Source organism: Equus caballus, chromosome 27 (genome assembly GCF_041296265.1).
Source record: "Equus caballus isolate H_3958 breed thoroughbred chromosome 27, TB-T2T, whole genome shotgun sequence".
Taxonomy (NCBI): domain Eukaryota; kingdom Metazoa; phylum Chordata; class Mammalia; order Perissodactyla; family Equidae; genus Equus; species Equus caballus.
In genome coordinates, this window is record NC_091710.1 from 49,439,772 (window position 1) to 49,728,129 (window position 288,358).

General features: G+C 36.8%; 1 protein-coding gene and 1 long non-coding RNA gene across 8 annotated transcripts; one reads left to right on the plus strand and one right to left on the minus strand.

Moving 5' to 3' along the window:
* Positions 1-4,628: 4,628 nt before the first annotated feature.
* Positions 4,629-114,193, minus strand: LOC111770930 (uncharacterized). Of its 5 annotated transcripts, XR_011433181.1 has the most exons (5): positions 112,540-112,798; positions 111,668-111,869; positions 109,990-110,122; positions 54,602-54,802; positions 51,952-53,019 (listed from the first exon to the last, which is right to left on the minus strand). It is a non-coding gene; the product is annotated as an uncharacterized lncRNA (long non-coding RNA). The 5 variants fall into 5 exon arrangements; XR_011433182.1 differs by lacking the exons at positions 51,952-53,019; positions 54,602-54,802 and adding an exon at positions 4,629-4,734; XR_002804415.2 differs by lacking the exons at positions 51,952-53,019; positions 112,540-112,798 and adding an exon at positions 113,825-114,193 and having other exon boundaries at positions 53,239-54,802.
* On the plus strand, positions 113,092-228,435 carry VEGFC (vascular endothelial growth factor C). 3 transcript variants are annotated; one of them, XM_023630689.2, is made up of 7 exons: positions 113,092-113,548; positions 191,202-191,415; positions 192,877-193,067; positions 206,718-206,869; positions 224,158-224,264; positions 224,576-224,909; positions 227,934-228,435. In XM_023630689.2, exons 1-7 carry the CDS (start codon positions 113,399-113,401, stop codon positions 228,046-228,048), a joined length of 1,263 nt encoding a protein of 420 aa, XP_023486457.2. In that variant the 5' UTR covers positions 113,092-113,398; the 3' UTR covers positions 228,049-228,435. The 3 variants fall into 3 exon arrangements, with proteins under 3 accessions (XP_023486457.2, XP_023486459.2, XP_023486458.2); XM_023630691.2 differs by lacking the exon at positions 113,092-113,548 and adding an exon at positions 131,105-131,259; XM_023630690.2 differs by lacking the exon at positions 113,092-113,548 and adding an exon at positions 137,461-137,532.
* The last annotated feature ends 59,923 nt before the right edge of the window (positions 228,436-288,358 follow it).

Sequence of the window (288,358 nt, forward strand, 5' to 3'; positions counted from 1 at the left end):
CATGTGTGTGCTGACTTCAAACTGCCACCTGCCCAGACTCTCTCCCAATCACCATACTTATGGCCAACAGTATATATGACATACCCAATTATATATCCCCAAACCACTTCACAATCATCATGACCAAAACTAGGTCAATTCCTTTCTCCTTAAAGTCACTTTCTCCTTCTTTATTTACTACCTCATTGAATAACACCTATTGTGGACACTCCAAAAACATTGGGCGGAGTTACAGCCAAAATTAGTTCAGATGTCAAGACTGATGATGCCGCACTCGCCTCAGAAGAGTATATGAAAAGGGTTATTGCTCCCCTAATAAGGTTTTATGGGTAGAGCAGGGGAACTCCCAATCAGGAGCAAAAATGGTTTGGGAGAACAGGGAAAAGAGACTGGTTTGTCTTTTAATGTGCTTAAGTGCTGGGGATAGGGTGAGGGTTCCCTTGGTGGTCCAGGTCTTGAGTGGTTTGAACTTCCCAGTAGGTGCTAAAGGAGGGAGCACCTGTGGTTTCTTATCAATTGTCTAGATGTATGGCAAAAGGGGAGGGGTGATGAGGCTTGAAAGCTGTGCGTCACTCTTGATTAAGGGTGAATTGTAATAACGATTCTGACTCCACTTTTGAGGACTCCACTTTTGATGCGAATTTAGAACAGGAATTTAGAACTTCCTGACCACCCAAAAAAACCCATGAAATGTATGATAATCTTGTCAGGATGACAAGACGTTGACTAGATATCACCTCTATTCTACACATTATAAATTAACTGGTGTTATTCCTAAGAATAAATGCAATGTAGTAGGTCTGCTAAGTAAGCGGACATTGGTGATCATTCACAAACAGATAATAAACTGCAAGATACAACACTGAATTTGAACTAACCCAGAAAAATTAAGAATATATATATAAAATATATATGATATATATGATAGATTAAAAGAGTAATATACCTATATGTATTCATATACACATCACACAAAATAAAATTGAATATTATACTTAAATATTCTATTAAATAAAAATGCATGATGAATTTTAGCCCAATTTATAGTCATCTTTTTAAAAATAGGTGTGTATTACACTTGAGAAAAAGATGCTTCTATTAACTGCTGCTTCTTTAAATATTGTCCCTTAGTGATGTTGAGTCACTCATAAACTCTTTGGGATATGAGCTGAAATACTGAAACTGATGTAAATAGTGTCAAGTTGCACCACATGAAAAATTAAACTTTTGTTTTCAAGGAGGATTTGTCTTTAATCATGCTGTGTTCTCTAGTTAGCATCCTCATGGCTTTTTCCTACAGTTCAAATCTCAGAAGAAAAGCTTCCATTGCTAAGAAGTACTTGAGTACTTAAACTGTACAGTTTATATTACCTGAGTTGGCCAGATTTGATGAGAACAATTAATCACAACAGTTCTTAGAATGACAGAAATGGATGGACTTAATTTTTTCCTTTCTGAAAGGAAGAAAAGGGGGGAATAAAATCTCTTGGAATTTATTAAAATAGCCTATTGGCAAATTTTTAAGATAATTAGGATAAATATTTATTTTAAATCCTCTGTTAAATTACTTTATTATTGCAAGTGTTTTGACTTTATTTTATATTAATATCTCTAACAATGAATTTGATGAAAAAAAATCCTAGTCTGCTTTTGAGTGTATAAATAAAATATAGACTGAGTGATGAAATAGATTTTGAAAAAATAGACCCTATAAAAATCTTTTGACTATTTTATTTTGATTCTATGCTTGTTTCTATAAACAATATGTATTCAAAGCAGATATTACTTTCATGAAAATACTTGATTTCTTTAAATTGACAGAACTACTTGCATACTCCTGGAAAATACAAAAGAGGATGCCTCAATTATGTTAGCTAATTATTGTCTTTTGCTGTAGGGACCTATATAGTTCTAGCCCAGTAGAGATATTTTAGTAGAAGCTGGTAGATAATTATAAGACATATTCAACTGCATGGATTCTGTACCTAGCAACATGCCAGTTCTGGCTACCCTGAAACCTTCTAACCACAAACACCTAAGGATTCTAGAGAAAATAGCACATGTTTATTAAGCCTGGCTTTGCTATAGGAAGAAGGGAAATCTCCAGATTCCTCGAACCAGCAGGCAGGAGAAGCCACTCTCCCAGGTTGAAAACGGAGTGATGATTGCAGACTCTTCAGGAGGGCTCACGGGCCACAGGTTCTTCCAGGTCCTCTGCTCCTACTGTAAAAGTTATTTCGATCTTTACAATAACCCTCTGAGGTAGGCGCTATTGTCATCCTAGTTTACAAATGTGAAACTGGGCTCCAGAGATGTTACATAACTCGCCCAAGGTCACACAGGTGGTAGGTGGCAGACGTGGAATGAAGACCTACACCACCTGGCACTCGTCAGTAAACTTGAACCAGTTCATGGATTAGAACGCCTTGGATCTGAGATAACAAAACAATCTCAAGGCTCCGAAACAGTGTTCAAAGAGATTAAGAAAGAAATACAAATCGTAATGAAAGAACAAGATAGTAAAATAAGAATAAACATATTTGAAAAAAGACCTAAACAGAACTTGTGGAAGTCCAAAAGAAGGTCATTGAAAGTAAAGCTCATTTTACCTTAGTAGATATTACTTTAGTAAACTATTATTGTCAAACATAATGGAATGTTGAAATTATAGATTAGGTGAAATTTGCTATATGTATTTTTCTGTCATAAATTCCAATATCTATGGGAGTAGGATGCTTTTTTCCCCCTACTTTGACAAAAAAGCACACACATATATTGAGATAATTTTATAAATGAAAATCAGAATGGTCACTGAGAATGTTGAAGGTCTTTATATTAAACATTACTCTCAATATAGAGAATGAAACTAGTAATTCAAATAGCATCCATGCTACTTGTGGTATTTAAGGAAAATGACAGAAGTACTGAAGAAAGTATTTTCTGCTCTTTTACCAGGAATTAGAATAAAGCTTTGACAAATTTTGGCAAAGAGATGCCAGGGGAGACTAGTCTGGACATGATGTGAGTTAGACTGAAAATCTTAGATGTAGATTTCATGTACCAGGGACATTGATTTCATTCAACTCATAAAATCCATGCGAAAGCCTCGATAGGACTTCAGAAAGCAGATCTTCTGACCCCTTTTTAGCATTTTTAAAGTATTTATAAAAGAAAATTTATTGATTTTTCTCACCATGAATTACACAGTAATTTTTCGGGGGTCACTAAATGTGTCTTATATGTTTTGAATAATCCTTATTATTTCCCTCAATTTATTCTTTACATTTTAACAGAGTCAATTGAGTTATTTTTATCTTAGGGAATGCTCTTTGATTTTCAGAACCTTTTTTTCCTAACATCATACAACACCATTAAATCAATCTTACATTCCTATGTTAAAATGGCCCTCTTAATGACAAATCAATGTGTGTGGATGACTGATTATGCCTCAGCCATTTTACACATTTTGCAATAAGAAGTCAGGTGTTGGGGATATCAAGTAGCCTGCTGAAGAATTCTCTAAGGAGTAGACCTTACTAAGCAGATCTGTGTGAATGAAAAACTCCAACTCTTTCCCAGTCCTCAAGTTACCTCCTGAGGTGACAAGAGAGGAAGGAGAGTGAAGACAGTAGGACTAGAGAAGGAGGGAGGCATCCAGGTGACATTTGGAAGAAATCATTTCTTCCTCTTTGGAATGCCCAGAGTGCTTTATCTATAATTATTTAAACCCTCTTATCCCTCCTAACATGCATTAATTTTAATTAGAATAACTATATCTACCATTATCGAGTTCTTACTTTGCTCCCACATACTTTTTAAAGAGCAGCGCATGCATTCATACATTTAGTTTGAACTTTTCTGAGGTTGCTGCAATTCTAATTCTCAGTTTACCAAAGAAGAAAGATTAAGTGACCAGCCGTGATCACACCTGGCACAGAGCAACAATGCTACCACTATTTCTTCAAAAAAAATCATTGAATAAACAAATACTTTTGAATCTTTCAATATTACTGTATTAGAAGGTAGTAAAGTCTTCTCTAAATAGGAGTATGTTTCTGATATGTTTTATAGCCTCAGATTTTCCTAATCTTTTCAATGTTGAAAGCATTAAGATTGTTGAGAAAAAGTAAAATATGAGTAGTGAACAGCTCAGAAGAATCATGTCAATTCTTAATTAGTAATAAATACAATACTTTTCATTTAACCATTTATTTCTTACCTCCTTTCACCTCACTTATAATCGGACTCTGTTCGGTTTCATTTTCAGATCTTGAGAATGTTTTGAGTATTTCTTGGTTTCCCGTGATGCTGAGCATTGCCCTGGGAATTCTCAGATGGGTGACTCAAGCATAGGGTGATGGTCACACTTGAGCTACTGAAAAGTAGGATTCGAGCCTGAGGATCTCTTGACCCTGCATTTCCCCTCCCCGCCACAACTATTAAGGTTAGTTAGCCTCAACAAAGTAAAACAATCACAAAACGTAGTAATTGCTTCATTCTGCTCATGACTGAGGAACTGAGTCATTGAACAATCAGACTTCAAAGGAAAGAAAGGAGACTAACAGCACTCTGCCTTGAAGAGGTAAAATTGAAATAAAGTCTTGTAATGGGAAAACCAGAAGTTGCTGAGGGAACACTGGGGGCTTGCCTTAGCACATCTTAGATCCCATCCTGTTCTTCACGTTCCAGAGAGAGACTGGGCCTCTTCTTGTATCTTTCCTCAAGTGTGGTATCCTTTAAATAAAAAATAAGAAAGTATGCTGTGATGTGCTTATTTTACTTTAAATTATTCTAATTTAAGTTAATTTGATGCAGTTCAAATGTACATGTTATTAAGCATGTAGGAAGTTTTTCTTTGAATAAGCAATAATTGAGTTCTAAACTTTTAAGAACACCTACAAACTGCCTCATACTACTCCTCCGGCAAAAAGTAAATAAAATGACTAAATCAACTATGTAGACAATGGAATACTTGATTGCAAAGATACGCATGTACAAGAAAATAAAAGAGAAAGGATAATCTCAAATTCCCTGGGTGATTACTAGAATTCATATTTCACATTGTCACAGAGGGATTTCAGTCATTTACACATCATTAATTAATAGGTGGTCTAGACTGGTAAATATCTTATATTTGTTTAATTATGATCCATTGACATAATTCCAGGCATCTTGATATTTCTCAAGTGAGCCTGGAATGGGCATTTTACAATGATGTTTATATCTAATCTATGAGAACATTAAAATTTATTGCATATATATAGACAGAGTCTGCAATTCACTAACAATTAAAGAGTACAAACAAAATTTTTGAAATCCTGATTTTTATAGAGTAAAATGACTGGAATTAACATTTCCATCTCTTGCAAGCAGGACACTGTTTATGAGAAATGCGAGATGTTCTCTATGGGCGTGATTCATGACTACATCAACGCAAACTCGGACAGTGACAAAGGATGGGAATCAGGTCTATTAGTGTTGTTGTCACTGCCTCTTCTTTAGATGAGGTTCAGGGAAAGGGAGGGTAAGATAAGAATTTTTATCAAATGTCTTAGTTTGAAGGAAAATACAGAAAGAACCTAAATATTTTATGCATTCAAAAATCTTCCTGCTTAGCATTATAATTTGTCGTAATTTTCCCTCTATCTCTCTTTCATTTTCTCTCATTTCTTCCCCTCATTTATGTACTTTATTTTGTACAAATTGAAACCAGAATTGTGTTGGTATAATTGCAAATTCAAAAAAAATCAGTGATTGACTTTGGTTAAGAATATACAACAGATTACTGATTTGGTTATATTTCAGGTAACCTGTTTAAGCTAATTGTTTAAAGAAATTGAAAGGCATAATCCTCAGTTTATCTTTACATCTTGAGTATTGTAGAAATCTTCATCTCAGTTATCTTAAACGCTTCTTAATTTTTTCTTCCATATCAAAATATCCCCTTTGTCTCCCTTCCCACAAACAGAAATACAGGAAATAAAAATCAAAAGTTCTTAATATTGTGTTAACCTTTTTTTCATAACAAAGCTTTTAACTATGGTGATGAAGTACTGGAATAATAAAACTATTAACTCTAATTTTAAAATAAACACTATATCTGTAGAACAAATTTATATTGCTTAAAGACATAAGCAGGAGATGAATGTAATGTTTCCAATTTAATATGATATTATGCTTGCAGTAAAATCTTTTGGTTTCATTTTAAAAGACAGATAAACTCTGAAATTTATATTTCTACAGTAAAAATAATTAATATTTTAATTTTTAATATATAGTCATATATAAGGTTCATACTGATTTAAACTTTAAAAATGGTACATTTTTTGTACAACTGAAATCTCACAAGGTTGTAATCTATCATAACATTAATTAAAAAAAAGGTACATTTTTTAAAAGTATATTAAAATCTTTTTATATACAACCATAAAAATAACTTTCTTTGCAGTGTCAAAAAGACTTTGGTATTTAGCATTTGTTTTTATTTCATGTTGAAACTTTGATTATTTTTCTATAGACTTCCCCAATTTACTTATTCTTTTTCTTAAATGATGTCCTCTAAATAAAACTGCAACTCTGACTAATGATCATTTGCTAGACTAAAAAAGATAAAGTGTATTTTGACCACTACATATATTTAAAAATACACTACCATTTACCTATTAAAAACCTACACTTTCAATCATGTCTAACATACTCACTTCTTTTTGTGATTGCCCTTAAAAATCCCCATGCCTTTCCATTATATTTTAGCCTCTTGAGCATAGGAATTTTGCCTGCTTCCTCTCAGCTTCTGCTGGAATATCTGACTCAGAGCGTGCGTTCAATAATTATTTTGTGATTATTCAATAAATGTAGCACAAATGGTTTAGTATGTGCATAAACTATATTGTTATTGTCATTCCTAACCATTTCTTTCAAACATATTTAATCATGTCTTCAATGTTGCTCATTTATTAATGTATTCAACACATATTTTAAAAAAATTTGGATAAGAAATTGGCTTTTCTTAATGAAGTAACAACAAGCTGTCAATCTTCTGTGTCTGTGTTAATCTTCCTGAGTACGCTACGCCCTCACATTCCTAAATCTTAAGCATATGTCAGATCCGTGGCTGGGATCTGAGCTGTGGCCTCTTTTTAGCTCGTACAATCATCTTGTCATTATGCTCTGGTATAACAAAGTTTAGAACTAAGTGGAAGAAAGTTTTCGTTAATTAAACAATATATAGATTTTGACTTTCAGAGTGGCTTGCTGTATAAGACAACAGGCATCAGAAGCATCTGTTACAGTCTGGGGACTTGAGTCTCATTTATTTTGCTTCGTATGTGCAAGTCAAGTCTGAACTCTTGTTTCCTCGTCTGCAAAAAGTGATTATCTATACCCAGGTAACACGAGATTGTTGTATTAATTTGTGAATATGTGAAAACTCTATGTAACTATAGAGTAACCTTAATATAGGGATTGGCAAACTCTAACCTACGGTCCAGTTGGTCGCTTTTATAAATAAAATTTTATTGGATCACATGCACACCCATTGATTATGTATTTGCTGTGGTAGCCTTTGGCTACAATGGCAGAATTGAGTAGTTGCCACAAAGACCTCTGGATTGCAAAGCGTAAAATATTTATTATTTGGTCCTTTAAGGAAAAAATGTGCTGACCCTCCTAATAATATTAATGCTTACTATTACTAATAATAGCAACAAAAGTCAATTTCTACAACTTTAATGAAAAATATTTGAAATGCTCAACAAGTGATGATACACTGTTTATTTCTTTAGGAGATAGAGAAATGAAATTCACTAGGAAATGAATACAGCTGATTTTGCTCCGTGAAGTCACATAGCAAGTTTTGATTTCCATACACCCAGGCTTCAATTTAACCTTCACATCAATGTGTTTGCTTGTTAATCTGTATAATGAGAAGGAGAGCTTAAGTTCTCAATTTCATACTCGTGGACTTAATGTTTATATTATAGTGTCTAACACTGATTACCAAAATCAGAAAGCACACTGATTAGTGCATAGTCATAAGATAAATTTTCACATATTTATGATATTTCAATTGTGGTGCAGTGAACAGATGTCATCGACATTTGCTTGGCTTAAGTAAAAGATTATCTACTAATGTTTCCAAGTTCTAAAATATGGCAAATGAAAGTCAATTGGATCACTTGATCTTCGATAATTAGAGAAAGATGTTCACTTTATTCGATCTTTGGATTAGACGCAATTTGAAACCACCAGAGGCCAAGCAAGAAACCATGTAAAAAATAATCTATTGGACATCAACAGTCCTGTAAAGTCATCGTCTGTAAAATGAAGAGCCAGAGAAAGTTTTATTATGTGTAAAAGTTACTCACATAACTGACAAGCACTGGAAATGCAGTAGACTTACGTGAGGTCCCAGGGAGAGCGAGGCGACGCAGCACAGCTTAAAAGTGATTGATGCAGTTCTCAACACCGTGTTTATTATTTGAGACTTACTCTTTGGAGGTATTTCATTTGCTGATATATCAATTGTGATATACCACATTTTTGAATGGGATATTTATTTGAAGAAATCCAAATAACATGTTCTTTCATTTTGGGACAGATGACAAAAAAAAGATTGACTTTTTAAAGATTCTAACAGTAACCATAGCTTATAGTTATTAGTCTAAATACCTAGACTATTATTACATAATATTTAAAAATAAACATAATCTATAAAACAGATACCCAAAAGATGCATGACTTATACAAACAGGTTTCCTAGTTTTAGAAGGTATATATAAATCATCTTCATCTTTTGATACAACTCAAAAATTCTCACTTAGAAACTGCATTCAGCATAGAATAGATCTATTGTAATTCTACTCCAGCCTCAGGAACTTGACATATTGATCAATCATCAGACAAAGTCTCCTCAGAAGGAGAAACCATCAATATATTTTGACTAGAAATTCAATTATTTCTTAAGATGCCATATGACATACTTTGGGGAATCTAACTGCTAAATTGGTGTCCTATAGACATAGCCTTAGTATAGATCCATTTTCTATGAGTCTTCTATTCATAAATATGTTGCACATTCTTACTTTTTTTCTGACTATACATTACTTTATAAGTACATCAACTAATGAGAGAAATTTAAAGGAAAGAACTTCCAGGACATCTCAGAACATTCTTAAAATGTGTCAAAGTATTCTTTAATAGATTACAGAGCTTTTTTTCTATTGTAAGCAAAACTGATTAATGCATAAGCTGACTAGTGTTGTTTGGGGATTATAAATGCACTGCTGTCTAATATAAAACACTTAATTATGGACTTGAGCCAAAGAAAGAAATATCAAAGTTCATGGTTCAAAAGCTAAAGGTCAACAAACCAGTAGTTTTTCCTTTTTTAAATATATAACAAAGAGGTCTACGAATGGAGCACTGGAATAAAAGATACGTTCAAAATAATAACATTCTACCCATATTTTTGGTGAAGTAACATTAAAGCAAGAAAAGAAAGGCAAAATGATGAAGAGAAAATTTTAAAAAACTGACAGGAAAATTTGGTAACATATATCAAAAATCTTAATAATGTTAATGCATATTAACATTAATGATCAATGATTTCTAGAACTTTCATAATCAGCAAACATTATGGTTCTAAGAACAAACAAAGCAATATATTCCTTTCAAAGCTTCTCCATCACCTTCAATTCACATATGATAAAGGATCAACGTTCAAATCACTTAAAATTACAAATATAAATGTGTGTATATGTATGTATAGTATATATCTAAGTGTGTGCACATACATATATATATATTACATACATGTAATTTTTAAGAGCTGTTTAAAAAAGACTAGACAAATAATAGTCATTCAGAAAACTCCCAACAAATCCAAATTAACACTTTTGTTTGGCTACTTAACCAGTGCCCTTTATAACTACACAAGCAGAGTTTATTACAACTTAATTTTGTGATATTATGACAAATTATTGAGCTAATCAGAATAGCTATCTTTTAAAATTTCCTTACTTCTCAATATGTCTCTGTCCTTTTAAAAATGAAAATTTATAATCTGTTTAAGGAGAAACTTCCTAGTTTACGAAAAACAAACTGTCATAGAAAAGCATGTCTTTAGGAAATCTGTGTCTTTAACAACATTCATTCATCAAATATTGCTTGGGCACCTACTGTGTGCTCTCTTAGGCACTGGGTGCAGCAACAAAGAGGCCAGATAGGGCTCCTGATCCTATGGAGCTTTTCTCTATGTGACAGTTATCACATTTTCCTACGTCCTGGTTGCTCCAAACACAGATACAGACTCAGTTTCTCAGAGGCCACTGGTTGTCATTGGCTTTGTCAGTTAGCAGTGTTTTCTTTCATTGTTAAACCTAATTGTTATTCTTCAGCTGATTACAGGTGAGACCAAGAACACGGAATAAAGGTTAGATTCTCCAAAGGAAAGCAAACAAATCACAAAACTAAAAGTGTTGAACACTCTATTTATTCAAGCTTTTCCACTGACTTAGCATTATCCACGTGATACAAATGTAAAACTTTGGACTAGTTGCTTTGCTTCCCAAGGATGGCCCTAAGACACTGTGTCTGTTACCAGTCTATTGATCCCACTGGTCTCCACGGCTATCGCACCCTCATACATCAGTTGAGCAAACATGGATCATAAGAGGAAAGATGGAAGGCCATCCAAGATTTGACAGTCTGTTCACATAAAATGGCTAATATGAACTGGTATGGCCATTTCTATAGGACAAAATTAGCAAATATTTGGCTAATTTGACTAAAGAACATAAGAAATATGGATTATTTCAAGTACCATTTATCATAATCTGGATGTTCTAGAATGATTGTTTATATTTGATAAAATCAATAAGCAATTCAACATATCCTTTCTTCTCTGTGTCAATGTAAATTTTATCTTGAAATTATTAGCAATATTTATTTAAATGCTGATTAAAAACCTCTTTGTATGGCATGAGGAATAAGCCTAAAATCTTATAGAATTCTTAATTTTCCTGTTAGTTTTTTATTTTATATGAAAATAGTTGTCAACCCCCTCAATTGAAATTTTATACATATATATGAATAGTGTACTTTACATAGTATTGGAAATGAGAATAGTATTGGAAATGAGAATATTCAAAACACAACATCTGAACAGGTACTGCGGGAGAGAAAAACCTACCTCTGCAGTAAGCACAGCAATGTCCCCAAATAAACTTCTGTGTGACCAGTAAGTTTAATATCTCAAGCTCTCCCAAGTGCTAGCTTTTTAGGAAAAAGAGCACATGTAGAACACACAGATATTGTCACATATTTTAGCTGTTAACCAACAGTGGGTATGACCCAATGATTGCAGCCGCACATCGTTCTTCACTTTGCCATGGATTTCATTTAATTGTTGCTTAAAATGAAATGATTTAAAAGCCTTTCTCTATTTTGCAAAGAAAGGGCCTAGAGTTAGATCAGAGAACTGTAATTCAGAGGGTTCGTTTCAAGCCAGGGGAAATAGGTTTTCCTTAGCAAATGAGTCCCATCATTGCACACAAAATTTGCATATAACTGATTATCTTTGAAACATGCAGCATACATAAGACTACAAAATCAGTATTGCAAATCTGCTAACCTGTGATCTTCCACTTTCTCAGCTATTCCATTGCTTCAGGAAAATTAAATCCACAATCTTCTCTTGCATTTTCCTTTTGGACACTGAGTAAGTGAGATAAACAGGTTTCTCTTTCATTTTATTTCATATTCACAAAGTGATGTTCAAAACCGCAGATCCACCCTAAGGGAAAATTATCTTGATACCACTCATTCCATGCACTGCACAACCTGACCAATGGGGACAATTCCTTGTGCAAAATTGTGATGCGAATTTTTTCAGAATCTTAAATTCTAAGTACTGAACCCCCTCTGAACCTCTTTGATGCCAAGGGTTTAAATTAAAATATCATAATAAGAAATAATAATAAGTTAAAATCCCAAAGCAATCCATTTCAATGCGCACTAAATTTTTATTTCTAGTTTTTTAAAAAGCGTGACTAGTGTTAAAAATGGCATTTATCTGAAGATGGTAAACCTTCTTATAATAAATACATGCAGTATGTGAAAATAATACATGCCTGCTTTTCTTATGTCTATCATCCTTAATCTACCCCTCTTCAACTTTTATATTTCTTAGAATGTTTGAGATGATAAACGGGAGCAGTGCTGAAAGATAATTGTTTAAATCTGACAAAACCAAAGAACAGTCATGATCTTGATTCTACTCTCCTTAGCATACAGTTCCTTTTATTATATAGCATGATAATTAAATGCATTAAAACTTTAATCTTTGATCTGTGTTTTTAAATTTATCAACTTTAGTTTTCTTACTTGAACATAAATGAGTTTTATTTTGCTTTTTAATTTTGTTTCTGACACATTATCTAGAATTCAAGCATGCTGCTGCCACCATAGGAAAGTCATTTCAATGATGTGCAGGTGTGAAACTTAAAGAAAAATTCAAACTCTTAAATATTATTGGGAAATGTAAATTTACTATAAAAACCCAAACCACCCACAATTATGTATAATAAGATGCTCCTGCCAAAACAAAGACAGACATAAACACTCACACACATTCACAGCAATACCCATTCTTCAAAGACAATCGCGGTTAATAATTTGTATATATTTTTATATTCTCGCTACAGATATTAAAGTTTTTTCTTTCACTCAATGATACGTCCTAGCCATCTCTCCATATTAAAATATGTAGATTTAGTTTATACTTAATAGCTACCTAGCCATTTAATTGCATAATAAACCTAAATTTATGAAAGCGCCTCTGGTAGAATGTGGGTTATTGTTTTCTTTACTTTTTGGCTATTACAAAATTTAAATGACTATATTTGCAAATACTTCTTTTCACACTTGTATGAGGTAAAATGAAGATGAATTTTTAGAAGCAGAATAGCTGGGTCACACTGTTGGTAAATAAAAAGAATACTTTAAAGGACACACAAAACCTTTTATGTTCAACTAAGAAAACTAATTCGATCAATTAAAAAACACACATCAAAGATGAAAGTTTTAATGCATTTAGTTATCATGCTATATAAAAACAGATGATATTTTATTACTCCTGTATGTTAAAGAGAGTAGAATCAAGCTCATGACAGTCCTTTGAAACACATGCCATTTCCGTGAGTATTTGCAAGACCATTTTGAACGTACATAGAGCCTCAACTGGCGTCGAAGACCCGGAAGAGTTTCTTTGTCTCCTCTGACTTGACCGAATGAATGCTTTAGTTTCCCTTTTTCAGTTACTCTCTCTCAATCCACCACAGAAACTTTAGCCCTTTATGTGTGTGGTTTCTGCTGAAAAGGTGGAATTTACTTTTTTTTTTATTGGTGAGATCATTAATTCTCTCCTTGTTCTTTTTTAAAAAGAAAGACTTTATCTACTATATAATTTTTCCATACACTAAATCTAAATGAACTAGAATTATATAGTGAATAATTTTCTATAGATATCCTTTTTAAGGACTTTACAGTAAAATCCTTCCTTAGATATGGATTCTTAGTAACGGAATCCTCTAGAATTATTTTAGAAGGCTTTTGATACACACAAAAATATGATATTAAAATTTTTTAAGACAAAGAAAATAAAAAATCATTACAAACAAAACTGAATGTTGTTAAATATGGCATTTACCCTTAGTATCAAGAGATTGAAACATTCCTAATTCTTGACTTCTGTGACACACCGTAGAGAATTTTTAAAGCCACACCAAGATTGCTAAGAAACTTAAAAACATACTGTGGAAAAATCAAAGAATGGCATTTGTTGTCACTAAATAAGGGAGCCTATGACATAGAATAGATTACTCACTATGGCACATAAAATAATTTCCACTTCATTAAGCAAAATATTTCATAAAAACCTCTAAGTTCACCAGCTTCTTGAAATAAAACATTTTCTTTCAGAAATAATTATATTTTTTCCAAACAAAGTAATTGCATAAAAATAAGGGTTCAACATATTCAACCATGGACAGACCTCTATCTTACTTTATTTCTAAATGAATGTTATCTTACTCTCCCCTCTGAAAAACTCCTGAGGGAAGTCTCACCCAACCTTGAGGATACGTCCAAATTAAATTTCACGTAAGCCCCAGGCCAAACCCTTCCACATCAAACTCTCAATCATCAAAGATGCTGAGTTATGGGCACCCCAGTCTTGCTCACTTCAGATTGGTGTTCATATTTTGTTTCTGCATTTGATGCTTGGCAAACACTCAGGATTTTAGCTTGGCTCATTTTCAGTGATATGATCGTGCAAAATTCAGCAGGGTGGTTAGAAGCCCAGGCTTAATTCAAATAGTTCTAAATGTACATTCCAGGCATGTTATTTACTAACATAGTCTTTGGCAATATCTATAGTTGGGCTGAGTTGAGCATCTTCATTTATAGTATGCTACATTACAGGATGGTTTTAAACATTAAATGAGAAACACATGTGAATGACTGGCACAGCAGTGGGAGCGTGCTAAGAGCTCAATAAGTGATAGCTATTAGTACTTTTATTGTTTTCATGAACTCTCTTGGGTAGAATGCAACACCTTCATTGTGGCCCCACTGGACCCATATCTCAGGATCAGGCCCCTTGCTTGAATAGGACAGTTTCATCCTCTCCCCACTCCCTGAATGGGAGAGTGAGGAGAGTCAGACAAAGAAAGGATGGAGTCTTAAAAACCTTTTGCATTCCCAGGAGGCCCAGCACAGTTTTGCACACATAATACGTTCACATCTAACATGTATAAAGGGAGGACCATAACTTTCCTGCATTAATTGGCTCTGAATGTGCTGTTGGAAGGAAACCCAAGACAATTCCAAATGATGATTCCCTTGGCACTTTATTCAGTGCCTTCGAAATGCAGAGCCATGTATAAAATGTACACAGGGTGATTTTGTAACAAACAAAGAAATGGCATGAGTTCATGTAGGAGGTGGAATTTTCCTTTAAGTATGTCTGTGGTTGGCTGTAAACTATAGGAAAATATGTATGAATGCTAACTCCTGGCTATAAGGACAAAAGAAAATCAAGAATGTTACTTAAGGCTGATGGTTAATCTTAAAAGTCATTAGTTGATCTACATATATCAGAGTAAGAAGGTTATTTTGTGAATGACCAGTTAATTTAGTGAAAAAATTAAGCCGATCCAAGAAATTGACACTAGATAATTCATCTTCCAAAGTATTTGAAAAAAATTGTAGCCTCTGACCTAGCATGGTCAGAGCAAGAGTGACTGTTTTGTATTTTGAGAGAACTGCAGATTGTCTTTGACTGACTTTTAAAAACAAATCTTGAGCCTTTTGGAAAAAGAAAAAGTTGGATCAATTCCTGATATCATGCACCAAAATAAATTCAAGTGTATAAAATAATTGAATGTAAAAAAATACAATGTAAAATATACCAGAAGTAACAATACGTGTGAAACTCTCTATAATTTGTGAATGTCCTAACTATGATTCAAACTCAACAAACAACAGGAAAGGTATGTAATTTGATTTCTAAAAAATGACAGTATTTAAAAATCTTGGCATGGCAAATGCAATCATACATAAAACTTTAAAAAACCCCATAAAACTGAGGGAAAAAATTTGCAATTTATATCACAGACACAATGTTAATATGCAAGTCAAAACTACAATAAGATATTACTTCATGCCCATCAGAATGGCTATTATTAAAAAGACAAGAAATAACAAGCATGGGAAAGGATGTGGAGAAAAGGACAGCCTCACGCACTGCTGGTGGGAATGTAAACGGGTGCAGACACTACAGAAAACAGTATGGAGATTTCTCAAAAAATTAAGATAGAACTACCATATGAAACAGCTATTCCACTTCTGGGTATTTACCCAAAGAACACGACAACACTAATTTGAAGAGATGTTTGCACCCCTATGTTCATTGCAGCATTATTCACAATAGCCAAGACTTGGAAACAACCTAAGTGCCCATCAGTGGATGAATGGATAAAGAAGATGTGGTATATATACACAATGGAATACTACTCAGGCATAAAAAAGATGAAACATTGCCATTTGTGACAACATGGATGGACCTTGGGGTATTATGCTAAGTGAAGTAAGTCAGACGGAAAAAGACAAATACCATATGATTTCACTCATATATGGAAGAAAAATAAACAAACACATAGATACAAATAGGTTGTTACCAGAGGGGAGTGGGAGGGGGGGATGAAGGGGTAAAGGGGCACATATGTACAGCGACAGATGGCAACTCAACTTTTGTAGTCTATATAGAAAGCAAAATATGATGTACACCTGAAATTTATACAATGTTATAAATCAATGTTACCTCAATAGAAATAATGAAAAATACATTAATTAATTTTAAAAAAGAAATGGTCAACAAAAACCTAGAACATCTTTCAGGCCAGTTATCAAGAAAATTATAAAAGATTAAAAGAGTCATGCCGAAAAGGCTAAGTAACCATCTTGAAGAGGCTCCCTTGGCCCATTATGGAAAATTTGAATACAAACAGATCAATAAATTAAATATTTACATTCAAATGTCTATTGTGCTACTAAAGCAACAGAAAACTAAACTAAACTAACTAGTCATCTCCGAATGATAGGGAACTGAGTCATTCTTTTGAGTAGTGGTACATAAAGGGAAAGAGTTAAACATCTAACCAGCCTTTCCTATATATACTGTGCCACTGGATTACGAAATTGTAGAAAAGGTGAAGTTTCCTTTTTTTTAGAAGTATTCCAATTAATAAATGAGGAAGGAATAACATAATGAAAATAGCCTCATTAAACAACATTAATATATGTATATCGAAAGATCTTAGCGTTGAGCATAAATGCTGGTAACAACACTAAATAGGAAACATCCAAATATCATGGATCTCTTGATGAAAAATCACATTACCACTTATGATCCTAGTTCTACCAGAGGATGGAACAAACAAATCTAAATGGGATCATGTCTCTAGATCAGGGGACAGGGCGACATCTTAAACTATGCCACAGCTATGCATCAGTAATGTCCAGACTGTGGGAAGATGGGTAGGATAACCTCCTCGCTTCTTCACCAATAAATTGAACGTGAAAAAGAAAAAAAAAACAAGGAGAGAGAGAGATGGAGGAGAATTTATAGATTAAGAGAGACTTAGGAGGCATTGAATCATTACAAAATGTTGACAGTATTTGAGTCATTCTTCAAACAACTATGGAAAAATTATTATATTTATGAGCTCCTTGGAAATTTGAACATTGACCTGATATTTAATAATATGTGATTATTATACATTTTAGCTAAATTAATTGCATTGTGATTGCATGAGAAAAGAACTATTACCTTTTAGGGTTGCATATGGAAATATTTATGCATGGGATTTGCCTCAAATAGTTGTGGGGAAGTGGTTGGTGGGATAGATAAAAGAAGATTGGCCATGAATTGATAATTGTTAAAGCTGGATGAAGAATGCATGTGTCTATTTCTAGTCTGTATATTTTTGTATATGTTTGTCATTTTCCACAATGGAAGTTAAAAATAAATAAAATAATTTCAGGTCTTTACTTCACAGTTAGCACTAATAAAGTAAGCAAGCTCAATTTTTGCAAAATAAGAATAAGTAAATTATATATAATTCTCTGCATAAGAAAATTTAGATTTTAGAGATTTTTAACATGTATTAATATGAATAGAAATATTAACCATTTAATTACATTGTTACTTTTCTTTCTAATTAGTGATTATTGCTATCATTCTTAGTATAACTCTAATTCACATGAAATGACCACAATGTTTTTTCTGCATTAAAATTTTTATAATAAATTTTGAAAGTTCCCTGTGTTCTTTTGGACTTTTCCCAGGATGATGGTTGTAAATCATTCAATTAGTCCCTGATAACAATTCATAGTCTTCAACTATTGTTAGGACATGGGTAGCATCATGCATAGAGATTTTCTGGTTACTCCACAGATGCTTCGATACTATTTCTGTTTTCTTCACCTCTCCATGTCTTCTCCTTCATCAACATTTTATCTTAAAACACATTTTTGTACAAGCAGAATAAATTGTAAAGTGATATCTCAAAAGTCTTACAATAATTCACAATTTCATCAACCATTATGGTACACTGTGATGGTTACTACCTCCTATGTGGATAAGAGGCAACACACAATTCCCAGGACACTTACACTAACTCTACCTTCTCTCTCTCATTGAAACATTCTCTGGAATGCATCTGACAGTTTGTTGTCTTTATGGTAAAGACCTGAAACCAATTCACAAAATGCTATACATTATTAGCAGTAAGAAATAACTTGCATTGCCCCTCACAACTGATGGCAGTACATTATTGTGTGAACAATATGTTTGAAAACCCCTGCCTCGAAAGATCATTTGGTTTAGTGATGTTTTGAAAAACAAACAAAGCTCCTTTGTGAAATTCTTAAATTTTAAGCTTGGTTTGCCCTGTCAAAGGTTACAATTCCCAAGAGAAAAATAAAGAATATTTTTATTCTTTAAAAAAAATATTTTTTGGAGAAAACAGAAAGTCACTACCATTTGAGAGGGGCACCACACCAAGAGGTAGGAAATACGAATGACACTAATATTCACTCAAAGAGAGAAGAAAGGAAACTAAAAAACAGGCAAAGAAACATGATGATGAAATTGGACTGCCGATTCTAAAAACACAAGTTCAAAATGGGCTTTCATCCTAATACAGCAAAATAAGAAAATAACTACATCAAAAAAACTAGAGGATCTTCAATATAACTTACTGCTAAAAATAGTTACAGATTGTTTTAGTGCCATTGCACTGCTTTGTGCTACTAAATCTACACATCACTGAGTTGTTCAAATCAGTCTGCCTTTAAGATTTTTCCACCAACGCTGATTTTCATAGATGTGGGTAACTAATAAGGCCCGGTAAAGTGGGGCTTTGTCACTGTGAACTGCTGACTAACCTGAGAGTTCAACAGTTTGATTTTACTAATGCTTTATCAATTATGCAGGAGTAGTGGTAAGAGTGTGAAGGAGGCAGGATTATCCCGCAACTGTTTCTGGGAAAACGCCAGATGGTTCTGCCTCCTTCTGTCTAACTTTAGAGAATTTAGTCTCGTATTGCAAAGCTGCTTTAAGGGGTAAAAATATACATTGTGTTTTACAAAATATATACAAATTAAGCCATCACATCTTTGGCACATTTAAGTGTTTGCCATACAGTAGCATGCTAAATCGAAAATGTAAATTATATAACTCAAGTTTTCTTTGATAGCACACAAAATGATTATGAGCACCAATTATCAAACTTCACCACATTACAAATAATAACATAACTTGATGGGTTAATTGAAAATTGTCTAAATGCAACTTATAGTTGACAAATTAAAAGCAAATCCCATCGCACGGAGAAAACAACTTAATAGAAATAATTTGTATTAAAATTACGCACCGACAATATATTCGATGAAGTGTCCTAAACCTTTACATACTGATTTCAACCTTAATTTTCCAGTTTAAAATTGATTTGGAATGTGATTTTTTTGACTAGTAAGTGCGGAAGGACTCTGGAAGCTTGAAACTCACTCCTGACCATAGCAAGCTGTCAATCTAATTTAAACTCGCTGGGGCCGTATTGAGATCTTCATGTTTGGGCCTTTTCGAGGAAAATGATGCATGAAACAGCAAGCACCTTTGTGCAGTTGCTTTGTAGCATAGATAGATAGAAGTTAAAATGTTGTTTTCTTAACAAACTTCTAAAATTGACTGCAGCTTTTCCCTCAATTCCAATAAACCACATTGATTTTGTGAGTGATTATGTCTCTAAAACTTCACAAGCAAGGAAGTAAAACTTATCGAATTGCTCATCTCATGCTATATGAAATTTTTAAAAATGTACTTTGCAAGTTAACTTCTAAAATTAATTGTCATTATAAAAACGTTCAATGGCACTGAAATTATTCTGCAATTTTAAGATAATACATCTTCTCAACTTAAAATACTGAAAGATTTTTCTGCAACTTTTGTCTTTGCAGAATAGCTACCTGGAGAACATATTGATCATTGAATTTGAGTATTGTGAATGTATCGATTTAGTTAGAAATTAAAATTTTAAACTGTTAGCCTTATAAACTCGAATTTGATATTTCATTGTTATGTTTTCTTATATATTTCTGTTGATAACTCTGCAATTTTCTAAGTCGTCAAGAATCTCTGAGTCATTTCTACACGATGCCTATATTCCCTTCCCTATGAATGTCATTCACAGAAAGCTATCAGGTGACAAAGCACGCTACTGTTGCTCTCTATGGGTTAGCAGTGCAGCCTCCTGAGACAACACACAGATAACATCTGAAGGTTTGTTTGGAGAAGAGCTGAACTGAGGTCACTCTCCAAACAACAAATGCTGCCCTCAATGACCCCAAAAGATTAGAGTTCAGGAATTTCCTGGAGAGATTGTGTTTTGTCTAGCATTTATTTTAAAAGGATCAAGGGACTCAACTGGAAATAGTAGGATTATCGTAATCAAAGATATAAAAAGGATGTGAGCCTAACAAAATGTATCGAGAATTAGAGGTAAAGGAAAGGGAAAACAACAATTAGGAATCATGAACAGAAGAAAAATGCTTAATTTCACATTAAACAAAAGTCAAGTAGATTATATGGTTCTGTTTTTGTATTGCTTCTTATTCGTTTGCAATAATCTTTTTTTTTCTGAGGAAGATTAGCTCTGAGCTAACATCTGTGCCAATCTTTCTCCATTTTATATGTGGGTTGCTGCCACAGCTTGGCTGATGAGTGGTGTAGGTCCACGCCCGGGATCTGAACCTGTGAAACCGAGCTGCCAAAGCAAAGTGTGCTGAACTTAACCACTATGCCACAGGGCTGGTCCAATGCAATCATTTATTTTCTAATTGCAATAGAATGGCTTTGGGTAAATATTATAAGCATAAATGATACACCTGCCAGTAGCTAACATTTTCTCCTGACATTTATTGTAACTCAATTGATAATAGTTGTGCTTGGTTATATTTGCATATATCATGTGACCTATTAATAGAGGGAAGCTCAAGTTCCAAAAATCCACTATAATGTCATAGCAATACCACAGCAAAGCTTCCACTGCAGGCACAATTTTTGAGTAGTTTCTATGTGTCGAAACAGACCTGCCTGGAGATGATGGTCTGAACCAGACAAACTCTTTGGTTCCCTTCTAATCTTAGGCGTTGGTCAATAACAAACACCACACATGTGGCGTATTAAAAATAAATGGCTGCTATTAGTAATCTCTATCTCAAATAAAAGTACCTTGAAGAAACCATGGGTTCTAAATACATATTTAAATTGAGTTTATTTATTTATTTATTTTTTAACAAGATTCTAAAGATTTTTTATTTTTCCTTTTTCTCCCCAAAGCCCCCCAGGACATAGTTGTATATTTCATTGTGGGTCCTTCTAGTTGTGGTATGTGGGACGCTGCCTCAGCATGGTTTGATGAGCAGTGCCATGTCCATGCCCGGGATTAGAACCAATGAAACACTGGGCGGTCTGCAGCGGAGCGTGTGAACTTAACCACTCGGCCATGGGGCCAGCCCCTAAGTTAAGTTTATTTTTTTGCAAATGTTCTGAGTTTTTCTATTCTGTCTGTGTTGCAAAACTCACAGGTTATGGGTCAAACTCATCACTCAACAGAATTATTTGCATAAGTAGGGCTTTGTCCCAACTCAGCCTCATATTGATGTTACTCTTGGATTCTATACTACGAAATGTAAGATGATGCATACTCCCAATTTGTCTTGGGGTCATGTATGATTTTGGCAAGCAACACCATTATGCACACTGGACCACTGAGTTGCAGTCTGAAGTTAAATGTCTGTTAATGCAGATACTTTAAACAGGTGGTACTCTTCACGATAATAAAGGTCAAGGAATGTCAAGTGGACTAAACAGAAACAACATCATTATGGCTTTTGGAAGGAGTTAGCTAAATTTTCTTTTTCTATGTGCTACATATACAAAAATGTATTTTTCTACATTAATGAATGATTTGTTATCATTTCTAACAACACTAAGGCAAATACTTAAGCAAATATGAATTATGCCTACATATTCTGAAAAAAAATAAAAACTTCAATCCTAAAAAGAAGGTGTTTTTGACTATTTATCTGAAGTTCAGCACGAAGGTTAAGCTACAAATAGTAGATCATGCTGACAGATAATTTGTGCCTAATAAGGCTTAGTTTTACAGTACTTTCTCTATGAATTACCATGCAAGGAAAATATACTTTCCAGAAAAGTTCCTTTTTCGAGACTTTATGACAGAGAAATGGGCCAACAAAAAAGATGTTCCCATGGCCTACCTGGGACAAATTATGTTAGAATCTCTTATTTGGACTAAAAACTTTTTGTAAATTTATGCTGAAAAAAAATTACAGGTGTTAACCACATAAATACTTATTAATGAATATGACTTTTGTCAGGTACTATATATATACAGGGGCAAACATCAATATTTGGTATCATTGGGATCTGATCAGAAAATGAGAGAAACCAGATTAAGCAGAAATAGAAGTACAATAAAAAAGCAGAAAGAACTTCTGACTAAATGACATTTTTGTCCCTATTTGTATTCCCAATAGCTGGGAGATCTTTTAAAATCAGAGACAGCATGACACTCAGCAACTTACCAGAAACTTAAAAAAAATCTTTATATTAAACTTAAAAATGTTTATTAAAAAATTACATTAAACTTAAAAAATTAATTAATTATATTAAACTTAATTAATATAATTAAATATAACTTTATATAATATAAAATAATTAAATATAACTTAATATAATTAATTATATTAAACTTAAAAAATTCATTATATTTTGAAGTTATCATGAAAACATGCTATTATATTCCTTAGTACATAAACTCCTGATAGATAATACTTATTATCCTTGATAGATGTAATCTAAAGCTTTAATGTAAGAGGAGGCAATTAAAATAGATACAATTTATAACTATTTATTAATATAGCAAAAATATTAATCACTCCCTAGAAGTCATAAGAAAAGCTTTAAACTAGAATTTTTAAACAATAATGTTTAGAAGTTTCTAACTTCTAGTTTAAGGCTTTTTGTCTTCTGTCTATCATTATTCCTTAATCTGAGGATATAAGTTTATTCCATATACTTTCACATTTACAGCCCCTCAGAACTTCACTGAGGCTGACAGAAAGTGGTACCAAGTACTCCCACTGCTATGTGCTCTTGTCACTTGGTTGTTACTATGTCAGTGGCTTCCACTTTCATCGGGCCTACCGCTTCCTAGTCGCATGAATTCACTGAGCCTTAGGCTCTTCATGTATAAAACGCAGATAAGAGTGTCTACTTTAGAGGATTATGAACATACTAAGTGAAAACATGTATGTAAAGCTTAGTACCTGGACAGAGGAAACAGTGGATAATTGATAATTATTAGAATTATTGCAATGATTTCATTACCATTAAGACCATAGTAATAACCTTGAATTCAAGAAAATCAAAGCCTGACCTGATAACTAAATAATTGTACTGAATTATGTCTAACCACATAGTCATTGATATTCATATATAACATGAAACTTAAGAGGAAGAAAATAATAGCTACCAATTCTCCTTGGTCCATAACTCTTTCAGTTTTATTTCTAAGATGTCTTACATACTTACCAAAGCCAATACTTCTGGGACATATAGTTGCATCTCGTTTCTGAGACATGCAATTTACACCCAGTTTCATCTGTCCCTGCTTTATTTTTCTTCTCCCATCAGCTATTCCTCTTGCACATATAGAAGCACAGCTCAATTTGGCACATAATGGAGAATTTTCATACAAGCGTGCTAAAAGGCAAATTAACTCTCTAATGAAAACATTATTTAAAAAGCCAATCTACAAACCTATGATAGCAAAAACAACAACACACACATGCACACACACAAATCTTTGTCCACCACCATCCCTCCCTTCTCTCATCACCATGATCCTGCCATCTCCAGATAATTCAGGGTCTTATCTATTTCTGGTAATGTAATTTAGATGGATGGGGCACAGGGGATGGGCCATATATAGTTGCAATAATAGGCTGGCTTTTCCAACAGAATCTATTCTAACTTTCGTTTTTAATATACAGGCTTCATTTATTATACATTTAGAAACATTTTTTCCTATAACTTACAAAAAACTTACTAAAACGGATTCCAATTAGACACATAATTGAACAAGTAAAAGAAGAATTAATGAATATGTTGTGGAATCAATAAACTCAAAGAGGGAAAAATAAAATGATAACAATTGGCATTGCAGTGCTGGCGAAATCCTGAAGGTTTTCCGTCAACAAAATCTCTATGACAGAGAAGCCATGGAAAATAAATTTTAAAAATCTATAGCTTGGACATTTAAAACTAAAATTACATGGCATTTTCGTGCAATCCTGGGTCTCTAGTTTATCAAGCATTACTCAAAAATCACTTTTTTCTTTCCAAGCTATAAATATTTTCTTAGGAATAAAACATTAACTTCATATGTTAACCATGTAATGAGATTTTTAAACTTTTTAATCACCCATTTAGGGAATAGGAAAATGACCATGCTATTTTTTAAAAATTCTTAGCCCATGATTTCAACTCTGCATAGACTACGAAGTGTGTGGATAAAGACTGAATGACAACACAAAAAATGTTAGGTGGACTGATTTCTTGATCACCTAGGATAGCACGTGAAGTTTTTTTCTTCTATTTCAATGTCTTTTAACATTTTTACTATAACACCATAGTATAGTATTCATAATACTATAAAATATTACTAGTATTTTAATACTTTATAAGTTCTCACTTTTAAATAATTTTTATTTTTTTAATGATTTCATAATAAATCATAGACATAATTTGAGTCTGTGTCTAGGAACAGAAAGAAATCGAGTAAATTTTGAAATAACGCAAGGAAAATTTTACTTAGTGCTGTAAGAACCATCTAGATATTTCAGGTGAGCACAACTTTTACAGCAAAATATGTGAGTAATATTTATATATCTTTCCTTCATTTGGTTATGGAGAAACGCAGGAGCAAAGCCTGAGGGAGGGAGAAAAGACACTTGATTATTTACTTCTCTAGTCTTTTTTTATTGCTTCCTTCCTTTTTTTCAGTTAAGTCCTCAGAGATCCTACCATCCCTATTTTTCAGGAGGGAGAAGAGCAACGTATTGATGCAGAAGCAACTTGGAGGGTAAGTTGTTTTTTTTACCTTGGGAAAGCTCTGTTCTTAGCAGAGCCTTTGTCCTATCTGACATTTCCTTGCTCACCCATGCAGTATTTAAAAATGTCACATAGTTCAAAGACAAAACATGAGGTCTTAAAGTGCTAAGTTAGTTGAATGCTAAAAAACTCCTCTGGACATATCCTAGATTTCAGGCAAGGCATAGGTGGCATCATCATCTCTGGCAGACGGAACCAATAGATTGATACAATTCCACCTTGCGATTTTAGAAAAATGCCTCCCCACATCCAACTACTGTACTGGCACTGGGCAAAGGGACCTTCCCTGATCCCAGTTACTGGTAGTCTGTATGGGCTGATGGTATTGATTTTTGTTTTGACACAGCAAAGAGAAGAGACAAGGTAGTGAAATCAGAGATTTATGTTAGGAAACAAGAAATTGGGATGAGAGGAGCCAGTATAAGGACACTAAGGTCAAGAATAGAAGGGGCCCAGGAGATAAATATTAATAGATTCTCTGAAAGAGATAAAGAACTGGAGTGGACCGAAGTTTCACTGCAATATTTATAGAAAGGAGCATGGGTCAGGGGAGAGTATGGAGGGAGTGCGAGCACAGAGCAGAGGAACGCCCTCCACCCCATCCTTCTTGGTGCCAGGTGCCACCAAGGACCGGGAACCTGACAATGTGTGCTGAGAACAATGGGGAAAGAGGAGCACCAAGGAAGCCTTCCATTCCTCTTTCTAGAGCCTTCTCTTTGTTTCCTAATTTCTCTCTTCAGCTTTACCCGGTATATTATAGAGACTGCTAATCTTGTAATATGGGGTTTTCTCTTTATATGACTGTTAGGAAACCTAAAGCAAAATTATAGCTCACTTCTAGCACATAAGCAGCACTTTTTTGAACTTAAAATACCATCACTCTTATCTTATTTCTCTACTTAAATTTTCCTTTTAAGTAAATTTCCTAATCTCTCTAACTTGTAATAGAAATTTCTGTTGTATAATTTTTGATAAGTTGCTTCAAGTCCCCTTTTTAAAGAGGTGGCAGCTAAATAGATGAATGAGAAACAGATGACAGAGGGAAGGTAGATGGATATTCATACTCTCAGACTGGGTAGGCTACAAACTGTATTTAAAGACTGAAGAGTATTCAAGATGGGAAGGGCATAGGGAGCAACAGCGATCCTATAGCAATAGAAAGACGTTTTCCCTCCCATCCCCTCTCCTTTCCTCCTCCGTCTGTGCTGTCACCAAACCCAATATTGCACAGCACAAAATAGAGGTCCACAGGTGAAGGAAGATGAACAAACTAATACCAAGAGAGGCGAGGAGAGAAATATTTAACAGGAGCAATGAAAGTAGAGTGGGGCCTGCCCACATAGAAGTCAAGAATTGTGTGTGTGTTACACAAACAAATTTTCCTTGATTATTTATATAGACATATAGTGTATATAATAATATATAATATATACTGATTATATATTGTGTATAGTACACAGACACATAAACATAGATAAAAATCAGTTGAGAAAGCAAAAGAAGTCCGTGATGCTGGGAAAGGCGAAATGCAGCCAGTACGGTGCTTTCTGGCCATCTTTCAAACCTAATCTCGATTAGTTGGCATATATGCTATAAATAATTTATATCTCTCCCCAAAGCATTTGAGTCTTAAATTAATTCTGTGCCTTGTGGTTATGAATTAGACATATCCAATAATACTCTTTCCCAGCCTCAAGCTCAGATTCTTGTTTCGGGGGTTAATAGAATTTAATATAGGAAAATTAAAACTTTATGATATGATATGTCTGAAAAATGGCTATTGGTAGTAAATATATCTCTTAGCATTACTTTGGTATTTGGTACATTATAGACAAATAAATCCACCAGATTTCCGTAGGAAAAGATTTAGGAATGCAATTCTTAGTAATATAACCTTAATTTAAAACTATAAAAGTCCCAGTACAAATTGTCATCAAATATCACAATTAAAATGATTAAAATTCAATAATTATTTGCCTTAAGAGCAAATAGACTATTTTATAAATCAAGATTGAGATCACTGATCTTAGAGCTGATATCATTTGAATGTTTTTGATAAAAGTCGGTCTACTCAATGCAAATTTTCAAAATTATTTTAAAATTAGTGACTATAAATTACAGTTTTTCCTTAGATTATTCATTTATTATAACATCTTTCCAGACTTGTCTCTTGTATTTTCAGATATAATTTCATGTTATTATTTAATGAAATTATTACATTGATAATTCACTAAGAATCTTCTGAAAGTTTCCAGCGTTGTGTTGAAAACTACAGGAACACAAAAGAAGTAGAAAACACAACTTCTGTCCTCTTTATTACTAGTGACAATTATGATGCTTTGAATGCATAAACTAATTCAATATAAGTTGTAATCAAAACCACATAGGTTAACACTTATTAATCAGCTTCTCTCTGCCATTCTGTACTTAAATATTAAACATACACAGATACATATTATTATTAGAAATAATAAGGGAAATAAGGCTCAGGACGGCAATTTCCATAGGATCACACAGACAGTAAAAGAGAGATCTTCAAGTCTAACGTTCCTTTATTAAATTTATATTGCCTTCAAGAGCAGAAAAGAAAAATTACAATTGGGCTCAAAGTTAAAAAAAGCAAGTCTGTCCTATTTTGAGTACTATGGGTCAGAACTCTTCCTTTAAACAATTTCTTTAAATCCAAAAAATGGAAAGAAAACATATTTCATGAATTGACAAGAAATACGTAAAATATTTTACTTCTTCTTTTCTTTTCCTTTTTTCTTTTGAGGAAGATTAGCCCTGAGCCAACATCTGCTGCCAATCCTCCTGTTTTTGCTGAGGAAGACTGGCCCTCAGCTAACATCTGTGCCCATCTTCCACTACTTTATACGTAGGACATCTGCCACAGCATGGCTTGACAAGCACTGCGTAGGTCTGCACCAGTGAACGCTGGGCCACCAAAGCAGAACATGCGAACTTAACCACTGCACCACTGAGCTGGCCCCCAGTTTGCCTCTTCTTTTGCCCAGGATAGATGGCAATGTTGACCAACTAAGACAACTACTGGATCCTTTTCTGCAAACTTGTCCTGCTAAGAGTAGGTAGAGATTCCCAAGAAGAAGTGAGTACAAGGAGAGCCTAGAGTCACAATGATGAAACTTTCTGACATGACAATTAGTTGCACCTTTCAATTTTCCTATCTTAAAAATTCTCTTTGCATAGAATGACTTGTAACGGAATTTAACTTAATATAAGGAGTTAGTAGTGTAAACTCAAATAATTTAAGAATGGCTTTTATAAATTCACTGATTTATTTTATAAAACAAACAATATAATACAAATAAATTTTAAAAATTAAAATATAATATGAACAAAACCATACTCAACCAATAAGGAGTTCAGTGTATTCTTTGGAATAGAAAGAATTATTCAGGCAGGACAATTAATGCTTTCTTAATGAAGCTGAAGTATCACTTAGCAAAAGCAGGATTTTCAAGGACAGTCAGAGACTTGAGACCTTTCCCAACCTGCCAGCTCTTTTCTCTTGAACCCCAGTTGCTTGTGCAATTTAGTTCTACTCTCTGAGTCTGTCAATCGAAGCCAATATTAAAGATGTCTGGTTTGCTTTACATGTAAAAAGAGAAAAGCCAAGGGACAAGCTGGATCCTGTTTCATTCATCATTGATCAGAAGAGGGGTCTTTCCACATATAACAAGAATTTGGAGTAATCATAGTAAAATTAATCTTTTTCACATCCTGAATAAAGTTGTCCTTTCTCTTAGAACCAGGACCTAAAATGCTCTTACTCCAGGGAATTGAACTAAATAAAATAATTTGTTTTCATCAGGCATCTTTCATCATGGACACTACTCATATATGAAAGCATAAAGCATAAGACTCTACTACATACTTATGCCCTAAGGTACAAGGGGGTTAAAATTTTCTAAAAGTTATTAGATATGCTTCAAAAAAGAGAATTACAAACAGTGGGATCGTAAAGCAGAAAATACAATTGTTTCACTTTCTTCCACTGTGGCTCTTATAAGATTGAAGAATCTTGAGTCTCAGGTAAGCAGAGTTGAGACAAGAAGCTCATGTCTTCAACAGAGTCTTTTCTTAAATATCTCCGAATGTTCATGTGCGAGAGTCCATTATCTTGGTGGATTTCTATATTAGTAATGGGAATATGGTTAGGTAAATACATTTTTCTACAAATAACTTGGAGTAGATCTTCATGTCTTCTGGTGTAAATTGAATTAAAGGGCTACAAATTTCAATAATTTAAGTTGATATGAAAGAAAATAAATCTGTATTTCCTTCCTTTATGGCATTTGTGATTTTTATCTAAGTATTTGTTTCATATCAATCTCCTACATTCTCCTTTGACTATCTGATGTTTTTTTCTTTTCTTTATATCCAAGTTTTTAGCAGAGTCTGGAACCTAGGTAGTCCAAAAATACGTTTTTGATAAATGGTAAATGAGTATAACCTCATTTGTACTCAATTTTTTCTGAATTTTATCCTATTTTAAGACAGTTGCCTAAGCATCACATAAGAACGGTAAAAGCATTAATTGAGGAACTATGAGTCAGGTAAGCCGGGAGGACTTTCCACTTACTACCTTCCTCTGTCTGCCCAACAATCCTACGAGAACATTACTATCACTGCCTCATTAGGAAATGAAGAAGCCAAAGGACTGAGACGCTAAAGGACCCCTCTAGCTCATATAATAGTGGGCATCAGGGCCGATATTCAAACCTAGGCAGAAATTTCCCGAATCTCACTCCTGCTTCGATAGGGGGCAGCCTTTCTGCTGCCAAAATAAAATTTATATTTGAGGTGTCAGGACCAATTTTGCTACCAACCACCCGGCAGCATCCAAAATAGGCAAATTGAATAATTTTTCTCAGAAATTCGTTAACTTTGCACACAAATAAATTAAGTTATTTAATTATAAAATAACACAAATTAGTTTAAAATGTCTAGTTTTAAAAAGCATCAACTAGTTTAAGAGGTTATGGCCTCTGGAAGCCATAGCCCAGAAATTATCAGCTGCTGAGGGTTGGGATATCAGCTGTCTCATTCTGACCTGCGCCTGAAATACGTATTATTATTATTATCATCACATTTTATATACAAGACCATATATTATAAACAAGAGCAAAAGCATACCATTATAAACTTCATTTCAGCTAAAGGAAATAACTATTTTCATGAAATGATATTTTCCATTTCTAGTTCAGATGTGTTCAAAGGATGGATATGAAATAGGAATGGAGAGAGATTTATTTAATCAGATACTAAGTATGGAATCTAGCTTGTGGGGAAGGTCAGAATGATTTCCATTTCATGTAACTGAACAAATCTAAATAACGAATACATAGCTAAACAAATCTAAGCACCTTACCTCAATTCCCCATTATATCCTAAACACAGTGGTCCAGTGCAAATGGCAGGCACCTCAGCTTAAAAAGGGTGCTATGACTAAGGTTTACAAGGAGCTCTAACTGTCCCCACACATGGTCTGGGGCAGCACAGAGCACTGGAGAGTGTGGCCAGCCCAGCCAATCTTCCTCAACAAAAAAATAAATAAATAATAAATTCTAGTTTTTGCTAAACATTATAAATCCATTTATAGCAACTGCTATAACTTCTCTTGCAGTTTTGAGGAAAGGGATACTCAACCTGGAAGAACAGTTATTTCAAGTGCAATGACTGACTTTGTAAGAGACGATGTTCATGTGCTATAAATCTACATGATTTCATGGAAGGAAAAGCCTTTCCTAAATGCTTTTTCACAGCGTAGCATAGAAAACACTAAACTAAGAGTGAGATCTTGTCACGTACTTTCTTGGTTATAGGTGTTTAGGGCATCTTTTTGAATGGGGTGAAAACTAATTTATCTGACATTACTGAGCAAATTAACTCATTTCCTGTGATTTTGTAAAATATCTTCCAGTTTCTCAGCAATTATCTATTGTGCACCTTGCATGTGCTTGCCTCTGGGCCAGCCTTGAACTTAACTCATAATGAATTAATCTTTTTTCTTTTTAACAGTACACTGTCCTGGCAACACTGAGCTTCCTCAAGCAGGCATTTTTATTTCCATTTTTTTGAGGAAGATTGGCCCTGAGCTAACATCTGTTGCCAATCTTCCTCCTTTTTTTTTCTCCCCAAAACCCTAGTACATAGTTGCATATATCTTAGTTGTAAGTCATTCCAGTTCTTCTGTGTGGGATGCTGCCACAGCATGGCTTGATAAGTGGTGTTTAGGTCCGTACCCAGGGTCCCCACCAGTGAACCCTGGTATGCCAAAGTGGAGAGCGTGAACTTAACCACTCGGCCACAGGGCTGGCCCCTGAATTAATCTTAATTAAAAAAAAGACAATGATTGGTGAAAATTTCTTCTCCATTGGAATAAATGCTGAATAAGAATCCACAGCTGCTTCTTGGAATACTCATTTTAATACCAAAGGACATACAACGAAATATCCAGAGGGACATGAAGCTTATTTGGGGGAGCACAGTTTGGCTGGACGTGCAAGAGATAAAGTGCCTAAATGCAAAGCTATGTACAGACAGAAGAAAAATAACAGTATATTACTGCTCTATCAACCCAAAGGGAATACGCTATGCCTTATTTTTACATTGATTTTGGCACGAACCACGGTACACTTGAATCATTTTGAAAGAAGGTAATAGGAGAATTTGCGTTGGCAAACAGCCAAATAAAAGTTAAGGCTAAAAAGCAGTAGCAGAACTGTTTGCTTTCGTCTATAGAGGCTTTGCTCATCAGAGAGCCATGGGTGATTCTCATTGAAAAAAGAATACTCTCAGTAAGTGGCAAAAGCCGGAAAAACGTAGGGAAAGCAAGAGGACACGTGAAGTGGTAACAGGACTTCACAGAGGGAAGGTTAAAAGCGAGGGTGGAGATGAATCCTGCTGGGCAGGCCCTTCCTCAGCTTCGGGACCCCTGCAGGATAGAAGCTGCACAGCCTTTGATAACTGCCTTGGGAAGTAAAATCCTTCTCCGAATGCTTTCCAGGGGAGTGGAGCATGGCTTCCAGATTGGGCTTCTCTCCAAACAGAGACTCTGCTTTCTTGGTTTCACTGGTTGCTATTCAGAGATCTAAATTCAAGGTCCAGCGACATTTAGACTTTTCAGAGGCCATAATGATAATACTTAGAATAAAGACATGAACTCATCCACAGCCATGACTGACAACACCCACTCCAAGTATATCATCGTATCGTATTTCTAACAGCCAGGGGGGACCACCAATCCCCTCCAAAGCTCCACCGTGACTGACTTTCTCTCAGGTGGCCCGCCTTTATGAGAATGTGGCCTGCTGGACGGTGGCATAATGGCTCTAAGACAATCATCACCAATCTGAGAAACACTGCTAGTCCCCAGTGAAATTTTCCATGGTCTGTCAAAGTATGAGAAAACCAAGAACAATTATAGTAAGTTTTCTTAAAGTTATATTTATTCAGTATAATGAACAATCTTTTCTTTTTTTAAAGATTGGCACCTGAGCTAACAACTGTTGCCAATCTTTTTTTTTTTTTTTTCTGCTTTTTCTTCCAGATCCCCCCAGTACAGAGTTGTATATTTCAGTTGTAGGTCCTTCTAGTTGTGGTGTGTGGGACACCGTCTCAACGTGGCCTGATGAGCGGTGCCATGTCTGTGCCCAGGATCCAAACTGACGAAACCCTGGGCTGCTGAAGTGGAGCACGCAAACTTAACCACTTGACCATGGGGCCAGCCCCATGAACAATCTTTTAATTTGAAATTAAGTCATTCCATTTTTTTGTGTATAAAATGAAAAGCTCTTTATTTGAAAATAATGGTAAAAAACTGGGGTTTTAAATTGGTTTGCATTTTATGTCTTTATTTGGAAAAATTATGATGCCTTAATTGACAATCTTTTATCAGTTCTGATTTTATTTTTATAGTTGGTTGATACATGAGATTAAAAATCCTAGGAGCTTTTTCAAATGGTAGACCTAGTGACAAAAATTTGGCCTGCTGAACTTTCCAAATTAAGCTCAGGAGACAATGTACAAAGAAGAATGAATCTTTGTAACTGGAGGAATTCCATATATATGTGCAGGAAAGTTTTGGAAAATGAGCATTGTGTGACTTAAAACAGAGAGATGACATTTTCCTTATAAAGCCTCGTAAAATGAAAAAGAATAATAACACTGAGTGTTGGAGTGGGTGGATATGAGGTAGGCATCGCCACACCCCACTGACAGCAATGGATACTGATGCAACTATGTCTACTAGACTACTACTTGTTGATGGCTATCAAAGATACATAATTGTGCATTACTTCCACACAAAACCTCTACATGTAGGAATTTACTTCAAAAAATAGTTATGGATATATCCAATGATTGAGGTACTAGGAGGCTCTCCTCAGAAGTGTTCATATTCTTACAAAAAATTAGAAAATACCTCAGTGTACAAAAATAGGGAACTGGTTAAAAAAAATCATATAGTCCCTAAAATGGAATATTACATAGCATTAATATGATGCAAAAATGTGTGATAATTTTGAAAGATCTTTACAATATATTGCTTAGTGGAAAAAAAAAAAACAGATCCAAAACAGTATGTATAGTATGATTTATGAATAGATGTGAGGAGAGAGAAACCTGAATGTGTACATAACAAAATTAACAGCTAGGTGGTGAGATTAAAACTTTTTCTTCCCCTTATTTTTTTGGTGAGTACTATTGGTTGAATTGTGTCCCTAGAAAAGATATATTGATGTCCTAACCCCAAGCACCTCAGCAGGTGACCTTATTTGGAAACAGGGTCGCTACAGGTGTAATTGGTTAAGATGATGTCATATGGGAGTAGAGTGAGCTCTTAGTCCAATATGGCTGGTGCCCTTATAAGAAGAAGATGTGAAGATAGAGACACAAAGAAAAAACACCATGTGACACCAGAGGCAGAGACTGGAGTGTCACAGTTGCAAGCCAGGGAACATCAAGGATCAAGAGCCACCACCAGAAGCTAGAAAGAGGCAAGGATGGATTCAACCCAGAGTTTCAGAGGGAGGAGGGCTCTCTCAACATCTTAATTTTGGATTTCCACTCTCCAGAACTGTGAGAGAGTAAGTTTCTGTCATTTTAAGACATCCAGCTTGTGGTACTTTGTTATGGCTGCCCTAGGAAACTAATACAATGGGTAACACATTCAGAAAAGCACATACAACATCAATGTGCAGCTCAGTGAATTAGTGAAAAGCAGGTATCTATATGACTACACCTGAAGCTGCCATTATGAGTGCCCTTATGATTATGCCCTAACCCCAATCTCTTCCCTCTTTCCCAATGGTAAGGACTATCATGACTTTGAATAGTCTAGTTCAGTTTCTGCTATTGAAAATATCTTTATAAATGGAACCAGATAGTATGCATTCTCATATGTATGGCTTCTTTCACTCAATATTATGTTTTTAAAATCCAACCATGCATACACCACAATTTGTGCATCCACTTATCCTTGATGGATATTTAGTGCTGTTTGTGGTTTAGTGCTATTATGAATAATGCTGCTATGAACCTGCTTGTGCATGCCTTTTGGTGGACACGTGCACCCATTTGTGTTGGTTATTTAACTGGGAGTGGAAGTGCTGAGTCACAGGGTGTGAATGTTTACAACCTTTGTAGATAATTACAAACAACTTTCCAAAACATCTGTATCAGTTTACACACCTACCAGCAGTGAGTGAGAATTCTTATACTTGGTACTGATAGTCTTTGTGAATTTTTATCATTCTTGAGGGAGTGTAGTAGTATCTTGCTGTATTTTAATTTGAACTTCTCTGATCACTAATCATACTTTTTCAAATGTCGTATTAGCCATTTGGGTACCTACTTTGTGAGTGCCCAGTGGTAAAACTACACTGGGAAAAGAGTTTGACCAAATAAGTAATTTGATAATAATAAGAAAAGTGTTAAATATAATAGTTATTAGAAAATAGTATCATTGGTAAGACATATTAGTAAATGGTTTTAGTAATATTTATTGAAATTAAAAACATTTGTTTTTATGTATAAGAAAAACAAACAATCAGAAATGGGGTGAGACTCCTACTACCTCATTCCTCTGTAAGAGTTGGTTTTATGAAGCACATTGCTTCAATAAAACCCCATTGGAAATGGTTTAAAAAATCAAGATGTTTATTGCATAATATAATAACAATTTCAGAGTAGCATGGTTCCACTGCTCATCAGTTCAGTGTTCAGCGAACATTACTGAGACCGTCTCTCCAGTGTTCAGCTCTACAGTGAAATACCTAGGCAGGGCAACGGGAGTGGATCTCCATGGACTCAGACAGAAAGGAGGTCTCCTTCGAATTTATGGAAAACGTTGGTATGATAACGTTGATTATTTTCTCATAACTGATAAGCTGATTGATTTGGTATCTGATGATATGCTTTATATAGTTGGTAAACAAAGCCAATGTCCTGAATCAAATTTCATAGACATGGTATATTAGAGGGAAAAAAATAAGCATCTTGATTTAGTGCCCAATTAAATGAAAATTCCAAGTTTAAATTCCAGATGTAATGCTGAGTAAGTTTTCCTCAAACCCAAGTGGGTTGTTACACAAATCTGTAATTCAAAGATCATGCTTAAAATGTTATTTAACACCTTAATGTATGACACTGATTAATGCTGTGGTCACACAGGGATAATCTTGTTTAAAACCAGAAGTATTCCTTGAAATGAGAGTTCAATTCAATCTGAGAAAAATTCCAAGATGACAGAAAGAAAAGGCTTATTAAAATATTTTTGGTGAAAGCTATATGGAAACATCTAGAGATAGATTAATTTTTTTCACTAGCATTTAACATTTCTTCATAAAATGAAAAATAAATAAAGACTTTCCTTGTAAAGATTTTTGTGCCAGAATTGCATTTTGTAAAATTTCCCCTGGGCTCAGCAACGTTAAATACCTATCATCCACATCAGGATTCTAAACTCAGACTTGGCAGCCTCTGCAGGCAGACACACCCAAACCAGCGAGCACAAAACAAATAAAGGCATGGACAACACACACACACACACAGACACACACGACACACTCCCTCAGAGAGGCACTGCCACTCTTCCCCAGAGATTGACTTGGCATCTGTACCTCCCCCCTTTCTTCAGGTTAGCCCGACAGATGCTTCATTCCCCTGACTTCATCTCTTGCTTTTCTTCAATCTACTCATTCCTTTTCTTTTGAATATTTCACTCAACTCCCATCTCACCAGGAACATCTTTCCTCTCCCTTGTGATTCCTGAATCTTACTTGGGCTTCAGAATATTCCACATTCCCTACTTACAGGAGAAGGAAGAATGGAATCTCTGACGGAGTAATAACATTTCGGAACCACTACTTAAGAAAGAACTTCCCCTGCCTTCACTCCTGCCTTAGATGCTTTTCTTTCTCCCAGAAGTAGGAAGGGAACTTGAAGATGTTGCTACATCATCCATCCTGGTCCTGTTACTCAGTCATGGGTGAAAGTTCAGTTAACTGGAGGTTAAGATTGATCGTCAGTTAACATTTCACTTGCAGCCCAGAAACAATCCACTCTAAACTAAATGGAGTCTGCTCCGCCTTCTGTCTACAACTCTGATTAAATGCCGTGTGGTTAAAAAAAGCCTTCTTTCTATCTATAACTTTGATCACATGATCAAAAAATCATCATTAAACCCATGAGAAGGAAAATTGACAAAGCTCATGTTTGGAAAGGAAGACACTTAAATGTTCTAAGCACGAGGCTAAACACCGCACGTCCATTGTAATATTTGGCGTACCAAACCTAAGGTCAATACTATCGCTCCTCCTGTGTTATAGATAAAGAAGCAGAAAATTGTAGAAGGTGTTTGCTTGGACTTACAAAGTTACTTAAATAGTTGAACTAGGATTCAAATTCTCTTCTGCTTGCAGGGTGTGCCTCTAACATTTTTTAAGACTCAAAAGGACAAATGGAGGCTCATGTACCATACATTTAAATATTTAACAAATCAAGCTAATCAATTTTTAAATAAAATATCTCATGTTCTCTTACCATCACAAACATTGCTTCATAAAAACCTAGAAGATCAGGTTCAAATTTAGAGCTCTCTGACTCCTTGGTATTCTCAGGGACAAAGCCCACCTCTTCTCTTCTCAGTCCTGCCTCTGCCCTGCGTCACAAGCAGCCACATGCATTGTCCAAGCTGCCACATCTACACACACCGCAACCAATCCCCTGTAGCCAGCTGAGGGCTTGAAGGAGCTGCTATCAGTGGTGTGACCGTGCAGGAAGAACAGACTTAGAGAAGCTCATACAGGTCCTGGAAGCAGCCTAAGAGCTGTTAGAGAATTTGGGGTCCAGGTATCCAGAGTGTTGTCTGAAAAAGAGAAGGTTTGGCTCCTGTCTTGAAGCTGCAGCCACCTTGCCTGCAGGGGGCATCTCAGCCCACAGGGGGCATCTACAAGGACCAGAGTGGGGTCTTCTAAAGCAGTGCTGCTCAAACTTTAATTGCATTTGGATCACAAAAGCCTGAGGCCCGAGTAGGGCCTCCTGCCACTGAGGTCTGAGGGCACTGATCGCTGCCAGATTCTCAACGCTACACTTAAAGCTGCACTGCTATCCTGCTGCCGAGAAAGTTCAGAAGAAAGATAATACAGAAAAGATAAACTCATTAGGACCATATAACCATCGTCAGGAAAAATAACACATATAGAAAAGTTTCCTGGAAAGAAGCTCAAATAATGAGATCTGTTTACGAGATTTTGTTTCTTTCCGCAAAACTACCCAAGCCCAGTCTTCTCTCTGTAGAATACATTAGTTTATCGTCTCATGCAAATCATTATTTCTTGGCTCCATAGGATGTGGAGTGAGTGGAGATGCTAAAAATACTTTACAACTTGGCTCTAAGGAATTGTGGAGAAAATCCTGGCTTGTAAGCTGGAGTTCTGGCTCTGGCTCTGTGGGAGCTAACAAGCCACCCTGGGTAAGTCACTTAACCTCTCACGCCTGATTTCCCTTATTAGGAAAAGCACAGAAACAGTAGAGGCCCTGTGGACGGAGAAAAATGAGATACGGAGAAAATGTAAAAATACACGTGAAATACGTACTTTGGAAATCATACAGTGGATTAATCTAGAAATCTAGGGACACGTAAGATGATAAATTTACTGTTAATGTGAAGAAAAACTTTTTTTTTTAACTTTTAAATAGTACAAATATTGTGTAAGGTTTTAGGGCATTATTTCCCAAAACAGTTCTGGTATTTAGGAACTAGGGAACAAAGAGAGGTACTTTTAGAAAACCATTTTTTTTGGAGAAACATCCATGTTAGCTTCTGCCTGACCTAATTTTACACTAAAACTAAGACAAGAAATAGGTAAAATTAGAAAAGGCAAGTTCACAATCGAATTATATGCAACTTCTACTAAATACAATTCAAAATAGCTTTTACAAAAATCTCTGCCATTCAATAGTTAAGCACCATACGTGTGCAAGACAACTGAAAATAACTTATTTGTCACGTACAGGCCTAGAAACATATTTTTCAAAGTTACCACACAGGATATCCTATATTAAGATTTTGATCAGATATTTTCATAATTTAAAGGCAGAATGGAGTATTCCCTTTTGACATAATCATTAATCAGATAGTTTCTTATTTCTGCTTAACAACATTACATTTAAAAGATCCCCTTTTACTGTTCCCTTGAAACTAAAGTTTCTAACAACACAAAAAAGAAGCACCTATAGACCTTCTGAATAATTACTCCAAATATTCACCTTCTCTATAAGTTTCTCATTTACATGAAACATACCTTTCTTCACTATTACCTGACATTTATTACATATATTAACATCTTAATCATTGGGGAATACGGGTAATATGTCTCACGTAAATGAAATTCATATAAAAGTAAAACTCACTTTTTTAAAATAAAAAATGTAAATGATTTTGTATGGAAATATTTATCCATACATTGAATTGTGAGTATACGACAGGCCCTTTATAAATATATCTAATTCTTCCAAACCGTGAATCCTTGGTTTTGCTATTCCATTTTTACTAGGCCTGTAGAATCCTGCCCAAAGACATCCAGATCGGACAGCAGTGTCCAAGAGTGTGACCACCAGCCACATGTGGCCACTCAGCACTTGAAATGTGGCTAGGCCAACTGAAAAACTGAATGTTTAATTTTATTCAATTTTTATTAAACAATTTAAAAATTTATATTCAGCTCATTTATTAGAAAACTTTTAAATATGTTTGAAACAATTTTGGCAAGTGAATCTTCTTTTTCAATTGAAAGTTTTATGTAGTCTAAATAGAGATCAAGCATTTCAGGTGAAAACTTAGCACCCGAATTGAGATATTTTTTCTGTAAGTGTAAAATATACACAGAATTTGAAGACTCAATATCAAAATATTTGTAAAATATTTCATTGATGATTTTTAATATTGGTTATATATTGAAATGGTAATATTTTGGCTATATAGATTAAATAAAATATATTATTAAAAGTAATTTCATGTTACTTAATTTAATGTGACTACTAGAAAATTTAAACTTCCATATATGGCTCATGTTGTATTTGTACTGGACAGCACTGGTGTGAAATACAGCTGACTTTAGAGTAAAATCTAGTCTGTCTCCCAGGTTGGGTATTTCCATCACGACCTGGCTGATTCTCAGTGTATGAATCATTTGCATTAATCATTTCTCTTTGAGTTAAATAGAAACACTGAATATGGCTAAATTTTAGGATGGACTGAGAACATCATTTTGATACACATTTTTATTTTGTGCTGCTTTCAATATGACTAGGGTGATTTTAAGCTATAATAAGTTATCCGTTTTGTGGCTCGTAGAATTATTTCTTTTTATTTTTTCTCCCCAAATCCCCAGCACATAGTTGTGTATCCTAGTTGTAAGTGATTCTAGTTCTTCTATGTGGGATGCCACCACAGCATGGCCTGATGAGCGGTATGTATGTCTGCACCCAGGATCTGAACCAGCAAAACCCAGGCCACTAAAGCAGAGAGCACGAACTTAACCACTGGGCCATGGGGCTAGCTCTTAGAACTATTTCTTTTAAATTAATTTTTTTTTCTGTTTTCCCCCTTTGTTCTCAGACTATGAATTTTCTCCCTTCACCAGCCCCATTATAGACATGCGTTTCCCTAGCATGTCTTACTTCCCCATCTCCTAATACACCTTTGGTATTTATTTTCTGTGGACCAGGAAATCAACTAACGGGGTCCTGTAGCATCAGGTATAAAGTATCATCCATTTAGCACCCGCTAAGCATGTACTATTATCCGGACCATTTGTCCAAAAGATTCTCAGAAAAAGCAGAAAGACACAATATAATAGTCTTTCCGTAAATATTTCACCTGCTTAGACAACTTTTATTCTTTTTTTCTTTTTCTGCTTAACTTCCATTTTTGTCATTGTTCTAGATGTTGCATTTGGCTAAATAAGTGAATAAAGGTGTTATCATTTACATTTTTAATGTTAGTTTGGTTCAAAAGTTAGTGCACATTAATTAATTCTACAGCTGCTACTATCTACTAAAAATGGCTAAAGGAATCACAGCAACAAAAATCCTGAAATACGGTATATTAAATCAAGAGTGAAAATATTCCATCTGCCAAATCATTTATTTCTGAATGATAGTCTATTAGAGAACTTTCAGAAAAAGACATTCAAGGCCTCATTATTATAAGGGACTTCAAAACACTAGCCAGGAGGGTGGATTTTGTTTTTCATATATTCACATTTTGTAATTAGACTGCCGTTCATATTACAAAATGAATTGCTGGATGATAGAATGTACTTCAAGATCCACTTAAAAGGTCCAAATAGTTGCTTTCACCTTGGCATTAGTAGTCAAGGTTAAGACACCATTTTAATTCATTCACCACTTTTGTGTTTCAAATATTTTGTTTAGGGCTCTTTGAATTGTTTGTTTATTTTCATGCCAGAATATCCATGAATCATGACACTCAAGAAAAAGTTACTTGAGTTTTCAAAACCTTAGATTATAAAGAAACCAAGATAAAATACAATAGTAAATTTTAATAAAAGTTATCTAAATCACTTTAAAAATTTTAGAGAACTTTCAAAAATGTAGTCAAATTTATTGCTTGAAAAAAAATTGGATTGTTCAAGTGCTTAATTTAACTAAAGAAGAACGGAAACACAGCAGGTCGCCAAAGACAGCATTTAAGACTATCTGCTAAGCAGTTGAGATATTATTATGACATTTAATAAGCGACAAGCTCAGGGGCTGGTCTACTTCATGTTGCTTTGACAAATATTAGTTTCAGTGCACTAGTCACTGTGTTAGAATAGAGATTTGTGAAACTGGGAATGTTTTTTAAAGCGATGTAAAGTCAGACATAGTTGTCTTCCAAAAAAAGATAAAATGCTGTAAAGTAGGAACTTGGTTTCCAAAAGAACAAATATTGGAAGGTGTGCTTAACACCTGGAATTTTTAAGGTGATTCTGAAAACATTGGCTATAAATATCTACACAGCAGAACACTCCCTTGAATGCAAAGCACGGAACAAATGCTTGTCTTCATATAGGATGGACCAATTGCACAGACTCCCAGGCATCACATTTCTGTCCTATTCACTTTCTGATCTTTTTGTCAAGTCACAAACATAAGCTCTCCATTCTACCCCAAGCTGCCACCCTAATATGTACTTTGTTAAGAGGAGACAAGCAAGATTTGTCAGACCTTGAACCATTTTGTATAGTTTATTATATTTTAAAATAACTTCTTATGTTGTGCTCTGTTTACCAGGGCTGTTCTCTCAAAATCAACTAAAGAAACACTTAGGCTCTTTAAAAAAAAAAAAAAACTGAAATGGTAACACACAGAATAAGAGTTGACATCGTGCCCAGTTCCTTGTAAAATCTAATCCTTTACTCCTCTTAGAACAACTCTAACAATGCTTCTTTCAGAATGTATCTGTTGTTGAAATTAAGAACTGAATACTTATTCCTTTTATCCCCCTTCCCCAATGTCTTCTGAATATAAATTTGACTTGTTAAAGATACCAGTAGCCTATACTTGGAAGAAATGTGGAATTTATTTTAAAGCTGTACGTTTCAAAGTGGCTTATAATGTTTTAGGGTTTATGGTTTTCTTTAAGAATGTGAAGAAAGCTATGCAGCCCTTCTCTGCTGAAAAATGCCCTTAAACACAAACTATTGCATAGAATTTCAATGGATTTATGGATTTAGGGAAAGGGACTTTCCAATGCTTGCAGATCTCAGGTTGAAAAACTCGAGTTGTATTACTCTCTTGAGTACACATTGCTAGTACGCTACAACTTCCACTCGCTGTAGAGTGTATAAATTGCGAATTGACCATCGGTGGCTGCATGGAAACCTATTTCATTTACACTATTTTCCCCGGTACTGAATATTTAGGATTTGTCCCTCCGATTTACTTATTTTAAGTGATTCAACACGTGTTTATTTTAAATTATATTATTAATAGTTATTTGAAAAGAATTTTTAAAAATCACGTCAATCATAAACAGATAAAAGGAAATAAATCCTTATATAAATTTAAGGATGACTCATTTTGATTATTAATTAGGAAGCTGACAAAACAGAGGCCAAGAGGGCTAATACCCAGACATTCACCATACCCTTGACAAAATAGAAAATAAGGCACATCAATAAATAAGTCAAGAGAGATAAGGAAATAATGTCTATGTAGGTTACTCCTCATCTTTCCAACTTCTAGATAATGGAGTGCCGAGGATTCATTCCTCATACCTCCTTGCTTATCCAACCATATTTAGGCACAAAATAGTTGTATCCAGTTTAAATTTTAAATGCCACTTGTACATTTGGCACCTCATAAATTATTATCTGCGGTTCCTACCTCTCTTCTGAATTCTGGACTCACATAAGTATCTACTAGACTTCTCCTTTAACTGTCTAATAGACTATCTCCTGTCTGAAACCCAAAGCCTATTTTCTCTCTTAAAACCTGTTCCTCCCAAAGTTTTTCCCATCTCAGTTAAAAAGCACTTTCAGTTGCTAAGGCCAAGAGCCTTGGTGTCTCATTACATTTCACGAGGGAAAACTCATAGGCTGTACCTGCAAAATATTTACAAACTCTAACCAGTTGTCTCCCCTACAGCACCAGCAACCTGGTCCAAACTACCGTAACCTCTCATCTGGATGGTGGTGATGAAGACCTCTCAACTGCCGGCTGCTTTACCCTTGTCCCTTCTTCTTCACAGAGCAGCCACAGCATACTTTTAAATCTTAGAAAGTTAGTTTTGTAAAGCTCAAAACCTTCCATTGGCTTAATGCAAAACCAAAAGGCATTACAGCGCCTTACCAGAGCCTACATGATGTGTCCTACTGATACTTCTCTGCCTCCATCTTCTACCACTTCAACTACTGTGCCCTCCTGCCCACTCAGTTCCAGCCTCAACGGCCTCCGCCATGTTCCTTGAGCACGCCAAGCTGCTTCTTTCACCAGGCCTCTACCCTTAATGTTGGTTCTGCCTAGGCAGCTCTTTCCCCAGATGTTTGCATGACTTACTTTGCCTTTCCTTTAGGTCTTGGATAAAAAAATAACCCCCGGAGCAAATCTTTTCCTCATAGCTCTATATAAAATGATAGTTTTCCACCTCACTCTTGGCATTCTCTATTTTATCTATCTTGCTTTATTTTCTAAACACCATCTGAAATACTTATATCTATTTATATGTTTGTTTACTGTAGGAGTTCCCCAAAATAGACACAAATGGAAAGAGAGAAGAGATTTGAGGTTGATTTTGTTTTGTTTTCTGCTTTCCCTCCAACGCTTAGGACAGTGCTTAACGCCTGGTGGATTCTCGATAAACAGTTAATGATGGTGTGACTTCAGGTTTGGTGTGGAGGACATAATTTAGGGGAGTGAAATCACAAGAAATGGGTTAGAAAGCGACCATAGAGATCCAGTGATAGATAACAGCAGCTCGGACTAGTGTGGCAGCAGGGAAGATGGGATAATTGTTCATATTTAAGATGTATATTTAACGTAGAGCCAACTGCATTTTCTGGTAGATTAGATTTAGAAGTAGTCGGAAGAAAAGAAATCTTAGCTGATCTCAAGATTTATGACTAGATTTACCTGTGTGGATGGTGACGCCATAAATTGAGATGGGTAATAATAGGGGAAGAGGAAATGTCAGAAGTTGGGGGAATCAGAAGTCCTGTTTTGCATATTTTAGATGTCCACTAGACATCAAAGAGGAAACGTCAAGTATACAGTTTGATATCTAAGCCTGGATTCAAGCGAGTGTTAGGGCTGGAGATATCATTGGGTATAAATCCACATACAAGGATTTTAAAGCCATGGGAACAGATAAGATTTTCTAAGCAATGAATGTATCTAGAGAAAGAGGACCAAGAATGGGCCTTGGGACAACCGAGTATTTATAAATGAGGAAGTGGAGGAGAAGGCAGTAAAAAAGACAAAGAAAGAGTGGCCAGTGAAGTAGGTGGTGATTTCACAAAAGCTAAGACAAAAAATGATCCAAAGAAGATGTAACTGTGTCAACAAGAGAGAATTAATCTCTCTCTATCTTTACAAAGTAGAAGGTAGATGCAGGTTGATCAGTGGATTTGGTAATGGAAAGATTAGATAATAATTGTCTGATAGCTTCTATTTTCCCAAGAAAATATGATGTGTGATCATCAGCTAAGAGTTGGGGGTGAATAGATGCTATTGGGGGAGATAAAGAAGATATTTTTCTCTTTGCAGAAAATGAGAAAGAAAATTTGCTAACAAAATATGAAATGTCATATCCCTTCCAGTTTTAGAATTCAATACATTTATCTCATTTCCCAAGGAATTCTGTAAAAGCACTAAATCATATAAAAGATGAACAAAGAGGATTTTTAGGACAGTGGAAATAGTCTGTATGATATTATAATGATAGTTATATGTCATTATACGTTTGTCCAAACTCATAGAATGTACAACACCAAGTGAACCCTGAAGTAAGCTGTGTGATTATGATGTGTTAATGATAAAAATGTACCAACCTGCTGACTGATGCTGATAATGCGGGAGGCCATGAGTGTGTGGGAGCAGGGGGATATATGGGAAATCTCTGTACCTTCCTCTCAATTTCATCGTAAACCTAAAACTGCTCTAAAAAGGTCTTTGAAACACAGAATGGCAAAGGGAGGTAACACTTTGAGGTTGCTAGAGAAAGCTTTATGATAGACTGACAATTTGAGGAGAGTCTTTGTGGTTTAGTTAGGATTTGAAACAGAGAAAATAAGAGAGGCAGCTACACGGGATGGAAGCACAGGGGTTTGCCAAGAGGCAGAGGTGGAAACATGCGAGGTGAAAAGGATTGAGTCACCTATCGAAATATCTCATCAACCACAAAACCACTCTGTACAGAAACACAAATTCTCAAACTTTCTCACTCGCTTCATTGCAACCACTTGCTGGATATTTCTAACATCATGTCCCACCAACTCAAAAGAATGATATCTCAAAGCAAATTCACCTTCCATCCACAAATCAGCTTCTGTTCCTTATAGTTCTCTCATTTCTAGAAATGAGACCATGATTCCTTCTGTCTCACAGGTTCAAAACGTGTGTGATCTTTGCTCTTTCCTTCACCTTCCAGAGGCTGCTCTCTTGCACATCTGTCACTTCTTTACCTCTCTCACTGTCAGGAATCCAATTCAGCCATCCATCATCTAACGCCTTCGCTGCTGCAATAATCTTCTACCTAATCTTGATTTCTCAATTGTCCACAGTTTCAATCGATCTTATTAGTGTTCGTGAATCACAGCTCTAATCATATTTTCCCCTCAAATCCAAAACCTTTAATTACTCTTTATTATCTTCTAATTATAGTCTAAACTCTTTGGCCTTGTATTTAGGGCACTTTGGAATCTAAAACCAATTTTTCTTTAAAGCCCAATTCCCCAGTAAAATATAAGGCAAACTATAGATTATGTCTCGGTAAATATGCCACATATATTCCTATCTCTATGCTTTGGCTTATGCTGTTCCTTTTAGTTTGGTTGTCCTCCTATTAAAACACACACACACACTATTCCTGTCTCTTGAAATCCTGCCCATCAGTGTAAACAGTGCTATTTGCTTCATGAAACTCCCCTCAAAGATACATTACAGAATGTTCTCTTGCCTCTTTGAAATCAAGTGACACTGTGGTTTTATTACTGCCATGTTACTTTAAACTTACAATATGAGAAAACCCAAGTTTATGCACATTCTCTGCCAGTTAATAATTATATGACCTTGGACAATTCATTTTATCTCTCTGAGCCTCAGTTTGCATATCTGTAAAATGTAAGGATTGTAAAGATTGATCAAATATCGTAAAGGCAAGGTTTCCACTCATGTAACCAACATTAGTAGAAGACTTATGGATGAATCATTAATACATAAGATGAAATATTTCTGTGTAGGAGACAGAAGACTCAGAATTTGCTTATTCTTTGGAAATCTGGAAAGAAATTTTAACAGTTACAGTCCAGCAGTTTAAAGTCTATAACAGGTAAGGACAGCAAAAAAGCTATGTCATTATCACCCTAATAAACATTTAGTAGGCATCTATGATGTGCTAAGCTCTTTGTAAACAAATAATTATAAGAAATGGAAACACTACAAGCAAACAATTGTACAACATCTAAAGAAATTGTGTGATAGCTAGAACATTGTTTAAAAAGTCTTTTGTTACAGCAATGGTAAACATTCCATATATCTTTGATATAAATACAACTTATTATATAAATATGACTAAGTATAAATATCTTGACTTCAAAATGAAAGGGCCTATCAACAAATTATTTTGTCTTCATGACATGAACGAATCCATCAGAGTGATTCTTTAATGGATTGACCAGTTGTCTGGCAACGTGAAAACACAGCCGTGCCTAGACCATAAAATAATTTGCCAAATCAATCAGCTCTGTAAAAACAAAATGAAAAAACACCAGCAAAAAATTTCCAAATGGATGGGTGGAACTCCCACTTTTCAATCTGTTGTTTTGGAACTCCAGGCACACGCTGTACGTCTTTTAATATTTTGAATGATGTCTTTCTTCCATTTAATTAGGAAACGCTTCATAGAAGAAGACAGATTTTATTTTTCTGATGGAAATTTCTCTGATGTATTAAACTTAGAGAAAAAAGACGTTGCAGTAGATATAAGGATGATTGAGAAGTTGTAAAGACAGAAAAAGGAGGTGAAGGAAACAATCTTTTACTGTAAAGTTTACCTAGTTGGGGTTCAGTGGGAACAGAGGAAAGAAGCCAAGCGTAAGCTGAACTGGAAAGAAGGCTGGAGATGAGATTCTTGGGCTTACTGTGTAAGCTGGACAGGGATCACAGCGGAGTTCGGAGGGGAGAGAGCTGGTCAGATTTTTCAATAATGATTCAGTCTACTGAACAGCAGTGGATAAAATAAGCCTAATTTATACTCAGAAGTTATCTTATTATCTCTTTTCCTAGCTTATTAACTGAAAAGTGCTACTTCTAAAGTTACAAGACTTGCCAGTTCTTTTTTTATACTGTTGTTGTTGAAAACTTTGCAAAAAAAAAAAAGATGTTTGGTTAAAATGGGCTTATTGTAGTTTAAGATCCAATTATTTAGATGGAAAAATCAAAGTAGGGACCAGAGGAAAGAGGGTAAGACAAATAGAACCTGAACTGACAATCAGTAATTCTAGAAAAACTCATGAGGAGGGACCAAACAAGAGAGATTAAAAGAAATTAGATCTCCCTGTGAAAAGGTCTTTCTCTCTTAGCTAATGAAAATAGTCTTTCAAACAACCTTATTCAAAACTTGACCTTCCAGGGCTGAGCGGCCTGCCTTTACATCAGCTTACATTCATTAACTTTATAAAGTCTGGAGAAGGCATGCCAGAGAAACGATTAGTTTATACTCCACTAAACAGAAGGTGGGTGAGCTGATGCAGTCTCTGTTCCTCAAAATGGATTCTGAGCTAAAGATGTTTGTTGTTGTTGTTTCGTTTTGTTTTTCCCTGATAAACTATTTTTTCCTGGAAAAAAAAATCATTAAAGGTGGGACTTTTCTATTTATCTTAAATCTAAAGACTTGGCATGTTAATTCGGGGCATTGAATTTGTTTCCTTGTTAGAACCAACAGTCAATACTGATTTCAAAATCTCAGGAAATTAGGATCTTTCTCTAATCTACTGAATGCATCTGCCCGGGAGGTTTGCAAATGCAAGCCAATTTCAGTTTATTTTTTTGCATCAGACAGGTCTCTGTTAATTCTTCTATAATTATAAGCACTATTGACTTTAAACTAGACACAAGTTTTTTGACAATGTTTGAAGACTTATAGAGAGTGATCTGGCATCAATATATGGAATCTTCTTTCAAAACCACGCTTGTGAAAACAAGCTGCGATTCCTTAATCTGGAGGTCCACTTAATTGAGTTACTCATGCCAGAAATTTGGCATCATTTCCTGTTCCTTTATCAAACTTCACTATCCTTGTATCCTTTATCAAACTTCACATGGACTTCACCATCTAGTCTTGTTGGTTCTACCACCCAAATATCTCAGGGTTCTAGACACTCTTCTCTGAACTCACTGATGCTTTTCTGCAAGAGGTCCTCATCACCTCTCTCCTGGATTACAACAGTCTTTTAACTGGGCATCCTGCCCCAGCACACCTCCAACACATTCTCCACCACCCACACAAACTGTTCCTCCTAAAATATGGTTTGATATTATCTTTCTCCCCTGCTCAAAGTTTATAGGACTCCTAACGGTTATTTCTTAGCCAAGCTGGTAAATTAAAAGTGTGATCTCTTCCTGCTAATGTCCCCAGGCTCAACCCTTGCTTTTCTATCCTACTGATTCCTGCTGCTCAATTCAGTACTCATCTGTGTCATGCTCTCTTCTCTCCAGGACTTCATTCACATAATTCATTTCTCTATGGAAACCTTCTTCTCTTCCCACACTCTCACATGAACTTACTAACATTCATTAGGACTCCCACCTTACCTTTTCAAGGAGTCCTGTGCTAAACCCCAAATCTGCTTCAGTTGTCCCTTTTTTTGGCTATCATATTAACTCTCTTGTTTTTTGTGGGGGGGAGAATGAATTCAACAATTCTAGGTCAGACTTTAACTTCAGAGTTTTGCGACTTTATAAATAACTTGAAATACAAAATATTTTCAACATCCAGGGGGATATTCATTTTAAGATAATATTCCTGGTTATTTGATATCAAAAAACCTATTCTTAGGAAAATATAATAGCTTTACACCAAATCTAGAATTTTGCAATAATTTGTAAACAATAACAAATTTCTAATATATTTTATTTTATCTGTATAAACTTAAAGGTAATTAATCCAGAGTCTACCACTCCCCCCAGGTTACCCCCCGCTCCCAAGCTCCACTCCCAGGTTTAAATCATTGAAAGAGGTTCTATATATCTACATCTATATCTGTATCTATATCTCTATCTATCCATATCTATATATCAGTGAGCCTGATCCTTTATTTCTTACATGTTCATGTTTTGAGCTTAGGAAGAAAGGAGGTTAGGAAACAAGAGATAACATACAATTTATCAAAAATACCAACTACAGTCACTTTCAAAGTGAGAAATTTCTAACCCAGCTGGAGTCAGAATAAAATGATATAACATCCTTTAAGCCAGAAGGTCTGAAGCCTTGGGGACTATGCTTGAATGTATTCAGCTGCATTCTATCATCTCCTGCTTGAGGCTCAGCCCTACAGATTCCTCCATTATAGTTTTCATTAAAATCTATCACTAAGACCTTGAAAAGGAGCACCCTTGCTATGCTTTTAAATGAATACATTAAATATGTTCAATGACCCAAGGAAAGTGTTCAAGAATGTCTAGAATAAAATGAAATTAATCTTTCACTTATATAGCACTAAAAACTGGTCGAAGTATTTGTACTTTTCAGTAGATGTTGATTCACTGGGCATGAGTTTATAATACTAAACAAGCCAAAAAGCACGTATTGACTGGTATATGCTCAGCGCTGTTGGGCCTGGTCAACTATACAAGAGAAACTCACAATATAGTGCCTCCCTTTGGAGAAAGATATGAGAGACTCACATGACACCACTAGAGAATGACCCCAGGACACATATTTCTAAGTGCTAAATGACCCAAGGCTCTATATATTTAAAGTGCTTCTCTGAAAGTTCAGAGAAGGGAGAGGTCATTCTGAGCGTAAGGATAGAATCTGACAATTTTCGGGCTTAGAGATAATCTAATTTGACTTCCTGATTTTACAGATAAGTAAACGAGGCCTGGAGAACTAAATGGAAATAGAGAAAAGAAAGGAAATAATTCTTTTTACAAGCATATTCTTTGTATGTGTTATTTCACTGAATCCTGGCACCAAATCTGTGAATTTTGTGTTATGCTACCCATTTTCACAGGTCATCCATTAGGTTGAGAGATTAATTTTTTGGTGTGTAAGCTTTCGAAATTCAGGAATTCACACTCAGGTTCTCTGATTCTAAATCCTATTTTCCAAAGCATGAAAACATGTTATGACACATATTACGTGCAAGGTACATTCATACATTTATCTCAACTAATTTTAAAATAAGAGAATGCCTGAGCCCCATAATTTAAATTCTCCCACTACCTGCTTCTGTGTTGCCTTCTGGGTGGAATTACACAAACTGGAAAGAGTTAAAATACATTAATTAGGTACGAATAATTGTAATAGTGCACACTTTTCACTATTGGCCATCTTCTAGTTGGTTTGCACATATTCATTTAATTAGTAATCATAGCAATTCGGGGGAAGTCTATCACATGAACCCACATAGGGAATCACTGTATACTGCTACCACTCACTGAGTAAGGAGGGATTAAGAGCTTTAGCGAAAGAGACAGTCCAGGGATTTGATCGCTCCAGTAAACAATGACTAAGAAGCGTTCCCCTATTGGCAAAGGAACTAAGATGCTGGAAAGAAGGGACAGCAAATGTAAAGTAGGGATAAGTAGGTGCCCACCTTTCATTAGAACACCCCCTAGAATAATCAACACTATGCCCCTAATTTGCTTCTCACTTTTAGCCCTGATGAGGAAACTAGTGTCTGGAGGGAGGAGCCATTTATAGTTCTATGGTTCAAACAAGTTCAACTATAGCTGATATAGTTCAGATAAATTGGTTTTCAAGAATTTTCTGAATCAAACTATTTCCTAGAATAAGTGGTAAAGTTATGCTGACACAGATGTATCAGTCTTCAGTCCTGACAGTTAAGCTCTATGAATACTGGTAATCTCAGTTCTCATAAGCAAGTCAGCCTGATATAAGAAGCAAATTAGGGACATAGTTTTCTGGCCTGGGGTAAAGCAGCACATGTGTGCTCACATACATACTAACAATGGAAAGAAACATCATCTGGTGGGTGCCCTGACTATTTTTGGGCCCTCCATTCAATGTGCCTAATCTGAATGTGTCTTGCCTATGCAGGAGTCGGCCATGTGTCAAGCGTGGGTGGTCAGGTGGTTACAGTTCTTCTGATTATGAATGTCGACTGCTCACTCTCTGAAAAGACCACCAGAACAACCCATGTTAAGCAAAGCTATGTTTATTAACCTACTGCGGTAAGGAAGAGCATGACCTAGACGGTCTAGTTTGTGTCTCAAAAGAGGAGGACAGAGATGGGTAATTACAGGACTTGGAGATTGAAGATGAGGTAGCTTAAGGAGGGACTTCCAATGCAAAGATCTGATTGAGATATGGCAAATTCATCATATAATAGTCTAGAACTGGCAGACATAATGTGGTGAGGGTCTTGAAGTGAGTTTTGATAAGTAAATAGAACAATGATAAGGAATGAAAATCTTTTTTGTCCCTACATTGAAGTCTCCATTAAAAAAAAAAAGGTACATTGTTGGTCAATGGTTTTGAAATGAATAGATTCTGGACATTGAAGACAAGGGCTAACCTAGCCTTGTTCTGATGGATCAAGTGCTAAGAGAGTGTCAGCCCTCAGAGACAATTCCATGTTTCATTTTATTTTCCATTGTTCTTTCATATTATACTTGTAGAAAGTGAGCTACTAACTTTCTGAGGATCACACATCTTCAAGTCCAGAGTAGATTTCTTGGTAATATTTCCATAAAGATGTTCTATTTCCCTTCCTTTTTACAAGAATAGGGACGAATGTAGACTTATTTCTGATCTAATTCTGAAAGTCGAAGATTGGGTTGATGGTAGTGACACAATTTCTTGATGGCAATACCACACACTGAAGGAATGTGAAGAAAATGCTTTTTAAGTATTTTCAGCAACAAACAATGTTATTGCCCTCACTTACATTATTTTGCTATTTATTTGACTACTTGAAAGTTCTCAATAATTAATCTCTACATAAAATCAACAGCTTTCATAATCATTAGTGATTATGGATTTTACTCTTACAACAATACTTATGTATACTTCACTTGACTGATGAAATTGCAATATATAAAGCACATTCTAAGCTACATTTAGAATGCATACCTAAATCTGAAAGTATGTAGTCAGATATCAATGATAAATCTGCATGACATGCCTTGTTCTTGTTCCTGAGATTCCATTTGATGGCGACCTGAAGGATCTCACAATCATTGATCATGCAGAATAAGTTCAGCTAAGGAAGAAACAAGACACGGAAATAGGCATTCAGCTTATCAGTTACAAATGCCAAGCCAAAGCCAAATAGGTTTTCACTGATTAGCAAGGTTAAGCCAAATTTGGGTATAGACCATGTTATTGTACTCATATTTTGTTTTTACTTTGAAAATTTCAAGAATCTATTCAGAAGACAGAAAAATAGAAGACTCAGGGATTGAAACTAAAAAGTATACTATTTTTTTATAAACGGTTTTATAAAGTTAAAATTGAAATACAATAAATGGCACCTACTTAAGTGTATAATACATTTTGACATAAGTATATGCCATGAAACCATCATCAAAATCAAGAAAAAGAACCTATCTGTCACTCCGAAAAGCTTCCCACACCTCTTATTAATTTCTACCTCCTGTCCCTCTCCACCCTATCATCACTCCTCTCTGGTCCCCAGACACCCACTAATCCACTTTTTGTCACTATGCTTTACTTTGCATTTCCTAGGATTTTATATTAATTGAATCATAAAATACGTATTTTTTGTGGCCTAGGTTCTTTCACTCAGTATAATTATTTTGAGATTAATTTGTTATAGTGCCTATCAGTAGTTCATTTTTTTTCATTGCTAAGAAGTAATCTGTTGTGTGGAGATATAGCTGTGGGTTTAATCATTCGCATGCTGATGGACATTTGGGCTGTATCCAGTTTTTGGTTATTACAACGAAGCTGCTATGAACATTTATGTACAAGTCTTTATAGGAACACGTGCTTTCCTTTCTCTTGAGTAAATACTTAGGAATGGAATTGTTGTATCATATGATAGCTGTATGTACCACTGTCAAACTGTTTTACAAATGTCTTGTACCAATTCACATTCCCACCAGCAGTATTTAAAAGTACCAATTCTTGTTTGAAAAATGCCATTTCTTGCAGCTATATGACTGAGGACATGTTTTCTTTCTGGCTTTCAGCCAGGAACTTCTCAGCTCCCAGAGAATGCCACTAGGTCTTTGTCACATGGCCCCCTCCACAGATCCTCTCACAACACAGCAGGCTACCTCCTCCAGTCCAGCAGGAGAATTCTTCATGTCTTCTAACTCTTCCATATGCCCTCAGATCAGAGTCTTATATCAAACTGGACACTTAGATAGGAATCTACTACTTAGCAAATCCAAACTTGAATTCTATTTCCCATCCCTGTCAAAACTTGCTTCTCTCATAGTGTTCCTCATTTCAAAAAATGAACCGCCATTCACCCCAATCCTTCTGCCAAAACATTAGAACCATCCTTTATTCCTTTTCTCACATTCAAAATCCAAGTTCAAACAAATTCTGTTGGCTTAGCTTTCAAAACATATCTTAAATCCAACCACTTCTCACCGCATCTACTACTATTGCTCTCAGATCCTTCATCTTCCACAACTTCTGGGGACACCAGTCACTTGGAATAAAATGAGAATTTTGCCCTAGAGTTGTCCGATGCAATGGCCTTGACAATTCACGCCGCCTCGTCTCCAGAGCATTGATAGTGCAATAGCCTCCTTGTAGTGTTTGCTTCTTGAGGAAGGCAAATGGTAGAGTAAGAAGAATTGGCGACTCACACATTGTGCATCCTTTCCATCACTGAGGTTACTTGTCCATTGTGATCAGTTTCCCACACTGCATCCCTTGATTAACTCCTCCTGAGAGCTGCTATTCAATGAAGGGTTTCATGGCCAAATACATCTGAACACGATCCCCCAGCGTATCCCTCCTCATGAAGATTCACAAAGCAGTTCAGCATTTATAGTCTTTGAAAAGTCCTGCAGGAAGGAAACATGTTTAAGTAATTTTTTCCTGATTTTATTCATGATAGAATACTTTTCCTCATCTTATTGGGTAAGAAGGAATGTTTACACCTTCCTCTTTACCTGTTAGCATAAGAACCACCATAGTTTCCCTATCTACGAGGGGAACTCATTGAAGTGAACACATTTACCCTGCTTTTCATTATCTCATTTGCTCCTCCTCCTGGATGTTAGTCTCGGATACATCAAATCAGACTTATATTAGTAGTATGATTATTTTACTTGAAAATTTAGGAAATAGGCTCCATGCTGGCTTTTTTTACTTCCTGGCTGATGAATCAGTAAGAAAAACAGTGGACTCTTTTGTGCTTCCTGTTTCCATCTGTTAATCCTACTTGAGCCACATTTTCCAAAGTGGTGGTTGTGGAGAGAGGGAGACAGTCTCCTCTCTGTCTCTCAGTCTTGGCTTCTTCATTGGCCCCATGACAGGTAAATCAGTTAGGCTCCACATGTGGGCTCACATGCCTTGAAGAATGAGAAGGGAGGAGGAATCCCTAAGTAGACTTCAAGTTGAAATCGTATCTTCCAAAATATTTTGCCTAAAACCCTGAACTTTGAGATTGTTTCGTCCTGCTAGTTGTTAATCTCTAAATTTCATTATTTGTATATTTTTATCACTCCTATGAAATGTGTTCCCTAAGAGTTAAACCCTGATGAGAGGTGAGTCTTAGGGCTCCTGACTTCCAAAATAGCCCATGGGCTAAGCTTTGGAAACCCTTGTTATTAGTGAACTCTAACATCAGATATTACACCACAGCTTAAATTTAATTCATTGTTTGTTACTTTTCTCTGAGATGTTAACATTTAAACTCTATCTCTATTCAAAGAACAAAATGATCTGTTCCTGATTAAAAGAGTCTCAATCAGTTTGGTATAATGGAAAATAGGATGGAGGCCAGAAAAGGAACATGGCATTTAGGCAACATTGCCAAAAACACAGGTATGCAGCATTTATGCTAACTCTGATTCCAAATATTTCTCAGGTCTTAGGAACTAGTGATATTTTTGTAATATCTTAGGGGAGGAGAGAGAACATGATAAAATTTGCATGCCCCAAAAGATTATCATTTGCAAAAAAGAACTTCCTTTATCTAAATAATATGTAAACAAGATAAATTCCTATACAAATATATTTAGAAAGTTGCAGAATTTATTAGATCACTAAAATGAGACTTTTACCTATAAGTGTGGAAAATTATAGTCAGTTAAATTTTTGTTTGAAAATTTTCAACTATGCCTTAAAACATGAGATATATCCAGAGATATATCTCCAGCATATGCCTCACATTTTTTTCTTTCTCAAGATCTCCAGACCTCTCACCACTTAAAATTTTCTTTTCTTTTCTGTTCCAGGGAAAGAAAGCTAGTTATTTACAATACACCACAAGTGACCCAAGCTGTGTAAATTGTTTGCTGTTTAGAAAGTACAACACCTGTACTTTCTATAATGATTAATTTAAATCATCCTCTTTCCTTCTGTTATGTTAGTTGTGGTATCTTTGTAGTGATTTTTGGTTGACTCGAGCAATCTAGTTCTCAGTTAATTTTCTCAACTTTTTAACAAAATCATCTTACCCCTTACTTTCAGATATCCTGGGACTCTGTAAGAGAGAAGTAGTTTCCAGCCAGCCCTATCTTTCCTATTCATTCACTGTGCAACTTCTAGTAAACCACTTTAAATCTAGGTATCTCAATTGACTCATCAATAAAATCGTGATACTGTTCTCCCATAACAGCTTATGGGATATTTAGCTGACACAAGTTGAGGGAAGGGATGCGTGAAATGTCGAAAATAGTTGTTTCTTTTTCTTTCTTCCCTTCCCTCCTCCCTCAAATGCTACATTAAAGCAAAGTATACTTTGCTCCTGTCTCTCTGCCACTCATACTGTCTTTATCTGAGTTAAAGCCTTCTCTTTTGATGCAATGCTACCAAAAAACAACAATAAAGGAAAAAACTTTTTTGTCTAATAGTTTTATTTTCTTTCACATCAACAATCCAGTTACTAAGAGGTCAAAGAACACTAGTTCCCGTGCTATTAAGAGAAAAGTAGAGCAGCTTGATACTGAATTTCAGATGTAAGAGTTCTGGTGATTTTATCACTGAGAATTGTGTATTGTCTATATTTTAATGACAGAGCTCTTAAGTCAGCAAAGGAACGTTAAAACAGGAGTTGCACTAAAATATTTTAGATATTCTTTTGTACTGTAGTGTACATCAGATGTAAGATGTAAGATGACTTCTCACATCACATCAGATGTAAGATGACTTCTCAAGCATTATTTGAACTGGTGAATCAGGCTTCCCTGAGAAGCTCGTTCCCATTCAAATCAAACCCAGAACAATGGCGCCCCATCTTATATGTAATGCCTGGTGGAACCTTTAAAGCTTCTGTTGTTTATGGAGTCTCCACTCTAAGTCATTTGTCTGAGGAAGTTATCTATTGCCAGGAGGCCAAAGGTCCTGATGGCACTTGACTCAGAAAAAGAAATGTTTTCGCTTCTTTTTTTTAGGACATAAAAGTGTGGTCTCTTCAATGAATTTTAATGCTTTAATCAAATTACATTATTTAATCAAAAAATGATTTTAGCTTTACTACTATGATTTATTTTACAATGCTTTCAATGTTTTTTATTTCCCTTAAAAAAGAACATTTTGGTTATTTTTTCTGTTAAACTAAAAGAGTTAATAAGGATTTAATACTAAAGATTTGGCATCAAATATAATATTTTTGGTTTAAGATTTGGAATCCCTTCAACAAAGGAAAATTTTACTTATCCGATTAATTTTGGCTAGTGTACATATTCCTATGATGAATAGGTGACTGGGAAAGTTTTAATTTAATTAGGACTAAATTTGCAAAAAATTAATGCCAGAATTTATAAGGAGAAAGAGTAAGCCGGAAATGATAGAGCAATTTCATGAACCTCTTGGTTGTCACCTATCTTAAGATAAATAAATTGCTTATTAGCATTGTCAATGCAAAATAACCAATAACCATTCTATGAGATAAAAGAGAGAAGATGAGTTTTACTTGAGCCAGGGTCAGGATTACAACCCTGGAAGGCAGTTTCCACAAAGGAAGAAAGTATTCCCCCTGAGAAGCATGGTTTTCAGAACAGTCATACCTTCTTAGAACAAAGAACATACATTAAACACACCCAGGATACATATTCATCAAAGTTTCAAAGAGGTATTCAGTTGCAAATTAGCAGGTCAACATGACTCTGACATTCAGGAAAGGGAACTTATCTTCAGGAGTACTAATATGGGTGTTACCGACATGGTGTTAAGGATAAGGCATCACCAATACTGGTGTTGTAGGAGGGGAAGTGTGCATTCTTATCTGAAAAGAGTGCATTCTTTACTCTAATGGTTAAAGTAGATGTACAATGTATGTTCAATAGGCCATAAGTGAAACATCATTAGTTCAAGCTGAATCCATTTGAACCCGGATAGCTACCCCATACACCCCAATATGTGAAAACCTCTTGTCAGTATTATCTTAGCCGTACTAAGAATAATGCTCACCATTAAGAGGATATTTCTACTTCCTAGAGTGGCACAGTGAAGAGAAAGAGAGAGATCTTTTTAACATTTAAATATAGTCTTCAATGAAAATCTCATGTGCCAAATGTAATATTCCATCTTCTCTATGGGGAGAGATTAACAAGCCTAGATGCCCCATTTCTTGACAGTATAAATTTTTCTGTATTGACTTTCTGGTGCACTTCTTGAAGTGTTATTGGTCAGCAGTATTGGCTACTACTGACACGATTGCTGTACACCATAGTGTATCTGGAAATAAAGAATTCTCAAAAATATTTTTCATTTCCTCCCCAAGTTTTTCTTTATACATTTTAAGCTTATTACTCATACGTATGGAAAGAGCACTAACTCCACTGATGAAGCAAACACTGCAGTCTGCTATTACTGCTCCATTATGTGGCTTCAGACAATTGATTCAGATTTAGCGAACAGCATTTAGAGTGTCATAAAAATAAGCCTCATAAGAATAGCCGAGATACATGTGGAAAATTGTAACTCTTGAGAGCAGAATGATAAATTGGTCTTCATCACTTTGAGGTGAAGAATGAGAATAACGTGTCTTTAAGGTTATTCACTCTAGTACTTTGTTAAGTAGTTCTCTCATCAGCTTTGGTTTAGATGTTGTCCAAATATGTGCCCTGTAGCCTATTTGTCAAATAGACAGTTAAAATATTTAGGTTTTCCTTTTAAATAATTCCTCCACTGCCTAACTTTTTACTGGGCTTTTTTTTTTTTTTTTTTTTGAAGGTATTCAAGCATTTCACGGTCCCAGTGGTCTTCCAGGACTTGTCCGTCACAATATCCTACACAACCTCTGACTGTCCAGGGAGGTCAGGTAATTAGAAATCGTCTCTGGCATAGCCTTTAAAAATATTGTGTACTATTGTGGTGGAACCATTCCAAATTAATGATTGCAATTTACTTATTACATCTTATAGATCTGAACTGAAATTGCTTTTAATGTTGTCATCATACTCTTATTGGGGCAATGAGGGAAATGAATCGTCTAACGTGAAAACAATTTTGCAGGGGACATTTCTCTGTGAAGGAACAGGGGAAAAAGTATTTGTAGCATACCTACTCTGTGCCAGGCACTATGAATTAATATTCACTGCTTTCCGACTCTGCAAACCAATACTCATAGTTGTTATTACAGGTCCATAATCCCTTACACGAAATCCCTCAGGTTAAACATGTCTCAGAATTCAGAAATCTTCAAGTTTTAGGGTCTGAGGTATCTCCCTGAAATTAACAACATTAATACTTCCTGAGTGAAATATATGAATACCTACACAGAGTGGAATAAGTAAAAGTGATAAATAACCTCATGTCGGTTCCCTTCAGGGTTGCTGACAATGGGTCAGGTGAGGGCAGGTTTTGCTGCCAAATGAAAAAAAAAATTGTTTACAGTGGTTTTTGGTTTTCAGAATTGTAAATAAAGGATAGTATATTAACCCAATTTTAGGAGGCGGAATTTGGCATCTAGAGTGGTTAATATAAGTCAGGGATAGAGAATTTGTACCCAGACATGTCTTGATCCAGGGACCTTTTTCAGTATTACTCCTGTTGAACCTACATTAAGGATTTATGCATATGTATTTCTTTAAGAATAACTGGAGAATTGGGTTCTCAAAGGGACACTGAGAACAGAAGCTTTCAAAGATTATCCATCGCTGAATCAGCGCTTTCAATACTTTCGAACAGTTCTCCATTGGGATCACTGATCACAAAATCATGGGGAAGGTTATTTTTCCACGTTTTAGAAGTTAATTTATATTCAATAAAAGGAAAGCTTATATGTTTTCTTTAACTTATCTAATTTCAAATTAACTCAAGTGGCCACTAAGAGGTTGCTTGGACAGTGAAAGTTTGATGCTAGATTAGATTTGAGGACCCATGAAGCTCTTATTTTCATGGCCACCATGTGGGCTGTTAATGTGGTTTATGTTCATGTATATCTCCATCCTATGAAGGCCTCACCCTTTCATACTTCAGTACAAGACGATGTAGGTATTAACAGGTATTAACTGGATACCGTTGGCTTGATGACAGTGCAGTTTTGCCTGGGCAAGAAAAGCTGGCAAATGTACTGCAAATACTCTGGGATGCTTCTTAGCCAGAACTCTGATGAGGGCTTTTAGAAAAACATGATGTTATCCTGAATACCAGATGCTGCGTGCTAAAACTTTTGGACCAAGTAATCCTCTATTGGAAGGACAAATATAGTCCCCATGTGTTGCAATCAGCCAGAATTTCTACACTTACCATTCTACCCTTAGGTGAACTTCCTATGATTATATCACAAACAAAGAAACAGAGTAATTCGAGTGGAATGCTTTACAATGGAAATAAGTGACATTATGATTACTGTATTCAATGCAAGCTTAGGTGCAATTCACGACATAAGTTCTAAGAAATGGGTGCTATAAAACAATCACTAAAATTTTTACTACTTTGCTGCCATCCTCAGTTAATGAGAAGCCATATTATAAGATAATCCTTCACAACGAAATTTTACAATTAAAGATTTGGCAAGCAAATTTTTATTGCGTCCACAAATTTGATTTAACCATTATCATTCTAATAATTGTAAGAACAATTTTTAGTCAACCATACCTAGCTCTTCACTAACAAATTCTGGCCACTCAAAGAATAAAGCTTTTAGGAATGTGATCAAATATTCAGAAAGGTAGAGTCATTATGCATTTTCCTTTTTTTTGATACAAAGTTACAATTGGAAACTATGCAAAGGTAGCCTAAAACTGAATTTATCTGAGAGAATTATTAAATAAAAAAAAAAGGTAAAGCAGTCAATAATTTAGATTCTCCTTTTGATCTCCTTTAGAGACTTCTGTGATATACTTATCATGTTGGCCAAAAATTACAACACCCTGGTACATTTAGCATGAAAAATCTCAGAATGCTTTTGAAATGAAAATAAACAATCCTCTACTTAATGATTCAAGCTTCTAAAATGATATTATTCCTGGGATTCAGTAGATATTTTTAAATGTGCTGCAAATGTACTTTAGTTACATATCATTGGAAGCATTCTCTCACAGACAATGTGACGGTATCCATACTACTCTCAGCAAAATTTCCCTTTAACTCCTCTTCTAACAACCAGAACAACTCTTCTCTCTAGTGTTTTTAAACAATGCCTCATATTCTCCAAAAAGTTGTTCAGTATATCTACCATAATATATTCATGGCCATTTATGGATACTTATATAAATATCTATAGTCTATTTAAGAATTTTTCTAAGTAATAATAATTCTATTTATACAAGCAAAAAATTGGTATTTACAGATAAGTTATTTCATTGGTTTTAAATATGTGTGTCCTTCACACTGCTATTTATAGCTGACAATAGAAAACACAATTATACTGTCCATTAGAAAATGAAATATACCCAGAAAAGACATCAAAATACACAAAAAGGAATTAGAAAATCACAACTTGTCTTTTTTTTTTTCTCCTGGCTAAAGATAAAGAGAACTGAATCAAGTATAAACAGATCAACCATAGCAGCAGCTCATTTCCTTTCAATTTAATCACGACATATAACAATTGGCTAGCTGAGGAAAGGGAGACAAGATACACATACAGTAAAATATTTTCAGAGTAGATTGAGATACAGATTTGTCATTGTCCTTTATTTAATTGTATCCTTAAGTACAAGAACAAATTAGAAGGATAAGAGAATAGATGGGAGACCACATGACATGTAGAAAGAAGGAGGGGTTAGCTCCTTATTAACACCATTCCAGTGGCTTGTGACATGTTTACACATGTTCTTCCAAAGTGCATATTCATAAAATGGCTTTGCCCTCTATTTTTGTTATGATACATTATTTATTGAAATAGTAGTCTCAATACCTCAAATATCAAAGATCTAAGGACTAGATTGTAGAGTAGATAAGCAACGTGCATTAGCAATAGTTTTGGAATAACAAGCAGAATAGTTGTGTATTAGTCAAGGTTCTCCAGAGAAAGAGAATCAATAAGGGTATATATATATATATATATGGAGATGTATTATAGGAATTGGCTCACACAGTTACGGAGGCTGAGCAGTCCCATGATCTGCCATCTGCAACTGGAAACCCACGGAAGCCGGTGGTATAATGCAGTCTGAGTCTGAAAGCCCGAGACCCAGGAGCTCCCATGTGCAGGGCAGTCGAAGATGGTCTTCCCAGCTCAAGAAGAGAGTGTTTGTCTTTCCTCTGCCTTTTTGTTCTATTGGAGTCCTCAATGGATTGGATTATGTCTACCCACACTGGTGAAGGAAGATCTTCTTTACTCAGTCCACTGACTCAAACGCTAATCACTTCTAGAAATACCCTCAAAGACACACCCAGAAATAATGTTTTACCAGCTGTCTGGGCATCCCTTAGCCCAGTCAAGTTGACATACAAAATTAATCATTACATCTTGGGAGAAAAACGTTGGTTGGAAACTTTTCTACTTGAAAGACTTGTTGATCATTGTAAAGAAGATGGTTAGAGGAATTGCAGGATACTATTTTGGTGTTTATGTCTTGGTAAATTAACATGAAGCCGGGATCTAGTCTTTGCATTTGCAGGGTAAGAACTTCATTATTTGAGTTACTTTGGTCAAACAGGAGGTGAATAAACACTAGAAAACTTATTTACACTATTCAAACAATCTCACTCAAAACAAATAGAAGATATAGGGGCCAGAAAATCAATTTATGAATTTTCCAAGGGAAATTTGCAAAGAGGGAATAGCTCTACTTGATCAATTACATAGAATATCTTCTCTTTCATCAATGATTCTCTATAGCCCTAAATTTAATTTATTCAATTTCTCTATCGTTTTCTTTCTTTATCAATGGTTGAAACCCCTTGAATTGAATGAAACATTTTTGTTCATAGGACTCACCAAATCCAAATTACCCTTTCAAGCTTGATTGACTCCATTGCCTGGGGCACATGCTTGTTGAGTAAGATGTCTGATATAATAGTCTATGTTTAATTTTAACAATTTCTACCTTGGGCCTTCTCCTGCAGTTTAATTCAAATAAATTAAATATATGTTTGCAGCAACTCCACTGTGCACCGCAAATGAATATAATCTGGTGTGTCATTCTTAAGTGTGATAGAGTGGAAAGAGCAATGAGCTTTGAATCAGAAGCGTTGCATTTTGAGGCTGTTTCTGTCACTCAGTGTCTGTCAGACTTGAGCAATTTACTCACCTTCTAAGTTTGTTTCTTCAGCGATGCATTGGAGGGTGATATATAATATATCTTACAGATTTATTTTAAAAATCAAGTCATATGAGACAATTGAATACAAATGCTTTTTAAAATATAATTTCTAAGTCACTAAAAGATACTATAATAAAAGACACAGGAAGAGCTTGATCTGAACATCCATCTAAGGGACTTTTGGCCATCTCTCAGTCAGCTTCTTCTGAATGCCCTGAGCCGTTCCTGGATACAGTAATAGGAGATGGAGATCTGGTAATCAGACAATAGGCAGCCAGCTGTGCTCCTCAATGGGAAGTCGCCTCATCAAAACATGAGACTAGGGAATTAGAGGTTCCCTCTTTTTTTTTTTTTTCTGCAGGGAAATATTTGCCCTGAGCTAACATCTGTTGCCAATCTTCCTCTTTTTCTTTTTCCTCCTCAAAGCCCCAGTACATGGTTGTATATCCTAGTTGTAAGTCATTCTAGTTGTTCTATGTGAGCCAGCACCACAGCATGGCAACCGACAGACAGGTGGTGTGGTTCCACGACCAGGAGACAAACCCAGACCACTGAAGCAGTGAGTGCCGAACTTTAACCACTAGGCCATCAGGGCTGGCTCCAGAGGTTCCCTCTTAACAATAAAATAGGGAGAATGAAAAAGTTAAGAAACAATTTCAATTTCCATGATAAATTATGAGCACCGTATTAGTTTGCTAGGGCTGCCATAACAGAATACCACATACTGGGTGTCTTAACCAACAGAAATATTTTCTCATAATTCTGGAGGCAAAAGTCCAAGATCAAGGGGACAGTAGGTTCAGTTTCTTGTGAGGCCTCTCTCTTTGGCTTGCAGATGGCCATCTTCTCACTGTGTCCTCACACGACCTTTTCTTTGTGCATATGCATCCCCGGTGTCTCTTCCTCTTCTTATAAGGACACTCCTCATATTGGATTAGAAAAATATGGTCTTATGACTTCATTTAAACATAATTACTTTTTTTAAAGGCCCTACCTCCAACTATAGTCACATTGGGAATTAGAGCTTCAACATACGAACATGGTGGGGACACAATTCAGTTCATAACAAGGACCTATACAAATGCAGTGGAAATCGGACTAAAGAGAAGTAAAATTTGAGGGACATTTTTGAGATAGAATTAACAAAATTATTTCATCAACTGAATGTAGGAAGTGAGTAGAATGAGGAAGGAGTTAAAAAGCCTTAGCTGTGCATTTGGTATATGCCAGACATTTTGCTAAGTGCTGGAGGTACAAGGATAAATCTAAAAGACACAGCTCCTGCATTCAAAGAACAGATGCTGTCACCAACTAGTTGCCCCAAGGAACTCAAGGGTGGGTTTGGAAGCATTTAACTGTTTTTCCAAATTGTTTTGTTTTCCTCTTGTTATGTTAAGCAGATGCAATCACCAACCATCCTGAACCAGACCAAGCCTCACCACAAGAGCTATGCCCAGGACCTTTGTCTTATTTCTAATGCTAAGATCTCTCCAGGAGGAGCGTAGGCCTTAACCTGCAGTGTATGTGGAAGCATGTTTTCCAACAGAGCCTGTGCAAGTGAATACCCGCCTCTCCCTTTTGAAAATTCATTCCCCATCCAAAATAAATGCCCCTGCTTCCCTTTGTTCAGGGACGCCATGGCTTTGGAAATGATTCCTCATGGTCTCGTATTTGCTGCAAATAGACCTTATTCTGTGAGACAACTACTTCTGGTGGAGAGTCTGATTTAACTTGCCAGGAAGGAACCCACTTCAGGTTGGTAACAATGCTACTTTTGAAGCAGCAAAATACAATCTTATATTCTATAACTACTTGTTACTTACCTTCATACCTAAGCCTCAAACATACAAACTCAAAGATGTATGTTTGAGAGAATGTACGCATTAGGATTTGTCCGACTTGGTTTTGAATCATGAATTTGTAATTCACTAGCTTTGTAATCCTGGAGCAGCTAATATTTCTGAACCTCAGTTCCTTCATCTGCAATATAGGACCTATAATATCCATTGCCAGGTCTGTAAAAGACATTCAATAAATATTGTCAGTAAAAAATCTAGGTAGCTTCCAATAAGTAAAAATCATCTTTGTTTGTTTTTTTCCTGGTGGGAGAGGGAAGATAGAGAGACAAAGAATGAGGGTGTGATTGACTAGACTTTGTCAATCAAAAAGGTGAATGCGCAATCAAAAGAAGCTTTGCTTTCTTCATAGTTATGATTACGATAAGTTCTTTCCTTCTCCTCAGATTTATCTGTGGCCCAGAGATCCCAATCATGATTTAGTGCAGTGGTTCCCAACATTTTTGGTATGAAGATTCCTTTTTAACATCAAAAAAGAATCTAGACGCTATGGCAGTAATTTTATCTTTAGTAATCATTGCTTAGGAAATACATAATGGTACAAATTTACTTTAGTGTCACAAAATTTGAAAATAAATTTGTATTTTACCCACCACATTGAAAAATACTCATAAAGATATGAATGTGATATGTATTCAGTTTACAGACATATATGTATGGATATAAACCTGTTTGAAATAAGTCTATAGAACTCCGAAGGTCCAAGGCCCATAAATTTGGATCCACTGGCCATTTATGGATCAGAAATGTAGAAATCAGCAGATTTCTGTTACTAACCTAGAACTCTTGATGAAGTAATTTATTTAACCTCTTAGAGCCGCCACTGAAATATCGTTGATATTACCTGCTGTACCTTTATCAAGCAACTGTGAAGTGCAAATGAGATCAAGCATACAAAAGCTCACAAGGAAAGGTCTGGTTCTCTTTTGATAACATATTGGGGGCAATAGAAGCCATGGAAAGAGAAAGTGCTATGAAAATGTGAAATTATAATAGTAGTAGTGGTGGCACCAGTGGTAGCATCCTTCCAGGGTGATGACAAAGTTATTTTTCTATACTCCAGTTCTTTGCAGGACCTACAACCTGCATACCATATGCGATGTCTTCAAAACTCATGTTCTTCAGCAATCAAATGGAAAACATTTTTAAATTCCTGACAATTTTCCATCATACTTCATTACATTTTTTCCTAGAGGAAATCACATAATAATATTGGTTAAATTAAATTCAATATAGACTTTCTTATCCTCCTATAGAAAAATAAAACCCATAAATGTTTCCCAGAAGTAGATTATCTGATTAAGGAGGGGACACTACCAATATTGCTCTTTTGGTAACATCAGAAAAACAATCAAACATTCAGGGATGGCAAATGATGGATGACAGAAACAAATTTAGAGTACTACTTAGAACGAATTAGTGAATACATTTGAAATGGGAGTTCTACTTGCACATAACTTAATGGTCAATAAGTAGTTCATGTCCTTTCAAGGAGTTGAAGAATATAGAGAAGAGAGATTCAAAGATTTAGAGTTTGATGAGAAGTCATCAAAACATCATTTGTTTACTATTATATAGTCAACCCTAAGAGAATGATTTATATTTTGGATAGAACTATTCTTCAATGATAAAATCAATTCTCTGTAAGGCACAGCCTTGCAAAACTTTCCAATAATGAAGACTATTATTCAAAAGTTGGTGGCTTTTCAAATTAAAGGATCCAAAGCAACTACAGAAGCTATTGGAAACTGTCTAGAGGAAGCCGTAAGATTAAAAGGCTATAAACTATTAGATACCTTATAACAGAAGAGAAAGAGGAAGAGACAGCCTGGCTGATCCCAAGGAGAGATAAGACCAGAGAAGGCTTCCCAGCAGGAGAGCAAAATTGGGTTGGGGAGTGGGGGGAGGCAATAACAAGGCTGCAGGGTAAGGGGAAAGGGAAGAAGACTGGATACACACCAAAATCGCAATATCTTTACTTGCTCCGTCCAAAGTTCAAGTTGACACATCCAAGTGAATTTTATATCTGATTTGCCTTCTTTTCACCTTGATATTATGTTTTGCTTACAACGTGTTACCAAATGTTATCTTTTCAATCAATCTAGAGAGCTTTATTTTCTAAAGATTTGCTCCGTATTTTCCTCCGAGACACATTTCCAGACAGCCTGTTTCTCATTAGCTGGAATAAACAGGAGTGTGTTTACAGCACAGCACCCGACTTAAAAGAATTCCCCTCTCCTAGGAAGCTGCTCAGGGAATTAGCAGTGTTAGAACTTCAAGGCGTGAATTGCAGTGCTCAGCTCCGACATCAGAGAGAAAAGTGGTTCATTAATTTAGTCTTTAAAAAGCAAATTGCATAACTCTTTGTTAGGCAAAGATAGAGTTTTGTTTTGAACACACTTTTAAGCAGTTCTAACATATGCAAATCCATTTATGTCAAACAGATGTAATATGTAGTGATTAGAAAATATTTAACTTCTGTTCAGCAAATATTGACTGCCCACTGAGGACAATAGAGAGCATATGAAGAAGTGTAAGACATTCTTAAGTAAATTACACTCTAGTGACTAATACAATGTATTGTAATAAATAAAACTCTTAGAAATCACTCTTTAATACTATAGGAGTGCTTAGAAAAAAAGTGTCAGTTAAGTCGATTACAAATAATAGGGACTTATCAGTGGAAGTCGATAACATGATCAAAGGCAGTAACTGAGAATATTTATAAATATGTTGATGAAAGAGAATATTTGTACATATCTTTAACACTGTAAAATACATCTCAAATGCCTTAGCTAGCAAAATCGCTAATCAAAGCAAGGGAAAATTCACTCACATGTGTGCAATCACACTGTATCATCTGACTCACCTTCCCATCAGGGAGGTAATTTCACTGTCAGGGTGGCCCGAGTCTACCAAACCATAAGAGCAGTGAGAGTGAGAAATTCAGATAAAAGACTATGTAGATAATTTACACGCAAGGAATTGGGAGTATGCTAACTGATAAAGAGCCAATAGAATATTATTTAGAATAGCATATATAGATCTTGCTCTCTCAGGGTTTACACAGAACTGTTTACTGTAATATTCCTATAACGGCAGTAGTTAAGTCTATGTTAGAAATAGCGTGCAATGTAGTTCCTTTAAATAAAAAATATATAGAATAAAGAAGAGGAAGATGGGCAAGGCCAGCCTTCCTCAGCAAAAAGAGGAGGGTTGGCAGCAGTTAGCTCAGGGCTAATCTTCCTCAAAAAAATAAAATAAATAAATAAATAAATGAATAATATATAGAGAGAATTTTTAAAAGAATCTATTTTTATTACAGACTATGTTTAATATTAAGCAAAAGTCTAGCCCCTAGATGTTTCAGCAATATTCCAGGACCCCTCTGCTTCAGTATTAAAAAGATGATATTGAACTAGTTCCAAAAGAGTATAATCTAAAAATATTTATTTCTCAAACAGCTCATCAATTACTTAAGACTACATGCTATCCCTACGTATTCATATGACATGTAACTTTTTGTCATTCTTATTACTACAGTATAAAGTAAATTTTAAATCAAATGGCTATTTCTGTCTTCATAAAATGATTTTTTAAAAGGAATTTACCTTTACATTATTTTTTTCTTGGTAACAAAAAGTAAATCCAAGTTCAACATTTTATAAAATATAACCTGTTTCTTAATGTCTCATTAAATTTCTTTGTGGGATCCAAAACACACATGCTTTCTGAGAGGCCTGCAGTTGAGGTAAAGAGACTGCTGTAGCTGTTTGGTGTAAAGAGAAAAGCTTACACATATGGTGACTGGAATATTTTACACTCATTTATATAATCATTACTTTTTCTAACTATTGAGAAAAATATATTAGGTGTCTACATTATTAATAGAATCCTAATTCAAATAGTGACAAGTGTGTCCCAAGACAGAAAAAAAATTCTGCATAATATTTTAGCATAGGAGAGGGTGTAAAGAGAATAGAGAAATAAAAGTGAGAAAGGAAAGGCGCACAGTAATCCGTTCCATTAGAACAGAGCTAAAACAGAGCCAGCTCAGTGAACGTGAGATAGGATCATCTGGAAGTGATCCAGGATAAATTGCTCAGCGGACTGCGCTGAATACTGCTGGACACTATCTATTGGCCAAAGCTCAAGTGAGCATCGATTTGAAATGCAGCTTTTGAGTACAGCCGCTAGAGGATGACAAGGTCCCATCGACCCTGCAAAGTGGAAGGTGTTTTGGAGAAGGCACAGACACCCTCATTTGGTGAACGTTTGTCAGGTGGAGTGCTTTGATCAGAAGATGGGGAAAAAACTCTTTCACTAAAAGAGAGAAACCTCGAGGAAGTTATGGTACGTACACAGCTAGTCTGGCAACTCTCACAAAGGGCAGCTTAAATGGATCCAAATTTAGTAGTTCATTATATTCCTAGCACTCAACCAACAATAAGGTCATTATTTTACAGTAATTTATTCAGAGTTATTCAAATTTACTTCATGAGATACTTCAAACTGATTCAAAGCAAAACACGGAACTTTCACTTCCTTGAATTTTAGCAAATGATGTTTGGAAAAACAGTTTGTTTCTCAGAAGCTGTTAGTAGGAAAATATAAAATATTGAGAGGAAGAGGCTGTGGGGACCTTGGAACCAGGAAGATGGAATGCCTGAAGCAAAGGTCTTTCTTCTAAACAGAATAGTTTTTAAAAATTGAGATAAAACTCACATCACTTAAATTCACCATTTTAGTCATTTTAAAGTGTACCATGTCAGTGGTTTAGAGTATATTCAAAATGTTGTGCAACCATCACTACCATCTAATTCCAGATAATTTTCCATCAACCCAAAAAGAAACCACACACCCATTAAGCAGTCATTCCCCATTCTCTCCTCCCCTTGGTCCCTGGCAACTACTTTCTGTCTCTTTGGACTTACCTATCTCTGGGTTTGCCTATTCTGGATGTCTCATACAAACAAAATCTAACAATTTGTGGCCTTTTGTGTTTGGCTTCTTTCACTTACCACAAGCAAAAGTTTTCGAGGTTCATCCATGTTGTAGGATGTATCAGTAATTCATTCCTTTTTATGGCTAAAGATACCCCATTGTATAGATATACTACACAGTTTTTTATCCATTTATCAGTTGATGAACATTTGGGTTATTTTCACCTTTTGGCTGATGTGAATAGTGCTGCTATAAATATTCATATACAAGTATTTGTTTGAATACCTGTTTTTAATTCTCTTGATTACATATGTAGGAATGAAATTTCTGGGTTACATGGAAACTCTACGTTTAACTTTTTGAGGAATTGCCAAACTGTTCCCCACCAGTAGTGGCACCATTTTACATTCCCACCAGTAACGGATGAGGGTTTCAATTGCTCCACATCTTCAACACTTACTATTTTCTGTTTTTTGATTACACCGATTCTGTTGGGTGTGAAATGATAGCTCATCGTGGTTTTGATTCACATTTCCCCAATGACTGATGATGCTGAGCACCCTTTCACGTGCTATTGGCCATCTGAAAAACTTCTTAGGAGAAATGTCTGTTGCTTCTTTTGTAATTGGCTTGTCTGTCTTGTTTTTGAGTTGTAAGAGTTCTTTACATATTCTGGATACTAAATCCTTAGAAGATAAATGATTTGCAAATATTTTCTCCCATTGTAATGGCAGTCATTTCATTTTCTTGATAATGTCCTTTGATACGCAAAAGTTTTTAATCTTAATGGAGTCCAATATATTTATTTTTTCTTTTGTTGTATGTGCTTTTGGTGTTATATTTATGAAACCAATGCTTAATCTAAGGTCATAAAAATTTACAGCTATGTTTCCTTCTATGAATTTTATGGTTTTAGCTCATACATTTAGGTCTTTGATCCATTTTCTGTTAATATTTGTATATAGTGTGAGGTAGGGGCCCAATTTCATTCTTTTACATGTGGATATCCAATTGTCCCTGCGCCATATGTTGAAAATACTATTCTTTCCCCACTGAATGATATTGGTACTATTGTCAGAAACCAATTGACCACAGATGTATGGGTGTATTTCCAGATTCTCAATTCTATTCCATTGACCTAAACGTCCATCATTTTGCCAGTACCACAATGGTTTTATTAGTGTAGCTTTATAATAACAACTTTGAAATCAGGAAGTGTGAGTTCTCCCACTTTGTACTTCTTTTGCAAAATTGTTTAGCTTTTCAGGGTTCCTTGAAATTCCATATGAATTTCAGGGTTAGTTTGCCTATTTCTACAAAAAAGGCAGTTGAAATTTTGATAGGGATTGCACTGAGTCCATAGATAAATTTGAAGGCTGTTGCCATCTTAACAGTATTAAGTCTTTCATTCATGAAAATGAGATGTTTCTATTTTTTAGATCTTTTTAATTTCTTTCTTTATACATTGCAGTTTTCAGTGTATAAGTCTGAAATTTCTCATGTAAGTTCACTCCTTTTACTTTTTTTAATGCCATTATAAATGTAATTGTTTTCTTAATTTCATTTTTGGATTGTTTACTGCTAGTATATAGAAATAGAATTGAATTTTGTATATTGAGTTTGTATCCTACAAGCTTGCTGAACTCATTTCTTACCTTAAATAATTGTGTGTGTGTGTGTGTGTGTGTATTCTTTAGAGCTTTCTATGTATAAGATCATATCATCTAGGAATAGAGGTAGTTTTACTACTTTCTTTCTAATCTGAATGCCCTTTTTTTTTCCTTACTTAATTACCCTGGCTAAAACCTCCAGTACAATGTCAAATAGAAGTGGCAAATACAGACATCTTTGTCTTATTCTTGACCCTAAGGGAAAGTTTCCAGGCTCACCATAATTTGTTTTTAGCTGTAGGCCTTTCGTGGATGCCCTTTATTAGGCTGAGGAAGGTTCCTTCTATTCCTTGTTTGTGGAGGGCTTTTACCACAAAAGAGCATTCGATTTGATCAAATCTTTTCTGTTCATGTATCTATTCAGATGATGATGTGTTTTTCCCTTCATGGCATATATGTTGATTGATTTTCTTATGTAGAACATTCCTTAAATTCAGGAGATAAATAACACTTGGTCATGATGTATAATTATTTTAACATGCTGCTGGATTCAATTTGCTGGTATTGTGTTGAAGATTTTTGCAGGTATATTCATAAGGACTATTGGTAGCCATTTTCTTTTCTTTTGATGTCTTGTCTGGCTTCAGTATCCTTCCTGAATTTAATAATTTGCATTCTCTCTCTTTTTTTCTTGGTGGTCTGGCTAAAGTCTGTCAGTGTGGTTGATCTTTTCAAAGAACCAACTTCTGAATTTATTGATTTCCTCTATTGTTTTTCTACTCCTTATTTCATTTACATCTAATCTTTTTTATTTCCTTCCTTCTGTTTCTTTTAGGTTTAGTTTGCCCCTCTTTTTCAAGTTTCTCAAGGTGGAAGATTAGGTTATTGACTTAAGATCTTTCTTCTTTTATAATGTAGGTATTCACAGCTGTAGATTTTCTGCTGAGTACAGCTTTCATTGCATCTCATAAGTTTTGATAATTGTGATTTCCCTTTCATTCATCTCAAGGTGTTTTTAAATTTCTCTTTTGATTTCCTCTTTGACCCATTGGTTACTTAAGAGTGTGCGGTTTAATTTCCACATATTTGTGAGTTTCCCAAATTTCCTTCTGTAATTGATTTCTAATTTCATTTCACTATGGTCAGAGGACATAGTTTGCATGATTACAATTATTTTGAATTTATTGAGACGTATTTGGTGACCTAATATATGGTTTATGCTAGAGAATATTTTATGTGCACTTGAGAAGAATGTGTACTCTGCTCTTAGTGATGGAGTGCTCTATCAATGTCTGCTGGGTTTTGTTTATTTATAGCATTGTTAAAGTTTCTATTTCCTTGCTGATCTTCTCTATAGTTGTTCTATTCATTATTCTTTTAGTTTTTGCTTTTGTATTTGGGGGTCTGATAGGTGTATACATGTTTATAATTGTTAGATCTCCTTGATGGATTGTCCCTTTTATCACTATATAATGTCTTTCTTGTGTCTCAAAAATCTTTTTATCTTGAAGACTATTTTGTCTAATACTAGCATAGCCACTCCAACTCTCTTTTGCCAGTTGTCTGCATAGAATATGTTTTCCCATATTTTTGCTTACCATGTATTTGTGTCTTTGAAATGAAAATGAGTCTCTTGTTGACAGCGAATTATTGGATCATTTTTATTTATCCATTTTGCCAATCTTAGCTTTTTAATTAGAGAGTTTAATCCATTTATATTTAACATAATTACTGATAAGAGAGGATTTACTTCTGCCATTTTGCTGTTTATTTTCTATGTCTTACATGTTTTTCATTTTTCAATTCCTCTATTACTGCCTTCTCAGCATTAGATATTTTCTAGTCTTTTAATTCTTTTGTCCTTTTTTTAAAACATATTTGTGAGTTATTTTCTTAGTATTTTCTCTGGAGATTACAATTAACATCTTAATTTATAACAATATATTTCAGATTAATACTAAATTAGTTTCAATAGCATAAAAACTCTTCACATATAGTTAGATCTCCCCCTTTATGTTGTATGTTGTATGTATGTATGTATGTATTATGTCAAAAATTATATCTTTATACATAGTGTCCATTAACATAAATTTATAATCATCGTTTCATGCAGTTGTTTTTTTAAATTAAACAGGAGAAAACAGGAGCTACAAACCAAAAATACATTAACATTGACTTTTATATTTACCTATATAGTTACCTTTAATGGTCATTATTTCTTTGTGAAGACTTGAGTTCCTGTGTAGCATCCTTCTATTTCAGCCTGAAGGACTCATTTTAGCACTTACTGTAGGGCAGTCCTACTAGCAATGAACTCTGTCATTTTGTTGTTGTTGTTTATCTGGAAATGTCTTAATTTCTCCTTTGATTTTGAAGGATAATTTTACCACGTATAGAATTCTTGGTTGACAGTTATTTCTTTCAGTACTTTGAATACATTATCCCATTGCCTCTGGCCTCCATGGTTTCTGAGGAAAAATCAGATGTTATTCTTTTATTGAAGATTCTTCTCTGATATGTGACAAATTGCTTCTCTCCTGCCAATTTCAAGATTCTCTCTTTGTCTTTGGTTTTCAACAGTTTGAGTATGACGTGTCCTTGTTTTCTACTACTACTTCAAATATTCATTCTGCCCCCTTTCTCTCTCTTTTCTTCTTGGACATCTATTGTATCTATGTGGATATGCTTATGGTATCTCACTCCTCTTTTAGGCTCTGTTCATTTTCCTTCATTCTCTTTTTATTTCTGTTACTTTGAATGGACAGTCTCAACTGACCTATCTTCAAGCTCATTCATTTTTCCTCTTCCTGCTCAGTTCTGTTGTTGAGCCCTTCTAGTGAATTTTTCACTTCAATTATTATACTTTTCTGTCCCAGAATTTCTCTTTAGATCCTTTTTATGATTTCTTTCTCTTCATTGATACTTTCTATTTGGTGAGACATAATTCTCATGCTCTCCTTTCGTTCTTTGGCCATGGTTTCCTTTATCTATTTGAATAAATTAAAAATAGGTGACTTTATGTATTACATTCAACATCTGAGCTTCCTATTCTATTAATTGCTCTTTTCCTGTGTATTGCCATTTGTTTTTGTTTCTTTGCATGCCTCATAATTTTTTTTAAAACTGAACATTTAAAATATTATTATGTGGCAACTCTTGAAATCTGATTCTCTCCCCTGCCCAGGGTTTGTTTTCTGCTACTTATTTTAGCTGTTGTTTGTTCAGTTATTTTTCTGACCTAACTTTGTAAAGTCTTTATTCTTTGTCATGTTTGGTCATTGAAGTCCCTCTTCTGTCAGTTTAGTGGTCAGCTAGTGATTGGACAGTGTTTGCAGATCCACTCTGTGTGTGTGTTGAGGAAAGTCTTTAACACTCAGCCGGGCAGTTTGAACTCTGCTTTAGCTTTCACTTCCTTCCTCTGCAGAGCTTGAAGGTCAGTCAGTGGTGGGAGCTGAGGGCCTTCTCAGGTCTTTCCTGAGCATGTGCATGGCTTTGTAGATTCCCAGGAATACATCAGAGCTTTTCAAAGTCCTTATTCCTCAAAGGATCTTATTCTCTAGACTTTCTTCCTGAGCTTTTTGGTTAGTCTACTTTTTTCCCTCCACTTTCATCCATTGCTTGAGGCAGCAGCAACTAACACATTTACCTGTTAATGTTTTTGAAAACAATGTCTTTTTAATGAGTCCTCCAGGGAGCCACAATTCAAGTCAAAACCAACAACCACAACTCTTTGCAAATGAGGTCCATTCTGCTCCCTCCAGTGCTGACATCTGTTCTGAGAATGTGGGCTGTTATCTTCAAGGCCACCACCAAGGTGGTGAGTACAGAAGGGGACCAGAGTAAGTTAAAACATCACAATGTTCTGTGTTCTTACTGAAATTCAGCCATTTTTTTTTCTTGATTAAGCATTCCATTGGCTGCTTCAAGCTATTCAGAGTCCAGATTGATGAAAATTTTGATTCTGATCATTTTTGCCAGGATTTTTGTTGCTTTTATGAAAGGATCGGCTTTTAAATTCCTTACTGCACCATTTTCTCTGACATCTTCTAAGGAAAATCACTACACATGTCTGATCCAATCAAAGGTTTCTGTGAGCTAGTTAAGGATTTGTTTTTTGGCTAACATTCTATTATTTTGTTTTCTTATTTTTTAAGTCAAGAGAGGATGTTGAATTAATTTTACAAAACACTTTATAGAAAATAGCAATGTGTAGGACAGTTTGCCTCTTTATTCTAAAACCAGTCACTGACATTATGAAAAGTGTTAAAAATATATAACATAAAATAAATAATTCTAGCATGAATGTATTTAAAGTAGGCAACAGATGCTTGTGTCAAAAAACATAGTGAAGACAACATTTTGGCCCAGATTGCTGACTATAGTAGTTCATCATTGACAAACTTATGGATAGAAAAGAAATATAATGTGTTGGTATAAACACTAAAACTGATCTTCAAGCCAATTTGAGAATTCCAGTAATTTTCTGTTCTTGTTTCTCCATTATCTCATTATATAAGCTATAAAAGTATTAGCAATGATGGAGTTATAACTATATGATCAGACCCCGTATTATACAGTATTATAGGCTTTTAAAAAATTTTTTTCTAAGCTATGCATTGTGATACTTCCATAAGTGGTTCTCTGCCTTTGTGTCTTTGGTTCAAGTCTTTGAATATGAGCATATTTGGCAAAGGTTTAAAAACATTTTGGTAAAGAATTTGACAAAATTAAAAACACTAAATTCAAAACAACATACACTAAGTTTTATGTGGCTAAAAAACCCTTTCATTGTGTTTGCACTATGCACTTGGTGCACTGGTGTAGTTTGTAGTATGAGTAGAAGTGTCTATTGACCCAATAATAATGATCTCTTACATACTTATAGAGGAAAGTCTTTATACTTTCTAGTAAGAATTTTCTTTTCTTTTTGGGAGCTTGGAAAGGAACAGTCTTAAATTAACTATGTCTCATACTCATACCTAAATATGACCTGGTCTAGAGTTTGTTATAGAACCTGAACTTTCTCTTGATATTCCCCTGGATAAACATCACACTAAAATTAAATATATATATATATATTTATGTATTCTTATTTATGTATGTATTCTTATTTAAAGAAAGCATATTCTACATATTGATCAAGATGTATGTGTTGGTGCCTTCGGAAGAGTGCATTCCTGAAAAGCATCACCCTCCTGGCTCATCTCGTACCTGTAGAACTGACAGAGGTTTGCAATCTTCTTCAAGTGCTGGGCCTTTTTTCTCAAGGTCTTGCCAATTTCCACTGGCCTTTAACACCTTCTTTCAAGTCTGGAAATTTCTTAATTAAACAGAAATTGGCCTCCTTCTCCTATGATTTCTTTTCAAACTAAGCCACCATATGATACTTTTACCAGAATTTTGGGTGCAAACACTTCATCTGGGAATATCTTCTTATGACTGGAAAGTTTAATGTGTAACCAGATTATCCCTAAAAGGAGAGAACATCTTGGAATCTTAAGAGACACCAGAAGCAATTAGGAGTGGAAGCACTTACTGAATGTGTTCCCTAGACTCTATGAACTCTACATTTTTGTTTTATTTTTTATTAATGGGAAGGAAACAGGAATATTACTCTCTCCCAACAAATACTTACATTTAATAAGGGGCACACACACTCACACCACACAGCCTCTATAAAGAGGAAGGATGTAAGCTTTTAGTAGCGTTACAGAAGGAAGAAAGGATGATTAGCATTCTGCGAATTCATTTTCTTCCTCAGGAACCCATATTGCTAAATGTTACACTCCCACCCCAGACCTGAATCTACCTAGGCACATCCAACCTCTCTATACACTTCTCTGCACAATAAATATAAGCCCTTAAATTATTTTTCCTCCCTTGTATACTTGTATATTTTATCTTCTATAATTCTGATTAATTTGTATTGAATAAAGTATATCTTATTCTGAAAGATCTGATTTCTCTAAATGAGATTAAGTTGTTTCTAAAAGTTCAAGGTAGTTACTCTCCACTAGACTTTCCTTGTAGTTTTAGTCTTTTCAAGATAGTAATTACCATTAGCAGAATCAACATACAATACTATACACAGGTATTACCCTCATACAACATTGACAAATCTAGTGCCTACAAAAAAAGCAATATTCCACAGGTGAATTACTTAGTAAATAGAAGACTTTAGATAGGTTACTTATATGTGTCTCAGGGTAATCATCTGCAAAATGGGGTACAGTGGCAGAGAACGTTAGTTATCTAGCCCAGCAATTGGATCCCGTTGCTCCTCAGTAGCAAACACACAATTTTATTTGGATTACTTATGCATCCAAATAAAGACTATACTTCCAAGTCTCTGGACAACAGTTGGCTCCCCAAATATCAGCAAGACAAAGATAGATAGATAGTTAGATAGATAGATAGATAGATAGATAGATAGAGCAATGGTGAGTTCATTGCTTACCCGGTAAAGGAGAAGACCATCTTGAAAGGCTTTGTCAGTGAGAATTTGGAAGTTTGATTTAAGGCAGGTCTTTCAATGCAGGGGTTTACAAAAGTCCAGCATTGGTGGAAGCAGTAAGACTAGGATTTTGAGGAGAAGGATTCAAAGAATCTTACGGTGCGAACTGTCTCCTGATGCTTTCCATTGAACAACTGAAGTGTCTTTAGGGAAGTTCCTATTTAAACAAGCAAACCATTTGTTTGGGAAGTGCTGGAAGAGTTTAAAAAAATGCTAGTGAAGACAATGGAATAGAAAAATCATGTTAATGTAGTCAGCAAGGTATGATTCCTATTCCCATTATCTAGGCTCAGTGTGTGAATACATAGCTTTGGTTCTCACTCCCTCATGACCAGCTGTGGTGTTGTAACTATTTTTTATAAATCAGATATATGCATATGTGCTGTATGGCCCTTTGGAAAATTGTCTTTAAATGGATACATTACTGCATCTTCAGATCTGATGCCTAGAATGCACTTGTGATGTCTGGAACTGGAGCAGCCGTTTTGGTGTGTATGGCGCAGCACAATGGATGGTAGAACAGCAACATGGGAAGAATAAGTTCTCTACACCATAGAGTTACTCAATATCTGTCTTGGCTCACATACCTCTGTACCTTTTCCATTTGAAAAAATAAACTTTTATGTGTTTAGGTCATTCTTCTTGTTGTTATTGTTATTAGTTTTCTTTAATTTTGTGAACGTACAGCAAAGTTGATGCTAACTGACACAGGGATAGTAACAGTACTTATCTCATAGGATTGTTGTGATGGTTAACAGATAGACACATGTGGAGCATTAGAATGACACCTACTGTGCAGTACTTTTCAATAAGTGTCAGCCACTGCATCATGCAGTTGACTCCTTAGTTTCAGAGTCTGGAACACAGGAATCAAGGTAAATTTCACTACTAAGAAACCTACAGAAAGTAGAAGCCAGAAAAAGAGGGTACTGGCAATTATTAACAGAAATAAGACAAGAAAATACCATTAAAATATTGAACCCATTTCTTCAGAAACTCAGAGACTTTTAATTGTAAAGGACTGCCTAATAGAGAATTTGACTGATCTCTGCCCCCATTTTCTAGAAGGAAGTCTTTACACTCTTGGAGTTTCCCAAGTGAGAGGACTATCATTGTTATACGTGCTGAGTCCCTTGTATCATATTTGATAGTTGATGCTAACAAGGTGACTCAGGGTGGGCTCCTAGATAGTTTATGCTAATGAGATGAGTCAAGAAGGGATGGCCAAAAAGATCAACCACTCAATTAGAGGGTTGGGGCATTGCAAGTGTGATAACAGCCTGACCTTTGGAGAGTGGAGAGGGGCTGGAGATGGAGTAACCTAGCCAATGAATGGTTCCGTCATTCATGCCCATGTGATGAAGCCCAAATGAAAAACTATGGACACTGAAGCTCAAGTGAGCTTCCCTGGTTGGCATTCTCTTGAGTACTGTTAGAAACTGAAGTACCCACAGGAGGTAATGCCATCCAGGACTCCACTGAGAGAGGATGACGGAAGCTTCATATTTGCCCTCCTTCCCACCCCAGATCTCATCCTCTGAGTAGAGACTGAAAGAACCTTTGGCTGGTTCCGATTTGTCCTTTGCTATAAGAAAACTGTAATGGTAAGCACAGCACATTCCTGAGTTCTGTGAGTCATTCTGGTGAATCATCAAATGTAAAGGGATGGAGCAATCAAATTTATAGCCATTTTGTCCGAAGTGAAGATAGCCTGGGGGACCCAGAACTTGTGGCTGCTGTCTCAGTGAGAGCGGTCTTGCAGAGACTGAATCCTTAAACTGTGAAACATGGCCCAACTCCAGATAGTTGGTGTCGGAAGCCATTGCAAGGACACAGAAGCTAAATTCTTTATTTTGGTCAGCCTTGGAAAGCAGACGTTTTGCTCTGGCCTTGAATTCTTCCTGTGCCCACTACCCCCATGCCATGTTAATCTTTTCATGTACTGGGTATTGTGGAGTGACCGTGAACAAGAAAATTGTAAAAAATACTAACAACTGTAAAATTTAAAATTAAGAGAAAATACAGCAGTAACTTAATTTCATTTGTGGTTATATTACTTTAGAGCAGATAAAGAGAAGAAACTCCTTATTTTAAAGACCAAACTTCTAAAATAGCAATGTGAACTATTTGATGAAGTCTTAACTTTAGAATAAAAATTGTGCCAATTTGGAAAAGTTTTATTTCCAACATACTTCATAGCACTCAATTAAAGAGTACTTTTTAACCAAACAAAAAAAAAAAAAGAAAAGAAACATAATCCGTGTTATTTTTAACCCAATTTCCATTAAGGGCTTTATGTCTGACTTGCTAAGTCAGCTAAGTTATTTTCATGGATGATTATTTTAATTAATTATATTTTCTATTTCTATGCATCTATCTTTCTCCGACAGTACCTTCCCATGGGAACTATCCACGACCCTCAGAAAATCAAATTATTTATATAGGAACTTAGCAAATATTTATTAATTAAACTGATTGCAAAAGTTACTTGCCAATGTGTTCCCAGCACGTAAGCATTTATTTACTCGATTCCAGATATCCCTCTCACCACACTCCTATTTTATTTCCAAGTATTGTCAAACATACTTAACACAAAAATTCATTGCTCTGACAACGTTCTGGCAAAAGTAAAATAATTACTTGCTGACAAGTTCCCTAGAGTTGAGGTGTCATCAGTGATGGGGAGCAGGCAAAGGCCAACTGCCTAATCCAAGAAACCTGAGGATTCTTCTCCAATTCTACCTCATACCATGGGTCCCTGCCAGGAAAACCTGACAATGTGGATGGCGTCTAATTCACAGGCTAGGGAGCCCCTGTAAAATGAACAGGCAATATATGAAGTGAGAAGCAAGGTTGTGAAGGCTGAGCTTCTGGACGACGTCCGAGCAAAGCAGTTCCAGGGATCCCATCATGACAGCAACTACAGAACTACGATGGGGTTCTACCTGCTCCAATATCCCAGGCTCAGAGGAATGGTCAGCAGTTGCCATCCAGTTACAGCCCCCGAAACTACCTTGTGAACTTCCTACACTCTCTCCCTTCTTTGTTTTCAAAACGTGTCACTCTGCAGCTTATCCTGGTCTTAAATTTCTCACCGATCAGCTCATGTATCTCAAACACTGACCCATCACTCTCTTCACTATGCTCAATATTTCGGGTCAATCCACTCTAAACGCTGTTCTGATCACAGTCACAGCACCTCAGCCAGAGTTAGGGCTAAAACAGAATCAGTAAGATTCAAGGGTACCACTTGGGCGACTTGGCAACATCTTGAGGTTGAATATTTTTATTTGATTTTTATCTAATACTTAGAAAGCTCTTCCCACTTCCCAGGCACCATATTAAGTGCTTTACAAGTATTAACTCACAACCTGTAAGATTTAGATTGACAAAATCACTCCTAATTTGCAGATGAGATAAGTGAGGCAGAAAAACGGTTAAGTACTTGTTCAATGTCACCCAGCGGGCAATGGTGGAGCTGGAATTCAAACACAAGCTTCCAAGCCCCGGATTTCTGAACTGCTTTGCTCTGCTGTGTAATCACCCCAGACTTTAACAGACCGGGCTTTGTCAAGGCAAGGCCTCCTGCTCTGTTAGTTGTTTTGCTAACAATAACTTACCGTACATATTATTTGACAATTTTCAGAACAGTTTACAAACTATTTTTAGACAATAGTTAGTTTCACAAACTATATAATTATTATGCCAATGTTAAAAACGTTTTATTTGATAAAGCATGATTAAATATTTCTATGTTGAAAAAATTTATAAAAGCACATTAGCATTGACCATGATGACTGATGAGCAGTGTTCAGTGTCTGAGTCTCTATATCTTATACCAACACTACATTTTGTTCCTAGTAGATATTTATTCAATGATGGGAGGAGAAAGAATTTACCTTTACTGAGGACCAACCTTGCATTAGGAACTGCTAGGCACTGGGCATATGCCAATTGATTTTTAAAAGTCCGTGCAGCTTCCATTTTAGCAGAGAGAGAATGCAAATAATCTTTGTGTTCATCATATAATTGAAACTGAATTTCATACCAGGCAGTGGCAGGCAGTGTGGCCATGGAGCTGTCCAGGCTTGGTTTAGCTGTGGTGGCCCAGGAAGGCTACCAAGAAGACTAACAAAGTGAACACAAGAAGCTGCCAGGCATGCAGGGACGGTATAAAAAGCACTCCACAACCAGCCCCAGGCAGGCGCTTGCCCTGTGCAGGTGACAAACGGTGGGCAAGAGGAAAGAAGTCAGAGACGTAGTCACCGACAGAAAGAGTGGTGGGCAAGGAGTCTGGAAGGTACCAGATCAGATTAGAGAGCTCTGGGGATGAGGAGAAGGGGTTTAGACCATTTTGTAAGTATGATGGGAACTGACTAATGTGTTTTAAACAGCCAATACCAATCTCACTTGAATTTTTAAAAAGCACCTTGGCCATAGTGTGAAGAAATTGTATAGCTGGTTGTCTTAGACCTTTTGGGCTGCTATAACAAAAAGCCATAGCCTGAGTGCCTTATTAACAACAAACAAGTATTTCTCACAGTTCTAGAGGCTGAGAGGTCCAAGATCAAGGAGCAGGTACACTGAGAAACCAGACTTTCTGGTTCATAGATGGCTTCTCTCTGTGTCCTCAAATGGCGGGGAAGAGATCTCAGTGGGGTCTCTTTTTTCATAAGGGCACTAATCCCCCTGATGAAGGCTCCACCTTCATGACCTGATCACCTTCCAAAAGCCCCACCTCCTAACACCATCACGTCGGGGGTTAGAACTTCAACATATGAATTTTGAGGGGACACAAATCTTCAGTCCATAGCAGTAGTCATTTAAATCAGCTTCAAAGGTTAGTGTTTTCCCTCCACTTTCTAAAGACAGGAAACAAATAACACCCTTAAATGCACAGAACCAGTGACAGGCAGAGCTCTGATTCAAGTTCAGGTATGTTTAATACAAAGCTTCTGATCTTTGAGAAAAGAGGTCTAAATACTGTCCTAAATTGATTGCTTATTCTGCTTTATCAGTCAACTTCAAGGTAAAGATGGAGTTTATCTTATAATAGCACTGGAAATGTTCTTTATCCACATTGTTAGACACATACTTTCGAGGGGAAAATGCTGCTCAGTGAAGTGTGAGTTCCAGGTTGGCTTGCTGCCCTTTATGAAGTCTGGTGGCATGCTCCTGACAGCTAGGAAAGCAGGAGCCATTCAGCTATGATCTAAAAGTCCACCAGTTGGTAATGAAATGCTCATCTCATTGATCCAATACTTAACTACAAGCAAAAGTGAGTCAAATCTAAATTTTTCATGGAACATCTCTAATACCATCAATATTTAAGAAAAGACTATGTTTCCTATTTTTATTCCTGATCCATCTTTTCATATTGCCATATAACACGGCTGTCTTGTGATGGTTCCTGTAGACAAAATAGCAGTGAATTTATTACTAAAATTGTGTGCCTTGTGAGTATTAATGACACTTGAGGGCAAGGCATTCAGTGCATGCTTTGTAGTGTTCAGCTTCTCTGAACTCCTGAACACAATTACTGTGACACTGATGTATTCGAACTATTGTGTTTGCATCACTGAAGAGTTACTTTAAAATACAATTTTCTCTTTAAGAGACTCTCTGGCAGAATGGGAAGTAAAGATGCCTAGGAAAAAGAGAATTAAGTGTCTAGAAAACAAGATTAGCTATCCTTACTTGATCTTTGCTAAAGAGAACTGAGCTGAAATGTTACAGCGCTGATGGTTTTAAGGAATTCCACTTTTTCTTTGCCTCTACAAACTCTAGGAGCAAAGGCCACAGGGATTTCTGCTGTTTCCTTGTCTTATGGTTCCATTGTATTGCTACACAGAGGGGAAGTGGCCCAATGTGACTCTAACTGGTAGGTCAAGCACCACTAATGCAACTTGATCGTGGTTCTGGAGGAAGTGCCCTAGATTCTTTCCTAGAGCTATTAGATACAATGCATCCTATGATTAACTCAGGCGACATATTATCCATTTCCTCAGTGCACATCAATGTGAAAAGTAAAACACAACAGTTATGTAGAAGGCAGGCACATCACGTTCACATATTGATGGCAGGTACAACACTTCCAAACAGTTACAGGAACATTTAGGGGCCAAGAGTAAAGCTATTACTGCTTCAGCAGTCCAGTAGTTGCTTTTAAAGGCAAGGTATAGTCAATGCTTTTGTTTAAATTCATTTTATTTAAGACCCCATATTAGAACATTTATTTAAAATCGATAAGAAAAATCAAATGTCAAACTTAATATTCAATCTTTTTGAACAGAAAAGTCATGCCCCCTTATGGACTACACAGTGTACAGTGCAGCACAGATTGTAAAATTTTTAATCTATTGCGTGTAGAAGAGCGTTGGTAGGTAAATAAATTCTCTGAATTTCTATGTCATTCTCTAATCATAAATAAATTTGTCCTTAAACTTGATTAGACTTTATTATTAATTATATTTGCCTACTCAATTTTTGATGTAATTTGTCCAAGTTAGTGAGAAAGCACATCTGGTGTATTTCTTTAGCATGTTCTATTGAATCAAGAATGTTCTGTCTTCTTGGAGAGATTCATAATAAACATCATGGTCCCACTCGATGATGAAACCCACATTATGAGAACATGTGCACAACTCTTACGTCCTGTTCATCAGGTAGGAGACCAAAAAGATCACATTTCTTTTGCCAATGAAAATAATGTGATTGTGCTTCCTAGGATAATCCCACTTACTTGGGAGTATTAGTCATATAATTCAGGCACTGTTGCTCCTGAATTAGAAGCAGTATCAGAACTCAGGAGAACCATCTTGATGCTAGAGGACATTCTGGACTCATCAGATGCTGGCTGGTTACTTTGGAACAGGTGCTGCCAAGCTAGAGACTCCAAGGATGATCACTGGGAGGTCCAGCTTCATGTACCACTACCTACAGCATGGAAGCATCAGGGAGCTGTCCTGATACCACCATAGAAACTTGACGCATAGAGGGGTACTGGTTCCACATACCTCAAGGAGAGTGATCTGGAGCAAGAGTCACCATCGCATGCGTAGAGTATTGCATGTGGCTCCTGCTCACTGCTGTCCGAGTCTGGTCATCTTACTGCTAATCTAACAAGACTTTTTTTTTGTTTCTTGGGGTTTTTTTTGCTGAGAAAGAGTCACTCTGAGCTAACATCTGTGCCAATCTTCCTCTATTTTGTATGTGGGTCGCCACCTCAGCATGGCCACTGACAAGAGATGTAAGTCCAGGCTGGGAAACTGAACCTGGGCTGCTGAAGCAGAGTGCGCTTAACCACTAGGCCATGGGGCAGCCCCCCAGCAAGACCTTTTGAAGGTAACCCTGGGGGAGGGGAAAGGTAAGCCGATTTCCTTGCCCTTCCCCCTTCCAAAGTTATACTCAGCTATGATCACTCCATACTTTTAGACATGTGGATTCTTACCTTTATATGTTTCTTAAAAATTATTTGTGCATGACTGTTAGCACAAGGCAGGCTCTTAACATCAGACCAGTGGATTAAGACTGGTCCCAGAGAGATTTCTGGCTTTAGGAATATTGATGCCTTACTGGGCCCTTCCCCACTATAATCTAGGTCCTGACCTTGTGCCTAGTTGTCAGTTTCAACTCCCCCTCTATCAGGGTGGGATCACCCTGAGAAAGTCTTGGTGATCTTTCCTGCCTACTAATCTCTGTGAGATTTCCTCAAAAGGAAGAGGAAATAGAATCTTGATGGCTTCCTTCATAAGTGTTCCTTGCTTTATTGCAAAGTTTCCTAGCTCTTTCCCAGTGAATCTTGAGTTGTTCTGTATACCCAGGAGTGGGGCAGTCAGCACCAAAAGTTCGTTCCTTTGGGCTGACTGATTACAGCTATAACAACAGCAACAATAAACAACTTTTAAATAAAATGATTTTATTTTAAATTTTCTCAATGAAATACCAGGTAACAAACAAATATTTCTTTCAGAATATCTACTTCTGCTCTTTTCCACCTGTGTTTTGCCAAGAACATTTCAGAAGAAAAGAAATCCTTCTTTGAATAATTCTATATTCACACTCTTTCATTTTCCTTAAACACATTAACCATAACTGAAACTGTCAGGAGAAAATAAGGGGCTCTATTTAAAAATTAAAATGAATTTTCAATATAAATGCAAACCTTTAAAATACAAAAATGTCTATACCTTTTGCCCAAACTTTATAATCTTATATAGAAAAGAGTTTCTTTAAATTTTACCTATTAGACAGTACATATTTAGACTCTAAATTTTTACCTGAAAAGATTTCTCAGTTGGACATTTCCTTTTTAATGGAAATAATTCTGCGAATGTAAAGCATTCAAAACCTAATACTGTCCACTTTCACCATTGTTGAGGCCATTTTGATAGTTTAGTCAATGAAAACAAAATCAATCCATTCAGTTAAAAAAAATTTGAAAGACTGTGCTGACAGATATAATCATATTAAATTTTTAAGAATCTGTGACTTTTCTTCTCTACGTAAGCTTAGAATAGCTGTTTCTCAAAATATTTTCAAAGAATAAGCAAACCTGAAATAATCTTAGATTGTGAGGAGATAAAATGATTTCAATGTTTACTAAAAAATAAGTGAGAAATGAAAATCAAAAAAGTTTATCATTACAGATATGTGATTCACCAACCCTTTCCCAGAGCAGCTGGCCTCCTGAGGTGGGTCAGAATTGCTTCAGCACTGCTCCTCAGGGGCAAGTATACAATGGCCCCCTTTAGTTCCCAGCAGTTCATTTAGGAGAGAGTCGTATTTTGCTTTTAAATCAAAGAAGTACAGAAGGCTTAAAACTACACATTATTTCCAGGAAAAATAGGTCCATTCACCCTGCCTTCATCCTTCTGTGTGTAGATCCCTTCACTGATCCGAGGGTCCCCGTCTTTCCCCTCTTTCTAAAACATCAACGGGATGCTTTCAATTATATCACAGACATTTTCTGATGTGGCCCTTCTGACAAAAAAGGGCAAGGGGATGTTCTCACAAATTCGATCTCTGCTGAGGCTCCCTGCTACATCTGTTTTCTTTTGTATATTGAAAATCACTGTTCATTTCATTTCTAAAAATTGTTCTTCTTTAAAATAATGCATGTGGAAACCTCTGGTATAGGCAACGGAGAGCTAACAAAATGTTTTCAGCATGAGGGTAACATGATCAGCTTTATAATTTACAAAGAGTATGTTCACAACAGCATGGCGAGTGGTTTGCAATCTGGACCATGACGACCAGTACTGATGCTATTTGTAACAGTCTAAAGGTCAGGATCTGGACTAAGATACTGACTAGGAACAGAGAGAACAGAGGAGAAATTCAAGAGAGATTTCTAAAGTAGAAGTACCAGAATTTGGTGGTTGATTAGATGATTTCATTTAAAAGCTGTTTATTGTTGCTGTTGTTAGTAATCAATCAGCCCAAAGGAATGAACTTTTGGCGTTGACTAAGGTTGCTGACTGCCCCACTCCTCGGTATACAGAACAACTCAAGATTTACTGGGAAAGAGCTGGGAAACTTTGCAAAAGAGCAAGGAATGCCTGCAAAAGAAGCCATCAAGATTCTATTTCCTCTTCCTTTTTGAGGAAATACCAACAGAGATTAGCAAGCCAGAAAGATCACTAAGATTTTCTCATGGGGTATCCCATTCTGATAGAGAGGGAGTTGAAACTGACAACAAGGCACAAGGTCGGGGGCGAGCTGGGGGGAGGACAAAGTTGTCAAAGGATAGCTCCCAATTTTCTGTTTGGTGAGCTTGACAGCAAAGACATTAAACAAAGGAGAAAATGCAAGAAGAAGAGCAGGGAAAAGAAACAACTGGAGAAATTAAGTAAGAGGTAAGAAATATGTGAGCTAAAGACATAAAATAGAACTGGAAATGGTGACATTGGAGTTAGCAGGTACAGGATATTTAAAATCAGGGAGCTGATGAAATCATCGAGGAAGGGTATATAGAGACATGCGGCAGCTTGAAACTAACTTGAGCTAATCCTAGCATGTAGCTTTGTCTGAGCACCTTTGAAGTAAAGTAATGTGGGACAGGTCTACTTGGGTTCTATTAGTAGAGAGGAAACAACACAGGCAAAGCACCCATACCACATACCGGAGGCAATTTTTAGTTCTACAAGACATGCTCCTGAGACCATCCTCAGACCTGGCTCTTGGAATCGCATCATCCATGCTCAGTAAATAAGTGTGACTAAGTAGAAGAGAGAGACTGAAGGGAGAAGACGGAGAGCTCGAGGGCTGTGCCCTCAATACGGAGAAAGAGCAAAGGTGAGGGAATGACCAAGTGCCAAGGATGGGAGGCTGTGGTCCGACAGAAGCTTATCAAAAGTGTAAGACTTCAGAGGTATAAGGGTTTCATTTGAATGCAAAGTCCTTATTGTGGTCCTAAGAGAGAATGATGGAAGCTGAAGATAGATAAAATGAATTTGATCCAATGAGACCAAGGAACTGGAAATTAGAAAATGAATTGCTTACTTACATAAACACTGAAATCACATAGCTAATTCAGAGTTAGAGTGAAGGATGAAACTGTGAATTGGGCATGTAAAATCATTAATTAATGTGACTCCCTAAGAAATAGTATATGGCGGTGAGAAAAAGAAATATTGCTTGATGGTGTGGGATTTACCACTGGGCAGAATAATGATCTAGAATGGTGCTGTCCATTATGGTAGCCACTAGCTTCACGTGGCTACTAAATACTTGCAATGTAACTAGTCTGAATTGGGATATGTTTTGACTGTAAAATACATACCAGATATTGAAGACTTAGAACAACAAAAAGGTTATAAAATAAGCATCTAGTTAATAATCTTATATTGATTTCAGGTTGAAATGAAAATATTTTTGGATATATCGGGTAAAATAAAATGTATCAATAAAATTAATTTCACCTGTTTCTTTTACTTTTTTATAAGACGGCTGAGAGAATATCTAAAATTCTCCTTATGGTTCACATTTGTGGCTTGCATTATATTTCTATGGACAGGGCTGGTCTAGAAGTTTAAGTTATTTCAGATAATTACTCTATCCTTTCTTCCTACTGATACATGAAAAAGTCAGGGCTAGTTTATTTACATGGTTTTGATAGGTAGCCTTAATGATATTTCAAGAAACATGAAGTTATTAAAAACCGATGTGTTCTGGCTAGGACAGAACATGGGGGATAAACTTCAGTTCCTCTCCTTCCCAGATTCAAGGTTTGGGATTATAAAATCGGATAATGAAACTACAATTAACACTTTTCTATGGACTCCCCCAATCCTATTTCTCTGTCCCCAAATAAGTTCCTATTTAGATTCTTTTGTACCTGGGAAGAGGATGTCAAGCTGGCTCACAGATCATGCTACAGATAATTTTATACATTAATTTGAAATTTTGCTTAAAAAAATCTAAATTTTTAAATAATATATAATACTAAGTATACAGCCCACCATGAATCTGATGTAATAGAATTCATGTGCCCGATTTGGGATGTCCGCTGCTTTTAAGCTGCAACCTCCAATACAACCAGTCTTTTAAAACAACTCCCACGATTATTAATCATGGCTCACACTCACAAAAAATAGATCAGTGCTCCCTTTTTAATCATACAAACTTGTTTTTCCTTTACATGTCCTTTTCCACATTAAAAACAAAAGTATGGTTTCTAAAAATAATAATTTCATAGAATATTTTTTTGCAGAAATCATCTTTTCTTTGTAGTGACATAATTCATTTTTAGAGATAAATATTGATAAAATAAGGCATGTTAAAAATCTTAAGTGATACACAGCATCAGTCTGAGAGCAGGCCAAGGAGGACAAGGGGCCAAAGAGAAAACAAGGCTGGGGAAACAATATGAAGCTAAGGAAAAGCCTGGCCAGCAACACATAACTTATTTCATTGTTGCTAGTGGTCAGCCAAATATTTGGCAATGAGCTTTATAACAGACAGAGAAAAGAGAGAAACAGAATCTGATGAAATATTCATAGGGGCTGTAAGATAAGAATAAATCAGTTACTTTGGCAAACGTTGTGTTTTCCTAATAGCGAGCCTGAAGGAAAATTCTTGTTGTGGTTCTTTAAAAAGAACATACTAAGTGATATTGTTTACTGAGTCCAAAAAGGAATTTAGTTTTAAAAAGTCTGTAATGGAATAGCTATATCTATGTACACACACACACACACACACACACACACACACACACACAGTCCCCTTAATCAAGCTTTTCATTACCCTTACCTGGCCCCACAAATAACTGTCCATGTTTCCCTATTACATATTAAAGTTGGGTCAGTCTTATCATGCCTTTTCCTATTAAAAATTAACTTACTAAACTACCTTTTCAGCACCCTGATCTCTCTAAGTAACTAACCTGATAAAGTATTTCCCGGAAGCAATAAGTGATAATGGGTTAATACGTTACCTCTCCTGAGAACTGTACGTAACCTAATGAAATGGCCTCTGGTTATATGCCAAGCAAGAGATTTTTAACTTTTTCTTTCATTTAGCAGAACGACCCCCCCACCCAAAAAAAAAAGCATAAGTGGATCTCAAATATTTCAAATGGACACAAAAGGATCTGACCTCGGTGAAGGGCTGGAGAGCTGGAGTCCAGCCCACCTCTGCTATGTCTTTGACCCTCCACGGGGCTGCTGAGGACCCTCAGTGGCACTAGCATTCTACAGAGCACGGTTTCAACACCATGGCCTGACACAAAAGGATTGCCAAACTCCTGCAGTAGTAGCGGGGATGTATGAGGGCTTATTAACCCTTCAATTCTCTTGTCCTAGAGAGCTGCCACTCTGCCTCTGCCTAAAAGCACCCTTAACTCCCACGATGTAGAAAGCTTCTCAGAAATATAAAGTAAATGTGACCACTAGGAGATCCCATGCTGGTTAGGGGACACAAGGATTATGAGGGAAACAGGTTTGCTGCTGTTTAATAGAGGCAGGGAACTTGACATCAAAGACTCAAATGGTTCTCTAGGGACAGTGTTTAAGAAATAATTAACATTGTACGAATCCCCCGCAATCTGGTTAAAATGCAGATTCACACTGAGTGGGTCTGGGGGGGCCATCGGATCCCAAATTTTTAACAAGTTCCTAGATGAGGCTCAGGCTGTTGTTTGGAGGACCACCCCTCTGAAAAACAGAGGCTCTAGGCCACCTCCTAGTAACATATCTGGTGGTGAGAAGTTCATTGAAACATGCTCTTCCCATACGATCTAGCAGTCACACTCCTGGGTATTTACCCAAAGGAGCTGAAAACTCATGTCTGCACAAACACCTGCACACTGATGTTTACAGCAGCTTTATTCATAATGGCCAAAACTTGGAAGCAACTAAGATGTCCTTCAGTAGGTGAATAGATAAATAAACTGTGGTACATCTAGACAATGGGATATTATTCCATGCTAAAAAGAAATGAGCTATCAAGCCATGCTGACATGGAGGAACCTAACTAAATGAAAGAAGCCAGTGTAAGAAGGCTACATATTGTATGACTGCAACTATACGACATTCTGGAAAAAGCAAAACTACAGAGACAGTAAGATCAGTGGTTGCCAGGGGTAGGGAAAAGGGGATGATGAAGAGGTGGACTAGAGGATTTTTAGGGCAGTGAAAATACTCTGTATGATACTATAATGATGGACATACGTCACTATACATTCGTCCAAACCCATAAAGTGTACAACACCAAGTGTGAACCTTATGTAACCTATGGATTTTTGGGTGATTATGATGTGTCAATGCAGGTTCATCCTTGGTAAAAAATGTACCATTCTGATGAGTGATGCTGATAATGCGGGAAGCGATGCATGTGTAGGGGCAGAGGGTATATAGGAAATTGCTCTGCCTTCCTCTCAGTTTCATTGTAAGCCTCAGACTGCTCTAAAAAATAGTCTTTTTTTAAAAAGGAAAAAGTTCATTGAAGACTGCAACCGTGTATAGACAGGACCAAAAAGTGCTCCGAATTTTCAGGAAGGAAGGTTTAGGGTATATCATCTGGTAACAAATCCTGACCAGCTGGGGTGCTACCTGAGGGCAAAACAAACATGAAATGGGGCGAGAAGGAGGAAGTTATAAGTAATAATCATGACTCAATGTGTTGCAGAAATGATGACCTACTAATTTTTTCTGGTTCTGCTATATGTCAATTCCTTTTTTGACCCTATTTTATGTCTCTTCTATTTTTAAGGAGGGTCAGTGGTAGGTAAGTTTACAACTTAGTCCTTACTTGTGAGTTATCAAGTGGCGATTGTGGCTGAAGTATAAGATGAACAATTAGAAATCAAAACCCAGAGACAAACTCTTAAATTTTGCCAATCAGAATTATAGATTTAATTTTACATCATCTTAACAGAATTCTACACTGGGCAGCAATCATCATGAATTGTGAGAAACAAGAAAGTCAGTGTTATCTATTCTCTCTTAGAATGAAGTACCCAGAGGGTTTGAGCGATAATAATAAATTTAATAATTCTTGACATAACCATTCACAATGGTTGTATTTCTATGCCACATACTAGTCTCTGTAAAATAGAAAAAAAAATGTATAAAAACCGTTTACTCCAGAACTTTCCCAAGGGTCAGATTAACTTTACGAAATATTGGGAGAAGCATAGGTAGATTTTTATACAACGCGTATGTAGTCTATTCTGGAAGATCTCAACATAATAATTTTGGATAGTTAATCCTTAGATTATTATTTTGTTTTTTGTTGTTGCTATTGTCAAGATTTTTACTTCAACTTACTAGCAACAAAACAGGTTCCTGAAACAAAACTGAAAAATACCCAGACCCACAGAAGGTATTTAGGGGAAAAGGGCCGTTAAGTTTCCCTTGTATTGATTTTGAGAATACTTTTCTCATGATCCTATTACTGAACAGTGTTAAAAAGAAAAGTCTGAGATGGTCACTATCTATATGTTCTCTTACTTGTTAATATAGAAATTATATATATAAAGAGTGAAGAGAACAATATAATAATTCTCCACCTACCATTACTATACTCAGTTTCAACAATTATAAACATCCTGCCATTCTCATATCTATAACTTGATTGATTTCCCACTTCCCACTCAACAATATTAACAATAATAATGATAATGAAAATTACTTTATGGGTAAGTATAATGACTATTACTATTATTTTATAGGTCTAATTTGGGTATAAGTTACATCCATGAAAAAGCATTGAAATTGTATCAGTAAAATTTTGACAAATGGATACAGCTATGTAACCCAAACCCATTAGGATATAGAGCAGCTCCATTTCCCCAGAAAATGTCCTTGTTTCCTTTCTCAGTTACAACTCTCCCACGCCCAAGGCCACTGTTTTGGTTTTTGTCCTTAATTAGTTTTGCCTGGTCTAGAATTTCATATAAATGGAATCATAGAATTTATCTTTTCAATATTATTTTACACCAGCTTCTTTCACTCAAAGGATGCCTGAGACAATATTCATGCTGTTCCATGTATCATAAGTTCATTTTTTAATGCTAGGTAGAATTCCACTGTATGAATATACTACAATTTACTTATTCTCCTAATGACAAATCATTTCCTAATTACTCCTTTGATTTCCTCTTTGACACATGAACTATTCTGACACGTACTTTTTCAAATTTCCAAATATTTTGGACTTTTCTACTTTTTTTACATATCGAGTGTTAATCATTTCTAATCTAATTGCATCATGGTCAAGGAGCACACGCTATAGGATTTCAATCTTTTGAAATTTATGTATTGAGACACTTTTTAGGCCTCAGCTTATGGTCCGTCTATCTTGGTGAATGCTCCATGTTCAATTGAAAATAATTTCCATTCTGTAATTGTTGGAAATATTGGTGTATATATAGATATAAGTATAGGCAACATGGTTAGTAGTGTCAATTAGACCTACATGATTAGTGGTGTCATTTACATCTTGTATATCATTAGTGATTATTTCTGTCTACGTCTTGTACTGAAAAGGTGGTATTGCAGTTGCCAACAATAACTGTGTATTTGTCTATTTTTATTTCATCCTGTCAGTTTTCCTTCATGTATTTTGAAGCTCTGTTATTAGGATCATAGATAACTGTTATGTTTTCCTGTTTCACTGATACTTTTATTACTTTCAATGCCCCTCTTTATCTTTGGTAAAACTTGTTGTCTAGAAGTCTATTTCCCCCAACATATAATACAGCCCCTCCAGTTTTCTTATTATTAGAGTCTGCATGGCATATCTTTTTCCAGTTCTAACTTTCAACCTGTTTGCGTCTTTGTAATTAAAGTATGTCTCTAACAGACAACATATAGTTGGGCTTGGTTCTTTAATCAGTCTGAAAATCTTTGCCTTTTAATTACAGTGTTTAGTCATTTATATTTGATGTAATTATTGATATGATTTGATTTAGTTCTATCATTTTACTATTCATTTCCTTTTGATTTTGCTTTATGTGGCTTTTTAACTCCTTTGCTCTTCACTTTCTGGTTTCTTTTGGAATAATTTAATTCATTTTTAGTACTTCATTTTGCTTTTTTTATTAGTATTTCAATGTTCCTCAGTGTTATTTTTAAAGTGGTTGCTCTAGAGTATAAAATATGCATTTTTAAATAAACACAATCTACTGAGTGTTAATATTGTACTACTTCACATAAAACAAAGGAATCTTGCTACAGTATAGTTATATTTACATTTGTTCTTTATGTTATTCTTGTTATATATGCTACAACTATTCACATTATAAATCCCTCACTATGTTACAATTATTGCTTTGTCTGCTAAAGAAATTAAGAAAATAATTATACATATGTGTGTGTTTACATATTTTTTTATTTTTTAATATTTGACTACAGATTTACATTTCTGGTGATTTTCCTTCCTTTCTACAGATCCAAGTTACTATCTGTTGTGTAATTTCCTTCCAGTCTGACAAGCTTCTATTAGCATTTCTGTTCGAGTTTGGCTTTCAAGAGTAGATACTCCTTCAGTTTCTGTCTGGTTTTGGCAACTCTCTCAGTGACTTCAAATAGTCGGGGGTTTTGAGGGAGTTAGGGAATGGGATAGATTTTATAATCATCATCTGCAGCTGGCTTAGTCTGACCAAGCCACTCTACCATTACCAGGAGCTGAAATCCCCACTGTTTATATTTTAACACACTAAGTGGTAGTCCTATTTATTCATTAAAGAAATATTTATTAGGACGTAAAAATGGGCTAGACTTTAACAAAGGCAAAGCTTATTCAAGGAATTCCAAGTGATTTAATATCATGAGAAGATAGAGCAGGCTAGGGAGAGTGAAGGGCAGTCAATGAAGAAAAGAGCGATGCAAACATGCATGTAGTCTATCTTGTGGGTGACAAGGAGCTGTTGACAGCATTTACGCCAAAGAGAAACACAAGTAGACATGGGTTTTTGAAAGACCAAAGGTATGGATGAAGAAATTCACAGAGTAAAGCCTATGAGTAGAAAGATGAGCTGAAATACTGGCAGAATTCACGTGGGTTTGGAGAGGAAGAGGGGAAATCAGAGAGGCAGGAGGTAGAATTTGGGGACTGATTTGGTTAGAGTAAGTAAAAGTGATTTGATGGAAGGTATTGATCCTAAGTTTGATCATTAAAAACGATTAACTTAAGTTCTGAATATCTGTTTCTTCTAAGCTTTACCGGTACCACTGTCGGAACATGCTAGAGCATTTCCTTGACATATATAACAAGAGGTCCTGTCATCTGCTGTGTGCCGAGGATACTAAGCAAGTAGAGACTCACACATCTCATAAGATCAGAAGCCCGGTATCTCCGACGTTAGGAATTATTTCCTGGAGTAGCGGTTCTTAATCACGGGTGCACATAAAAACCAAGGGAGTTTTAAAAATTACTGATATACAAGTCCCACCCCCAGAGATTCTGAGGTAATTTGTCTGGGGTTCAGCTTGGGCACTGAGATGTTTAAAGCAGTGGTTCTCAAATGTTACCCTGCCTCCAAATCACCTGAAGGCTTGTTAAAGCAAAGATTGCTGGGTCCCGTTCCCAGCAGCTTAGATCAGGCCCCATCATTTTTATTGCTAACAAGCTCTCAGGTGATGCTCGTGCTGTTAATCTGGGAACCACACTTGGAGAACCACTGTCCTAGTAAGGCTTGAAAGCCCCAATAGCCAGTTAATATTAAATAATGCCATAGGGGCCATAATATTTGAAATGAAAATTGCTTTGATTGATATGAAATAGTCAGAAACAATCAGTTTTGAATTCAACTGGTAAACGTTTAAGTAATATAAGCCATAAAGAAAAAAAATAAATAAAGGCCCCTCATACACTTCTGGTGGGAATGCAAACTGGTGCAGCCACTATGGAAGAGTATGGAGATTTCTCAAAAAATTAAGAATAGAACTACCATATGATCCAGCTATTCCACTACTGGGTATTTATCCAAAGAAAATGAAATCAATAATTAAAAAAGATTTATGCACCCCTATGTTCATTGCAGCATTATTCACAATAGCCAAGATGTGGAAGCAACCCAAGTGCCCATCAATGGATGAATGGATAAAGGAAATGTGGTGTGTGTATATATATATATATATATATATATGCAGTGGAATACTACTCACCTATAAAAAAGACAAAATCATGCCATTTGTGGCAACATGGATGGATTTTGAGGGTATTACGCTAAGCAAAATAAGTCAGACAGAGAAAGACAAATACTGTATGATTTCACTCATATGTGGAAGATAAATGAACAAACACATAAATAAGGAGAACAGATTGGTGGTTACCAGAAGGAAAGAGGGTAGGGGGAGGGCCAAAGGGGTAAAGGGGTACATATGTATTGTGACAGATAAAAACTAGACTATTGGTTGTGAGCACGATGCAGTCTATACAGAAACTGAAATATAATAATGTACACCTGAAATTTATACCATGTTATAAGCCAATATGACCTCAATAACATAATTAAAAAAAATAAAGGCCCAATAAAGACATAGAAGATCAGCTAAACAATAATAAATCCAAGATACTATAATTAAGACAAAGTTGAGTGTAATCTCTCCAGGTGATTAAGAGAGAGATGAGTAAACTATCTTTTAAAGCCTGATACTCTGAAGGTGCTCTGACCTTCTACAGAGGCCAATTCAAGATGAAATTTATTTTGAGATGCTGATTTAGACAAATGTAAGAAATAATTCTTCTCAAGGATGGTGATTAAACAAAGCTTACCAAGGTTGCTTCTGAGGCAGGGTATTTCTATATCTTTTTTTTTTTTCTGAAGAAGATTTGCCCTGAGCTAACATCCACTGCCAATCTTATTCTTTTTTTTTTTTTTTTGTATCTGAGCCACCACCATAGTGTGGACACTGACAGACAAGTTGTATAGGTCCTTGCCCAGGAAGTGAACCCAGGCCGTCGAAGCAGAGAACACCGAACTTAACCACTAGGCCGCCAGGGCTGGCCTTATAGATCTGAATTCTAGAATGATTTGCATGTAGATTTCTCCAGAACTTTTGCCTGTGACCCCTGCATTTTCTACCTGGACTTGCACCCACCACTTGCTCTTTTGTTCTATCTAAATGAATGCAGGAGCTCAGACTACACAGGGAAAAGGAGCGAGAACGTACAAGCTAAAACAATTAACTCAAAATTATAAAATTCATGCCACATTTTTCTGCCAATCAATAAGTTTAAAGGGACTTTTTATTTGCCAGCTTGGCTTTTGTTTAAACTCCTTTATAGACATTCAGAATCATTAGTGCCGTCTTAGATACAATCAACATTGTTAAATGCTACAATATTCTGTGAATTTCTTTCAAAATAAATGTTATTTTAATAAACAATAGATTACTGTAGAAAAAATATAAGATAAACTGTTATTATTCATGTGTGTTGCCAACTGTAAAGGACCTATTCAACACAAATAGCAAGTGATGTCATCCATAGTGTTTTATGGTGTTCTTTCAGAAAAGAGGCATTTCCTGTAATTTCTTTTGCAGCTTATCTGTATCCTAAAATACAACAATTATGGATTAAATCATTCTAATTTTAAAATTATATATTTGTATGTATGCCATTTTGTTATAATGAAATTCCTATAAATGCCTCATTGGTTTCTTTAAAACTAAGACCCCATCTCTTAAAGAATGGATGATTAAATATATTCTGTCATGAACTTAAGGTTGCATTTAAACACAAATAACTGTTTGACTAACTACAAATAATGATCATTGATAAACTAATTCACTCAGCTATCGGTGACATTTATTTCACATACTTTAAAATTCTTCTCAGTCATGCCTCATCTTATTTTCCTAAGCTTTTCTTATTAATCGATTTTAATTTGTATATTGTTAGTATATTGTAAACTGATATAAATTCTCTTGGAAGAAAGTGAGAAAAAGAGATGGAGAGAAGGAAAGAAGGGTGGAAAGGATGGGAGACAGGGAAAGAAGGAAGGAGGGAGGGAAAAAAAAGAGGGAGGACAGAAGGAAAGATGCAATTTCCATCAGTATTTTTGGGTAATAAAATCTTCAGATTGGATTCAAGAAATGCCACTTAAAAATTACTTTGTTGTGTTTGTAATACCTTAGTTTATTGTTGCAAAAAATAAACAACCAACCTTGAGAAGAACCAAAATTGCTGTTGCATTCTTTTATGTATCCAGCTTGCAGCTTGAATAATCATAAAAATTCATTCTCCCGAAACACTCTTCTTATATCACTTCTCCATTTAAAACCTATCAGTGGGTGATCATTGCAATCAGAGTAATAACCAAATTTACATTCAATCTCAAGTATCTTTCTCATTTCAGCTAACTCTAATCCTCCTCCATTTCTGCAATTTCATCTTACATTCCTTGTACATGCATCTCCAGATTTCCACACAAATCCACCATATTTAATTTTGTCCCTGTCCTTTCTCATACTGCCTCCATTCTCCAGCTCCTTTCCCCAGAACATGTAGAACGAATGCTCTTCTCTCATCCTCTTGCTCTTTTCATTCTCTGCTGGTCCTTTAAGGCATAGCTTTTACTCTCTCCATGATCATTTCCTTTCTGGTTTCCTCTGATGTTAACTGCTATCTGTAAAATTACTAGTTTTTACTACGTTACTGCTCATTCAGGAATTTTCATAAAGCCTTTTGTTTAATGAGTGTTACTATATGTTAGTGACATCACATATAAATATTGAAAAAAAAGAGCAATTTTTATAAATATAAAAACAGTACGTATGATTAGAAAAATGTGAAATACACAAAGAACAACACAACAAATAAATCGCTCTCCACCCTACTACCAAGAGATAAACAGTGTTAACATCTTGTATTTTCTTGGTCATTTTTTCTTTGCTTGCATAGCTAACAATTAGAATAATATTGATACATGTATATATGAGTGTGTTCCTATTTTATTTCTCATTTTATCCTGAATATTTGTCCATGAAATTCCATATTCTTTGAAAACATAATTTTAATGCATAAGTAATATTTAATTAGAGATGAATGTATCAGAATTTGACCTCAGTTCCCACTCTAGCTACCCCTCAACTCTCTCTTCTCCTTCCTATCCACATTTTCCAAAAGCATTTTCTATACTCACTGTCTCTATTTCCTTGTTTGCCCTTCTCTTCTCAACCTACTGAAATATAACTTACGCTTCCAACACTACACCAAAATACTTTAATCAAGTTAGCAGAGTGTTCAAGTGAGTGTTCCTCAGAGCTCATCTTACTTTCGTGGCAGGATTTGACCCTGACAGCAGATACCTCTATTTTAATATACTCTCTTCCCTTGACCTCTGTGACAACCCAGTCCCAAGCTTTCCTTCTAATTTATAGGCCACTCCTCTTGCTCCTTTCTAAGGGCATCCTCCTCTTCTTAACTTTTCTGACAGTGTTCACCAAGACTTGGTCCCAGACTTTTCCTGTCTCACTTAATACTTCTCTAGAGATGATCACTTTCACTCTGAGTGCTCTAATTAGAATGAATTGATGAGTTTCAAATTTATATCATCACCCAGGCTTCTCTTCTGGGCTCTGGTCTTGTACATCAACTGCGTATTAAACATTTCCATGTGGATGAATCACTGGTGACTGAAACTCCACATGTCTAATGTGGAAATTACAATCTTCCTGCGTACACCTAGTCCAATACAGCTTTCATACCTTGCTGAATGGCACCATCATCAACCCAATGGTGAAAGCCAAAACCTGAGAGTTAGCCCTAAAACTTTCCTCCTGTTCATTCCTAAGCCCCTAAAACATAGAGTTCTGTAAACTTGAATTCCCTTGATTCAATCCACCTATTTCCATTTTTACTGCCACTATCCTAGTTAAACTTATGGTCCATTCTTGTCCAAACTATCACAACTGTATCCTGACTCTTATTTGCTCATAAACTCTTTCATTCCATTTTCAGCACTGTATTAAGGATATTATTTAACAGTAGAAGTCTGATGATATTACTACGTCATCATGAAGTCCTACAGGGCATTATGTGATTGGCTGAGAAATGTCATAAGCCATCACCTGGAAGGTAATGAATCCATGGAGTTGAAGCAAATTGCTGTGTAATACCCCCACTGATATGAGGGGCTTCAAAGGAACCACAACAGCCAAAGAGAGTTAGTTTCTAACACCCACCAAGCTCAAAGAACACCAACGTAGATCACCAGGCCAGTAAAAGTCAAGAAATAATTTTCCTCCTTCTATCTCCTTACTCCTCTATTTTCTTCTTTTCCCTTCCCCTATACCGACTTCAAAGCATCAAAAACTGTAGCTAGCAAGGAGGTTGAGGAGCAGCAATGTGAAGCAACTATAATCACCTCTTCCTGCTATTGGTAGTTGGAACGCAACAAGACCAGCAGGGAGAGGAGGAGAGCTGCAATTTTTAACAAAGACAGGAATTCTTTTTCAGATATAATTATGAAATTGAATTAGAGTAATAAATTGCAAAATTCAGGTTGTTTCTATGTATAGAAAGAATTGAAAAAGTTTTTATTATCTAAAAATGAATAGAAAACTCATAGGCCTGCCTTAATTTTCATGCAACTGGCAGGAGTGAGTTTAAGCACATAGTAGTAAAAAAATAGAGTTGTCTTTTAATTATACACTACAAATCTTTCTTGTTCAATGTGCCAGTCTGAGTAAGTAAAATATGCAGAACTTTGAAGAGCAAGTGAGAAATCAAGGACTGTGAAGGTGAAGTCTGAAGTTCTAGCAACTATCTTGTGAGCAATGGGGCAATCTTGAGATACAAGCCTTGAGACAGATAGCAAAGCAGAAAGATAGATGGATCCTGTGCTTGATGAAAGGAGAGCCACCACATCAGTCCTTACTTCTCACCCACAGACTCATATTACATCAAAAAAAATAAATAAATAAATATCTGCCACTTTTTAAGTAGATTGAATATATGTACTGGTGTTCCCAGGACAATCTAGGTTTATGTCTGCTGTTAAAGTGTAATTAGTTTTAGAACCCCTTTTATTTTCAAAAGTGTCTTTTTTTGGATATTATATAGCACATATAATAGAAATTAAAGATACATGAAACAAAAGCTGATAAAATGGTAAGGAGAAATTGACAAATCCAGTTGGAGGTATCTCTCAATACTTTATAAAATATGTAAACAAAATCAGAAGGGATATATTAGAAGTGAATAACAGTATCAATCAACTTGACTTAATTGACATTTACAGAAAATGTCATTTTCTGCATGATCCTACCATAGCAGAATATATATTCTTGTCAAGTGCATATGGAACATTTACCAAGGTAGACCATATTCTGAGCCAGAAAACCAGATTTAATAAATTTAAAAAGATTAAAGCCATACAAACTATGTTCTGTGATCATGATGTAAATTAGAAGTAACAGAAAGATCTCTGGAATATCTGCAAATATTTGGAACTTACGTAACACAATTATTAATAACCTATAAGCAGAAAAAGAAATCAAATTGCAAATTAGAAATTAATTTTCATTGAATGAAAACGAAAGCATAACATATCAAAATTTGTGGTATGGGGCCAACCCAGTGGCACAGCTGTTAAGTTTGCACATTCCGCTTAGGTGGCCCAAGGTTTGCCTGTTCGGATCCCAGGTGTGGACATGGCACTTCTTGGCAAGCCATGCTGTGCTAGGCATCCCACATATAAAATAAGGAAGATAAAATAGTTCAGGGCCAGTCCTCCTCAGCAAAAAGAGGAAGATTGGCAGATGTTAGCTCACGGCTAATCTTCCTCAAAAAAAAAAAAAAAAATTGTGGTATGCTGCTAAAGTGGTACTTAGAAATTTATAGCAGCAAAATTTTATATTATAAATGACAAAAAGTCTTAAATCAATGACATCTTTTATCTTAGCAAATTCTTTAAAAATACATTAAACCCAACCTAAACAGAAGAAAATAATGAATAGAATCGATGGAATAAAAAACAAAAATTGAGAAAAATCAATGAAATAAAATGTTGGTTCTTTGAGGAGATCAATGAAATTGATGAGCCCCTAGCCAGACCAATCAGGAAAGAGAGAGAGAGGGAAGAGACAAGCTACTAACATCAGGAAGGAGAGAGGTGACATTATGGCACATTCTACATATATTAAAAGGAATAAGGTAATATGAAAAATTTTATGCCAATAAATGTGACAACTTAAACGAAATGGAAGAAATTCTTGAAAGGTACAAACTACTAAACTTATTCCACAAGAAATCAATAATTGGAATAGGTCTATATCTATTAAAGGAATTGAATTTACAGTTAAAAATCTTACCACAAAGAAAACTCTAGGTCTAGATGATTTCAACTGTGAATTCTACGAAACATTTAAGAAAGAAATAATACCAATATTATGCAAACTCTTGGAGTTATTTCAGCAGTAAATGTTGGTTTAACATTTAAAAATCAATCAATGTAATTCACCACACTATGCAGCAAAAAAAGAAAAACCATATGATCCTCTCATAAAAACTTTTGTGCTTCTATCATATAAAGATCTTTATATAAATGTTCGTATAAACTTTGTAACAGCCCCAAACTAGAACACACACGTTCACCAACAGGTGAATAGATAAACAAATCATGGCCTATCTGTTGATACCATGGAATGCCAATCAGCAACAAAAAGGACTGGACTTTATACATACTCAACGACATGGATGAATCTCAAAATAATCACGCTACTGAATAAAAGAGGTCAGACCCAAAAGAGTACATACGGTATAGTTTCATTAAAATAAAATCCTAGAAAATGCAAACTTATTTGTATGACAGAACACAGATCAATTGTTGCCTGGAGATGGGGGAACAGAGGGGAGTGACATGAGAAAAGATATGTTCACACTCTTGATCATGGTGATTATTTCATGGATGTTACATATGTCAAAATTTACCAAATTGCATATTTCAGTTCTGTGCAGTTAAATGTACGTCAGCAATATCTGAAAAAAGCTGTTAAAATAATAAATGAAGAGATAGATGAATGAATAAATAAGTTTTTGTTTCAAATTCCTTGCTGGCTTTTAATTAAATTCAACAAACTACCGTGATGTTACAAGGAAGACAGTGATGAGTGAGATTCAGTGCCCACATACAAGCTAGTTACAGTTACACACGGGGGCTAAGGCAGGGGAAAATATAATTTTTATGGGATTGTGATTTGGAGAGAGGGATGGAGAAGCAGGATGGGAAGGAAAGAAGGAGAATGAAAATGAGAACAAGAAACAACAGTGCTTTGGTTAACCAGAGAAAAAAGAGCTTCACTCATTGTTCAAGCATTTACTAAGTATTTATCATATTCCAGGCATTATGCTCATTGTTAAGAAAACACTCTTAAGAAGTAAGCATACAATGAGGTAACATGCATTTAGATCACATACACAAAAATAATGAAGATTTACATTATAGTGTTCTGGTGGCCGGAAAGAGGAAAGAATTCATTCTGATGGATTAAGAGAGACCATTTGACTATGACCTTAACAAAGAGTATTTCAACAAACATCGAGACTGGAAAGAATTGTTTCTCCTATGGAGACAGCATGAAAAATGCCAGAGGTGAGACAGTTTATCTGACGTGATTGGGGAATGAAAATTCCTCTAGCAGGGTTGGCAAATAGGACACACGAAAGGAAAGTTATGGGGAATTAAGCTAGAAAGGTGGGGTTGGGATAATATTGTGAAAGAAACTGCAAACCACAATAAGCAGTTTGGAATCAATTCTAGAAGCACATGGATATTTAAAAACAGTAGCATGACCACCAATTGTTCTAATCTATTAGGAGATGAGTCGCAAGCATATCTTTTTTTTTTTTTGGAGGGAAAGATTGACCCTGAGCTAACATCTGTTGCCAATCTTCCTCTTTTTTAAATTTTTTCTCCCCAAAGCCCCACTGCATAGTTGTATATTCTAGGTGTAAGTCCTTGTAGTTCTTCTATGTGAGCCACTGCGACAGCACGGCAACTGACAGACAGGTCATGGGTGTGGTTCCATGACCTGGAAACGAACCCAGGCTGCCAAAGCAGCGAGAGCGCCAAACTTTAACCACTAGGCCATTGGGCTGGCTCACAAGTAATTTTTTAATTATAGTAATTATACCATTCATGTTTGTAGATAATATACTTTTAAAAAGTCAATCAAAATTTTTCATATAATAATATCACACTTATTAAATGGTTTCCCAATATTCTTTCTTAAGTGTGAGAGTTGGATGTGTAATCACAATTGGTGAGTGGGAGAATTTTAATAATCCTTAGAATACTCACAGGAAAATGTCAAAAAAGTGAATTATATTACATGTGTATTATAGCAGGAAAATTATATATGTATATACATAGAGAGAGACGAATCATTCATGTAAACACTGGGAGCTAAGTTCAAAATCAGGTGAAAAATTCTAGAATCTGTTCGGAAAGGATGAATACAAGATGAAATAAATACAAGAAAAGCTAACACACGAAAATAAAGGTAGAATGTCAATATCTGTATACAAGAAGTTCTAGAAAAACAGGGGAAAAACAGTTTGCACAAATTATTTGAAGACATATGACCCATAATTTCACAGAAATCACACACACCACACACACATGCACACACAAACATGCATGAGCTCAGATTGAAAGGACCCAAAGTGTGCGAAAGAGGTTAGAAACAAATAGCTATGGACATACTGTAGTAAAATTTAATAACATCAAAGACAAAAGGAGCATTCTAAAATTTTCCAACAAGAGATGGCAGGTCATCTAACAAGGAAAAGCATCATATCAACATTCTTAAGGAGACGGTAGGGGGCAGCGCTTAATCTCCTGGAAGCTGGAGCCAGATTGCTTTGAATCCAGGGTCCATCAAACACTAGCTCTAGCTCCAGCTCTAATGTTAAACAAGATATTTAACTTCTCCACAGCTCAGGGTCCTCATTTAGATAATATAGATCATAATAATTTCAATGTCTTAAGATTGTTGGGAGTCCTAAATACATGAGAATATGCAAAACCCATAAAAATACAGCCAGACACACAATAGGCACTATATGGCTATAAACTATTATTGTTCTCAGATTTCTTGGTAGCAATATTTAATGGAGGAATATAAGGGAATAACATTTTTAAAGTGCTTAAGAAAAGATAATCAATGTTAGTATTTCATATACATTTGAATCATCATTTCAATACAGGAGTAGAAAGACAGAAAAATATAATAAACATAAGGAATAAAGGTTAATATATCAAACATGATATTAATAACATACAATTGTATATTTATTCAGAATTATTATGCATGTTCTATTCAAAATTTGAGAGACTATTAAAGACCAAGTATTAAGTTCTTTACATATATTAACTAATTTAGTATTCACACAAGCCCCACGTGGTGAGGAGAGGTTTACCAAAGGTCACTCAGGGTCGAACTGACAGGCAATCAAGAGGGACTCCCATCGTCAGCCGCCTTTGTAAGGTCTGTGAATGTGAGACAGGTCTTAAACACAAACCATCTGTTCCTTGTTCCCTCTCTGAGTCTCTCCTCCATGAAAGCTTGTTTACAGACTTTATCTCTGAGAAATGGTCCTCGAGTGTGGTTTCAGTGGAGTCAGAAACCTTTCTTTCTAAAGGAGTTTTAATTTTGGTTACCTGTCCTCTTATGTTCTCTTCCATATAAAAAGCCAATTCATGATTGGGTCCAACTATGGGTGAAACCAAATATTTCACAACAAAAGACTGGCACCAGCTGGTTGGCACTTGCAGGGAAATGTGTGCAAAACACAGAGCTTTATTGTTTTTTTTGGACAAATCATGCACACATTGCTCCCATATTTTAGTCATAGCAAGGAATGAATAAAGATAGAGAAAGCAATATTATAGTCAGAGACCTTGACTTTTCACTGGTTAAGAAATAACAATCATTGGTTAACTATCCAGAGCCTTAAGCCTACAATTATGAAAGAATATAGCTAAGGAGGAAAAAAAAAGCCTACAGATTCAAGTCTGGACACAGTCACCTAAATATAGTTCTGTAGGTCTTGGGTGAAGCCGACCTTGTCCCACAGTTGCCACCTCGACATAAAACTCTCTGGTGGAAGCTCTCTCCATCCAAACACCATCTGCTTCTAAAAAATTAAGAATCTCTAATTTTAAATATCCTAAAGGAAGGTCCATCCTGTTGTCAGTGGGTTAAACTTGCATCTTTTTAGCTGGGACACATAAATCTAGGTACTTTCTCAAGTTTAACTACTGTACTAGTGGTAAAAAGTACCTGAGAGCTCCTTTCCAATGTGAATCCTAAGCATTTTCGTTTTTTATATGTCTTTTCCAGATGAGAAAGTCTACTTTTTAGATCATGCAGACGCCACTTGGGAGAACATGAAGTTAATGCAACTCGTACCTGTTGGTGATAAGACTGATCATATTGCATGAGTCCCTTGCAGAGTTTTGCCACACCTGCCCAAAGCAAAGGTACAGCCCAAAATTGGGTGAGAAATACGTGACCATGAAGGGAGACCTGTGACGTGTTCTTAGGGTAAGAGTCAACGAGTGCTCATTTGAGTTTAAAAATACCACTGACCTTCTCTGCTTTCCTGAGGATCGAGAGTGGCAGGGACAGTAAAATTTCTGAGTAAACAGTAAGGCTTTGCAAAGTTTTTTTAGTAACTATCCCAGCACCATGAGTGCCTCTATTACTGGAGAGAGATGTTGAAATTCCCCAGGTTGAAAACACAAAGTTAAGTAACTTTTTTGGTACTGTCGGAACAATACCTTTTCAGCAAACAAAAGTTTTGTTCCACCCTGAAAATGAGCAAATATTGACTAGAATATTCAAACTCCATAGCAAGGTGTAATTGTGTAAGCCCATTTCTAAGTGTTGAAAGGCACCCTTAGACTTGAGTTCTTCTCCGTGCCCCATCTTTACAGTTTTACCAGGATTAATCTGGTGTAGATGAGACGTGCAAACAGAGACATCCTCAGCAACCCTAAAAAATTTTCTCATCAGGGGCCAGCCCGGTGGGGCAGTGGTTAAGTTTGCATGTTCCCTTCTCAGCAGCCGGGGGTTTGCCGGTTCGGATCCCAGGTGCGAACACGGCACCGCTTGGCAAAAGCCATGATGTGGTAGGAGTCCCATGTATAAAGTAGAGGAAGATGGGCATGGATGTTGGCTCAGGGCCAGTCTTCCTCTGCAAAAAGAGGAGGATGGCAGTAGTTAGCTCAGGGCTAATCTTCCTCAAAAAAAAGAAATTTTTTTTTCATCAACACTGATAAAGAAAGTGATCAATTTGTCCTCCTTGGGGTGGGTAACTTTGTGTAAAATGTTTGCAAAGTTCCAGCTGAAGGCTTCTGATGACACGAAACAGCCATTCTGAAGGTATCAGCGATTATCCTCATGCAACCGTTTTCAAGAACTCTTTTCATACTCCAGACCAGGTGTCGTGTCACAGAGAATGTTCCTCAGTAAGAGTCTCCGGGAGTTTAAGGGCAAATGGGAAACTGAGTGCTTGGTACGCGATTGGAGCAGCTTCATTGATTTCCCACTTCCTTTTTTCCCCTTCAGTTTTGCTCTTTGAGGGTTTGGAAGTCTGGTAACAGGACTATTTTCCATTCCAGTTTTTGTTTGTATATTAAATCCCCTATTTCTGACTTAAGGCCATTCAGAGAAAATGAGGAAAGAGCTGTGGTTGTATTTGCTGCAAGATCTACACCTAAATGTTTTCTAAACCTCTTAGAGTCTGTTCCTAAGGTCTCCAATGACTTCTTTTGGTTGTTTTGGGGCATGGTTCCCAAAAATACTGTCTTATAATTATAGTTTATCTAAATTCCTGTGGTTTTATTATGAGATTGGAGGTCTCAAGTCATACTCAAGGTATTCGCAAGGTATTACAAGGTATTCATGCCTCTTTCATTCAATTTTATTCCACATGAGGTTCCTAATAACATATAAATCAATAAATGTAGAACTGAGAACCCTGAACTTCACGTTTCTGGAACAATTGCAAATGGCTCTCTAAATTTCTGCCCGCCTCGCATAGGTTTTGGAAAGTCTTTCAAAGTCACTCTCAGCTCAGACTGCGACCAGGGCTTCAATTCTACCATAAGGGGCTTGTTGTGATCCGGTTAACTTTCAAAGCCAGCTCAGCTTTCAGAGTTTCTGGCTGGCCAGAACGAAAGGGAAGCTGGTCAGAAAGAGCGCTGGGAAGGAGATAACAGAGGGCCCCGCACGGAAGAAGAGGAATAGTAAGACAAAAGCTTTTAGGTTCGAGTTGTGATTTGGGCAGACCTAAAACAGAGATAGTCTTTCACAGTTTTCATTTGTCTCCTCCACAGAAGACTCAGAGAGGCAATTGTGGAACCTGAATTTCTCTTGCGAGCTTTCTCGTATCAGTATCAATCAAAAAACACAGATCATCGAATGCTTGGAATTTTATTCTGTTGTCGCTCTAAGACACTTCTCAATTTTGTTCTTATGAAAAGTTTCCCAAACTGGCCACTGAAATTCTAAACTATTGTGGGTAAAATTCTGCCATTTAGAAAGAGACTCACGTATATTACTTACAGTGTAAACACATGCAAGAGGCAGGAATCTGGCCTGCAGGAGACATGAACTTGGGTTTCACCGGAGACAAGCACATGACAGCCTGGCGAGGGCCAGCCAAATAGGTGGCAAGTTCCCCTTATGTCTTGGCTCCCCAGCCTAATGGCTAGGCAGTCTCCAACAGTAAACCTGACAAATGTGAAGTTCTTGGAAAATGTTGGGTTTGGACATGAAGTTCCTGCTATCAACTACCAACAGAAAATAATGAAAAGAGGAGTGACAAAAAGCAACCTTGCTTTCCACCAGGGATCTGTATTTTCAAATCTGATCAAATAATCAAAGGATTCCTGAAAGAGAATCTTAGGGGACAAAATACACTTAGCGTTTGGTAGTTTGACGGAAAGAAATTAGAACTGAGATCTAAGGTGAGACTTACCCCATCACTGTAGGCCCCAGTGGCTCCCTTATTCCTGAATTGAGGGTCTTGGGCTTCACGCAGCAAGAGAGGTATCAATGGGCTCTTGGTGGGACTACCAGGCTGTTGAACTCCCCAAACTATCACCAAAAACCTTTTAATAAACAAAAGTTACATTTAGTAGAACCTACTGCAGGAAGGGAGAACATCATTTTGACAGAGTCTTAGCAGTGTCTCAGAAGAGGTAAGTAGAAATGGAATAACTGTAGGACTTTGGGGTCTGGATTCACGTAGGTTAAGGTGGGTCTTTCAAAGTGAGGAACTGAGTAGGACTGGGCAAAGTTCATGATGTACTAGTTTAGGATTGGTTGACACAAGTAAGTAAGGGTCTTATTAGGTAAACTGTTATTGATAAGCAAGCTGTTTGCCAGAGTGAGATCACTGTCTTTCATATATTGATCTGAGGGCACTCCCGGAAGCAAACAGTGGATTCAATTACTAGTTTGCAATCTTATCTTTCCCAGGTTAACAACTAAACAACATGGACATAAGTAGTCTATCATTTTATCTAAGTCATATTCACAGATGGCCTTAATTCTCCAAGACTACGATTTTAATACGAGAAAAAAAAATTTCAACTAAAAATAGAAGTTACAAAAATGGGCATTATATACTAATCAAAGGAAAATTAGATTAAAAAATAATCATCATAAACATTTCAGACTAGCAATATAGCATCAAATCATATAAAGTCCCCATGCACTTACTGCTGTATTCCAAATAAAACAAATAAGACAGTCACCATGATACATTTTTCATACATTTTGATTTTGTTGATTTTGTACTCTTGACACTCTCCTAAGCCTCATGAGTGTTGGAAATGCCTGAGATTCTCAGTGTGGTTGCCTGTTACGATCCTGAAGTCCACGTCTTACCCCAGACCAATTAAACCAGAATCTTTGAGGGTGCACTCAAGCATGCGTGTTTTTGAAATCTCCTTTTAGTATTCCAAGTGCAATCAAAGTTGAGAATCACAGTAATAGCAAATGGTTAAAAGGAAGGCCCAGTTTCTACTTAATTCCTACTCCAGTCTTATCCTTAGCTCGTCCCTTTTCACAGCTTTATTAGTATCTGAAGACAAATATGGATGGCAGATTGATCAAATATGCATATAGCAGGAAGACAGCAAGAAGAATACTACACTGACGGCGTCAGCGTTTTAAATCATCTCAACAAAGCTGTGATGACGGACTGACTCTGAAAGGATAGAATTTAAGGAAGATAAACAGCCAAGCTCCAATCTTGGGCACAGGAAGCCAATTTCACAAATGCAGGGTAACGTGGACGTGACCAAACAGCAGTACACATGAAACATTCTTGAGGAACTTCGTTGATTTTAAGTGTAGTGTGAGTCAACACTGTGATTTGGCTGCCAGAAAATAAACCCGATCCGAGGCTGTATCAACAAAAGCCTGATGTCTGGACAAGGAAGACCCTTTCTGCATGCTTGCTGGAACACTCTAACTCCTGAGTTATGTTCTGAGCAGTATCGTATAGGAAGAACAGGGAAAAATTAGATTATGGTTGACGAGGGAACTTGGAGTGGTCATTTTTAAAAAGTTAGGGGGATATTTAGCTGGGAGGAAAGCTGGCATAGGGAGAACATGACAGATATTTTCAAAATATTTGAAGAACTCACATGTGGAAGTTAGATCGGATTTATTGTGTAAAGTCCAGAAGTTAAAACCAATGAACAGTTGGAAGGAAATACTTTTCAGTAATGTTGACCATCAAACAGCGAATGGAGAGCACACAGAGCAGAGGGTTCCTTGTCCCCGGAGGTATTTAAGCCTTCAAAGAAATGATGGTGAGGGGAGCTTCAGAACTTGTAGAGAGTTGAACTAGATAAGAAAGACAAGATTTTATGATCAGTGTATTTAAATGTAGCTGGGGAATAAAAGTGAGACTTTTCACATTTTGCACACTGTTGAAATCGCTCAGCTTGGTCGTCTGCAACCTGTCCTCTCTACTCCAAGGAAGGAGACAGCCAGTGCAATCAGCACCGCAATGCAGCCCCTGGGTGATTTTCCAATGGGGAAATGCAGTCACTTTTCTGCAGATGTCAATTCCTACAAATATGTTAAACACATGTCTCTCTTTATCACCCCCTTTCTCATTTAAACCCAGCTTCTTGCAGAAACTGACACTGTGTGTCTTTACGCTCCATGAAGATCCTGCCCCTCTCCCCCATCTGCCAGAAGTTTGGGATTCCACAGGGATCATTAGCATCCATCCCAACAGCCTGCACCGCGTTGTGAGGACTCCTGCGTTCTTGCTTCACCAGGCACCCTTAAGTCACCCAGATTTAGGGACCCAGGGGGCCACTGCTGGTTCCAAGGTCCCAGCGGGGTCTCCGCCATTGTGATGACTTTCTCAGACCTTTTAGAACTCCGGGGTTATTATTCCCCAACCTGGAGCAGGGCGCTAAGGGCCAGGCGTGCCGGGTGTAGGACAGAAGCCCAGGAGCTGCCGAGGACCAGGGCTCGCCCCCCTCCTCCCCAGTTCACCTACTTTCGCTCGCTCCCACTGCCCAGCGTGGTACCGTCAAGGCTGGACCCGCGGACTGCCAGCCCCTGGATGAACTTGCATCTCGGGCCGCCGGCTCCGGGGAGGGAGGGAGGGGGGCAGAGAGGGCGAGGGGGAGGGGGGAGGTGGGGCGCCGGGGAGGAGGCGAGGGCCGTGGGGAGCTCGCGGAAGAGCGCTTCCGAGGGAAAGCGCGAGGGGAGGGCAGCCGGGCTCGGCACGCTCCCTCCCTCGGCCGCTTTCTCTCACATAAGCGCAGGCAGAGGGCGCATCGGCCATGCCCTGCCCCTGCGCCCGCCGCCGCCGCCGCCGCCGCCGCCGCCGCCCGCCCCGCGCGCTCTGCAGCCTCGCGCGCCGCGGAGCCCCGGCCTCGCCGCCGCCCGGCCCGCCGCCCTCCTCCCGCCCGTGGCCCCGCCGCCGCCACCGCCGCCCGGGCCGCCCGGCTCGCTTCCCTCCGGGGAAGGGGAGGGAGGAGGGCCCCGCGGGCTCGGGGGGGGGGGGTCGCCCGGCGCGGGGTGTTGCGGCTTGGCCCCCCTCTTTGCAAAAAGCATCAGCAGAACCGCGCACGGCGGCGCCGGCCGCCCTCGTCTCCCCTCGCGGGCTCCGCATGTGGGGAGCTCGGATGTCCGGTTTCCTGTGAGCCTTTTACCTGACCCCGTCGCCTCTCCCTGGCACTGGCCGGGACAGCGCCGCGCCGAGTCGGGAGCGCCGAGCCCCGGCCCCGCTCCCGCCGCCGCCGGCTCGGCCCCGGGGGCTCGGCGAGGCTCGGTGGGGAGAGGGCCGCGCAGGGAGCGCAGGGAGCGCAGCGGCGCCGGGGCGCCCACCCCCCGCCCCCGGCCCGTCCACCATGCACTTGCTGGGCTTCTGCTCCCTGGCGTGTTCCCTGCTCGCCGCTGCGCTGCTGCCTGGTGCGCGCGAGGCGCCCGCCGCCGCCGCCGCCGCCTTCGAGTCGGGACTCGGCTTCTCGGACGCGGAGCCGGACGCGGGCGAGGCCAAGGTAGGTGCGCGATCGCGCGCCCCGGGCCGGCCGGGGTCCGTGGGGGGCACTGCGGGGGCTCGGGTGGCTGAGGACCCAGAGCCCGCGCGGAGCCCATGTGCGTGCGTGTTTCCCCTCGTGCGCGCTGGATCCAAAGTTACCGAGCGGAATGTATGCTTCCTGGGAGAAAAGTTTTCTTCCCCTTTTTCAATTAGAAAGTTATTGCTAGGTAAGAAAGCAAGTTACAGGAGTGAGGGGCTCAGGGAGGTGGCCGGCGATAGCGATCACAGCACGTACTGGAGAGCAGTCCCCACGGGTGCGCCGAGGGGGTCTTGAACCCGTGCGGATAGCGCGGCTCCGGAGACTCAGGGTTTATCCCTCCCGGGGTGCTCTTTTCTTCCCCTGGCAGCTTAGCGGGATTCCGAACAGCTTCTGGGGCTTGGACGACCGGTCCACCGAGGCTTACTTTCCTGGAGTGTCCCTACTATGCGGAGCACCAGGCGCTGTGCGCGATTTTAGAAAAAGCGTAAAGGAATTTAGTTCCCGGACTTGAGGGCTTAAGACTTCAGATTGTCTTGGAGAAGCTAGTCAAACTTGAGATGCAGCAGGCTCTCATGGAGACCACTATCAGGCGTGACTTTTCAACTCCATAAACTGTGCGTTTCTGAAATCTGGTCGTAAAGTACTGAAAAGAAAGGTGGATTGTTTTGTTTTGTTTTTTACATAAGAGATGTTTCCCTCTGCCTAAAGATGTTGCCAAGATACTTTTGAGACATTCTGCTTTTCAAAAAGGAGTTATGTTTGTGCCTGCTTCTCACTTGCTCTTCTAAAAGAGTGTCTATTTACCCAAAAAGTTCAGATCTGACAAAAGGATGGATAGTATGCTTAATATTAGAGTTCTTGAACTCCTGTAGAAGCTTTATATTCGACATGCTGTGGGAAGTCTCAGTTCCGACGCTTGCAGTGCTCCTGGCTGGAACTAGCGTGCAGTACTTGATTCCAACTGAAGGCGAGAGAAGTGTCACTGGTGTGTAACTGTCAACTCTGAGTTGACTTTATTGATTAACATATACTGAATATGTAGAAATTAAATTGCCCTCCCAGTTATATTTCGAAATACGTTTTAAGATTGAGAAGACTAATTTTTAAAAACAAAACTACCTTTGTATATAAATTTTGGGAAAAAATTTTAAAACATCAGACTTTTGTAATTCATTGTAGGGATTAAGGGAAAAAAACCTATGAGTAAAAGCAATATACGGTATATATACGTTAAATTGCAGAACAGTGCATTATGTGAATTGTAAAGTAATTTTCAGCACAGATGCTTACATGGGTATAACTACTGTCGTGAGAATGTCTTCCTGTCCTTAGATGCCATAAAAATGTAGTAACAGACCAACTAAGACTTCCTGTCATTTAATGCCTTCAATGTCACGATTATCTGTTCACTTCTATTTCTGTAAAGTCAAACTATTAAAAGTATCACTTAGTAAGGCAACACCTCTCCGTTGCCTATGATAAGTTACTTTGGTTTACAGCAAGAAATTGTGAAGCAGGAAGTAAAAGGAGAAGCTTTTCCTGATAAGTCAACAGCCCACTCGTATGCGAGTCACTCGCGGCTGGGTGAATCCTGAATGAATGCGCCTGTGTGTGCGCATGCGCATGTGTGTGCGCGCGCGTTGTCTGCAGTTGGAGGAGAAAAGTTAATTTATTTTTAATTTTCAAAATTGCCTTCATTGGAGATGTAATCACATTTTCCCTTTGCTGTGAGAATCTTTATGCGTTTCTGTTTGCTTTTCATATTTGAACATCTTTTCTGTGTGGTGAATGTGGGTTGATATTCTGTTTGCAGTATGGACTCTTTTTCACGTGATGAAATATCTTTTTTAGATATTTAAGTCTCTGAATTCCAGAGACCACAAGGCAGTGTATTATTTCTGCAATAAATCTTCCCCAGGGCTTGAGTAAAGGCTTGACGGGACATGTGTCATCAGTGCTTTCAGTGAAACTGTGATGTCCTTGCCATGAAACTGCCAAGAGACATGGTCCAGAGACTCCATGTCTCTCCCTAGTGGCCCAAACAGGCACCTCATTTAGATGTAAGCCCCAGAGAGGAAATGATTGTTAACTTTTTGTGAACTCCATAAACCCCAAGAGAGATTTCATAAGGTAAATAGAAGACTCGAAATGTATGTAATCCCCATTAAATGCAAATTTTTGGAAATTTACACTCAAGAAGTATTTTTTTTTAAAGATTTTTTTTATTTTTTCCTTTTTCTCCCCAAAGCCCCCCGGTACATAGTTGTATATTCTTCGTTGTTGGTCCTTCTAGTTGTGGCATGTGGGATGCTGCCTCAGCGTGGTCTGATGAGTAGTGCCATGTCCGCGCCCAGGATTCGAACCAACGAAACACTGGGTCGCCTGCAGCGGAGCGCGCGAACTTAACCACTCAGCCAGGGGCCAGCCCCAAGAAGTATTTTTTTAATATTCAAAAAATACAAAACAGATCACAAGCTATGAACCAAAATTAGCCATCCAGTCCTTCACCTCACCCTTAAAGCCATACAAACAATTGAATGTAAAATCACAAAGAGAAGCAAGATCTCCTTGTTCCTCAACTTATATTTACATTTTTTTAGTTCCTTTTTCTATTGATTTGTGGTTGTTGACTTGCTAAAACAATGTTAAGTGTTTCTCTCAATGATGTTAGTGTAAGCAAGTCAACAGCGGAAAAGTAAAGCTAAGTATTACCTATTATCTACTTAAAATTAACCAGGCGTGATGGGGAAAGAGAGGAAGTATTTAAAATTATCATCAAACTAATGAAAACTGCAAAACCCAGAAAAAGCACTAGATTGCTAACTACAATCATTTACCACCATGAGATTAGGTAGAGTTCACTCTGGTTGGTTGGAGTTGAGAAGTTTGATTTTAAGAGAAAAGTTAGTCTATGATGAAAAGAAAGGGAGAATTACTTCATATCATGATATATACTTATGAAGCTTTTATTACAAAAAGTGGCTTGGACTGGGCATATAAATACCTGGAATCATATATTTTTAGAGTTATAAATGCAAGGAGAGCATATCTTACATTGCAAATGCCTTTGGTAAAGATTGAACTGAACAAAAGAAAGCTTAGAGATTTATAGTCTTGTGTCAATTAAGTGAATAATCTAGAAGATCAAATACTATTGAATAAACAAATATAACATCTTATTTGCTGTTTTGCATAAATAACTTTATCCCTACATTTATCATTTGAAAGCAAAAGAAATAGATTAGCTTAATATTAACACTAATTGCTTTAATGAGAATAGCTATTTTTAATTAACATAGTAAAAGCACATATGGTTTTTGGTGACCATCACAAAAAACTTCTAATAATGAAAACTAGTTTGCAATATGTCAAATTTTCTTTCTCCATCGTTTATAATTCTGCATATTTTTGTACTTATTTTACATTTACTTACTGTTTAAAATTAATCAGTGGTGGTGTTTTTCAAATACTATCTGTGTGCTAACTGCATCAGAATTCCCTAGAGGTCTTTAATTTTTTTTTCTTACCTGAGACCAACAAAATCTCTGGGCTTGGGTCTAAGAATATATATTTTTAATTAGCATTCTGTCATTCTCATGCATGGTGACAATTTTAGACCCACTGACCTATGGTGTATAACAGTGACTAATTTCATTGGTTTTATCATCTTCATTGTTTAATTGATGAGTTTGCAAGGTAATCTGTTAGGGATGGGCCATCTTAAAAGATATAAGCCATTTTTTGGTCTCTTTGAGGAACTTCCAACTCAAGTAGAAAAAATAAAGGCTTATGCACAAAAATACTGTGAGATCTCTGGGGAGAAGTACCAGAGCATCATGTGTGTCCTGAAGTTTGGGCAAGAGAGTCATCCATGTGGCCTGGTTGGGTAGGTGCCTTGACATAAGGCAGAACTTGAGTTGTACCTTGGATGAGAATTTCCAGCAGATGACTACATCAAGCATAGGAATCCCCTTCATGTCTTAGATGGAGTAAGAAGGTGAGAAGGCAAGTAGAACTGTTTGGCTGAAGCTGGTGGGTTATACAGGGTAACAGTGAAGACTCAAGTAAGCATAAGTTTGAGAGATGGATGCGGTCACATTGTATATGACCCGAGCCTGTTTAAGGAATTTGAACATCATGCTGTGGGTCCTGAAGGGTGGTTCATGATCTGAGCTCCTGAAAGACAGGTAGTAAGAAGAATGTTGAAATCATTTATGGGATTGACTAGAGGTCTGAAGGACTTTTGCTAGGGGCATCGTCTAGTTCAGAAGCAACCGTAATCACCTAGCAGGGAAGTAATGAATAGTCAGAGCAGAAGTGGGGGCAGTGGGAACAGAAGAAAGAGTGTTACAGAGGAAGAACCCATAGATCTGGTGACTGTTGAACATGAAAGATAAGCGAGTGGGAGAAATTAACCTTGCATCAATGTTGTAATCATAGGAAAATGTTGGTCCTACTTGTAGGATTAGAGCATTTCAGAGAAGAGAAGAGACTGGCTTTCATGGTTGGATGACGGATGATGAAGGCATTGTTCCATAAACCACTTAAGATTTTACTAGACTTAGGAATCTTTGGAGAAACGAAATAAGCTTTACAATCTTATGTCCCATTAAAGGGGAGTAATTGTCTAGGATCAACAGGACTTAAACTGTGTAAGATACTTACAGTATTTGAGCATTTGACAAGTGTTATTACAATCCCTAAAGGAAAGTTAACAGTATGCGTATCCTATTACCGTGCATTAAAAAATGAAGAAGTAAATTTTATTCAAATGAAATAGGCCATAAATGTGGCTGTAACATTTAGTCATTTACTTGCAGTCTGCTCTTGCAGTACCCATTGCCGTTTCTCTGATCTACTTCTAATTCCCATACTGTTTGGCAGTGCCAACCATCAGTCGTTAGAAAGGAGGTTCAATGTTAGGGAAGTGTGAAATGTTTGTGAACGTGGAAACTTTGGACTCTCTTCCTCTCTTTGTCTCACTCTGCATTAATATGTGTTAAAGGCTCAGAGCTTGACTCCCTAAAACACCCTTTCTGAGGATGGCAAAAGATTGCTTAACTGAAGGATTGGATTCTTGTCCCCCTTTTTGGGTATCTGATTCTTTAACAGCAAATCTACGGTTGTCATGTTTCCGGTTTGCCTTAGAGCATATGATTCAGTGTTTTGTCAACCGCCTGTCTTCTAATAGATTTCTGACACAACTCTGAATGATGCTGGGGATATATGGCTTTGGACGTGAAAAGCTCAATTCATCTTTCATTTTGGTTTCTACTTCTTTGTCTTCTTTCTTCTGAATTGTGAACAGTTGATTGGCAACCATTTATTCACAAGATGGTTATCATCAAAATTGTAGGAAGCAGTTAGTCACGCTATCAATGGCATAGCTTGAAGACCAGTGGGTCTCTATTCTTGCCCTTCTGAGTTGATCTGAGAAAGGTGGAAGGTGTCGGATTTGGGAGGTTTCTTTCTGGATTTCCAGCTCGGGGGCTCTTGAGAGGAAGGTCTTGCCCTCCTTCTTATCAGAATAGGTGCACCTGGAGGGCTGTTTCCAAGCTTTCCTTGGGATGTTTTAGGACACAGGAGCTGGTGTGAGAGGAGTGAGGGTTTCTTGTGCCCTAGCACTGCTGTTGTCTTCGGCAGCCAGAGGGGTCTTCACATGTTCAGATCACTCTGTAGGTATCATACACACCTACATTGAGAGTAGGCATTTGCCTTATAATTTGGTTATATCTGCAATGTCCTGAGCACCTACGAGTTAATTTTGTTTTTCACTCCACCTCCATGAGATGGATGTTAATACCTTTCATTAAAGATAATGAACCTAAGACTCAAATGACTTAACCAGAGCAAGAATACAGCTTTTTCCTTTTTAAAAAACTTTTGCAGCATGTATTTAATAAAGTATTAATGGATTTGAGCCTTCAGCGTTTGCAAAAGACCCGTAATCCCTACTCCTTTCCTCCTGCAAGTTGTAGCAAGAAGTGTGCAAGAAGCCAGAGAGAAGTAGTACTCCGTAGGGAGGGCCCCCTTCTTATATTTATTGAGGTCCCCATTCCCCATAATGGGAGAATCTGAAACAAAGTCGGACTTTCTTCCGGGCTTTACCCCCTGGTGCCCCTCTGACTAAAGAGATCTTAAATGGCCTACTCCACAGTAGTCTTGTGAGAATGATGGAATGACTAGAGGCCTAACAAGAATTCCTGACAATCATTAGCAGTTTTTCTAAGTTGCGCTAATAGAACTTCCAAAAAGATTGTGGTCTTACCTATGCCACATGCCCTTTCATGAATAATTGGATTTAGAAAGAACAAATTTTACTGGCCGAGGCATTATGCCTTCTCTGACTTCCGAGCTTACATTGTTTCACCTTAATTCCTGATGGATGTGAATTTTATAAATACCACATAGGCCTGCCTGCATTTTGTTGCAAAACACGTATTGTAAGTTCATATTTGTATAAATTGTGAATTAAGGTATCATTGATATTTCACATTAGAAAAAAACAGATGAAGCAGAGAGCTGTAAACAACAAGGGAGGAAAGTTCATTTGATTTATGACGTAATTCTAAAATTTACTGTGTAATTGTTTCTTCTGAAATGTACTCATGTAAATTATTCAGGTGGTTCCTATCCTCGGTTGATTTACTTTTTTTCAGAGTTTATAGTTTAACTCTTAGGGAAGAAATTGTGTTTATTTAATTTGTTTTATAGGGCATCCATCCTAGAATCAATTAAATAGGTGCCTTGAAATACCTTTAGCTGGTGGATTCTTACTGTTTCGTTGTACTGATGGTGACTTCCTGGGTTCCAAGTGTTAGAAGGGATGTGATTCCTTTTTTGCAATTCTGAAATCCAAAAGCTCATTTTCATAAATTATTTGATGCTATAACCGTGATCTGATCTGACATAAAGTTATTGTCTTTATTCTAAGTTTGAATATTTCTAAACTTATTGAAGAAATAGTAATGTATTTATTTATGAGATGCTCCCATAGACCCTGCTTGGTAAGGGGGCGTGGTACATATTAAAATATGTATGCACTGGGTTTCCTGAAAACTCTGGGATCTCAAGTTCATACAGTCCCAAGGGCTTATGGTAAGGGATTGGATTATAGGGCTGTTCTTTCCCAAAGGCCTTTCTCAGTCACCTGATTGCCCCAGTGACTCAAGAAGAAGGTCCTGTGGACACTGCTAACTCCATTTTACCCGTTAGTACCAGGTTTATGTACTTTTTACTCCAGATTCTCACATTGAAGTCTACTTCAATTCAGGGCATTTTAATTAATTCTCACTAGCGGCAGCTTCAGTTCTAAGCAGGAAATTACAATGCAGTGAGCGATGCAAAAAATGCAGAGTGAGTGATTCCCAGCTATAACCAGTAGATAATCCTTTCTGAGAAACAAAAATACCAGAAATGAGTTACACTATAAAGGCAGACTGTGTAAGAGATTTTGTAAGAGAGTCTCCTGATTTACCAGAAGTTGTTGCCTAGGCGTCTGGGGGTCACGTGGACAGGCCTGGGAAAGGTGCAAGGATGTTAGGTCAGCGGTGGAAAACCAGTAGATGCTGGCTACAGAAACAAGGGAGAGAGGAGTATTTCAGATATTGAAGCGTGAGAGCGAAGTACAAAGGTGGTAATGTCAGTGCAGTCGGCTGTTTGGGGAGCTGGAGTGGACCCCTTTCACTGAAGAGGCCAGAGCTTGAAGGGAAACAGAGGGAAATATTGTGGAAAGTATAAGAAACCAAAGAGCAGGACCTGAGTTTGAGTTTGGGTTGAAAGCAACACGAGCCACTGAAGAGTATTCAATGATATGCTAAGAGTGGGGTTTTAAGGAGCTTTATCTGGCATCATTGTGCAGAAGTGTCTAAAAAGGTGGATTAGAAGCTGGTCAAAAGCTTCCCAGAGGCAGTTCTCAGCTTCAGGCGTCCTTGCAGTGTCTGCTCTCTCATTCCCTTGATCACTGCATATGGTGTTTGAACTCTTCTAGATGCTCCCGATTTCTGAGGATGAGAGTGATGACCACTTTGACTTGCGTAAGCACCCATCACCGTCCCATCTGGAAACATTTATAAAATATGTTAATAACAGATATCTTTGCTCTTATGGCTCGCATTCCAAACATAGCAATCAGTGTAAACAGTGGTCATGCTTAGATACACACATACAGGCACACACACACACCCACCTCTCAATGGTTCTTCAAACTGCCAACCATGGCTTATGTATTCTTTCCTGCCTAGCTGAATGTTTTTAGACAATCCACTGAAAGAGAATGTAAAAAAATCAGAATGTATGAGAGGAGAGTCTCCAGAGGGTAAACACTCATTTGTGGATCAGCTGGCAATTAAAAAGAGAGAGAGAGCAATAAAGTGTCCTAGTAAATTCCTTCTCTTTAAAATCTTCTTACAAGTCTTCTTCCCAACAATCAGACTAGAAAGGGGGGCAGCAATGAGCTATCAAATAAATAGTATAGGGCCGGCCCCACGGCCAAGTGGTTAAGTTTGCGTGCTGCGCTGCGGTGGCCCAGGGTTTCGCCAGGATTCGGATCCTGGGCACGAACATGGCACCGCTGGTCAGGCCACATTGAGGCAGCGTCCTATATGCCACAACTAGAAGGACCTGCAACTAAGATATACAACTGGGGGGATTTGGGGAGATAAAGCAGAAAAAAAAAAAAAAAAAGATTGGCAACAGTTGTTAGCTCAGGTGCCAATTTAAAAATAAATAAATACATAAATATATAGTAGAATTACTTTGTAGTTGCTTTTATCAATCTTTTTTGAAATGTGGCAGAAAATTTTACTCAAACTCAACCTCAAAAGACACCTGTTAGAAAGTGGACGTCCTGACAGGGGAAATATTCAGATGTGCAGCCCTGTGTAAATAACGGCATCTCAGAGTTTCAAAGGAGACTTCTCAACAGTTTCAGCTTCAACGTTGTCCTTGTTTGGACAGGTTGGGAGGAGACAAATATTTTGGAGTAGATCAGAAAGATGTGGTTTGCGATTTTTATACTTATAAAGGGTTTAATTAGTCATTTATTTTGCAGTTTGTTTTGCCTTAAAACTTGGTCCCCACATTACCATCTCCTCTCCTTTTATGGAGGAGTAATGTAAGCAATTCTAAGTGGTGACTGGAAGCAAAGCCAGCTCTTTTCCTGACCGCGGAACCCATGCACTTTGCTTTACGCTTCCTATGATAGTACCTGCAAGAACTCACTGTCTGTATTTCTGCTTGTTTCAGTCACATAACTGTCACTTGCTTCAGTGACATAACTGTTCAGAGAGACGGGCAGTGCACAGGCCCTGGAAAATGATTTTCAGTGTTTGCATCCTGGCTGTGTGAATTCACATCCTGCGTATGGCATTTACTACCTGTGTGACCATGGGCAAGTTAATTAACTTCTCTGTACTTCCTTATAGAGTAACTGAAGACAGTAATTAATGTGTTTAAAATCATGTAATCATGTAATAATTAAAATAATGTAATAATTATAAATTATAAAATAAAATAATGTAATAATTAAATAAAATTTAATAATTTAGTTATATTTAGTGTAATTAAATAGATCTTTTTCTATTTATTAAATTATCAATTATTAATAATTATTTATTAATTATGCAGTTAAGTAAATTATAATTAAATTTTAATTTATTAAATTTATTTAATATTTATTACTAACTAAATAAAATTTGATAATTAAATTTAAAAATAACCTCATAAGTTTATTTTGAGGAATGAAGAATTTATCTAGCTAGCTATCTATATTCCTTAGAACCATGATTGGCACTTAGTTAGCACTCCATACAATTTGGTTAGATAGGTGGGCTTCATCATTAGAAAACTGCCATAGACGTAAGTACTATGCCCTAGGCATATGAAGTAACTGTGATATCCTTGAGAGTGATTCTCCAGCGTCTTCCACCTGATTTATTCCATGTGTTTTAATTGTAACCTTGCTGACAGTTTCTCTGGTTTCTAAAGTATGGGGACAAGATGTAATATTGATGTTTGGTTTTGAGACAGTTGGGGGGAAATCCAGGGTGTTTATCGTTCAGTGTCTGTATTGTGGTCCTGCTTATAATATGTCACCATCTCTCCTGTGTGCCTGGGTTTGTGTGTGTCCTTGAGAGTGACAACCTTGGCCATGGACCACCTAGTCAAGGAGTAGGCCATGATGGTCCTCCCCCAAATGCTCCATACGTAAGGCAGTAGGTGAAAAGGACTTTGGTACACACGGAATTGTTATAATGCCATATAATTTCACATGAACTCGTGTGAATACTTTAAAAGCTTAAATACTTTCAAGTTTAAGTCTCTGTTAAAGAAACAGGCTAATCTTGCTACTTTAGTGTGTGAACATCTCAAGTCTTTATGTTATTAATTGGCACAGGAGAAATATAAATATGCATTCTAAATTTGCAGTGAAATCATCAAGAATACCTAAAAGATTAAAAATATGTTTTTGCCAAATAAAATATAAAGAAAATGTAGTGGTAGAATGTGACAGGCAAGAGTTAAACTTGTATAAATTTGTGTAGACAAATATGAGTGTATTCCTCCTTGGGGGCGCTCTTCCAGAATTGCAACCAGCCAAGTCTGTCCTCTCTGTGCTGTCCTTGAGAGGAATCATGGAGTAAGTACTTTCCTTCTCCCAGGGTAAGTCTGGTGTACTTGAGGGCCCTAATTTGCTCACAGTAGTTGATTTTGTTTGATGGTTCTGTTTGCCAGACAGACAGGAAACACTGTGAATTTCTTGGTGCTGAACACTTGATGGTGACGGTGGGGCGCTGGAGGTGTGTGAGCAGACAGGAAGAGGAAACGCGAAACAAGTGGTGGACACGGCTCCCAGCTCTTCAAGAGCTAGCAGCCTATATTTTACTGAATCACATCTTGAAAGGATTCCCTTCCTTCAGATTCCAATATAGATGTTAGTTGGAGTATTTTAGGACTTTCAATCAGATGCTATATTTCTAAACAGAGAATCTTTTCCTAACTGAATCTGGAACAAGGATTGAACACTAAATAGGTACTTGGCCAATATGTAAATGAATAAAAAATTAGATCATACATTATCTCTACAAATCTATACATAGCCATGTACATTATCCATACAAATCTTTATGCAGATACTGCTATGATCTTCTTCTAAAGTGGTTTTCATATTTTTTTCAGGATTAGAACTATATGTAATTATATAAAATAAAGCTTTATATCGAAGTGCTGTTATATTTCAACACTTACAGGTTTTCAAATTTAAATTTTAACGTAAGGTAATTTTCTTCACAGTATTTTTTCATTCTCATACAAATTTCTTTTTCTAATAAAAGTGCTGTGCTTATTTTGTCGGGGTTGGAAACAGGATTAAAATGTTGCTTATTTAATATTCTTTTATATGTAGAGGAAATGTTCATGAAATTAATAATACTTTTGCTTTTGTCTAAAATACTTGAGAAGGATGAAAAAATTTTTAAAAAAAAGCAGATTTTGACATCATAGCTGTTGGAGAAGATTCTTGCATATGTGAGAGGTCCCACTCGGAGACAGGCCACACTTGCCCCCTCTTGGGAACTGGCTGGGAGTTTGGGAAGCTGACTTCTTATTGCCTTCTCAGCCAACTAGTGTTCAAAGGTTTAATGCCTTCTCTGAAATGGCAAAAATATTGCCTTACTTAAAAACATGTGATGGTAATGGCCCTGTAACCTTTCCTCAAGAAAATAGTATATTTTCTCTTTTCTTTATTTATGCTTAAATGGAGTCTTTTCCTCCCCCACCCCCACCCCCGACCCCCGGCCAGAGTCCATCCCCTGAAACAAAGAGTGGGTAAATTTGGCAAATTAAGTCAGACTGAAATCTTACAGAAAATGGTTTTCATTTTCTTTTAACTGAAGTGACCGCACAAGCAGTGAATCCTATGATTGAATTCTGATAATGCGTAAAAGGGACTATTTCCTTTCACTCCAAGTTCCTTGGAAATAGCCAGTTGATATCAAATGCCAGATGTGTGACTGTTTCAAGCTGCTGTGGTTTCCTTTACTATAATATCACTGCCTACACGGAATATTTTTAATTCTTTCTTTTTGTTTGTGTCCGTTGTGTGTATTTAGTTACTTTGTCCTTTTTAAAGTCCTCTTCCAAGTTTATGTTTTGAAAAATGGAGCACTTAAGTAGAGTCCATGGTTGCTTATGGGTCGTGACATTGATGACATCCCTAAAAAATAAACGAGTCCTTTTGTCTCTAAGCCAAATTATAGTTTTGGCATGAAACTGGTTTGTTGTTTGTTCTTTTTGAATCCTGGGTCTTTCTTTTAATTTTTGTGTCCATCCATGACAAATTAGAAGTTTATCAATTCGTGAGTCATGACCATTACACTTAAAATTGGGTAATTTGAAGCTGTTTTAGATACACAGAGTAAGCAAATAATGATGTCATAAATTTTAGTGCAAATGATATTTTTTCCTCCTAAACACTGGCAGCAGTGACGCCTGCTCTGTTGGAGACCAATGCTGTTTTGCTTTAGAAAAATGTACCACATGTGTCATGGCCACGTGAGCATAGCATAGTTATATTACTGTAAGATGGCATACTATACCAGGTAAGTTAGTGAACTAAAGATGGAAATATTTAAAATCGGTGGCCCTTTTTGTGTGGTCCTTCCTTGACAGTGCAGGTTCTTCTTCAGTCTTAAACTGAGGACAGTCTTAGTGTGACTCCTCAAGTCACGCCAAGGACCCTCCAGCTTCCTCTAGCAGAGAACACCCGAGATTCAGATTTTGCCTTCGTAGGCCAATGTTGTAAGTTAAAGGTGCCCTTGAGTTTGGTGTTAACTTTATGACACCTCTGTGAAGCATCTTCAGGGTGGCAGGAGGGAGGCGAGCACATCGCCTGATTTGCCTTGGGTATTAGCTTTATCCCTCTCAGGGCTGGGCATTCTTGTCCTCCTCTCAGCACTGACTTAGGCTCATTTAAATTTGACTTTCTGTTCAAAAATCCAAATGTTAACTTATAAACTAAGACATTTATGTGCTAAAATTAAATCTGCATTATTCACATGAGCTGTATGCTATAACATATGCACATGAGCTTTATGCTATAACATATGCACTGGCTGTTGCACATAGGTATTAAACCCTTGCTTAGTGAATGGGTTATAGATGAGTTAGTAGATATCTTTGTCAAATGCCAAGAAGTCAATTGCCGTTAGTCTGAATTGAAAACATTCTGGTTAAATGTGTCTATGCTTAAAACCTTCCAATTTGTAATAAAATGTCACCAAGATATCATAAGCATGGATTTTAATATGTGTTGCTATGGGTTTCGTTCGGAACTAATGGTGCTTGAGTCTCTGAAGCTGTATAATTTCACGGGCAGTACGTTGGAACATTGTTTTCTACCCATATTTAAGTTCAGTCTTTTCCAGAGCAGTTTCGGGTTTTCTAAGTCTACTGTAATTTTAGTTAATTAAATCCAAAGGGAGCCGTTTTCTTTCTCTGTGGGTACTCTGCTTCCCCGCTGACATGAGCTGGTCCCATCCTATGAGCAGTAGGAAAAGTGTGCAGTAATTCCAGGAGCCTGGTCTCCCTTGAAGGTTAGAAAGACTCCTGATTTAGAGATTGATGTTTCACTCCAAAGCAAAGTAGCCCCCTTGACCGTGCCCCTGGCTGCTGATAAATGTGGTAAGACTCTTTTATGAAGAGTTTCAGACTAGAATTTCAGACACATTACATGCTCTTCTTTATGAATGATATGTTCTTTTCTTTCTCATTATTCCGTCTTTTTTACTCTAGTATAATATTTTGCAGTAATTTTTTTTTTTTTGATGAGGAAGATTGCCCTGAGCTAACATCTGTTGTCAGTCTTCCTCTATTTTATGTGGGATGCCGTCACAGCATGGCTTGATGAGAGGTGCTAAGTCTGCACCTGGAATCTGAACCTGCAAACCCTGGACCGCCCAAGTGGAGTGTGCAGATTTAACCGCTGCTATGCCACCTGGACAGCCTCTGCAGTTAAATATTTTTAAACACACGTCATACAGCTTTTGCTCATTACAAAATAACTATGTTCACCACTGCCAGGAATTATTCATTGCTTATACTACCTTGTACTACAATATATAAATGTCATCCTGTAAAGAATATTAACCTTTATATTGAGATAAGATTTTCTTAGAGTACATTTAAATTTAAATAATTTTTTTGGAAAATCAAATTCCACAGGTTGTCATGTCTCTTCATCTCAATGCATTTTCCCACTATTTTGATGCATAAATGATGCTTTTATTTTATGGTGGCTTCAATTTTAATGTAATATTAGCTGGTTTATGGCTTGAAAAACTTAGTAGCTTTGCTGCACCCATAAATCCAGAGTATACACTGTATGTATTTGGTATGTGCATTTAGAGTGAAGAACCAGAATTTCTTCTGAACTCTGATCAGTTCTTTCTTTCTTAGTTTCTTTCTTTTGGTGGTGGAGAAGGAAGTCATTCTTTAGCAATATGTATAAACTTAAAATAATTTTGTCAAACTGATTAATTCCATTGCTACAATTTGAAATCGGAAATTTTTAGGAGGCATATCTAGAGTTTATGAGGACAAAAAGAATATTTGAAAATAAGACACTCAGGAAATTGAGAAGCTAAGTTCCTAAGATCTGACTAGATCAGAGGGTGTTTTGGATCAAGCAAATGTTTTACGGTAGAGGTTTGAAGCATGGTTAAAATACATCTGGGTCATGTGTAGTTATCAAAACTTGACTTCCATTCAATGAGATTGGTAATTAAGAGGTGAATGGAGTTTATAATAGCCCTTATAAGTCTTCAGTTGTTCAACAAAATAACTTATTCCCAGGGCCCGATGATTCAGTCAAGATTATTTAATTAGGGAATTCCTACTTGAATCAACATTTGATTATAATCGATGTCATAATGCTAAATAATTTGGGATTGTTGGAGAAAGAATACTTTTTTCCATTAGGGCATCACAAGGAACAATTTTCCATCCAATAACATTCTTTTCTAGAAGGGAGTCCTATTTATTTATTTGCTTTTATCCAAAATATGTTTTTTCTTTACTTTTGGCATTGTCTTTCTTGCTTCCAATTATAATTGTGAGCAGATATCAGTAGAAATTCTTTGTAACTTCCAGCGTGGTTTACTCATCAAAGCTCACCAGCAAATATGTCTTCCATGAGAAAACTGAGTTGGCCATAACTAGACCATCAACATGTGAAGTCATGTTGTTCTTTTTTTCATATTTATATATTTTTCTGCTTAAAGTTCAATATTTTGATGATTATAGTTATGGGCAAAATTCAAAAAAATATGTTTATTTTGAACTACAAAGAGAAAAGTCATCAAGTTTTTAGATTTGAAGAATTATTTAGAATTTGATTATAACACCAAGCAGAATAAGCTAAAGCACTAGATTTCTAGGCACATTATGACTACAAAATAGGTACCTTACATCTACCAAGAGTGACTTTTGTATCGGTATCTGTCACTTTATAACATTTATTAATTTGTTCACCAAGTAGCTGTTGCCTTCTGTGTGCCCATGTTTAAAGTATTAAGTAAAATCTGAGAAAAACAATTCTATTAATTTCCCAGATGTAAGCGCTTTCATATATTTAAAAGTTTCCTATATATAATAGTGACTCATTTTTTATGGGGCATAAATATAGACAAGAACTTAGACAAAAAGTAATAGCTAGTTATCTAGGCCATTGAAAAATCCTATTACAAAGCCCCTGCAGTGGTTTTAAAATTCAGTGAATTTAAAACATCTCCTATCCAGTAATGTCAAAGTATCAAAGTATGAAATTTTTTTTTATTGAAATGGACAACAGTACCTGGATTTATCTGTGATTTAAAACATTAATTAAAGATAAATAATCTAATAACTGTAAAAAGTAATACTTTATGAAACCTTTATAACTTAACAAATCCAAGTTGATCATTTTGATATATACAAAAAGACAAAATCAAACCAAAATAAAACAAGACCCAAGACTTGTATGAATGTTAATCATCTTCTATTCTTGCCATAATCTTTGGGTCATAGCATCATATTTTACTTAATAAAAGACAGCCCGGGAGCTCGGGGTTGGTCTGCTGGGGGTCAGGATCTGCGATGACTTCTCTCTGTCCTTACGTGTTCTCCTGTCCTTCATGCTGTGACTTTTCTAAGGTTGGTCTGTAGGTGGCCTTCGCAACACTTTTAAGAGATCACAGGGCTCAGAAGTACCACTCTTTTTCTCCTAGCAAAGACTTGATCCCGTGTTGTGCATCATGCCTTGGTTCTGCTGGTTCCAATTCATTTTCTTAGTGAATTTCAAAGAGTTAATTGGAAATTTTAAATATAGTTGGGACCAAATAGTGTTTGAGGTCTCATGTACTCAGTTAAAAAAAACCCCTCATTTCTCAGCTTTTTTTGCAACTAGTGTTCCCATAGGATAGTTCTGGCCAATGAAATATAAGACAAAATCACGTAGGGATTATGGGAAAACTTCTGCTTTTCTGATAAGAAACTGCCTTTCTTCCTGTATCATTTTCTTCCCTGGAAATCAGAAAATCCCTTATAATTAAAAAAATTTACTTTATGCTTATCAAGAGAATACTTTTAGAATTAGATGGACTAAAAGTTTTAGAATTATTATAAAATTATAATGTCGAATCACTTTCTAAATTTGCACTGTGTCCTTAATCTGTTGTCTCTACAGTTAAAATAATTTGTATCTTTGTATCCAGCATTCTTTGCTCTGCTGATGGATTCTTGTAAAATGTTATGTTTATATTTTGTAAATACTTTCAGAAGCCTTATTAAGTAGCCATATTTCAAACAAATAAAAGTTCTGTCTATTAGGAAGGCTATCCTTGTCCCTTCTTGATGTTAAAAGTGTTAATAGCTTGGGAGTGACCCCTGACCAACTGTTAGTGTTTGAAAAGTGGTAACTAGAAAGAAGGGAGAATTATCATAGGATTTAGAGAGAGTGTTGGATGAGAAGTGTCAGAACTGAAGGAAAAAATGTGCGAACAAGAAAATATTTTCATATCTTCATTCAGATTAATGAATAATTAAACACCTGGCTAGTCAAATATGGTGTTTGATTCTGGACTTTTACAAGCCTGAATTTTTCATCATAGCATCAAAATGGGAAATTAGAAAATAATGCTAATTTAAATTTAAAACAGCTGGAATTACATGGCATATGTGCCTATCTCCTCATCTGTCAACAAGTGCTTACAGATGCCACATGAACCATTCTAACTGCAATTATAAAACTCAACGGAATCTTTAGAGGTGATTCCAAAAACGTGATTGGCTAACATACAGAGTTTGCATCCCTAAGAAATGTTTTCTGTAACACAAATTTTAAATGTATACAGTCCTTTCTATACTGATGAAGAGTTTCAGGTTAACATTTTGGGAAAAAAATTCACCAGCAAATAATGAATGAGATATATAACCTTAGTTTAAGTTATTTTTTCTAATAATAGTTTATTTATAACCACAACACAGTTCTCTTTCAATTAGATTTTGTTTTCTCAGCTGTAAAATTTTGGAGCTGAAACCCACAGACCATGCGGTAGTAATCTGGAATAATTAAAGATTTTATACTTGACAAGCCTTCTCCCGGAAAGTTCCTTGCTTCCTCTTGGAGCCGTGGTTTTATTAGTCTCCACTCCAGGGTAAGTGTCCTAGATTCACTCCTGTCACGTTATGTCCCATCTGGTGGGTTACTGGGCTGTCTGCGAGTCAGCAGTGTTTGTACAAGGCAATTCTGTGCTCAAGGCGCTTTGACCATTTCAGTTATTAAAACTTGATCAATTTTGGTTGTAGTCTGAGGCTGGACCAATTGATAGGCTCTTCTTACCTGACAGTCTAGAAAATACAGATCACAACGTGTCAAGTGCAGGAAGCAACACTGAAGAAAGCATGTGTTCTAATGTATTCCTTGAAGGCGTAATCTGCAGCGTAAAGTGTATTTTTACTTATGGAGTTAATATAGGGAGATCATTTTAATTTCGAGAATTGGTCATATTTTTCCATTTCTTGATTCTTTGATTGTTAAATTTTAAGTTTCACAGTCTTTTGTTTTACATGCTGTAGCAGCTTTATTTATGCAAAGATAATTTTTTTTCCATAAAAATAAATGTTTTACAAACTCTGCAGATGTGGACGGCTTGGCGTTAACTAAATATGGTTGCTGGGTCACAAGCAGAAGCGAACCTTTGATTTTGGCTTCTGAAGTTTTTAGTCACGTATTACTTTCTATCATACTTAAAACCTAACACTCATTAAAGTTAATTTTCACAATTATTGCTGAGTTTAATCATTCAGAATATCAACCAGAGTTTATTCATTCAGCTTCATTCTATTAAAAAATCATACACTAAATTGTATATTAAGTAATCCCGTAACACAGATTATTCAAGAATTGTAGGTAATGGCATGTCATAAATCAACTGTATATTATGTATTACTGATTTTACTTTTATCTTCTTTTTTCCTAGCAATGTGCTAGAAACAAGTAAATTGCACATACATAGTATACACACTTGTCATTTATTCAATATTCTAAATAAAGGAGGTTGTCTTCATAAGTGAATTTTCTGGGCTCCTCAAAATTAACATTTTTAACTATAATAACTCAAATTTTATTGTGTTGATTAAAGTATATTAAACATAACCTCATCTCAGTCACTCAGCTGGAATTAAAGCAAGAATCACTGCTGCTTCCCATTGCCCTTCATGCCACCATAATTTGCCGCCTCTGCTGTTTACAGGTGCCTTTGCACTTCTTACAAATTTGCTTCTGTTTTTCCCTTTTTTGTTTCCTTCCCCTAAGACTTCTCCTATACTTCTGTTTTTGATGCTAGGGAGGTGTTTTTGTTTTTGTTTTTTATAGCTAAGGCCACACCATAAAAGAATTTCATTTCAGCCTCTGGCGATCTCACCAACTACTCTGAGAGTATCAGTAAAAATGGGATTTGGCTGTATGTAACAAAAATCTAGCTGCAGTGACTGAAGCAGATCTGCGGTTATTTTTCTCCCCAAAGGACAGTTAAGGCCAGTGCAACATGGAGCTCCATTATGCTGTCAAGGTCCCCGGCTCCCATGCTTTTCTCCTGTCACAGTTGCAACAAGGCTGGTTCCTCTCCAGCACTGTCTGATTTCAAGGAAGGCAGAATAATGTGGCAGGAGGCTAGTGCCTTAACAGGAACGCCGCAGCTTTCTCAGAAATCCGTTGTAGATTTGTACTTACACTTATTGGACAGAACTGTCTTTTGGCCATCTCCAGCTGCAACAGAAGCTGAGAAATAAAGTACAAGCCACTTCAAACAGTATTGGAACTCTCTTTGTAAGGAAGAAAAGGAGAATGGATTTTGAGTAGCAGTGTTTGTAACGTGTCGCCATGAATTTTTAGATTTTTTTCCCCCAAATTTCTCATTTTTTTTCTCATGCTTGCAAGCTTGGTGCATTCCTTGTATACTCATCTGGAAGATTAGTGTTATTGAAGGATTGATTTTTAAGTACAGTAATATGAATGTTACTACATACGACCTTTTGACTGCCCAAAAGATTTGGAATCAAGTTTGGAGATATAGTTCTAACATGAAACAGTTATAGAACATGAGAATTTAAACTTGCTAATTTTATTGTGTCAAAAGTAAATGCAGTAACAGAGAAGGGAGAAACTTGGGAAAGCTAGTCGTCTTGAAAAATGTTCAAGTAATGTAGATTTCAGTATGACAAATTAAATAATACCAAATTAAGTAAATATAACATTTTTAAAATTTTTCTTTAATATATTGGTGTTGATTTTCCTTTTGCTCCATGTTTTCTGTAAACTTAGAAACAGAAAATTGTCAAATTTCACTTGACTTTTTTCTGATGGATTTGTCTCCACTTTTAATGCGTAACCTGTAATACGACTTTCTTTAGCCAACATGCTCATTCTTTCCTCTCCATTGAGCTGTGCCTTTTGTGAGACCAAATTGGTATTGATGGAGATTTCCATTCTTCCTTGTCCTCACACAAGTGTCTATATGAAAGATGGGAACAGCTATTGGCAGATCACAGGCTGCTCTGATAACAGCAAGTACCTGACTTTCTGTGTTGATTTACAGATCACAGTCGGTGTGATAATGACAAACACTAAGCATAAGAGGGAGGTGGATGATTAAAATTTCTTCACATTACCCATAAAACACCTGGTGTTGTCCTCACAGAGAAAAAACCAGTTACTTCTCCCAGGTGGAGTGTCCACGGCGTTACTACCAGATGGAAGAATCTTCACGTGTGTTCTGTAGCGCCTCTGCCTGTCCCTCTTCATGTGTCTTAGACATTTCCTCACTACGAAAGAAAAAGGGGCAACATACGCTTGTAAAAATATATTTAGTGCATTTGTGATGTTAATGGAAACCTTTGGCGTATTTCTCTATTTCCTCATTATCCTTAATATTTCATCCTATTGATTTTATTATTCAAATTTTTAATCATATGTGTGTTAAACATTGTTTTTCCAGTAAGCAGACTGTATATCAAGCTTAATGGGAATTTGACATGAAAAGACATTTCAAAGAGGGAGGAAAACAGCTGTTAGAAGAGTGTTTGAACTTTGAGTATTTACCTTGTTTAAGACCATAGATCATCATCCAATACACAGTAAGATTTGACCCATTTATATATTTTAAGTTTGTTCCCCTGCCACTGGATTATTTGTCCTTAATGTTTTAAATTATTCTTTTTAATGTGCCTTATGAGCAACTATTACATATGCTGATGGTTTAAAGTAGTCCATATTAGAATTTAATTATTTGATTTCAAGCATTGATTCTTTTTTTTTTTTTGAGTAAATTTTCTTGAGAGAAGTCAATTTTGCAGGTTTATTGGTTATTTGCACTTTTCGTTTGAATGGAAAATGAGGGTATTAGGGCAGAGGGAGAGAAGGAATGGATATTCCTGCGGGTACCTCAGAAGTCAAGTCAGAACTGGCTACTCTGTGGCTGGTAGCCGGGCAGTGGAGAGATGCTCATGATATGGACAAACCAGGTTATATAACAGGCCTTGGTGTGCACCAGCTGCAGTAGACTTCTCATAGCTCTTATCGAACTCTGGATCCTAAATGCTTTAACCCAACTCAAGAGACTATTGCTAAAATAGGAGCGCAGTTATTTTTTTAGGGACCATGGTCCAGAGCACACTCTAATAGAAACCGATAATTTCAAAGTTCAAAATATATTAGATACTATTTTTATTCTCTGTTTGGAAAGTCTACATCGAGACTTTATTCCATTCTGCTTTCTTAGGGAAATACCATATTCAGGTCACTGGAAATAACATGTCAGGTTTGCAAAGAGACTTCATATGTAGCCAAATAAACCTGCTAAATATATTCAGAAAATCATTCTAGTGACTAATATCTTAAACTCTTTCCACCATAGCAATATTGGTAATATTAGGTAATATTGGTAATATTTACCCTTTTGCATTGGAAATGACTTGTCAAGTCTGAAAAGAGACTCTGTGGGCAGCCGGATATACTTGCTAATATATTTAGAAAAGATTTTTACTAATATAAAGTTGTTTTTTTAAAAAAAAGTGACCTATGAATCTTAAGCAGTAATACTGAGTGAAGTCCTTAGATAGCTGAGGAGATAAGTTAACCTGGTTTTTGTTCATTTAACTTCTCTAAATATTTTCAGTTCAATAGGGAAAGAGGAATAAGTTCCAGCTACCATTGGAAGTTTGAAAATTTAACCTAATTGAATTTTGTTTCTCAGGACTACTGTTTTCAAGGTCAGATTCAGCTATCACATATTTTGTAACTTGCCTGAAAACTTCTGATAGACATTTCTTCTTAAGCCTCGTAGGAACGCGTTTTACTGATGTTTTTCAGCATGGGTTACCAGGAAATCATATTTTCAGGGGGTACAGGGACCCAGATTTAATTCCCAGATGGTTTGCGTGTGCCTTCTTTAATCCTTCTATTTTATTTCATTGTTAGAGAGCAGAGGGTAGTTGAAACAGCGTGGATTTTGAGGTCAGAACTGGTTTTAATTTAACACTGCACCTTAGGAGCTGGATGATCTTAACGCTTCTGAGTCAGTTTCTCCTTTATAACTTGGGGGAAATAGTATATCGTTACGGCATTGTAAGAGAACTAATTTAAAGCATGATGTCATGTTAGCTACCAATAAAGCATCAGTTCCCTCTCCAGGGCCTGTCAAAATCAGTAACTCCGTCAGTGTGATTTTCACTCTTGCCTTCAGAGTCCTTGATTGAGGTTTTCTGACCAAAGACTCACAGATGGAATAAAGTTCATCTCAATATCCATTTTATTCATGTAATATCTGCTGGCTAAATAATTAAATATAAATAACATATTGCTCTTTTCAGGATAGCAGTGGCCTCCGTGTTGCTGAAGCCAGTGTACAGTTGTCAGAACTCCTTGTCCCCTGTTCTTTTATGTGATGGGCAGTCAGGTGTGGCCACAAGAGGAGTCACAAGAGGGGCACAAGAAAACAAAGTCTGTTATACTCACAGGAAGGGGTCACCATGTGCCAGGCAGGGTCACAGGGGAAGGTTTTGGTGAGGAGGCAGAAAGCAGGAGTGAGCAAGAGGAAAGATAAGACTAGAGCCTTTATTGGGGTTTCCTAGGGAGAGGCTAGGGAGAGGCAAGGCAGGGCAGCGTTCACAGTTTGGGACTGGTTAGTGTGAATAATTTCGGCGGGCTCTAAGTTAGAGGGGCACCTAGTTGCCTGGCACCTGGCCTTGGGCTGATTAAGGCAGAGGAGTCTTGCCTCCTGGGGTGCAAGGGTCAGATAGGGAGGTCTGGCTCTGGATTGGTTTGTCTGCATATCACAGGCTCCCAACTGAGCTGCTTGTTATCTCTAAGAGTTGGCCAGCCTTAGAGGGGCTTTCTCTACCCAGCCAGAAAAGTGTTTTAATTTTAAGATGTCAAAACATCATAATATACAGAAAATTAAAAAATGTGTATATTGCATCCTATTACTTGACTTCAGCAGCATTCACAGCGGTTGCTCATTCCTTTTCCTTGATCTCCTGCCTGCACTGGTTTTCTCTGCCTCACCGGGTGCTCTTTCTTCTTCTCTGCTGCTGGCTATTCTTCTCTCTGGGTTTTTATATTGAAGTGCCCAGGGCTCCACCCAGCATCATCTATTCTTTCTGATATCCTCTCACTCTCTTGGTGATGTAACCCCATCCCATGGTCCTAAATATCCCCCTATTTATGTCTTTACTCCAGATCTCTCTTCTGAACTTTAGTATAACTAACTCTCTTTCCAACTCGCTATTTGACATCTGCACTCAGAAAGCTAATAGACATTTCAAATTTAACGTATTCACAAACTGAGCTTCTGATCTCCTCCACCCCTGGTCAAATTTGCTGAATCCACAGCCTTCTCTAACTCATTCAGTGGCAATGAATTATTTAAGTTGGTCAAGGCAAAATGCATGGAGTCATCTTTGACTTAGTTCTTTCCCCATATCCAGATTCATCTGGGAATCCAGTCCTCCTGGCTGAGCCTTCAAAGTATATCCACAGTCTTACCACTTTTTACCACATCCACTGTCACCTGACTGATCTGGGCCACCATTACCTCTCACCTGGATCACAGCAGTGATCTGATCACTGGCCTCTCTGGTCCTACCCTTAACCCTCTCATAGAGTATTCTCAACAGAGCAGAAGGAATAATTCTTTGAGAATGTAAGTCACGTTACAGCCCTCTCCTGTTTAAGGCTCCAGAATAACTCTATATTTCACACAGAGTAAAAACCCAAATCTCTACAAAGGAATAGCACTTAGGATTCTGGAAATGTTTAATCAAAAAGAATGTAACAACTGGTCTGTTTTACAGAGATGTGGGTGTTCATGCTGAACTCAGGGACCAGCAACAGTGGGAAGTCCTGACCACCCTGGTCCTGCAGGGGCAAGGTGAGGGCATGGTGCTATCAGTCCTGGGAATTGCTGGGCACATGGCAGAGGGGCTGCCCAAGAGCGTCTAGAACTGTGGAATGCCCGTACTTTCGTATCTATGGGGAAGCAGGGGGAGAATGAAGAGAATAGATATCCCAACCCATTTTTCGTTCATATCCTGGTCAAACACTTGGTATTGTTAGCCTTTTCCATTTCAGCTGTTCTGGTGGTTATGTAATGGTATTTCATTGTGGTTTATTTTGCCTTTCCATGGTGACTAATGAGGTTGGACATCTTTTGATAAGTTTTACCCATTTGGAAATTTTCTTTTGTAAAATGCCTGTTCAAATATTTTGCTCATTTTTCTTTTGGCTTTTTTTTAAAATTCATTTTTAGTGTTTCTTTACATGATTTGGATACCAGACTGTGGTAAGATACATACATTGCAAATATCTTCTTCCACCTCCTATTGGCCTTGTGTTTTTCCTTTTTTAATGGCCAGAGTTTTAAAATTTTAATGTAGAATGATTTTCCTTCTTTTCCCTTTATGGTTAATTCTTTTTCTACCTTGTTTAAGAGTTCTTTGTCTGCCCACTGTCATGAAGACAGTCTTTTAGAGGCCTTATTGTTTTACCTTTTCCATTTAGGTTTATAATCAACCTGGAATTGAGGTTTCTATAGGGATGTGGGTCTGAATCAGGATTAATTTTTTCCATTTGGATACCTAATTGTCTCACCATCTTTTCCTCTTGCTCTGCAGTGTTATGCTGGCCATCACTGATATTTCTATACATACAGTTCCTTTCTGGACTATCTGTTTTATTATTTTTTTTATTTACCTTACATCAGTGTAACACTGTCCTAAATCCTGTAGTTTCATGGAAAGACTTGGTGCGTGCCACAGATACTTCCAGTTTGTTCTTCTTTAGTATTGCCTGGGCTATATAGGTTGGTATTGCATAGAGTCTAAAGATTGATTTGGAGAAAAGGGACGTATTAGCGATGTTGAGCCTTCTATTTAGGCCTTTTAAAATTTCACTCAATTATAGAAAAACTTGTTAAGTTTCTCTTTGTGTGTCGAAGCCTTGCACATCCTTATTGGTACCTAGGTATCCGACATTTTTGAAGCTGTTGTGAAGGGTATTTGTTTTCGCATTTCATTTTCTAACTTCTTTCTGGGTATAACATTCTAGGTTGGCATTTATTTGCTTTCTGTATTTTATAATCTTTTTCTATCATCTTCCGATTTTCATTGTTTTCACTGTCAATCTTATTATTACTCCTTTGAGCAAGAAATGATTTTCATTGTTGGTTTTTAAGGTTTTCTGTCTTTGGATTTCGATAGGTCTATTCCACTTTTAGGTGTAGCTTCTTTTGTATTTAATCTGCTCGGAGTTCATAGCAAGTCTTCAGTTGATAGCTTGATGATTTTATTATTTTGGCGAGTTCTAGACCATTATTTCTTCAAATATTTCTTCTGCCCTGTAGTCTCTATCCTCCAACTGAATGTATGTTAGACCTCATGACTGCCTCTTTTATGTCTCTCTGTCACTTTTCTGTATTGTCTGTGTCTGTTATGCTCTTTCTGTAGTTTCCTCTGGATGTTTACTGACCTATCTTCCAGTTTACTAATCCTCTCTTTTGCCCTATCTAATGCTATCAATCCAATCTGTTGAGATCTATTTTCAGTTATTAAATTTTGCAGTTCACAAAGTTCTGTTTGTTGGTTTTTGTAATAAATTCCATTTCTCTTATAACATTCTTCTTCTTGTCTTCTGTTTTCCTAAACATAGTAGTCACAGTATTTTACTATACCTGTTTCAATATCTGTCTCATCTGTGGTTTTATTTTTATTGTCTTTTTTCTAGTTTTTTTTCCTTATTCTTATTTTAAGTATAGTGGAAAAATTTTGATTACATGCCTCACATTGTGTATGACAAATTATAAATCAGAATTGTGCTGTTTTCTTCCAGAAAGATTTACTGTATCCTCTGGTAGTTAGCTAAGATGGGGACAGATCAATTCTGTCAGAATGTGACATGGCTAGAGACCTCCCTGAAATCTTTGTATGGTCAGTCTGTTCTGGTTCATCCACATTTCTAGGAAGTTGTCGTTGAGGAGCTCCATTTGAGAGCCTATGGGTTTATGCAACCCTTCCTCGGTGGGTCCTGAATTCCAATTTTGGTATCTCATCACTATGATACTGCTGAAAACATCCTTGTACTTTTCCAATTTTTGCTTGGCTACTTTACGTCTTGCCCTGGACAGTTTTAAAATTTAGCCAGTGCCTCAAGAGAAAACTCTAAGTGTCAGACCTGCTTCTCTTGTCTTACCTTCTCTCCAGGTTCTGAGCCCTTCAAAACCTGACTGATTCTGCAGCCCCAAGCTTCAACACTTTGTTTCCTCTGCTGATAGAATGCCACAAGTCTCACTTTTTTTCTTTTAACCTCTTTATTTTTCTTTGCCTGAATCCTCAGTCTCTTACCCATCCAAGGACTGGCATATTACCCAAGGGAAAAAGTAGCCCTCAAAATGTCAGCTTGCTTTTCTGAGTTTCTTTTCCCTTGGCCACTAAAGGCTTGGCTGCCTCTACAGTTACATCTTTAAATAGATGTTCATTGTTTCTAATGTTATCTCTTATTTTCTAGTTCTCAGCAGGAGCATTGTTTGTTCACTAGCTGCTCCATCATGGTTAGAAGTGGAATTCACCAAATAAGTGTCTTAATACTTATAATGGGGTTAGTGTGACTTAATGACTTAGGGAACAAAGTTTTCGGATAGGCCCATGTGTTTAAATTCCCCTTACGGCGTTTGAGATACTTATCCATTGAAAGCTCAATTTTATCATCTATAATCAGAAAATCAGACCTTTTTCGTACGAGTTTTATGAGGATTAATTAGAAAAATGCAGATAAGGAGTTTACTACAAGAACCATCACATGGTACATTAAATAAATGTGCTAAAGTAATACAGAAACTTTATTAAACCTTTAAGGTTAAATCATGCATTTCTGAAACTACAAATTAAATTTATTCCCAATAGGTTAATATTTACTAACTCATTTGAAGACGTTTGTATTAAATATTGATTACATTTAAACATTTAAAGGTATATTCATAATGTATGTTTAAGATTTGTAACAATAAAACAAATGTCAGTGTACCACCACTCAGGTTAAAAATAGAATGGTACTGGTTCCTTTGAGTTTTAAACATACGTCTTCCTTATAAATATCTTGAGTTTTATATAATCGAAATGATGTCATATAGATTCCTTTGCAATGTACTTTGTTCAGTTAACATTGAGTATCTGTGATTGATCCCTGTTGATATTTTGAAACGTAGTTCCTTCGTTTTCCCTCATTTTTCAATGTAGTGAGATTATATTGTAAAAATATCCCACAAAGAGGTATTTTCCTATAAATGGAAATGGTATGTTTTCTAATTTTTCACTTTGGGCTCTTTTTCCTTGGAACCATATTTGAGAGGATTAAAGACGAGTTTCTCTAGAGCAAATTGGTGTTTGTTCTGTTAGGCACCCACAGACACTATAAATGCAGACCACTTTCAAAGGCGTTTTTGGCTTAAGGCTGCTTGAACCACACAGGTAGATTGTTTCAGAACGCAGACAGGATGAGAGCACTCTTGTGGTGATGACACAAGGAGAAGATTTCTTCCCTCCTTTCACCCAGAACAAATGTCGAGATGGCAGATTTCCTTGCTATCTCCTGTGGATGTGATTTTTTCCTACTTTGCTCATGTATTGAGAGGACACTGTCGATTTTGGGGTTTCTAGCGTAAAACAGGGTTTTCTATTAGATTTCCCACTCTAGGAGAGTTCTGGGCTTTGTCTCCTGTGAGACAATCAGTTTCAAAGCCCAATTTCACCAGCCAAAGCACTTGCACCCATGGTTAGTATGACTTGAGTGCTTGTGTAGTCTCTGATTTCCCTCTTTCACTTCATTTTTGGCCTCCTAAGAATCTTTGCTTTCTTATTATATTTTCACTGTATTTGGAGACGCACACACACACTCACATGTGCACATAGGTATGTGTATGTATGTAGATAATGGATGGATGGATTGGTATATGGAGACACATACATGCACATGCGCACACAGGTATATATATGTATGTTGATAGATGGATGGATGGATAGATGGATGGATGGATGAATGGATGGGTGGATTGATATCTGGAGACACATCCATGCACATAGGTATGTGTATGTATGTAGATGGATGGATGGATGGATGGATGGATGAATGAATGGATGGGTAGATTGATATCTGGAGACACATACATGCACATAGGTATGTGCATGTATGTAGACGGATGGATGGATGGACAGATGGATGGGTGGATTGATACCTGGAGGCACATACATGCATATGTGCACATAGATATATGTATGTATGTAGATAGGTGGATGGATGGATGGATGGATGGATAGATAGGTAGACAGATGCACTTTTTCAAAGAATCTCTTCTACCAAACTATTAGAAACAGAAGTAAATGATTCATGTTATAAGAGATTTTAGAATTGTCCTTAAGACCTGATGACTTTAAGCACACGTGTTCTGAGTCTGCCTCTGACGTCAACTGCAGTGGTGCCAGCTGCACGGCCATGAACATCTTTAGTGATAGGTACAGGGTGAAACAGAAGGTTTCATTTCCTCCCTGAGCTTGGCTGGCACAAAGGCATGGAAATTGCTTGGTCATAGCAAGTAAATTTATTCCAAATAAAACTAATAAACAGGTCAGAGACAGCTGAGTTTACCATCCATCGCTTTCTTAACTTTCTCTGTCTCTGCCCAGATTTTCTTACAGGATGACTTCTGCCAACTCCAACTGAATTCTAGTACTCTCTGTCATTTCATTTATACTCCTTGCCTTTCTCTCTCCCCTTTGATCCCTCTATCTGCCTGTAATAAGCCTGCAACCCCTTCCTTTTCTCTTATTTCTGTGTCCCATAAGATATAATTTACATTAGTGGTAAATATATATTTGTTTTTCTAGTGTTATGTGGGCATGTATATAAAGTGCATAAGGAAGCTGGCTGACAAAGGCAGAGACCACATACACACACCCCCCCACACACACACACACAAATTTATTGCTGTCCTTGATGCAATATTCAACATTACAAATTCCTATAATCTTAATAAGTCTGGGACATGGTTGTTTTGTTTTATTTTATAGGGAGCACCTATAAAAACTATATATTTGCTCCCCAGAAAACTCTCATGTACGTATGGTCACTAAAGAGTTTATACGATGTCAGCTACTTTTATATCCACTGATATTAGGTTAAAGATGCTTTGAATGTTCACTGATACTCGAGGAAAAGGTATAGGAAGAAGAGGTAAATATATTTGTTTATCACTCGTATTATTTAATTTCCCAGCAATTTTACAACAATTCTAGAGAAGATCAGTAGTCATCAAACTATTTATTTTTTTCAAAATAAAATAGATCAACAGCAGGACTGCAGAACTTTTTCGCTTTAGGGAACAAATCATTTGGGACTCCTGACCTCGCTCATTGGGCCAAAATCTTTATACTGACTTTGAGTGATTTCGCATGTGCCAAACAACTGTTGCTGGTAGCAGGAGTAATAATCAGCTTCATCCTAACTGAAATTGATGCCACTTGGAGTTGCCTCAATATGGTGTTTGTTCAATTCTTTAAAATATAATCCTTTGTTTTGGAATCAGCAGATTATTAATGAATGGTGTATTTCTGGGGAATAAATAGGACTTTTTCAGACTCCGTGCATGGGAAAAAAATTGGCCAGAGAAGGGACTAATTCTTTCCTTCCGTGTTTCACAGAGCAGCCTTAGGTTCTAGTAAAAAAAGTTCTGGGCGAGACTTGTCAGGGGGAGTGTTGGATCAGAAAAGGAAGCGGTAAAAGCTTGTTGTGGAGTGGAATTTGTGTTACATTTTCTTCTTACCTGCTATTCTGGGGAGGCTCCAGTCTGCTGGCTGATAAATATTTATTAAGAATATATAGACAGTACAGCCCTGAAAACATCTGAAGACATTTTAGCTGGTCGTGATTGAGTGAGATTAAACCCGCCAACCACTAAAAGATGGTTTTACCTGGAGAAATTTTTCATTCTTTGAATGTAGCTATTGGAGTAAAGCCTATTGCTTAGTAACCTAGTTTAAATGTATGCATAAACTTCTATTAAAAGTCGCCTTTGTTTTGAATTGTTTTTCTAAATATAGAAAATATAGAAGATCTTTATAGGTAATTTTTTTAAAAAGATTTTGTTTGTATTTTTCCTTTTTCTCCCCAAAGCCCTCCAGTACATAGTTGTGTATTTTAGTGGTAGGTGCTTCTAGTTGTGGCATGTGGGACGCTGCCTCAGCATGGCCTGATGAGTGGTGCCATGTCTGCGCCCAGGATTCGAACGGCCGAAACCTTGGGCCGCCTAAGCAGAGGGCTCGAACTTATCCACTCAGCCATGGAGCTGGCCCCCGTAGGTAATTTTTAAAAAGCAAAAAATATATTAAAATAATTATCTGTAACATTACCATGAGTTTACCATGCTTTGCACTATATTTTCCTAAGTTTTATTCAGAGAAAATAAAATCATGCTTAAAATATTATTTCATAGCCCACTTTTAAAATAAAATATTCTTTATTTTTCATATTCTGCACTATTTCCTACTGCATTACCTCATTTCTACTTATCTGTTTTGTGTCCTCCTTGTGTTAACTATTTTCGTTTTTCTGTGTAATAAATACTTATTTCTTTACACATTTTCTCTAGTAATTAGGAAGGTATGCCTCCTTCAGTGATGTTAGTATTTACCTCTTAAGTTTTAAAAAATATCTTAGTCAAGTTCATTCTAACCATCTCACTAATTAAATTTCTCTCGGTGGCAAATGAGATATCAAACATTTGCCACATCTCTCCTCTCCAGAAAGCATGTTCAGTTTTGGTGCTGTAATTGGAGAATCAAGACTTAGATTATTTTAATTAGATTAGTGTAGTTTACATTTTATATCTTCTTCGTGAAAAATTGAATAAGCTTTTATAACCACATGGCACATGTATTTCGCGCACAAAAAATTCACATTGCATATAATTCGCATGCAGTTCACACGTGAATGCATTTTATAACCATATTGTACATCTGTTGACAACCACTTGACATTTAGACTCAATTCTCTGGGAAGTGATTTCTGAGGTCACTATCAATTATTTTGTAATTTAAGTTCTTTATTTCAGTTCATTTTTGAGTCAGCTGAATCATGTCTTTGAAACAAATGTTAAGAAAAAGTGTAGAAATAGATAGATTCTGTTTTTCAATTCTTAAACATGTGACGATATTATTCCATTCTCCTTTATTTGTACATTGATGGCAGAGTAACTTGCAGTAGAATTCAAAGCACACAATATTCCCCACTTCACCCTCCCTCCCCAACAACAAATTAGAAACATTGTTTAATTGCTCTTTGGCATTTAGGTTATGAAAGAGAAATCTAAAGATAGACGTTTTTGGGTAATTATTCCATTTTCAGGTTTTCTGGGGGAATGTTTTTAAATTATTTTTGTTTATATATTATGAAAAACTCTTCTTGTCCTTAGAGTTTAAATATTTCATTGAGATGTGTCTATATATTATTCAGCTCTCATAAATTTTGACTGGTGCTCAGACTAGTAATTAGTGAACATTCTGCCATAAGCGTTCATGAACATGGAATTATTGTTAATATTACTGTCATCTGTTGTATTAGTTCCTTAAATGATGTTTCTTCTCTAGCTCCTCTTATCTTCTATGGAATTTCTATAATAAGTATTAATTCTCCTGGAACTTCTTTTAACATTTCTATTTTTTTCTTGCTATTTTTATAATTTTACCCTTTTCCTCTGAATTCTGAAAGAATTTGCAAGGCTTATCATTTACTTCACTGATTTTTTTCACAGACTGCCTCTTTAGCAATTTTGGGTTAAGTATTCCAATACTTAGCCCAATTTCGACTTCTCTCATTCATGGGGTATTTTTGGCCCTTTTTTGTAGATAGAGTGTGGAATTTGGAAATAATCTCCTGTGTCCTGCAGTAGTTTTATAAAAAGTCATTTATTCTGATTTTCAAAGTAAGTCTTTTGGAGCTATTGTATTCTTTCACGGCTGATCATTTTTCTCTGATCCCCATCCTTATAAATGAATGAAAATTACCCCATAGTAGAAGCTGAGGTGGATTTTGTTAGAGGATCTGTGAATTCCTGTTAGACAGACAATTTTAGGTCAAAAATATAGCTAAAAGAGTTTTGAACTCTTTCAGCTTTCTGTCCCTTGTTTTATGCAATTAAAACTTCCATTCTCTGTGTTTACATCCAAAGAAAATCTTGAAGGAATGGAGTTATAAATATGCACTCAAGTCACCATTTATATGTGCTTTGTATAAGATAGTAGAGCAAAAATAAAATAAAGCAAAAAAACTAGATGTCAATATGTATGAACTGTTTCAGTATGCTTTAGTCATTTTTAAATAATATTCAAAACAGCCTAATGGTTAGATTTTTCTATGTGTACCTTTTTTCTCCTCCACTCTCCTAAATGAATTGGCTCAACCCCAAAAATGCCAGGTCTAAGAAGTCATTCCAAAGAGAAGCCTGTTAAATTTAATTTCTGAATATAAATTTAGGAAAATTTATTCTGATAATTCTAAATTTCAACTAACAATATAGTTATTGAGTTTTTACTTTGGTAAGATGTCATCTTAGCCTCTTGTGTATTTATGAATTTTTACAGTTCAGTTGTGGCTTTTTACTGGTTTTCTCTTTTAGGAAGGTAGATAATTTTCATGACAATGAAAATTGTCCTTCTAGAAAGAGTTTCTTAGGGCCTCAGAAAGTTTCCTAGTCCTTTCAATAGAAAAACTCTCCCGGTGCATTTAAAATCTAATTCAATAACAATGGACTTGAAGATGAGTGAGCTTGGCTCTTCTATCACTGGGCTCGGGTGGCGGTGGGTTGAACTCATAAAGGCTGGCATAGCGCCCGCAGATGCCAGTGAAGACTAAATACATGAAAGAAACCAGGAGTCTGTTCTAGGAATGGCCACATGGTAGTGTGAGTGCAGAAGAGCCCCAGAACCTGAGCATCTGAGGAGAAAAGAGATTGGCAAGTTGGACATAAATAAAGTCTGGTATTGAATGCAATATGAGGCAAGAGGTGGACACCATGGAAAGATTTCAGACTTTGGATACAAGACATAAACTACAACCACTAATAACTAGGGTTTGAAGAGGAGCCCATTTTGGGGGGACAAGTTACCTAGGGCAAGAAAAAGTAGCAAGTCCAGCATGGCATGGCATCTATTTACGAAACTGCTTACTAAAGTCCCTATACCCTCCCTGCCATGGATCAAGATGGATAACCACATTTAATTCAACTTTAGTCAGCAGAAAGGAGGTTTTCTAGCACCAGCTGCCAAGACTGAAAGGATGTGTGTGTCCTAGCACTAGAAAGTGTCTGGTATGATTGATGCTTGGTACTTGATCATCTAAATATGATTTTACTACTGGGAAATGAATTTAACTTCTGGGTATTCATTTGGTATTTCATATCAGCAAGATATCTAAAGTGTAGTAGATCTTAGAATGATTAAGAATGAACCTTAATAAAAAAACTGAGGCTATTAAGCTTATTTGTCCTCTAAAAGTGAGGCACCAAATATGTTATAGTATAGTATTTGTTGCTGGTAACCAATCTTTTCTTCCTTCTAATAATACCTATTATTTGAGAGTAGTTTTTATTTCTCATCCTAATAGAACGTTTCTAAATCATTTACTTCCCACTTAGAGCTTAAAAGCAAAGAATTTTTGCACATAATTAGATGATCAACAAATGTATGTTATTGAATGAAGTGAGTAATTTACAAAAGATAGCACCAAGCCATAGAATATATAATTTCAGATTTATGAAATATAGAAAATTCCACTGAAATTGTGCTTTCATCTTTATGGAAATTAAGAAAAAGATAATATATTAAATATAATGAAATAATATTTCCTAAAAAGATACTGAATCTATAATTAGGTTAATTTTCAGGAAGAGTGAAGAGGACAGTTGCTCTTTAAACATAGAGATAATTACATGAGAATGAGTAGGATGAAAAAAGGGTTTGAACCTGATGAAACTAGTGAAGAAAGCTAGCGGAAAGTATGTTCAACTAGTAAAAAGAGAGAATTTGAAAATCAAACTCAAAATGATGAATAATCATATGAAATGTTACTAAAGAGCATAAAATATAAAGTATCAGAAGAGAAACTTCTTGTTTTCTTGCTACTCCTTCAAGTCCTTTAGTCTGGGTAATTCATACTTTAGAATTTACATCAGAATTTAATTATCTGTGATTTCACTAATGTTATGATGTTAGCAGTATGGGTCTTACTTTCTATTATTGTCTATTTAAAACAGTTGTTAACATATCAAACTGTCCATTACAGTTGAATGTCCTGTGCATGGCGTGGCATGACTTAGATTAGAAGTAGAAGATAATGTTATTTCTATATTGATATTCTAAGTTTATATCAAAGACCCAGAGATCCCCTGTCTTCTGAACTCCTGTGTGGCCATTATCATCTATTGCATTCATTTGGCATTTAATATATGTTACCTTCAAGACTGGTTCCGTATGGATGTCCCTTTATATCCCTTAACCTTCCCTATTTAGTTACATAGGTGTGGATTGTAAATGGTGCTCAGAAAAAAAAAAATGTATTGATAATGAATAATTATTCTATCCATATACTTATTTCCACTGCCTATTGGCACACTCTCTCCGTTTAATCTTCATTTTACCTGTCTACATTTAAATTCTCTTGTCTATCATCTAGCTACCATTTACTGAGTGCTTAATATGTGCTAGTCCTTGACTGAGGTGCTTTATGTGTAATTTATATAAGGAATCTAGGAAACATCCTGGATTTTTCATTTTATCTTGTTGTCTGAACCTCTAGCAATCTATCAGCAAGTCAAGGCTTCTCTTCCTCTAAAATGTATCCCAAATCCATCTACTTCATTGCGTTTCAATTGCTACCCTTCTAACTTAAACTGTCGTCATCCCTTGCTTCAATGATTGCAATAGAACCTAATTACCTATTTCCATTTTTATACCCTTTGAATTTAATCTACCCATAGCAGCCAGAGTGTGTTTTCAAAGTTGTAAATGAGATAAAATCATTCCTCAATCTCAGTCCACCCATGGCTCCCTCCCATCATATTTAGACTAAAATCCAAGCTCCCTATCATGGGCTATAAATAAGACGCATCACCATCTGGCCCCTGACTTTGATTTCATCCCCACTACACTATGTCACACTGTCTCTTTTCAAAAGAATCCATCCCATTTTCTTTTTGTTTACAATGTAAACACATGCTTTCCATAGAGGCTGGAATGTTGTTCCCTAGGTGAGCATAGCTGGCTCCTTTTTTGCATTGAGGTCCTAGCTTCAGTACCAAATCTTTAGGTGCCAATCCTGAACTGCCTTTTCTAAAGTAGCCACCCAGTTTCTGTCACCCTCAGTTTATTGTTATCTCCACTTCATTTTCTTTTTTATTTATTCTTTTATTTCTTAATTGATTCTATCTCTCTACTGGAAGCTCCAGGGACTTTGGAGTGTTGATAACTGAATGCCCAGAACCTAGAATAATGTTTGGTATTCAAAAGATGGTTATAGCCATTTAGTACATTTTATTAAATAAGAAAATATTATCTCATATAATTCTCAGAATATCCTTCTAAGTTTAATTCTGTTTTTCTCACTTAACAGATTAAAAAAAATCAAGGGTTTGGTTGGTATGTACCTTGCCCAGGGTTATGCAGTGAGTTCAGTGGCAGAGTCAGAATCTAGACTCAGCTCGGTCAAATGTTAGAAATTCACCTCCTCTAGACTACATTGTGTCCCAGTGTGCCAAATTATTCTAAGTTGCGGTATCACAGAATGTAACTACAAAATAATCTTTGGCATAGGAATATAGTATTTGTTTAATAAATCATGCATACATTAACTGGATACATAATAAATCTGTTTGGTTGAATTGCCAACCTAAAAATATCAGACAGGCCATACAATAATGCAGTGATGCATTCATCATGAGCTATGAGCTTATTGGTTACGTGTTCAGAGTTATAGGACTATGAATATATGTGTATCAAGAGGATCATGTTATTTCTGACCATCTTAATTTGGGTTTCCCTAGAAGTAGACTTTGAGATGGGGATTTGAGACAAGGAGTTTATTTGGGAGACGATCCCAGGGTATACTGGTAGGGAAGTGATAGGATTAGACAGGATAGGAGAGGACCCAATAAATGGTATATTATCAAGCAAGCTACCACTGTGAGTATCTGGAGTTTAATTCCACTGGAGAACTCTGGAAGCAGCATAGAACACGCACCTCGGAGTTATCCCGGCTGAGAGACAAGGGAGCTGGGCTATTTATGTTTGCACAGCCCCTCTTGTTAATCTTTGGCTCAGGGATTCTCTGGGGAGCATAATTCCCAGCATGTCCTGACTGCCATAAGTGGGCAGAATGAGTTCTGCAGTCAGGGCAAGCAGCCAGCAGTAAAACGCAGATGCAGATGAAGTTAGACTGGTATTTACTGAAATAATTAGGACATGGAAATATAGGCAGGGTATTTACAGGGTCTTCTAAACTACCCATGTGCATATGGTGATTTATATGCATTTGCGCATGTATACATCTGTATGAGCTGGGATCAGTAGATGAAAAGTAGCTACGGGAAAACCATAAAATATAGGAATTACTTAGATATAATAGCAGAGACAGAATATGCAGATAATGCTGTCGGTAAATTGGTTTCTCTCTGAATGTATATGTTGGTGTAGACTATGTGACAGTCTGTATTTTAGGAATTGTAGGTGTATGTGAGAAAGTTACGTATTAATGTAATATGTAACGGTCCTCTTTAGGATGCGGTATCGGTAGATACTCTAACAAACTTTTCTGTTTCCCTCTATGTTTATCCACCCCATCCTCCACTGATATAGATGCATAGTTTTTTGATAACGCTAACCTACCTGCAGTGGGCAGAATAATGGCCCCCAAAGATGCCCACTTCCTAATGCCTGACACTTGTGAATGTGTCACCTTACATGGCAGAGGGGACTTTTGCAGATGTGGTTCGGTTAAGGATCTCGAGATGGGAAGATTATCATCCTGGAGTATCTGAGTGGGCCCAGTGTCATCACAAAAGTCCTTCGAAGTGAAAGAAGGAGGCAGGAAAGTCAGACTCAGAGTGATGTGGTATGAAAACGACTCAACTGGCCATTGCTGGCTTTGAAGATGGAATGGGGCCATGAGCCAAGGAATGTGGGCAGCTTATGGAAGCTGGAGAAGGCAAGAAAATGGGTTCTCTTCTAGAGCCTCCAGAAAGCAACACAGCCCTGCTGACACCTCGATTTTAGCCCAAGGAGAACTACTTTGGATTTCTTAACCCCAGAACTATAAAATAATACATGGGCATTGTTTCATCCCACTAAGTTTGTGGTAATTTACTCCAGCAGCAACGGAAAACTTATATGCTACCTAATCAAACAATCAGACATGTTGATATTTGTGTCACCTCGGGTAAAAAAATGTTGGCTTGTATTTTAAAAATCATCGCAACTTTCAATGCTGTTTTAAACATTGGAAAGAATTTGGAATTTGAGAGAGCAGAGCAGGGTTGGAATTTTGCCTAATTACTCTCTGTTTCATCTCAGTTAACATTTAATTTCTCTTAGCTTTAAGTTCATCATCTGGAATATAGTAACAATATTCTTGCCTCTCTCAGGAGTTTGTTGTAAGAATCAATTTAGATAATCCACGTGAAAGTATATTCTAGACCACAAAATAGTACATGCAGTCTTATTTGGCTTCATTAGCAAATGGTAGTGCTGAAGAGCTGATCTCAGAAATCAAAAATTTAAAGAGTATAACTTAAGCCACACAATTCTAGTCAATTTATAGATTTCTTAGTGTTTCTGAATCAAGTTAGCAAGTATATTTTATTTACAATGAACAAGCCTTAACTCTGTGTTAAGAGATTGACTATTTACTGAGAGTGAAAACTGTCATTGTTATTTTTGTCAGACATTTTTAAATTGCATTTTTCTCTCTCTTAATTAGAAATGTTAATTTTAAAACAGTTCATTTATGTGGGGAATAGAAACATTTCAGGGGACTATTAGATGTTGAACTTCGGAGAAATTATAAAAACTGTGTTCTGATTTTAGCTTTTCTAAAACTTCGGCAAAATAGTGTTCTGTGTCTTCCTCGGCATCTGTCTTAATATTAGCAAAAATTCTTCAGGGCACAGAAAAGAACAAACCATCTCAGATGAAAGGGTCATCGTAGCAGCCGGTGACCAAAAGTTGCCTGCTGAGCAACTTTGTAGCAATCCTCCAGGCTGCCATGGACTCATAGGTGAGGAAGCCACACTGCTAATTAACTCCAGAAGGTGTGCTTGCTGGCTTCTCTCTTCTGAAGCCCTAGACATAAAGTGTTGGTTTTCAGGTTTTCATACATCGTTGTCCCCTGCCATTTCCTACCCCTACCAAAAATAAGCCCAAAGCAGAACAACAGTAAACAACGTGCTGTTTGATTTTTAGTCAGCCCAACCTTCAAACAGCTCTTAAGAACGCTGCAGCAGCTGCCACCTGTCATTTAGTATTTCAGCAGGATCAGGCTGGAGGGGGAAGAGAGAGGCAGGGAAGGCCAGGATATATAGAAATTTCTCCTTCTTACGGATTTTACTTCATTGCTGTCAATGCCAACTGGTTGTTTTCACCTGTTTCCATGAGTTTAGTTGCTGCTGTCCATCAATGAATTGGAACCCTTTCATTGAGCAAACTGTATGCCATGCCCTGTAGTTTTGGTCCTTAACATACCAGCAGACCGTAGGTGTTATTGTTCTCCTTTACAAATAAGGAAACCGAGACTTCTAAGTCATCAATCCAGGTAGTGAGTGACATAGCCGGTGGAAGGCAAAGCTCTTTTGCTGTCTCGCCTCCGTTTTTCATTAGCTGATTTCCAATTCTCCTGTGAGAAAGTCGTGCTTCTTAGCTATGTGTGAGAGCACCCTTTTTGGTTGTATAGAACGTGCACATTTACATCTTACATGGAAATCTTTTATTAGAGGATGTCCTCATCCTTGCAAGACTATTAGATGACTAAAGACTCAGAAGAGATTTCCATTTTAATAGTGAGTAGAAGGAATGATGCTCTTTGTATTTCATCCCTTCATGTCTAAATGACTTGATGCTGTCATAAAGTGATGGAGTGGATGGGAAGATAATTTTTTGTTGATGATGTCATTAGTGTCTTTAGAGCTGGAATATCTTGTCTCTATTACACTCAGATTAAGGGAAGTCAGGAAGCCGTGACAAGGGCCAGTATGAGCTATGTAAAAGCCACACCACCACAGAAGAGGGTTTACTCCTCATGCCTCTATTTTCTCTGTAAATTGTGCCCTGTATTTTTTGGGCACCTTATGTGAGGCTGGACAGTCCGTCTGACATTTCCTGCTCGTTTAGTGCTTTAAAATTTCAAAGAACTTCCCCATTAATTGTGTAGAGGCCTCTAGTTTAATATTGAGGATAGTGAAGTACCCTTCCCAGGAAAGATTTAGTTCAAGAATTTTAACACAATTTAATGGAAATTTTCAAAAAATAATATTATTATGTTTAATAATAATTTGGTATCAAACTTTACAGAATGTAAATTTATCTGTACTTATGCCATTTATCTAGTACCTACATATCCAGACAGTGTACTAATTGCTTTTTTACATTTCATTCACAAACCACTCAAATATGTGGATATTATTGTTCTCACTGTATAGTTGAACGTTAGGTAACAGGCCCAAGTATAGTAGATTTTATAGCATGCAAGTTTGTAAAGCTTGAATTTGGATTCGGTTCTTCATTTATTCAAGAACCATGCTGTATCTACAATACCCTTTTTCTTCATTATTTATCATAGTAAATTAGTTATTCGTCACCTCAACAGTTATTTCAGAGCTGTTTTTAAAACATAGCAAATCTCTTATTTTAAAACAAATTTTATATATGTGTCACATAACAATGTGACCCATTGGAGGTCCATACAACACCAATTTAGTGCAGTCTTAGAATAGTCTCAAATTTCCAGGACTTTTGGTTCACATATTAAAAGCCTCAATAGATATATGAAAAACCTTTGCCAATCCCCAAGAAATTGTTTTAATATTTTTAAAAATATTAGGCTAAACTCAAGGTATATCTAAGCAAAGTAAGCATTGTTTGGTCCAAGCCAACTTCTCACTCCATCCTGGCCCTCATTTCATCCTCCCTCCTTATAAGCTGCTTAATGAAGCAGGACTAGATCGTTCTGTGCATGGTGTACTTCACAAGTCCAATCTTTGCTTCTGACCCAGCGTTTGTAGTCACATTCTTTATAGTTTTTGAATAAAGACTGATTGTGATATTTCTTTAAAAAAATAGTGGGTTTGTTTTTATCCATTTCTGCCTTTTTTTTTACTGTTATTAATTCTTCCGAATAGGATTAGCATCGTCATTTATATATAAATAATTCAAATCAGTTTATTTTAATACAGCGCCCCTAGTAAAGAACATATTCAATTCCTAACTTTAACTTGTATCCGTCTTGATTAGTTTTAAATGCATCTCATTTCCCTATGCTCTCATTTTCAAAGTTTGTATAACCACGCTATTATATTTTATGCATGATGTCACAGGATACAATCCCCTGATGTATTTACATGACGTCAAAGCTTTAAATTATGAAATGAGAAGCATGAAGCAGAAGCATCCCACTTACTCGGCATGCATGGTCATGCAGCTTGATGCACAGTCAGATGATGCTGTTCCTCTCCCCATCTACATATTCTTAAAGTGTATGAGTCAGTGAGATCTAGGCACAGGAGCAATAAGTAAACTTCTGCATCTGGGTAATAAATTAAGCAAACGAGGGGGGCCGCCCTGGTGGTGCAGTGGTTAAGTGTGCACGTTCTGCTTAGGCAGCCACGGGTCCGAGGGTTTGGATCTGGGGCAGACATGGCACCGCTTGGAAAGCCATTCTGTGGTAGGCGTCCCACATATAAAGTAGAGGAAGATGGGCACAGATGTTAGCTCAGGGCCAGTCTTCCTCAGCAAAAGGAGGAGGATTGGCAGCAGTTAGCTCAGGGCTAATCTTCCTCAAAAAAAAAAAAAAAAAAATTAAGCAAATGAGTTTATCACTATCTGGCATCTGCCTTACTTTAGCGGCTTTGTATGAATTACTTCTGTATGGTGGCCTTTAATAATTTTTGTGGTTGTTTGAAATTTCAATAGAGGTTTAATATTGTTTGTGTGCTACTGTCAATTTTAACATTGCAACCAACTTCCTGTTGGTTTTTTTCCTCACACTAGAAATCATAGCATCAACCAACCAAAGTCTGTGTAGGCTTCACTTTTATCACATATCCTGACTTACACAACTTTCCAGAATATAATCACCAAGAGAGAAAACAAGCCAATAAAATATAAGAATTATGAGAGGGAGTGGGAGATGTTCAAAAGTATATTATTCAGCAAGTAACAGAAACTGGCTCTTAGTAACTGCTAACTTAAAAGAGATTTTTTTCCTTAATGAAATTGATGCTGTTGTATTACAGAGAACCAAATAAAAACTGTATAGCCAAAACTCTGAAAGGTTCCTGGCTGGTCCTGGGTCTCAGTAATAAAATTTTATGTCTTTCTCTCTGACATATTTACATTCAGGTTGTTCACTTCCAAACACCATCCCCCTCTGTATTTTCTTCATAAGTTTGGTGAATTTATTGACCTAACATGGGTTAATTTTCTCTAGGCACAGAGTGGAAGGGTAGCACAGACTTTGTTGGGGGAGGGAAATTATTTTGTGAGCCAAAGAGGCACGCTGCTTCTCTCATTTATATCAATGGTGAAAAAACTAGTTATTAATAAATGGAAAATGTCTGGTGTGATCCTCTTCTGGTACTAGTATTTTCTACACCATCTCTGGCCCAGGCGTCTTCCATGCCATCCTTCACAGTTACTTTGCTTCTGTGTGATATTGACCTCACTACTTTACATTAGTGGAAAGCCCTAGATCTTAGAAAATTATTTGAACCAAAAATTTGCTTCAAATGAACCAAAAATTTGCCTTTGTACATTGGTTCTAGCTCTATCTCCTGAGTAACAGAAAACAAATCTTCTACATGTCAGCACAATATTTACAAAAAGATATCATATCTTCTTTTGAATTTATATTTCCCATGCTACATATCTCTGATGCTCTTAATGACGCTTACACAGCCTGACTTTCAGTGTTATTACTGACAGGATTGTCCTCATCTGCGTCATTCTTTTCTGCCTTAAAATGAGGTGCCTGCAGTTGAACGTGGTCCTCCATCTGTGATCTGCCCAGGACAGACTCAAGAGGGCCCCAGTGCAGCTTTAGCAGGACATTCACACTTTTGGCTTGTGATGAACTTGTCAATATCCAAAATATCCAGACTTTTACATGAGCTGTTAGGCCAGGATGTTTGCTGCATTGTTTGAGGACATGGTCTAATGTGATAGTTCCTGGAATTAGATCTGGCTATTTTGGTAGACAGACAATGGAGAAGACAGAGAACCCCTGAGTTCCTGGAAGGTTCATGCTGAGCACGCTGTACAGGCGATGCTGTTGAAAGGGTGGTCCAGAGATCCGAATCACATGCAGGCTTGTCCAGTGATGAACAACTAATCAGTCAGTATCTATAGGAGGTGGACTCAGGAGTTTATATTTTTAACAAAAAGAAAATGTTATATGTATATTTCTTAACAAAAGCTTTAGTATCACTGATAGAGTGGGAATGGAAACAGTGGATGTATAAGCTAGTGGTTAGCAACCGGGTGACTCAAAGGAATTGATAAAGCTTCCCAAGGGCCTCAAGGGAAAGGTGACATTACAAATTCACAAGGTGAAGTGGCTGGTTTTTGACTCAGGGCTGTTTCTTTAAAACCTTGGTCCTAGTTAACTAGCATTTAACAGAGTCTGTATATCTTCCCACTAGCTGGACTGGGAGAAAAGCTGGTTTCCAGGGGAAGGATCCACACAGAAGGGGTAAGACTGGCACTCAGTTATCAAGGCTGTACCACAACTGGGGATTATAAAATTATGAAATTTAGGGATTTCTAGAATTATATAGAAATAGTGGAGTATAGTGCAAATAACCCAGGCTATGAAGTCATAGGAATATGGGTTTGAATCTTGTCTTCCCTACTTAAGCACTATATATCCTTTGTGAGTTACTTAACTTGTCTAAACCTCAGTTTCGTCTTCTATAAAATAAGGTTAATATTGTCTACCTTCAAGTATTGTTGCAGGAAAAGTAATAATGCTAGCACAGACTCTGGTCATCAACAACAATAAAAATATTAATAATTATTACTATTTTAGTAAGCTTGTACTTGTTGATTATCTTCCACATCAACTACTTTATCATCGTTATGTGAGTATTACCAACATATTGGGATTGAGATGCTGAAATCTTTCCTGCTGAGCATCCTATCTGATCCTGAGGCCCTGCACGAAGAGGCCTTTGTCTTCCTGACCTTTGTACCTAGGACCATTACGCTGCCTTGCTCTTGGATCCTTGGTTGTAAGGGGAATGAAGAGTTACTTTTTCCTTGAGAAGAGGACCTTGATATTTCATAAGGAAACGCTAGCTCAAAGAACTTTAAGAAAATAGGATATTTCTTTCTTCTTAAGTTGTGTTTATGCTACCCTGGATCCTCTAGACATTCTGAGCATTCTCCATATTGTCACTGTAAAACCTCACTCGTCGGATTCCATTCACAATAAATTGTGTGTGTATAAAGTAGAGGCTGGTATTGTACAGTTTAGTTCACTAAAATAGTTATATGACCAGTAACTTTATGGCCAGGTGGAGTCAGCGAATTCACAGGAATGAGCATCCAGGATTAATCTCTGTCACATTTTCAACATAAAGTGATTTTTCTTTCTTAGGATGGAGTTTTTACTACATTCAAATTTTATTAATGCCCTAACCATGAAAAATTTGGAGTCAGGTAGTGACTTTGGGAATGGATAACTATTCTTTTTAAATAGAGTAACAAAGATTTCTTGAAACTGTGACTATTTTTTCCTTTTTGGATGGCAACCAGCATTTTTGGAAATAAAAATTTTGATAAGTTTGTGTGGATTTCAGTATAAGGTGGAGATTTAGAGTCATAGGTGAAAAACAGTATTTGCTTAGCTTGCAATGCAAATGTTTTAAAATCACTAAATAGCATATATTATTAAATGCCTGAACGCATTTGGCATTCATATGAATAAAACAATAGAAAGAGAAATATAAAATAATATTCCATTGCTGCTGGAAAGATCTTACCAACTATTCTCAACCCAGAGTATTATGTTTAGATATATAAAATTATATAGTATTTACATATTATATCATTGTAATTTATATTGCTTTATAGATTATATATTATTTTATACACATATTATTTACATACTATATAGACTTATATCTAACTACATAATTGTGCATGATGCATCCTATTTCTAGTCTATTGCCATTATAAGGCTTTTAATCATTTTTATGCTGTACTTTTTTATATGATATCATTTTAATCTTTTTTAAAAGGCAGGGCATATCAAATAAACACTTTATTGCAGATTTTCTTGTCCTAAATATTTTCAGCATTTGTATTTTATTAGTATGAAAATAGATACTTTGAAACCAAGCCCTTACTGTGTGCTCTGTCCTCAGTCCTTTGAATTCAAATGGCTTTCCCAGGGATGGGAAGGAGAAAATGTACAGTGAGAATGGACAGCAGTGTTCAACCTGGGCATTTGCCCATGGCTGTGTCCACATTTTGACTTCCCTCTTTACTCTTCTCATTTCTCTGGGCTGCCAGTCCTTCATTGAATATATCTGGCCTTCAGCACCTGATTCTTCCTCTTTCCTTGCTCTGACACCTATGTGGGTTGTCTGGTTAGCTGACCTCTGTTGCTCTGATACCAGCCTCAATGCAGCCTCAGGTTAGGAGACATGGTCCACCTGCCAGGTCCAGCACCCGACCCAGTTCTTGCCAAATAAATATTTGTTGGAATAAATTTAATTTTTGACCATACACATCATTATGGGCAAGACTTACACCACCAATCGTGGAAGAATTTGAACAGAATTAATTAAGAGTAGAGTGGTTTTTAGAATTTAACAACTTAAAAATTAGTGCCAACAAAATGCACAAAGGTGGTGATATACAGTTATGGAACACGAACATTTTAATCTTCAGAACAACTCCGATGATAGTTGTTATGAAACACATTTACACATTATAAAACTGAGACTCAGAATGATTATTATAATTACTTGAAGGCAAATCAAAAGGTAAGTAGAACTAGGATTTGAACCAAGGTCTATCTGATCCCAAATTCATGATCTTCCCCTAAGCCATGTACTAAAGTCTATAAGAAAGAGAAGAAAAAGAAGGAATACTTAACTAAATGAGAGAATTAATTTAATTCAACATCATTTATAGTTTTTCTTCCTAAATAGGTCTACATGCCGGGAAAAAGCATAGTGATCACTCTAGTTCACCTTTCCTTTCTCTCATGTAGATCTTGGGTATAGTCCAGAATTTTTTTTTCTAATGAACAATCAGTGACAGTTGTACCAAACATTTCAATTGAAAATACACTTTGAATGGTTTTTCAAGTAAAGGTTACATTTGATCTTTTTTGTTATTCACAGCATAGTGTGTTTTAGGATATATGGGACACTGTGTACTCTATTAGTTTAAAATTAGGAACGAGGGGTCTAAGACATTGCATACACAACATAATTCAGTGGCAATTTGGCAGATTCTCAATGCTATGATGCTAAAGATAACCATACAAGATAAATCAAGCCCCAAAGTAGACTCTGGCCTGAATTTCTCACACTTTAATAAACCTACAGAGTGTCCTGATGCAATCTTCCTCAACGCTGATTGTCCTGCTGGCACAGCCCTGGGCGCTAAAGTGATTTACATAAACTGAGTTATTATTCCAACAATTAAATCAGCAAGAATTAGCATAAACTTTTTTGTTCTGTTTTTTCGTATTAACAATGTTTCCATGCTACAATGTTAGGATTTAAATCAAGCAAACACAACCTTCCCCATGTTCTATAACTTTCCAATTTACTATAAGATGATTTTACATGAAGACAAATCATCAGAATGGTGCTTTTGGTTTAAAAATGAGTACTTAAACTGTTCCATGTGGCAAAAAAGATCCAATAACATAAGAGATATTGGACACTACATTAATAAATTAAGAATGTAAAACTAAACATTTCTTCTTTAGCTTCCTTTTTTTGTTTTTCATTTTTTGGTTTATCTCTCAAATTTAGGGAATTCTCATCGACCTCATTAGTTAATGGATGAATAATTTTATCCAAGAAGCATTTATTGAGTACCTACTATTTATTCCTTTATTCATTTCATCAGTAAATATTAATTGAGGTCCTCCTATATGTAAAGAACTGTTTAAGGTGCAATGAAAAAGAAATTACCTGAACTTGGGACAAATGAGAAATTTGCTTTTGCTTAAGACATTTTTGGAATATTTACTTTTGAAAATGCCTCCATGACCTGTAGCTGTTTTTCTTTTGGATAATCTAAATGATATTAAATAAAATAACAGCCAAAGTCATTTGGAGCCAAGTCTGGTAAATAATGTGAGTTTTCTAATTATTAAGGAAGGCTGATTTTGATCCAAGTGCCACCATAGCTGTAAAAGGATGAGATAATTTTTTGTTTTGTGTTCTGAAAACAGTTTCAAAACTATTGTTTTGGAGTGTTCCTAGACCTTTTCACAGCCTCTAAAGACAAAACCCCCAAACAAGTTAGAGGCACAGAAACACTGATCCCAGCCTAGGGCTCAGTGACATTTTCCTGCACTAGATGCTCTAGATTAAGGGTGAAGTTGATTTCTTTGAAGACCAGCTTTGCCATCATCAAGCTATAAACAAAGAGTACCGTAAATCAGTGTGCAAACTATGAAGTCAGCATGTAATTTAAATGTAGTATTTACCAAAACTCCCGTATCTGATTTGTTTTGATCACATGATCCACAGACTGACTTTAAACTCTTGAAAATTTGAATTCCACTACATGCTGAGACACGGTGGCCCAGAGCAGACTTTGTGCAAAATCCCTCTTGGGTTACCTGTCCATCACAAGTTACTAAAATCACAAAATATAACCTCACATTAGCCTGGCATCTGGATTCAAAAGCTTTAAGCCTTTGCTTTTCTTGTTTTGTTTCTTAAAAGATTTTAAAACCTTCCTCTCGTGATTTCAAGCTGTAGTATATCTGACCTTTTGCTTGGGTGTAATCTTATTCTGTCAAGTAGACATTACAGAGACTTTTGTTGAATTTATTATCATTCTCATAACCATTAAACTTTTATTTAGCAACGAAAGAATTTGGAGCAGTCTCTCAAAGTTTGTAAAACATATTCTGCTTATTTTCTTCTTTCTGCATCTGCAACTTCTAAAGATATATATTTTAAAATAAATTTGGTAATTACATATAATGGGAATCGTGGATTATTTTTAAATACTCACTAAGGAATAAAATATGATAAATTATGAAGAATCTAGGTAATTTTCCAAGGAACGTTTTGTTGGGCAAAAAACAAAGTTATCCTATAAAAGTTTTATAACTAGAGTATCTTCATGATTATTCTGTTCAGAACACTAATTTATGTTATTTGAGGCCTTTTTGCATCAAGTGAAGAAAGATGTTTCATCTTTTCAAATAATATTTAATTATGACCATTACATGAACTATACAAACACTAAAAGACGTAAATTATTTTTTAGAAAAATTGAATAATTTCTGGATTAATTTTTATCTTATTGATTTGAAAAATATCTCAAATTTAACATTTCTATGTTAAATTAAAATTTATAGAATATTTTCAAATCTTTTTTTTTGGATAAGAGTTTTATTTATTTATTTATTTATTTTTGGATGTAAATCATAATATATTTTGAATTCTGTGTAGATTACATCATGTTCGCCACCCGAACACTAATTATAGTACATCCCTTCACAAGTGAGCCTAATCACCCCTTTTGCCTTCCCCCCCCTTCCGCTAAGGTAACCACCAATCCAGTCTCCAATGCTATGTGTTTGTTTGCCATTGTTTTTATCTTCTACTTATGAGTGAGATCATATGGTATTTGACTTTCTCCCTCTGACTTATTTCACTCAGCATAATACCCTCAAGGTCCATCCATGTTGTCACAAATGGCCCCGGATTTCGTCGTTTCTTATGGCTGAGTAGTCGTCCATCCTGTATAAACACCACATCTTCTTTATCCATTCGTCCCTTGATGGGCACCTAGGTTGCTTCCAAGTCTTGGCTATGGTGTACAATGCTGCAATGAACATAGGGGTGCAAGTATCTTTATGCCTTTGTGTTTTCAAGTTCTTTAGATAAATACCCAGCAGTAGGATAGCTGGATCATATGGTAGATCTATCCTTAATTTTCTGAGAATACTCCATACTGCTTTCCATAGTGGCTGCACCAGTTTGCACTGCCACCAGCAGTGAACAAGGGTTCCCTTCTCTCCACATCCTCTCCAACACTTGTTGTTTCCTGTCTTGTTAATTATAGCCATTCTGACGGGAGTGAGGTGATACCTCATTGTAGTTTCGATTTGCATTTCCCTGATAGCTAATGATGTTGAGCATCTTTTCATATGCCTGTTGGCCATCCATACATCTTCTTTGGAGAAATCTCTGTTCAGATCTTTTGCTCATTGTCTAATTGGGTTGTTGGTTTTTTTGTTGTTGAGCTGTATGAGTTCTTTGTATAGTTTGGATATTAACCCCTTATCTGATATATGGTTTGCAAATATCTTCTCCCAATTGTTAGGTTGTCTTTTCGTTTTGTTGATGGTTTCCTTTGCTGTGCAGAAGCTTTTTAGTTTGATGTAGTCCCATTTGTTCATTTTTTCTTTTGTTTCCCTTGCCTGGTCAGACATGGGACTTGAAAATATGCTGCTCAGACTGATGTCAAAGAGCGTACTGCCTGTGTTTTCTTCTAGAAGTTTCATGGTTTCGGGTCTTACATTCAAGTCTTTAATCCATTTTGAGTTGATTTTTGTGCGTGGTGTAAGGGAGTGGTCTACTTTCATTCTTTTGCATGTGGCTATCCAGTTTTCCCAACACCATTTATTGAAGAGACTCTCCTCTCTCCATCGTATGCTCTTGGCTCCCTTGTCGAATATTAGCTGTCCATAAATGTGTGGGTTTACTTCTGGGCTCTCATTTCTGTTCCATTGATCTGTGTGTCTGTTTTTGTGCCAGTACCATGCTGTTTTGGTTACTATGGCTTTGTAGTATATTTTGAAATCAGGAAGTGTGATACCTCCAGCTTTGTTCTTTTTTGTCAGGAATCCTTTGGCTATTCGGGGTCTTTTGTTGCTCCATATAAATTTTAGGCTTCTTTTTGCTGTTTCTGTGAAAAATGTTGTTGGAACTTTGATAGGGATTGCATTGAATCTATAGATTGCTTTAGGAAGCATGGACATTTTAATGATGTTAATTCTTTCAATCCAAGAGCATGGAATATCTTTCCATTTCTTTGTGTCTTCTTCGATTTCTTTCAACAAACAAATTTTTTTATGATAATTCTATCCTCCTTTAATTAATGAATTTTTATGGTGGTTTACATTTTTTTCAATGTTGGTTTACATTTTGTTTAAGGGTGTTTATTAGTTAATGTGACAAAGTGGGTGGTCTTTTAATTACTATTACCACTCAGGTTTGTAAATAATGCATGTTTTGTATAACCATTTATAACTTGTGCACTGATACATTAGATATTTTGTTTAAGAATAGTTTTAGGAAAACAGTTATCATTTGTTGAACTAGAAGGGTTATTATTTTAAAATGTATCCTTAAAAATAAAATGAGTTCTGCTTCACTCTGTAGCTCATTGCTAAATATTTAGTCTATAGTTTTCTTCTATCTCTGTGTGTTTAGCTAAGAATGGTTTTTAATTAGGTGAACACTACCATATTTAGGAATATGAAAACGTCAAAGCAATTATGAAATACTTAACAACTTTATAAAAGAAGAAACATTTAAAAACTCGCTACAAGAGATATTCTTATTGAAGTGAATATTTATAGCCAAGATAGAGTCTTTCATTCCTTATATGAGTATAAATTTAACTTTAAAATGCATACTTCCCTCAGAGCCTCAGAGAAAATAGTTTCACGTTTGTACAGTGTTCATTATGTATACCAAGACTTATACTGAATTCTATACACACATCATCTCTTTTAATCATCACAAAAGGTCGTGAGGCAGGTGTGTTTATTATATCTTCTTTACAGTAGAATTAATTGAGGCGCAAAGAGACTAAATAATGGATATGCAGCTGAGTTTTCACCTCTGAGGCTAAATCAAAGAACTAAGCTCTTAACTTCTATGTTGAGTGCATAGAGAGAGCAATAGTTATTTAAAGTTATTAATCAAGGAAAACATAAAAGTTAATGATAGCATAATTATATGAAATATGGTCACTTTATTTTGAAAGCTTGCTTGAAATATGGGTCAACTTGAACAAATAGTGAAATTCAAAACTATCATTGTCCAGAAGTGTGCAACCTTTTATTTTTGTATTAGTGATTGAAGTGCTAATTATTCCAATGTTTTCCTTCTAATTCAACAAATAATTTTCAGACCTAGAGCCCTTCCAGAATTCTCTGCTTACAAACGTTAAGGCTTGAGGATCCATGGAGGAAATGATGCTCCAAGGTGGACAGGATGCCTTTTCTCTAGCAGGAAACAATGGATGTAAATCCATTTTTGAATGAACAGGTACATCTGTCTCAATTAAGGTCAACTAGTTTCTGAAGCCTTTGCTATTTTAGAGAATAGAAGGCTATTTAAATGTGCCAATTTACATAAGATAGATTTTAAAAGATTATGAGAAAGAATTTTACATGCCTCACTGAATCAATTTCATAGTCCTTTCAAACAGTAATTTTGAAAATGATGCAAGTGGCAGGCACCTCTCTGAAGCAGTAGGCATTCTGTTACTTGGTCCAGTGTTCCGTTGCGCTTGCAGGTCAACGTTTAGGTCCTCCAAGATTAAAGCTTGCAGCGTTCTGTTCAAAGTGCCATCATTCAGAAGCCTGCATTTGCAAGCTCTTACATGTGACATTTCACAGTCTCTTGCTCAGTTGAACTCTTCCTATACACCAAAACAGGCAAAGGTAAGAATTTAATTTCTGGGAAGATTTCCTCTAAGAGCCTCTGTCCAAAATAGCCAGTGCTGAAAAAAAGAGGAGGTGATAGTGGTATATATCTACTAATAGTTTTTTCTTTTTCTTTTCTTTCCTATTTTGTAATGTGTAAAGAATAGAACTGGTCAAAGACCTATGAGTCAGAATTCTGTCTTTTTACATGAAAAATGTGGACAAATTTGCACTGTTCTGAATAATAAAAGTTATTTTATGCTGTCAAAATTTAAATTGTTAAAATAAAAACACGCAATCACTAATCTTACCATGGTGAAGTAACAAGAGAAAAGCAATCTTATATTTGATCCTAAAAGTGTGGGTGGAAGTGCTGGATAAAAGAGAATAATGTTGGAAAAATATCTGAAGGAGTAGAAAGAATAAAGACAGATTTTCATTTGTACCAGAAAGACTAGTTTTGAGAAATGTTAGTAGAACTTGGGAATTTAAAAGGTGTATTTGAATCTATTTACCGTTAGTAAGTGATGTAGGAAGGAGCTCCAAGACAAGAGAGAACTATATACTGCAAGGAAAACAGATTTCCAGTAGATTGAAAACAAACAGCAAAATTCCATTACAAAGGAATCCACTGGAACTACTTTCTTTCAAAGGAAGGAATGGCCCCTTCAACAGCTGTCGATGACATCTTTAGCGAAATTGGAAATAGTTGCCTTTCCAATCATTTGAGTAAAAATTGAATGTTTTCAAATTATATTTATTAAATTGCTACTTTCACACAAAGTTATCAAATTATCATTGTCCTTAATATTTTCTTAAAATTATTACTACAAAATCACATACATAGAAGTTGGGTGAACATTTCTCCATAGCCATTTCATAAATGAAATCCTAAACTTTGCATATGAGTTATAATTTATAGTGAATATGTATATATGCATATACATACACACACAAACATATTCATTTTAAACATTTTCTTTTCAAACACATTTACACTCTTTTAGGAGTCTCCCACTCAACTTTTGCTGTTTTTAGCAGTTTCTTATAGTCTGCAAATTCTGTTCACTCAGTTTACCCAAAGGCAGTTAGTCAATGCTGACTTCACATTAGGCTTTGATAACCCATAAAAGTGGTTATTTTTAGTTAAAAAATATAAACATTATGTTTGTTTTGGAAATTCTTGTGTATTATTTCTCTTATCTGACTTAAAAATGGGATAATCCCTTCTGTTTATTGAACACTTGCAGTGGACTAGACTTACTGCCAAATGCTTATTCTTTATAAGTCATTGATTACAATAGCTGTTAAATGTATTTTTAGTTACAAAATATTTGCTAAAATTACAGATGATAAGATAGCAGACCACCAGGTAGATTCCACCTAAACTTGCAGTAGATTTGACATTCTTATTCAAATTTTTATTTATTGCACTTTGCATGTGTCTATAAAAACATAAAACAATAGAACAACTTTTTAGACAGATATTAAAATCAGTATCTTTTTGAAGGGAAAACTGAAACCCAGAGAATTTTCGTAACTCTTCCAAAATTGCTTAGCTAGTAACTAAAAACAAGACCCAAACTTGACCCCAGATTACCACTTTTCTCAAGTTCTTCAACATAAAACCGTATTGCTCTCAACTCAGAAGATAAGGTTATAACATTTGAAAAGAAAAAAATGTGGTATCTCCTAAAGCCCTGTGTGTACCAAGCAATTTATTTCTAGAAAAAGGATAAATTATACTTTTTTTAATTTAGAATCTTTTTTATTGCTGAAAAAATCAATGGTGTTAAAGTTACGTTTCCCCTTTCAATTGACCTTTTAGTTTCTCTGGTGTAAATATTTACATGAAATTTAACATTTTATTTAGCATCCAATTCATATATATTTAAACTTTAGTTAGATTTAGTATTCACTGTTTTTAGTTAAGGTGTAATTACATATAGAGAAATTCACTGTTTATAGTGAGTTTCGGCAAACTGTATATGTCTGTGTAACTGCTGCCACAGTCAAGATGCAGAATAGTTCAAGCATCGCCTCTCCAAAGATAATTTCTTAGTGCCTCTTTGGGGTCAACCTCTTTCTCCACCTCCAGCCTTTAGCAATCACTGCTCAGTTACTCTCTCTGTAGATTTGCCTCTTCTAGAATGTTACATAAAGAGAATCATACAGTATCTAGCCTTTGAGTCTGGCTTCTTTTCCTCATTATAATGCATTTGAGATTTACTCATATTGTTGCAAATGTCAGTAGCGTGTTCCTTATTATTGCTGAATAGTATTCCATTGTATGGAAGTATCGATTACATGTATCCAGCCACTCTGTTAAAGGACATTTGGATTGTGCTCAGTTTTTATGATTATGAAGAAAGCCTCTGTAAATGCATGTGTACAAATTTTTTATGTAAACGGAAGTTTTCATTTCACTTAAATAAGTACCTAGGGGTGGAATTATTGCTGAGTGTGTATTTCACTTATAGGAAACTGCCAAACTGTTGTTACAAAGTGGCTGTACAACTTTACATTTCCTCCAGCAATCTGAGAGTGCCAGTGGCTCTACATTCTTGTTAACACTTAGTATTGTATTTTTTTTTATTTTATCCAGTCTAATGGATATGAAATGGTATCTCATTAAGGTTATAATGAGCATTTCCCTGATAGCCAGTAATATTGAGCATATTTTCCTGTGCTTGTTTGCCACTTATTTATCTTCTTTGATGATGATCTGATCAGGTCTCTTGCCCATTTTTGTTGTTTTGTTATCATTGAGTTTTGAGAATTGCTTTATATTTTGGAAACAAGTCTTTATCAGATACATGCTTTGTAAGTATTTTCCTGCAGTCTGTAGCTTGTGTGTCTTTCAGAAAGCAGAACATTTCAGTTTTCTTGAAATATAATTTGTATTTTATGTTACATTATTTTATTTTACTTTATTTTATGTATCCTACTATTTATATTAAATTTAAGAAAACTTTGCTTCACCCAAGATCACAATGATTTTCTTCTAGAAATTTTTTATGAGGTTTTACATTTAGGTCTTGAGGACGGTTTTTTTTTAAACGTGTATGTTTTGTGTGACTCCTCTCCATACTTCATCTCCTGGCTATCTGAGCAGTGTTTCAGTTATTCATTCATGTCTTTCCATCCACTTTCATGGGTTCCACTAAAAGGTGAGGTGGTTTTGAATTCTCTTCTCAAAAACTGGTGTGGGCTGGCCCCCGTGGTGTAGTGGTTGAGTTCGTGTGCTCCACTTTGGTGGCCTGGGGTTCATGGGTTTGGAGTCTGAGCACGGACCTATGCACTGCTTATCAAGCCATGCTGTGGTGACGTCCCACGTACAAAATAGAGGAAGATTGCCACAGATGTTAGCTCAGGGACAATCTTCCTCAAGCGGAAAAAAAAAAGGAGCAAGATTGGCCATCTTCCTCACCAAAAAATCCAAACCAAACCAAGACAAAAGAACTGGTGAGTCATGCATCCTGTAATTGATGTTACATATTTGGCTCCCCTAAAAACCTCCTGTTGGTGTGTTCGTTATTAGTAGTGTCTTTCTACTCAGGGTTCCTCAGACCAACCTATGTCTTAGAGACTCCCAAACTCAAATTCGTGCTTTTAACAAATTAGCAAGAACTAGTCAGGAAAATTCTCATTCTCTTGGGTAATTCATCAATTGACCAGTCAACACCTTTTTATTTTGTCTACCTGTTTTCCACCGTGCACTGTGCTGGATCAAATCCTTGCCCTCACTCAGGTCCCAGTGACCTTTTCAATCGTCATCTCACAGAGTATGCAGAAAAATTTTACTCTCATTTTAAACCATTTCCTCCTTTTAGAGACACTCTCTTCCCTTAGATTTCATGACGCCACTTCCTCCTACCTCTCCTTTTGCTGTTTCACTGGTTCCTCCTCTGGAATCTGAATGTCAGGTCTTGTAGCTCCCCAGCTTAGATTCCGTGTAGTGTAGCTCTCTGCTTATTCTCACTCTCATCTGAGGAGGTCTCACCCACACACGTGGCTTCTTTTTGCAACTAGACACATACGCAACTGTCATGTTTATATTTACAGGATAGGCTTCTTCTGATCAGTGGAATCATATATCCTACTGTCACCTCAGAATTCTCATCCGGATGTCTTAAATGCTTCCCAACTGACACATCTAAAATGAATCATGATTTGCCCCCAGCCAAATCTGGTCCTCCCACAGTGTTTTTCATTCATCCTTTGTCACTCAGGCTGGAAACTTTGTGTTCACATCACATTTTCCTCTCCCTCGCTGTGCAAATATAAACCAGGTATTCTACATTTTAGCACCCAATCGCCCTCAAATTTGTTTACCAATCTCCATGACCACAAACAGGATAGATTTTCTTACACAAGGAGAACTCGACAAGCAGTTGTTAAATCGTGGCGACTAAAATTGCCCCACATTAAAAGAGTCCCTAATCTGGAGCCAAGATAGGAATTTTAAAATACTGCTTAAATGGCTGAAGAAAAATTCAAGATGAAATAATATGTAAACATGACCTTGAACAATGGGTACCATTTTGATGAATAAGAGGAAAGAAGTAATTTGAGGACAGACAGAGATTGCAGTAAGAAGCGAGTTACACATGTGGACAATGAGGGTCGTTGACTAGTACATGAGTCATGTTGGGGAATATGGGGAGAGAAGTTGTTTAAAAAGCTAGATATGAATTATGGAGGATATTAAAACGTTTCCACTATAGTGCAATCACACATGCTAAAATATTGAGTTATGCATTTCAACCAAATTATTGAATGATTGAACATTTAATAATTTTAAATTGTGTGACACATGAGAATAGTTAGGGGTAAAATAGCATCACAGGGCTACTAATGACAAAACTGTCTCATGCATCATTCTTTCCTGTCCTTAAGTCCTGTGCTCCAGAGACAACCTCTTTCAAGTGTTTTAGTGGTTGCTATTGGTAGTGACCTCCATGTTATACTTTTAGTACTCTTCCTTGATTTTTTGCATTTAGATTCTATCTATTGGCTTGTTGTTATAGAAGATAAAGATCTGACCTGTATCCCTCCTTTAATTGCTCCTTTTTTCCCCCCAACCCTGTTCTCCTCTGCCTCTCCCCAGCCCATATACACACTTGCCATCCATCCATCATCTTAAAGGAGGTATGGTATGTCCGAATTTGAGGGTAAGTATATATTTGTTGTTTATTTTATCATGGCACTGTGAGTATTATTTACTGTTGAGTAACTTTTATTTCTCTTGTACAAGGTTTTATGGGTTTGGGAGAACTAATAATTATTTATTTTTGTTTGCTTGTCTCTACTACAAATTTTCTCCAGACTTTCCAAAATAATTGTAAAACTCCACTGAAAAGTGGTAACAAGACATAATGGTTAACCTATAAATTCCATTTTTTTTCCTTTTTTCTCTCCTGGAGACCTCTACCTTTCTGCCACCAGCAACTAGTTAAAGTCCTATCTACAGCTCTTCATTTCTTTCCAGTATTAGAGCATTAATTTTTAAGACTCTTTGTCTTTCTCTTTCCTAGCTTATGCCTACATTTTGTTGAAGAATGTCATTTTAATAGCTTTATTACAATATAATTTACATGCCATAAAATTTACTTGCTATGAGTGGATAATGATTTATCACCATGATTCAGTTTTATATCTTTACTACCCTCCAAAGTTCCCTTGTGTTCATGAGAATCCCTCCTCCCACCCCCAGACTCAGGCAACCACCAGTCTGTGTTCATTTTCTGTGGTTTTGCATTTTCCAGAAATTATTTATAAATGAAATCATACGATAAATAGTCTTATGTGTTTGACTCTTTTCACTTAGCCTAATATTTTTGAGGTTCATCCATCTTGTGGTATGTATCAAGAGTTTATTCCTTTTAATTGCCGAACAGTATTCCATTGTATTGCTGTAACACATTTTACTTACTCATTTACCCAGTTGATGGATTTTTAAAACTTTTTCCAGTTTTGGACTTCTATGACTAACCATTCATATACAGGTCTTTGTGTGGATATTTCACAGCAGTGGAATTACTTGGTCATATGATAAGTGTATGTTTAATTTTTTTAAGAAATTGTCAAATTAGCTTCCCAAATAGTATATGTCTTACATTTGTGTGAACAATATATGAGGGTTGCAATTTCTCCACATTCTCACCATTATTTTGTATTGTCATTCTCTTGGGTTACAGCCATTATAGTAGGTGTGTATAATGATAACTTGTGATTTAATATGCATAATTTGCCTTAATTACTAATGATGTTGGGCATCTTTTCCTGTGCCTATTAGCCATTTGAATATCTTTTTGGGATAAATAAGTATTCAAGTGGTTTGCCTCCCCCCTTTTTAAACTTGGGTTATTTTTCTCTCATTTACTTGGAAAAGTTATTCATATAATCTGGATACAAGTCTTTTATGAGGTATATGATTTGCAAACATTTTATCCCCATTTTTGGCTTGTCTTTTTATTTTCATAATGGTGTCTTTTGAAGAACAGAAGTTTCAATTTTGATGAGGTCCAACTTATCATTTTTTCTTCATAAATTGTGCTTTTGATGTCGTGTCTGAGAAATTTTTGCCCAATCTAAGGTCACAAAGAAGAAACTACATTTTGTTCTAAAAGTTTTATCGTTTCAACTCTTACACTTTGCTATATGATCTATTTTGTGTTAATTTATGAGTATGGTGAGAAGTAAGGGTCTAAATGGGTTTTTTGGGGGGGAGGGTGTTTTGTGGGGTTTTTTGGCCTCTGGTTAACTGATTGTCCCAGCACCTCTACTGAATGGACTGTCCTTTGCCCATTGATTTGCCTTGGCACTTTTATCAAAAATCTTTTGACCATCAATATCGGTGTTTTTTGTTTGTTTGTTTCTGGATTCTGATCTGTCAGTCTGTTCTTAAGCCAATATCACACTGTTTTGATTACTGTAGCTTTAGAGAAAGTTTGAGACCTGACAATATGAGTCCTCCAACTTTGTTTTACAAAGTTAAATGAGCTATTCTGGATTCTTTGCACACATTTTAAGATCAGCCTGAAATTTCTACAAAAAGTTCTGCTGGGGTTTTGATAGGGATTGCATTGAATTTATAGATCAATGTGGGGAGAATTGTCAACTTAATAATATTGAGTGTTCCAATCTATGAACAGGGTAGGTCTCTTCATTTATTTTAGATTTTCTTTAATTTCTCTTAGCAAAGTTTTATGGTTTTCAGAATGCAGATTTTGTACTTCTGTTGTTAAATTTATTCCCAAGTCATGTGTTCTTTTGAGAGCAGCTGTGAATGAAGTTGTTTTCTTGATTCCATGGCCAGTATATAGAAATACAGTTGATTTTTGCATATTGGTCTTATGTCTGATGACCTTGCTGTAAACTCATTTATTAGTTCTAATAAAAATATTTTTGGTAAATTCCTTGGGATCATATAGTCCATGAATAAAGATGATTGCTCTTCTTTCCAATCTGGATGCCTTTGTTAACTAATTTGCATTATTGAAGTTGCTGTAGCCTCCATGTTGGATTAAAGTGGTGCCAGTAGACTTCCTTGCTTTGTTCCATATCACAGGCGGAAGCATTCCATCTCTCATCAAGTGTGGTATGAGCTGTGGTGTTTTCATAGATGTCCTTTATTAGATTGAGGAAGTTCGTTTTATTCCCAGTTTACTGAGAGTTTTTTATCAGGAATGAATGTTGGATTCTGTCAGACACTTTTTATGTGCTTTTATTGAGATGCTTATGTGATATTTTTCTTTATTCTACTAATATGGTGTATTGTATTAACTGATTTTCAGGTGTTAAACTAAACCTTATGTTTCTGGGATAAATCTCACTTTTTTATGATATGTAGTCATTTTTTATGTGTTACTGGATTTGTTTTGCTGTTTTGTTAAGAATTTTTTTGCCTCTATGTTTTTGAGAAACACATGCCTCTAAGAAGTTGTTTTGTCTGTATGTGTTTGTCTGATTTTTATATCAGTAATCATCACTTTATCAAATACGGTGGGATAGGTTTTTTCCTACTCTGTTTTTTCAAAGTGTTTGTGTAGGATTGGTATTATTTCTTCTACTGTTCTTGTTTCATGAATGCAATGTCTTCTATAATATCTCTCAGGATATTATGGGTTTTTTTTTTAATGTTTTCTTCTGTTTCCTATATTTTGTCTGTTTTTGTTAAATTCCATTTCTGTTTGTTTTATTTCTTTTTCTTTGACATTGGAGATTTTCCTCAAATTTCTTATCATCTTTTATTGTTGTTATTATTTATGTTTAAGGCTGAGACACTAAATAATCAATAGAAGCCCACTCTGGGTGGTGGAGCTGGTGAACAGATAGGCGTTAACAGAGAGTGAGTGGGCAGAGTTCTGATGGTTTTTATCCACAGAGGGGATCATCTCTGTAAGCAGCTATTTATCTTTTCAATGTGGGCACACAGACTCTCCAGAGAAAAACCATTCTATGGCTTTGGGAGAGGTTGGGGGCGTGGTGTCAGGGGTAGGCGGAGGCTCTTGAGGGAGTGTCATTCTGGCTGCCAGCCATCATGGGACCAAGTAAGGCAAGGGGCTCGAGGATTTAGTATTCTCTGTGTAGTCTTTCTCTTAATCCCCTCTTTTTCTCAGTAAGTCTTGTCCCTGCTCCGTGCTATACCTAGTGACCCTGAGTTTGGAGCCTCTCTCTTTCAGCCTCTCCATAGAATCAGCCTCTGAGATCAAGGTAGGATTTGGAAGATGTGGATGCTTGACTGGATGGAGCTGGTAAATGGAGGCTCTGAGGGCCAAATTGGTCTTTAAGTAAACTTCCATCCATCTCCCCATTTTTATCTGTCCTTTTGCCTCCATTTTGTATAGCAGCTGTCAGTAAATGTTTCTGTGGATCTGGGCATGAAGTGACTTGCTTCGTATAGCCATTCCCAGCTACAAGCACTTGTTTTCATCTCTGTCTCCTCTGATAACACCTCTGTTGATTTTCCATGTTAAAAAATATATTAATATCTTTCATCTGACACTTTCTCCTCTCCTGTTCTTTCTATCTCTGTGGTTATAATACATTACTCCTTTTTTTGTAAAGTTCTGGGAGGGACCAGAGCTATACATTTGCTTGAATCTGCCAAATTTAACTAGAAATTGAAAGATTAATGTTCCATTTATGATTGATTTTAGCTCTGATGCCAGTAAATATTATTAATAAACTTACATATGTGTGTTGAAACATCAGTTCTCTAGAAAAAAGTAAAACCAACTAGGTACTTGATTATATGTTTGTTGTGACCCATCACTGCTGTTCCTCATTAACAGATGTAAGAATTGACACATTAGAAAAAAGTTATGTCAGTGATGTTTTATCGTCACAAGGTGGAACATATGCAGATTAACTATTTAATCTTCACTGATACTGAACTCATGGTCCTTATCTCCAAATTTTCTGAAGACTTTGTGGCTGTTGATTTTGCTTTCTCATTTGGTACGGTTTTCCTGTGGGGCTTTTGCAAACATCTCTGTCCCTGTATCCCCTTCACCTTTGTTTTGTGCTGCAGAGGGACTCTCACTCTGATGAAATGGCAAGAGTTGTAAACTACTATTATTTTTTTTTAGCTAATAAGAGGTTGGGGCCAGGCAGGGTAAGTGACAGTCCAATAAGGCTCTGCACTCTGGAGACACAGAGGTAGTGACAGGAAGATGATTCTCCCAGGTCCTCGACTTCAGATTCCAGAGTTCGAGGAAAAGACAATAAATCAGTGACAGCCTTAGAGAGCTCTGCAATAGTTGTGATAACCTTTATATAGTATGGGGGGAAAGGAGCTAGAGGATTAATGTTTCAGTTGCAACATAACTCTGTCTCCTGTTCATGCCAAAAACTGTCAACTTCAAAATGCATGTCTGAGGCCATATGCTTTAATTTATATTGCGTTACATAAAGGAAGAAAAATGCAATTAAATGTTTTAAAATTTCCACTTATAAAATGAACGGGATTCTCATTAATGCAATCTTTGTTAATTAATCTTTGCATGAATAAACACTTTTTTGTTACTTTTTATGAGGTCTGTTTGGATCAGGCTTTCTTTGTGTCTGTCTTTCTTGCATTCTGTTTGTGAAAGATAGGATTTTAAACTTTCCCTAAAAGCTGACTATCCATGTTTGATTTTGTGTGAAAATAAAATAGAGAAAATATTCCAATGAAAGGAATTTCAGATTCCTGTGTTTACCATCTACCAATGACTTAAGCTAGTCCCAAGAGTTTGAATATTAACATGATGAAATAATTAGTTAAAATGCAAATACTATGTTGTTTTTTCAATGTTATTTTTAAAAATAAAATCTTATTTCTTGATTCAGACTAAACAGGGAACAGCTTCCTAAATGAAACCTTAGTCACCTTAAGAAAACAAATACATTAGTATCAATAATTACTTTTGGGCAATTTTAATAAGATTTGAGTTAAATTACCTTAAAATATTTTTCTAATGTTTCTCTTTGGTTTTAGGAAAGCATTATTTATGGAATTATTCCATGACTTGAAAAATAATGAGAAACTGCTTATACTTGTCCTGCCCTCACATTTATTCCTTCACTAAATACCATGTGCCAGATACGCTACAGTATACAGATGGTATACAGTAGGCAACAAAACAGCTATGTAGGGGAGTAAAGAAGACTAAATAGGATAGTGTTTCCAATGACTGAAATGATGTGAAGGGAACAAATAAGGTGCTAAAATAGATTCTATGAATCCAGTGATTTAGTTACAGTGGAGAGAAAGATGCAGCAATTGTGTAGCATTTCAGTTGAAACGGTAATGAAGAGAAAGCACCAGCCATATTTAGTGCCAGGACAATATAATTCTAGGAAAGGGGAGAGATTTTTCTAAGGTTTTAAGCTGAAAAAAAACTTGGAGTTTGGGAGATACCAAAGTTCTGTGCATGGAGGTGAGAATGGTGTGAGATGAAATTAGAGCATTAGCAGGAGCCAGTCATTCAGGGCCTCAGAGTAGGTGGTTGGATTTTATCTGAAGTCTGGTGGTGAGCCCCTGAAGCAGGTTGAATGGGTGATGGCATCATTCAGTGAGTGTTTATCAAGGCTTCTTCTGATTTGTGTGCGGAGAGTCAATTGTAGGGTCAACAGAGCATCTGAGACAATCAGTTATGAAGGTAAGGCAATCAATCAGGCGGAGATATTAGCGGCTTCCACTAGGAGTTTAGCCATGGACATGGAGAAAAATTGCTGTATTTTAGAGCCAAGATTATTCGTACTTGCTGCTACACTATGGTTAGGAGTAAGGGAAAGAGAGATAATAAGTGTAATTCCAGACTCTTGCTTGAGCAATAGGTTAATAAGGTTTAATGAAGTGGGAAAAACTGGGGAGGAAGTAGAGTTGGAGAGGAAATTCATAAAGTCCATTATAGATATGCTAAGAATGAGATCTTGAGAAATCTAATGGCAGAGGCCTTTGAGGAAAACTTTGGTCTGGATACACACATTGGAGTCCTCAGACTCAGATCATTTTTTGCAGCATCAGGCATGGATGAGGGTACCCAGAAAGGAGTATAAGAAGAATGTGAGGGAAACTGTTGCTGAGCCCTGAGAACTCAAACTTTTGGGATTATGTATGAGAGAAGGCAGCAAAGGTTACCGATAAGAATGCCCACTAAGGGAGAAGGAATAGCAGAAGAGCCTGGTCGCAGGGAGACAAGGAGCATGTGGTTTTGAGGCAATAATAGCAGGGTGGTCCACAGGATGGAAGTGAGGAATGATAGGGCAGAAAAGAGCCCACACGGAAGTTGTGGGGACCTAGTTCCCGGGGAGTCATGGGACAGAAACCAAGTTGGTGTGTGGACAAGTGACTAGAAATGAGGAACAGTTCAGATAACAGACAGCACATTCAAACACTGAAGCTATGAAGGAGAGCAGAAAAACAGCAGTAGCTCTGTAAAGATGTGGACTTAGGATTTTCTTCTGCTTGTTGATGTTTTGCTGTTTGCATTTTAAATTTGGGAAAGCAGCAGTTTCGTATGCTAATAGGAACACTGCAATTGAGAGAGAGAAAGAGATGTGGAGGGGGAGACACTAATCAGAGGAGTAAAATGTTGCCACTGCAAGAACAGGAAAGCTCCAGGCACCTGCAGAGTTCCTAGCTTTGGAGAGAATGAGGAGAAAAGTTTTATTAGTTTTCCCAAAAGGAGGAAGAAAGATTGGGCGATTGTGTGTATGTGAGTGAGCTTCTCTTCAACATCCTCTGTTTTCTTCATGAAGTGTGAGGCGGGTTTGTCCACTGAACGCAGGAAGGAGGGATGGAAGTAGGTGGAGATGGTTTGAAATGAGCATGGCAATAAATTGGCATAGAAGAAATGAGCTGGTGGGAATGTTCTTAAAGAAAAATTTGTTCTGACACTTATTAAAATGCCAGGGAAGACTATTCTTCATGACTTTATGAGGTTGAGCAAAGTTGTTCCTAATGTAAGCAGTTAGGGATCCGGGCTTGATAAGGGAGTGTTGGTGGTTTCCCCAAAGCTGAGTGAATGATACCGCCCTCAGAAAAACTCCCCAAATCCTGGACGGTGAATTAGATATGGCGATACCCTTTCATCATTTTTCTAGCTTGCTTATTTAATGTGTGTATCCTCAAATATCCAAACACCCACCACACACACACACACATACACACACACACCTCTTCCAGAACCAGAGTACAACTGTGGTCCAAAATCAGTACCATAGAAAATAAGTAGACGAATAAATGAATTTATAAATAAAAGCATATATAGAATTTATGTTTTTGCTACTTTGAAGTAAATTCTTAAATAGGTTTTAATTATAAAGAGAAATTCAACAACTCAAGGGTTAGCAAAAATGCAAAGTGGAATTTTTGCATTTTCAGATACAGTCCTTATGGTTAAATAATTCAACTTTGTTTTACTCAACATTGTTTCATAGCAACAAATTCTCCTCCCTGACACTTTAGTAAATAGTCTGGAATCCTTCAGACTCAGAAGGGCATAAGCGACAAGAAGTTGCAATGGAATTAATTGCAATGTGCAAAACAGATATGCCTTACAATTAGCAACTTCCTTGGGAAAAACAAATTTAAGGATCTTATAATTACTATTCTCAGCTCTCAAATATATATAATTTCTAGCATGTAAACTCGATGAAAGGAGAGACCTTCTTTGCAAATAGCGTGCGCAGAACAGTCTTTGGCACATAGTAGTCATTCAGTAGAAGGCATAAGATGGTAAAATTTTCCCTCCTTTGCTATTTATTTAAAATGCTAGTGACAGGTGACTGCCAAGTGTACCAGGCTTCTTCCGACACGCTTTGCAAACATTGTCTCATTTATACACATGGTAGCTTTGCAAGGTCCATTTTGTTATCTACGTTTTATAAATGGGGACCACAGGCTTAAGGGTGTTATTAGTATCATCATTTTCTACAGTTATTAAAAACTTACTATAAACAAGCACTGGGCTATTTACATGCCTTCTTTCAAAGCAGCTCATGTAATTGTTACAGAAGTCCTCATATGTCACGTGGGAAATGAGCCTCAAGGGTCACACCCACAGTAACTGGAGAAGCTGAAATTCAAACCGAGGTGTATTTGTGCCCCAAACACATACTCTTAGTATTAAGTTGTCCCGTCCCTGTGTGGTTCTCCAAAATGTAATCTCTTCTAGAAAACTCAGAATTCAGTTAGACATTTTGTCAGAAATATATCTCCATGTATGCATTATGTGGTGTTAAGTAATGTGTACATATGATTAAGCAAATTGAGGTTTCACAAAGAACATAGGTTTTAAGTGAATAAGAATGAATATCACAGTATCCTTTGAGAATTGAACCTTTTAGGTAGTTTAATGAATATCCCTTAATATAATTATTGCCCACGTGTCTACTGCTATTACCACCACTACGCCTAATATATACGAGACACTCAGGTGTGTATTTGACTTATGTTATTTAAAGTTATCAAGTACTTCAAGTTTATTGCAAAATTCGTATTTGAAATTAGTCACAGAAGAGGAAGGAAATGAAATTTCAAAAGATTTTTGTACATCAATAATATTCAAATTTGGGATATCAGAAGTATAAACCAAATAACATACTTAATATCAAGATTAATTATAAAGCAATCATAGTATGGTACTGGCATAAGGGTAGACAGAAAGATCAATAAACAAATCTGAAAGTCCAGAAGCAGACCCATGATAGCCAAGTGATTCACAGCCAAGGACCAGTGCAGTGCTGTGGCGAAAGTACAGGCTTTTCAATAAATATGATGCTGAATCATTTAGATATGAGGAAAAATAGAATCTTGACCTCTACCTCCCACTATACTCAGAAATCAATTCTAAGTTAATTGTAGGTCCAAATGTGAAAAGTAAATAATAAAGATTCTAGAAGATAGGATAGGGTAATTTTTTCATGACTTTGTGGTAGGTAAAGATTGTTAAAAAGAATACACCAAAAGCACTAAGCATAAAGAAAACTTCAGACAGCATTAATGGTAAGAACTTTAATTCATCAAAAAACACCATTGAGAGAGTCAAAATACAAGTTTGATAGTGGAAGATGTTTGCAATACATGTATTTGACAAAGAACTTATATCCAGAATACATGAAGAGCTCTTACAAATCAATGACAAATAAGGCAGACAGCAGAATGAATAAAAAGCTTTTAGGGGGCCAGCCCCATGGCCCAGTGGTTAAGTTCACGCTCTCTGCTTCGGCGGCCCAGGGTTTCGCCAGTTTGCATCCTGGGTGTGGATGCGGCACCACTCATCAAGCCATGCTGAGGAGGCATCCCACATGCCACAACTAGAAGGACCCACAACTAAAGATACACAACTATGTACTGGGGGGCTTTGGGAGATAAAGGACAAAAAAAGCTTTTAATTGGCACTTCTTAAAAGAAGATAACTCAATGTCCAAATACCATGAAAGAGTGCTTAATGTCATCTGTCATCCAGGGACTACACATTAAAACAAGAATGAATTGTTATCACACACCCATCAGAATGGCTAAAATTAAAAAACTGACACTACTAGTTATTGGCAAAGGTAGAGAGCAGGGGGCTCTTGTTATGCAGCCCTCAGAAGTGTAGCTTTGGAAAATGATTTGGCCATATCTGTAAAGCTAAGTGTATGCATATCTCATGAATCATCAGTTCTGTTTCTAGTTATCTCTCTCCACAAAATTCATCCTATGTCCATAAAAAGACACGTAGAGCATAGGCTAGATGACTCAATTACAGTAGTTTATACAATGGAAAATGGGACAGTGGTGAAACTAGCTGTTTCACACAACAAAGGTGAACGTCACAAACATAAGGTTGAGGAAAAGGACCCAACGCAAAATATTATATGCTATAGGATGCCATTTATGTAAAAATTGAAAAAGAGTAAAAACTAATTGTGTTGGTAGAAATCAGAAATGTAGAAATATAACAAAATGATAACATTTGGTGCAGAGTTATAACTGAGAAGGAGAAAAAAGAAACCTTTTGGAATGCGGTTCATTCTCTGTTTCTTAATTGGGCATGATTACAAGGATTTGTTCAATTTGTAAAAATTCATCAAACAATATCCTTATGTCTTGTTCACTTTTCTGTGAATATTATTCATTAATTAAAGATTTTTTCAGAAAGCTATCTTAATATTATTTCCTGTATTAAATAGTATTAACATAAATTTATCTTTAAAATATCTAAGAAAAGAAATTTTACTAAAAAGAAATATCATAATAACCCATTACATTTTTAAATTTCAAAGTAGTTTTCTGAATAAGCATTTTTGAAAAAATATCTAAAGTTTGTTTTTGAAATTAGTTGAATCTTCAGCAAAAAGCTTGCAAGCAATCAAAGGAAAAGAATTATGAAACATTTTGAATTTACTTACCTAGGAAGACTGTGTCTAAACTGCTACATTCTCTTCTTGTTATGAAACAGAGGAATGTTGAGAAATGCTTGTGTAAAAAGAAAAATAATGTTATCCTGGCCAATAAATAAATCTCCATAAGAAAGTTGCAGTTACTAAGTCCAGCTCCTGGTGGTGGTTTAGATCCATTCATTCACTCATTTTGATGTCTCTGGGGGTTTTACAAGGTGAAATTCATGCAAACTTTCAACTTTGTGACTGTTCTTAAGAGGCTAATAAATGACAAAGCCCACTCTTACTCAGCAGCAGTTTCCCCACAGCAGCACTGTTGACATGTTGACCGGGATAATTCTTTTTTGCAGGGGACTGTCCTTTGCATTGTGGCATGTTTAGCAGGATTCTTGTCGTCTGCTTATTAGTGCCAGTGGCATCTCCCCCGGCCCAGTTCTGAAACTGAAAGCACCTGCAGACATTGCCAGGTGACCCTGAGGGGAAAATAACCCCTGGTTGGGAGCCACTGCTCTGCGATATGTATATTGGAATATTGGAGCATTAAGTTGTAGTTCCGCGGCATTTCCTTGGTAGTCAGTAAATGCACTCGTTATTTTTGGCTTCTCCTACCTGGTTCTATTTTTGCAATCATATCTGGAAAAGGGTTGGAATTAATATTTCTGAGATCATTTTGCCATTCTACAAGGAAGGAAAATCAATTTCGTTTAACAATAAGAGGCAAACAAGTTGTTTTCAGTGTTGGGTGCAAGAAATCAGCGTGCATAGAGTATCTTGTGCAGTGTGTTCATTATACAGATAAGAGTGCTAATTGTCTCTGATTAAATTAGAAAGTCATCTCAAAAATAACAATTGAAAATGAATATTCAAGATATTTTCTAAGAGCCTACTTAATTTAGATTTTGATGAAATAGATATTCGATTTTTTATTTAATTCATATATGTGATAAACTAAAAATGTGACTTTTCAAAAATAAATAATTGATGCTATCAATAATAGATATAAAAATAGTCCATTCTTTATTATGGCATTAATTTCAAAATTTACAATAAAACATTTCTGAGGATAAGGCAAAAATTAAATTAAAATTTAAAACTTCCAATTAAAAACTTCCAATATTAAACTAAAATTTAAATATCTGCTTCCAGGGTTACCTATCTGTGGCACATCAGGGTGGTATAGACATGGATGATGGGTGACCTGTGGGTGAAAGAATCCTGACTCTGACACCTTCACTGAAACATTAGGTAAAATGATTCGCTAAGGTCATGTAAAGCAGGTACAAATTTCTATTCCTCAGAGGGATGCCAGTCGATTTGTCATATTTATTTATGGTTCTCTACCCAAGGGTGGCTTTAAAAGTGAGTTTGATAACTATGTATTGGATGATTTCTCACTTCCAAAACCCTCTCCATTCTGCCACCAAGCCCAGATTTTGCTTCAAAAAGGTATTTTTAAATGCTTAGAATATACTTTCAAAATTTACAAATTTGCCTAGCATGGAAGGTTAGCTAAAGGAAACGGGACAACCCGCAGCCCATCCATCATACAAATGCCATTGTTAAGTAAGAAGGAATGAATAAGCAAGTTCCTTTGCTATTTTAGGGAAAGAATAACTTCTTTCCCTAAACCGCTTATTCTAATGATTAGATTTGACTCTGTTTTCAGAGAAGAAAGGCAGAAAATTCCATGGTAGTGTAGAGTTACTGACCTTGATAACTGCCTTATGAGAAATTGACCCCTACTGATAATTTTGTTTCTGAAGACAAAGAGATGATGTCTGTGATGAATAACAAAAATATTTCCTTTTAAAACTTTTTAGTCAATTTCTTATCGTAATAACTGATAATTTTGACCAAGTAGTCTTCCCTTTGCTTTATCTTATAAAATTGTCCATGACAATGTACTTTTTTTTTCCAAATATAGTCTATTACTTGTGCCAGACTTTTTTTTTTTAAAGATTGGCCCAGAACTAACATCTGTTGCCAATCTTTTTTTTTTCCTTCTTCTTCCCAAAGCCCCGCTGTATATAGTTGTATATTCTGGTTGCAGATCCTTCTAGTTGTGCTATGTGGCATGCTGCTTCAACATGGCTTGATGAGCAGTGCTAGGTCCATGCCCAGGATCCAAACTACTGAAACCCTGAGCCGTCGATGCATGGGCCAGAGCATGCAAACTTAATGACTCGGCCACCAGGTGGGCCACAGACTTTTTTTTTTAATCGCAGTAACATTGGTTTATAACATTATATAAATTTCAGGTGTACATCATTATATGTCGATTTCTGTGTAGATTACAGCATGTGCACCACCCGAAGACTAATTACAGTCCACCACCACACACATGCCTAATCACCCCTTTCACCTTCCTCCTTCCCCACTTCCCTTCTGGTAACCACCAATCCAATCTCTGTTTCTGTGTGATTGTTGTTTTTACCTACTACTTATGAGTGAGATCATACGGTAATTGACTTTCTCCCTCTGACTTATTTTACTTAGCATAGTACCTTCAAGGTCCATCCATGTTGTCACAAATGACCAGATTTTATCATCTCTTATGGCTGAGTATTCCATTGTATGTATATACCACATCTTCTTTATCCATTTTGTCCCTTGATGGGCACTTAGGTTGTTTCCAAGTCATGGCTCTCGTGAATAATGCTGCAATGTATATAGGGGTGTGTGTATCTTTACACTTTTGTGTTTTCACGTTCTTTGGATAAATGCCCAGCAGTGGAATAGCTGGATCGTATGGTAGTTCTATTCCTAATTTTTTGAGGAATCTTCCTACTGTTTTCCATAGTGGCTGCACCAGTTTGCACTCCCACCAGCAGTGTATGAGAGTTCCCTTCTCTCCACATCTTCTCCAATGCTTGTTGTTTCCTGTCCTGTTAATTATAGCCATTCTGACCGGAGTGAGGTTATATTGCAGTTTTGATTTGCATTTCCCTCATAGCTAATGATGTTGAACATCTTTTCATGTGTCTGTTGGCCATCTGTATATCTTCTTTGGAGAAATGTCCATTCAGATCTTGTGCCCATTTTTTATTTGGGTTGCTAGTTTTTTGTTACTGAGATGTATAAGTTCTTCGTATATTTTGGGTATTTACCCCTTATCTGATAAGTGGTTTGCAAATATCTTCTCCCAATTGTTAGGTTGTCTTTTCGTTTTGTTGGTAGTTTCCTTTGCTGTGCACAAGCTTTTTAGTTTCATGTAGTCCTATTTGTTTATTTTTCTACTGTTTCCCTTGCCCAGTTAGACATGGTACTTGAAGATATGCTGCTAAGACCAATGTTGAAGAGTGCATTGCTTATGTTTTCTTCTAGAATTTTCATGGGCTTCAGGTCTTACATTCAAGTCTTTAATTCATTTTTAGTTAATGTTTGTGTATGGTGTAAGATAATAGTCTACTTTCATTCTTTTTTTTTTTTTTGATGAAGATGATTAGCCCTGAGCTAACTGCTGCCAATCCTCCTCTTTTTGCTGAGGAAGACTGGCCCTGAGCTATCATACATGCCCTCTTCCTCTACTTTATATGTGGGATGCTTACCACAGCATGGTGTGCCAAGCAGTGCCATGTGTCCGCACCCTGGATCCAAACCAGCGAACCCCGGGCTGCTGAGAAGTGGAACGTGTGCACTTAACCACTGCGCCACCAGGTTGGCCCCTCTACTTTCATTCTTTTACATGTGGCTGTCCACCTTTCCCAACACCATTTATTGAAGAGACTTTCCTTTCTCCATTGTATGTTCTTGGTTCCCTTGTTGAAATTAGCTGTCCATAGATGTGTGGGTTTATTTCTGGGCTCCAGATTCTGTTTCATTGATCTGTGTGTGTGTTTTTGTGCCAGTACCATGCTGTTTTGGTTACTATGGCTTTGTAGTATATTTTGAAATCAGGGAGTGTGATACCTCCAGCTTTGTTCTTTGTTCTCAGGAATCCTTTGGCTATTTGGGAACTTTTGTTGTTCCATATAAATTTTGGGATTCTTCGTTCTATTTCTGTGAAAAGTGTTGTTAGAACTTTGATAGGAATTGCATTGAATTTGCAGACTGCTTTAGGAAGTATGAACATTTTAACTATGTTAATTCTTCTGATCCAAGAGCATGGAATATCTTTCCATTTCTTTGTGTCGTCTTCAATTTCTTTCAACAATGTTTCATAGTTTTCAGTGTACAGATCTTTCACCTCTTTAATAAAATACCTAGGTATTTTGTTCTTTTTGTTGCAATTGTAAATGGGATTGTATTCTTAATTTCTCTTTCTGCTACTTTGTTGATAGTGTATACAAATACAACTAATTTTTGTATGTTGATTTTGTATCCTGCAACTTTATTGTATTCATTTATTATTTCTAAAAGTTTTTTAGTGCATTCTTTAGGGTTTTCTATATATAAAATCATGTTATCTGCAAAGAATGACAGTTTCACTTCTTCCTTTTCAATTTGGATCCCTTTTTTTCTTTTTCTTTCCTGATTGCTCTGTCTAAGACTTCCAATACTATGTTAAATAAGAGTGGTTAAAGTGGGCATCCTTGTCTGGTTCCTGTTCTTAGACGGATAGCTTTCAGTTTTTCTCCATTGAGAATGATATTAGCTGTGGGTTTGTCATATATGGCCTTTATTATGTTGAGGTACTTTCCTTCTATATCCATTTTATTCAGAGTTTTTATCATAAATGGATGTTGTATCTTGTCAAACACTTTCTCTGCATCTCTTGAGATGATCATGTGATTTTTCTTCTTAATTTTGTTAATGTGATGTATCATGATGATTGACTTGCAGATGTTGACCCATCCCTGCATCCCTGGAAAAATCCCATTTGATCATGGTGTATGATCTTTTTAATGTACTATTGTATTTGATTTGCTAGTATTTTGTTGAGGATTTTTGCATCGATGTTCATCAGTGATATTGGCCTGTAATTTTCGTTTTTTGTGTTGTCCTTGTCTGGTTTTGGTATCAGAGTGATTTTGGCCTCCTATAATGTGTTAGGAAGCTTCCCCTCCTCTTCAATTTTTTTGGAGGAGTTTGAGAAGGATAGGTATCAAGTCTTGTTTGAATGTTTGGTAGAATTTACCATGGAAGCCATCTTGTGCCAGACTTTTAAAGATAGCATATGGACAGTGTAAGTAAAGTATAAACATCCTTTATTTCCAAGTTTGAACATTAAGTTATTTTCCCCCATCCCCTAAAATATAGAGATACTGGACAACTAACCAGATTTGCCTGTGATTTTTTTGGCCACTTCATGAAAATACAGTAGTGTGAGCAAACCTTTCTTTGGTGGACTCTTACCCCTTCTTTCAGTTCTGATTGTTACTATTTGATAAGAGTATCTGCTTTTAGGTGAAAGGAAGTTTTCCATAATTCAAGTATATACATTTCCCCATGAATTTTCAACTCCATAAATTATTAAATGAGTGCCAAATTTATATATGTCAGCAATTCTCTTAAGACTGTTATTTGAAAGGAGTGTTGACATTAGATTGCAGGTTTTTGAAAAGCTAATTTCCGCTCATTGGCAAACCCAGGATCATGACTAACATTAATTTGAGATGACTGCTATGCTTCCCACCTATCGTTGACTCTGCATTGTCACAGTTCTTGGGAGGAAGGACAACTTATGTGTGCTTGTGCTTTGTCCCTAATAGGCATCTGAACAACCTCTAGTTAATGCAGAGCAGCAAGAGGAAAACTAGTTTTTGCAAGCTATGTGTGTAAGATGATAAGTTGATTAGGGGTTGCTGTCAATGCCACCTCCAATGTTCACTTCATGTTATGACTTTTCATAACTAAGGAGAATTATAGAGCTCAAGTAAAATACCAAAGTTCATTCTCATCATGTAACTTCTCCTAGAATCATAGATCTTGCTTCATCTTTCTCCTGTTAGAGTGAGAAGGGAATGCGTTTTAGGAATACGAATTATCAAGGAAGGGGTTTATTCCTGATTGTGGCCCCCTGCCTTCAACATTGTACACTCAGCTTTCACTTCTGTAACATCTCAAAATCTTCCACTGAATGTGTCTCATAGGTTGCTGTTTGCAAATGCATACATGCTAAAAAGTATGCTAAAGTTACATATGGTTAATTACTGGAACTTCCCATTTGGTCCCTCCAAGGTAGAATGCAAAATTAGATTCATTTTTAGATTACTTGAGGCTTTTTTTATTGCAGTTGAATATCCATTTGTAAGATACTTTCTATTTTAAGACATACCAAATCGCTTTGGAAAAATAAAACAAATCTATTAACATTCAAGCAAATGACCTCAACATTCTGGAAAACATTAGTGAACGTGAAGACTCAAGAAAGCATTGAGAAAGAACAGACTTCCACTTGAAAGATTTTGGTGTGTCCCTGGTTCAGAACTCAGTCTAGGTTACTGGGACCTCTTCAAATTCTTTCGAAGTAGAATAGGAATGTGCTGTGGTTAGCTGGTGGTATCTTTCCACAAGGTTTTGATCTTCTCCACGTCCGCAGAAGTGCCTATCGCTTAGCTGACAATGCTCAATTCCTAGGTTGCTGCTCATTTGGAACAAAAGTGCAGAAGACAGATCTAAGCAAATACTGTCCCAGAAGTGGTACAGTACTCAGAGTTACCATTCAAAATTGTGTAAAAAATTCAGTTTATCTGAAAAACATCTCTGTACCGTCTTTTTTTGGTTCCCTAAAGATGTTATAATGACCAGTAATCCCAACATTACTGGCTGCAAGATTTATAATATACTTCTATATCAAATGTCTGCACCATCACAAAAACTCTGTAAGGAAGATTCATGTCCATTTTACAGAGTAAAATGAGGTTCAAAGAAATGAAATGTAATGTTACTCAGTTAAATAAAGTCTGAATCCAGAATGGAAATCTGGATTTTTTAATACTAAAGCTTGTTTTTCCACCACACAAATATAATAAAGTCTAGTGTGAATAGGTAAATTAATTACTCAGTATCAAGCTACTTTTATACCATTTTGTCTGTGATAGCTTCTGCTTTTGCCAATGGTTGTTATAGATTAAATAATATATCAAAGCCATGCTCTATACAGAAATAAGAATAGTAAGTGAAAGGCTGAAATGAGAGCTAAGGCTATAAACTCCCAATATGCTTAGAGATGATTACTTTTAAAATTTTATTCTGATAATAAAAAGTTATATGTGGAGGCCAGCCTGGTTGTGTAGTGGTTAAGTTCACGCACTCCGCTTCAGTGGCCAGGGGTTCACAGCTTCAGATCCTGGGCATGGACCTAGCATGACTTGTCAGGCCATGCTGTGGCAGCATCCCACATAAAATAGAGGAAGATTGGCCCAGATTTTAGCTCAGCAACAGTCTTCCTCAAGCAAAAAGAGGAATATTGGCAACAGATGTTAGCTCAAGGCCAATCTTCCTCACACAAACACACAACAAAGTTATATATGTTTATTATTTAAAATTTAAAATATGGAAATGCATAAAGAACATAATAATTCCCTTAATCCTGCAATTTGAAGAAGATAACTATTTTTTTCCTGTTGCTATCTTTTAAGACAATATCCACACATGTATGCAATCTATCTATATAGGAATTTTGTTTTGTGAAAAGATTGTACTGTGTATATGAACATTGTGTATATGTGTATAAATTGTGTGCTCTGCTTTTTCATGGAATGTATTATGAACCTCTTTTCATGTCTAAATTATACATCTGTATCATCATTTTTTAGTGTCATTACTTTCTGTGCTAATTTTTGTTTGTAGTGTATATTACTTAAGCAATTTTCTATTATTGTCTGTATAGATTTTTATTATATTCATCATTATAGACAGCCTCATGATGAATTTGTAGATATATGTGGCATAATTATATTACCACTTCTGTTGGATAGGAAATTGAATTCCAAAGCTAATTTGCTGTCTAAAATAGAGCATGTTTTTAAGGCCAACTTGAAATAGCACATTTTCCTTGAATAGCCGTAGAAATTTGTACTCCCACCAGGATCAAAGGAATTATGATTTCTTTCACTTTTGCCATCATCGAATATATATTGTTTCTTCTTTGTGAATATTCAGTTCAAGCTCTTTGCCCATTTTTCTATTGAAGTAGCTGTCTATTTTTTTCTCACTAAGATGTTCATGCAATATTTTAAGAATGTGAGTTCTTTTCCATCCGTCATATTTATTGCAAATGGTTTCCTAATTTATTGTTTCTTTTTTATTTTGTTTACAGTGTTTTCTACCATACAGAGAGTTTACATTTTATTTTTATATTCACCTTTAGGAAGCCTTTTTTTAGCCTAAGAGTATAACCATAATAACTTTTATTTTCTACTAGTATGTTTTTTTTTCATTTTTTTCTGTCGCATTTTCTCTGTTAGGAATTATATGCTTGTATTTTTCTCCTATTGATCTATTGGGTAACAATGTTTATAGATATAATTTTGTTGGAATTTTTTTCCATTTCTAAATTTTAAAGTACAAAAGTGATTTGCCTTAAAACTTCATATACTAGTTAATTGACAGCCCCTCTTCACCACTATCCTTTTCTTAACAGTGTGGTGTGTGTCTTTCATTATGTCGTATGACATCAGTGTGTGGTATTGCAGCTCCTCTTGGTAGAGTGAATGCTCATGCGTGTTCTGGAAATGAGAGATTCATGTGATCAGCTTAGGTCACAACCTGACTTTAATTCCGGTTGAGTTATAGGGAAAAGAATCCCAGGGACCCAGCAGTCACACAGCCCGTGTTCCTCCTTTGTTCCAGGGCTGTTCAAGGAAGCAGAGGCAAGCAGAAACCCATCCATGTTGTTTCCCTTCAGGTAGCAGTGACCAAAAATTGACCCCTGTACTCTTATCATCTTTCTCTTCAGTAGGCATCCTTTTAAACTCTGAAACACTTCTGATTCTTGAATTTTGTGTCATATGTGAGATTTTCCTGAGACAAATATTTCATCAACATTTGAATTGTGGGAAACTGTGTGAAGATATTGTGTCATTTTCCTTTAAGCTAAGATCTCCTCTCCACCGCCACCCTCCATCTCTTCACTGGAATTCTATTTTGTATAATCTTATGGCATATCAAGAATCATCCTATAGATTCCAGAAAGGAATGGATTAAAATCAATATTTTTATAACATAGACCCAAAGAGATTAAGTGATATGCTCAATTCACACACTAAATGAAGAAAGAGGAAACCCCAAAATATATAGCCATTATTATTATCTAATAGGAAAGAACACATTTCATAATAAAATACTGACTAGGAGGCTCTATGATAATATAAGAAAACTATGTTAGATTATATTTCTCATATTGTAGTACAAAAATCACCCACATCAGAATAACTTGGATTATTAAAAACAGTGGTGAAAAGACTTTCAATTAAAGAGTATTTTGATTTTTAAAGCAAATATATTAATTTTGTACTTTAAAAGTTAGAAAAGGAAAACTATAACTTCTTAGAATGTGGACTCTTGATCTCCATCTAAGACGCCTGGCGGGGGAAGGGGGCAGTTCCTTGCATTTTTAACAGCTCTCCCATTGATCCTATGGGCGCTAAACTTTGGGAAACGAAGTCCAAAGTATTTACTTATATATTTAGACTTTAAAGCTGGGATAATCATGGTAATATAAAATAAACATTTGATATATTTCACTTTGCAGATAAATAATGTCCCGTTATCCCCTAATTTCAAAGTATAATTTAGAAAAAAACATTATATGTTTTCTTAGGGGTGGTAACTACTTGAATATAACTTGAAATGTTCTGCTTAATTGGATACACTAATATAGACAGTTAACTATTTATAAGCAGAATTAATGTTCTCTGAACTATTTCATGTCTTTTTCATAGCAGAATAAGTCTTGATGATCAAATTTTGTGGGAATACTGGGAGGTCCTACCAAAATAGAAACCTTCTATGTGATGCTGTTGTTGAAATCCCATTCTTCACGTGATTATTTGTTCTAAAATAGCTTTCATCACTATTGCTATTCCTGTTACTTCCACCAATGGAAGTAATTACTTCCATTACTATTACTACTAATCCAAAAGTAAGATTCCTAATTTCAAGCCTCCTGCTTAGTTATATTTTATTGATACTGATAACTAAACATGAAGCAAAATGTTAGAGTGGATTTCAATTTAATTCGTTTATAATGGAGGGTAATATGAGCTTAAATAAATTTTCAATCTTATAAATTCTCCAGTTATACAAAACAGCTATAACTTACACAAGCTACTTCAGAAATTATTTTTAAAATTATATCTCACGAAAATTTTGTCTTAAAAACCAAATACGTATTTTACGTTTTCATTGTGGTATTGAATTTCACTTTACTTGTGATATCGAGTCAAATTAAAATCTTGATATAATTTTACCAAGAAAAGTTAAGTAATTCAGGGATAACTAATAATATTTTTAATAGGGATTTAGCATTAACCTTTGTTTTTTAATGCATCTGTTTCCAAGCCACTTAACCTAGTAAGTAATTGATCTTGCATATTTCTTTGACAGACTTATGCAGGCAAAGATCTGGAGGAGCAGTTACGGGCGGTGTCCAGTGTAGATGAACTCATGACCGTGCTCTACCCAGAATACTGGAAAATGTACAAGTGTCAGTTAAGGAAAGGAGGCTGGCAACATAATAGAGAGCAGTCCAACGTCAATACAAGGACAGAAGAGACTATAAAATTTGCTGCAGCACATTATAACGCAGAGATCTTGAAAAGTAAGTATGGGAAAAAATATATATAATAAGCTTTGTTATCAACCCAGTCAAAGTTGCCAGCCCGGTCCTTTAATTTCAGCATTTGTACCACTGAATACCTTTAGGGCAGAAAGTAAATAGAAAAATAGAAAATAGGAAATAAAGAATTCTTTTCCAACTACAGCATTTGATGATTTGACTCTGAGTGGTTAAGTGATTTCGTGAAATATACAGATAGAAAGATGCGTGCATCTCCACACAGTTTAATTTTTCTTAATTGAGGTGATATCGCATTGTAAAATTTTTAAAACCATAGATACCTTTACATACACTGTCAGTTAAATCATCTAAACATTTTGTGTCTTCCAAATTAATTGCAAATAAATTTTCTTTCTGATTTGGATTTAGAAATGCTTAATTTCTGAATCACCCAAAATCATCTTTTCAAATGCTCCTTGTTGCCTTGTTGCTTTATAGGTAACTGGCTTGAGAGCTGGACTTTTGTCAAACTACTGAGAGACCTAGCAGAGAACATCACAAAAAATTATGATGTTGCATAAAATGGCACAGTAGGAATTCGTGGACCTACTTTTAGAAAATAACTCCCTTCAGTGGTTAGATATTAATCACTATGAAGGTTTGAGATTGCAAATTACTTTGAAAACAAAAGCAAACAAACAAAATGGCTTCATGGTGGAAAAACCGATAATTGTGTCTTTTTTTTTTCCCCAAAAATCTTATTTTAGGAGAAATATAGGAAAATTAACTAGAACATTTAAGAAGTACATCATTTGGAATGCAGTGTTTAAAGAGTCAACAGTGCTGTGGGTAAACCACTAACTCATTGGAAACAATTCCAAGAGAGAACATGAACAGGAAAATTAGACTTTCTGGGAAAAAAACTTAGTTCAGGATACATGTCCCATTTGATGGAAAATATCCTTGCGTTTCAAATACCTACCACCGTGACATTACCCAAAGTTGCTAAATAGCCTGCCTGAAAGTGATTTTTTGAGTCCAAAACCATAGCTATCTTCTCAGTTATATCTCAGTTTAAAAAGAAAAATTAGATCATGTTGTTTATGTTTGCTTTGAGGTTACAAAAATAGTACGTCCGTATAACAAATGAGCGTGACCTTCTCTCTGCAGGTCTTCCAGGCATCTATATATGAAGTTTTCGTTTTTTTAAGTAAAGGAAACCAAATATAGTTCTGTAGAATATTGGTGTAATTTTAAGGCGGCATAATCCTAATTTAGCTTGTTAAATGGCTGATGAAATTAGTTTTTTAAGAAATTATCCTTAGCTGCTCTGTTAAATATTATTGACAGGGCAAGTTAGGATTCTGTCAACTATTTCTTTAAAGTTACGTATTATACTTAAATCTGAAAATCTGAAATTCAGTGTGAGTGACTTCCAACTGCTGTGGGCTTTTCCCCTTGGTGGCTTGTGTATAACTTATGCCCTTCCCTGTGACTCGACAGGTATTGATAATGAGTGGAGAAAGACTCAATGCATGCCACGTGAGGTGTGTATAGATGTGGGGAAGGAGTTTGGAGCAGCCACAAACACCTTCTTTAAACCTCCATGTGTGTCCGTCTACAGATGTGGGGGCTGCTGCAACAGTGAGGGGCAACAGTGCATGAACACCAGCACAAGCTACCTCAGCAAGACGGTAGGTGTGTCCGCTCTGCCCTGGGGCTCTCTCCATCAGAACCCTTACCCTGGGGAGTCATTTGCTTAAACTCTGGTCCCTTTAAAGTAACTTAGTTCAATTCAGGGCTGCATGTATTTCCTTTGAGCAATGAAGTTAATTTTTCCATATTTTGTGGTTTTGATGATATAATATCACACAGAAAATAATTGATGCTATCTGAACAATGTTCATATATTGGTATCAAAGCCAAGTGAAGAAAATCAGAAATATACATATGAATGTACGTGTAAATACACACACACACATATATGTTGATCTTTAAGGATAAACATTTTCATTTGGCAATAAATTATTTTTAAATGGTTAAGTCTTCTGATTATAGAGATATAGCACAAATTGCATATTCAAAATATATAATCACATGTATATGTTCTGTGAAACAGTGGCGTAGTATTGAAATAAGCCACCACACTGAACATATTCACTGTGTTCATTTAGGAAGCAAAAGAAATATTCTGACGCTAAATCTCAAGTATTTTGACAAACCTATAAAGTCCCATCGCATTACATGTTAAGCTTCTAACAAATAACCAAGAAGCTTCTCCCAAGGTTCCGTTTGGATCTGGGGTTTTCAGAGCAGACACGCAAACCTGCATTGTAGATCATCCTTGGGAGAGGAGGCTGGCTATCGCAGGACACGGTTGTGTGTTGTTGATAACCATGGAGTGTTGTTAAAATGCTGTGCACCAGTGGCCTCTGCACAGAAATGTTTGGAGAAGCCCAGTGCTGTGGGCGGGGCTAATGCAGACTTCTTTCTGAAAGACCAAACTGTGGTTGCTCAAAAGGCTTTTGCACTCTATTATGAGAGTTGGAATAGCATAGGTAATCTGGTACATTCAGAATGTCCTTTGACCTTTAGAATGAACAATGAGTTTTTTTTTAAATGTGAAGTCAGATTTGATTTGTATCATGTGCTATGACAGCAAATTAACAGTTTTCTAAATTATGTAATGTCTATACATAGAACACATATATTAAAAGTTTCATTTCCTACTAACTTTAGCTGATCGACATGCTTCCCACTAATAAAATCTCCTCTTATTTTAAGATAATTAAGTGGAAATGAAAGTTAAGGTTACTACCTCAGTTCCTTCAACTACATTTTCCCTTCTGGTTGAAAATTTCCAAAATTTTTGTTGTAATCATATTTCATCTCTGAGACTGGGGACATTGTCCTATTACACACTCCAAATACCTTTCTGTAAAAAAATTGTATTTCTTTATAGGGCTCACACACTTGATGATGGAACAAACCATTTCAGATACTAAGACTTGCGAGAGGAAATGAAAAATAAATTATAAACTTGTGTTTTCTATTCAGCTTGCCTCTGCCTAACTCAAGATTAAAAACAAAGTTAAAAAAGTGATGCTTTGGAATCATTCATCATTCCTGTTGTTATCGGAGTTAAGCATAGCCAGAAGTAGTTTATTCTGTTGTTTCATATAAGTACAGCAAAATAATATAGAGTTCATTCTAGCCTGTGTTAGCAACAAAAGCAGTATGACTCTAAATATTTTCATGCATTTAGAAGCTTTATCAGATTATATGTTTGTGGATTATGAGATAGCACTTCAGTGCTTGACAAAATTCTAGTATTTTAATAGAATAACAATAATTGTAGCGTTAGGGCACAGCGAAACTTCTCTTTTGTTCATGCCCCTTCCCCTTGTATCTTTATCAAACACTAAGAATTAGTTAGCTAAGAAATTACAGATTTATATTGCATACTATTCTGAATAAAATAATTCTAATTTAATGGATTTTACTGGATATTGTGTTTATCCTGAGGTATAAAACAGGTTTTTCAAAAATCCTTTAATAAGTGTTAGAACTAAGTACATTTTTTTATCAAATGGAAATAATTATGCCAGTAGGATATTCTCCAAAAGGTAATATTTATTTTAAAAAGGTATTAATATTAAAAACGTTGCTGCTTTTATATTCAAGCCAAACTCCATAAGAGGATTTTTGGCCTACAGAAACTCTTGAAAAAATGTCATTTTTTAAGAAGAGAAAATAAATATGGGTGATTTAGGAATTTAAATGTATTTTTTAGAATACCTTTAATAGTGTATATTTTAAAGTAATTCAGTTAAGCATTATGATATGTGTCCTACATTGAATTATTTATTATTATCATGTTTGATTTAAATCAAATATCAATTTAGTTGATCATCAAAAGGTCTAGATATCCCAATTGCATTTTCCAAAGAATAAAGAACTATATCTTCTTAAAAAATGAAATGACATAGAATAGACTTAAAAGATAGATTTTGAAGAATTGTTTTACCAACAAAATATGTCTATTAAGAGCTCATTATTTATCATTTCAGAATGTTCTATTGAATTTAGTTTTTAGATGAAATTTTGTTTTCAAAGCACTTGTATTGTAAAGATGTAGAGTTGAATAATAACCACTGCAGTGTTGGGATTTTCTTGTTTCTTCATTTCTTGAAACTCCTGTTTTTTTATAGTTAATTTATTTTGTTGGTGAAAATCAGTTTCCCACTGACAATATTCAAAGCTATTTTTCATTACTAATTTCTTCAACAAATTCTTCTGTTACGCCTTAAGTTAATACAGAGAAAATGTTTTTAAATGACTCTTCTTTTAAAAATATCTCAAGCTTTATAGAGTAATATTGATTTAATATTAGTTTAATATTTAAAGTGAATATTTCAAAATATATCTTCTTTAGATACTGATGCCTAAATGTTTTGTGTAATAGTTCCTCAGACAAGCTTTTTCTCCCCAACACCAAACTCACCCCCAACATAGCAACACTGTGAAAATCACCTGGTCTTCTAGTTTTACTGCTTTCGTTGTCTCACTTCATCTCTAGGCAGAAACGTAGGGGTGGTCTTTGACATCTCCCTTCTCTTTTCACATATTCAGTCTGTCATCAAATCAAATGTTAATTTTATCCCCCAAATTCCTTGAATCCCCATGTCTCCCACCATCTCTGTACTCCAGGATACTTTTGATGTTCTTTCCAACTAATGAAATAGCATCCTCTCTGCTCTCCCTACTTCCCTGTCCCCCTTCCTAATCTATTCTCTAAATTGCCCCTAAACATGATCTTTTTGAAGACACAAGTCCGATGTTGTCAGTCCCCAGCATAAAGGCCTTTCAGTGATTTCCCATTGCTCCTAGAATAAGACCAAAATCTCTGAGGCAGCCTTGGATGTCTGCCTCTGCCTTTCTCTACAGCATCATTTAACATAACTATCCCCTGACCTAACTTTTTGTGCCTCCGAGACTCTAGGCCTCCTTCAATTTCTGGGAACCCCTGTGCTCCCTCTGCCCCAGAGCCTTTGCACACACCTCTAAGTCATCTTGACTTTCTAGTCTCATTCTTGCCCAGGTGCCAGTCCCTCAGATCTCAATTCAAGTGTCATGTGGTTCAAGGAAGTCCTTGAGGAGATTTTTCTGGGCTCCTTGATTAGACCCAGAATTTCTTTTAAATGTTTTATAGTTTCCCATATTCCCTTTCATAGCACTTACGATAGCTTATAATCATATAGTTTATAATAATACAGCCATAATTATTGGATTAATGTCTACCTCCTCCATAAAGGCAAAAATAGGTCGGTTTTGTTCACTAATTACCTGAGTGCCTACCACAGAATTAGTGTACAACCCCTTTTAGAACCACATAAAAACTATGAACCCTCTCACTGGAAAAAATGAAAATATAGACACATCCACAGCATTTTCTTCCACAGTTTCAGGGAATTGGTTCCTTTACCCTAGTCTTCATCTGTGGAACCAGATTTTAAAACTACTGCCTCGAAGATTAATAATGATAAAATAGTTGATTAACTCACGTGTGTAATTTTTAAATAATCTGACCTTTTTGCCTAACAAAAGTGTATGCTATAAATTTTAGCTCAATCTTTTAAAAATATCTGTTTCTTTAACAAACAGAGAAAATTCTCCCCCTTTTTCCCCAGTCTAGTTAATATGAGCAAAAGTCAACATTCTGTTCCTCTTACTGTTGGTTTAGTAAGTACATGGTCACTCTACATATGTGCCAGATAGATAACAGGTGTACCTTAGGTAAATCTGAACTTGAAAAACAGATCAGTACATTGTTAGTAAGGGAAATAAAGACATTCAGTCTTCAGTTAACCATTAGTGGTTTTTCTGTGACCGCTGCATGTTTATTCCCTATCTTGGTCTAATTAGATCCCATGTTCACGTAATTGGTCTCAGAGTGGAAGTATTCATTCAAGGATAAGTATGCATGCACAACAGCCTACAAGCTGCTCTGTCAAGTTGGAAGCTTAAAGAGGTTAGGCTTTAGAAATTATCAGGCTTGAGTGCTAAAAAGAGCATTTAGAGCTAAGTTTAAGGTACATGTAGGTGAAATAAAATTTGGTCCAGTATCCTCAGTACTTAAACATCAAATATGATTTTTTTCTATAAAAAAATTGTCTCTTTTAGATCATGTGGAATCAATTCTCACTGTATTTCATCTCCTTGCACCTCCTGGCTTCACAGAATTTAGGATTACTTCTATAATAGATGTATGATGTTGATTAATTTTACCTACTTTGTCCCAGTCATCTGCTCACGTGAAAAAATCAGGATTTACCTATAAAATTTTTGAAGTCTGTCTGGTTTCTTGTTGTTGACTTATGTTGTTTTTCAGTTTTGTTTTGATCCTTTTTGATAGACTTGATAGTTACAATAATCACAATTCTTATAAATTCTGATCTGCAAAGCAGTCGTGTTTTGAAATGTATCATTATAACAGCAGAGTAGTTTTCATTTTAGCCTTTCAATTTTTTAAAGATTTGCAGATTTTTGTGATTAAAAACTTGAAGTTAATTGAAACTGAGGTACTCATTCCTTAGGGTTCTGCCTCAAGACACCTTCTTTTCTGACTCCACACCCCTCCTCAGGTTTCCTCATCTTTCTCTTTGCTCTTCATGGTGGCTACTCCCAAATCTTTATTTCCAGCTCAGACTTCTCTCATGGTTTCCATACCACCCCCTCAACCTTGTGACTTAGCTTTTCTTCAGAAGGTCAAAATCAATCTGTGTGACACTGGAGTTATGACCTAGTCCCCTGATGCCCATCCACCCTCACAAATAATAAGCAAGTAAGTAAATCTTCTTCTTTTTCCGGTATTCACTGTCTTAGTAAATGGCACCATTCATCTAGTTGCTCAGTTCAAGTTATTCTTCCTTGGACTGAAAGCCCAGTCAATAATTCCTGTTAAGTCTATCTTCCAAACATCTCTAGAATCCATGTAACGTCTTCCTTCTACTGATCCACTCTGATCTCAGCCACAGTCGTCATCACCTGGACAAGCCTGATAACCGGTCTCATACCTCCGTTCTTACTTCCCACCAATCCATTTGCCACATTATGGCAGTGAGTTTTTTCTTTTCTAAATGATAAATCAGATACTGCTCGAAATTCTTGAGTAACATTGCCTTATTGAGACTGAGCCAGCATTCAGCTAGTCTGTTGATAAGCTAGTCTTTTCTAATTGGATTGCTCTAGCATCTGCTCTGGTTGGTTGACACAAATGTTCTAATATTTTGAGCGTTACTCTTCTTTAGGTTAAATCCTTTAGCATAGTTTACTGGGCTATCCATCATCTCGCTGCTACCTAAATCTGCAGCCTCAATGCTCTTTCCCTCAACTGCTATTTTCCACAAGTACCCAAATTCTTTTACTCCTTAAACTATGTCAATATCTCTTACCTCCAAGTCATTACAATACTGTACCCTGGGTTTGAAACATCTCCTTATACTCCATCCCCCTTTTCCCCACTTGTCTAGCTAATTTTTAGCCAACCTTAGGCCTAGACATAAATGTCACTTCCATGACAACCTGTTATATGCTCTGATAGTACCCTTTATTGCCCATATTTTAGCATCATTACCTTACCTGTCTGTCAGATTGTTTTATTACCTAGGCTCTTAATTCCATGAAAGCACAGATTGTGTTTGGTTATTCCCCTGGGGTGTAGCATAGTAGTTGTCACTAAACAGAATGAATACTTAAATAAAAGGAGCAGATTTGGGGTCAAAGGTAGAGTTTTGAATATGGAGACACCAGAAGAAGATTGGACATATAAATTCTAGAATTCTACAGTGGTAGTTGGATCTTTAGCTATAGATTTGGGAGGAAACATCACATCAATAAATGTTGTTTGAAGCCCTGGTGTGGTGGTTACTACTTAGAGGATTCATATATCAGGAGAGAAGAGGGAAAGCCAGTATTCAATCATTGATAGCCCCATCCATTTCTCCCTTTGATTTTGTGATATCATACCCTTCTCCCACCCAAACAATCCACTCAGAATTTTTTAATAGTAAAAGGGATAATTTTAAGTTAAATCCAATTAAGCAAGTATGTGGTGCTTCACCCTCTGCTGTGCGATGGGTATACAGTGATGTATGGACGCTGCACTGATGGAGCTTACAATTTAGCGGGAAAATCAGCATCGATCCAGTAATGAAAAGTCGTCCAAGTGTTGTGAAAGAGAAGTGCCAAGGTTTGTGGAAATGCATATTAAGGAGGTTTACAGACCGAGAGAGAGCAAGGCATGAAATTCCTGAAGGCAATGTTTTCATTTGTGTTTAACACATTTTACTAATACTGTGGCTTGTAAAAGCTTGTCCTGAAGTAATACCTTTTCCTGAGTTTATTTATTTTATTATATTTTCCATGTAGTATAAATGGGAGCATGTGATAATTTCTTTCAAAGATAAAAGGAAATTTCTTACTACTGTATTTTCTGAGGGAAAAAAAGAGTTTTTGTTTAGTTAAAGGAGTTCCAGATGCATCTTTTAGCAACAAAAGTAACCAATTAGAATCATATAAATTGTAAGGACAATGTACCTTGGGTAATGTAAAACCCAAGGTTTTATAGAAACTTCACAGACATTTTTTTATGGGGCTCCATGAAAGGGCAGGTTATCAGAATGTGTGAGGACGCCAGCCGTTAGCTGAAAAGTAAAACCATATGCACTGAGCATTCCAACATGAACGCATTCAGAGCAACGGGTTCAAAGTCCTCCCCAACTGCTATCTGAGTGACTGTAAGAAGTTAAGTAGACTGGACGTCTTTTTGACCTCTTCCATAAACATATGCTTTAAGTATATCTTCTGAGGAGTTGTGTATTTAAGAGATATAACCAAAAAGTAGAAAGTGAATTTTGCAGAATGTAAATTATTTGATGACACAAATAGAAACAGAGGAAAGTCATCTGCTTTTGAGCCAAACATTTGGATTAAAAAGTTATTTAAATGTTAGTATTTACCTTACAGAGTTTCTCTGGAAATAGAAATGAGAAAAGAAGAACTGCTAAATCCATGGGTCTTGCCTGGAAATCTTGGTCTTAGCGCTGAAGAAACTCTGGCCTCTCAGCTGTGTTCGTTAGTGCCGACTGACGAGGCCAGCCCGGTCTGGAGCAAGTCCGCCTCTGGCTCATTCTGATATACATGAACAGCATTATTTAAAATCCTATGTTGCCATCTTCAAAAGAAACAGCTATTTTTTTATTATTTTATAAAGAAATAATGTAAGCATGTAAGCAAAAGCGTTCCAGATTATGTTTGAGTTAAACTAAGGGTTTCATAAAATTTTCTTTTACAGCAAAATTTATTAAAACTTAAGTAAAATGTGCTACCGTGGAGTGAAGCTTAGAGGTGTTATTTTGCACTGGAGACAGAGATGGTTCTTCCATTAATTAAACAGAACACTGTAGTCTGGAAGATTAATTTATTACATTCATGTGTATTCAACAAGTAGAATGTGGTTTGTTTTGAATCTTTAGCTAATTAATATTTGGCAAGCACAGTTGTTGGAAATCAGGTTTTATCCAGATGTGGAAAAACTCTACATGAATAACTGGTTTATCAGAAGTTTCTTTAAGAATAACATTTGCCTTAAGGAAAAAGTTAATGCATCTACTAAAAGATCACATTTTTCCAACTCAAGGTACTGATATGCACAAATTTTATTCGGTATTTCTAAAACTCCTGAATTAGGGTTTTTATTTTCATTGTAGCACAGTATATACATTTTATGTATAACAATATGTTAAAATTAACTCAATATTACATGTAAATCTGTTAAAATCTACCATCTCATGTTCTTCCCAGACCCAATTTAACTTCCATATGCCCTTGGTAGTTGGCCATGTGGTTGATATACTCAGTTGAAATGTTAACAATGAACCCTCAATTTTCACCTTTTCCTATTCTTAAGGATTATTTCTTTAAATGTAGTACAGTTTTTCTATCTGATTTTATAGTTATTAATCATGCTCTCCTGAGGCAACAGATTGTTTCTATAGTTAATTAATGGACTCAAGGTGGGAATATTTAAATTAAATATGGTAGTAAGATACTATGCTCTGAAGAGAAGCTGGTTATATTTCTGGGTATAAAGATGTTGTAAAAGAAGTCATTTTTTTGTGTCATATTTTTATTCACACAAACATTTCTTTAGAATTTAGTACTGAACTATAGTGTAGGATCTTCTCAGTAGGGAAATTCTACACCTTTTTCTTGAATAGCCTGCAAGATAAGTAGAAGTAGGAATTGTTGCTTTACAACTGTTGCTATGCTGGTGTAAACAACCTATTGTTTCAAAATGTGGCCTGACTTTAAGTCCATTCTTGTTGGTGAGAAGTGACTATTAAATATTCTTATTACAGAATTCCAGCAGATAACAACTGGGAACCTCTCAGTTGGAAATGCTTGCCATTTCCTCTTGTTTATTACGGTTTTACAGAATACACAACAGATTTTTTGTTCAATTTCCAGCCTTGTTTAAATGCTCTCATTATATAAGTCCTTTTGATCTTTTCTAAAACCAGCAACTCTTCTAATAGGCATATATTACTAGCATAGTGTAGCATCAGGCTGCATAAGAATTTTATTACTACTTAGATCCTAAATATCATCTATTGTTCAACAGCAGTGGCCTGTCTAGTATAAAACTATTCTAGGAAAATCATCATGTTCAAAATATCAAATTATAATTGTCATCATCATCAATTAGTATTTACTAAGTACACACATGTACATGGAGATGTTAGCTAATGCTGAACATAAAAGTTTGCATTCTGAGCTTAAATCTAGAATAGAAAGTCCTATTGTGCACACATTCAAGCACCAAAACAGTCTGACAGTGGTATAAGGATTCTTACTTTATTAAAATATAAAGACTCTGTTTATTGTTTCAAATAGTGATATGTTTGCATAGACTGTGGCTCTTTTGAGAGAAAATATATAGTCATTGTGTTGGTTCAGATCTTTCTACAGTGGCAAGCACAGATTTCAGAATAGTTAAACTGCAGGTTCTTGCTCCCTAGTAACATTTGTGGTAAACTATTTGATATTTAACAAATTCTAACATAATATCATAAAGTTTTTTCTAATTCCTTCTTATGGTTGGTTTTGCTTAACTACGAGTTATAGGGGCAAGAGTCATTGATCGATGACTATTATCTTGAGGGTCTAGCGAGGTGATTAGGGCTTGGATGTTATGAGTTCTCAATAAGCAGTTATTGAAATCTAAACAAAGATAGATTTTAAACAAGCAAAAATTTTGAAATCCCTCTAACAAAGGTTCAACTCAATTTTGAAGAATCCAAACAACATTATTACTATGAAATCACCACCATTATTATCCCTATTTTATAGATAGTGAAATGGAGGCTAAAGAAAGATAATTTTTGCAAGTCGCAGACATAGTAAATTGCAGATGCAGAACTGTAATTAGTGTCCATCTGTTTTCAAGACTAAGCTCTTGGTTGTTCTTATATCTCTCTAAGCTGTAAGAACTTCCCTTCTAGAGAAGGAAAGTGGCCAGTTGTTTGAAAAATATAGTTTTTTATTTTGAGAGGGGGACATGTGAATTTATAATGTGATTCTAATCATTAATATTTTTTCAGTTCAAAAAAGTTTTCTGAGCACATGCTAACTGATTAGGGAAAAAGGCCTACGGATATTTTAAGTAACATAGGGATTAAATATAGCTATACAAAATTCACAAATTGGTCTGTAAAGAAGAAAATGGAATTTACTGTATTTATTAAAAAGATCTTAGAAACCTTATTTAATCACTTTAAGTGAAAAAAAATTCTGTCGATATGCACACTTAAGACTAGTACAGAAAGAAACTGGAAAATGAAAGAGGCCTCTTTGGTGTCTGATATGAGCGAGCGTGAGTACGATGATGTCTTAATGTACACACACACACGACCCCTCTCGGTAGATGTTCTTAATTTTTCTGAAGTTGACAGGTAAATAAAAGTCAATTATCACGAATCTTCCTACTTTGAATATTGGTCAAAGGCATCTTTCTCTGGACCCTTAAAAGTTTCTATCCTGACACAATCAATTAGTGAATTAAGAAAACATCCTGAAAAACTCAGGTCCAAATTTGGAGATGGAAGATGTGTTTCAGGAGAGGAAAGGGCTTTTTTTACTTTAATTATTTTAGCCTATTTATTCTTTTTGATCAAATGAACTGAATTCAGCCGGCCAATTGCCTACTTAGACTCAAACTAGAGAAATGAAACATCAATAAGTAAAATTTAACTTCCCTTTACCTAACTAGTTAACTGGAGGTCGATTTTTCTCTCAAGCTGTACTGTAATTTTAAGGCTTATGAGTCTTCTTCTTCAGGAAAAAAACAATTCTGTAAACAGTGAATTATTTTTAGTGCCTGTCTTCCTGTTCCTTTATCCTTTAGTTAGTGTCTTTACCAACACAAGCCTCTTCCACCCTTTGGGAGTGTAAAGCCAGACTTATTTTTCCAGGAAGTTTTCCTAATGTGCATTTAACTGTTCTCCATCTTGCTAGAACATTCTTCAAAGCCCCAGTTCCTGAAGACACACTTGGTACTTATGGGCTGGTCCTGACTGTGGACATTGTCCACCCAGGAATGACTGCAGTTTATCCTCGATCACTGACACTGCTCACTGTGATCTCTTTCCCTTTGGAAAACACGCCAGGGTGGAGTGTGGAATGGCAGCAGTCACTGAGAGTAGGAGTGATGCTACTGAGGCCTGGGGGTGGGAAAGCATCATCAACTCTTCTACAATAGCTGTTATCTCAAACAGTGCCTTATCCTTCTCTGTCAGGCTCTGTTCTGCCTTGTGTCACTTGAGACAGTGCCAAATCCTACAATGATTACATGTATTCTGTAAGCAAAAATGTTCCTTGTGGCCTGAGCCCTCTGAGCCCTTTCCCTCCAGTCATGTTGGGCCTCTCTTCTTGTCTCTCCATTCCCACCACTGTTCCTGTCCTACAGCCCCCGCCCTGCCACAGTCCTTACAGCCACTTCTGGTACCCAGTGTCTTCCTTCAATCCTTATCGTGCTGGGTTTCCCTGAGACATTTCACCCTGTGACCACACATGCCGCCTTTTTGAAGCTTTCCTCTCTTTCTTTGGCTTCCCTTGGCTTAACAGTACCCCCTCCTGATTCTCCATCTTCATGTCACACTTTTTCATGTTATTTGCCTTTTTTCACCCCTTAATTGTTGCTGTTCCCCAGTTTTCTATTATTAGGCATTTTCTCTTTTCATTCAGAGTGGTCTCACCAAGTAATCTCATCACTGCCCAAGACTTGTTACAGCTTTAATGTGGATGACTTTTAAATGGCTCTCTTAAACTCTAGGCGCATATATCTAACTGCCTATTACATAAATTCGTAGGCTTTTGTGAACTGACCTGTCCATCTTCCTACCATTTCCACTGTCAGAGAGTTTAAGTAAGTAATTATAAATTATACAAATATAAAAATTAAATTAGCAATTTATTTTCTTATTTATTGACATATTGGCTTATTTTCTAAACCACTTTAGATTTCTTCTATAATGCTGTTTCTTAATGTAGGGTCCAGAGATGTCATAAGAAATAAGAAAAACTGTAGCATATGTAGACACTGCAAAATTCTCTCTCTCCCAATAGTTACACATAGTGCAAAGGATTTCTGCCAGTGTGACATTTCACCTAATGAAAGGTTGTTCCAAACCACGTAAACCAATGTCTTTGTAGAGAAGAAACTGGTCAAAATCATAGTACTGGGATACGTGGAGGTCATGTGTTGAGTTAATGTATGTAGAAGAGACAGTGTTATGGAGAATGTCTAGAATCTGGAATATATGCAAATATTAATAAACACTTAAATCTATGAAACAATCAATATACGCAGCACATTCCTATACATTAGCTTGCATAATGTTTATAACAGTCCCATGAAGTAATGGGTCAAATGTTATCCTCATTTTACTCATTTTGAAAGAAATGTACAGCTTAGAGAAATTAAATGACTTTTCCAAGTTCACGCAACTTATAAGTAGGGTTGCTAAAAAAGGTGCCCTGTGTGGGTGTGATCCTGTGCCCGTTCCTCCTAAGGCACTTAGGCTAAGAAAGTAGCTGAATTTTTAAAGGAATATAGAATGAATATATTTCACATGAGGAAAATGTGCAATTTATTTCAGTAAATCTCCCTGTGCTTATGGACGAAATTGGCAACTAATTCTATTCCCTAACTATTTTTAATGATCTTCAACTGTTGGCATGAAATTACAGCAAGGGGTCAGGTCACAGGACTCTGGAGCATGTCATCTTTCTTAGACTGCTCCAATTACCATAAAGGCAGCGACTAACACGTGGGTCAACTGTAGTTAAATTACTGCAAACTGATCGTATCAGCAGCTAGTGGCCAGGATTTCACTTTCACCATTGTTACTGATACTAATATAGATTTTTAAGAACTTAAGAGTTTAAATCCACTTAGTTTTACTCAATCATTAATTTATTTGTATATTCAACTGAAAACATTGTTTTTTCAGAAGGAAGAGAAGTGAAGTTCTCCATAAATAAGGCATTCAAAATGAGACTTTAGTTAAACTAAATTTTGAGACTCTAATCCACAATCGTGTAAAATCTCCTACCTTATTTTAAACTTATTATTTTCATAATGCCCTTATCAATATAGCAGAAACAAAGCCTTGTCTATTAAATAATGAATACGTTTTTTCTCTTTTAAACAATCAACTCATAAAAGATCTCAGACAAACGTAAAACTACTTTGACATAGAAATTAATTTGGAATGAAAATCAGTTTTACATCTATGTATTTTGTGACCTATGTATTTTATGTAAGCTGTGTGTTCAGTTTACATAAAATAGGATTTAACTGAACGTTTCTAGTTTGTGTGGCCAATAGCTTTGCTCTTACGTCACAAAGATATTTTTATCTGTGCCACTTTTTCAAACCCTGGAATAACCTAGAACTCAGAAACATCTCTTTTTCCTTGAACGCATTGGTCTGCCATATCTCTGCTCTGTAACGATTAGTTGGTTATCAAAATTCTAATATGCTTTATAGTAGTGACACGCAATAAGCATATGGACTATTTATTACTCTGATTAAGGATACCTGATTAGAACCAAACAGTTTTTATGTTGTAATCGTAAAATTCTTAAGCATCCTGCATGTATTGTGCAGCACTAACTGATTATAAAGAGTTAATGTCGCTCTTTTTGGGCTCCAACATTTACCATAAAAATGCTTTATAGCATCTATGTAATTGTTTCTTCTTTTTGTCCCTTCTTTGTAGTTGTTTGAAATTACAGTGCCTCTCTCTCAAGGCCCCAAACCAGTAACAGTCAGTTTTGCCAATCACACTTCCTGCCGATGCATGTCTAAACTGGACGTTTACAGACAAGTTCATTCAATTATTAGACGCTCCCTGCCAGCCGCCCAGCCACAGTGAGTATGAATTAAATCTGTTTTGTTCTGCATCCTCTACCAATAGAAAATTATTTTCAAGTAAACACAGTTTATTAAAAGGATTTTTGTGAAATTTGCTATCATTTACTTTGCGTCAAATATAAAAGAAGACAAATTTAATAATGCACCATGAAAATAAAATTAAACTAAACAGGGAAGCCCGTTTTATAGACAGAGTTGTTCAGAATTAAGCTTTTCTATGGAATAACATCCCATCGGTATTCATACTATCTACATTCATACATACTACAATATTCATACATACTAATTTTGCCTAATTGATGAAACATTCCTGAAATCAGTTGTTCCAACTCACAAATGATGTTAAAGCTAAAAACATTTAAGCCTTGATAAGATTTTTGGTCCAAAACAAAAAGTAAATATAGACAAATTATTTTACATCTATTAGCATTCAGTTGCCTTTTCTCAATCTCAATTATTTTTTCTCTATATTTCTATTCATATTTTTTATTTCAGCAAGGATTGAATATTGAGATATTGATTAATTACTTGAAAGAATTTTCTCTTACTATAACTTCAAATTAACATTCAAAGTAACATTTGTTATTCAAATTTCCTTCCCATCCTGTGTTTTAGTTTGGTAAATGGCAGCATTTGCTTCATTTGATCCTATAGAAGGACCTGGATAGAGCAACAAGATGGACTCTGTGAATAGTTTATAATGAATCATTATGCATTGTCATCTGAGGTCTAGGAACTTTCTGCTGTCTGTCTCAAAATGAGGATGCAGCTCTTTGTTCTTTAGGATATCCTGTGCATATGAAGAAAACTTTCATCACGTCAACATTTCTAACAAAAGTATAGATAAATCAATGGATGAACATATATGTTACAAATTTTTTTTGGAAACCTTGCATTTTAGGGGACCCGACAATAACTATGATATGCTGGGTGGCAGTCTTCCCCATTGAACCTCTTTGTGCTGCTTTGCTTATGTGGCAGATGGAAGGCCTCATCTTTCTAGGGACACTTTAGGGAAAACGCAAGGATAGCCTAATTTGAGTGACGGAGATCTGTCCTCCTTGACAAGAGAAAGAAAAGATCTTACAGGCATCTGTGAATAAATTCCTGCTGATACAGGCAGAGACAATGCACCTGACATCGTAGATGCAAGTTCTCATCACATCTCTCAGCCCTGTCTCCCTGCACAACTCATCCATTCTAAGCCCTTCAGTCATTATCTCTGTGCTGGTGGTTTCCAAAATTACAGTTTAGGATCTGACCATATTATTGACTTAGGATGTTTTATCTAATTCTATCTTTTATTTCTGTGCTTATAATTATATTAGATATTTTGGGTACAAAATCAAAGACTTACTACATCCCTTTATTTACCCCTGCATTATTCATAGCCATGTTCTCTCATATTCTTTGAGGCCTTGAAATCACAGTTGTCATCAGTTGCTTCCTTTCCTTATATCATACCCAAACACTTGATTATTTTGGGGTGAGAATGGAGATGTCTGCTCCAACCTGAACTTCTGTTTCATTTCCATCACGGCCATCCTCATCCACTTCATTCTGCATGGATTTCTGATTTAATGCAGAGGTGTCAATACTAGTTTTCTTGTATCAAATCTTTCTCCTCCTTCTATATGATGTCACAAGCAAGCTTTAAAAGGCATCGTTTCATTCATCTGATCAGAAACTGTCAGTGACTTCCAATTGCTCAAAGAACTGAGCACACATTTCTCCCCTCCCTATTTTGATTTGCGTCCCATTATTCACCAAGTCTGTGTGTCACCACGTTTGATTCCCTGAACACCAAGCTCATTTCCTGCTCTGTATCTTGTTTCTATTCTGGCTCTGGCTTAAAATAAATTCTTTCTTTTTTCTGCCTTTCCAAAGCCCTATCCACTTCTCAGAGTTCAGCTAAAGGTCTTTCTCCTGCATTCATCTTGTCCACGTACCACGGCCACCTTTGCTTCTTGAATACCCATGGCAATGACTGTATTTCCCTGGTCCTTGCACGGATTTATAGGGCCCTGTAAATGTGGCATGTGAAACTGGACTGTGAGTATTTCTGGCAGGTTTCTATCCTCCATAATATCCATCTATGACCTTAGGAATCATTGAGCTGTTACTATGCTTTCAGCCTTTGCAAATATTGTCTCATTTAACCCTCACAAAAATCATCTGTGGTGATGGTACTAGTGTTAGCTTTATTTTACAGATGAAGCAGAATCAAGGGCATGTTTTACTCATGTTTTCATCATTATTTATTCATATAACTAGTATACTATGCATTGTTTGAGGTCAAGAAGACAAAGTTCAGGTCTGCCACCAATCTGCTTTGTAAGATTCGGTATTTCCTGTCTCAGAACCTCAGTTTCCTTATATATAAACGTAAAGATGTAAAGAGGATGTAAGGAAATACTGAATGCTTATGTGGTGTTTACCAGTGTCTGTCATCTAAGAAATAGTCATTAAAGGGCAGATGTATCATTATCATCAAGATTCATGTCTGATTCATCTCCTTGTCTCCATGTTTTTCAGTGTTTTTTACCACTATCTAAAATAAGAAATGTGGGGAGCCGGCCTGGTGGCAGAGCGGTTAAATTCGCACGTTCTGCTTCTCGGCAGCCCAGGGTTCGCTGGTTCCCATCCCGGGTGCGGACTTGGCACTGCTTGGCAAAAGCCATGCTGTGGTAGGCGTCCCACATATAAAGTAGAGGAAGATGGGCATGGATGTTAGCTCAGGGCCAGTCTTCCTCAGCAGAAAAGAGGAGGGTTGGCAGTAGTCATCTCAGGGATAATCTCCCTCAAAAAATAAAATAAATAAAATAAAAATAAATAAATAAATAAAAATGAAATAAGAAATGTCTCTTATGTTCCAAACCAGTACACATAAGTATGTGTGTGTGTGATATCCATATACATGTATATATACTATATATATAGTATATATATATAACTAGATAACTATTTATCTTTACATGTAGTTATATAATCATTTATAACTATAAAAGTAAAACAAACTATTATTTTAAAATATGTTCCTTTATTGTAGTACTACTTAAGCTTTTTTCATTATCGGCCCCCTAAAGATCCTTTCATAGATGTTTTTTCCTGGTGGCCTCCCCCATGAAATTTTAATACCACAGATCTATTTATGTACCATATATATACCTGGGCCTTATATATTACTTTTATATTCAATGTAGGATTAAAAATGACAAAATAAAATTTTTATAGTTAAAAGTTAAATAAAAAATGCAAGCACTATTAACATGAAACATAACTTTATAACTGTTTCCTGAGAAACATCTAAAGGAATTTATTTACTTATGTAATGGGTAATATATTGAATTACATATGGAAAGTAGCAATTGATGTAAATATATAGCAATGCAAATATAATAATTTTTTACATGTTCAAGATAATCATTTTTGCAGAAAAAGTAAAATAATTTTAAAATAAAATTTCTTAAAATTTTTGAGAGAATAACTTTGTTGAACTTTTGCTTCAACTGAGAAAACAATGTTTCACCTATAGAGCTCCTAGATATTCTTTTTGTGTCAACATTTTATTTATTTATTTATTTATTTATTTATTTCAGCAGGGAAGATTGGGACTGAGCTAACATTAGCCACAAAGCCTCCTCTTTTTGCTGAGGAAGAGTGGTCCTGAGCTAACATCCATACCCACCTTCCTCTACTTTATATGTGGGATGCCTGCCACAGCATGGCTTGATGAGTGGTGTTTAGGTCCACGCCCAGGATCCAAACCAGCGAACCCCGGGCTGCCAAAGCGGAGCGTGTGAACGTGACCTCCATGCCAATGGCTGGCTCCTGGTGTCAACATTTTTCGTTCTCAGCATTTGACATACGAATGGTTTGAATAACTTTTGTAGAATTAAATAATAAAATAAATATAAACTCTTTCTAGTTACTTCTCAAAGCTCAGGTCCCACACAAAAGCACCAGGCATCCAGCATAAGCAATAAGGAGGCCCCAGCGGCAGCCCGCAGCGTCACAGACGTACCTCTTGCTGTGGGACGGAGGTGGAGCAGTTGGTCAAGAGAAAGCCTTCCAGTCACACCCATTCATTCACTGTAATTTTCTAGCATTTATCTTGCATGCACTTGGGATATTTTCCAAGGCCAGTGCCGCACATGTGATAGCCGATAAAACCCAATAGAAATTAATAACTAAGGAATAAGCTTCTATTGGGTTTTGGAGAGCCAAAAACTATTGTAAGATCTAAGATTCCTCTCCAGCACTCGGTTTTCCCCCCTTGCAGATGATATTGTTCTCATTATGAATGCGTACCTCGTTCCATGTGATGCTCTCAGATACTTTTGTTTCTATTGTTTCTCTTTTTTAAATGTTAATCTCAATCTCTTGTGAATTGTGACCCACAATTTAGTTTTAAAAACTACCAGCATGATAACGTATATATGATAAATAATAGCTATGCTACAAAACCATTGCCTTTGTTAAAAGTTGAGGAGCAGCCACCACAATGGCCAAAATTAAAAAGACTGACAAAAACCAAGTGTTAGAGGGAATGCGGTGCAGGTGGGAACTCTCATGGATCACTGATGGGAATGTAAAATGGTGCAATCACTTGGCAAAACATTTTGGCAGATTCTGTGAACTTAAATATACACATACAGTGTGATCTATAACTTCCCCTCCTAGGTATTTACCCAAGAGAAATAAAAACATATTTTCTCAGAGTAACTTGTACACAAATGTTCATATAAGCTTTACTAGCCAATAACTGGAAACAACTCAAATTTCCATCCAAAGTGAATGGATAAACAAATTGTAATAGATCCATACAGTAGAACACTACTGGGCAATGTAGAAAGAATGAAGTCTTGATGCACACAACATGAATGGATCTCAAAAGCGTTTAGCTTAGTGAAAGGAGCTAGACTAAAAAGAATACATGTTATACAATTCAATTTACATGAAACCCTAGAAAAGCAATTCCATAGTTGCCTGAAGATGGCGGTGGTGGGGATTGACTAAGGAGCAGAGGGAACCCTTTGGGGTGCTGAAAATGATCTATATTTTGATTGTGGTGATAGTTACATGGGTGCATAAATTTGTAAAAAGACAATGAATTTAAAATAAAAGCATTTATTTTACACAAATTATTCCTCAATTTGATTTTTGAAAAGCCAAGAGAAAAAGACCCTTTTTATTAACTATAATTTTGAAATTAGGTTTAAAATGGTAGATTTCTTAAAATCTTTGTGGTAATACTTTAAGTCAAATCTTTAAGATTGTTTTGATTCCTCAGTGGGGAGGGCTTCCCAGCCCTCCTTTATATAGAGTTTGAAATTTCGTTGAGATGCTCCAGTTGTCCCAGTGCTGCTCCGTCCCTGTGCTCTCACCCACCATCCTGAGGAGGAAGACAGGAATGCCTGTTTCAATATGATGCATGGCATTCAAATATGATGCATGACATCATATTTACGTTATTATGAAGCTAAATAAGTAGCAGGCCATTTGTTTTACATTATTTATGGAGAACAATTCAGTCATTAAAGGAATCATTCATAAAATGAGTCATTCATAAAATAATTGATGAGTCTCTAAAATGGACAAAGAATGTTTCTAGAAACCGTGCGAGAGGACAGAGATAACCTTGGCTGCCTCTGACCTCAGAGCGCTCAGGGTCAAGGAGGAATAACACGTATTGTGTTTATGTTATTACCTCATTTTACTGACTATCGCTATGCAGCCAGCGTCTGCCGCACATTGTCTGATGCTCATGCTCGTCCGGCCAGGTGGCTGCATCGATGATTGACATCACAGCACGGGCTTTGTGAGTGTGCACACGGCAGGCAGCTTCCTGGTTTGAAAATTTATCCTCTGCTAACCAGCTCTTTGAGTTTTCCTAAATTCTGTAAACTTTTTGTGACTAATTTTACTCATCTAAAACACAAAATACAAGTTAAAATATTATATATAACATAATACATTGCAACATTTATAACCTAATCCTCACAATCTATTCAATAAAATTATATTATATATTAACCTAATATTGTATAATAGCATAATGGAGTAATAATAAAGATGATAACAACACCTAACTCATAGGGATATACTGATGCTTAGAATCAGTAATCCATATTAAATATTAGCACAGTGCCTGACTTGCGGTAAGTGTTCAATAAATGTTGGCTGCTATCTTTACTAACATTTTACAAATGAGAAAATTGAGTCTTAGAAATGTTAATTAGCATGTACAAAGCTAATAGTCCAAAAAAAGTGCCAGAAATAGATAAAAATGCAAATATTTTTTCTCTTAATCCTATGCTTGCCCCCAATAGCATATAACATTTCTAGTATTTACAGGAAAACTTTCAAGTCTCAGTATCAGCAGCACCAAAATATATCATTAATTCCAGAGCTAGGAGAGGTTATCTCTAGCAGGAGTGGTTAGCAGTCAATATTCTTGTTGATGTTCTCACAGATTATTCTCTCTCTTTCCAATTATTTCTCTTATATTTCCCTTCAACTTGAACCCCATGGATTTCCATGGCCCCCTCAGTGGAGGCTCTCTTTTTAGGAGGGAACCATTTGTGATTAAGACTTGATACCATCGATTCTTCTACTTGATCCAAGTAGTGTTTATTCCCTCATGAGATGTTTATGTTGAGCCTTCTAGGAAGGCTGTACTAGGAACTGTGGAATATTAAAAAAATGGATAGTGTAATTCCTTAACTAAATCAACTCATGTAGCAGAGTACAAATAAACACAGATATGTCTACTGGAATAAGTATGTAAAGTGCTCTGCTTCAGTTAGTCGTTCAGCAAACAGTTATTGTGCACCTACTAGGTACTACTATTATGGAGGGCTGGAGAGAGAGAGAGATAAATAAGGTTGCTACTTTGAAGAAATCCCTGAGTGAGTCAGACATGGAAACAGGACTGAAATCAGTGTGGTGAGAAAGTTTGCTGGACGCATGACTGCGGTCAAGTGTGAGATGGAAACGAGCTCCATGAGTCTGGAGAGGTAAACAGAATTGCATCCGCCATGCCAAGGATGGATTTCTTCTTCAGGTCTCTCAGGAACCCCTAAAAGATACAAGTAGGGTGTGATATTTACATTTTTTATTATAGAAAGAACAGCCTGGTGGCAATGTAGTAGGTGGATGAGGGGAGCAAAACAGGAAGTGGAAAAACTAGAAAGGAAGCTTTTGAACTAATCCAATAGAGAAATAAGAAGGTGGGTCTCAGGCAGTGGAAATCAGGATGGAAAGAACAGAGGTAGGAAAACATTGGAAGTACGAGAAAGCATATGACTTGGGAACTGCATGTGTAGGATAACAGAGGGAGACATTGAGGGTGAAACTACATGGATGACATACAAAAAGTCAGGGACTACCTTTCACAGGAAGAAAGGCTTTGAAAAGGAGAATTTAGTTTTGACATGTGTAGTTTGAGTATTTGCGATCTCTGGAAAAATCTAAATGAAACGTTCAGTAGGCAGTTGGATTTGGAGCTGAGAGGACGCTAGGATGGGCCTGCTTCTTTGGTAGCTACCAGTAATTTGTGGTTAGAGCAATTGGAAGAGGTGAACCCAACCAAGGAAAATATAGGAAGTAAGAAAAGAGCAGCAGATGAAAGCAGGGAGGCATATCAATATTTAAGAAACTGTTGGAGAAACAATAGTCTGTGCAGGAGACAGAAAGAGCAGTCAGAAAAATTAGGGATAAAAACTGAAAGAGAAAGATATTACAAATTCCAAAAGATACTGCAAAAGACAAGAGTTCAAGGAAGGAGGAAGTGGTGAGATGATCAAATATTAGAAGAAGCTCAAGAATGACTAGGACTGACTCCATCAGCTGAGGGACATGTCATGGAGATAACATGTTAATTTATTAATAACCTGTCATGCACTAGGCACAGAGAGGAAGAGTATGTGTTGAGAAAAAAGGAAAGAAAACAATAGTAACAGAAATTCCCGATTACACATGAGAAATCCAATCAGAGGGATTAGGTAACTTTCCCCAACATTACACAACTAAAAAAGTGGCAAAGCAGAGATTCAAACTAAATTTGGAGCCAATCCGTTCCTCTAGGGGTGCAGTCATTACTGCGTTTTCAACTTCTTTCAAACATATAGTCAAGGACAAAAAACCAAAAACAAAAATGACATATCCCTCCACCCCAATTCAAAATTTAACCTCTATTTTGTCAAATTCACTTAAGATACAACCCAAAGCTCCAGTTACCATTCTTCACCCTCCACACCCAGAGGTAGCCACCACTCTGAAATTGTATTATTCTCATTCATGCTTTTCTATTTTTATGGCATATGGATGTATTAACATACCACAAGAGATTATATAGTACAGCTTTGAGTGTTTAAAATTCCTATGTTAAAATGTTGACATTACTTTTTTCTCTCAAGAGTATGTTTTAGAGATGTAATCATATTGATGTCTACAGGCCTATTCATTAAATAGCTGTATAGTATTCCACTGTGTGTATAATTAAGTAAATGAATAAATACTTTATGCTCAGTCTACGACAATAGACTATAGGGAAGAGAGTCAAATCAGGGAGATATGTCACATTTGAGAGACAAGTGCTTTGAAGTTAATTTTACCCCGTGGTCAATTTATTGGTTAGTTAATTGGTTATCATTAACAATGTCCCTAAATGTTTCCTAAGGTAAATAGCTTATTCAGGGGACAATGACTAGACCAGAATAATTTGATTGGGTTTTCACCTGTGAAAGCAATAGGAGATTGAATTTAGAAGGCAGTGCTAGGGCTGTGCTCTGAGGCTTTGAGCACCAGCTTAGGGAGTTTCACTGTTCTGTGGAGGGCTTGGGGTAGCGGAGGGAGTTTTTGGGGTAGAGGAATGACAAGACAATGTTCAGCATAGCCAAGGTATCTTGAATTTTTTTAATGGATCATGAAAATAAAGGATATGTATTGTTTCAGCCTGATAAAGAGGCTATATCAGTCTTTGGGGGAGAGTCATGTTGTGATCAGAAAGAGAAAAAGAAGAGGTAAAAAAAAAAGATGAGAAAATGGATAAATCTAGCCTGAAGGCTAATTTGTGTTTTTATTTGTTTACTGTCTTTTGTTTCCTTCACTTTTTATTTCTTTTATTGTAAAATGTCAACACTGTTTACTAAAACACTAAATAAAACATATTTGCTTCTAAGAAGTTAGTTATTTAGGCTTATTAAGGAAAATTTCATTCATGTGAGAACATCTGTTCTCCAAGGAACAGAGTGGATCTTTCTGCAACCTTCGATTTGGACCTTGAGTGCGCAGTGTCTGTGGACTGGTAATCTATAACAGATCCTCAGTCTGAACGCTTAGAAGCTTGAATATCCATGAGGTTTTCTTTTTCCCATTTTAATTTTTCATTCTTTCCCTTTTAATTTCAAGATTATACATTGTTGCTTTACCAAAAATAGAGGTAAAAAGAATAGCATAATAAATTTAATAAACTATGTTGGAACAGAAATGCAGAGATAATATATCTGCCAATTAAATTGGGACGTAGTCTTGCACCGGTTGATCAGAATCTTTCTCTCCAGTAATTTAAGACATGTATCTTTATTCTGCCCTGAAAATATCCTCTTTGCAAGTTCAAAACCCTTATGTTCATATACAGTTATTTGTGAGATCTTAATTCATCCATCTCTTTGTCCTCTCTTTTACAAAGCTCATTATCTAAATATTATCTCACACCTTCAAGTGAGCAATTATTGATATGAGCGGATTTACTCATGGAACCTCAGGTAAGAGATTCCAGACCCTGAAGCATATTTTTTTCTAAAAGGAGGCTAATTATGCTATGTAGTGTGCCTGCCTTTGGAGTGTGGTTTCCGCCTTCTAAAAGGAAATCATTGAAAGCACAGCATTCCTATGGCTTGCTGACTGACTGATAGAAATTACAGCAAAATGTATATGGCCGAGAAGATTCCATCAGTACATCCTCTGCACTGAGGTTTTGTCTGTAATGTTACCCAGAAGTGGGGGCTATTAGATCAAAGATTTTGTGAAGCTTAATGTCAAGTTCAACCAAAACACATTGATGATTATTTTTAATAAATGTCCATACTATTAGACCAAACCTCCCAGTCATTCTCTAAAAATTTTTAATAGACTTTTTTTTTAGCCGTTTTAGGTTTAGAGAAGAACTGAAGCAGAAAGTACAGAGTTCTCATGTACCCCCTCACTCTCCTCTCCTAGATTCCCCTTTATTAACACCTTACATTAGTGTGATACATTTGTTACAGTTGATGAGCCAATATTGATACATTATTAACTACAATCCATAGTTCACATTGGGATCTTTAGTTATACATTGTGTGGATTTTGACAAATATATAATGACATGTATCCACATGTATTACAGTATCATATAGAATGTTTCATGGCCCCCAAAATCCCCTGGGCTGCACCTGTTCAGGCCTGCCTCATTCCCCTGAACCCCCAGCATCAACCCATCATTTTGAGGTCATATCAACATTCTAATGCCCTCAACACATGTTCTTTTGTTGTCATTGTTTTGTTTTTGTTTTTCTGTTAGTGAAGTGTGGCTGTAATGAGATAATGAGACCAGTGGCTGTTGTTGAAGGACATTTTTACTGAATTCCTGGTTACTTACCTTTATTGATTCTCTGTTCTAATTCTGTTAGTTCAAATTAAATAGAGAAATAAAAACTGACAAGTTGATCAATAGAGGAACAACTAGATGTTCGTTGTTTCAACCTGCCACACTTCTCTCAACCTTGTATATACAAGCAAATCCAAAGAAAACAAAAGGGGGAACACACAAGCTTTTAGACTTATCCTGCTCTCCTCCTGTGCTGCTATGGCCGGTTCTGGAGGTCATCCAACTCAAAAGCAAGCAGTCTTATCCTCAGCCGGCCAATTGGTGACCACACAATGTGATTCATGTTTTATATCCAAGTCTCATAGGGGGGCTGAGATTTTGTATATGGCAGGTTACTGCTTTAAAACAATCATTTATATTTACACAAAAAGTGAAAGATTAGATTTATAAGCCTACTTTTTAGTTTTGATGCAACTATTTTATTAGCCTTTCAATTATTAAGTCTGGAAAAATTGTTAAAACCATGGGATTTTCATTAATCAGTCCTAATTACCATCTATTCCTTTTATGTCCTAACAAACTCTAACTCCATCTGCTGTTCTTCCAGTCAGTAGATTAATGCAATATAAGCAAAGAGTAGCATAAACAGACATAAGCACAAATTAGTGTGAAATCAATAAAAATCAATACAAGGGAAGGTAAATACATGCATTTTTTAAGATCTATTTCTGTTAAACATGTTCCTTTTTATTTTAGGCAATTTATATAGAGTCTTAAAATGAATATAATTCTGATTTCTATCCATAGTACTGAAGAAGTTACTTAATAACCTTGAATATAAAGGCCATTTTTACGTAACCATTTTCCATTTAATATGAATCATTCTAACAAAAATATGAGTAAATCAACGTCTGTGTAGATATTCAAGTATGTTCAAGGCCCATGCATGATGAACTCAAGATGAACACAACAATTCAAAGACTTTTGGAATAAAACTCTTGAAACATTTTACCCAGGGTTCTGTGGCTCTGATAATCAAAGAATATAGTTGTCCTTCTAGCTGCTGTTCTGACAGCAATCTTGAGCATAAAGGATCTGGATTGATGTTCTCCCATAACAGAATTTACAGGTTTGAGTGATGTTAACCATAGTAGGTAAAGTTCAGATGATATAAACAGTTGGCATTTAAGAAATCAAAACCCTATTTTGGCATTCATCCAAGTCATTAATGTGGTCAGACTTATTTGTTTTCTTCATGGAATACAGACCATCTTATTGGATGTCCCATTGAAAGATATGAAGATGCTCAGAAGGAGCATATGAGAGATCCTAGTGCATGCTTTCAGACTAGAGTTACTGAATTGTGTTCCACATGTAACAAGACTTAGCATAGCATAGCTATTTGAGGACCACGACTGTGGACTATAGATGCCACATGGTCAGCAGAATTTTAATTGTTGGGTTGTTGTAAAGATACCTTATTAAAAGAGCTGCCAATGGGAGTAATTAATAGCACAGTTCATCTCCATAGAAATTATTTACTTTTTAAAAAAATCATCCAATTCTACAAGTTGAATTTGTATTCAATTAATGTTAACATTCATTTTGAATGATCTATGAAATATTTTTAAGAGATATTGAGTCAGGTGGATCATTAGTAATTTAATATAACTCAAGATGCAGTTAATTTTTTTAATTAAAAATACAAGATTATAGTTCTTTGAAAAAGAATAACATTTCAGTTCACTTCAAACAAATGCCAAATGAAAGGTGGTCGTGCATCTTTGTTCTGTAAATGGGAATTTGCAGAGGGGGGAGTTTCCAAGTGTGAAAAACTCTAGTGCCAAAAAGTAGAGAAGATGAAAGAGTTTAAAAAGTAGTAGGCATATAATAGCCTACTACAATGTTCAAAGTATAAGAACTGGTAGTCATCACCCAATATGTAGAGTTTAATCTGACAACATATTTGAAGCATATTAATCCTTTAAAATGTCAAAGGAGAGATAAATGACAAAATAAGATTGATTTTAATAATTAAATTCATTGTTCTCTAACACGTATACCCTTAAATTTTTTTCCTCTGGATTTAGCTGGCAAAAAGCAATAGCTACCAAGCCAGTCCAGCAAAGTTTTGAAATAATTAATTAAGCAATTTTTAGAAAAGCATCTTTATCCCTCATACAAATTGCAAGCAGTGTTGTGGTTGTGCTTGTATGTGTATGAGTGGGAAAGAAAAAGTAGGAAATTTAATTTACTTATATAGGATTCTCAATATAGATCTACTTTACAAATAATTGCACAATCTTCTGCTTTGCTTTGCAGACAAAATGTATATTTGAATCAACTATTTTATAAATATAGTACACAAAATAACTAATTTGTAAAATTTTTTAATGTGTTTACACGTGTTAAATTCAGAACTTGAAGAGAAATTTCACTAGGATAAAAATGTTTTGGAGATTAAAATATGTAGGAGATAAGTACATTGTGCTAAATCTTCTATCCCCTGCAAAAACATTTCCTTTCATTCTAACATAATATTTTGTGTCTCCCATTTTTTCACATGAGAAGCTTTAAAGGCTCAGACTTTGCTATCCACTTTGAGAGCAAGGAGCTACATCTGGTGATTATGAAAATGCATTCTATCCAAATATATGTTTCTTTAATTAAATAGTATCTAGGAGGATTTCAGATTTCAACATTGAAGCATGTGTTAATATTGATGACTAGTATTTTCTTATTTTTGGCAAAGCTTCTGAAGTCATATTTTTCTAGAAGTTTAACTAAAGCTTTAAAAATATTAGAAATTAAAATATTTAGTTCTCTTTGAGAAACCATGATTAGTTGATAATATGAAATTTACAGTGGCACAAACATTGCAAGTATAACATGCTTGCAAGTGTTATTCTGAAAGTCCCATTTTTATTCATAATGAACACATGAAAGCTATTGAGTTCGTGTGGCCAGATTATATGAAATCATTATTTAATTCTATAAAATTAGATATCTTGTTGTTTTGTATGACATTTCCAGAAATATGTTTTCACATTTATTCATGCATTTTTTCTACACTCAGTCTCTACTTTTGAATTTATATTTTTGAAGATGTTGAAATATTGGAGAGAAGACTTTACAATGTTTCCTCACTAGATGATAGGAAATTGTTTTCTTTTCATATCTAGTTAGTATGAATAATTTTGTATATATATTTAAACTTAAGCACAGACACATTGATGCACATTCCTGGAGTTGAAAATTTCATCGTTCACCAATCTCACTTAGGCCAGTGGTGGAGATTATTCTTGACATGTCTTTTTACCACTTAAATAGCTTAGATATGTGTTTTGTCAACTTTTCTGGCTATCCCTAAATGCAAATACATTTGACATTGCAACTGTATACACACATCCACCCCACACATGGGAGACGGGGACGTTTTATGTGTGAAGGGTTGTATGTGCATATTTATACGTGCCTATTTGTATAGGCATATTACATATATTACAAAAATATCTGCATATATATAATTGAAATAAAATTGCAGAAAACAATCTTTATCGCATGCACTCTAGTAGTTTGTATTTTATTATATGCCATTCTTTTACGTTAAAAAAAATGTGTTTCTCAACACATATAATTAAGTTCCTGATCCGCTAATGGGATACAGCCTACAGCTGGAAGAACATTGGCTTAGGTAATGGCAGTATAAACCACATATTGTCAAACGAAAGATGCCTTTCTGCTGCGGCCACCAAAGCACTCTGTCCACCTGACACCAACATGGGAGTGTGTTGCTGAACTACGTATAAGTCAGCATTGAGGCAACGTAGCCAAAATGGATTCGCCTTCATTTATAGGAGAGTGGTCTGAGTTTCATTCAGCCAGGATTAATTGTATTACCACTATATAACTAAACATAACTGCACCTTATTTGCTGGAAGGGTACTAAAGTTTTGGATAGGAGGTAAATAAAAAAACAAATGATATTATTTTGGAAAATTGATAAATACTGTCTAAATTTTATGTGGAACAATGTATGTTCATGATTAATCAAGAAAATAATGGCAAAAATATGTAGTGAGTAGAGTCTTGCTCTTGGGAATATCTAAAATTACTAGGAAGGTATATTGTCCACCAGGAAATACTGTTCAATGAATAAGCAAGGTTAAGAACAGTCTGTAAGGGATGCTATCCTCTGTGTAACAGAATGAGAAAACATATGTACGTACATACATACATGTTGTCTTTTCTTGGCAAAAAGAAACTCTGAAGACATTAATCAAAAGCTAAAAACAGGAACAGCAATGCTGAGGATAGGGATCAGAATGAACTTCTCTAAATATGTATTTTCTCATAAGTTTAACTCTGATAATCACATAAATGTTTTACATTTTCAAAAAAGAAAATTAAAAAGAAAAAAGCATATAGTATATTCAGGATAAAGCAAATATCTTAATATAATAAATATATTTATATTTAAGCAAATATAAATATTAAGACCACTAGAAACCAAGATTTTAATGGAAGTTATTAGTTTGAAGTCAAAGGAATAAATTTAAAACCCTAGTGATGTTAAATTAGGTTTGAAAATAGCACTATAAACTGATTTTTTTCCTAAAAATATGTACCGACATCTTTTGCTTAACATCAATAATCTATTTCCAAAAATATAAATTGCAAGCATGTTTTTTATTGTTTTAAATGGCAAGAATTATAAAGCATTGTTATGTAAAACCCAAATATAACTAATTTCCTACAAAATAAGACAGTAATACCTATAGAAAAGAAACATACTATCTTGATAGGATCTAAAATGCTCAAACGTTGTTTCCTTGATCATCCAGCAATTATTATGTTATTAACACACAGTTGCTTCACATGTGGTTACATGAACTGTTTGCATGCTGGCTGAGAAATTGTTGGCTTACAATATGGTACAGCAAATAACACACAGCAATCAAAAATAAAATAAATTCAAGAAAACTTCCCATAATAGACTTTTTTCCCCAAGCTAAAGGAGACAGGACCCGTGAAGAAGGTTAGGAAGGGCGGAGGGGGAGGGATAAAGCGCTCATTGCCCTTGGCAAATGCTGATGGTGTGGATGCAGGTTAAGGGTCAGTTTTAGGCGAGGTATCCCATTGTCAGGAAGGAATAGAGATTCTCTGTGTCTTGGAGCTGCCGTACAAACTGCTGGACGGGAAAGTTTCAATAAATCCTCAGAGGTGGTGGGCAAGCTAAAGGAAGGAATGGTTACAAAACACAGATGTGTTTATTCCTGTGTTCAAAAATTCCTTCCCATGGAGCCATGAGAGATATCAGTCTATTTTTCAGAGAAAGGTATATCATCGCATCATCACACTGAGTACCACTCTGTGAAACTTTTCTTAGCGATGCCCAAAGCACATGGCTTGTTTGTTTATACTTTGTGCGCTTTTTAAGATGTCTACGTGTGATTATGTTCTACCAGTGTGGAATGTAACTCAACACTCTTCCATCACGTAATGTTTTTTAGAATACTGTGTTAAGTGTTAAGTCTGTAAATAAATATTTCCCCTACACCAACATCTGCTGAAGAATGAGGTAGTGAGGGGTTTATATATACTCTGTAAGTTAGGATATTAAAATCCAAGAATCCTAATGGGTAAACATTAACTACGAGACGATCTGTGGGATACACTTGCATTTTCTACCTCTGCCCCCTGAAAAGGTCTAGAAGTAATGTGATGTGATGGCACTGAACACATCTAATCCAAAATGGTAGCCTCTAGACAAAGAGAATTAGGGCTCCTTGAAGGAATGGTTGATTCTAGATGTGGAGGAGAAAATGAGCAATGAGCTTGTGACATCTGTTCATCTCAGAGGGCAGAGAAGCTGTTAAACTAAAGGGCTCATGTCTTACAGGCACCAACACAAAGGGGTCCCAATTAGCCAACAGTGGGACAGTTGGAGCATCAAAGAAGCAATTGTTGTAGTTGATTGCAGCCCATATGTTCATAATTTTTATTAAAACAAATAAGATAGAAGGAAAGAAGAAAGGAAAAACCAGAACAACAATAAGAAACATGATCTTTGATACCTTTCTGGTGGAGTGTAGCGTGAGAATTTTGTATTAATGGACACTTTATAGTTATGGGCATCTGTGCTTCAGAAATAAGTCAGTAAAGGTACGTGTGTAAAGATATTTCCTGTAGAATTGTTTGAAAAGGCCAAAAATTGGAAGCTACTTTAATAGCTACCAATAGTAGATTAATAAAATAAATAATAGTACATCCATTTTATGGACTACTATGCAACCACTAAAAATAATGGAGTATAACTTTATGAAATGACACATAAAGATGTCTGTAAGATATTGATGAATGGAAAGAGGAAATTTCAGAGTAATATAAAAGACTTTAGCCCATTTTTGCACAAACTGAAATGATATATGATTATACAAATAAATGTATTTCCTTAAAAAGATAAAAGTTGGAGTGATCTAGGACAATACCACCAGGTCACCTCTGGGATTAGAATTTGGCGTCACCCTTGGACAGGAGTAGTTTGAGAGGGAATTTTCATATTTGATTTTGTATATTCTTACATCATCTTAAATCTTATTTGCAAGCATGTATTAGTACATGTGTAAGAAAAGAGATAACCCCTCCTATGTACCAGTGATACTATTGTCTAACCCGTCTGTCTCTCTCAAAGGTGCCAGGCTGCAAACAAGACCTGCCCCACCAATTACGTTTGGAACAATCGCCACTGCAGATGCCTGGCCCAGCAAGATTTTATTTTTTCCTCTAATGCTGGAGATGGTAAGCACAATCATGTTTCAAAGACTAAATGCCAAAGGTCTCTATTTTAATTAACAGGTATTTTAATATTAAAATCACATGTATCATATTCAGATCATCATACTTTGAAATAAGTCACAACAAAATAGGACATCTTCTGCTTCATGTTAGTATTATTTTGAACTTCTTTGGAAAGAAGCATACTCATGTTTGTCACAACCCTTTGATAAAAAACATAACAAGAAAGATGCTTTTAAATACTTTTAATTGTTTCACACCACACATAGAGCCAAGTAAGGTATAGTAATGATGTTACAACCGTGTTTGTCTAGACTCTACAGATGGATTCCATGACATCTGCGGACCCAACAAAGAGCTGGATGAAGAAACCTGTCAATGTGTCTGCAAAGGGGGCCTTCGGCCTTCCAGCTGTGGCCCCCACAAAGAACTAGACAGAAACTCATGCCAGTGTGTCTGTAAAAACAAACTTTTCCCCCACTCGTGTGGGGCCAACAGAGAATTTGATGAAAATACATGCCAATGCATATGTAAAAGAACCTGCCCAAGAAATCAACCCCTAAACCCTGGAAGATGTGCCTGTGAATGTACAGAAAATGCACAGAAATGCCTCTTAAAAGGAAAGAAGTTTCAACATCAAACATGCAGGTAAGAAATCTTCATAAATAAAGTTCATTTCTCCTACTGGAAATAGTTTTCTCAGCCAAAATAGCAATTGCTTGTTAGAATGAGACCAGTAAGTTCTGGCAGACAGATTCTGACATTTTTCAACCAATGCTAAACTTTCGTGAGACTGTATTTGCTCACAAAAAAAGCAGGACAGGACCCTGGGAACCAAAACCAGATCCAAGCTCAGAAAGGGCTCGAAATCCATGTCCCAGAGGCTAAGGAAGTGGTGCTCAACACGAGTTGGAGGACAGATGAATAGGACAGTCACGAGTGGAACATTTTCAAAATACACCCAGGCGGTGCATTCCTGCCCCCACCCAAAATTATGATGCCATCAGATGGAATGTAAGACAGTTATTCCAAGTGCGTAAAACTTTATGCAAACTTTACAAAGGATAGGATAGTGCCATTTACCATAGACTTGTATCTAGAAATGAAAATATTTAAGCTAAGTATTTAATGGAATTAGAGAAATAAGTTAATATGTGGTTACAGGTCACTCCAAGACTTATTCCTTAAACTTTCATTTTTCTCCCTTCTCCACCAAGGAAAACATAAGACTGTTGGACTCAAACACTTTCAGTGTTAATCCCCGAACTTCTTCCCCTATAATCTGAGAATAGAGTGGTCTACATTTTTTTTTTTTTTTTGAGGACGATTAGCCCTGAGCTAACTACTGCCAATCCTCCTCCTTTTGTTGACGCACTTACCCGCTGCGCCACTGGGCCAGCCCCTAAGGTGGCCAGACCTGTGCTTTTGACATTTCCTCCCACATTCCTTCAACATTGCTCCACCAGTCATGCCTTCTCTCTTCCATACCTTTACTGTCTCCAACTCTATTGTCCTTTCCCCTCAATTTATAAAAGTTCCCAAATTTCTTCTACGTTTTTAGCATCTTACTGTGATGCAGAGCGTACTTTAGCAACCAAGCTCTGTCCTTCTCTGCAAAGTTGCTCCAAGATCAGGCATTTGGGGTTTGTGTTCATCTCTTTCATCTCTCATTCAACCAACTGTCATGTGGTTTGTGCCCTAGAATTCTATGATAAATTTCTGTTTAAGGCATCAGGAGATCTTCAGTGCCAAACGCAATGGACAAGTTGGTCTTTATGTGACCTCTCCTTTCTGTAGCCTTTGTTTAAGCTCTCCTCTCTTTTTTTGGCCAAGAATGTGGTACCTTCCTGCTTGTCCTCTAGTTTTCAGACCTTTTGTTCTTCAACACCTTCGGTGGGTTCTCTTCTTCCATCCACTCTTTAAAGACAGTGATAATGCCTTTCCACAATGATGATGCCCATAACTTAAAACTTACATTTGTTTACAATTCCGTATCTGCATTAATGTTCTTCATTACTTTTTTCCTCAATAAATAGTGTCCTTCCTTTTGATTCTCAAGTGTTTTGTGCTCCCATTTTTATTTGTGTTTCTGGTGATGCATCCACACGAACGTTTTAGCTACTGCATAAAGAAACTTCAGCGAGTCTAGGTAGCTCAGTGATGACATTTTTTCTTCTGTTATCATTTCAGTATACCTTATAGGAATCCTTTGGTTTCCTCTTTAGAATATTTTTAGCAATAAAACTATATTTCAATTTTATTTGCGTACTCCTACTCTAGTTACCAAAAGGATGTTTCAAAAATGCAGAATATAGATAGTAAATTTTATTAAAGATCATTAAACCATTTTGTATAGTACGTCCTTCTGAGTGAATCTAGTATATATTGAAAAACCCGAAATTTTTATGTTTACATAAGACTAACCAGCCATCATATTTTTCTACAGAATTCTTATATTAAATCAGAAAGGTTTATATCATGGTATTTGTCCTAATGGCATACATTGTTTCATAAAGTTTCTATTTACTGAAACTCTCCCGTGGTTCATTTTTCTAGGTGTATAATTCCAGGTTTTATGTATATATTGAAGCAAAAAAGGGACAATTCAATAGTTTGAAAATATGTATACTCCTCATTTTCTCTTAATATTTATTCCAGTGGTGTGGTGGGCAAAGTATATATTCTTTGGTCCGCTGCCTTAATCAGCAGCTTTCATTAATCATTGAGAATTGTATCTTTTTAGTAAAGGAATACCAGTTGTCTTATAATAATGCATTTGTATTTAGAAGTAAAAAAAGTAACATTTTAACTAGATATGCTTTCTTTTCTAGAGCAAAAGAAATGAAGTTTCAAAATCACATTGGTAGATTTTCTGTAGTGCACTTTGATTTCCATGTCAGGTCATCTTGCATTTTTCCCTGTGCATCCATGCCCATCCCCACATGTTAGGCATATTCACTCCAAAAAGTTTTTCACAGATACCTCCCATTCATTGAAGCAACAGGGCTACTCATGTTATTGGCTGTCTGGTCATTTGTCCTTTCACCACTACTAGAAACTGGAAGCCTAGGCTAGGAGGAAAGGGACCCTCACAGTGAGTATTGTCGCTCTCCCGCCCTTCCCCTTGACTGTGTTGGTTTCACATGGAGCCCAGGTGGAAAAAGGAGAGTGAGTCACCATCAGGCAGCCAGCTTCTTGCCCAGCAGAGAAACAAGAGGGAGGGTGGGGCTCCTCTCTGAGGACCACACTCCTGCCAAAATGGCTGGGTTTAATCACTTCGAAGTCTGGGTTCCATACAAGTTTCAGCCTCTTGTGAATTCTCCCATGCTTACATGATCACACTAAATGGGCAGACCTTATTCACTTTCAAAATTTCTGTTTTATGTTACTTTCATCCACAAAGCGGAGAGCACTTCAAAAGAACTAAGGTTTACGACATCTCCTCCCATTTGTTACATCAGCAAGCAAGACTGTCTTTTAGGTTTTCCATGCCTCTTAAATTGTATAATTCTAAGCACAAACTTTAACAAGTTATAAACCTGAGAACAATTTTATGATAAAATGAGTAACTTTGTTCTAGTTTGAAATTTAGAAAGATGCAAAGATACGTTTGTAGCATCATGAATTCATCCCTTGGTCTTTAACAAAAATGTGTTCTCTTTGTTCTCCTAGTTGTTACAGAAGACCATGTACAAATCGACTGAAGCATTGTGAGCAGGGCCTTTCATTCAGTGAAGAAGTCTGTCGCTGTGTCCCTTCATACTGGAAAAGAACACATATGAACTAAGATCGTACTATGTTTCAGTTTGCCAATTTTCTATCATGGAAAACTGTGTTGCCACGTTAGAACTGTCTTTAAACAGAGAGACCTTTGTGGGACCATGGTAACAAAGGCAAAGTCAGTGTTTCCTGAACCATGTGGACAACTTTACAGAAACAGACTGGAGCTCATCTACAAAAGACCTCTTTCAAAGACTGGTTTTCTGCCAGTGGCCAAACAGCCGAGGTTTTCGTCTTGTGATTAAAAAAAATATATGATTATATAATTTATTTCCACTAAAAATATTGTTTCTGCATTCATTTTTATAGCAATAACAATTGGTAAAGCTCACTGTGATCAATATTTTTATATCATGTAAAATATGTTTAAAATAAAATGAAAATTGTATTATAAGCTAGTAAGTTCAGTCCATTACCATCTTATACTATAAGCAAAACTTGATATTATGAAAACATTCATCTCCCCCTGTCCTTTTTCTTTTTCTCTAACCAGATGTCAGATTTTGATTGCTATGAAAAAGCATGATCCTGTAAAAGAAAGGTTCAGACGGAGAACAGTTGCTACTACATTTTATTTAAATTCCTCTCAGTATATTTAATGGTTATAAACACTATAGTACAGGATACTTTTGAATTTATAACCAGATCGATTAGTATGAAACATATCACCTTGTGAGACATTCTGCTCAGCGTGCCCGTGGACGGAAGGTTATTGAGTGCACCAGGAGCATTCGACCCTTCTCTTGATATAACATCCCTCAGTGTATTAAAATGCCTTTAAAATATTTTACTCAAAAAGAATCTTTTCCAAATATTTGCCTTCTTCTGACCAGCTTGAAGTACTTTTTTATGAGGTTAAGTGCTCCTAATCCAGAACATATAAAATAAACTGGAAATAACATTTTAATGCTCATATATCTTAAAAAGGGAACATTTCAGTCACATAATTAAAGTACTTGTTTTATTTTTAAAAAGCCATCACACTCAGATAGCTTTCTCTCGGGACAAATATTTTGCCTCCATAAATACAACCAAATAAGAGTTTTCTTGTTGACAGAGAATTGATTATTTGCTAGTATAGCAAAGCTACTAGCAAATACATAAAAATAATTAGTCCTGAAAGGAGAAAAAAATTTTCTAGAGTTGTGTAATGTCTCTTAAGGCTTGAAAATTTAATATAACAAAATCAATTTAAAATGCTATAGATGACTATTCTGTGCAATACAAAATATTAGTTTCTATATGTTTTGCTATAAAATAACATTTTCTTCAAATATATTTAATTAGAAGATAGATACCCTAAAAATACCCTGAGTTTTTTTAATACTGACTTTTATAACAATGTCACATGCAACATTTATTGAATTCCAATTATGTGCTCTGCACAACTTTAACATCTAGTTCATAAAGTAAGATTTTTCATGTATTGGGGGGAAAAGGTATCTTCTGAAATTCTCTCATTATACATTTATGGACCATCTTCCTACTAGTAAGGATGCCTCTGAAGCCTTTTAGGCAGAAAATATATGCATTGTACATTCTATGTACCAGCTAAGTTCTAGGTAATTTCCAAACTTGAGAACAGCAAAATAAAAATAAATAAATAGAAGAAAAAAAAGTAAATTTGACAACAGCTATAGTTTTATCAAAATATCTCCAAGAGGGTAAATTCAGAGGTGATTACAAAAGGAAAGGTGGAATGAAAATAAATAAGATCTTTACACCTGCTGGAGAAGCACAATTCCTACTGCATAATGATCAGCATCTCTGAAATCCAGCTGAGATTCAATTTAATCATTGTTCATCGCCTTTGAGCTGTGAATGTAAGCAGACAAACCTTATGTAATCTGTTATGTTGATCTGGTAGATCAGTTTTAGTTTTGATACTTTTAAAATATATTAATCTTTTAGCTAAGTTAGGGAAAAAAATCTATTCTATGCTTCAAATGAGCCCCCAAGGCCATGTAAAGAACATTAGAACCTGATAGAACGACTGTTATAAATTATCATCTTGAAAAAAAATCCAAACTATGTGTTGACAATTAGTTTCTCAGGATATATGAGTGAGCCAAAAAAATCACTAGACCAAAAATTAAAGCCTGAAGCATGCCCGAAAAATAACATTTAATTTGTCCCTAGAGGTGCAGTAATTTTGATCAAAAGCAAGAGTAACATGGGCAAAGACAATACGTTGCCAAAGATACTTGCAAATGATTTTATGTGGACCATAAAAATCTTACTTCATTACACTAAAATAATTGAGATTTTTGTGGTGGCAGTTAAGAAGATGGACCAGAGATAAAGCTACATAATTATTTAGAAATTTAGCAAATATGATTCAGCAAAAATCTACAAACTACAATGAGAATGTTCGTAAACTCTGCAAGAGTGTTGAGATACCAATCCACTCAATCTAAAGGATAAAGATGAGAAAACACTGGAAGCTTGCAGCCACAGTTCACATATCCAAATCTTGGAAAGTTTATAAACAGAATTTTATGGCTAGAAACCTAACACTGTAAACTCAGTTTGAAAGACTCTAGGAAAAAAATATTTTGGTAAGCAAGGGAATAAGAATTAGCTTCCAGATTTTTGTTGTTGTTGTTTGCTTTTGGAAGTGGGTTTTAACTCTTGCTAACTGCTTGAGTTAAACAGATTCCATTATTAAAATTTCCAAAAATAAGCTTTGTACTGCATAGCCATGCTACTCAAAATGGAAAGTCGGCATTCACTGGCATACCCAGAGACCTCTTCTTTAAGAGAAGGAGAAAAGGTCACACACTGACCTCCCTGTAGTCTAGGCTTTCTCTGGGGCTACTGTGCTCTGGAAGAATTTTACCCAAGGAGTGAGAGAAAAGAAGCAGACACACAAGTGAGAGAGTTCATATTACAGCAGTTTTAGCAGATTGCCAAAGTTGATGAAACTCCTTACATGGTTAAGGTCCCATCTTCACCTACGTAGGAAATGCTGGGGTGAAGAGCCAGACAGAGGTCTCCTGGCCCACACTTTACCTACCTTACTACACTGTCCCCCAAGATCTGAGCTTTCATTAGCAGATTTTTCAAAGGATGCTTTTTTAGGGACATTACCTTTTGGACTGAAAATGAGAATGACATAAAAATAGGATTTCACTCCACTACAGTAGAAGAAGGAGTGTTAACGTGTTTGATTTTTATATAGATGAAATTCTAGGAAGTTATGAATAAATCCACTCATTGTGTCTTAAAAATGGGTATACTACTCCCAGAGAACTTTTTAAGGAAGTCGATAACACATACTTTATAAAGTATTAGTTTATCTGTTCATGTGCAAATTTTTGGTATATTGGATATTTTTTAGGTGGGGAATAACTATGTTACCTTGTGGAAGTGTAAATGGGCTTCAATAGTTTGAAAAATATTTTAAAACCAAAGTTTCACGTGCTCTTTTCTCTCTGTCCCATTGCTAACAACTCATTGCTTAAGAAAGCATTCTCTAATGGAAGGAGCACTGGATTGCGAATTATAAAGCAGGGTTTTAATCCTGACTTTTCTGCTGTGTCGCCTGAGCAAATCACCAAAACCCTCTGAGTCTCAGTTTCTTAATCTGTGAAAGGAGGGTGTTGAATTAAAAGTGTGTATAACCTCCCACCTCTGAAGTTACAAAGTTTGTTAGTAAACTAAACATGGAGGTGGGAAAAAGAGAAAGAACATTTCTAAGAACTTCAGGGAAGCCCCATTCTTGAGATTAGGGGCCCCATTAAGAGGAAATATTAATCTTTTAAAAATGTTTCATGTCAGAAATTACAAATGAAAAATCCATCTCCTTTATAATTCTACTTCTTAAATTCTAGCCAATTTCGACAGCTCAAAGCATTGAAATCATATCAAAGGTGGTCCCACATGGAATTTTGGAAAATTTATTTCAACTGCAGAAAAAGTAAATATCTTGAAAAATAAAACCAAGCAGCTTTCACAAGAAAGCAGACTTCTCGTGCACTGCTTCCAAACCTCAGTCCGATGCATACACACGGGCAAGGGCATTAAAGCAGAAACTGACTTCTAATGCTGTTACCGTCTGGAATTCTGATAGGATTGGATTAGATATTGCACCTGCCCCGTCAGGCTGTGGCATCTACGTTTGTAAGTACAGAGGGCAAAATACTCGACGCTGCCTGTGGACTTACCCACCAGGACTGATTATTTATCAGGCTTGATGAGACGTGACTGTCCACGCAGACAGCAATAACTGTCTTGATTTGACAGAAATGGTTGTGAGACACTATTAAAAACGTCTTTTACGTCCACTAAATAATGACTAGCTAGCTGGATAAGAAAGAATTCAAAATTGTCTCAATCAGAAATACTTAAGGTTACAAATAAAATTTATAGATACTTTTAAAAGGAGAAAAATATTCATTTGTATTCAACACACACTACGTTATATGACTTTATAGCAATATCAATAGTGTGTTGTTGAACGTGGAATTTTTTTATCATTTTAAGACAGCTGCACATATTCTTGATCTCTTTAAAAATTAATTTTCCTTATATTTAAATGTCTATATTTAAATCCAGTAGGAATTTTTTTGAGAATATTATTGCATCTCCAAAAATGTAACTATGTAGCTGACATGTTCGTTCAGAGTAAAACAACCACCTTTTCTTCAGTACAGTGTCTTATCTTTAAAAATTTGCCGTCGAGACTTCACAGAGCGCTTCCTAATGTGTAAGCAATGAGTCCTTTAACACGCCCCATTCTTTGTACTTCATATTTCCCTTCTGTGACAATTTGCTTTTTTCAAGGCACGACATTTTTCTCTTTATTCCCTCATCATCCTAAACAATGAACTTTAACCGCTGATTCTTTCTTTCCTTATTCCCATCCTCTGATATTTTTACTCCACAATATTGTTGGCAGTCGCTGCCCAATGATAGGCTATTACAGAAGGGAGAAAGCACAATGGCAATCAGATAAGATTCGGGTAAGTCAGATGAAATATTCCCAGCTCCCTCTGAATCTATCCCAGGTTTGGATTGACAGACTGATATCCATTTTAAGATAGTTTCTCTTAATTTTGGTGGTATTTCTGAAAGCCATGTTCATCACAGAGCACAGAGTAAATAAAGAATCATAGACTAGCATTTGAAATTGCTAACGAGAGGGAGATATAGGCAGGGAGAAAGGAAATGAAGAAAAGGTGAAATCAGGAAGAAAGGACAGGAAAAAAGACCGAGAAAGGGTCTGAAAGGGAAATAAGAAAAAATCAGGCACTTGAGAGTTTTAAGAAAAGAATGAAGATGTCTCATGAGCATCTGGGACAGGGACAGAGAAGGGTGGTGAATTCCTGAAATGCAGAGGAATGAATTCTCCATTTGGGAACAAGAATGGCAAAGGCAAAATTATGTTGTCTGTTGAGCAGTTCTGGAACTGGATTGTGGTATTTACTAAGTAAATGTGATAAATGCCATCATGGTTATTTGAAACTTTCAATGGTAAATGTCTGAAGTAAAACACTAAAAGATATTTGGCGTGCAACAACTTCAGTCTTCACTTGGGCACAGGGACACTGAATGCCGCATTATGGCGATCCCTCATGTAACAGTGAACTGCTTTTGAGAAGGTCATGGGGAAACAGAAGGAATTTCCTCATCTCTGGATTTAAAGCAGATGTTTTTGCGTATAACTTCAGATCACATGAGAATTTCATTGTGATGTTTTTGTTTTTCTAACAAGTCATAGGACTGGTTCGCCTTGTGTGTGAGAAGTTACAAACTCTGTTCTCCCTGTGGCATCTGGGTGGGTGGACGTGATTCAGCTTACAGGACATGTAGGAAGAGAAGTCTTACTTCATCTCTATCGTGTGGGTACACACATTCCCTGTGTTGTGGGGACTCCAAGACTTCAAAAGGATGAAGAGATATTAGAGGTTGCAGACTCCTCTTGAACCATCGAGTCTCTTCTCTGCCTCTGAGCAATTCCAGGAATTTGAGTTAGACCTAGAAGGGGTTTTGAGCAATTATAGAAGCCAACCTCTGGGGGCCGGGCCAGTGGCACAGCGGTTAAGTTCACACGTTCTGCTTCGGAGGCCCAGGGTTCACCGGTTTGGATCCCAGGTGCGGACATGGCACTGTTGTGGCAGGTGTTCCATGTATAAAGTAGAGGAAGATGGGCATAATGTTAGCTCAGGGCTAATCTTCCTCAAAAGAAAAAAAAAGAAGCCAACCTCTCATTTTTACAAATAAAGCATCTACAGCCTGGAACTGTTAATGGTTTCTCCTGAGACAGGCAGTGCAGCAGAGCCCATATGAAAACACAGGGCAAATAATCGTTAGTGTAATTTTCTTTTCATTTCTACAACGACAATCAACGTGTGTTCCACAAAGTCCTAGGCTGGGCACCAGACCTCCACTCCTCATTCGACCAGAGCAGCCCTGCTTTTATTTCTTTTATCTCAAGATATTGGGAGGAAAAAAGATTTTATTTTTTACAAAGGCCCTTTGCAAATTCACTTTTCAAATTACTGGTCTAAGATATGACGTTTACCTTATTGAATTACTTTTATAACCTCTTGCTTTCTGCCAGAGCCATCATCTCCCATAGACGCAGCCATGGCTGAGTTGCACCAAAATCCTGTAGCATTGAAGTGCCTCTCCTTGACCAGGGAACCAATGTGATGCTGACACCAAGCAAGGTCACCATACTGTCATCAGGAGAGGGAAAGCCTTCTTAACCCCATGCAAAGTGCCCCAGCACAAATAATGCTGAAATCAGAAAAGTTATGGTGAAACCTGTGTGGGTTTTAACTCAGGTACAGCCTTTGACCGAAAGCACAAACATAAGTCAACCTGAACTGGGCTGGAGCATCTCTGGGCTGGATTTGTAACCAGCCTCTCCCCTCCAGCCACGAGGTGTTATTCTCGGACCAAATTCATATGCCTTGATTCCCTCTTCCCTTACGAAGAGTTGCTTTACCAAGGACTTTGAATCTTCAAACAAATAGAAACCTCCCTCATGTAGAAATGCCTAATTTTTGTCAGAAGTTTGGTAAGAATTAAACTCATTTTTAAACACACTTTGTGTGATCTTAATCTGGTCAGCTTCCATAACAGAATGCTGCAGGCACAGGGGTTTAAACAACAGGACTTTATTTTTGCACACTTCTGGAGGCTGGAAATCCAAGATCAAGGTGCCTGCAGGGTTGGTTTCTGATGAAGCCTCTCTTCCTGCCTTGGAGACTGCCACCTTGTCCCCTTCTCACTGTGTCCTCACATAGTCTTTCCCCTCTGCACTTTTGGAGGGAACAAGATCTCTTGTGTCTCTTCTTCTTATAAGGATCAAAGCCCCACCCTTATGACCTCGTTTAACCTTAATTACCTCCTGAAAGGTCCTATCTCCACATACAGTCACTAAGGCTTCCGTGGATGAATTTGGAGGGAACACAGTTAAGCCCATAGCAGCCCCTCTTTAAGTGTGAATTTTAATTGGCAAGAAAGAGCCAGATATGAAGCAAACATTTTGAGATGAAAAAAAGTATTTATTTCAAGGCAGAGAAAGTATCTGGATAGTGTTGGATGCTGGTGTGAGACAAAAGGAAACCAGATCTGCAGAGAGAATAATGAATTCAAGCTACACTTGAAACCCCACCTGAGGGAGTTGGTTGAAATATATTAACTGAGTTGTAAGTAAAAATGATGAAATACCTATATGTATAAACTAGATTTGTCTCTCAACCTGAGTCCTAAATTTGTCTGCCTGTATCGTTGGTACATCAAATTGCCTCAAATTGTAATGAGCTTATATTAAACAACTGCCTGGCTGCTTTCGTACATTACCAATACAGCTATTAAGTTGGCAGAAGGGACCCTGAAGAAAGCTGTGGCAATCTATTAACTATTTTCCAAGCAAAAGATACAAGCTGGTGACCCCATTCGACACTGGCATTCTATCGTGACCAAAAATCAAAGCTAGAGTTCTTGATTTCAAAGAGAAATTTTTTAATTCTTTGATTGCTGGTTGTAAAATCGGCAAATATATTTATGTTTCGAATCATATTTGATCCATAACAAGCCCTCATTAAGGAATTTCTATAATCTTTGGTTGTTTCAAAAGCCAAATCCTCCTTATAACCAAGATTAAAGAGTCCAGAAATGCAGCCTCACAAATCGCAACAAAGTTCAGAGAGAGCAAAAACTTGAGAAAATCTCAATATGCAGCCAAGTACCAAATTTTAGAATCTCAATTTATCACCACTGGTGACTATAGAAAACAATGTTGTAATGCATTCTGGAATTCAATCACGCTTTTTGTCAAATTAGGTCATGAAACTTTGTACTTTAAATATATCAATCCCAACTCTTTGCCCTTTATATGTAAAAAGGCTCACAAAGATTGGAGGAGAGCTACGAAAGATCAAAGTAAATATTCTGAGAAGGGGGGGCAGTTTTAACTTAGAAAAAAACTTTTTTGTAAAAAATGCAGACAAAAAGATAAAGGAAATAAATGTGAAAAAATAATTTAAAAGCATCTGAATATTAATAACATTAGGTTGGAAATAAAGTTTATATTCAAATTACCACTTGATTAAGAATTACTCATATCATTTTGGTAGGAATTTCCTTCATTTTTAATAAAAAGCACTCTACTCATAAATCTTAGAAATTCAGTTTAAATCAACACTTGTCAAACATTAACAATAAGAAAATTCTTACTGCGTTTTTAAAATGCAACGTGGTCTGGAAAATGTCACTGAGCAATACATAATGTTCCCGTGATTCAAACTGAACAAAAGAGGCAACACTTTCTCCTTATATATAACTTGCCTATAAGATTAGAAGTAACTACTACACAGCTGTTGGAGAAAAAAGATACCATAACTCAGAAATAGCTATGTCGGGAATTCTCATCCATTTCTAGCGGATTTGAATTTAACTTCTCACTCTTTCCCTCCTCAAGAGAAATTAAATTTATAGAGATCTACTGAAATCTGGAGTACCTTTTCTAAAAGATGAACAACAGAAGGTTCGGTCAAAGTGGTTCAAAGCATAGTTTGTGAAAGAGGGTTAAAGGTTAAAGAGTAGAATTGTGAAAGCTAGGAGAGGAGGTAATAATTTAAAAATAAAACTATAAAAATCTCCAAAAAGTATGTACATATATAATTTAAATTTATAATAGGCAAATTAAAGTAAAACAGGACTAAGGCTCTACTATAATGTTAATAAAAAGTATAGACCATCCTCCATATATTACAAATCCCAAGAAAGCCTGAACATTATTAATGAAATTCAACTTTCAGGCAACACTTTTATTTTACTGTAACCATATAACACTCTTCTATAATAACTCACTCTGCACACGTTAGGGAAATAAGCTGGTCTTGAAATAAAACATTCATCCATATGAATTTTGATTAGACAATCACAAACACGTTGCAGACTACATTTCAAAGTTTGGAGGTTGCAGGGCATCCAAAATTCTAAGCCATCTTACCACTTTTGAAAAATAACTACATGCAGGGATACCAGTATTTTTAAACTATGTTTAAATAATTCCCAAATAACACATCTCATTTTGTCAACATTAAATGCAAAAATAAATAGATTGACTAAAACCGACTGTTCTAATGGAAGTTCATTTGGTGTAGTAGGAAGAGCACAGCTTGAATCCTGACTTTCCTCCCAAACTGTAAGCCTCTGTTCCTTGATCCACATTAATATCAGTATCGCTGTAGTGTCAATACAAATATAAAGGCCATAACAGAAGATTCTGTATGTAAAGTATGCTCAATAAACGGTTATTCCATATGTCGTTCATCGTGTGTGTATATGTTTTGGAATTAGGCATAAAGATGTGGCTAAGACCAATGTCAAACAGTATACTGCCTATATTTTCTTCAAGGATTTTTATGGTTTCAGTTCTTACATGCAAATCTTTAATCCATTTGGCGTTAATTTTTGTGCTTGGTGAGAGACAATGGTCTACTTTCATTCTTTTGCGTGTGTCTGTCCAGTTTTCCGAACACCATTTAATGAAGAGACTTTCCTTTCTCCATTGTATGTTCTTGGATCCTTTGTCACAGATTAACTGTCCATAGATGTGTGGTTTTATTTCTGGGCTTTCAATTCTGATCCATTGACCTGTTTGTTTTTGTGCCAGTACCATGTTGTTTTGATTACTATAGCTTTGTAGTATGTTTTGAAGTCAGGGATTGTGATGCCTCTAGATTTGTTGAGTTGCATTCCTGTACACTAACAACGAACTAGCAGAAAAAGAAATCAAGAATACAATCCCATTTACAATTGCAACAAAAAGAATAAAATACCTTTTCTAGGTTAACTAAAGAGGGGAAAGACTTGTACACTGAAAACTATGTCATTGCTGAAATAAATTGAGGAAGACATAAAGAAATGGAAAAATATTCTATGCTCATGGGTCAGAAGAATAAACATAGTCAAAATGTCCATACTACCTAAAGCAATCTACAGATTCAATGCAATCCCAATCAAAATCCCAATGACATTCTTCACGGAAATAGAACAAAGAATCCAAAAGTTTATGTGGAACAACAAAAGACCCTAAATAACAAAAGAAATCCTGAGAAAAAAGAACAAATGTTTTTAGTGTATGGTTTAATCTAACTTTTGCCCAAATCATTTAGTCAATTCCCCTACCAAAATTTTTGAAGAATCATTTCCTCCTATGGGTTATGTGTGTGTGTGTGCGTGTGTGTGTGTGGTGTTCTTGCTCTATGTATCTGTTATTGTGTGCTATTTTCTTATGTAACCTCGGTTGCTTCCAAGGCCATCTGCTCATTTTTCATCTGTCTATTTTTGATTCTTTCTTCAGTGCTGTGATAATGTAGTGTGAACCATTTTTAATTTTTTGGTAGGTATAGCAAGTGTCCCTCATTTCTCTTCTTTTGCCTAATTTTCTTAGCTCCTGAAAGTCACAAGGATTCTCTTTTATGTCATACTGTCAATCACTCCACAACCTCCCTGACTGGTATTTTTTGGAAATTATAATCTCCAGATGACACATAAAGATGAAGGAAGAGGAGAGCATTAGCTTTGTCACCTCAAAATGAGCAGCAACACAGAAGAGGAGAGCCGCCTAGTCCCTTGGTGATCTCTCAAACTGACTGTCACCCTAGGGGAGAACTACCCTGTGAGTTTCTATTTTATTCTAGTCCACATGACTGCTTTGTTCTAGAAGGCAAAAGACTGGCTTCATCACCAACTTTTTAAAAAATCTGACTATTTTGATCTTCTAGTTTGTGTAAATACCTCCCAGACATGACCTATCCTCTCAATTTTTGATGGTCTTCATAAAAATTTTGTTACAAAGTTGAGAGAAGTGAATGATGTACTGCTGGCCAGGCAGGGGGTTATCTTATCCCCAACCCAACTGCCTCTTAAGATTTTAATGTTTATGGAATAGAGTTATTGAAAGAAGTCACATCTTACAATTCGCCTTTTTAACATGCTGGTGATGAGCATGCCTTAACTTGTAAATGCCCTTTACCACTTTCTGAATGGGGGGATGCTCACAGATGGTTACAGGACTGACACCAGCACTTGTCAGTCACCAACCCTATAAGCTTTAAGGAATTCTTGTGAAGATGTTTCTGCTAAGGAAAATATAAGATTACTTCTTCCTTTTTAATGTCATTTTGGGTTGTTATTCTTCAGACAAAAATATAATATCTCTCTGTTAGAGTCGACAACAATTTGGGTAGAAAGTGAGTTAGAAGGAATGGGGAAAATGGCATCTTCTGAATGAAAGTGTTAACAGAGTATCAATTGAGATTCATTGTCAAATTATGCATCCCCTTGTATTCACTTTGGAAATAGGTATGGAATGTATGAGGTACTTAATTTTCATTGTCCAAAGTTAAAGATATTAAAATAATAAGGGTCTTTAGACTCCACTTATTGTGTAATTTTTGTCTAAAGATTGAAATCTATTGGAAGGGAAGGGTCTTATCACAGATAATCTGAACTCAGAGTTGGTGGTTGATTAATCTAAGTTAAGTTGAGGACCATTAAGCCTAATATAATCATGCTTTCAATATAATTTTATATTTATATGCATCTATACTGGTTCACCAGGCTTTTGTGTGGGAGCAAGATCTTGTCTTCCGAGTTGGATATTGACTTTCTTGAATATACAATACCTGCAATAGTTTGTCTGTTTTGGAGCTTTTATTTTCATTAAAGGGAATTTAGAAATTAAAGTCACTGCAAAGCAATCTGAAAAAAAAATTCTTCTGTTACATTTGCCCCAAACATTGATAGTTGGCTTGCCCACCCCTAATTGGACAACCTATTTTTTAACTGTCTCTCCTTGACTGAGCCTTTCCAAACACTGTCAGTTTTCTTGGACTAAATATTATTTTTTACATATATTATGGTTACTTTCAATTGAAAACCTTGAATAAATAGACGTTCATTCATTTTATGTAGCAACTTACAATGTTAAGATGACCAAGGTGGGATCATATAATTCTGTAAGCTTGAAAAAACTAATTCTTTTCATAACTAAAATAGACACATGTGTGATTAACAGGTTTCAAACTATAGACAATACATTTCAAAAAGTCACTCTTTCACTTTTCAAGAAGACTGTCCCTAAGTACAAAACCAAACAAAAGCATCAAGCCAAATGTTTGCAAATAGAGAACATGAAACTAATAGTGTAGTTTGAAAATGCTCGTGGTCTTTCTGAATTTTCTCATTTCACATCTTTCCAGTGACTTTACAGTACCCAGGATATGCTCAAGATTAACATGCTCTCCTTCTCTGAAACTTCTAATTCGCAAGTCTTTTTTCCATTTCTTGCATCCAGATTCTTCCACCTCAACTCTTCAGTGGCAGCTTTAAGCTTACTCCTAGCAGACTTCAAAATAGTGTGTCTGGTTAAAAGCTGAACGATGTCCGTTAAAAGCTTATGCTACTCAGGATAAAAAAAAATAATAAAGGAAAAGGAATGTACCCTCTGACCTCTTTGAACTATGAAGTGGCCTTTCGGTTACAACGCCATTTACATTTTCCAACAGAAGTCAATTAAGTTGAGGTAACAGGGTAAGTTTAAAACATTATATCTGGCAACCTTTCATGAATTTTTCTTCACATAATTTTATAAACAATAGTCATATTCGAAAAGAAGGACCATAGCAGAAATAACTTCAAATTTTACTTGTCTCTGTTGCCCTGTTGTCTTCCTTTTTTCCCATTTTAAACCTCTGAGAAAACTTCTGAGAAGTTCTTAGATGTCTACCTCTCAGAGTGTGCCATTTGCTATGGAGCCATTTGCTTGAAGTGGTCTTAAGTTGTCAAGCTTGATGTTAGATCTTCACTTGTGAGATAATAATACCTCACATATAATAATCCAATTGTTCATAAATCTCTATCCATTATTTTATTTTTGTTTGTCCCTTAGACAGACTAAAATATTCAAAGTTTAACTTTTCTGTTCAGTTTAAAAATATTTAATGCAGTCCACCCATTTTTCCTTTATCACCAAAGGAATCTGATTATTTTTCTGCCCATAAGTTTATTGCAAATGAAATGTCGCTTCAGGACTTAGACTGCACCTTTTCCATCATGCGTCCTGTCATGCCCTGCAAGGATGTTGTCAGGTTGTCAATCCTCATATTTTCCTGACTGACTGTCTTCTTTCTATGTGCAGCCTGTTGACCTAGTCTGCTTTTCGATTAACAAAATAAATAAATCTCCCGCAGCATCATGAGCTTCTGCACCACATAGTTCTGCTTATATTAAACTGGACATTTCCATGGAATTTCATACTCTGCAATGTTTTCTCCATAGCCGAGTAAACTCAACAAGTTAGCTTTGGAGATAATATCTAAAAAGAAAATCTCAGTTGCCTCAGACTAAAGGAATGGGTTTCATTTAAATGTTTCCTGTTTTCAATAGGTTGCCTGATAGAACTATTGTGTGTAACACAAAGTCTGATTCAATTAGAAACTAAATTGTCACAATTGAATTTCAGCTCAAGCCACAGAAAGTTTAGGAACGTTGAGCTACTGGAAAAAGAAGGTTGATACCATTCTTATTTGGGAAGTTCAAATGTCTTGCATTGACGTCAGGATCTTTGTCATTGGACTGACGAGTTAGGTAGGGAGCCATTCAAAAGCCAAATAATTGACAAATGAGGAAATTTGGTATATTTTTATTCATTTACAGCATTAAATAAATTAAAATATTGGTCATAAGTATTCATCTACTTCTATATTGAAAATATTATACCCAAAGCCATCTGCCAAGTTGAAGAACATGAGACTAGAATATCAGACTGCCTAGTTTCAGAACATTTCCAAAATGAATACAATTTGAGCAGAGTATCTAGCACCAATTTGTGTACATGGTCAGCATACAATGTGAATGACTCTGATTTCAACTACTTGTTTAATTATAAAGAAAATATTTTTGCCCATTAGAGTTATGTGCTTTTAAGTCAAACTGGAATGGAAACATTTTACTCAGTATCCCCTTTATTCTATTCAGTGTTTTTAATCTTAAACAACTACATTGTCTGATATTAATATCTCCACTCTTTTCATTTAGTTTGCAATTGCCTGCAACTGCCTCTTTGTTTTCAATATTTCTTGACCCACGTGTTTTAAGCTTGTTTCTTGACGTCAGCATATAAATTCTGTCTTCTGATAGAAGAGTTTCATTTGTTCACATTTAATGTCCTATATAATTAATTTTATTTTTCCATCTTACTTTATTATTGATTTTATACTGTTGTTTCCTTTTTTCTCATTTTTGTTATGATCAGCAAAATCCATTTCAAATGTCCACTCCATTTATTGTTAACTTTACTTACTATCCTGCCATACAGATGTATATTCTACTATCATATGAAGGCAAGAGAAAAACCACCTTCTTTAATAAGACCCGTAATCCTCCTGCCCACATCAGTTAGATGACAACTTTAAAATAAGTTTATCTCTGTTCTTTCTTACCCCTCTCCCTACCCTCCCCCAGGAGAGCAATTCACCTCTCATGTCTTGCTCCTAGCTTTGCTAAGATCATTTAATAGTATAGTAGATAACCTTAGTGCTCATCAATATAAAGTTCCCCTTTAGTTTTTGTACTTCACTTCTTAGCTCCCTTGCACTCAGTTAAGGCCATGTAACAGATTCTGGCCAATGAAATGTAAATAGAAGCCACGTGGGTCATTTCTGGGCTGAGTCAGCGAAAAGCTCTTATGCATTTTTAAATCTTTCTTCCTCTCCCAGAAAAGTCATGGAGAAGCCCTTATCTTAAGATAGCAAACCACAAAATTTAAGTGGCTTGAAATTTGAGAGGCCTGGAGGTCAGCTGTCTGGGAGAATTGCCCAAATGAAAGAAGATTACTATAAACAAGTGAGAAGTAAGTTTTTGTTGTAAAAGACCACAGAAATTTGGGGGCTGTCTGTTAGTAAAATATAGCCTACTCTTTGCATCCCTTTCAAGAGTCCTTTTTTGCCATTTGTATTATACATTCTCATGAATATACATGCTACCATGATTTGTCTATTTCCTTCCCTCTTTGTCTTCCCCTATCTTGTGCTCTGTGTAACACTTTATTTGGTGATTGGTTAATGTATTTTCTCAATTACCTTTCTCATGGGATAAATGAATGATAGATATTCTAAATTCTTGTTTATATTTTTAGTATATGCTACTTTGGCTTGATCTAGAATCCTTGAGTTGCAATCTTTCTTTCTCGATAGTCTGTAAATACTATCTCGTTGACTTCTGGTCTACATTCTTGCAGATACAAGTCTCATGCCAGTTGATATTTTTCACTTTATAGAAACAAATGAGTTTAACATTGTGTCTTATTTGGGTTTCACTTGATACTTTATGCAGAATATGTGTGCATGTTTTCTTATTGATCCAGCCTGGAACTGAGTGACCCCTTTGAAATGTCAGGTTCAGGTTTTTCAACTCTGGAAGTGTTTCTTCTATAATATTTGTCGTAGGAATTGTTGAAGATGGCCTCCAACGTTCCCAATCTCCTGGTATTCACACTCTTGTGGAGTCCTCTCAAATATTGTGTCAAGGCTGGTTTGTTGCAGTGTACAGCAGAAGTGATGGTATATCACTTCCGAGATTAAGTTATAAGACTTTGCCTTCTGTATTGAGAATTCTTGTTCACTTACTTTCATTCTCTCTCTCAGCCCACGAGTTTGCTTCAAAGTGGATTCTTCCGCAACAGTTAAATTCAGAGACTGCCGCCACAGCACATGGTTTGACTACAGTCTCATGAGAGACTCTGAGTCAGAACCACATGAGAGACTCTGAGTCAGAACCACCTTGATAAGACTTTCCCAGATTCCTGTCCTGTAGAAACTATGAGACAATAAAAGTGTATTATTTTAGGCCACTTAGTTTTAGGACAATTGGTTACACAGCAATAGATATCTAACGCAATATTATCTATCTATTGTATCTTCACCACTTTACATTTTCTTCTTTGGAACTCCTATTAGTCACATGTCTGAATTCTTAAATCTATCCTCCAAAGTATGTTTTATTTTTCTTTGTGATTTTCAACTTTTTAATATTTTTGTTCTGGGCTTTGAAATATTTTTGCACTTGATCTTCCAGCCAAATAATTTAAATGTCCAAGGTGATTGTCCTTTCTTGCTATTTATCTAATAAGTTGTTTAATTGGGAGATCATGTTTTGTTTGGTTTTTTAATTCCTATGGCTCCTTATTGGTAGGTAAGAAGTTGTCTGTTTCTGCAGAAAAACCTGGAGAATTCTACCTTCCTCAGACTCAAGACAAGGAAGCTTCAGCTCTTCTTTTGGCTTCTGAGAACTTTTTGAGAACGTCAATGTGGAACTATCTCATTCAGTCTTTCCCACAGGTCTCCACAGATCTCAGAAAGCCAAGCCACTCTCAACATACATTGCTTTTCAGTCTTTGTCCCCAAACTAAGATGCTACTGTCCAGTATCTCCAGTAACCAACATGTGAGAAACCCCTAACCATGTCAGAAACCCCCAAAGAGCTGAACCCTTGCTTACATTCTATTTCATGTTGATTACAATGTGCTTTTAGCCCAGAAAAGGCAAAAAGCTTGGAATTAGAAATGGGCAGCAAGAAAGTGATTTTAGATCATCATTTTCACAGCCAAAATGTAGAAAAAAAGTATATTTGTCTACTGAACCTTCAGTTCTGGAAACAGGGAATCATAACACAAACTATTGCTCAATAAAAGCCACTAGCCTATTGGGTATCACACCTTTACCATGTAAAGACTAACAGGCTCATAGTTCCTGCTGAAAGGAACTCTGAGTTAAGGAGACTAGGACCAGAATTTTGTTGGCTTTTCAAAACCTAATCTGTAGGGCAAATCAATTCTTTCATTTTAAATGATATAGAAACATACTCAATCCAGGGAACTTTTCATCTCAATAAAGTTGTTTTTAGTTATTTTTTTTACATGAAGTATCTACTAAATTTAGGCATTATATTAGGTGCTTTCTACAATTTTTAAAAGTTCTCCAGAAATCCTAACATTTCGTTCATAGCTATTTCCATTTAGAGGTTTGGAGAATGAGAAGCTAGTGGTTAAAAGCCTATGTTCTGAAGACAAATGACTGATTATTCCACTTTTCTAAGTCTTAGTTTTTTCATTAGTTAGATGGAGATATCCATTGTGCCTGCCTCCAGGATTGCTGTAAAAATTCAAAGTGGAGGCCAAGGAAATCAATGTTGCCCACAGTGATAAAGAGAATACTGTGGAATGCACAAAATATTTTAAGGGTTAGGGTTTTGTGTCAAGGCAGCAAGTCGAATGTCCTTCAGAACACTCTCCTTCAAAAGTTAAAAAGAAATAAGAGGCAGTTTCTAATAGCTGGGAAATACTAACTACACTGATACACTCACACACATAGTTTAGTTGCCCTGAGTACAAAAGCACTCGAAAATCAGGATGACAAAGCAGTATTTTGCTCAAAAAGGCCCTTTTTTTCTTCTAATCACTTAAAATCCAGTTCAAGAATCTGCCAAATCCTGAATAATCATGTGAGAGATCTAATCGTCCTCCTATGTCATTAGAAATCACAGAAAACAATGTTCCATTTCAGCCCCGTAGAGTTTGGACTGCAAAGAACAGAAAGTGCATTTCAAAGGTCACATACCACCAAACAAAATTATGGCTATAACGATACCCATACACGTCAACAAAAGAAAATAAACGAAGATGTTGGCAGGGAGATATCCTACAAGTCAAGAACACACACAGGTGAAGTGGCCCACTGTGAAAGCAAGCCCAGCTGAAATAAAGGTGGCCAGACCCCTTGCTGCTACAGAACTCCTGCCATGCTCAACTGGACAAAAATAATGATGGTTGTGGTGGTGATGATGATGATGATGATGATGATAAGAAGATTCAAAATTACCTCTCAACACAAATCTCTTTTTTAGCTATTTCACTGTGAAAGTGACAGCCCCATCTTTACAAGGGCGACAAGGTGACCCATTGGTCCCTGTGGGATAATTGGAAGATTTCCAAACTGAAAAATGCTCACATAGTAAAGTCAGTGGCAGCAGGCAGTTGACAAAGGGAGAACCATTCCTCCACGGCAGAAGATGGGTGACACTAACATGTCAATTTGGAGGTGCTGGCATCTAAGTAAACTCATACTGCCACAGGTCAAAAGTCATGAGAAATGCAAAAATTATTCATCCCTGCCTTGACAGTCCAAAACCACACCCAGAAAAGTTTGAGGCCAACTTCCTATGAATAGAAAAATTTAATCTAAGTGTTTAGAGAGTAAGTCCTCACATTTCGAAATTCTGGGTCTTTCCATTTTCAATATTTCCCACTCTGGAGTTTTTTCCTCAATTCCATTAACATAGATATTCCATTAATATAGATATATATTCCATTAATAGAGTTCCAGTTCCATTAATATAGATATAAAATAGTAGTATAGTTTTTAGTCTTAATTTCAAAATGATGGTAAGTTTTCTTAAAATCGTCCTAATTTGAGTCCATAAAAAGAGAATTCTTTCAAATTTGCAATGAAAAACAATCTGCCAAGTAAATATTATCATCGATTCATATTGAATCCCCTTTTATCCACTGGAAACTCTCAACGTGTTTCCCACAGGCACAAGCTGGCAAATAATTATGCAGTCCACTAGTCAGACCCTCTTTAAATGTCACAGTTCAAAAACACGAACCTAGTGTAATTCTGCTAATTAAAGTCTTAAACTGATTCTGAGGAACCAGTTATGGAGGGAAAATTCATAAACACACCTTGGGGAGTTATTTAGGCCTTTCCAACAATGAAGGAAGAAAAAAAGAAGGATGTGATTCAGGTATTTTTAAATATTTCTTTTTCCTCAGTGCCTTTTCAAATTTTGTGTCAAGTAATCCTTTTATGAAGGCTCAGCCTTCACACATTCATGACAGTACGAGGCTTTTCCTTAGCTATTCGTTTCACAAGGAACTGCTGGACAGAGACCCAAAGCTTGCATATCTTGCGTGCACGTGTTGGGAAGGAGGGAGTCTGTGTGCATGTCTGCTCTTAGCCATTTAGTAGGAATGATAACTTTAACATTGAGTTATTAACATAAACTAATTATTGAGTACTTCCTATTTCTTATATTGTCCCATATGTTTTGCATATAGATGTTAATTTAATCCCCATAACATCACATGAGATAGGTCATGTTATGTCCGTTTAGGAAATGAGGACCCAGAGGCACAGAAAGGTTAAACAAATTTCCCTAAACCATAGAGCTAATAAGCGACATCATTGGGATTTGAACCCAGGGCCCCTAGGCTTCCCAGTTCACTCTCTTAACTACCTAGCTGTTGAGCGTGAAAGCATTTACAATGCATTTTCTTTGGATTCCTTCAATGCAGACGCAAGTCCTGGCCCAGGAGCTGTTTGCACATTATATTGGTTTCTAGCTTTATTAGACAAATGTGGGTGAGCACTTGTTCATTGTGAACGCAGAGTCTGCTGGGTTCCCACGTCTTTCATCTCAAAGGGGGAAGATGTGCCATAGGTGAGGACTGGACACAAACGAACACAAAAGCAAAAAAACCCTCAACTCAGCACACGTTATAAACACTTAACCCAAAACTGAGAAAAAGGGTTGTGGCAGCTTGCATTTTTCAAAGATGGCCTCCGTAATATCCCTCATCTCACATCCTCTCCCACGTGCTTTGCACTTGCCCCACGGAGAGTCCCACGCCCTTGAGCCTGGGTGGGCTGTGACCGGTTCACGCGTAAAGCCCAGTGGAGTCTGCAGCTCTCCACACGCTCTCTCAGGAGGGTGCCTTTCAGAGCTCTGTTTCCGGGCCGTGAGAATCCCAAGCAGTACGGGGAAGGCACACGTGGATGCTCTGGTCGACTCTCTCTGCTGAGCATGGCGTTCAGTTCATCCCAGCCCAGGTGCCAGACACATGGCAGAAGCAGCCTCCGCGTGACTCCAAATCGCCGTCGTTCAAGCGCCCCCAGCAGAGGCCCCGGATCCCACGGAGCGGAGATAAGACATCTTGCTGCATCCTGCCTGCATTCCTGAACGGCAGAATCTGTAAAGAAAAGAAAATGAATGGGATTTTCTTTTTATGAAGTCCAAGGTGCTTTGTGTATGCAGTAATAGTAAATGAAATAGAATTGAGTGCAAATGAAGCACTGCGAAAACGAAACCTAAAACAGTCGGAATTTGTTTTTAGACTCTGTGTCAGGGAGAAGTCTGAAAGGCCTCGTGGCAATCTGAAAAACTGCCCCCCAAAGATACCCATATCCTCACTCCTGGAACCTTTAAACATTACCTTATTCAAAGTCCTTTCAGATGTGATTAAATTAAGATCTTGTGATGGAGAGATTATCTTGGGTTATCCAAGTGGGCCTTTAATGTCTCAGAAGTGTTTTATACAGGCAGGGGGAGGTTTGACCCACAGAGCGGAGAGGGCAACATGAAAACGGCGCAGGGGTTGGAGTGTTGGAGCCACAAGCACGGAAGCTGGACGGGGCAAGGAATGGGTTCTCCATCAGAGTTGTCAGGGGGACAAGACCCTGCCAACACCTTGATTTTTTCCCAGTAAAACTAATTTTAGACTGGTCCTCCAGAACCGTGAGAGAATAAATTTCTGTTGTTTTAAATCCCCCAGCTTGTGGTAATTTGTTAGAAAAAGCCAAAGAAAAAGTAATAGCCCTCTAAGAGATGGTCAGTGAAGGTTGGAAAGAGGGAGGGAATTGTTATTGGAAGTTGGAGGAGGAGAAACTCTTAGGTAGTGGTGGAAAGCGTGGTAACACAGTCACCCACAGTCATGTGGAAAATAAGAAATAGACCGATGAACTCGACAAGCTGTGTCAGGAGGTTTTAGGGGAGGAGCTGAGGTGCACGTGGCTTCTTCTAGCTGGTTATGACAAAATGTGAGAGCAGACAGATTAACTAAAAAACAAACTATATTCCGTTTTCAAGAACGACAATAAAGGGATTAAGAAAAGCATTTCCAGACAGAAAAGCCTGTTTTAAATAAGGATCTTTGGTTCAAATATTAAACCCAGAGTGCTTGCAGAAAAATATTGTCTCTGAGTAAAGAGCAAACCTTGGGTATGACTATGAAACCCTTCAGGAAGACCCCAGAAAGATTTATGTTCATGACACGTAGGCACATTCAGATGGACAAAAAGCTTTCTGATGGTCATCAGGGCATGGCTCTGTTCATAAAAAACTTAGGCTTTCTAAAAATCTTAAGGACGTTATTCCATAGAAGTCACACAAGGGCCCCAAAGTAGAAGTGGGCTTATCTCTATAAAATTTGTGAATACCGATTTTTGTCTAAAGGGTTAGGATCGTAAAGTTACATATAACAAACCCACAAAGGTTTTAAAGAAAAGAGGGACAGAGACAGTGCAAAATGCAAAGAAGTCTTTGAATCCCTAAATTTCTACCCATAGGATACAAGATAAAAACGAAAATAAAGAAAGAAAGATCTGCTCAGCTGTATACATAGGCTACAGTTTATGAAAAAGGCAGAATAACTTAGGGGTGGAACAAAGACTCCAGGATGGACCCAAAAAGCCACAGAGAACATCTCTTGGGTTGTGGGTGTAAGCCTCAATTGAGGAAATGGTGACATATTCCCTGCTGGATTTCAGAATTGCTGTGGAACAGTGATTCTCTTTTTGAATAGGAGTATCTTAAATCTGTTTGACCATTGCATATTTGCCGTTTTGAGGACAGATAATTTGTCTCTTTTGTTCACAGATCAGATTGAGAGAAACCATACTAGAGGAATTGAATTCAAGGTGTCTCATCTACGTATCTATCGCTTGATTTCTATGACAAGATTCTGGACCTTGAGCCTGAGATGGAAGCTAAAATAGAACGAGAGCTTTGGGGGGTCTTGAGAGAGAGTGGCTGTATTTTGAGTGCTCTGAGATATGAACTGTTGTGGCCAGAGGGCGGATTGTGGCATACTGTGTCTCCTAAAGAGGGCCACCAAATACATCCATCCAAAATGCTTTTCTGAAATGAGCCTTGCTACTGTCTCATCAGGAAGTGCAGTCTATTCCTCTCCCCTTCAATCTAGGGGCGGCTTGCGGTTGTTTCGATCAATAGAGGACACTACAGGTGCTGCTCTGTGACTTTTAGACTGGATTAGAAATACCACGCTGCTATGAGTCTCCAGATCATTTGAGATACTCTCTCGTTGGACATTGCCTGTTGGTTTATTCTCTCACAGATCCTAGCCACTATGCTGTGTGTATCATGTCCCACAGGGAGAGGCCATGGGGCAATGCTCCAGTCAACAGTCCCAGCTGAGTCCACCCTTTGAGTCAGACCAACCCAGATAGCAGACACGTGAGTGAAGAAGCCTCCAGATGATTCCAGCCCTCAGATATTTAAAATTCCCTCAGCTGAGGCCCCAGACGTGATGCGGCAGACACGAGCCACCCCTGCTGTGCCCTATCTGAATTCCTGACCCGTAGACTCAGTGACCGTAATAAAATTATTGCAGCTTCATAGTCATAAATATGGAGAGTTTGTTACATAGCACTCATAACCAAAACAAGGCTAGATCAAAGAGTACTAAATGAAGGAAGATGTGACTAAGGAAATGTTGGCGAGGTGAACAGACACCAACACAACAAATGCTTTTGTTTACATGCCCCATGAGTTTCAGCAATTAGGCTTTTCCTGGGATACGAAGCTCCTGGAAAGGGATAACGAGAGTAGTTAGCACTACATGCGTTATACACAGCCCATGAGTAATGAGGGCAAAATCAAATACGTGCACACTAGCAGCGTGGAGAAAGCGTGCCTATCGATGTGTTTTTGTACGATCGTCGGACAGATGCTTGACAAAATGTAAACAAGTAGTTTGTTTTTAAGTCTGCCTGATTTGCCAACATACCAATGATGTTTCAAGCATGGGGGTTGGAGGCGGGGAAGAGGGAGAGTGGAAAGGAATTTTAAATTATCAAAGAAAGGTTTCAGCCCAAACCATTTTAATGAAAACAAGGCTTTATAGCAAAGTTGCCAGATATTCCAGTGGATTCAAAGCATTTTTAATTCTTAACAGTACATGGATGCTTTTTCTGCGATAACTTGTTTCCTTCACATGCACAGAAATAGGCATTTCCTAGGCAGCCCTGTACCACCAGGTGTTTCTTTATATCTCTTATTGAAAACATGGCTCACTATTTGTGCATATAAGAAATACTAGAGGTTTGGGACCAAACTATAGGTTTGGGACCAAACTATATCTTCTTTTTAAACAATGTTTAAAAAAAAAGAAAAACTAAAAGGTGACAGAGTCGATTCATTATTTTGATTTGGCATGAGTCAACCTGCTCAAATAAAGGAGAACAAGACTTCCAGGTGAGTGAATCTCCTTAGACTAAAGAACAATAACAAATTGAGGCATTTAGGCAAGTAGGCAAGCAAGTTCATGATTAAGAATCGTGCCAAGAGCAATACTGGCCTGTGTCACTAAGTGCAAATAATGTGAATTTGACCCTTCACTCAACGGATTAGTCCTCCATTGCTGCATAACAGATTACCAGTACCTGAGAGTTTAACACAACACCCATTTATTAACTTACATTCCTGTAGGTCAGAAGTCCAGAAGGGCTGACTCCTCTGCTAGAAATCTCGCAAGGCTAGGTTCATGATGTTGGCTGGGCTGGACTCCATCCAGAGGTTCTGGGGAAGAATCTGCTGCCAAGCTCATTCAAGTTGTTGGCAGAAGTCAGTTGCTCCCAGAGGCCACTCTGGGGTCCTTGCCCCGTGCAGTCTCCATCTCAGCAGCATTAACTTTCCTCCCATGGAATCTCTCTCATGCTTAGAATCTCCGTAACTAACTCTTCAGCAACCAGCTGGAGAAGTTTTTAAAAGGCTCCTGTGATTAGGTTAGGCCTCCCCTGATAATCTCCATACTTTTAAGGTCAATTGATTAGTAATCCTAACGTCTGCAAAATCTCTTTTGCCATATAATGTAACATAATCAAGGGAGGAGCACCAGTGGTAGAAGGTCATAGGGCCATCTTAGAATCCTGCATGCCACACCCAGTAAGCATCAGTGGAACCACGGTGTTTAAACGACAAACAAAATCGATAATTTACCTTCATCCCTCTCTATTTAGACGGCCAATTTAGACTCTTAGGAATTGTGATCTATCAATGGGGTCTGAGTTTCAGAGTCGGAAAGCCAGCTTGAGCTTCAGTTCTGCCTCCATCAACTCTGTGATGACAGACAGTTCAGTTCATCACACAAAACCTCAAGTTCTACATTTGGGGGGGAAAAAGGAGGAAATAATACATAATCTTAGGGTTTTTGTGAGGATTAAATAAGCTAATAAATATAAAAAATATCTAGTTCTATGCTTTCTACATAGTGGGCACTCAAAAGAACTCCCCAAGCTCTATCTGCCCTTCTAAAAACTTGCAAGTGGGCTGTAAACACATATTTACTTCAATCTCTATCCTTTCACGGACTCAGCATCTCTTATCAGTGTCCTTTTATTAGCATCCATGTGTGTCAACCTGTTGCTTTATGTAATATTCAAATGAAAGCAGAGCAGTGAACCACCAGTAGATGAATATTTAAAATTAATTCTGGATATAACAGTATTTATGCAGTTGGGCTACACCAATTAATATCAATGCATATTTAGTGGTGGAAGAATTTGGTGTGTATAAAGAGAAAAAACAATAACTGGTAAATTTCATTTCAAGTGTAATAACAATAAGCCCTGGAAATGTTCTTTTAATTTTATAACAATATTATTTTTAGGAGAGTAGACCCTGGCATTAATCATTTCTCTTTCTCTATTAGTTTAGAAAGTAAGTTACTCATACTCATATTTCTCATAGTTCAGAAAATCCCAGTGATATAGATAAATAGAGTTACTCCATTTTATTGATGAAATTTGAGAATAATTTAAGCAGCTCCTCCAGGATTGTTAGATAAATTAATGGCAGGATCAGGAAAATTCCAGAATAATCATCTCCTATTGCAGAGCAATCCCCTAGTCTTGACAAATCATGGGCCATAATGGTACCTTCAGTGTCATACCCACATCTTCCAAATGTTTCTACCCTCAAATGCATGGAGACAGCTTAATGAAATAAGTACGAACCAAATTCAAATAGCAGGTTAACCCAGGTCACAGGTTGGTTTGTTAAGAGCTGAGAACTGCTTGCCAATCCAAAGGGTATATCTTACGGATTCAGAAGTAGCATATTCCCAAGTTTATTTATTCCTGTTCTTCTGTACAGAGCATCCTAAAAAAAAAAAATCACCCGTTTTACAATCGGCTGTTGGTAATAACTGAGGAATGGACATGGAAAGTCACAGAGACTTGAAGGAAAACAGATGTTTCTGGCTTTTTTTTTTTTCACTGATACTTAAAAAAAAAAAAAAAAAAACTTAGAAAAACATGCCTTGCTTGAGTGCATTTTCTCCAAAAGAACAAAACTGAAAAAAGCTGCATTTCTCCTGTAAATGGATTCAAAACACCACGTATCAAAAACTATCAGCAAACGAATCACAGTAGACCGGACAGGAAAGCTGGCATTTATATCGACTCATCTCAACTGTTCCAGAAATTTGGAAGCACAGAGCTGGTTTCTATCATTGGAGTCTGGAAAGAAAAAAAAAACCTTGGAGGGATTTTGGAAATATATTACTAAGGAGAACTCTAAAATTTTACTCTGCAATTAAAGTTTTTTAAATTCTTGAAAATTTTCTAACTTTTGGAAATGCAGGTGAATTCAAAAATTGGAATTATGATTTTAATAAATAAATGGCCGTTTATAGATTGAAGAGCCACACTTATTGAGATAACGTTTAAAATGAGCTATCAAGAAGTAAATGAAAATTGTTTTCCTGTTTGGATTTTTTTGTCCACATTCTCTTTGATTCTTTGCTCATTCCTTTCATTTGGCCAATGTATTCCCAGTGAAAGAACTCAAGCTACGTAACACTCCTGTTGGGCTCAGAGCTCTATTTCAATTGCCAAATCACTAGTAGTCCAAAGTACGAGTCACAAAAATACTTTGTCAATTAAAAAGTTAATATAGAATTTAACTAGTTCTTAAAACTAGTTTATATGACAAAGACCTTCTTTAAGGAAGACCTGGTATATGGAAACTAACTCCTTTGTAAATAAGGCTGTTTTGATAGGGTTTGCAGAGAAACATGTAGGTCTTTTATGCAGGGAAAAATACAGTATGGTTAGATGTTATTTATTATATTATTTTTTCTTTATTTTCCAAAGATAGCTTGACTGTCAAATTAGTTCATGTAGATGATCAAATATCTTTTATTATTATAAATAAATAACAGATGACTGGGCATTATTTTATCCAGCCTTGTCCCCCCATTTTTCACTATATTTCAAATTAAGCACCACAAGTATAGTAATATTCCTAAAACATTACTGTGATTATATTACTCGCCTAAGCATTTACAATGTTGCCTTCCAGAGCATAAGCAGGATCCTCCCCTTAGCTTTCAAAGCACTCCAGAAAATTCCCAGTAGGATGCTCCCACTACTATCTAGATCGTCATAAGTCTGGACCAGACCCTCCACCGTCCACAAGAACCCTTCGCTTTTCCCAAAACCATGCTTTCCTGGTGCCATTCTACTTTTGGGATAGCCTGTCTCATTCCTTCCCACCTTACTGATATCTTATCGTTACCAGTAATGCTGCATTTTCTCAAAAACTATTTTCATACCAAACCAGACTATTAAAAGGATATAACTTCATTATAAAACACTCAGAAAATAAATGAAAGTGAGAATAAATTTTAAATTCACTCTAATTTTGTCATCAATAGATGCATTTAACATTTTGATGTAATATTTTTGGCAGATTTTTAAATTTTGGTTATGGTATATACTTTAAAATGGTGTCATACTGTACATGATATCACATAAGCTATACTTTCATTAGTGATTATGCTATAGACCTGCTAACATATTTCTCTTCATGCCTCATTCCTTGGTTTTTTTCCTCTGAAGTTGTGTATCACAAGCCTTTCTGAACTTTTCAGCCCCCAACACAGAGTGTGACATAGAGTAATGCACAATCAATAACACATTGTAGTTTGCAACTTTTGTCTACTTACAATAATCGGAATAAAAACAAATTCACCAATGTTTAGTGACTTTTCAGTTAAATTTTATGTAACATTTTGTTTCATATAAGAAAAACAGGGTCTGGCCCTGTGGCTTGGTGGTTCAGTTCATGCATTCCGCTCTGACAGCCCAGGGTTTTACTGGTTCGGATCCTGGGCTTGGACATGGCCCCATTCATCAGGCCATGCTGAGGTGGCGTCCCACATGGTACAGCCAGAAGGACCTACAACTAGAATATACAACTATGTACTGGGGGGCTTCAGGGAGATGAAAAATAAAAAAAGCTTTTAAATTTCAAAAAAGGAGAAGATTGGCCACAGATATTAGCTCAGGTGCCAATCTTTAAGGAAAAGGAAAATAAAAACAGATAAGAAAATATGTCACATAAACAATGTATTTAATAATGTATTTACATTATCATATAAATAAGATAAATACTCAAACCACATTTGTTAAAATAAATTGAATCAGAAAAGACTGAAAAAGAAGGTGGTTCTAGAGAGAGATCAGATTCTTTAAAACAAATTCTGATGATATCTTTAAAATGATCCATATCACAAAAGAAAGTGGGGGCAAGACACCAACGCCATGATTTTGACCACATGGAAAACCTCTGAAAGAGCACCGACAAGTGTGTTTCAAACTTAAGTAACGAATGGATCCATGTTAAAGAAGGGCATGGGAGTGCCTTTTGGACGTGAAGTTGTATCTGTGGATTCATGGTCTCTAATTCACAGTTTAACAAACTGACTTTGATTTTTAAATGTGTACTTACAAAGCAGGAACTAGCCAGAAGCATCTGGTGTGTTCTTGCCACTAGCTTTGCGTAGAGCAACAATTATGCACATGCTTGATTAAATTACTTTAAGGCCTTTTTGCATGATAGAACTGTATGATCTCTAGCTCAATTGGGCACGAAAAATAACTTTTCCCTTCAAGGAAATCTAGAGGTAACAGACTAAATGGGACCAACAATGGGCCCAGGATGTGCCATCATTTAAACTGGAGATGAATGTTTGCAGGTGGCAGTTATGTTCACCATGAATAAAGAACATAAATTTTCTTCCTCTTTCTTTTACTCCTGTTTTACTTTACCAGTTCCCTCAAACAAACTCCTCCCTCACTGTCTGCCCCTAGGAAGCTTCTATTTCAATCACATGGAAACCACTGTACTGGGGCAGAGGGATGAAGAATGTAGATTCATTCAAAATATCATAACAATTATTATAACAAGTCTGTAGATATTAATTAACACATTTGTTTTCTTTAGGTTTCCACTTTGACCTTGCTAGATAATATAAAACACTAGTAATTTAAGAAAAATAGCCACATACATAGCAAAGGTAATGAAATCATTCCCAGTGTTATGGTACAGTGTTATAGTAATTGATACAACTTAAATATTGAAACTGGCTTCAATGTTTTAATAATTTTCCCAGTTACTATCCATTGTCTGGATGTACCACAGCTTATTTATCCTTTCACCTACTGAAAGACATCTTGGCTGCTCCCAAGTTTTGGCAACTATGAATAAGTCTGCTATAAACATCAGTGTACAGGTTGTCGTGTGGACATGTTTTCAACTCCTTTGGGTAAATACCAAGGAGCGTGATTACTGGGTCATATGGTAAGAGTACGTTTAGTCTAAGAAACCACTGCACTGTCTTCCAAAGTAGCTGTACCATGTTGCATTCCCACCAGCAATGAATGGGAACCCCTGTTGTTCCACATCCTGGCCAGTATTTAGCGTTGTCAGTGTTCTGGCTTTTGGCCATTCTTATAGGTGTGCAAGGGTATACATTGCTGTTTCAATGTGCATTTCCCTGATGACAGATGATGCGCAGCATCTTTCTGTAGGCTTATTTGCCATCTCTGTGTCTTGTTTGGAGGGGTGTCTGCTAAAGTTTTTGGCCATTTTTAAACTGAGTTATTTGTTTTCTTATTGTTGAGTTTTGAGAGTTCTTTGTATATTTTGGATAACAGTCCTTTATCAGATGAGTCTTTTGCAAATATTTTCTCCCAGTCTGTGGACTGTCTTCTCATTCTCTTGACATTGTCTTTCACAGACAAGAAAGTTTTAATATTAATGAAGCCCAGCTTATCAATTATTTCTTTCATGGATTGTGCCTTTATTGTTGCGTCTGAAAAGGCATCGCCATACCCAAGGTCATCTAGGTTTTCTCCCATGTTATCTTCTAGGAGTTGTAGAGTTTTGCATTTTACATTTAGGTCTGTGGTCCATTTTGATTTAATTTTTGTAAGGTGTAATGTCTGTGTCTAGATTCATTTTTTTGCATGTGGATGTCCACGTTTCAGCACCATTTTTGAAAAGATTCTCTTTGCTCCATGGTATTACTTCTGCTGCTCTGTCAAAGATCAGTTGACTATATTTATGTGGGTCTGTTTCTGGGCTCTCCATTCTGTTTCACTGATCTATATATCTAGGTTTTTCCCCAATACCACACTGTCTTGATTACTGTAGCTTTTAGAGGAAGTCTTGAAGTTGGGTAGTGTCGGCGCTCCAACTTTGTTCTTCTTCAATGCTGTATTGGCTGTTCTGGGTATTTTACCTCTCCATATAAACTTTAGTATCACTTTGTTGATATCCACAAAATAACTCACTGAGATTTTGATTGGTATTTCATTGAATCTATAGATCAATTTGGAAGAACTGACATCTTGACAGTATTGATCTTTCTCTCTTTGACCATGGAATGGCTCTCCATTTATTTGGTTTTTCTTTGATTTCATTCATTAGGATTTTGTAGTTTCCTCTGTATAGATCTTGTACATATTTTGTTAGCTTTATACCTAAGTATTTCATTTTCTTTGTTGCTAATATGAAAGGTATTTTGTTTTTAATCTCAAATTCCACTTGTATGTTGCAGGTATATAGGAAAGCGACTGACTTTTATGTATTAACCTTGCATCCTGTGACCTTGCTATTATCACTTAATAGTGCCAGACATCTTTTTGCTGATTCTTTCAGATTTCCTACATAGACAGTCATGTCACTGCAAACTTTATCTCTTCCTTTATAATCTACATACCTTTTATTTCCTCTCTTGTTTTGTTGCATTAGCCAAGACTTCCAGCACAATGTTGAAAAGGAGTAGTGAGAGGAGACATCTTTGCCTTCTCCCTGATCTTAGTGGGAAAGCTTGCTCACTTTCTTGAAGAAGCTGAAAGCATATCTCTGTTCCAGATTTTCCCAACTCAAGGCTAAGCCACAAAGACTAACCTGGAGATGGGGTCAGAGTCATACATGGTCCCTGTATAGAGAGCCTCATTGTGCTCTCTTACCTCTCCAATTTTTCTTCATCTTCCCAGCCCATGGAATCTTAAATATGACCTAGATGGTTGGAGGAAAAAAATAAGTTCTTACTGCATATTCTTTGTTTATTGTTTACATAGGGAACCTTGGCTCTTGCTATTCAATGGATAAAGATTAGAACTCAAAAATAGCCTTTTCTCAATGACACATACTCTGTCTTGAGATTCAAAAGTCTATTTTACAATAACAACAAAAGCTGATCAGATTCCTTGTATTACTGCTGTAAGAACCCTACCCTGAAGGCACATCAGCGTACCCCACGACTCCCCAAAGTTGAAAAGAAGGTCAGGGAAGAATAGAGGGAGCTGGAAATGTCAGAAGTGAAAAACACATTGTCTTTACAGTTTATTCTGCCACGCATGTAAAGTGTTCAGAACAGTGTCAACTGTATAATAAGCACTGACATTTTAAATCTGTAGGAGATTAGCAGACTTGTACCATCAAGTTTACAAGATAAGGAAATGGAAACACAAATGTTTACTTAATGGCTAACAACCTCATGCAAGTAGGAGAAGCGCAACCAAAATATAGGTTCCCTCATACTTTTGTGTTCTCTTTCCAGGATACTGTGTGGCCTCAGGCATTGGAGCAAAGTAAGAAATACTAGATTAATCTGCTCTTCACCTGTGCTAAGGCAGCAGTTCATAAATCTGCCTTCTTTTAAATAAAAATTCAACAGGTCTAAGATAAAAATACCACTTTTGAGATATTTTGTGAGTTATAAACCTTTCCTCACTACTGTGTCAATTTTAAAAAATGGATTTCTCTGCTATGGAACACGGATGTGCAAGCGCGTGTAAGCTCTCAGTAAAGGAGGTGAAGGAATAACGCTGTGGGAATCTTTTGCACACACATTTTGTACATATTTCTATATAATCCACATGTTTAAGAAAATAGGACCTGAAAGGGGTCTAAGCTTGGTAAAGTATGTGAAGGTAAAAAAGAGAGAAAATGTGTGCTAATAAATGCCCCCAAATCAATTTTCAAGATGAGGTGTAAAGTCTACAAAGAAACGGTGACATTATTTGCTAGACAAAATTGTGAGGCCGAATTTTAGACATTTTGTTAGCTCAGTGGAGTTTTCTCATACCATTTTTAAAGGGCCCAAGAAAAAACATAATAAGTGAGAGTGATAAGTAGATTTTACAAAGACTCACACTGATTTTTATAGAGCATAAAGGAACATCCAAATCAATTTGGGCAAAGTAGGTGGCAAGATGTCAAGTTCTCAACTTCCCAGAAACTTGGTCAGTGTACATAATATACTTGAACAAATTTGTTTTCATAAGGAAGGACAAAAACATATCAGTGATGACAAAAACAGAGAATGAATTTCATGACGAACTTTTGTTTAAAAAAATCCGCCCAACTTAACTCTTTTTCTTTCCTCCCCATCTCATTGTTACTAGAATGAGGTTTCATTTTGTAAAAAAAGAAAACTTACTTAAGAAACTAAATATTTTCTTCTATAATATATATAACTAATATTATTGATTAATAAGAGAACTCTACAGACATAAACGTAAAATAATAATTTTATCTGTGGTTACGTTAAAACTTTCCAATAATAAAAGACTTTCTGAGATTTCTACTTTGTCAGCATATATGAGAAAGTCTGGTCTTGATTCCTAAGAAAATAATGTATCATAATATGTCAGATGTTTCATAAGAACTTAAGAAGCCACAATATTAAATTTTATACATGGTGACCTTTTAAGGACAGGCTTCAAATAAGCTTTGGAAACATGTCGATGATTCAGGAGGAAATGGGTTTTGTTAAACCCCAGTGGATTTGCCAAACATATGAGGAACCATTTTGTTCTGTCTCATCTAGTATGGCTTTTACTTAATATTCTTCTTTTCCCTTCTTGAAAAGAAGAATTCCTTCTTTTTCCTTTCTTTCTTGAAGGAAACAATAGAAATATTTTTGGACTCCTTTTATGTGTAGTAGCGATTTTAGGCATATGTATAGATAGTGTGACTACTGAGATTTTACTCTAATTCGTTTTGGAAATAGTTTAAATATAAATTTGAAATTTTTAATCTTTTTCCTTTAAATTGGCCTAATATAGTGTAGCTGTGAATGCAAAGTTGGGAAGAGATACATACAACTGGCTCTCTTGCTCTCTTGAGGAGGCCTGAGCCAGCCCCAGCACACCGTGATTAAGCAGCTCACAAAATCGCTAGAAGGGGTGGAAATGCAGGCCTGATCTTAGCCTCTGGTCCTGTGATGCCTCAGCATGGCCAAAGGAGCAAACAGCTCATTGGCTGTTACCAAACTTCTGGTACCTGGAGTTTCTCTCAAATGAAATGAGCTTGCTGCCACTTTCAAATGTGCCAATCTCAAATTTGTGTCAAAAACTTGACTTTATGATCAATGTTGCCCTTAAAGCCCAGTGCCCCCATCCCTGTCCTCACCCTCATTCCCACCAGCAAAACGGGTTGTGCGTAAGCCTTTTATTTAAGCTATCCAGTTCCTATTTAAAGCCTCGTGCAGGTATATCTAATGCCTCTGATTTCACCAAAAAGTTTGAAAAAGTAAGTTTTCTATCCTCTGTTGGAGGCAAGGTTCATAAGATGGGAAATTCCCTTAAATTAGTAAAAGTGTTTAAACTGAGCTGGGCAGCTAGAAAATACGACAACTGCAATGACTAATTATGGTTTGATTTTTTTATACTTTTTAATTTTGAGATAATTGTAGCTTCATATGCCATTGTAAGAAATAACAAAGAGATGCTGTGGACCCTTTACTAGTTTCGCCCAAAGGTATAGTACAGGGTATTGACATTATGCAATGAAAATACAGAGCATTGCCATCACCACAAGGATTCCTTAGGTTGACCTTCTGTAGCCACACCTTTGGGCGATTGGCTTTTTCCATTCAGCATAACTCTCTGGAGATGCATCCAAGACATTGTGTGCATCAATAGTTCATTCCTTTTTATTGCTGAGGAGTATTCCATGGTGTCGATGTACTGCAGTGTGGATAACCACTCACTCATTGAAGGACATCTGAGTTGTTTCCACTTTTGGATTGTTATGTCTGAGAGTGCAATGAACACGGATGTATAGGGTTTTGATATGAACATGAGTTTTCATTCCTCTGGAATCAGTGCTCTGGACTCTAACAGCTTGGTTGTATGTAGTGACATGTTTTGTTTTTTAAGAAGAATTGTTTCCCAGAGCGCTTGTACTTCTTCACATTCCATAGATCAGCAACAAAGGAATGATTCAGTTACCACACTCTTGCCAACATTTGATTGTGTCATCATTTTTTTTTTTAACCTAAGCTGTCCTGATAGGTGTGTAGTGGTATCTCAGTGTGGATTTAATTTTCAGTTCTCTAATGGCAAACAATGTTGAATATCTTTTCGTGTGCTTGTTTACCATCAGTATCTCCTCATCAATTTCATCATGGATTTTGCTGTTTCTTTGTGCTTTTTTCCTGTGCTATGTTGAGAGTTCTTCTAGAGTCTAGATGTGAGTCCTTTGTCAGATATGTGGCTTGCAAATATTTACTCCCCATCTTTGGTTTGGCTTTAAATTCTCTTCACATGGGCTTTCATAGAGCAATTTTGATGAGTTAGGTACAATTTATCAAATTTTCCTTTTATGGTTAGCGCTTTGGGTGTCAAATCTAAGAATTCTTTGCCTAGCCCTAGATCCCAAAGATTTTCTCCCATTTTTTCCTAAAAGTTTTATAGTTTTATCTTTTACACTTGAGTCTTTGTTTCATTTTGTATTAATTTTTGTATGTAATGTGAGATTTGGATAGAGGTTCATTTTTTTGCCTATCAATGTGCAATTGTTACAGCACTATTTGTTGACAAGTCTGCCCTTCTTCTATGCAAGTGCTTTTGCACCATTGTCAGAAATCAGTTGGGCTTATTTGGGTCTATTTCTGGGATTTCTATTCTGTTCCAGTGATCTATCTATCAATGGTTCCACCAATACAACACAGTCTTGAGTATTATAACTATATAATACACCTTGAAATTGGGGAGCATAATTCTATTCAGTTTATTCTTTGTATCTTTTACTATATTTAAAATATTTCAGGTATTATTTGTTCAAGTTCTTTTCAACCCTACCCTCTTTCTCCTTCTAGGACTTTTAGGACACAAATGTTAGATATTTTGTTATAGTCTCTAGGATCCCTTAGGCTCTGTTCATTTTTTTCCCCAAGTTTATTTTCTCTCTGTTCTTCAGATTGAGTAATTTCTCTTGCTTTATCTTTCAATTCACTGGTTCTTTCCACTGTCTTCTGTCTTCTTTTTTATCTTATTTTACTCTTCTTATATTATTCAGTTCCAAAATTTCCATTTGGTTTTTCTTTATATCTTCTGGGGTTTTTTTAACTGATATTTTGTATTTTGTTCTGAAGGTTTCTACTTTTTCATTTATTTCAAGTATGTTCAGAGTTGTTCATTGAAGCACTTTTATGATGGTTGCATTAAAATGTTTGTCAAATTATTCTAACATCTCTGCCATCTTGGTGTTGATGTTTATTGGTTATTTTTTTTATTGAAATTGTCATTTTGTTACCCAAACCAAAGTGGGTTTGCCTCCTAGTGAGTTAAATAAGACTCTCCACTGGAAGTAGTTGTCTCACAAAGTAAAGTATATTTGCAGCAAATAGGAGACCATGTGGAGTCATTTCCAAAGTCATGGTGTCCCCAAGCAAAGGGAAGTAGGGACCTTTTACTTCAGATGGGGAATGAATATTGAAAAGGGAGAGGTGGGTATTTGCTTGTGCAGGCTCAGTTGGAAAACATGGTTCCATGTACACTGAAGGTTATGGTAATAAGGCCTAAGCTCCTCTTGGAGAAGTCTTAGCATTAAAAATAAGGTAAAGGTCATAGGCGTAGCTCTTGTGGTGAGGCTAGGTCTGGCTCAGTGTGGTTGATGATTGCATCTTCTTAAAACAACAAAACAAAAGCAACTATTTGGAAAAACAGTTAAGTGCTTCCAAACCCACGCTTGAGTTCCTGGGGCAGTTAGTCAGTGCCAGTTTTTCTGGATTTTGGTATGACAAGTAATTTTCAGTTAAAACCTGAATAATTTGTATATTAAGTTATGAGACTCTGGATCTTATTTAAACTTTCTACGTTATCTGGTCTTCTCTGACACTGCTTCAGCAGGGGGAGGGGAGTGCCCACTCATGACTGCCAAGTGTAAGTAGAAATCCATGTTCCCCATTTGGCTTCTGTTGACACTGGGGTCTTTGGGACAACGTAGGAGGACAGAAGCTCTTTGTTACTCCTGGGTGGGGTGGGAGTTCCATCTTCCCCCTAGGTCTCCATTGCTACCACCCTGGATGTGAGGGGTAGAACTTCCTTCTTTACTGCTCCCCACTTGTCCTCCACTGACACCAAGGAATGGTGTCTCACTGCCCATGGGCAGGGGTGAAAATTCTCCACTGACATCACCTCAGCAGAGGTGGGGGCAGGGGCAATGTCTCAAAACAAAAAGACGGGATTGGAAGCGTTGGATCCTCAACCATCTCCACTTACACTGTGTAGGGGACAGGCGCATCATTATCACCCGGCGGGGATGAAAGTCCCAGCTCCTTACTCGACCTTCTCCGACACCACCCTGGCAGGGGGTTGGGTACCTCATTATAGTCTGATGAGAGTGGTGGTCTAGGCTACCCTCTCAGGCTTTATTGGCATGAATGAGAAAAGGTCTGAAATTTTTTCTATAGTGTCTGGCTGGAGTAGAGCAGTTATTTTCCAAAGGTTTTCTTGCTAGGCTGTCCCTTTCCTGGTTCTTCGGCTAGAGAGAGGAGGCTTTTGTTGGAGTTTTTTGTCTGCATCTGTTGGTGAGCCTGGATTGCCAACTTCTTCATCTCCAAGTGTGGGATATATGAAGCTCAAAGAAAACCCAGGGACTAAACCCCTGTGTTAATCCTTGGGTCCTGAGGTTCCCAGACACTCTTTCTTCTTCTCTCCAATTTCCAGTTTGTTTTGTATATAATGGCTGTGGTTTTTAGTTGTCCTTAGGGAGAAATATAGGGAAAAGTACGTCTGCTCCTTCCTCCCAGAAGTGACGTCCTATGGTGCTAAATGGTGGTATCTCAAAGGCATAAGTGGAAAAAGTCACATTATTAGTAATTTTACAAAACACTGTTAACCCTAAGTTGAAACTACTATTGGAGAACCTTCGTGAGAAATTAGTATTGGAAACCTACATGTAGAAAATGCTACTAAATTGTATTCTTGTGATTAAAGGCATGCTAGCATATATAGTAATCCCATATGTTAGTGTACAACGTTTGTTGGCAGACTACTCCAAAATGATCCTTCTCTCTCATCTTTCTGATGGGAAAGGAGAAAACCATATGATATGAGGAATGCCTTTGCATCATCAGCCTGAACTAAGTGACTTTTCCCACAGTTTGTTCAGTGTGTGATTATCACTATCATCTGACTATGTCAACTGGTTATCAAGGTGAAAGTCATCCAGGGAACGGCCCTTGAGGAATAAAGATGCTGAGCGGTGCACTGAGACTCATAAGGAACTACTTGCATTCCAGATGAGAAAGTACATTTATCCATGTTATTTTCACTTAGGTAGGAGGCTATCACACCATGAAAACAATAGATATTGAAAACTAAATGAGAATTGAGCACAAGAATAAAAATGCTCTGAATGGTGAGAAGAGCAGTTCATTGTATAGGCTCTGGTATTTTGTATAAGAAGTCTGAAAAGGCATAATCTGTCTAAAGGTCATGTTTTGTGTTATATTTACTTGAGGCCAAGATTCTGAATGAAAAATAGCTGTGCAGTCAACCATGTGGTTGTCCTAAGTATCTTAATTTTGACTCTATATAAGCATAATCTTGAGTTTAACATCAATTTTGGCATGCAATACATGAGACATAAAAATACACTGACACATTAAAGAGTAAACTAAGAACAAAAATGGGAAGGGATAAAGGAAAAGAGCTCAAATATTTTCTAAAAATATGACTTCAAATGTAACCTTCAGTGAAGATTGTCTATGCTTTGGAATATATAGTTTCAACAACAAACAGGGACATTCTCATGATTTTTCCCCATGTCTGCAGTCACAAATCCAACTGTGAGAAAAATTCTGCTCTTACAATATTTTCATATTAATTGACTTGTGCCCTTTTTTGCAGTAGTTTGGCATTTCAGGGTCACTAAAAGGGGCAATTTAAGCAAGGTGTAGAGTTTTTAAATTCTGGATACAAATAAGTAGCAAGGATATTTTTGTTAATGTTGACATCCTACACATCTAAACAAACTCAAAGGTCCTCAATTTACATACTAACTCAATTATAAACTGTCCCACCTAATGACTTAATTAACTTAATAAATAGCATTACGAAGTTTCCTTTACTAAAGGCCCACTTTCAGTTCTTTCCCCAAATGTCCTGATTATCTAGAGAGTCCTTAAGAGCACCAAATATCACTTCCTGTCTGAAGCCTTTCCTGATATATTCAAATAAAGTTTACTGTTCTCTCCTCTGGGCTCTCATGATTTCTTACATGTATTTACATGTGGTTGTCAATGGAGGTGATTTTTTTCTCCAAGGAATATTTGGCCATGTGTGGAGATATTACTGGTCATCACAACTGAGGGGTTTCTACTGGAAACTAGTGGATGGAGGCCAGAGAGGCTGCTAAATATTCTACAGCTCAAAGAAAAGCCCCAGCAAGAGAAAGTTATTCAACAGAATATATCAATAGCCACAAGATGGAGAAGCCCTGGTCTATGTTAAGTCATTGTGAAGACCATACTCTGGATTTTCAATTAATAAGAATGTGGCTTTATGTCAAATTCCACCTTGCTGCCCTGTATTGCAATAGCCAGTTCTTCCACTAGTCTCCATGCCACATCAGCTGAGTCCAGAGGAATCTCAAGAGCAATGATGCTCTGGGTGTGAAAATTCATTCCCTCGTTTCCTCTCATGATTGTTAAAAGTGAAGAGGATACCCGAGGACACCATGCTGTCCTGATAAGGACTTCAGTTTTCTTCCCCTGAACAATCCTGGCCTCATTACTAGATTTTGCCTTAAAATTATTACGAATCATCTCATTGTGCCCTTTATCCTTGTTCTGCACAGGAATTCAAGCACTCCTGGGTCATCCCTAATATTCCCGCCTTTACTTCACCTTCTCTTCAATGAACTCTTCCCATTCTTCCACGACACCTAATGCCCTTCTTCCACTGAACGCTTTAGGATTTAAAGTCAGTAAACAGAAAAATTCCCTATATCTTCCAGTTTTACTCTAACAAAAACTTGGTTTTCTCCTGAGAACACAGCTTCCATAGCAGCCCTCTTAAGAGGAGATGGTTTCTCCCCTACATCCATTGTACCCACAGACCAAGAGGAACGATACTCTTCAGATCATTCTATTTCTTGCTTCTGAGTTTCCCACCTTTGGCTTACATATCATCAGATACTCAATGCATTTCCTTCCATATGGTAGTCATCTACTAAACTCTTAATAAGGACTTTTCAGAGTGACGTCATCATTCAGTGACGTCAACAAGATGGCGATATATGTCATTCCGGACTTGTCTCCCTCACAGGAAGAACAATCAGCAACTATCCATAGACAAGACACTGTTGTGAAACTCTCAGAACCTGGAGTCGGGGAGAGGGGCTTAAAGCATTCTCCTCCCCATGCCCCACTGGACCACAGAGACGGAGAAGGGCCACATTAGAAGGGAAGAGGAGTGACTTTAACCACATCGCCCTTCTCCCAGGCTGACACAGCACTGCACTGAGAAGGCCCCTCCCTGAGCCTATGGTTTCTCCAGAGGGAAAAGAGAGCCCAAGTAGACATCCAGTTTCCCTAGGAGGCCCACTTGGGTCTCTCCTCACTGGGAATCTTCAGGGCTCCTCCACTAGGGATCAGATAGAGATGGAGAAGGGGGCGGGGCTTACAGCAACAGTGCTCAAGTCTCAGCAGAACTCATTCCTGCTTGAAGCTGTGAATGGACATAAAGCCCAGCTAGCCACTTTGCCCATGTGGAGAGCTGAGCCATTGGCCCCATCTGGCCAAGGAACTCAGTAGGCATTTCTGCCTGATTTGGGTTCACAGCCAATGGGCCATACCAGCCATGGAGCCGATTCTGTGGCCCCCACCCAGGTAGGGAGGCAAGTTTGAGGACTTGCAAACTGAATTCAAAAGCACATGAAAAGGATCACATAGTATGATCAGAGGAATATCATCTCTGGGATGCAAGGATGGTTTGACATGTAAATCAATCAATGTGACATATCACATTAACAGAATGAAAGATAAAAATCATCTGGTCATCTCAATAGATGCAGAAAAAGCATTTGACAAAATTCAACATTCTTTCATGATAAAAACTCAACAAATTGGGTATAGAAAGAATACACCTTAAGATAATAAAGACCAAATATGAAAAGTCCACAGCTAAGATCATACTCAACAGTGAAAAGTTGAACGCTTTTCCTCTAAGATCAGGAACAAGACAAAGGTGCTCACTCTCACTACTGCTGTTCAACTTAGTACTGAAAATCCTAGCCAGAGCAATCAGGCAAGGAAAAGAAAGAAAAAGCCATCCAAACATAAAAGGAAGAAGCAAGATTGTCTCTGTTTGCAGATGACATGATCTTATTTATAAAAAACCCTAATGACTCCACCAAAAAATTGCTAGAACTAATAAATAAATTCAGTACAGTTGGCAGGATACAAAATCAATATACAAAGTTCAGTTGTGTTTCTATACATTAATAATGAACTATCAGAAAAAGAAATTGAGAAAACAATTCCATTTATAATTTGCATCAAAAAGAATAAAATGTCTAGGAATAAATTTAATCAAGGAAGTGAAAGGCCTATACCTTGAAAACTATAAGATGTTGTTAAAAGAAGCTGAAGACACAAATAAATGACAACATATCATGTATTCCTAGGTGGAAAGAATTAATGTTGCTAAACTGTCCAAACTACCCGAAGCCTTTTACAGATTCAATACAATCGAGAGCAAGATTACAATGGTGTTTTTCACAGAAATAAAGAAAAAAAACCTTAAAATTTGTATGGAACCATGAAAGAACTTGAACAGCCAAAGTAATTTTGAGGAAGAACAAATCTGGAGGAATTATACTTCCTGATTTCAAACTGCGCTACAAAACAATAGTAATCAAAGTAATGAAAACAGTAGGATATTGGCATAAAAACAGACACGTAGACTAATGGAACAGAACTGTGAGCACAGAAATAAACTAGTGCGTATACGGCCATCTAATATTTGACAGAGGAGCCAAATACTCAATAGAGAAAAAAAAATCTCTTAATAAACAGTGTTTGGAAAACTGGATATTCACATGCCAAAGAATGAAACTGGACCCCTATCTGACTTCACGCCCCAAAATTATCTGAGATGGATTAAAGACTTAAATGTAAGACCTGAAATTTTAAAACTCCTAGAAGAAAATATAGGGAACAGGCCCCTTGACGTTGGTCTTAGCAATGAGTTTTTGGATATGACACCAAAAGTACAAGCAATGTTAATCTAAAAAGCTTTGTGAAACAAAGGAAATGATCCACAAAATAAAAAGACAATCTACAAAATTGGAGAAAATGTTTGCAAACCATACATCTGATCAATGGTTAACATCCAAAATATATAAGGAACTCATGCAACTCAATAACAAAAAAAAAAAAAAACAAGCAATCTGATTAAAAAATGGGCAAAGGACCAGAATAGACATTTTTCCAAAGAAGATTTACAAATGGTCGACTGATACATGAAAAGGTGCTTAACATCACTAATCATCAGGGAAATGCAAGTCAAAACCACAATGTGATATCACCTCACATCTGTTAGAATGGCTATTAACAAAAAGACATGAGCAAACAAGAGCTGATGAGGATATGGAGGAAAGGAAATTTTGTACACTGTTAGTGGGAATGTAAATTGGTGTAGCCACTAAAGAGAAAAGTAGGAAGGTTTCTTAAAAAATTAAAAATAGAGTTGTCATATGATCAAGCAATTCCACTTCTGCATATATATTCAAAGGTAATGAAATCATTATCTCAAAGAGATATCTGCAGCACCATGTTCATAGCAGTATTATTTACAATAACCAAGACATGAAAACAATGTAAGCGTCCATCAATGGATAAAGAAGATGTAGTAAATATATGCAATGGAATATTATTTAGCCATAAAAAAGGAGGTCCTGCCATTTGCAACAACATGGATGAACCTTGAGGGCATCGTGCAAAGTTAAATAAGTCAGACAGAGAAAGACATACATTGTATGACATCCCTTATATGTGGAATCTAAAAACAACAAACTCATAGAAATCCAGTAAATTGGTGGTTACCAGGGATGGAGGAAGTGGGGGAAATAGATGAAGGTTATCAAAGGGTACAAACTTCAAGTAATAAGATAAGTTCTGGAGACATAATGTACATCATGGTGAATATAGTTAACAATACTGTATTTTGTACTTGAAAGTTGCTAAGAAAGTAGAGCCTTTAGGGAAATGCAAATCAAACCTACAATGAGATATCACCTTACATGGGTCAGAGTGGCTATAATCACCAAGACAAAAAACAACAAATGCTGGAGAGCATGTGGAGAAAAGGGAATGCTCATATACTGCTGGTGGGAGTATAAACTGGTGCAGCCACTATGGAGAACAGTATGGAGATTTCTCAAAAAATTAAAAATAGAAATACCATATGATCTAGCTATCCCACTACTGGGTATTTATGCAAAGAACTTGAAATCAATGATCCAAAGAGATTTATGCACCCCTATGTTCATCACAGCACAATTCACAATAGCCAGGATGTGGAAACAACCCAAGTGCCCTTCTACAGATGAATGGATAGAGAAGATGTGGTATATATATATACAATGGAATACTACTCAGTCATAAAAAAGACAAAATGGTCCCATTTGCAACAACATGGATGGACCTGGAGGGTGTGATGTTAAGTGAAACAAACCAGACAGAGGAAGACAAATACTGCATGATTTCACTCATATGTGGAAGATAACAAATACATGGATAAAGAGAACACATTAGTGGCTATCAGAGGGGAAGAGGGTTTGGGGGTGGGTGAAAGGGACAAAGGGGCACCTATGTATGGTGATGGATAAAAATTAGACTACTGGGGGTGAGCGTGATGAAGTGTATTCAGAAACTGATAAACAATAATGTACAACTGAAATCACACAACGTTATAAACCATTATAATCCCAATAAAATTACTTTAAAAAAAAGTAGATCCTAAGGGATGACTCTCACTCTTTCTAATGCTATATCCAACCTCAATATTGACTTAGATTATCTAACACTCTGTCCCCTCAGTTCCTTGATCTTGTCTACACAAATGTTATTAAACAAATGAAGGCTATCATCCTCCATCCTATTTCATCCTCTCACTCCCCTTGTCATATCCTAGGCCTCGTCATTATGTCTATAATCCTATATTTAATGCAATTTAATGCATCCTCCTCTATGAGATCTTTCCAGTTTATTCCCTTCAGTATTTTGATTATAAATATCTTCAACTCCACTGGAGAGTTATTATCCATCAACTTAACCAACTCTCATCATGGGAGGTCCTGTCCCTTCTGATATAATTTAAATTTCACAATCCATAATTGTAATCAATTAATAAGAAAAAGGCATACAAGCAGAATTTTACTCCTAATTAGTTTTATGACTGCAAACAGGGAAAAATCACGATCGCTCTCTTGTCTCTCATAATGTTCTCCGGGGAAAACTCCAACTCTGCTTAAACCTAACTCTCTATTTGTTCTTCATCTGCACACATGCGCCTCCCAGTCTTCTAGACAACTATTTTCTACCTTCTCCTGCATCTTGAGATCTTTAATACTTCCTCCCCAATCCTTACTTTCAGCCTCCTATTTACAGAGAAAATGGAAGCGATCAGAAGAGTACTTCCACAAGGTTCCTCCATAATCTATGTCTTTGCCAGCTTCAGTTTTTTGTTATTGAACTTATCTCCTTTTAGATCCTAGGACCTATTTAGATTTACTTCAAGGGTTGAACTTCCTAGCCTGCATGATCCTGGAAAATTTAGTATGTTTTCTTAACTCATGCCTTAGGTCAGGTTCTCCAGAAAACAGAATCTGAGATGAAGATTTGAGTGTGGGAAGTTCATTGGGGAGTGCCCTTAGGACAATACCTGTGAGGGACTGAGGGAAGCAGGACGGGGCAGAAAAGCAAGTTGGTCTGTGATACAGTCATAGGAAAAGACTCGACCAACAAACCAGGGTAACTCTGGAGCAATGACGGTCCTACAGAATTGTCTTCGATTGAAGCAAAAGGGCTAGACCCATTTACCCTCCACTGGCCAGCAAACTGCCCTCAAGAAGGGACTATACACTTGAGCAAAGCAGCTGCCCTCAACAATTTAATGTAACTGAACGAGGGTGTATTTTAATGATAAAATTAAAGTTTGACAGTATTGGGTTGGAATTTCAAGATATTTTACTTTTTTACTTTATCTGTATTTTCTAAATATTCTAGATATCCTTGGATAATTTGATAACAGAAAAGGAATAAAATAGCGTTTGGTTTGGAGGGAGAAAAGAGAAAATATAGCATTCACCAAGTGATTAATCTTTAACTTCCAAATCAGCTAAAATTTTGGACAGGAAAGGCATAGGAAGAGCTCCTTTTCCCCTAGCTTTTTTCTTTTCTTGCTTCTCTCCTTAGAGAAAAGCTTAAAAGAGCACATTGATTTGGAGCAGTTATGGAAATAAGTATTTCATAAACTCATGTTAATAATAATTCCAATAATACTACCATTTTAGATAGACCCATTGATAGACCCTCAAGATAATTTGCACTTAATTTTTTGGTGTTACCTTGATCGTCTCTTAATTATATGATTAAGTCCTTGAAATTTGGATGTTAGAAAAGTTTAGTGAGTTACTAGGACTAACGATTTGGAGTTCATTTACAAAATGAGTAAAGCATTATTATTGAAAGAAATATCAATTTAAGTGACTATCAAATTATAGCACCTTATTTCAGGCCTGGAAGAAATTGATTTTTGCACATCCCACATTTCTGAGGAATCTTCTTTTGCATAATCATTTAATCATTTTGAGTGGGTAGCAAGACAACTTTGCTCACTTCTTTTTCATCTGCACTCAAATCTAATTATAATGCACAGCACTGAGAGAAGTAATCATCTTCCAGAAACCACCATTATCTTTGCAAAAGTTATTTGATTAATAGTTGCTTGTCCTGTGTCAGGCTGAACTATCTGTGCTTTGTGTTGGAAGTCATATTGTCCTCATGCTCTTCAAAAGTAACCATGCCTTTTTATTCTTCTACAGATGACACTATGCAAGCCGAATATTCTAAAAGACCATCTCAACAGGTTGTAAGCCTCTTCCACCATTTTCTGCCATAACTCCATTTACAGTTTAATGGTTTATTTAGCTTCAGAGAAATTCCAAGGCAGACAATCCCAGCCTTGATGCTCATGCTATAAATGACCTTCCCTGGGTTTTCTATGTGACAATGTGCATAGGAATGACGCAGTGGTGACTTTAGTCATTTTGAGAGAGCCTGGAATATCCCTGGGGAGCTGTCAGAACAATCAGCCCCTCCTTCAGGAAATGAGAGGAAGTGCCAACCCAGTGGAAATTTATTTATTACCTGTTTGAGGGCTGCTGAAATAACAAAACTTCCTTCTTAACAGGCAAACCAGGATTGTACAAAGAAACTGAGAATATTCTCCCACTGGGGCAACGAATGTCCTTCAGGCAAGTGCTAAGGAGTATTTTGTTAGCGGCACTCCCAAAGAAGGAGGAAGGCAACGTGGTCATATAAAATAAATTAAGCATCAGTGAAAACCTTTCCTTGACCCAACTCATGGCAGGAAATCTGCTTGAAGCTGGCCTTGGCGTCAACCAGGTCAACAGCTCCTGCGTCAGAGCGAACACTTTCTCACAGTTCCACTGTCCTGGGAAACCCTATACACAGGTTCAAAGAGGTAAAAAAAAGACCTGTCGTGGGAGAACGGCTACTCCCCAAATCAGAGGAGATGGCAAGCTTCGTTTCTCAAGCTTGTGGGAAACCTAAGGATTGACACTCTTCATCATTTTCTCTCCTTTCTCAAAGCCCAGCTCTGTATTCTAGAGACTCTGTGCTGGCCTGGGTGCAGAGCAAGGCCACCCCTTACCTAAATTGTGCTTTCAGAGGCAGGTCAAGTGGTAGCACACATTTCGTTTCTTCCTTTGATCTTGCTGAGTTGCACTGTGGGTGATCCTCTGAATTGTAAATCTCTGTCAATCCCTGAAAAGGAGATTCTTTTTTCCAATTTCCTCTGCCTATGCTTTCTTGTTATTGTGTGTATTCTCAGTTCTCTTTTGAAAGTTTTCCCCCTTTCCAGTATATCTGAAGTAAAATTATATGAAAAAATAGCAAAAAGGAATTCTGCCTCAAGACAGTAACATAGAAATTTTGCACAAGCTTCCACCCTACCTGGCCTGCCCTGCAGATTTCAGACTCAAGATGATAATTTCAACTCTTACCTAAATTTCCAGGCTGCACACCTACCATACAGATTTTGGACTTGCCAGACCCCACAATCGTCATAATTCCCCATTATGTGCTACATGGTTCCCTACAAGGATGAGAGTAACAGGCCTTGAAATCTGGAGGCGCCTCCAAGCAACTCTGCTGGTCCAGGCACCTTTACCCCTAGACGCTCAGTAACTTCTAGTTTGTAACATGACTCTGTGCATGGTGCCCTGATGTCTGGCTGCTGGAATGCCCTGGAAGAGGAGCATCCTTGCATTGCTGTGCAACCTCCTCTCCAGCTGGGCAGCACTACAGCCTCTCCAGGGCTGCCTCTTGTGCTAGCAGCAAGACAAGTCAGTGTGTACAAGAAACACCCCAGTACAGGTTTGCCACTACAGATGCTGATGGCCATGTTCCTTCCAGAGAAGAAACCTAGGAGGGTGAGCCCTATCCACAGACACTGAGCGGCCTTTCTCTGACTCCGGACAGAACACAGACAGAGGGACTCCTGGAAGCAGTCCTGGGGGCAAGTCATTCATGGCAGAGGCCAAGGTGATTGGCAAGGAGGCTCTGAGTCTGAATCTGGAGAATGAGATGCGGTTTAAAGAAATAAAAGTTGCCAAGTTTAACCCAAAAAAGGACCCACTGCCTCCACAGAGGCATACTTCTGAAGATGACTCGGTGGATTGGAGACCATCCCAGGGCAACCTTGGGAGGCATCTGCTGAAGATGATGCGGCCACAGGAAGGAAGGAGCCTGAGTCATTGAGTCACCCCCAGAGAAGAGTCATCTCCATCCGGGACCATTAGGATTGAATGGGGACAAACCAGCTCTATAGAAAATCCATAAAATTTTAAGACCTTGCCAGCTCCCACTGATTTCAGCTGAGTTCTTATGATTGCAATCAGATTCTCTTAGTCACTACCTTGGAGGAGACCCTTGAGTCCTCTGTCCTCGCCTGCCTGAGTGACCAAACATGAAGGAGAGTGGGCGCCTTCATGGGAGGGAGAGCCCCAGGACTTCCGCAGTAGAATCAGGTTCCCCTGCTGAAGAAGGAAACCTTAGACCAAATGAATGCACCTCATCGGGCGACGCGGTCTCATGAGTCCTCTCTGCAGTGTGCCACCATTATTCCCTGACGTGTTCGTGTGCAGAGACAGGGATGTGGCACCATCCTGCTTTGATTCTCTAGGTCTTCCATAGGGCCAGGCGGGGCCCAGAGCAGCCTGAGTTCCAGGCTGGTCTCTAGCTGCAATCAGCCCCTTTCCACTTCCTCAAATGCACCTTACAAGTGACAACATTCTGTATGTGTGCAGTGAGCACAGCGAGGTGAGAGAGAGGGCGTCCACAGAACCCGGCTGCCCTCCCCCTCCGCCAGCCCAACTGATGATCTGCCCTGCTTGCCAGGCACTTGTTTTCTTGGAGAGAGAACATTCCACAGGCTTCTGTGCAGTCAGTTGTGGCCCACAGGATATTGGCAATCAGGCGGAACCGTGGTGACCTCTGCCGCCGGGAGGGCCTGTTAGCAAAAATGTCTCCCCAGCTGGGTCCTGGAGCAGCTGTGGGGTGCTCTGCTGGTGCTGTGGGAAGGTTCCAGACAAGATCTAGGTCTCTTTGGGTTTCCCTGGGAGACATGGTGTGTACCACTATGGTTGTTTTCATAATAAAGAGCCGACACGCTTTAAGGAGAGAAAAGGAGCTGGCCCAAAGATTGCCTGAGTTGAAGAATATCACATGGTTCATGAGAAGATCGAACTAATTACGCAAGTGTCTGAACCCCTCAAGTCACCTGCGGCGGAAGCTAATCCTCTAAGGTGACCAACTGTCCGGCAGCACTTAATAAAAATCTGAACAGGTCTTCAATTGAGGACACAGTAGACTTTCTCGAAAAAGGACAGAAAAGGGAGTGCCCCCAGCTCGCGGCCTCAGAGCAGGTGCTGCCTCCACCACGAGCAAAGACATGTCCACGCGCGCCGCCGCCGCCCCCGCAGCTCCAGTGATGGCAGCATAAGGGCCAGAAGATGCCACCCACCCTAACTCGGACCGCCTGCCCTCCGCCCGACCCTCGAGTTCCCCGCCCCTGCACGGTGGACCTGAGATGCTGCCCCGAGCACGCCCAGCTGACGGGGGTTCCTGCCCTATTGCGGGACTGTAGCTCCCAAAGCCACCTGGTGACCACTGCCAAAACCAAGGGGCTGGCAGTGGGACCAGGTGGGTCCCTCAGCGCCTGGAGAGAGCCCGGTGATGAGGGCAGTCGAGCGCCCCTGTGCATAAAGTCTTCAGTCCCCAAGACGGCCGCTCAAGGTCCATCGTGCTCAGCCTGCAGCCCACGAGGTGGGTTGACAGCCCTCTAGGTTCGCTGTCCACTGTCCTCTGGGCCCTGGCCCACTTGCCCTGCCGGGTGGACCAGGAGCTCTTCCGCCGGGTGCCTGCGCCCTGCTCATCCTCTGCGGCCTGGACCAGCCCAAGGAAGAAAACAGGTGGGCAGAGCTGGATGCTGCTGGCCGGCCGGCAGCAGTGGGACCAGGACCTTCGGGTGACCCTGATCCCCACCTTTGATTCAGTGGCGATGCACGAGCCTAGGATACACAAGTCCAGCATCAGGGGCTTGGCAGCAACAGTACTGTGTCCATGAAGATGAAGCCTTCCCCACCTGCAAGGTGGAGTTGTAGCCCCGCCTCAACACCTACCTCCTTGTCCGGAATCTGCCACTATCCTGAAAGTCACCCACGTCTGAAAAAAAACTAGGTATCTGCTTGGAAAATAAATAAATAATTTCATGGGGTGATGGTGATGGCTCTCCTTTGAGAAAGGACAGGGTCACTGAAAAGGCATCAACACCCTTCCAGTCCCAAGAGACTAATGCAAAAAATAGCTCAGCATCTCAGAAGATGTAGAGCAACTTCAGAAGTAAACAGTGTGTGATTTGAATGAAAACTCGTCTTCGGAAAAGTCTAAAACTGCTTGCCTAAGAAAGCACAGCGTGGAAGCAGAGAGTACTCGTGAAACGAAGGAGCAGAAAGTGCGCTTGAAAACTCAAACACAGATGAAACAGGTTGTGAGTGATAAAGGGAGCCAGTTAAAATGTCTCACTGAAACTGTGCCGAAGATGGTAAATTGGCCTGCTCTCTTCAGAGAAGATTCCATGGATGACAGCAATTTGGAATTAGCGAAAAAGAACAAATTAGAAAATGGAGATCATCTGGTGTGTCAGGAGGAAGTTGATTTGAAAAAACTCGTGGATGCCATTCCTGTAGATGTTTCTTCTAAAAGGCTTGAAGGAGAAAAATCAGAAATGGTCGAAAAACCATTTGAAGAAAATCAAGTGAATGAAGAACTTACAGGACAAATAGGAAAATCTTCAAACTGAGTGAGCATTTTTGCAGTCTGAAAATTCACAGTTTGAAAGACATTTGGAAACTTTGACTGAAACTTCAAACACTGCTTAAATTACATCAAAACACGTAATGCAACTGCAGAGAACACCAGTAGAGGTGCCGGTATGCTGCCTAGAAAGAGAATAAACTTCCCAGAGTGTATGGAAACATGAACTACACATCTCAGCAGCTCTATGGGAAGAGGATGAAGACATGGACAAAGAATTAGAAAGAACCATTTTCTTCTATCAAAACCACGCTCTCCTGTATGGGAAAAGAGCTCCTGAAAGTTGGATGCAGCTCTGCCAATGGAGGCAGCCCAACAAACTAAGAAGACAAAATGACCACAACAGACAAATGGTGGCTGAAATAAAGTTCAAGTTCCAGCCTTCCCAGTGGCCCTTTTGCGCTGCCATTCCACCCGCTGCCACAGAGGCCCTGAAAGCATCAGGGGGTCCCCTGGATCATCAGGTCCCCAAGGAAGGAAGAGGTTTAAGCTGTGAGGGCTCAGAGATCCAGAGTCCCGTGCAGGTTTGACTCAACTTTCACAGCAGCCAAACCCCTAATCTCCACAACCACAGCAGAACAATTGCCCGGGTTTTCTCCCTTTAAAAAGTAACTTTGATTTATCTCTTTTTAGTGTAACAGCGCTCGGGATCCGAACTGGCGAACTCTGGGCCACCGAAGCAGAACATGGGAACTTAACTGGTGTGCCACTGGGCTGGCCCTCATTTTGCCTAATTTAAACTACTGGTTAACTCGGTGGAAAAATAAATCACATAAGTTATTTGAACCAGCCGGTCAAAAGAGCGCAAACAGTGCCTGCAAAAGTCCCCTGAATCCTCAGCAATAGTAGGCTTGTTTTCCTCTAATTTTCAGATAAGAAGTTGGTAGCGAAATGGACTCCTATCCCTTAAGAGTCCTTCTCTTGACTGGAGCAGAGACAAGTCCTCACCTTACAGGGAACTAAATCAAGGATGCACAGCTGGTGCAAAGAGACAAAACGTTGCTCATGTCTTTCAAAGCACTGAGCAGCACATCATCGTCAGTGCAGTGCTGTCGGGGTTTCTTCTCCAAAGTCCTAAGCAGTAGATCTCCCTGTAGCTCCCTGACTGGTTGTACTTGCATCTGGTATAACTGGACAGTGCTGGTCAGTGCCGTTGCACAGGAGGGAAAGGAGGTCGCAAATACTTTCAACAAGATACCACCCTTTAGTCTTGCGGACTTGATTAACGTAGTACCAATGCTGCAGAATCAAAGAATGTGTCACAAGTTAAGACATTGATGTTTTGGTCTGTTCACTACAGGTTGGGGGCTTTGGGGGAGCTGGGGTGGGGGGAGTGCATCTGAGATAAGTGTAAACTCTGTTGATTCCAGATGACTTTACTCATCTAATATTTCTAGAATTTCTTTCTTTAAGATTGACCCTGAGCTAACATCTGTTGCCAATCTTCTTTTTTTTTCTTCTTCTCCCCAAAGCCCACCAGTACATAGTTGTATATTCTACTTGTAGGTCCTTCTAGTTCTGCTATGTGGGATGCTGCATGGCCTGATGAGCGGTGCTAGGTCTGTGCCCAGGATCTGAATCAGTGAACCCCTGGGCCGCTGAAGCAGAGTGCGTGAGCCTAATAACCACTAGGCCATGATGCCAGCCTAGAATTTCTGTCTCACCAAAGTTTGAACAACATAGTCGAAGAGTTTCTTGTTCTCTATTCTTTTCATTTCCAATAATCCCTCTGGAAATTGGGACTTTTTCTCTTTCCTAGCAGACTATAGGGTACTCATTTCACTCATTCAACAAATATGTATTGAATTAGAATTATGTGACAGCTACTCTGCCAGATCCCAGAGATATAATGCTGAAAAAATTAGAAAACATCCTAGCTCTTAAGAATTTTAGTTAATCACACTATGATGTGTCATGAAGATTACAACAAGGAGGCAGTTTGTGGTCCCTGCTCTATTCTGGGTAGCATGAGAGAGAATTTCTTCTTAAGGAAGTAAGGTTATATTAAAGTGAGATCTGAATGAGGACTAGTAGTTATCCAGAGACAATGCATTTCCTACAGCTGCTTCTCTTTCTATCTCTCCTGCCACCACCCTCTCATCCAGGACCCACTATCCATCTCGCTGACCGCTGTACTACCCAACCAGTAGACTGGTCTTCCCACTTCCATCCTCTCCAGTCTAGTCAACTTTTATCTCAGTAGTCTGGAAAAGTTTTTTTAAAACATGAACTGGGTCATGATAATCCATCCCTTAAAATCCTTCACATTTATTTCTAATTAATTCTCCTTACTATGGTTCACAAAAGCCTGCCCAACCTGCCCACTGCCTGGCTTTCCGATGTCTCCTTCTGCTGTTTCCACTGCGTCCACAATGACTCAACTCTTCTTTTCAATTTCCCCAGCGTGTCAACATCCCCACTCCGGGTTTTCATGCAGCCTCTCTGCCTGGAATTCCCCTCCTCTTCTTGTTTGTGTGATTAAAACTTTCTCATCTTTCAGATTTCAGCTTAATTGACATTGCCTCACAGTGTCTCCCCCTCTTCATGTCTTTTTAGAACCTATATAAATTATAATTATATTCTGTTTGCTTATTTCTACATCATTTCTCTCCCTTACCAGAGTGTAACCTCCACACAGGTGAGATCCATTGTCCCTGTTACATACCAGAGCCTAGCACAGTGCCTGCTATATAACAGATCCTACATGTATTTTTGCTGAATAAATGAGTGGATGGTGTTAGAAACACATTTTTTGACAAATAAAAATAAAATCTTTGTTAGAAGGATTAATTCCACAGGCAAAAAAAAAAAATTAAATTGGAAAAATCTTTAAAAATATTAAGTGAAACTGTATTCACCTCTGTATTAGTCAGGGTTTTCCACAGAAATAGAACCGATAGACGATAGATAGATGAAATAATTGGCTCATGTGGTTATACCAGCTGACAAGTCCCAAGATCTTCAGGGTGAATCAGCAAGCTGAAGACCCAGGAAAGCTGGTGGTTTGGTCATAGTTCAAGTCCAAAGGCATGAGACCTAGGAGAGCTGGTGGTGTTGTTCAGCCTGGAGGTCATCAGGCTCAAGACCGAGAAAAAGCCAATGTTTTAATTTGAGTCCAAACACAAGAAAATCCTGATGGCCCAGTTTGAAGGCAATCAGGCAGGAGGAATTCCCTCTTACTTGAAATCCTTTCTGTTCTGTTCAGGCCTTCGACTGATTCAATGGGGCTCACCTACATGAGGGAGGGCAATCTGCTTACTCAGTCTACTGAATCAAATGCTAATCTCACCCAGAAACACTCAGAGACACACCCGGAATAATGTTTGACCAAATGTCTGGGCACTCAGTGGCCCAGTCAACTTAACACACAAAATTAACTATCACAATCTCCCAATAACATCACAATTGTGTTTCCTCTGCATATTCTTGACCTTTAAGGTATCCAGTTGAACTCAAGCTCATGGCGTGGGGGGCTCCAGAATACACCACGTGTGATTCCAAGATAGAGGACCTAGTGACTCTTGCTGTCCTGCTAGACTAGTGTGTCCTTCTGGAGCTGGGATTCTATGCTACCAGTGAATAGATGTAACTAGAGGCAAAGCAAGAACCCAGAACTGCAAAGTCGTCATCACCACCAAGCGACAGAAGAGAAGAAATGGAATTCGTAATGCTTCTTTATAATAAGTATTTGTCACTACTATTGAATAAACACCATTTGCTTACTACATGCCAAATACTGTTTTAAGCACTTTACATATAGTAACTCATTTAGTCTTCATAACAACCTTAGTTATTATTATTATTATCCCTCTTTTACAGGAGAGCAAACTGAAGCACAGAGAGGTTGAGTAACTTGTCTAAGGACAGAGATAATAAGTGGCAGATCCAGAATCTACACACAGGCATTTTTGCTCTAGAATCTGGGCTGTTAGCTGGTGCACCAGACTACCGCTGAGGGAGTTAATTGTTTGCCAGCTGTTTATGCATGATACCTCTTCAATCCTGACATCATCTTTGCAAATTAAAATTATTGTATGAGGAAAAGGCGAAAACAAAGACTAATTTATAGTGAAGAAACTGAGGTTTCCAATCACAGATGAAACATAATCTCAGATTTATATCATGATCAGGATCACGGAATTTTAGTTGTGTCCTATTTTTTCTATGCAAACTGTATGTATGCAACAAAACTGGATTAAGTATGACTTTTATGCAAAAATAGATCTATATTTCTGACTTGCCTCTGCTTTGATTATTTTTGATGGTAAAACGGTATCAGTTGGAATGACTGATGTCAGCCATTTATTTATAGTTCGGGACCCTTACATGGTGATTGGATGAATATAAACTATGTCTACCCCAATTTTGTAGGATACTAAACAGTGAAAGCAAAGGACATAACCACAAATTACCGAAAATCCAAGCTTTAACTAGATGAAGACTGAGGAGTCTCCTGGGATAGCTTAACAAGGCTTGTCATTAGCTAAAACCCACTCCACTGTTCTCTATACTTCTAGAATTTGACTTTGAATGGAGTGGGAGTAATTTTGTGAACCTGGCTAAGCAATTAGGGGTTCTGAAGCCACCCATACATGTCTTTAAGGCCACTTGAACAGGAACAACATATCCTCCGGTGCACATTGCTTCAAGTACTGTGAAGTTATGGGCTTGATCCAGCTGGAGTAAGTCAATCTCTGATTAACAAAATGAAGCAAATGCCAATATTTCCTTTAGCCAAGTCCTATGCATTGAGCAGGACATCCACAAACCCTGTCCCAACCCACCTATGGCTCCAATTTTCATCGTGTACAATTTCTCCTAGAATTAACTCATATTCTGTAGGCTGGTTTAATAATAATTCTAAGCATTTCACCCTGCTGTTCAAATGTTCATGGGTAGACATTCACTTAGTTGTTTGAAAATTGTTCCTAGGGCTGATTGTTTACTTAAAAATATTTCTCCCAGATAATTGTATGTAATTATGATGATGGGCTCATGTTTGGGCACTGTCTGTGCAAAATAATATCCAATACATTAAAAAAGACATTACAAATAATCCACATTAGCTAAATGGGCAGCTGTGAAGTACATTTCTCAGCAGGTATTTCTTAATAGCCTAGGTTCCCATCTGCCCAGCACAATTGCCTAGAAGCTGCCTAGATGCCTAGAAGTAATACAAGCAAAAACAACTTTTTTCCCCTTAAGCATGTTTCCCCTATTTTAAATATACATATACATAAACAGTCTACTAGGACAAACTGATGGCTTCTCCCAATTTTTGGCTTTCTTGAGCACTGTAAAGGCTAATGCAGCTATGGCAAGGGAAAGCGATGCTGAATTTCTAAGAGTGAGTTTTCACTTAAAAACCTCAGATAAGTTGAGGTTTGGTTGACAAATCTTTGAGGATATGTCCCTGGAGAAGCTCCAATCCTCTACCTGCTGACAACACACAGACTAAAACTTTGTACAACCAATTCCAGGAATAACTAGCCCACGTCCTGATGAGCCATGGAGTCTGACAGTGACATCATGGAGATGCACAATGGAAATATCCTTGAGGGAGAGGTCTTGACTGCTGGCACAGCCCACAGTCTGTTAGCTGCAAAAAGAAAAGGTCAAGCAGTATTATGTACACTCACAATTCACGGTGATGTTTTTCTGGGGTGCTAATTAGGGCTCAAAAAAGATAATTCATTCTGAGGTGAGTCCCAACCATTGTCTAATCTCTCATAGCATCGACTGACCAGATAGAAGCCTTTCTACCAAGATTTACATTTCATTTTCAGTACCATTGTACTTTTTTTTTTTTAGCGGCTCTATGAAAGATAGAAACACCATGCGCCAAGGAATATAACTGAGCAATTGTAACTCAACCAGGCGTCTGCTCCGTTTCCCTATGGAACGCTCTGCAAATCTTTCTGTCCCTTAAGAAGCTGATGGAGTTGTACCTGTCAAGAACAACATGCTGCTATGCTTGGCATTTCCCCAAGTTATGCTAGGAGGACCTTGAATTTGACTTTGTTATCTTAGTCTGAAATATTTCAACTCTACTGTGAAATGGAACAAACCAGCCAAAAGAGTGGGGAGAGGAGTGTATATATATATATATATATATATATATATATATGTTTTGGAAGAGAAAGACGGAGTCTTATCTTCTGCAATGTGTCACTGGCTAAGATTTTTAACTTAAATGTACAAGTTCAAGTCCACACCAGACTTTACTTTTTAAAATTATGACTTATTGAGGTATAGAAAATGCAGATGGCTTATAGAAATGAATTTTTTTTTCTTTTTGCTATCTCCTGGGTCTCGTAGTTAGAAATATCATATTTCCAAATTCCCCCATCACATATTAAACTATTCCCACGCCCCCTTCCCAAGTCCTTAAAAGAAGTATGTTATAGAAATAAAAGTTGGTTCTCTCGTTACATGATAAAGACATGTTTTCAATGTTTGCTCAATTTAATTCTGTATACAAGAGTTATATTTATAAGAAAATGCTTATCGTGAATGCCTGTTGAAAGAGTTGCTTCCCATCTTTGGTTCACAATAGTTACCTGTTCTCAGAGAGCCACTTAGAAGTTTTCTTCATAGTAAGCAGTGCCCCTAGCTGTATCCCAATACTCGACACATTGTAACTGACAGAACCTCGGCTAAGAACATTCTGGAACTAAGGTACAGGAAACTGAAAATTAACAAAGTGAAATTCACTTGAAATTCTGTGAGCCAACTTGGTTTTCTAACAGGACCCAGCAAATATTAAAATGCAATAGCATGAATGAAGCACTAAAACAAATAGTTCTGGGAAGTTCTAGAGACTGTTAGCCCTGGATTATTAAAATCAAAGAGTGCAATCAATGACTAGGTTCAGCACATCAGGACAACTCCTGGAAAAATATTTTAAGTGTCATTTTACTTTCAAATTTATTTTAAACTTGATTTTCCGAATGGCAAATAAACTATCTGCACGCTTTGCAGCAAATTGAAATTTGATACTAATTAGAGTTACATTTGAGTGGGTTTCAGTCACCATCTGTTTCAGCTTCCTAAAATAGATTTGGATTCCACAAGCACCTACATTTGAGATTTGTTTTTTGCCAAGAAATGTATGGATTTTCTGCATATTCTACAGCGTGCTTGAATTTTATAATTTGGTAGTAAAATGTGTAGATGTGGATAGATACATACATCTTATTGCTTTAAAATATATCCTTAAAAATTTATGCTTTTTGTTATCCTAAAGTATTGAGGTCTCATGACACCAATGTGCTCATTTAAAAAGCATCGTTCACTTTTTATTCCATTTTTCATTCCCCAGTTACCGTTTTGTTTTGTTTTTTTAAAGGGTGGTACCTGAGCTAACAACTGTTGCCAATCTTTTTTTTTTCCCCTGCTTTTTCTCCCCAAATTCCCCAGTACATAGTTGTATATTCTAGTTGTGAGTCCTTCTAGTTGTGGCATGTGGGATGCCACCTCAGCATGGCCTGATGAGCAGTGCCATGTCCAAGCCCAGGATCCGAACCAGCAAAACCCAGGGCCGCAGAAGCAGAGTGCGCAAACTTAACCACTCGGCCTCGGGGCCAGGCGGCCCCCCAAGTTACTGTTTCTATCGTTAGACTCTAGCGTGGAAAAAGGCTGCACTCTATTCTTTTGGATTAAGTGTTGCTCAGAAGCAGCTTTCCCACAGTGTTCCTTCCCGTTTTAGAAAATTAAGAACAAAGAAAGACCCCGGATCCTTAGTAATTTTCAAAACGACCACGCCAGACAGAGGAAGGCAGCACTTTGTGGATGGGCACCAGCTTCCTCAAGCTTCATCGCCACTTAAGTTCAGCAGAGTCTAGATGATGCTTCTTCTGTGTCCTTTTTACAGCATCCTGCACAAACAGAGGCTGCAGAGGAAGGTAAAGGATTGGTGCTGCCCTGGGGAGGAGGAGCTTGAGGCTGCTGTCAGGACAAAAGAAGTGACAAGCAGGCATTCTGAAGTACTAATCATCAAACGTCAAACCTCTGAAGATGATGGGTACTAAGGCAATGATTAAGTTGGGATCACTGAGGCCAACAGGCCACACCTTCGAATTCAGGTAGAGCTGACTTCTAATTCAGAAATCAGTACTCACTCTCCCCAACTTTTCATATTCTCACAGCATGTTTCTTTTCTACTCCTTTCTTCCTCTACATTAACCTGTAGGTAACAAGTTACTTGAGTTGCCAAAACAAGAGTTGATCCCTCTCTGCATCAACTGGTCGTCTCTGGAATTTATTGGAGAATGGAAATGTCTGTTGAGCTGATGCTCATTTAGCATATTGTGAGCTGTGTTATTTATTCCTTATAACAACTGAGACAGGTTCCATTATCCTATTTTTCCAATAATGAAATAGAGGATAAGAAAGGTTAAGTAACTGGCCCCAAAACACACAACCATTAATTCCCGAAACAGTGTGGCTCCAAGTCTCATTCTTTCTTCTCGTCTTTCCGTTGTGGAATATTCCGACAGAATGCCCAGGTGAACGCAATCTCATCTGAACGATTTGTTTGCCTTTAGAGGGGTCAAACTAGTAGCTCTCAAATCTACTCAGATCACAGAATGACTATGAGTGAACTACGTAGCATTTACAACTATTGGAAACAGTTGTAAATAACTAAAACTGAGGAAATAGCACATCAAAATATCAATTTCTGGCTTCTCTTGAAAAACTCTTATACCCCTTCATAGGCTATACATTAAGCCTCTTTTGGAAGACCACATAGCTGAGGCTAAACTCCATCTAATATCAGGTTGAGCAAAGAACCAAACTCTTTATAAATATGTAGCAGCCGAGAAGGATAAATTATACTAACTAAACAAATGTTCCCAATTTTCCTTGCCCATTGTTACTTTTATCACCATTCTTGGGAGAAAGCATCCGCTATAAACAGAGGGAAGAGCAGATCTGATCATTAAATGGGAGCTAAACTATGAAGTAGCTTGGGATCTACTTAATCTTCGCTTGAGAGACGCATTCTGAAGTGGTGGGTATTACTGAGCAGTTGTAGCTGAAGGGTGCTCTTCAGGGGCCCTGTGTAATAGCGTTCATTATTTCTTCTGCCCTAGCAAGAAAATCCACCTGAGAGTCTCAAAGGTCTTTCTACTCAAGATCTATAGGCCAAGATCTATGCTTCTTACTGAGTCAAAATGCCCATGGAGCATTCTCCCCTCAGCAGAAGCTTTAAAATATAATCCTCTCGTTCTAAAAATGTCCAAATGCTAGAATCATCTGATGATTAAGAAGCTTGTCTCTGTGTCAAAGGGAGGTTCATTTCCCATAAGTAAACTCTTAGTGGGCAGGAGGGTATCATTTATAATCCTATATTTAAACACACGAAATTGAATAGATGTTGTGGGAGTTTCTGTTTAACTAAAAATAAAGATGTTTCCTTTAATCCGATAAGTGTTAGGAGTTTTCTGTAAACGTATGCCTCTGGTCCCACCCTTCATCCTTTTTCCCTTGTTTATTTCTGTCTTATATTTTTCATATCCTGAACTTCTGTCTTTCCTCAAGAACCCTTCCCATTATATTTCACAAAGTTCACGTTTCCTCCAATAAGATAGTATCCTTGGGTGTCCATGCATCTTTATGCCTCGCATTCGGTTATCAGAGGCAGCATGATGTCATGTTTAAGAGCACTGGATCTGAGATGAACAGAGCTAGGATTATTTACTCTTAGTTGGATAACTGTGGACACATAGCTTCAATATACCTGAGACTACTGAATCTGTAAAATGGGAATAGAATTTAGCTCAGAGGTGGAAATCAAATGAGATACTACATAAAATCCACTTGCCATGGTGCCTGGAAACTGGTGCTCAAAAATTTTTCTTTGTAGAACTATCAAGAAGATGTTGACTTGTCTGATTTGAGCTGATATGGAAACTAATAAAAGTTGTGTTTATTAGAAGTCGTCTTACTTGAAAAATGTTCTTATTTCCCACCTCTTCATTGTGTATACAATAATATAAAACACATGTCAAGAAAAAGTACAAATTTTGAAACGTGATTTTTGACCTTGTGTAAAATGTTTTTGCCCTTTTTTCCCAACCCATAAAAAGTTTTTAAAGTAAGATTGAAACTGAGTCTGACATTGAAGACTCCTTAAGAATTCAAGTTAAAGAAAGTATTTTGTGTGTTAACATATTTAATTCAATGGGCTTTGTTTTTCCAACGTAACAATAAAAGCTTTGGTGAGAGTCTATACTTGAGAAAGTATCTAAAAAAGAAAAAAGCAGTCAACATTACATGTTCTACATGCTCTGATTGAATAATCGAACCGAATGAGGCGGAAATTACTTACAAACACCCCGTTGAGGATCATAATTTACAGAAGTAGAAAGTAAGGGTGAAGAGGTTAAGTAACTTGCCCGAGGCCGTGCAATTAGTAGTCTGTCGAAGTAAGTAGTTG

Excerpts from the sequence above, each read along its gene's own strand:
- VEGFC (XM_023630689.2), top strand. The coding sequence starts at position 113,399 with ATGCACTTGCTGGGCTTCTGCTCCCTGGCGTGTTCCCTGCTCGCCGCT. Across the intron at positions 191,416-192,876 it reads TAACGCAGAGATCTTGAAAA|GTATTGATAATGAGTGGAGA; the intron begins GTAAGTATGGGA and ends GTGACTCGACAG. Across the intron at positions 224,910-227,933 it reads TTTCAACATCAAACATGCAG|TTGTTACAGAAGACCATGTA; the intron begins GTAAGAAATCTT and ends TTGTTCTCCTAG.